The sequence below is a fragment of the Drosophila mojavensis genome, unplaced genomic scaffold (assembly GCF_018153725.1).
Source record: "Drosophila mojavensis isolate 15081-1352.22 unplaced genomic scaffold, ASM1815372v1 contig_36, whole genome shotgun sequence".
NCBI classification, from domain to species: domain Eukaryota; kingdom Metazoa; phylum Arthropoda; class Insecta; order Diptera; family Drosophilidae; genus Drosophila; species Drosophila mojavensis.
In genome coordinates this window covers 1,476,591-1,753,569 of record NW_025318858.1, presented here as the reverse complement: position 1 = coordinate 1,753,569, position 276,979 = coordinate 1,476,591, and the positions used below count along the sequence as shown (strand labels likewise).

At 40.4% G+C, this 276,979-nt stretch overlaps 39 protein-coding genes and 3 long non-coding RNA genes across 69 annotated transcripts in view; 19 read left to right on the top strand and 23 right to left on the bottom strand.

Annotated features, from left to right (window-relative positions):
• LOC6575741 (insulin gene enhancer protein isl-1) overlaps positions 1 to 23,214 on the bottom strand; it is a 29,073-nt gene extending 5,859 nt beyond the window's left edge. Inside the window, exons 1-2 of the mRNA XM_002001710.4 lie at positions 22,381 to 23,214; positions 1 to 151 (exon numbers count right to left, since the gene is read on the bottom strand). The exon at positions 1 to 151 is cut by the window's left edge and continues 39 nt beyond it. Coding sequence (XP_002001746.1) covers positions 1 to 151; positions 22,381 to 22,543 — 314 coding nt within the window. The 5' untranslated portion in view covers positions 22,544 to 23,214. The remainder of the gene's footprint in view (positions 152 to 22,380) is intronic.
• Positions 186 to 18,339, top strand: LOC122757139. The gene is made up of 2 exons (XR_006357055.1): positions 186 to 515; positions 15,136 to 18,339. It is a non-coding gene; the product is annotated as an uncharacterized LOC122757139 (long non-coding RNA).
• A 50,248-nt stretch (positions 23,215 to 73,462) lies between the features above and the next one.
• Positions 73,463 to 113,246, bottom strand: LOC6575740 (S phase cyclin A-associated protein in the endoplasmic reticulum). Of its 3 annotated transcripts, none has more exons than XM_044008559.1 (13): positions 112,497 to 113,246; positions 111,123 to 112,144; positions 111,005 to 111,092; positions 109,235 to 110,917; positions 107,454 to 108,894; positions 106,617 to 106,874; positions 106,434 to 106,557; positions 104,286 to 104,425; positions 80,606 to 80,751; positions 80,405 to 80,497; positions 80,023 to 80,114; positions 74,408 to 74,734; positions 73,463 to 74,285 (listed from the first exon to the last, which is right to left on the bottom strand). In XM_044008559.1, exons 1-13 carry the CDS (start codon positions 112,630 to 112,632, stop codon positions 74,139 to 74,141), a joined length of 5,697 nt encoding a protein of 1,898 aa, XP_043864494.1. In that variant the 5' UTR covers positions 112,633 to 113,246; the 3' UTR covers positions 73,463 to 74,138. The 3 variants fall into 3 exon arrangements, with proteins under 3 accessions (XP_043864494.1, XP_043864495.1, XP_032584481.1); XM_044008560.1 differs by having other exon boundaries at positions 111,005 to 111,077; XM_032728590.2 differs by having other exon boundaries at positions 111,005 to 112,144.
• Positions 113,247 to 113,642: 396 nt separating this feature from the next.
• LOC6575739 (protein bicaudal D) lies at positions 113,643 to 131,098 on the top strand. Of its 2 annotated transcripts, none has more exons than XR_004363854.2 (8): positions 113,643 to 114,762; positions 126,409 to 126,774; positions 126,844 to 126,981; positions 127,051 to 127,901; positions 127,966 to 128,183; positions 128,251 to 128,505; positions 128,570 to 128,871; positions 129,125 to 129,205. XR_004363854.2 is itself a non-coding variant. In XM_002001708.4 (8 exons), the coding sequence occupies exons 1-8, from the start codon at positions 114,538 to 114,540 to the stop codon at positions 129,240 to 129,242; spliced, it is 2,346 nt and encodes a 781-aa protein (XP_002001744.3). In that variant the 5' UTR covers positions 113,644 to 114,537; the 3' UTR covers positions 129,243 to 131,098. The 2 variants fall into 2 exon arrangements, 1 of the variants encoding a protein (XP_002001744.3); XM_002001708.4 differs by having other exon boundaries at positions 113,644 to 114,762; positions 128,570 to 128,744; positions 129,125 to 131,098.
• An 85-nt stretch (positions 131,099 to 131,183) lies between these two features.
• LOC122757162 lies at positions 131,184 to 133,217 on the bottom strand. Its single transcript, XR_006357077.1, has 2 exons — positions 133,135 to 133,217; positions 131,184 to 132,343 (listed from the first exon to the last, which is right to left on the bottom strand). It is a non-coding gene; the product is annotated as an uncharacterized LOC122757162 (long non-coding RNA).
• LOC26527998 lies at positions 133,145 to 136,895 on the top strand. Its single transcript, XR_001449344.3, has 3 exons — positions 133,145 to 133,228; positions 135,658 to 135,833; positions 135,907 to 136,895. It is a non-coding gene; the product is annotated as an uncharacterized LOC26527998 (long non-coding RNA).
• Positions 136,896 to 153,582: 16,687 nt separating this feature from the next.
• Positions 153,583 to 158,870, top strand: LOC6575738. The gene is made up of 3 exons (XM_002001707.4): positions 153,583 to 153,737; positions 155,805 to 155,943; positions 157,882 to 158,870. The coding sequence occupies exons 2-3, from the start codon at positions 155,805 to 155,807 to the stop codon at positions 158,442 to 158,444; spliced, it is 702 nt and encodes a 233-aa protein (XP_002001743.1). The 5' UTR covers positions 153,583 to 153,737; the 3' UTR covers positions 158,445 to 158,870.
• LOC6575737 (U2 small nuclear ribonucleoprotein auxiliary factor 35 kDa subunit-related protein 2) lies at positions 158,827 to 159,781 on the bottom strand. The gene is made up of 2 exons (XM_002001706.4): positions 159,335 to 159,781; positions 158,827 to 159,279 (listed from the first exon to the last, which is right to left on the bottom strand). The coding sequence occupies exons 1-2, from the start codon at positions 159,523 to 159,525 to the stop codon at positions 158,892 to 158,894; spliced, it is 579 nt and encodes a 192-aa protein (XP_002001742.2). The 5' UTR covers positions 159,526 to 159,781; the 3' UTR covers positions 158,827 to 158,891.
• LOC6575736 (U2 small nuclear ribonucleoprotein auxiliary factor 35 kDa subunit-related protein 2) lies at positions 159,370 to 160,934 on the bottom strand. The gene is made up of 4 exons (XM_032728967.2): positions 160,826 to 160,934; positions 159,951 to 160,769; positions 159,763 to 159,891; positions 159,370 to 159,461 (listed from the first exon to the last, which is right to left on the bottom strand). Exons 1-3 carry the CDS (start codon positions 160,837 to 160,839, stop codon positions 159,780 to 159,782), a joined length of 945 nt encoding a protein of 314 aa, XP_032584858.1. The 5' UTR covers positions 160,840 to 160,934; the 3' UTR covers positions 159,370 to 159,461; positions 159,763 to 159,779.
• Positions 160,935 to 161,178: 244 nt separating this feature from the next.
• LOC6575735 lies at positions 161,179 to 162,392 on the top strand. The gene is made up of 3 exons (XM_002001704.4): positions 161,179 to 161,650; positions 161,716 to 162,099; positions 162,165 to 162,392. The coding sequence occupies exons 1-3, from the start codon at positions 161,435 to 161,437 to the stop codon at positions 162,258 to 162,260; spliced, it is 696 nt and encodes a 231-aa protein (XP_002001740.1). The 5' UTR covers positions 161,179 to 161,434; the 3' UTR covers positions 162,261 to 162,392.
• On the bottom strand, positions 162,340 to 163,631 carry LOC6575734 (DNA-directed RNA polymerases I and III subunit RPAC1). The gene is made up of 2 exons (XM_002001703.4): positions 163,293 to 163,631; positions 162,340 to 163,229 (listed from the first exon to the last, which is right to left on the bottom strand). The coding sequence occupies exons 1-2, from the start codon at positions 163,427 to 163,429 to the stop codon at positions 162,365 to 162,367; spliced, it is 1,002 nt and encodes a 333-aa protein (XP_002001739.1). The 5' UTR covers positions 163,430 to 163,631; the 3' UTR covers positions 162,340 to 162,364.
• A 115-nt stretch (positions 163,632 to 163,746) lies between these two features.
• Positions 163,747 to 164,880, top strand: LOC6575733 (protein SCO1 homolog, mitochondrial). The gene is made up of 2 exons (XM_002001702.4): positions 163,747 to 164,279; positions 164,340 to 164,880. The coding sequence occupies exons 1-2, from the start codon at positions 163,847 to 163,849 to the stop codon at positions 164,699 to 164,701; spliced, it is 795 nt and encodes a 264-aa protein (XP_002001738.2). The 5' UTR covers positions 163,747 to 163,846; the 3' UTR covers positions 164,702 to 164,880.
• Positions 164,789 to 166,206, top strand: LOC6575732 (eukaryotic translation initiation factor 3 subunit I). The gene is made up of 3 exons (XM_002001701.4): positions 164,789 to 164,882; positions 165,061 to 165,550; positions 165,606 to 166,206. Exons 1-3 carry the CDS (start codon positions 164,880 to 164,882, stop codon positions 166,091 to 166,093), a joined length of 981 nt encoding a protein of 326 aa, XP_002001737.2. The 5' UTR covers positions 164,789 to 164,879; the 3' UTR covers positions 166,094 to 166,206.
• Positions 166,190 to 166,920, bottom strand: LOC6575731. The gene is made up of 3 exons (XM_002001700.3): positions 166,830 to 166,920; positions 166,700 to 166,764; positions 166,190 to 166,646 (listed from the first exon to the last, which is right to left on the bottom strand). Exons 1-3 carry the CDS (start codon positions 166,846 to 166,848, stop codon positions 166,302 to 166,304), a joined length of 429 nt encoding a protein of 142 aa, XP_002001736.1. The 5' UTR covers positions 166,849 to 166,920; the 3' UTR covers positions 166,190 to 166,301.
• Positions 166,921 to 167,049: 129 nt separating this feature from the next.
• Positions 167,050 to 168,283, top strand: LOC6575730 (39S ribosomal protein L28, mitochondrial). The gene is made up of 3 exons (XM_002001699.4): positions 167,050 to 167,141; positions 167,244 to 168,058; positions 168,117 to 168,283. The coding sequence occupies exons 1-3, from the start codon at positions 167,121 to 167,123 to the stop codon at positions 168,181 to 168,183; spliced, it is 903 nt and encodes a 300-aa protein (XP_002001735.1). The 5' UTR covers positions 167,050 to 167,120; the 3' UTR covers positions 168,184 to 168,283.
• A 5-nt stretch (positions 168,284 to 168,288) lies between these two features.
• LOC6575729 (GDP-mannose 4,6 dehydratase) lies at positions 168,289 to 170,325 on the bottom strand. Its single transcript, XM_002001698.4, has 3 exons — positions 170,029 to 170,325; positions 169,169 to 169,604; positions 168,289 to 169,110 (listed from the first exon to the last, which is right to left on the bottom strand). Exons 1-3 carry the CDS (start codon positions 170,182 to 170,184, stop codon positions 168,530 to 168,532), a joined length of 1,173 nt encoding a protein of 390 aa, XP_002001734.1. The 5' UTR covers positions 170,185 to 170,325; the 3' UTR covers positions 168,289 to 168,529.
• Positions 170,326 to 170,431: 106 nt separating this feature from the next.
• Positions 170,432 to 173,593, top strand: LOC6575728 (sorting nexin-32). 2 transcript variants are annotated; one of them, XM_015164783.3, is made up of 8 exons: positions 170,432 to 170,542; positions 170,724 to 171,080; positions 171,145 to 171,266; positions 171,330 to 171,774; positions 171,837 to 172,019; positions 172,709 to 172,726; positions 172,930 to 173,039; positions 173,096 to 173,593. In XM_015164783.3, exons 1-8 carry the CDS (start codon positions 170,537 to 170,539, stop codon positions 173,187 to 173,189), a joined length of 1,335 nt encoding a protein of 444 aa, XP_015020269.1. In that variant the 5' UTR covers positions 170,432 to 170,536; the 3' UTR covers positions 173,190 to 173,593. The 2 variants fall into 2 exon arrangements, with proteins under 2 accessions (XP_015020269.1, XP_002001733.1); XM_002001697.4 differs by lacking the exon at positions 172,709 to 172,726.
• A 44-nt stretch (positions 173,594 to 173,637) lies between these two features.
• LOC6575727 lies at positions 173,638 to 174,814 on the top strand. Its single transcript, XM_002001696.4, has 2 exons — positions 173,638 to 174,030; positions 174,088 to 174,814. The coding sequence occupies exons 1-2, from the start codon at positions 173,812 to 173,814 to the stop codon at positions 174,748 to 174,750; spliced, it is 882 nt and encodes a 293-aa protein (XP_002001732.1). The 5' UTR covers positions 173,638 to 173,811; the 3' UTR covers positions 174,751 to 174,814.
• LOC6575726 (cytidine deaminase) lies at positions 174,764 to 175,787 on the bottom strand. The gene is made up of 2 exons (XM_002001695.4): positions 175,431 to 175,787; positions 174,764 to 175,253 (listed from the first exon to the last, which is right to left on the bottom strand). The coding sequence occupies exons 1-2, from the start codon at positions 175,666 to 175,668 to the stop codon at positions 174,829 to 174,831; spliced, it is 663 nt and encodes a 220-aa protein (XP_002001731.1). The 5' UTR covers positions 175,669 to 175,787; the 3' UTR covers positions 174,764 to 174,828.
• Positions 175,788 to 178,150: 2,363 nt separating this feature from the next.
• Positions 178,151 to 179,092, bottom strand: LOC6575725 (cytidine deaminase). The gene is made up of 2 exons (XM_002001694.4): positions 178,769 to 179,092; positions 178,151 to 178,682 (listed from the first exon to the last, which is right to left on the bottom strand). Exons 1-2 carry the CDS (start codon positions 178,836 to 178,838, stop codon positions 178,231 to 178,233), a joined length of 522 nt encoding a protein of 173 aa, XP_002001730.1. The 5' UTR covers positions 178,839 to 179,092; the 3' UTR covers positions 178,151 to 178,230.
• Positions 179,093 to 179,186: 94 nt separating this feature from the next.
• On the bottom strand, positions 179,187 to 180,196 carry LOC6575724 (cytidine deaminase). The gene is made up of 3 exons (XM_002001693.4): positions 179,918 to 180,196; positions 179,653 to 179,845; positions 179,187 to 179,592 (listed from the first exon to the last, which is right to left on the bottom strand). The coding sequence occupies exons 1-3, from the start codon at positions 179,979 to 179,981 to the stop codon at positions 179,370 to 179,372; spliced, it is 480 nt and encodes a 159-aa protein (XP_002001729.1). The 5' UTR covers positions 179,982 to 180,196; the 3' UTR covers positions 179,187 to 179,369.
• A 62-nt stretch (positions 180,197 to 180,258) lies between these two features.
• Positions 180,259 to 181,143, top strand: LOC6575723 (transmembrane protein 222). Of its 2 annotated transcripts, none has more exons than XM_015164782.3 (2): positions 180,259 to 180,349; positions 180,465 to 181,143. In XM_015164782.3, the coding sequence occupies exon 2, from the start codon at positions 180,466 to 180,468 to the stop codon at positions 181,036 to 181,038; it is 573 nt and encodes a 190-aa protein (XP_015020268.1). In that variant the 5' UTR covers positions 180,259 to 180,349; position 180,465; the 3' UTR covers positions 181,039 to 181,143. The 2 variants fall into 2 exon arrangements, with proteins under 2 accessions (XP_015020268.1, XP_002001728.1); XM_002001692.4 differs by having other exon boundaries at positions 180,296 to 180,395.
• On the bottom strand, positions 181,073 to 181,677 carry LOC6575722 (RNA polymerase II transcriptional coactivator). Its single transcript, XM_002001691.4, has 2 exons — positions 181,518 to 181,677; positions 181,073 to 181,446 (listed from the first exon to the last, which is right to left on the bottom strand). Exons 1-2 carry the CDS (start codon positions 181,578 to 181,580, stop codon positions 181,168 to 181,170), a joined length of 342 nt encoding a protein of 113 aa, XP_002001727.1. The 5' UTR covers positions 181,581 to 181,677; the 3' UTR covers positions 181,073 to 181,167.
• A 63-nt stretch (positions 181,678 to 181,740) lies between these two features.
• LOC6575721 (heterochromatin protein 1) lies at positions 181,741 to 183,095 on the top strand. Of its 2 annotated transcripts, none has more exons than XM_032729222.2 (5): positions 181,741 to 181,888; positions 182,033 to 182,184; positions 182,250 to 182,366; positions 182,434 to 182,617; positions 182,733 to 183,095. In XM_032729222.2, the coding sequence occupies exons 2-5, from the start codon at positions 182,068 to 182,070 to the stop codon at positions 183,002 to 183,004; spliced, it is 690 nt and encodes a 229-aa protein (XP_032585113.1). In that variant the 5' UTR covers positions 181,741 to 181,888; positions 182,033 to 182,067; the 3' UTR covers positions 183,005 to 183,095. The 2 variants fall into 2 exon arrangements, with proteins under 2 accessions (XP_032585113.1, XP_002001726.1); XM_002001690.4 differs by having other exon boundaries at positions 181,744 to 181,888; positions 182,434 to 182,608.
• Positions 183,055 to 187,008, bottom strand: LOC6575720 (tripartite motif-containing protein 45). Of its 2 annotated transcripts, none has more exons than XM_002001689.4 (6): positions 185,890 to 187,008; positions 185,579 to 185,827; positions 184,932 to 185,159; positions 184,536 to 184,869; positions 184,210 to 184,358; positions 183,055 to 183,813 (listed from the first exon to the last, which is right to left on the bottom strand). In XM_002001689.4, exons 1-6 carry the CDS (start codon positions 187,006 to 187,008, stop codon positions 183,196 to 183,198), a joined length of 2,697 nt encoding a protein of 898 aa, XP_002001725.1. In that variant the 3' UTR covers positions 183,055 to 183,195. The 2 variants fall into 2 exon arrangements, with proteins under 2 accessions (XP_002001725.1, XP_043864927.1); XM_044008992.1 differs by having other exon boundaries at positions 183,723 to 183,971.
• Positions 187,009 to 187,217: 209 nt separating this feature from the next.
• Positions 187,218 to 193,205, top strand: LOC6575719 (sodium-coupled monocarboxylate transporter 2). 2 transcript variants are annotated; one of them, XM_015164781.3, is made up of 7 exons: positions 187,218 to 187,394; positions 189,585 to 189,679; positions 189,856 to 190,011; positions 190,085 to 190,244; positions 191,527 to 191,592; positions 191,653 to 191,704; positions 191,776 to 193,205. In XM_015164781.3, the coding sequence occupies exons 1-7, from the start codon at positions 187,218 to 187,220 to the stop codon at positions 193,014 to 193,016; spliced, it is 1,947 nt and encodes a 648-aa protein (XP_015020267.1). In that variant the 3' UTR covers positions 193,017 to 193,205. The 2 variants fall into 2 exon arrangements, with proteins under 2 accessions (XP_015020267.1, XP_002001724.1); XM_002001688.4 differs by lacking the exon at positions 187,218 to 187,394 and adding an exon at positions 188,131 to 188,683.
• Positions 193,206 to 193,457: 252 nt separating this feature from the next.
• On the bottom strand, positions 193,458 to 194,978 carry LOC6575718 (metallophosphoesterase 1 homolog). The gene is made up of 3 exons (XM_002001687.4): positions 194,349 to 194,978; positions 193,782 to 194,286; positions 193,458 to 193,719 (listed from the first exon to the last, which is right to left on the bottom strand). The coding sequence occupies exons 1-3, from the start codon at positions 194,765 to 194,767 to the stop codon at positions 193,537 to 193,539; spliced, it is 1,107 nt and encodes a 368-aa protein (XP_002001723.1). The 5' UTR covers positions 194,768 to 194,978; the 3' UTR covers positions 193,458 to 193,536.
• A 206-nt stretch (positions 194,979 to 195,184) lies between these two features.
• On the bottom strand, positions 195,185 to 196,996 carry LOC6575717 (chitinase domain-containing protein 1). 2 transcript variants are annotated; one of them, XM_002001686.4, is made up of 6 exons: positions 196,918 to 196,996; positions 196,480 to 196,766; positions 196,225 to 196,420; positions 195,949 to 196,152; positions 195,485 to 195,884; positions 195,185 to 195,429 (listed from the first exon to the last, which is right to left on the bottom strand). In XM_002001686.4, the coding sequence occupies exons 2-6, from the start codon at positions 196,738 to 196,740 to the stop codon at positions 195,288 to 195,290; spliced, it is 1,203 nt and encodes a 400-aa protein (XP_002001722.1). In that variant the 5' UTR covers positions 196,741 to 196,766; positions 196,918 to 196,996; the 3' UTR covers positions 195,185 to 195,287. The 2 variants fall into 2 exon arrangements, with proteins under 2 accessions (XP_002001722.1, XP_032585112.1); XM_032729221.2 differs by lacking the exon at positions 196,918 to 196,996 and having other exon boundaries at positions 196,480 to 196,911.
• Positions 196,997 to 197,231: 235 nt separating this feature from the next.
• On the bottom strand, positions 197,232 to 201,522 carry LOC6575716 (serine-rich adhesin for platelets). Its single transcript, XM_032729219.2, has 3 exons — positions 201,323 to 201,522; positions 199,697 to 200,971; positions 197,232 to 199,633 (listed from the first exon to the last, which is right to left on the bottom strand). Exons 2-3 carry the CDS (start codon positions 200,843 to 200,845, stop codon positions 197,588 to 197,590), a joined length of 3,195 nt encoding a protein of 1,064 aa, XP_032585110.2. The 5' UTR covers positions 200,846 to 200,971; positions 201,323 to 201,522; the 3' UTR covers positions 197,232 to 197,587.
• A 146-nt stretch (positions 201,523 to 201,668) lies between these two features.
• On the bottom strand, positions 201,669 to 203,007 carry LOC6575715 (androgen-induced gene 1 protein). The gene is made up of 2 exons (XM_002001684.4): positions 202,227 to 203,007; positions 201,669 to 202,162 (listed from the first exon to the last, which is right to left on the bottom strand). Exons 1-2 carry the CDS (start codon positions 202,718 to 202,720, stop codon positions 201,829 to 201,831), a joined length of 828 nt encoding a protein of 275 aa, XP_002001720.1. The 5' UTR covers positions 202,721 to 203,007; the 3' UTR covers positions 201,669 to 201,828.
• Positions 203,008 to 203,133: 126 nt separating this feature from the next.
• Positions 203,134 to 204,176, top strand: LOC6575714 (transcription termination factor 4, mitochondrial). Its single transcript, XM_002001683.4, has 2 exons — positions 203,134 to 203,269; positions 203,327 to 204,176. Exons 1-2 carry the CDS (start codon positions 203,228 to 203,230, stop codon positions 204,119 to 204,121), a joined length of 837 nt encoding a protein of 278 aa, XP_002001719.1. The 5' UTR covers positions 203,134 to 203,227; the 3' UTR covers positions 204,122 to 204,176.
• A 158-nt stretch (positions 204,177 to 204,334) lies between these two features.
• LOC6575713 (rabenosyn-5) lies at positions 204,335 to 206,435 on the top strand. Of its 2 annotated transcripts, XM_044008993.1 has the most exons (4): positions 204,335 to 204,522; positions 204,595 to 205,262; positions 205,333 to 205,934; positions 205,990 to 206,435. In XM_044008993.1, the coding sequence occupies exons 2-4, from the start codon at positions 204,596 to 204,598 to the stop codon at positions 206,230 to 206,232; spliced, it is 1,512 nt and encodes a 503-aa protein (XP_043864928.1). In that variant the 5' UTR covers positions 204,335 to 204,522; position 204,595; the 3' UTR covers positions 206,233 to 206,435. The 2 variants fall into 2 exon arrangements, with proteins under 2 accessions (XP_043864928.1, XP_002001718.1); XM_002001682.4 differs by having other exon boundaries at positions 204,335 to 205,262.
• A 189-nt stretch (positions 206,436 to 206,624) lies between these two features.
• On the bottom strand, positions 206,625 to 207,225 carry LOC6575712 (acyl-CoA-binding protein). Its single transcript, XM_002001681.4, has 3 exons — positions 207,125 to 207,225; positions 206,952 to 207,066; positions 206,625 to 206,883 (listed from the first exon to the last, which is right to left on the bottom strand). The coding sequence occupies exons 1-3, from the start codon at positions 207,137 to 207,139 to the stop codon at positions 206,741 to 206,743; spliced, it is 273 nt and encodes a 90-aa protein (XP_002001717.1). The 5' UTR covers positions 207,140 to 207,225; the 3' UTR covers positions 206,625 to 206,740.
• Positions 207,226 to 209,963: 2,738 nt separating this feature from the next.
• LOC122757280 (acyl-CoA-binding protein-like) lies at positions 209,964 to 211,248 on the bottom strand. Its single transcript, XM_044008994.1, has 3 exons — positions 211,146 to 211,248; positions 210,973 to 211,087; positions 209,964 to 210,904 (listed from the first exon to the last, which is right to left on the bottom strand). The coding sequence occupies exons 1-3, from the start codon at positions 211,158 to 211,160 to the stop codon at positions 210,729 to 210,731; spliced, it is 306 nt and encodes a 101-aa protein (XP_043864929.1). The 5' UTR covers positions 211,161 to 211,248; the 3' UTR covers positions 209,964 to 210,728.
• A 227-nt stretch (positions 211,249 to 211,475) lies between these two features.
• Positions 211,476 to 250,948, top strand: LOC6575710 (piezo-type mechanosensitive ion channel component). Of its 13 annotated transcripts, none has more exons than XM_044008989.1 (31): positions 211,476 to 211,840; positions 229,891 to 230,171; positions 230,972 to 231,236; positions 231,308 to 231,600; positions 232,192 to 232,318; positions 232,463 to 232,582; positions 232,656 to 232,818; positions 235,625 to 235,861; positions 235,942 to 236,139; positions 236,231 to 236,790; positions 236,857 to 237,496; positions 237,565 to 238,057; positions 238,113 to 238,920; positions 238,987 to 239,144; positions 239,329 to 239,999; positions 240,066 to 240,318; positions 241,758 to 241,903; positions 242,317 to 242,592; positions 243,335 to 243,688; positions 243,765 to 243,841; positions 244,212 to 244,493; positions 245,588 to 245,623; positions 245,933 to 246,160; positions 247,180 to 247,318; positions 247,380 to 247,741; positions 247,808 to 247,954; positions 248,020 to 248,164; positions 248,227 to 249,160; positions 249,220 to 249,772; positions 250,019 to 250,160; positions 250,221 to 250,948. In XM_044008989.1, exons 2-31 carry the CDS (start codon positions 230,108 to 230,110, stop codon positions 250,431 to 250,433), a joined length of 9,084 nt encoding a protein of 3,027 aa, XP_043864924.1. In that variant the 5' UTR covers positions 211,476 to 211,840; positions 229,891 to 230,107; the 3' UTR covers positions 250,434 to 250,948. The 13 variants fall into 13 exon arrangements, with proteins under 13 accessions (XP_043864924.1, XP_015020261.1, XP_015020260.1 ...); XM_015164775.3 differs by lacking the exons at positions 239,329 to 239,999; positions 240,066 to 240,318; positions 242,317 to 242,592 and adding exons at positions 233,650 to 233,850; positions 235,053 to 235,109; positions 241,356 to 241,421 and having other exon boundaries at positions 235,942 to 236,133; XM_015164774.3 differs by lacking the exons at positions 239,329 to 239,999; positions 240,066 to 240,318; positions 242,317 to 242,592 and adding exons at positions 233,650 to 233,850; positions 235,053 to 235,109; positions 241,356 to 241,421.
• On the top strand, positions 213,871 to 215,927 carry LOC6575711 (TATA-box-binding protein). Its single transcript, XM_032729220.2, has one exon. The coding sequence runs from the start codon at positions 214,453 to 214,455 to the stop codon at positions 215,779 to 215,781; it is 1,329 nt and encodes a 442-aa protein (XP_032585111.1). The 5' UTR covers positions 213,871 to 214,452; the 3' UTR covers positions 215,782 to 215,927.
• A 947-nt stretch (positions 250,949 to 251,895) lies between the features above and the next one.
• On the bottom strand, positions 251,896 to 252,697 carry LOC6575709. Its single transcript, XM_002001678.4, has one exon. It carries the CDS (start codon positions 252,420 to 252,422, stop codon positions 252,036 to 252,038), a length of 387 nt encoding a protein of 128 aa, XP_002001714.1. The 5' UTR covers positions 252,423 to 252,697; the 3' UTR covers positions 251,896 to 252,035.
• A 94-nt stretch (positions 252,698 to 252,791) lies between these two features.
• Positions 252,792 to 260,407, bottom strand: LOC6575708 (probable phosphorylase b kinase regulatory subunit beta). Of its 6 annotated transcripts, XM_015164770.3 has the most exons (13): positions 260,271 to 260,405; positions 260,024 to 260,199; positions 258,728 to 259,080; positions 258,471 to 258,666; positions 258,265 to 258,416; positions 257,657 to 258,205; positions 257,226 to 257,252; positions 256,262 to 256,276; positions 254,993 to 255,097; positions 254,358 to 254,930; positions 253,681 to 254,297; positions 253,345 to 253,617; positions 252,792 to 253,284 (listed from the first exon to the last, which is right to left on the bottom strand). In XM_015164770.3, the coding sequence occupies exons 1-13, from the start codon at positions 260,288 to 260,290 to the stop codon at positions 252,972 to 252,974; spliced, it is 3,369 nt and encodes a 1,122-aa protein (XP_015020256.1). In that variant the 5' UTR covers positions 260,291 to 260,405; the 3' UTR covers positions 252,792 to 252,971. The 6 variants fall into 6 exon arrangements, with proteins under 6 accessions (XP_015020256.1, XP_015020254.1, XP_015020255.1 ...); XM_015164768.3 differs by lacking the exon at positions 256,262 to 256,276; XM_015164769.3 differs by lacking the exon at positions 257,226 to 257,252.
• A 321-nt stretch (positions 260,408 to 260,728) lies between these two features.
• LOC6575707 (EGF domain-specific O-linked N-acetylglucosamine transferase) lies at positions 260,729 to 262,713 on the top strand. Its single transcript, XM_002001676.4, has 3 exons — positions 260,729 to 261,914; positions 261,977 to 262,191; positions 262,248 to 262,713. Exons 1-3 carry the CDS (start codon positions 260,964 to 260,966, stop codon positions 262,624 to 262,626), a joined length of 1,545 nt encoding a protein of 514 aa, XP_002001712.2. The 5' UTR covers positions 260,729 to 260,963; the 3' UTR covers positions 262,627 to 262,713.
• A 244-nt stretch (positions 262,714 to 262,957) lies between these two features.
• Positions 262,958 to 264,812, top strand: LOC6575706 (uncharacterized protein At4g17910). Its single transcript, XM_002001675.4, has 2 exons — positions 262,958 to 263,908; positions 263,963 to 264,812. Exons 1-2 carry the CDS (start codon positions 263,056 to 263,058, stop codon positions 264,562 to 264,564), a joined length of 1,455 nt encoding a protein of 484 aa, XP_002001711.1. The 5' UTR covers positions 262,958 to 263,055; the 3' UTR covers positions 264,565 to 264,812.
• A 154-nt stretch (positions 264,813 to 264,966) lies between these two features.
• On the bottom strand, positions 264,967 to 266,288 carry LOC6575705. The gene is made up of 2 exons (XM_002001674.4): positions 265,987 to 266,288; positions 264,967 to 265,633 (listed from the first exon to the last, which is right to left on the bottom strand). Exons 1-2 carry the CDS (start codon positions 266,186 to 266,188, stop codon positions 265,077 to 265,079), a joined length of 759 nt encoding a protein of 252 aa, XP_002001710.2. The 5' UTR covers positions 266,189 to 266,288; the 3' UTR covers positions 264,967 to 265,076.
• Positions 266,289 to 272,574: 6,286 nt separating this feature from the next.
• On the bottom strand, positions 272,575 to 275,399 carry LOC6575704. Its single transcript, XM_002001673.4, has 3 exons — positions 273,660 to 275,399; positions 273,123 to 273,219; positions 272,575 to 273,066 (listed from the first exon to the last, which is right to left on the bottom strand). The coding sequence occupies exons 1-3, from the start codon at positions 275,226 to 275,228 to the stop codon at positions 272,630 to 272,632; spliced, it is 2,103 nt and encodes a 700-aa protein (XP_002001709.1). The 5' UTR covers positions 275,229 to 275,399; the 3' UTR covers positions 272,575 to 272,629.
• Between the last annotated feature and the right edge of the window lie 1,580 nt (positions 275,400 to 276,979).

The following is a 276,979-nucleotide window of genomic DNA, read 5'->3' as shown; positions in this document are numbered from 1 at the left end:
ACAAAACACGTACAGCTCTCGTCCAGGAATTGCCTGCACTCCTGGCACTTTAAGCACGCCGCATGCCATTCCAGGTCCGGTGCGACGCGCAATATATACTGATCGTGTATCTGGCCGCCGCAGCCGACGCAATGTGACAAGCGTTGTTTTTCTGTAAGATCAAAAAGAGGCAAACAATTCAAATTAATACAAAATTTAAATGCAATTTCAATGCAATTCGAATGGAAGACAATAGCTGACTGCTATGACACTCAAAGAAGAAAGCCAAAGCTGCAAGCAACGTTCACTTAACAGCAGTTTCATCTGTTAGTTGCAGCCACACTGTAAACTTACAGCGCTCAATTGAATTAACTTTAAATACAGCAATTTCAATGCCTTTTTCGCTTTTGCCGTCGGCAGTTGGCAGCGTCGGTAAATCACTTTTCAGTTTATTTAATCTGCTGATGTGTTTTACATGAAGCTGGCGCTGCACTTTTAGCCAATTATGCGCTTCGCAATGTTGTAAACAAAAATAAGTAAGTCGCAAAACAAAGATGGCGCTAATTAACAAATTGTTATCAAATAAAGCTGGCCTCTCGCTTGCCAGCTTGTCTGCGAGTGTGCCGCCCCAAAATAAAACTTTTTGTCGGAGAAACATTTGAAAAATTCATAAATCTGCACACAATTTTCAAGTATTTAAGTTGGACCAAAAGTTCGAGCCAAAAGTTTGCGCCGCCAAAGGTTTGGGTGCCAAAAACAGTCAGGAAAAAAAAAGAAATAGAAGAAAAAATCAATGCAATCATTGCCACATTATGTACGAGTACCAGCGTTGCCACCCTACGTACTGTATGTACATACATATATAGTATGTATGCATGTGTATGCTGTAATCCTTGGCAACTCAGCGAAAAAAAAGAAACTTTTGCAACAGGAAAAACTTTTTGCTTGTTGAAAAATTAAGAAAAACTTTGACGCGCGTTTAGCACGTTTTAAATGTTTCGCGCACACACACACACAGCTCGCATAGAGCGAGCGCGAACGACACACACGAAGCTCTGTGGCTGCTTCCTCTTTGTGTCTTTAAACGTAGCTGCGTAGCAACTGTTTATGTGTGTGCACTTGTATGCGTGTGCGTGTGTTTGTATATTGCGTATCTTTCGCACTCGCAGCCTCTGCACATGAATTATTTATAAAGGCGGAGCAGACAAGTTGCTGCCGTTGCCCGTTCGCTGTGCCTTTTGTTGTTGTTGCTGTCTTTCTTCTTTCTTCTGTATTTATTTTTATTCATTTTTTTTTTTTTTTGGCCTGCGCTTTTTTCGCCTGGTTTTCGCGTTTGCTTGTATTTGTATTTGTTGCTTTCATGCTTGAAGCACTTCAGACGCCAGCATTTACTTCCATGTGCTGTGCTCTGCTCTGCTCTCTCTCTCTCTCCCCTTCTTCAGCACAACCTTTGCTTGGATCGGCCTTCAGCGCAGCTTGAAGCCTCAGCCTCAGCCTCAGCCTTTGCCTTAACTTTTTTTTGTCTTCTGTGTAGCATGTGCGCTTTTTTCTGCCCGCCTCTCTGTCGCACTAGTGCGCGCTGCCTCAGCTGTCTCGCTTGCGCACAAAGCTACCCTATATAGTCAGTCATGTAGCTGTAGCTAAAGCTGTAGCTGTAGCTGTAGCAGTTGTTGTTCGTGTTGCTGCTGTTGTTGTTGTGTGTGCGTGGCCACCATTTTTCTTCCCGTTGCTGTTGTTGTTGTTGTCGCTTTTGGACAGCTTCTTTTGTATAAATTTCCAGGCTGCGTATCTTTTGCTGACTGACATTTCGCATTCATTGTTTGTTGCTCTCCGTATGTGTGTGTGTGTGGTGTGTGTGTGTGTGTAGGTGTTTGTCTGCCTTAATGATCCTGCGCAGTGCGTTTTCATTTTTCTTCACACACACACACACACACACATAGACACACCGCAGCCATTACGACTCGTAATGGGAATTTAAGCGCAACTCCTGCGCTTGTATCATTTTTTGTTGTTGTTGGTTTGGGGGTTTTGTTGGGGGTCTTTCCGCTTTTGTGGCGTATCTTTTGCATGTTGCCCAAACCGCCCCCTCGAAAATGTGTGTGAGTGTGTGTGTGCGCCTTTTTGAGGGTTGCTGGTGGCTGGGACTAGCGACTGGGCTGGGCTGGGCGCTGGGGCTGGGGCTGGCTTTGGCATTTGGCGCGCCGTGGTCTGCTCGATTTTTCGTTTTTCGGCGCTTTTTGCGGCACACTTTGGGGTTGCACAAGAGTGCTAGAGGAGGTAGAGGATGATGGTGAGTGGGAGGGGGGAGGAACGGGGCTAGAGCGAGGGGACAAATGCAATTTTTAGTCTCGTGTTTGTCGTCTAGGAATTTTCAGCTGCGGCTAGGCTAGCTGAACTCAGGTGAGCCGAGGTGAGGCGAGGTGCTGCGGAGGTGTGGCAGCACATGCGGCTGCTGCGGCTTTTTCACTTTTAACGAGCAACGTTTCGCAGCATTTGCAACATTTTCAACATTTTGCCGCATTTGCACGCTGCGTGTCATTTTTGCATGTCATTCCATTTTGCTGTTGTATTTACTTATATATTATATATGTATAGATATATGTATGTAAATTCATTTTTCTTTCATTTCGGCTATAAATTTTTCAATTAAACAACTGACAACGCGCAGCAGCTACAAAAACAGACAACGTTCAAATAGTGTTGTTGTTGTTGTTGTTGTAGTCGTTGAATTTGCTGCCGTTGCTACGAGTATGATCTTGGCTTCAACTTCGAGTTTTATTTGGCAGTGCTTAAATTTTTAATGGCCGCACCTTTTGGCTGCTGCCTGTTCTTGAACCTTTCCTTCTAGCACCATTTGATATGAATACACTAAGCGAAAAAGTCTATGACGAATGAGTGATTCAATTTGTGAGCAGGTATTGTATATGGAAGAGATTCAGAGTCTAATCTAATGTTCCTTATATGAATATAATTAGGTTTTATTTTTTTTAAGGCGAGCTTATATCTATGAAATTTTTAAAACATAATTATTTTTAATAAACACAAATGCATTAACGAAAAAAAAAATCAAATACTATAACAATTTACTATGAGTAATTTTATTTTTATTTTTTAAAGATAATAATATATTTCGTATTTATTTATTTATTTTTATTTTTTAGTTTTTATAATATAATATAAATAAATCTGTTTGATTTGAATTAAATATTCTCGCTTTGTTCTTCGATTTATTTAAAATCACAGTTCACATTAAGTTTCCATGGTGTATGCAAAGCCTCGCCTCGCCTCCGAATCGCAGCTTGTTTCTAGATAAAATGTAAAGAAATCTACAAGACGAAGCTAAAGCTGACAAATAAAATAAAGTAAAACTCGCCAATTTGCGTGCTTTACAGCAAAGAGCTGAGCAATACGTATCTGGCTGGAGTATCTTGCGCGTTTAAGCGTTTTTATCTAATTACACGCGTTTCGCTCGTGTACAGCTGGAGAAGAGGACGGAGCTGGAGCTGGAGCTGGTGCTGGAGCTGAAGTTTTGTTGAGGCTGTAGCTTGCTACAGCTTGATGGATAGCTTGGCTTAGAGTCCACTCTATGAGCATTTGAGGAACTGTCTCGGCTGGCGGCTGTTTGTGGGCCAGGCCAATAAACATATCAAAGGCAAATAACGAAAGCCCAGCATCCATGGCAAAGCGAAGCTCTAAGCAGCAGCAGCAGGAGTAGCCGCGGCAGCAGCAGCTGCTTATCAGTTGTCGGCAATCTTTCAAAGGAGCCACAAATCGAACTTGGGCACAAAAATTGTGTTTGCTGCAACCAGTTTTCGTTGCAATGGCAATGGCTGCCTGCCTGGAGGAGCACCTCTGACAGCAACTCCTGCTGCCGCCGCCGCTGCTGCTGCTGCTGCTGCGGTCGCTGCTGCTGGCTGCATCATTTCGTGTTGTTGTCGACATGCAAAATGCAAAGCATCGATAAGATAGACGCGAGTGTAAGCCAAAGACTCAGCCAGACACCAAATTATGGAAGCTCTCTTACGGATATGCGCGCGATTTCCAAATCAACTACTGTTTCAGAGCTGCCTTATGCATATATGTATGTATATGCATGAGTATGTATATATGTTTATATTCATATTTGTGTATATATTCTGTGTTGATTTGTTTGATTTATGGCTGCTTGAATGGCCATACAAAGCGCAGCCACTGACAGTTGAAAAGCAAGTGCCGCCGAAACTAGGAATTTCACATGGCCATAAAAATCGAGTCGCAGTCGCAGTCGGAGTCGGATTCAGTAGTTGGAGACGACTCCCACAAGGGCCGCGTGACTTCTACGAAAATTTGTCATTTTTCCAGGAATAAACGCCAAGTTGTTTTAGCTTGTTTTTTTGTTGTTGTGATTTTTTTTATTTTTTATTTTCTACCTGGCCGCTTTAAAAAATTAATGATGACAGCGCTGGGCAAACACGTGCCGCAGCTGTATCTGTGCATCGTTTGTCGATTTTCGCTTCGTTTTTCGTTCTTTTCGATTTCTCGCATTCACATTTTGACAGACTCATCAATTTTGTAGATACGTAACGAGCGCTCAGCCTGCAGGCAGTCAGCCAGGCAGCCCTTCCTCTCTCCCTCTCTCTCTCTCTCTCTCTCTCTCTATGCTCTGGTCTGCTCTGCTCTGCTACCCTTTCACTGATTAGGCAACATTCGCTGGCCATTGTTTTGAGCGCTGCGTGGGCAGGGATGACCGCACTCTTTCCCTCCTCCTCAACCCACTCCTCCTGCTCCTCCTCATCCAACTGTGTCTCCTTTGCCAGTGTCTGTCCAGCTGGTAGGAAGCTTTTGTGGCTTTTGATTTGTTTGTCTGCCTCCGCTCGCTGGGATCCTATCAATTATGTGTCCTCTACCGAGCTGTATCTCTGTCTCTCTCTACCTCTCACATCCCCTCTCTCTCTTAGTCTGTCTGTGCTGCAATTTTGGTGCTTTCTGCGCTTTGATTGTCTGCCTTAAGTTGGCTTAATTAAGTGCAGTTGCTTTGACAATGACAACGTAATCTTCATTTAGCTGTAAGCCACATCAAAAACATCGTACCGCCTCGACGCAAACACACACACACACACATATATCTATATCTTTTATTTGGCTGTATTTGTATACAATATATAAATTTGCCTAATTAATTACACAAAACACCAAAGAGCATTTCGATTGGGGGCAAAAATCTCACTGAAAGATGCGCAGCAAGAGAACGGCTTAAGCATCAGCTAGAGATGGTAGCGTGAGTCAGTCGCCTGGGCTGAGGTGAGTGGAAATAGCAAGCGAAAGAGAGAAACAGAGAGAGTGGCGTGGAGTGGAGGTAGATAAAGCTTTTGTATTCAGCTTATTAGAACAGCTTAAGTATAGAATATATGCATATATATTGGTATAGATGAAAACCTTTCTATCAAGTTTCCTTTAGTTTAAAAATAATAATAATAATAAATTAATAGTATACATTGAATATAATATTTGTTAATTTCAATACAATTCCCATTCATTATTTACATACATATTTAATTAGTATACATTTGCCTACCTCGTTAATATTATTCTACTTAGCTCTCATCACAGTGTTCCTTCAGTTCCTCTCAATTTTTCATAATTTTTCGTCTCTTTTCCAAGCATTTTTCTCTTGATATATTTGCTTTATTATTGTATCTTCCTCTTTCTAATATTTCTCTATATTCCTTTGCTCTTTACTTAATTTTAAATTTTTTTCTTTTTGACTGACTTCTTTCTTTCACCCACCCACACCTCTCCCTCTCTCTCTCCCTCTCTTGACTGTTTCTGGCCTTTTGTTTAAGCTTTCAAAGTTTAGCAGCAATTTGTCCGTTGGCCTTCTTCCACATGTCTTTCAGCTGTAGCCGCATTTATTTCTAAATTTGTTTTCTTTTCGGGCTCTGACTCCGACTCTGACTTTGACTCCCACTTTGATTGATTCCATTGTTCAGTGAAGTGGACAGTGGACAAAGAATTGATCGTGTCACGCGCTCAGCTTCGTCTCCTCTCCTCTCCTCCCGCAGCGAAGCGATTGTGAGTGTAAGCTGAAGCGCAGTCAATATAAATATAACAGAACTCTGAATCAAACAGTTCGATTTTCGATTGGATTGAGCCAACGACAACGACAACGACGACGACGATGAAGAAGAAGAAGAAGAAGAAGAAGGAAAGGGGAAAGAGGCGGGGGGAAAAAGTCGACAACAAACTGAAGCTCCAAAAGAAGCCGCCGCCTTGCAGTTGCTTTGAAGTGTTTGATTTGCCTCATTGTTGTTGCTGTTGCTGTAGTTGTTGTTGTGTTGTTGTTGTTGTTGCAGTTGTTGGCTGTCGTTTTATTGAAGCCAAATTTGAATACGAGACATGCAGCCAAGGCAGCCGCCACAGCAACCGCAGCAGCAGCAGCAGCCGTCGAGGCAGAAGCTGCCAATGCCGCGACATCAAAGAGTGCCTGGACTCAAAATGGACATGGGCCTGCAACACACAATTTATGCCAGCCAACAAACACACACACACACACACGCACACACACACATATCGCTGCACTGCTGCAACGGAAATGACCTTTTTTTTGTGCAACAAAATGCCGACGCGCTGGCTCTGCCTCTGCCTCTGCCTCTGGCTTTAGCTCTGGCTTCGGCTGCGGCTGCGGCTGCGGCTTCGGATGCTGCGTGTGTTGCTTGGCGCGCAGACAGATGACAAGACGCGATAGTGTCCCAGAGACAGGCGACTTCTCAAAACATGGCTCGGCCGTGGCAACAAGCGGGCTAAGTGATGATCATGATGGGTTATTAGGCAGGTTGCGTTGACAACGCATTTGTCTTGGCCAAAAAAAAAAAAAAAAACAACAACAACAAACGCCGACGCAGGATCGAATCAGTATATACATATATGCATATATATGCACGTGTGTGTGTGTCTGTGTGTGTGCCAGATAAGCGCGACATTTATTTATGTTGCTTGAAGGCACAAGTGTCGCCAATGGCCAAGGGCGCCCCGCCTGCCAGCTTAGAGCAAAGGTGAAAGCCGCCTCGAGGGTATCAAAACCCTTTTCTTCTTCTGCCTCTTCTCTCTTAAATACAAATCTGACAGCTCAACGTCAGTAATGAGTCGAAAAAGTGTCAAATTAATGTCAGCTTGCCAGCCACATGTGGCATGCCTCACACACTCACACACACACACAACATCAATTAAAGCTCAACAACAAATCGAAAATTCATCAACAGCCAAAAAAATACGTTAAACGCAATCAAAATGCAGTTGCAACTTTTTATGGTCAATGCAACATGTTGCAAATGCTGACAGACAGCCAAAAAATTTTTTTTCACATTTTTTAACTATTTTTTTATTTTTGTATTTATCATAAATTTTTGCTTTTGGCATTTGCTGTTTTTTTCGGCTGTCTAATTAGCCAAAGTCAGAGCGATTTTGGTCAAAATAAAATTCACCACATTGTTGCATTCAATTGTAGCTGTTGTTGTTGCTCTTGTTGTTGCTGTTTTTGTTGTTGTTGCCTGTTGCCTTTTGCCTTCGCTGGCAGTTGGCTTGTGTAAATATTTGACCCGACGCGTGTGAACTTTAACAGTTTTTATGCTTTATTTGTCGCAAATATTGCGCAAACACGAACAGACCAAGCACAGCACCTCATCTCATCTCGGCTTGCTCTGTCTCCCTCTTTCTGACTCTCTCTCTCGCTCTCGCTCTTTTATTGAGTGCCTCTTCTTTTGCTTTTCATACAACGAAGCTGCCTTGTTTGCATTTTCCGTTGCTGTTGTTGCTGTTGTTGTTGTTGTTGCGCATGCGCACCTTTTGCACTTGAGCATTGTGAATGTTGCTTTCTTGTTGCTGTTGTTGCTGTTGTTGCTATTGTTGCCTTGTTACTTGGCCGGCACGCAACATGCGTTAGCAACATACTTTCTGGAATCAGCTAAATATCAGTTGCGATGGTGCGAATTCTACAATTCAACAAAGAAATCCAACTAGAGAGGAGTCAAGCGAGCACAGAAATTTATAAAAATACATATAAGTATATAGATATATATATATTTGTATGTGTAGATACACTGAGGAGATATTATAAAATTTCAAGAAATTCACAAATATTTAAAAGAACATTTCAGTATTATTATTAGTTAGGCAAACTTTTTATATTTATTTATTTAAAATACGCCCTGAGCCCATTTAAAATGTGCAATCAGTTTATTTTTAGATTAGAAATGTATATAATTTATTTTTAGATTTTATTTTTATAAAATTTTTATTAAGTTTTAATTATTTTTCGTTTCATAAATTTTGTTTGTACCTTATTTCTTTAACTTTTTTAGTAAAATGTTACAAAATTTTAATTAGTTTACTTGAACTATTAAATAGGTAAATAAATAAGTGTATTCTTTATTTATTTTTGGAAAATAGAAATATGAATTGTTTATGTTTTCTATAAAAACCAATTTAAACAAAATGAGATTGAATGGGTTGAATGGGTGATATAAAAAAGTATCATAAATATGTTACTAAATAAACATATTCTTGAATTGTATATATAAAATATTTAAATATACTTATATACATATATTGTATATATTCATATTTTTAATTTATATATACGTATGCACATTTCATAAGAAATATATTCATTATTTGTTTGGCTATTTATAAGTATTTATATATTATTTATTATTTAAAAATTGCATATGCATTATATATAGTTTTCGTTAAGGAAAAATAAAAGAAACTGTTATCAAAATTTCATTTAAATATTTTTGTTAATTCAATTTGATTAATAAGATTTATTCCAGCTCTTCCACTGCCATACTTGTATTTGTTGTTCAAGAGCAGCCCTCATCTATAGAGTCTCTCCCTCTCTCTCACACACTCTTTCGCTGTTTTGGTCGCCCACTTTAAGGCATAATTGAGTTTATTGAGCACTACGTAAAAAGGAAGCCCTTTTTGCTGGCTTGAGCCTTGGGCAAGAGTTCATCTCTAGTTAAGCAGCTTGAACTGGGTGTGCCTTGGCTGCCACATTCCTAAGCTGGATGCACTTGGTGCGTAAGTGTGTGTCTCTGTGTGTGTATGTAAGCACCGTTATAAAAACTTCAGACCTCATTAAAAGAGGCCGCCGCTGCTTTATGGCTGGCAAAGAGCGAGCGAGGGAGAGTCGAACATTTAACGCCGTCTTACGAGCCTCGTTGTGGTCCTTTTATAAGAGATGCTTAAAAGAACTAAATGCACGTATATATATATGGCCATATATATTACTCTTGTGTGTGTGTGTGTGTGTGTGTGTGGAGGTTGTTCGATTACGCGCACGCAAGGGCCGAACTGCATTTAGCCAGCTTTTTGTTTTGTTGCTTTTGTTTTTATTTTATTTTTTTAATTTTTATTTTTATTTTATTTTGTGAGCAGCAGCCGCCAAAGGCTGCGCGTTGTTCATGCAAATTTTAACTTCATTTCGGCTTCGTTTTGTTAATTAATTTATATTATTTTATTTGGGTGTCGTATACAAGCGGCGATCGTTGACAAGCCTGTGGATGTGCCCTCTCTATATCTCTTGCTCTCTCTCTTGCTCTCTCTGTCTGATTGCGTCTCTACTCGTTCAGGAGTATGAAGAGAGTATATTGGGTTTTTGAGGGAGAAACTATGGGCTATGCTTTTTAAATCAGCTTTATATTCATATCGACTTATTATATTGATCCCCTAGATAGATTTTTAGTCAACCTTATATAACTATGTCCTATCAATCATAGTATCGAAAACTCTTTTATATCTCCTATATAATATAGCTACCATATACTATATCTTTATGTTGTATATCTCCCCCAGCATAGATTTCCCAGCACTATTTTATCAACTATATTTTCCCAACTATATCTCCATTTAGTTCAAAAGGAATTTAGTTTAGGATTCATCTTCTTCACAGCTAGAAATTTATAAAATATACATAAGATCTCTTATGATATGATAGTTCCATAAACGACCGATAGAGGCTGGGATACTCCACAACATTTACAAGTTTATCATCATGCTTATCTCTCTGCTTATCTCAATCTTTAGTCTACTTTTGCACTAGGTACAGGTATTATGCAGTCGTGTTTGCTTATTGAATTTTCGATTTTGTTGTGACTTCTCTCACTCAGGTCTCCCTCTCGCAACCCCCCTGCCCCCTTCACAGTGTTCACCTTGCTGCGCTTCTCTCTCCGCATCTGGGACGACAAATTTATATTTAATGAGCTTCATAAAATTTGAATTTCAAAGGAGCATTGCACCGCTGCGGCATGTTCAGCCCGCGTTGATTGCCACGCGGTGTGGAGCTGAGGTCCAGCTCGAGTCTAGATCGAACTCTCAGTCAGTCCGACTCTCCTCCAGTCTTGGCCAATGAAGGCATATAAATTGCTGGTTTTATGGCGTTTTAAGTAGGCCTGCTTTATGGGCTTTGCAGTTCAGATCCAGCTTCGTCCAGCTACACAGGCTGAGTGAGAGAGTGAGAGCGAGAGAGAGGACGAGTGGGACAGTGAGGGAAGCAGCTGTTGCTATGATTCATTGGCGCTGTGTGGTCGCAATCATCGTTGTTGTTGCTCGTCTTGTCTGGGAAGACTTATTGCTGCCCACTTAGGCGACAAAACGCTGTCGCTTCTCTGGCTCGCACCACAATAAAGATGGGACCTTCTCTTCATCTGCTTCTGCTTCTGCTTCTTCTTGATCTTCATCGTCATCTTCATCTGGTTGTTTTCTTCAAGTCGATCTGCAATGTCTGCAACTTGTTTAGCGAGTTTTCTCACCTCGTTGGCAACATTTCAATTTGACATAATGAGCCACATTTTGTTACCAGTAGGCATTACCACATACTGCTTAGGCTACCTAACTAGAAACAGCGAGGGTTGCCAACTGACAACAACAACAGCAACAACAACAACAACAGCCTCAACACAGTCGCATAAATCAATACAGAGCAACTTCATTGTGGGTTATATCATTTGTAAAGTCAATTCGACTAGCTCCAAGTTGGGCTTTAGTCCAGAGAGAGAGAGAGAGAGAGAGAGAGAGAGAGAGAGGAACTGTGATTCAATATGTTAAAGCAATAACAACAACAACAAGCAGCATTTCTTTATTCATCTCGACTATATTAGTTCATCTTATAGAATTTATTTATTTATGTTAAGGCGTGAAACTTATTAAAATATTTATATATGTGTTTCTTTGTTATTTAAATTATTATTAACTCTGTTTTGAGTTATATTTTAATTTATTTTAAATATTTTCTTTATTTAATTCTTATTTTTATACAATATATGAAATTTTATCTAAACTCAATTTAAAGCATGGTGCAAACTGTTATTAGAGAAGATGTAAGAACATTGATGAACTGAAGAAAATAATCTTGGACAAATGTGGGGCCTTAGTAAAATTGCTGAGAATCTATTTTAATCCAAGACATTCATTCATAATATTTAATTAATTAGCTACAGCAAAATAAAATATTTATATCTACATATATATAATGAACAGTAGAATCCGGTTAAAAGAATGTTCACGGGATCGACGATCTTACGTCGTTATACCCGGAAGACGTTACAACCAAAAATATATAAGTTTGTATGGAAACCTGCCATAACATCATACAGCCGCTATACTCGCATTCTACTGTATTTTATGTTTTATATATATATTCCAAAATGCATATGTATTCAACATATAAAATGTAAATTTAGCACAAAAATATATACAAAATCAAGTATAAAAAATAAATATAAAAATTTATAAAATATATAAAAGATGAAATATAAGTAAAATATAAAAATCCAATTCAGTCTGGAAAAAATCTGGAAAGCAAGTCCACAGAATTTTCATTTTGCTAGCAGAGCCTAACTTGACTTAACTTCTGATAATGCCATAAATTAGTAACATAACAACAATTGATATACAACAAAATTTAAGCCTTTGTATAGAGTGTCGTTCATTGATATATTAGCAAGATTTATAATCTTGTTGCCAATTCCTCTTCTCAGTCTACAAATTCTGGTTCCGCTTTCCACATGACGCAAATCAATGAATCTCCGCAGAGAGTCTCAAACGTGTTTGGCCACAATTTTCATGGCAGGTAGGCTGGACAGGCCAGGCCAGACAGCGATCGATCTATATAGAGTCAAAATATATTTTCGTACTTTAGCAGGTAACGGTAATTAGGCGACTAGGCTACCGTCTGCCAGACTGCTGAGCGTAATCCTAACCTAAGCCGTCCGTGGTCGTCTGCCTCTAATTTCTGAATGAGTTGCCCCGCGGCGCGCGCACAGCGAGAGGTCCACAGTACAGAGTAGGAGAGAGAGAGAGAGAGAGAGAGAGAGAGAGGGGAGAGGGAGAGAGGCGTATGGATAGGCGTGGTCAACCTGTTGATAGCCGCAACAGACGCTACTTGAGATTGAGAGCTCTCTCAATACAAATCAAGCCCCTGGCGCTACCCCCTCTCCTCTCCTCTCCTTTCTGAGTCCCTCTCAGCTCGCTCTAAGTGAAGCGTTAAAGTAGTTCTTGTAATGCGATATATAAACTGAGCCAGAGGTTATATAACAGGCGGCTGCTGCTGCTGTTGCTGCTGTTGCTGTCGTTGCTGTCGTTGCAATTGTTGCTGCTGCCTCAAGTGTCGCTTCGAGTTTGATTTGAGATCTTTCAGTCGGGTTGGAGTACTTGCTGACGCCACGAATTGTGTCTGGAGTGAAGAGCTGTGAGTTGTAGCGGCGTCTACTTATTTGATGTAACCAAATCTCAGTTGTTGCATCCTGTTGAGCCAACATCTTCCCTCTCCCTCCCCCCTACCTCTCTCTCTCTCTTCGTTTTTTATGGAGCTCTGGTTAATTAGTCATTAAAATAGGGGGGCGACCGCCGGCGCACATAAAAGTGACACTCGTAAAAAAAAGGCAATGCTAGAGGGAGTTGGCTATATGTAAATAGCGTGCGAGCGAGAGGGCAACAACTGCTGTTGCTGCTGCCTCTAAAGAGCTTTAAAAGCAACGCCATTAAAGCGCGCTACGTGCCGCACATTGCATGCAGCACGCGCAGCCAGGCGAATGCACCTGAGCACACACACACACATAGTCTCATGTGTGTGTGTGTGTACCTTTTGAGGTGTCATATGGCGCAGCGGGTGTTCTGCGCAGCCCAAAACTAAGCGGAGCGCCAGCCGAAATCCCAGCGGACCAGGCGCCGTTTAATGAGCGCCTGGAGAGCGGCACGAGCGGAGCTTTAGCTGCTGCTTGCTACACACACACACACACACACACATGAGCATGCACACACTCACGCGATAAACGGGCGTGGCAGCAGAAATTTTGGCATTATTTATCAGTTGATTTATGTGCAACTCGCTAAAGTCTCCCTCTCTCTCTCTCCCTCTCCCTCTCTCTTTGTCTTCTTTCGTTCCCCTCTCTTTCACTCTTTGATATTCCTTTTTTTTGTGGAAATTTAATATTAATTTCGGTAGCCGCTGCCGCCCTGACAAGCGCTGACACCTTGACTGAACTTGAGATCTACAACACAATTTTTGGTTTCCCTCATCTGCTTTTAATTGCACTTTAATAGCTGGCCGCTGCTTTAATATGCCCACAGTGCGCCCGGGTCAGCAGAGTCGAGGGCTCCACTGGCCAGTAATTAGGCCAACAAAAAATGGCTATTTGGTCTTTAAATGACGCCGAGTGCAGCGCGTTCCTCTTAGCCACGTTAACTCGCTGCTGGCCACGCGAAGCTCAATTCGCTTTAAGCTGCAGCTACTATGATGTCATCAGAGAGTTATTATTATTATTTTTACAGCGAAAACATGTAATGTGAATGGGAGCATAAAGAGAGCGACAGAGATAGAGCAGGGGGTGGGAGCGAGAGGGAAACGAACTGCAAGGCTTCATAGCGATGGCTGAACCTTGAGCGATTCTATAAGCATTTAAAGAATGAATAATATATTTGCAACTATACAGCTATATAGAAATACAGTAAGTACTCGCTACATGTAACACCTGGACAAGATTTGGAGCTAAGCTCTCATTAGTACTAGAAATAAAGAATTTGTTTTTTTATGCAATTTTCTGATGGGGATTACTTGGAGCAGCACATAATATATATGCATGACTAACAATAAATTTAGTTTTAAAAATATTAATTACAATTTTTCTATAATTTTACATAAACAAAATTTTTTTCATATACCTAACACTCCCCTGATATAGATATATTTTAAGTTAACAATCTGAACGTTTTGAACATTTCAAGTTGATTTCATATGCATAGAATTCCTATAAATATTGTATCTTTATGTAAAAGGGCTAAATTACATAAAAATAGATCAAGAAACTGGAACAGAAACTGGAAACGCGTCTAAATTTTATATTTTATTGCATGTCTTTCAAAGATTACGAATAATTAAGCTCTAGGCCTATTATATTCGTAATTTATATATACTGGAAGATATAAATAAAATATATATTTATATACAAATGTTTCTACTGACGTATACAAATGTTGATTTAAGCCAATTCACATGCAAAATATTTGCGATGTAAGCTCCGAGATGGCTAATTAAATGGTTAATTAGAACAGAGAAATGTTAGAGTGGTGTTAAGTGACAGCTAATACTCTGCTAATAACATTTATCAACATTGCATAATGTTAAGCGATTCAGTTAATGTTAATATCATGGAAATGTTAAACGAAGCCTTAGTACTTAATTGAAAAAATTGTTAATAAAATTAGAAGAAAAAAATATATTTATATCACTTCATATTTTTAATCATTTTAATATTTAAATAAAACTAATTTTATTTTTTGCTTTTTAGCTTCTTTTTGGAATACAAATGCAATGCAAAATCAATAACTGTTGTGCTTCACAGGCAACATTTCTATGTATGTATTTGTGTATGTATGTATATCCTAACCCTTTTGGCTTATAGTTCCTTCAGCTGTTCAGCCTGTGGCACACCCACATGATTTGATAAAATTTATGCGCCACTCGCTAAAAAACAAAAACACGAACGAAACAAGAAAATAAAAATACGAAACAAATTCGTCTATATTTTATGGGTTTGCTTTTTTTCGGGTTTCCGGTCAAACTTTTTTTTTTATTAGTTATTCCTGGCTCTGACTCCGGCTCTGGTTCTGTTTCTGTTTCAGTCTCCCACTCTAAGGCTGTCTGGCTGTCCGACTGTCTGGCTGTCTGCGTGCGGTGTGATAAAGTTATTTAGGCGCAAATCATAAATTCCAAAACGAGAAACCCAGAGCGGAGCTTATCTGATTTTGCACTTGGGCCCCTGGCACTAGATCAATATGCTGCTGCTGCTGGCCGGGCAACCTGGAAACCTGGAAACCTGTGCGGGCCAAAGATTCCTAAACCCAAAATAAAGGAAAAGAATCGAAAAGACAGCTGTGCGCCTGCGCCTGTTGACACATTTGAAACATAGAGAGAAACCGGAGAGAAGGACAGAGAATGGAGAACGGAGAACGGGGAACGGGGAACGGAGAACATCGAACAGAGAGTTAGAATTTAATGCAGGTAAATTTGCCTCTCAAGAGCTGGGTTTTATATATTTTATTTTATTTTATTTTTGCCCCGTCTTTAATTAACAGCTCTGGTTTGACTTGTGAAATTAGAAAATTATGCCTGGAATTTCCGCTCGAAATAAATTCCAAGCATTTTGCGTATTCGCTTTGCTGATTAGCCACGAAAAATGATAATGAGCTCCAACTCTGAGTCGATCATAAAACTATAAATTGCTGCAGAGAGGAAGCGAATTAGATTGAATTACAGTTCCAAATCAATTTCAGCAACTTTTGATGACTCGCGTGAGTTGAACAATTTGATTTTTTATTGCCCAGATTCATAAAAATGTTGTGCGAAAAATTCAGGAAATCAACTGGAGAATAAAACGTTAGACGAGGTAGTTAGTAATAAGGCTATAAATAGAGGTGAAATATCTTAAAGGTTGGTAAAAGCTGTCAAAACCAATTCAAGAGAAAATAATCAAAGGATTATGAAAGCTTTAAGGAAATAATTTGTTGCACTAAATTACATAAATTTTCAAAATGAAGTTATAAAACTTATGCAAAATGAACTTTATATTTATGGAGGCTGCATTGATTGAATTTATTTAATATTTTTATCCAGGCAGCTTTAGCTAAAGACTTTGCTGTCTTATTCACGATTAAAGCTCATTAAAGCTTTCGTTTGAATACTCTTTATCAATAATTAACAGATTTGTTGACAAGCTGAGACATGTTCGATATCATAAAGCCCTTAAAAGGAGAGTTCGACATGATACACCGTTATGGCAATCTGCTCTAAAAGCTCATTATGTACATTCTATTAATTTTGAATCCAACTATCCATATTTAAGCCAAGAGAAAAAAAAAACTTTCCATGTACTCAAAAGCTCATTAAAACAGCGTTTCATTAAAAATTCAAATTCAAAGTTTAAAGGAAAATTAAAGCTTAAGATTGAAAAGAAGAAGCTTAAGAACTTGCAAGAATCAGTTGTAGTTACTAAAGCAATAAACGAGGGAAGTTTGTATAGTTCACGAACTAGCAATATATTTAATTTTATTGATATTAATTTTATATCTTGAAATTTTCAACGCTTCCTTGTGCACCTCGCATTAAAGTAGGAAACTTTTGCATATATTAACATTGTTTATGTATTTCGTCATTCACTTTCAGCTGGTGTCATTGGCAAACATAATTGATTTGAGTTTGTGCACTTTCGAATCGAGTAGCCACAACTAACTAACTAGTTATGCTCACTATGCATTTAATTTTTAATTAGCTGCAGACTTTCGGTTTCGGAGACGCCGTCCAATTTGAAAGACGATTAATGATGTGTTGAGAACATTTATGGCCAGACGACAAAACAACCGAAAACTGAATGCCGAAAATCGAGAAACAATAGCCAAAACGCCTTTCACGAGCTTTACGACTGTCGCACGCTTATAAATGCTAAAAAGCAGCAGCTGCTGCTGCCAGGCAGTCCATATAAGCGGAGTTAATCCATCTATCTGTGACACGGCTAAGGCTTAGCTCTTTGGCCAATCTTTATGGCCAAAGCATTTCTATTTTTATACAAATTTGATTTTATGTTTTTTCTCCGAGTTTTTATGCGCTGTTTTTAAATAATTTACAAATGTTTTTAAGCTTCTGCTCAGTCAATTTTTCACAATTAACTTTCAAACATTTAAAACTAATTAATATTAATTTAAATTGTTTTGATTTTCTGTGACCGCAAATAATTGTCAATTTTTTATGAGCCAGAATCCATTTAAATATATATGTATGTATGTATATATTATCTTCAAAGCAATTAGAAATGAAATGGAAATCTGCTGCGCCGCGAAGTATGCAACAGAAAAGTGAGAGAAAATATATGAAAACAAATTTGTGTCGCACTTCTGTGTAAACAAAATACGAAGTCGAGCGGTTTGTTGTATATATTTCCATCTACTATATTTAATTAATTTAACGACTACTTGAGAAGTCAGCAAAAGCGTGTGTGCGTGTGTGTGTGTGTGTGTGCTTGTGTGTGTGAGGGCCAGCTACATGAAAAACTCATTAAAATGTTTACAGGCGCACTGAATCAACAAAAACTCGAGAAAAAGCGACTCGACGAATAAATATGAAGAACAAACTATACAAAAACGAAAACAAAGCAAAAAAAATAAAATAAAAAATAAAAAATAAAAAACGGAAAAGGAAAACAAAATTCAAACTTAAATACAGCAACTGAAATTGTTTTCAAATATCTTAAAACACAAACTCGTAGTTAGTTTTTCTTCCTCTTTCGGGCTTTGGCAAATAAAGTTTTTGAAATGAAAATTTGATTTGCTTTTCATATATGTAATGCGTGAGCAAACAGCAAACTGTGAATCGCAATTAAACGGCGACTCTAAATTGGCCAAAGTATCTATGAGATGCAAATGTGTGTGCATGAGATGCAACGGAATGGGATACAATTGTATCTGCATGTAAGATTTTAGTTTGCAGCGGTTGGTTGATTGGCTTAATGATAATTTTAGATAATTTAAGAGCAGATCAGCTGCAGCTGCAGCCAGAAGATACAACAGTATCTTTTAGATACAAGTATATATGAGTTGGAAACTGAAACTTTGTTGAGATACTCTTATGAAATACTCTAATGTTGAGCAAGTTCTGAATCTATCTAAGAGATACAAATGTGTATAGGAGATGTAAAGCAAACTAGAAACCTATCTATAAGATTTAACTCTATCAATGAGATAAGAAACTGCAGCTGGTCAATAGATTGCGGCTACAGCTTAGATTTACTTAACCCTAATGAAAAGTTCGAAAATTGGAAAGTGAAAATAGATCATTAAAATATAGACAATAAAATGTATCTATGAGATACGAATGCTACACTTGAATCTCCAACTAGTTTTATAGCTTATAGCTGGCATAATGCTGACCCATTTACCTTTCTAAACATAACAAGAATTGCGTTTACAATGCATCTGCATTTTAACCAGCTGGGAACTGTAAACGTGTATCTTTGAGATACAAATGTATCTTCATATGTTGTTTCGTTCTAGCTGCATTATTCAGTGATGCAAAAGTTGAGTAAGGCGCTTCCACTGCAGCCAAGCCACAGCTGTAAACTGCCCAAATGTATCTATGAGATACAAATGTATCTGCAGCTAGTTTCTAGTTTGTAGCTGGCATTGCTGTTGGCTCATTTATAATTCAATACGCTCGACGGGGCCAACGTGTTTATGATTATGAGTTTGTCGTCTATTTTTTCTCTTTCTCTCTCCCTCTCTCTCTCTTTTTTTTTTTTTTTTGGCACACAGAACACTGACACACACATACACACATATACACAGCTTGCAACTGTTTTAGTTCTTTTTTTTTTTTTTTTTTTTGTTGGTTTTTGCGGTCTTTTGTCTGGTTACAAAATTGGCAGCTAACATTTGTCACAATTTAGCGTCAAATTTAAATTTAAATAAAATATATTTTGTCACACACACACACACACACAGACACTGACACACACGCATTTTTTAATGACACTTTTGGCTGCGTTTGAAAAATTCATGAATATAATTTAGAAATGCAATAGATATACATATGCACATATATCGTGTATATATATATATATATATATTGAAAATGTTTCATATATGGTCAGCAATTATAAATTTTTTGTACTTTTTTTTTTTTTGGCAAATTTGTCAACTGACAAATTTTTATTGAATTTAATTTTGTCGCATGCGATACTTATTTTTATTTATTTATTTTTTATTTTATTTTGCTGCTGCTGCGGCCGCTGCAATCGCACTTTAAATGCCGCCAAGCATTAAAATGTCATTCAACCGTTAATTGGCGGCGGGGCACGAAAGTTATATTCTACTTAAAATAATATATGGCCATCATTTCAGAAAAGTTAATGCCAGTGTTTTCTCTTTAAATACAGATATACTAAATTCATATATAAATGAAAAACAATTACAAACACTTGCGGCCGTGCGACTCAGACTAAATCGTTTCTCTGGCAATTAGCAGATGAGTGGCTCCAGATAGCTAATGGCCTTGAAGCCTTTCCAGCAGGGTACGAGTCATATATGGCTTTCTTAAGTTGTACTTAAGAGCTATGAATAGAACGATTAACTAAAGCAGTTACAGCTGACTAAGCAGCAGCCAATACACTATTACTAAGAGCAGCTGATCCCATTCGAACTTTAACTATTTCGAAATATATATATATAAATATCATTTTTAAATATAACTAGAAAACCATCTTTATCCCTTGTCCCTTCCTTTGAAAGCGTCAGAAAAATATTTGCTCATTCCTGCTATAGTTTAACTGTTTTAAAATGTTCTCTATACTAACTTCCTAAACGAGTTTAAATGTATTCCATATTTATATTTCATTTAAATACATATGTATATGCACGCGATATATATATTTTTATATTAAACAAACTCCCTTTAATTGCAAATTTGAATTTCTTGCATTAATTAACAATATTTCCATCATTTGTTGTTATCAACATTTAATTTCAATAATTTTAATCAAAGTGCAATGCCATTATATTTAAACTAAAATTTATTTTTGCAATTTAACTTATTGAATATAAAACGAAATATTACTAAATGATTTAGTATGCTAATCGAAGTATGGATTTTTTTTTTTTTTACATTTGAGTTATACAAATGAATGGTAAGAGATATAAAAGCTTCCTGTCTTTGCACTTTCTTCCTCATATTAAGCAATTTATTTAATATGTAGAGTGGACTCAAATAAAGACAAACTTTATTTTGGAATATATTTGATATAAATTCTCTATGCAAATGAAGCTTTATAGATATATATATATGCCTTCACAAATAAAATCAAATTATTAAAAAAAAAAAAAAAAAAAAAAAAAAATACATATTAAAAAAAAAGAAATGTATTTAATATAATAACGAATTAAATTTGTTAAATTTTTGACAGATAATATTTGCCCATGGAACCTTGCAAGCCTCTACAGCTATAAACTGATCTTGAACTCTTGAAATATTGAACTGAGCAACATTGCATCTCATCTAGCAATTAATGTTAAAGGTATATGTTATATTCCTTAAGTCATATTTTTCCTTTAACATCTACAAACTGTCAATGTCAGAGCAATGAGTGCAGAGTTATAACGATTCCATTTAGATAAATTGAATAAAAGTAATCAAGCAAGTTTGCAGTAATAGAAAATAGAGTTCGTTATAGAAATATGTATATAATATAGTCTTGGTTATCCATTGATACATTATTATTATTATTATATATTATTAATTTTTAAATATTATTTGTATATATTAATTATATATTCCGATATTCCTTATCTCCATTTCCCCTTATCCACATCTATTTTTGTTCCAATTACTGTTTAACTCGGAAATCCTTTTTTTCACTTTTACTGCACAAATTAGTTGTTTGTTTTTGTTTAATTTATTTAATATCTAATGTCTGCTTTTTTGTGGGAAAAGGTTAATGACAATTTAATTTGCAAATTTTGCGTTGTTTTGTGTATAATTTGTATCCGAGTGCGACATTGCCCATAAATAAGTCATTAAAGCGCTTAAATAGCTTTATTAGCCGCATATGATATGTTTTGTTGGCTAATGCTACGGAATGGGCTCTGGGCTCTGGGCTCTGATTCCACTGAACTGAAGCGTTGGGCATCAGGCGTGACAATAATTGGGCTAGCTAAATGTACTTTGTTAGATTAACTAGTTGAACTAGTTATCAAATTATTGGTTTAAATGTATAGAGGATTAACTGTAGTTTGCAATTGAGTGGTACGAATTGGTTTGACAGTGAAGAAGAAGACTGGATGGAACTGATGGGAAACTCGAAGAAAAACATGACATGATCAAGATTGAAGAAAGATTAAATTGAAGCATTGCAAATGTGAGAAAGTAAAGCTAAGGGTAATGGGAAAAGAACAGATTGAAAGAAGGAAACAAAATTCAATCTTTCAATAAGTGAAAAAATAACTCTTGGAACCTTGAGATAAAAGCTTATGGAAAAGGAGGAAACAATAATAATTAAGACTGATTGAAACAATTGCAACATATTTAATTCAATTTCAACATCAATAGAATGAATTTTCAGAACAAAGCTTGAAGGAAAAGTTGAACTAAACACAAACTGAGAATAAAGCTCAGGTGAGATGCTTAAAGCATAGATTGAAGAGCTGAATGAGAGAGATATATTGAAATCTAAATTGAAAGATTTATTGAAAGAAAGACTTAACGTATGATATATTGAATATACCAAAAATGCTATATAGAAATAGTTTAAAGGTGGAAAACCCTCATCGAAAATGAGGATAATAGACTTTGAATAAGGAAGAATGACTACATAAACTTATTGATAAAGAAAATTACTGCAAACGATGCCTAAAGACAATGTGTAAGACCTTTTCCTTAGCAAAACAATGTATAAGATTTATATTGTAACACTCTAACCAATGTATCTAGCACTTCCACAAAAATATTTTATAAAATTGCTAGGTCAACAAAATGAATATGCCGAAAGCCTTTGAAACATATTCTCCGCACGCGAATCATTTGCATTCAAATAACACTCCAATCCATCATAGTTACTAACAAAAACATTTGTTTATAACGACTTATCTGAAGGCAGCAAGGAGAAGAAGAAGAAGAGGATGAAGTAAAACACAAGTGCTCAGAACCTTGAAAGGTTTTGTGAATACAAATTGTGATAGAAATTCGCCAGCTACCGAGATTCGATTCGGGAAACTGGTTTACCGACGGCTGCTTAAGTTGGTTGATTCATGGACCGATTTCTAGTTGGCATTCATCACTGTACAGCATATATAGACGTATGATAGATTGTTGCATATAGATGTACTTACTTATCACATCGTGGCCGTGACAATCCAAATCCAGGTGATGATTCATCACCAGCGATGGCTGTAATCCAGTTTGGCTGTGACTGTGATTGTGATTGTGATTGTGATTATGATTGTGCAATGGTAGCTGGTGAGCCAAATGGCCACCAATCTCTGCCATTACCATATATTTGGCTTATAGACCGGCAACCAACCAAAATACACTTCAGATCTTTTGTAGAAATGATGGGCGAAAAGAAAGCGCAACTCAAAATTCGAACACGATTTTCCACATTGAGCATCAAGTGTTGTGTGTGTGTGTATGTGTGGGTGTGTGGGTGTATACGTGTGTGTGTGTGTGTGGGTGTGTGTATCGAAGTTTTAGCAATATTTTTGTTTAACTGCTGCGTTTTAAGGCACTTTTTGTACAGTTTAGTTAGGCAAAGATAATTTTTCGTATCTGAACTTTTTCACGCACTCTTTGGGCTCTTTGGCTGTGTACTGCTCTTGTTGTTGTTGTTGTTGTTGTTGTCACAGTTGGTAACACACGCGAACAGGTAAATGTAATAACGCCATAGGTCGAGGAAGCGCAGAGTTTCGTATTCTCGTATCCAAAGGCGACGACGGCGAAAGGCGACGGCGAACGACGGCGAATTTGTTTTGGGGTGCGTACGTTGCGTTCGTTGCTTGAATTGCTGCTGCTGCTGCTGCGGCTGCTGCTGTTGTTGCTGTTGTTGTTGTTCTTTCTCTAAACGTAACGCGCACAGCACAGCAACAACAACAACAATAATAGAGAGAAATATTTACGAAAACGACGCGCGAACCACACGATGCTGACGGCGCTGCGACTGCTGAACGACTAAACCGGCTGACCGTGTGTGTCTTTCGGATTCACAAAGGCAAAACTTACAGAGCCGCTCGCTTCGTTTCGTCGCGCTTCGTCTCTCCTCGTCTCATTGTGTTCGCGCTCGGGCCCTGCGTCGCTGTCGCTGTTGCTGTCGCCGTCGACGCCGGCGTCACAGCTAACCCCTCGTTGGCTGGCTACAGCTCGGCACTGCTCGCACAGCAGCCGCGCTGGCGCTTGGTTAGAGCAGTACAGCTAGTGTGTGGATTACGTTGGCTGCCTGCAGCAGCTGCAACCGGTTTCGTTCGTTTTCGGGTCTGGGGCGCGTCTCGCTCGCTGTTCGAAAACGGGCAACAGGAACAGGTGTTTGGCTGTGCTGCTCGCACGCGACGCATGCCATCTCGCTTCGCACGTTTTCTAAATGGCGTCCAAGCGGGCCAATCGGTTGGCGCCACTGCGCATGAGTCGCCCCACTGGCGGGCGGCACAGCTGAGTTGCAATTGCCGTTGCCGTTGCCGCTGCCTTTGCCGTCGCTAACTTTAGCCACAATCTACAGGCAATGGAGGCAGTCAACCCCAACGCGCTTCGCTTCGCTTTGCTTCGCTTCTTCTTTTTTTCGAATGTGTCTGTTCATGTGTGCGTGTGTGTGTGAGCGTGTTCGTTGCTCTTCCTTTTTGCTGCCTTTTGCCTTTGTTTTGCCAATTTCGCTTTTGGTTTTCGAAGTTTGTACTACAAAATGGTTGCACTTGTAAGCAAATGCCGCTAGTCTGCTCCCACCTAATGCCCTCCCTCGTCTGCTCTCGCTCTATCGTGTTTGGCTGCAATTGTTGGCTGTGTAATGCGCTTGTCGAAGTTTTTGGCAGCCACAGCCGCACCTTGTCTTGACTCTTGGCTGCGGCTGCCACTGCCACTACCACTGCTGCTGCTGCTGCTGTTGCGGCTGTGGCAACGTCTTTTGGCCTCGTAGCTAACATCATAATAATTATTGATCTTTTGATTTTGGGCTTGTGTCTCGTTTACCGTTTTACTGTTCAAGGCTCTGTTGCAATTTTAATGACATGTGCCACGCCTGCCCCCACTACTATCTGTGTGTGTGTGTGTGTGTGTGTGTGTTGTTGCGGTTAGCCAGTTCGTTGACTTGGCACCCAGTTCCGCCTGCTCTGATGATTTGTTTTAGCTGCCAGTTGGCAGTCTGCTGCCTGAATCCCCAGTTGCCACACAGTTTGCCGTTATTTTTACCGTTTTTATTTGCCGCTGCTTCCGCCAACGAACGGTGAGGTGGTGAGGGTTGCTGCTGCTGCCACTGCTGCTGCTGCTGCTCGTCATGTTGTAATCAAGGTCATCAGCTCCGCTCCGATTGGGCCACTACGCTCACTCATAGCCCGTCGCAGTTAGCCAGACGCTGACATTAGTATATGCACACACATACACACACACACACACACACACACGTATATATGTGTATATGTATACAGAACATGTAATGCTACAACTGTAAAAGCTTTCGCGCCATCTCCTTCACACACACACGCAGCTGGGAAAAACAGCTGACTGATTTGTCTGTCTGTGTGTCTGCCTGCCTGGCTGTGTGTGTGTGTGTGTGCGGGTGTGTGTGCGTGCTGGCTGGCAGCATGATTTCAAAATTTAATTAGGTCCCGTCCATTAATTGGGTTAATTGAAATGCCGGTAAAAGTCTGGCGAGCAGCAGCAGCAGCAGCAACAACAAAATTTAGGACATGTCACTCAAGCAATGCTAACTGACCCAGCCACCCACCCACTCGCCTGTCTTGCCGCCCCCTCTTCAACAGCAAATGAAATGTTTTCCAACTTTTTGTTGTTCGCCTCGTCGTAGCTGCGCCGCATTATCCTTGCCATTGTTGCTATTCATTGATATTTAAGAAACAGAGAATGGAGCATCGATTTGCCAATTCTCAGTTACATTCTCAATTATTGTTTCTCCAGTGATTTGCAGTTAATGATTTAACTGGAATCGACTTAGCTGTTGTATTACATTTGTTTTCGGAAACTTGAGTAATTATTATTTACATTTGATTGCATAAACTCAAGTAATTGTTAGTTTTGTAGAATCTGTAAATTGTATTAATAAAATATTATCAAATACAACAACTAAAAATACAAGTAATTCTAAACATATTCGCTAAGGTTTAGCTTAATTATGGCGGCTGTTAATTTTTCAGATTCTGAAGCTATTTTTTGGTCAATAAAGTTTCTATTTATATTTCAATATTTTTATGTATTTATGTTGTCATTAAATTTCAATGTTCAAATAGTCAAATTTAATATATGTATGTAAATTATTTAATACTATATTTATTGAAAACTATTTCACTTATTTTCAATTGTTTTGTTCTTCACATTATTAAATATTTTAGAAAACATTTTTTAAATTTAAAATGATTTTATCTAATTTTGTATTTCACAGCTTTGTGATCTTCATAGATTAGTTATATATTTTATTATTTAAATTTCGATAAAGCCTATATTTTATAATTTAAATTTCGATAAAAGTATTTTATTTTAGTAAAAATTGTCAAATTAATATAGAAAATACATTTCTGATTAAATATTTGTCTAGCAACACATTTTAATCAAAGTAAATGGAATATCTCCTCTTAAACTTAAGTTCTGTAACTTAATATTTTCTATTCATTATAAATATAATTCTACTGAAATCTGAATTTAGTTAAAAATTGTGGTCTAATTAACTAGATTTTTACCTGATTCCTCCTGGGAAAATTACAGTACCAAATAGTTTTTTCTCAAAGATAAATTTAAAAAAAATATTTTGCTCTATAGAGCAACTACACTTATCATAATATTATTTTTATTAAATTTAATATTTCCAGCTTGTCGCCTGTCCTGGCCAAGGATATTTGGCAAACAGGAACAGCAAAAGCAAACGAGAAGGTAAAACACGTCCTCGATTCACAACTCGCTCTGCTTGGTTGCTTGACGGACAGCATCCATCCAGGTGAGGGCTCTTACCTAGTTAATTAGAAATGTTGGAGCAGAGCTAACACTTACTGTGTGTGTGTGTGTGTGTGTGTGGCGTTCCATTGTGAATGTGAGTGTGAACTGACTTGAACTGGCTTCAAATCATATCCCTCACTCCCCCTCACTCCCCAACAAATATTGTTTGCATTCTGCTATTTGATTGCTTGAAGCTCTGTTACAGCTGCAATCAGTAGCCAATTTGGCAACTGTGTTAGATGTCTGCTAGCCCGATAATAGAAATGACTGAAGACCTGCTCCATGTCATTGGAGCGAGAGCAAAGATGCCAGAGATGCTGCATTGAACTACTTTTCCAATTGCTGCAACTTTTACAGAGAACTTTAAAGAGTTGAGCTTGGTAAATAACTCTTTATATATATTATATATTTATATTTATTAGTAGAATTACATTCGTTCTTTGTCTGTTCGCGTATTTAGCATAAAATGACGTCCACTTTTGATAGGCAAACAGAATCGCAAGCAAATCGAAACTCGTTTTTTATTTCGTCGAAGCTGAATGTAAATTTCGAATTTCAATTTTAATTTCAGAAGCGAACGCTTGCTGCTGGCAGCTCGTATCAATCTGCGGGTGATACATGCTACAGTGTGACCTCCCTAGCACAGACGCAGACCTGCTGCTGCCGCTGCTGCTGCTGCTGCGCTGGCTCCAGCCAAGGCAAATAGTAAAAAAAATTTTATGCAAATAGCAACACGCAAAACACCTACGCAAACAGTCAGCTCGGCCCCAGAGGACGCGAGGGACGTCACGTGGCGAGGGCAAGGGCAGGGGGGGTGGCAGTTAGGAGAGGCGTCGGCAGCAGGGCAGGGCAAGGACTTGCGGTTCATTTAATTTTCGCACTTGGCGGAGCACAGCAGCAAAGGCAGAAATTGCCAAATGTTTAGGCAAATGTAAAGAGTAGAGAAAGAGACAGAGAGAGAGAGACAGAGAGAGAGAGAGAGGGAGAGAATGGAAATGAAAGGCTAGATAGAGCTAAAGTCTACGTTTACTTCAACTCATATGGTCAAGCGAAATTTTATAGGCCTTACATGGGCAAAACAAATTTCAAAGAGCTTTAAAGGCAAGCGCAGATGGTGAGAGAGAGTGAGCGAGAGAGGGAGCGAATGAGGGGTGTGAGTGGGAGAGAGCTGGCAAATGTTTTGGCTGCATGACGTAGCAGTTTATTTATTGTGTGAGGTTGTTGAGGTGTGCTGTATGTGTTTAGGTGTGCGTGTGTGTCTATGCTACAGTTTGTGTGTCAGGCCGAGTCCGCAATCCTACGCCGCCGCACACACACACACACACACACACACACACACATACACATACACAACAAAGTCCAGAGTTGACTTTTATAGAGTCGCATGCACAATAAAGAAGTCTATTATCCTTTTTGCCAGCGACGACGACGCTGTTATTGTTGTTGTTGTTGTTGTTGTTGGGTGAGCGTCGACTGGGATCGATATCCATTAGGAAAATTAAAATTGTGGCAGAGGCAATGAACGTAAAAAGCGGAAGCAGTAGTCAGTCAGTCAGTTAGTTAGTCAGCCAGGCAGTCAGGCAGTCAGGCAGCCAAGCAGTCAGGCAGTCAACCAACCCCACCAAAAAAGGCCGACAAGAGCGCCCAGTCTGTCTATCAGTCAGTCAATCAGTCAGTCAGTCAGTTGTGTCAATCATGCATGCATTCAGCGACCGCCATTTGTCGCGAGACATTTCCGTTTCCGTCTAGGTTAACGGTAATTATATATCCACAGGTGATATATGGTATATGGTATATATGGTATATATGGTATATATGGTATATATGGTATATATGGTATATGGTATATGGTATATATGGTATATATGGTATATATGGTATATATGGTATATATGGTATATATGGTATATATGGTATATATGGTATATATGGTATATATGGTATATATGGTATATATGGTATATGGTATATGGTATATGGTATATGGTATATGGTATATGGTATATGGTATATGGTATATGGTATATGGTATATGGTATATGGTATATGGTATATGGTATATGGTATATGGTATATGGTATATGGTATATGGTACATGGTACATGGTATATGGTATATGGTATATGGTACATGGTATATGGTATATGGTATGTGGTATATGGTATATGGTACATGGTACATGGTATATGGTATATGGTATATGGTACATGGTATATGGTATATGGTATGTGGCAAGAACTTGGCTCTCTTTTTGAGCAGTGTATTTGCATTTGACATTTGTTCCATTTCATTGTTGTTGTCAGCTCACATTTTGTTGATTTTGAATTAGGTTTCCAGTCAGAGCAGACGCCCGCACACATCAATTGTTGTTGTCACTGTTGTTGTTGTTGTTGTTGTTGCCATTTTGCAGCTGTCATTGTTGTTCGTGTTTTGTTTTTGTTTTTGTTTTATATTCGAACTTTGTTTGCTTTTTTGGCAAACGCAAACGCGACATTTTCATTGTTGGCGCTTTGCAGCAGTTGCTTTCGCTTGTTATTGTTGCAGTTGCTGTCATTGTTGCAGCAACTGCAGCAGCAGCAGCAGCAGCAGCAGCAGCTACTCATCTGTCATTCAAAGTCATAGAGCGTGCAATTTCTGCTGCTGTTGTCATGACTTTTTGTTCAATTCCAATTGGTTTTTCGGCAAACAAATGTGCCGCCACCTGCCACCTGCCAGCAGTCAGCAGCTACATGCCGCATGCCACTTGCCACAAACTCAGCTGCAGTTGCAATAACAACGACTTGTTTGCATTTCAATTTGATTGAATATAAATTTCATTGGTTTCGCTTCACATTTGCATTGCATTCATCTATGCGAATATATACATATACATATATGCAACAACAACAACAACATGCAACAACAATCAGTCAAGCGTCAGTCAAACGCAGCCTGTGCAGCTTTTGGCCTGCAGTTTGTTAAATTTTTAAGCAAAGCTTTAGCTGCGCACGAACTTCAGTGTCTGCCCCCAGCGCACAGTCCACACCCCCTTTTGCAACCGCTGCCCCGCCCCCGGGCTGCTCTTCATCCAACTCCAAAACGCTCAGAGCAGAGCTATTTGTATAGCATTTGGACTAAGCTGCCCCATCGGCGGGCAGACTTAGCAGACCTAGCTCGTTGAATTTTTATAACGTGGCCACACACAAGCATAGACACACACACACATATTCACATGTGTGTGTGTAGACTTACATAGCTATTTGCCAGAGCTATTCGCACAGGCGAGAGTCGTTTTATTAGTTTACAGTTATCAGAGTAAATGATTGTAAGAATAAGATCTGTTATATATACCAAATCTGGTAAGCAATGGAAGAGGAGTAGAAAACTTTCCTATGAAGCGGTATGAGGACTTCATCGAATCCTTTCACAGCAGTCATAACTAAGTATTAGAAGAAGAAAAAATGTAAACACATGAAAAAAATATATATTTTGTGTATAACATATAATATATATATAATAATTAAATAACTTACAATTATGATGATTAGTTTTCCTTGTAACAAAAAAAAAAAAAAAAATAAATAAATAAATAAAATAAAATAAAATAAAATAAAATAAAATAAAATAAATAAGTACATAAATAAATATTAAATGAATGATAGAATATGCTAATTTTAATATACTTTCCGAATATATAAATATGAAAGTATTGTGTTTATCACTGAATTATGCGTTTCTAATATTTAATTTAGTAATTACATACATATGTATACATATGTTTATAAATACTTGTATTGTACATTATTTAAATTTTCTATATAAATTTGCAGCTGAGCATAGTCCGTATTGCCGATCAAAAAGTGGCCAGTTTAAGATCTCAACAAACATTCATTATTATAAATGTAAAATAAAATATATAATATAATTGTTTGTCGTATAAATTTTACAATATTTAACTATTAAATAATTAATAATATTTTATTACATCATATTTTCAGCATATTAATAACAATTTAATACACAATAGTTTCTGTATATAGCTATACCTCGAGCACTTCCAGATCCTGCCAGCAGCAGACTAGACTAGTCTTCCACTTGCCCTATTCTATCTGAGCTAACCAAATGGGAATTATAGAGCTACAGCTTTTGAAAAGAGAGCAAAAGTTGTGAGTATTTTATAATTTGAGTCAATTCTTTAAATAATAACGATCAAATGTGAAATTAAGAGTAAGGTATATAGATATATATATTATAGATTTTATATTATTAATTTAAATATAAAATTTTTATTAATTATTATTATTATTATTTATTTATTAGATAATATAAAAAATATAAATCTAAAAATTATTAAACGTGCTAGCTACGAGGGCCATCGACGTGAATTAATTATTAATTTTTATTAATTGATAATAATCACATGTGGAAATTGAATAAATCAAAGGTCGGCTAACATTGATAACATTTTAAATATATTATATCTACATATCTTCCTCAGCATATTACGAATTGTAGTTATAGTTAGATATGCTAAAATATATTATAAATTTTATTTAACTCAAAATATATTAAGCGATAGACAGAGAGAGAAAGGTAGAGGAGCTCTCCTCACTCATCCGTTGCAATATCTCACCTGTCTATTTAGATATACCGTATAAATCCCAGCTAGAAAGCAAAAAACCGCCCTTGCCTGCGATTTGCTTTTCTATAGCGGTGCACATACATATATACAACATATATGTATGTATGTGTGTCTCTGTGTGTATGCTTGCTTGTTGTGTGGCGCTTCGTAGTCCAACCAGCTCACTGGAGCATAATTTTTGCGGTTCCTTTTAAGTTTGCATATCAATCGAAAATTTATATGACGGTAAAGCGCACAGAGAGCGCTTCACGGGCCCCGCAGCCCCAATGTGGAGCTCTATGTGAGCGTGTGTGTGTGTGTGCGCGCGCATACATTTGAAAATGTTTTATATGCAAATCCAGGCAGAGGAGTCGCTGCCAAAGTTGAGCAGCAGCAAAAATGAGGCAGAGCCATAAAAGTAAAAGACTGGTAGGAGGGGGAGGGGGAGTGGACCGGGGGGTGGTAGTGTAGATCTGAAGGGGTTTGCATTTTTCTACCTCTAAGCTAAGGTGCAAGTGTGTGAGTCAGTGTGTGAGTGTGTGTGTGTGTCGTGCGCCATATTAAAAATGGCGGCAAGCGCTTTTGCTTGTTGTCAGGCAAAACACATAACAAACGCTGCGGCAGCCGCCTCCGCCTCCACTCTCGACGCCGTTGCTGTTGCAACTTGCCTTACGCCCCCTTTTTTGGTCAACCCTATGAACCGTAGCCCTCCCACAGCCCACAGCCCACAGTCCGCATAGAGTCAACCCCTTGGCACTTGTCGCTGTTTTGCTACCCTTTCGAATGTCGTTGCCCAGCACCTGCGACTCGGCGCGTTATCGCCCCAAGCAGCGCTAAAGTAGTGTGTGTGTGTGCGTGTGTGAAAGAGAGAGAGACATCACCCAACACCAATGCCTTGGCCTAACCAAAAAGTCTGTCCGCAGCGGCAAGTCTTAAGGGGAAATTTATGCAGATATAGCAAAGGCAAAAATTCTGAACAACAACAACAATAGCAGTAGTGACAACAACAACAGCAATAATAATTGCTATAAGAACAAAGAGCAGCTTAAAAATGGTTTAGCTCAGCTTTAATGATCCAGGCAATGCGCTACAGAGCGAAAATGTGAAGAGAAATTGAATTTTAATTTATTATTATTTTTGTATTTAATTGAAATTTAATTTTTGAATAAGTTTTAATTTTATTATTACTAATGAATAAATGTTAAAAAATCTCAATATTTATATATATATATTTGATCTTAACAGTTGTTTTCTTATTCATATATTATATTATTTATTCATTATTTCTAAAACTAAACAAGTAAGAAAGCTCTAGTCGAGACTACTCGACTACGAGATCCCCTGAACTCTTGGAGTAATAGCTACTTCAATAATTTTTCGCGTCTTTCAGCTTACACAAGAAACACGCACACACACACACACACACGCACGCACACACAGGCATACATACACATACACACACATACATACACACATACACACACACACACACATACACAAACAATTACATACATATACACACACAAGCATAAACACGCATGGGCGGCAGTGAGCGCTTACTATGAGAACTTAATTGCTTAATAACTTTTTTGTGGACGTACGATCTTCATGAAATTTTCAGATTATGATTATGACATGGATATGCATGTAATTGCCAAAGCACAAGTCTCTAGTATTTGAAATACGCTTTTTACAAAAGTGAGGGTGAGGGGGTGAATTTAAGGGTGGGGGGTAAATTTTAACAAAAACCGAAATTGTATAAATTGCATATAGAACTACATTAAAAATTTGGAGACTCTAGCAATAAAGGTGTAGAAGATATAATTTTATAACTGGTTTTCGATAAGGTTTTTTATCGATAAAAAAGATCGGGATGAGTTATCGATTTTTAATGATAAACTTGATATGCGCGCTGTAATTACGAACATTTTAAAAAAAATTTGAAGTCTCTAGCTCTTATATCTTCTGAAATCGACGCGTTCATACATACGGACAGACGGACAGACGGACGGACGGACAGACGGACAGACGGACAGACGGACAGACAGACGGACAGGGCCAAATCAACTCAGCTCGTCGCCCTGATCAAGAATATATATACTTTGTGGGGTCTGCCACGCCTCCTTCTGCCTGTTACATACATTTCAACAAAACCATTATACCCTGATTTCCCATTGAAAATGGGTTCAGGGTATAATAAAATAAATGAAATTTTTGGATTATTATTCGTAAAATGTTGTTCTATTATTTAAATTTTTATATATCTATCTATTTTCTGATTTATGTATATTGAAACACAAACAAAAACAATTCATAATTATTATTACTATTATCTATTAGATTCCAATTAGCTCAGATACATATATCAAAGCTTTTCAGAGAATAAAAGAGCAAAGTTAATTATATATACATTCATGTAATATATATATATTCAGTTAACGATTTAATTGTTGATATATGCACTTAAAAGCTTGCATAGATTATAAATAATGAAACAATGATAAAATTTTATGTGCTGAAAATAATTTAAATTATCGTCGAATTTTATGAGGCTATAAAATGCAATTTTATGACTTTCACTTATAGATAAATCGAATTAAGGTCAAACATTAAATTGTGGAGAGCCACAAATGAAAAGTTTTTAATTGAAGATACGATTTAGAATTAAGATTGCTCAATAAAATATTGAATGAATGAAATTGTGAAAAATCTTAAAAGATATATAGTAATAAAACTTGAAAGTCAAATAAAGAAATTATATTAAAAATAAAAATAAAATAAATTTATTATTAAAATATATAGTATTAAATATGTCTACATATATAAATTATTATATGAGTTTTGTATTTATAAATTCGATACTAGCTGTTAGTTTTTTGATAAAAAGTAATAGTAATAAATATTAATAATAATAAGCAAATAAATGAAATAAATCAAATAAATAAAATAAACAAAATCAGAAAAATTCTTATTTCGGTATTTTAGATTCGTAATTATACTAAATGATATTTGTACAATTTTTCGTATAAAAAATTCCATTTTTAAGAAGAATTCAAAAATATTTATCACTATGGTAATTTTTGGAACTCTATATCTAATGCAATAAATTTCCTATACCAACTTGAATTGCTGTTCCAAACCTTTTATATAAGCCAGTCAAAACCCTATTCCCTTGTCAAATATGCCGAGCAAAGGATACAAAAAACTTGTGGCCGAAGCTAAAGGAAAACTTTTCTAGCTGTGGATGGGGGGGAAGTAGCAGCTCGAGGCACCTGGCCAAAAGAAAATGTATGAAAAACGAGTGCAGAGCTGACGGCAAGTTGAAGCAAAACATAATGCCAGAGATAAGCCGTTTGGCTGGCCCCCAGGCTAAAGCCATTCGAGGTATTCTGGATGTTACGCAGCAGGAGGAGGAGCAGAGCCCTATCGCTGTTTTTGCTGAGGTTCTGGTATTCCTTGGGGAAGCCAGCATAAGTCGGTGTGGTAGAACCTATGGATCAACAGTCGCCTAACTGAACCTGTCTTTCGGCTTGTCGTCTAGAAGCTTCTTCTCTCACTTGCTTTGACCTCGCTGGCGAACCCTTTGGCAGTCGTAACCCTTGCCGTACTCTGCACAGGCGGGGGTAGAGGCCATATGATTAGAGCCATATTGTCATTAAGTTTAATGCGGCTGACAAATGTAACAATTCTGTCAAATTTACTGGAAGCTGAACGCAGCGGAACGCGTGCTGGCGTTTAAATACGCTTGAAGCTGGATTTCCGCTCGGCTCGGAACGGCTCGGAACGGAATGCGCTGAAGTGGCAAGCGGTGCGGTGGTGCAACCCCGAGGCGAAGCCTTGTTGTCCAAAGCCCTGAGTCGCAGTCAAACATTACATAATTGCTGGGCGCGGCTACGCCCACATTTTGCATTCTCACTTCTTTGCCTTGACTTGCTGTTCCTCTCCGTTTTTTATGTGCGAATTGGCGCCTAATCAAGCGGAAGATTTGAATGAAGTGGAAAGGGATGACAGAGCGAGAGAGGGTCTGAGAGGGAGAGGGAGAGGAAGAGAGTGCGAGTGGAGTGTGCTAAGTGTTGTCATTTTGGTGGCAATAAAATTATATTTTTGACAACCACACACACACGCACACACATGCACACACACACACTGATAGAGATGATGTAGGTGTTGCCACATCAGCCATGGCTCACTGAGTCGAGTGGGCGTTGCCTTGGCGCGGCTGTTGCGATTCCCTTTCAGAGAAGCTCAGCTCCGTCTGCGCAGCTCCGTCTAGCTTCTGGGCGAGGGTCAGCGTCCAGTCAAGTGTGTGCACAGCTTCCACTTGGTTGAGCTGTTGTTGTTGTTGTTGCTCTTGTCGTTTTCTGTCATAAATCACGCTTCGCTTGACAGCAGCAGAGGCAACAGCAGCGAGAGCAGCAGCAACAGCAACAGCAACTGGCCAAAAATGTTGGCCAAGTTTTGAAGCCTCTTTGGCTCATTAGTACGGCAGGTGGGCTCGGCTCAGCAACCTGTGGCACGTGGCCAGCAGTGCCTAGAAGGCTGCAAAGTGAAAGTTTATACACTTTTAATTAGCGCTAATGATGAAAGACAAAACGCGCAGGCGGACGCGGGCGGACGCAGGCCTTGGCGGCAGCTGCGGTGCCAGGTATTGACTTACCTCAGCTAAAAGCCAAGTCGGAGTCGAAATCGAAATCGAAGTCGAAGTCAGAGAGACGACGTCGACGTCTTTCCCTTTGCTACGCAAATTTATTGTAGGCAATAATCCTTAAAGTTTAAGTTACATTCCAAAGATAAGCAGCGCAGGATTGGGCCGCATGACACACTCCAGACTCTGCTTTGGCTCACAAAATGCCTCAATAAAATCGCTGGCAAGCAAATGAGTTTGCCCTAGTCGGTTGTGCAGGACTAGAGAATGCCCTATATGACCATAGGTAAGTAAGCATAGAAATACACTTGGTATTATTTCATGCCAGAGAAGAAGAATATATAAAATTTATAGCTAGAGAATTATATATAAAATACTAAAGATTTTCTTAAGAGAGAAGTTCTTAACGGTGAGGCATATCAATATGAAATCGAGAACGGTCCTAGAAGGAGGTCTTTAATAGGAAAAGACAAAGAGAGAGAGAGATGGAGAAAGAGAGAGAGAGAGAGAGAGAGAAAGACTACAAGAAATTGATAAGGATAGAATGATTTAAAGACATGGATATAGACACATAGATATATAGACATATAGACATATAGACATATAGACATATAGACATATAGACATATAGACATATAGACATATAGACATATAGACATATAGACATATAGACATATAGACATATAGACATATAGACATAGAGACATAGAGACATATTTATATAGTAAGTCTAGTAGTACCACTCACCTAGCCAATATACCCACTCTAGCCCTTTTCAATGGGTATCTGGGTATGAAGTATTTGTATAAAAAACCCCCAAAGCAAGACGAAAATGACGACGAACGACGGCTGGCTTTAATTGTCGTTGGGCTGCGTTTCATTTTATTGTTGTTGACCGCTGCGCAGTCGCAGTCGCAGTCGCCGTCGTCGTTGCCGTTGCAAACGCTGAGTCAGCTTTAGCGGCGCGGACCGGTCCCTGGATCGGCTCGCCTCGATCGGGCGCCTCGGGGCTCGAGCCTCGAACCGCGCTGGGGCCCGTCGAGCGGGCTCGGCTGTTATCAGTGCAGGTTTAACCGAACCTATAAACAACCGCGCGGAATGCCATGCATAAATGTCCCCAAATTAGATAAACATGGCGCCAATGCAATCGACGACACACACACACACACACACACGCACAGAGTCAGCTTCAGCTGCAGAGCCAAACCCAATGTTGAGGTCGCCATTTCAAGGCGTGTTTTATAGCTGTGTGCGTGAGTGTATGTGTGTGTGTGCTGTTGCTTCTTTCTTTCTCTCCTCTTTGTCGTTTTCTTATTCTCATTTTGTTACCGCCCGACAGTCGGTCGCTTTTTTATCTTAATACCTTTTCTAATTTCTGGACCCGGCCCGGCCGCCGGCTGGCGCTCATTTGAATAGTCGCTGCAATGGCTGCGTCTAAGGTAGACGACGGCAGGCTTCAATGTGCTGTTGCTGCAGCTTGTAGCTCTTATCAGCGTACAAATTTTCGTTTTGATAAGCGAGCCAATGTAAATGTAACAGACCAAGGCGAAGCCAGGGCGGTCAATAATTAGTTTTTCTTTATTTTTTTTTCGTTTTTGTGGAAAGTTATGCATGTTGTCTGATAGGCAAAGAAAGTCTGCCCTTATATACATATATTACTCCATATATATATATATACATTTTTTTTATTATTTTCCTGACCTTTAATTTTGTATTTATTTTCAAGTCTTTTTAATGACAACATTTTTATCTTTTATTATTCTCATATGTAATTTTTGAACTCGTCGCTGCTTGAATAATTTAGTTGTTAAGCCATAAAAACAAAAACAAAAACAAATTTTCAAACTTTTGACCAGCAAAATTTTTACAGCCAAAACTTAATTGATTTTAAATGACTAATTAAAAGCCAGCTCATATAATCTTCAACAATTTTATGTCCGAGAAAACTCCATTGTGATTCGATAAGGTCAGGTGAGTAGTATTTAAATCTGTTTGTATAAAACTCTGTTTAAGCCAGTATTTAAGTTTGATATACAACTATTTAATAATACAAATTAATGACCCTTTAAAAAAGGCTAAATTTAGAGGTTGATCTATGGAGGAGATCTCTGGAATATGGCTGAGATGTTAGGGCTGGAAATGCCTTAAGATATTATAATGTTAGTAGATATCGGTGAAATAGCATAAAGAGTCTACGTAGAATCTCTCGAGAATTCCTGAAGTCCTGGAGGAGTGTCTGGAACTTTCCGAAAAGGAATCGGCGTGGGATAAGGATTCCAGACAATTGAAGCACTAAAGACAAGAGATTCCTCTTGAAGGTGGATATGGTATAAAGATACGCTGCATAGAGGTAAGAGTCCTCAGAAAGGGAAAACGCATACAACACATTTCCATCTTCATAATCATTAACATTGTCATTATCATCATTAGCATTGATTGCAATATTTTCTACTATTCATATTACTTGACAAGAATGACTCTGTTCGTCCTTTAAATCAAAATAAGATATGATACAGGCAAGACATGGGTGTTGGCCTTCCTCTGTTACACCTATGTAGGTTCGCTTATATTAGTTAAAAGACTAGCTAGAGTCCATGGTAAAAGTCAATAGCATAAGAGATATAATATACCTAACAACCTTGATAGACTATTCAAGGGACTAGCTAAAGTATTTTATATGTCTGCCTGTTAAACTTATCTGCTTCGGATCTGGAAGCAGTGCGATCTGCATTGTAATCCAATATGCTACAATATTTTTACAAGGCCGATAAGGATGGCTTAATTACAGCTTACAGCTTTACGCTCGACACGCACTTAGGCATGTTCTGTGGGGAGGAGGAGGAGGAGGTGGAGGAGGACTCACAGGACTCGCAGTCGTAGTCGGAGGTATCCGTAAGGGCTAAGGACATGCTTGTTTTTCGTGACATGTGTTCGCCGCTGATAGCGTAACCCCCTCCCCCTGCCCGCCCAGGTCCAAAAAGCAGGCTCAACAACTACTTTGCGCTGAGGCTGGCCGCAGCGAGCAGCCCCTTTGGCGTGGGGTGAGGGGCGAGGGGCGAGAGGCGAAAGCCCAGAAGCCAAAGTCATAAATTTCACTGCTGCTGCTGCGTGCTGAACACATGAATTGCATTTTCGGCAACACCCCAGTAAACAAACAACAACAACAACAACAACGAGAGCAACTCGGAAAATGCACAAAATATTGCGCGTTAAATTCAATTTTCAGCGCAACCCCCACAGATGCAAAGCAGAGGGGTTGTCTCTCTATCTCTCTCTCTCCCTCTCCCTCTTACACTCACACTCACACTCTCGATTCGTTGCGGGGGTGTACTTGGGACATGAGCCTTATTAGTTGATTACAGGACGCATTATCGTGATTATCGCCAAGAGTGCGCGCAAGGCCCATTAATACATTTCCAGCCGGGCCGCAGAAAATTGAAGAAAATCTCGTCGAGGCCGCCCCTGGCCAAAAAAAAGGGGTGTGGCCGCAAAAAGTGCACAGCGAATGTTGCAGCTAATAGTTTGATTAATGGGCCAAAGCAGCACAAGCAACAGTTACAACGAATGCGAAAACTCCATAAGGAGTCCTCACTGTATTAAGCACTATAATCATTACAGTCTGTCCAAGTGTGTGCGTGTGTGCGTGGCAGTGATTAGATTCGGCTATGTGTGTGTGTGAGTGTGTGTGTGCGTGTGTTGTGGCCTGATTGATAAGATTAGAGCTGTAAATAGAATTAGGCATGGAAATTATATGGAAAATGTGGAATATGAAACAAATGTTGACATTTTCGAAGGGGTCAAGAGATGGAAATGGAATCGGGAGTGGGAGAGGGACCTGGAGGGGGCAGAGAAACAGGCAGAAGATTCTATTGAGGCGCCGCGAAATATGAAACGCTTTGTAGCAGCAGCAGCAGCTGACCAACAACATGGACAGCAGCAGCTGCTGCTCCTGCTCCTGCTACTGCTGCTGCTGCTGCTGCTGCTGCTGCTGTGGCACACGTCTCCATCTGCATAGGGGTGGGGGGCACTCTTAGGGGTTGGGAATGGGTTTGGGTTTGCAAGTGTAAACTGCAGCATATTTCAATGTTTATTGCTTGAATTGTTGAAAAAATTTCCACACTTTTGATTTTGTAAAGGATGGCCATCGAATGAGTCGAATGAGTCGCGTGTTGTTGTCCTTCGAGTGGCTGTGGCACAGAGGCGGCACTCGAAATACAGTTGCTGTTTTTGCGTCTCTCTCTCACTCACCCTCTCCCTCTCCCTCTCGATCTCTGCCAGATTGAGCACATTGAGTACATTTCGACTGCGTATCGCTTTTATTGGTTTTCTACAAATATTTAATGGATTTCAAGTGGACGCGCTCTTGTTGTCGTCCCACTTCATAATTCTCTTTGTGCCCCCCTCCCCCAAAGGGTTGCCTGCCATTCGCTCTCGAGAGTGCTCACTGTGCCTCACGACGCGCAACTGCCAAATGCTACGAGCAGATCAATTGCAGCTGCCGCAAAGGTTGCCAAAGGTGGGCCGAGAGGCGAGGGGAGGGTGCGAGAGCTGGCTTAGAATAGTGCAATATGAGCCAATTGCAAGCGATTATTATGACTGCATAAATTGGTATCGATATTAATTGTTATGACATTACGATGATTTATGCAAATTTTGGGGAATTTGTTTAGTCCTCTTATATCTATGTTGTTTAGGTCATTTGAAGAAGATCCAGATATTACATAAATATTTTAAAATTTGTAATTGCTAAAATAAAATTTGATTGAATTTCATTAAATATTTGACATTTTCGTTTATCCTAAAAAGAGAAAAATCATTGTTATTTAATTGGGACTTTTTTCGATACTTTTACAAAAATTCAAAATCATTATTATTTATTTATTTTCATTTGAAACTTTAACAAATTGTTTTAAATTTTGATTCAAAAATTTCTTTAAATTAAAAAAAAATATATTCCAATTATGTAAACCAAATTTAAATATATTTTTTTGATAAATTAAAATAAAATTATTATATTTTATTTTATCTAAGTTTTTATTTTATTTTATTTACTTAATTATGTTTTACTTTATTATTATTATTATTATTTTATTCAAGTGTGTTTAAAATCTGTCCCTTAGACAATGATTAAATGCCAAAAATGATTTTAATTTTATTTATGTAAAAATTAATTTTAATATTTACCTATTCAGTCCAACCCTTTTCTTTGCCCGAATCAGCAGATCCTTGATTTGTCTGTTTACAAAACAACTTAGCGGACAGGAAACGGTGACATGCTGTGTGCACTTCCTAGATGAGTGATTTATAACTGATTACGCGCAGACAGCCGCAAAGTGCGGACGGTACAGGTAGGCAGGCGACACGGCTCAGTCGAGTCGAGGCGAGTCGACACGGCATACCAGAGCGATGACGCATGACGCAACCAGTGACAGTGGAAGGATCGGTTGAGCGACAACTGAGGCGATCCTCAGTCAAACAAAAAATGGGCTCATAATGAAATGGGCGCAGCGCTGTCGACGCCGACGCCAGCGGCTTATTGCGGTTGACTCGCCAGCGACGACGATGTGGGCGATCATTAGGTTAGGCTGGACGGCATGACTGGCTGACTGGCTGACTGGACTGCCTAAGGGCCGTCAGGGCCGTCAGGGACTCGGGGCAGAGAATCGCCGTCGTTGTCGCGCCGTATTGATTGTGGCCAATAAATACGCAATTGATTTCGGGCTTCTGGTATTGCGTGTCTCCGACGGGCAGGCGCAGGTAAGCGCTGCCTTATCAGCCGCAACGCGAATTCCTGACGTGCGGACAACCTTAAGCGTTCCTTAAGCACATTAGCGGCGTCGACGCTGGCAGCGACGCTGCCGTCGCGACGCTTGAACGCTTCGCCTTATGATTTATTGGCTGCGTGCGCGTTTTCGGTTTCGTTCTCGTTCTCTCTTTCGTTCTCTATTACTTTTCCTTTGCGCTTATCGACAAAAGTCTCCACGGCGCTATGCCTAAGCGGCTTAAGGCTCCAGCGCTGCCCAAACGCCGTGGAGAGTCCATAAGTCTCCGCCAGCTGGCAGCTGTATATAGTTTGTTGTCTCCACTTAAGCTTGATGCGCTTATGATAAATCAGAAGCGAGTTGGAGCGAGACGGAGCGAGAGTTGGTATGAGAATAGAGGTGGAAATGGATGTGGGTGCGAGTGAGATGGATGAGCAAATAGTCAGATTATTAGAAATAAATATTATAAAATATAAAAATAAAAATAAATATATTTAAAATTTTATTTAAATACAAAAACAAATATAAGAAAATTTTCAAAATAAATGAAATTATAAAAAAAAATAAACAGAAAGATTAAAAAATTTATAAACCGAAATCATTAAAATGAAGACTGTTTCAATTATTTTTCAGCATTTTAAAAATAAATTTAAGCATACGAATAGGTTAGAATAAATAGACTATAAAATGTATAAAATACAAATATATTTCTATTCTTGTTTAATATTTAAAAAGCAAAAATATAATAATTTTATAAATAGACTTACACATCAAGGAACTAAATAAATAGTTTACAAAATAAATAAAATAAAATCATTAAATAGAAGTAACTATTTTTTTTAGCATTATAAAGTTAAATTCTGTGTACCCCAAACTACAATTAAGATTTCTTTAACTCTCTCAAATTTGTGCCTTTAAGTCAGACGCAGAAAAACTGTGGAAGGAAAATGCGAATGTGGAAATGCGGCGTTTGCGGCTGCTGCCAAAAGCGTGCATAAATTGTCTGTGGTAACAGCAACAACAACATTAGTGACTTGTAAGCGCATATGAATAAATTATTGGCCCACACACACACACACACACACACTTATACGCACAGCACATGGTAGAACAGTGCGTGCAAAAAGCAAAGCGCCAAGCCAAGAGGCAAAGCCACAGTTGGCAATGCGTTTTGCCTTTGAAGTTTGCCAAGTAACTGGTGGGCGCTGTGGGAGTGGGAGTGGGAGTGGCAGTGGCAGTGGGAACGGGAACGGGAGCTGTAACCAAAGCTGGGACAACCCTCTGGAACGGTACACGGACACGGCTACAGGACATGCGTCCTGTATGTGCCATATGGTGGCTATTTTGGTGATTAAGCAGATGATACTTCGCTACTTGCCGCACACGCCACTTCGCTGGCAGTCAAAGGGCAGCAAGCCAAACTCGGCTCATCCCTCAGCCTCACCCTCACACACACACACACACACACACACACACACAGAGGCACACCCCTTCTCCTTCTCCGCCAGACAGCGACAGCAGCAAAAAGTTCGTCGTCATTTTCGTTGACTGCGACTAGGATCATAAATTTTGTAACCCCTGCGTCGAGTGCCTTCCAAGTAGTTTTGTTCCTAGTTACATTCACTACTTTTCGAGTGTTTGGGTAGTTAGAGCCGCAAAGAGAAAAAAAGTAGACAAACCATGCAGCTGATGGCCTAAAACATGCGAAAGCCCCACACACAAAGAGAGAGAGAGAGAGAGAGACTTTAATGGGCTATGGCCAGGGCTGTCTGAATGGGCACTGTGAATAGGAATTGAAAATGATATAGCAGTCGGCATTGGCATTCCAAATGCCACTCATTGGAGGCAACTCTGCGAAAGTGTTGTGCCCGGATCGCCAGCTGGCAAAGAGTGAGCGAGCGATGGATGATTCATCGGATTCATCTGTTGATGCGGGCGGAAAAACCAAAAGTGCTTTCAATATGGGAAAATCTGAGAGCTGCTGGCGAAAGAGATTTGCCTAAGTGTGAATTGCTGTTCAGTCGATGGAAAGAAAAATTACTCAAAAATAAAAAATATATAAATGATAAATATTTGAATTTAGATAAAGAAAAGTTTAATAGTTATTTTTGTCAGTCTATTATTAGTTTTTAACACGAGTTTTATTTTATAACTTTTAAAATAAATTTTACATACAGTTTATTATTTTGAAAATTAATTTATTATAGCTTTTTTTTTATTTCGCAATAATATATTGAATAGAGTATAATATAATATATTCAATATATAAAATGTTTTTTATTTACTAATTAAATGTGTTCTTATTTACTTCTACATCATTATAAAATTGTTTAATTGCAATAGAATTTTTTAATGCCATTATTATTATTTTTTTTTTATTATAAATTTGTGTATATTTATCAAATTTATATAATTCTTTTATTTTATTTTAATTTTTTTTTATTTATTTTTTTTATTAATTATTATTTTATTATCTCATTACAACTCGATTAATTTTTAAATTTATTTAAATATTTGTTTTTTGTGTTATTCAATTATAAATTTTGTACTTTTATTTTAAAAATATTTTTATAAATATTTAGTTCATATAAAATCTATTGCAATCCATTAGTTCTTCCTCCGTCAAAAACTCTTAATGGAACCCCTCCAATCTCAACACCTATTCAGTCGAAAAAATAGCAGATTAACTAAAATTCAAGAAATCATATACAAGAAAGAACAGCAAACATCTGCATCCATATGCATACATATATGCATACGCTAATCTCTTAGTGATGCCAACACAAGTAAGCGTCTTTCCCCCCTACTCAAATGGACAATGGGATTAGTCGTGCAGCTCCGCAGGGGTAAAAAAAAAAAGAAAAAACAGTTGAAATCACTTAGTTCATCATAATTACGATTGTTGTGCCAATCGTTGCGAAAAGGTCGCGTTGTAATGGACAATCATAATAGAGTCATAAGCCAACCACCAAAAACTTTTTGAGCATTTCATTCTCCTGCTCTTGCTCTCTCTCCCTCACTCTCCCTCTCTCTCTCTCTATTCAATTTTTTTGTGATTTCCCAACCTGTGTGGCAGCAATTCATGCAGTCCTCCCCCTCAATCAGGGGGCAATGATGAAGCGTTGCAAGTGCGCCGCATGTGAGCCATGCCCGTGTCCTGTGCGAAGGTCCTTCGTCCTGTGTCACCACTGTGCGACAAGCCGTTAATGAGCGAATTTTTGCCATGCCACACGCCATGCAGACGGAAAAATATTAGCCACAAAACACGCCCCGCATAAAAAAGTGGAAAGTGGAAATCATAAGCGTTGCGGAATGAGGTGGGCAGAGGCGGGCGGTGTTGCACGCGTCCGTAAAAAAAGCAGAGAGTCGAAAAACAATTTCCCAGGCGAAAGTGTTGCGCATAAAGTCAAAGGATCAACGCCTGAGAATTAACCAATGACAACTCTCTGTGCAGGCGGCACTGAAAGGAGCAGCGGGAGCTGCACGTGCAGCCATAATGAAAACAGGAACGAAGCGCAGAAGTGTATAAATATACACATATCGCATGGAGTGTCCTCCCCAGGGACGAGCATCCGTTTCGGGAAGTCGAACTCAGGCACGTGGACAGCGTGCGGACGTTGGCGTCGAGTCGCGTGGCTCGAAAAACAATAGGCACCAAAATTGATGAACGTCGGGCAATCAGGAAGGCGCTGTGGTGCGAGTGCGAGTGCGAGCAAGAGAGGGGGTGGGAGTGGAGAGAGGGGGAACGAACGGAGAGAGGGGACAAATTGTTAGTATAAACAACAATTGGGCGGACACGTGTCGGCCATTGCGAGCGGGCAGGACAAGTGCAAGGCGTTGCCAAGGACGACACACCCATGACCCACAAGCCTGTGGGTGGACAATTTATTAGAGCAGTTGATTTGTGGATTTAGATCAATGTCGCAGCAGCAGCAGCAGCAGCAGCAGCAGGAGTCGTCGCAGCAGCTGCGCCAGCCAAATTGCAAAGTTCCTGCCGCGGCACGCGACATTCAATTGACGCCATTTGCGAAAAGTGATTAACGCATTAGGCCAAAGCCTGCCACAAATGCAAATCGAATTGGCGCTCGCTCTCACTCTCCCTCTCTCTCTCTCTCTCTCTCTCTCTCTTTGCATCACGCTCGCTGTTTGAGCCAGCTCCAGGCTCTTCAGCTAAGCAGCTTATTTCACATTTAACGCGTCTTGGGCAAACACAAAGCCGCAAAAGCCGCTCAGTCGCTTAGTCGCTCAGTCGCTCTTCGCAGTAGGCGTGAAAAGGCGGCAAAATTTCCTTTGCACACAAAAAGAAAAAAAAAGAGAAACGAAAAAAAAACTAAGATGAAGAAGAAAAAGACAGCCAAGAGCCTCTCAAATATCCGACTATCCGATTAGCCTAATGCCCCGAGCTGATCTTCAATGATGATGCTGCATTATGTCATTTGCCTCTTTTTTCTACACCTTCTTCTCTGTCTCTGTCTCTGTCTCTCTTTATCTCTCGCGCAGGCCTTATCGCCTCGCTCAGATCAGACTGCAGTTGCAGCTGGGATAGAGACCAGGCCGAGTCTCGTCTCTGGGCCATGACTCAATTGTCTCTTGATATGCCTCGGGGTTGCGATGATCTCTCACGGCCTGATGCCTTACAACAGTGAACCAAGAAAAGATGGTGAAAGCTGTTTTGGTATTCAATTTCCGTATTTAACTTTGGGCATATATTGGAAATGCACGAATATTTTGTTTCAATCAAGATATGAATGTTACCTTTGCCAAAAAAGAAGAAGAGTAATCTAGATATTTATTCTACTATCATTCTATTATATCACATCATATTTATATCAAGAGATTATCATGTCAGTCCTTAAAGATGATAAACTCTTCAACAGCTATGTCAAAGCGACGCAATCTTTAAGTCTTTACGTGAATATGCATGAGAATCACGTAGAAGCGCGCTGTTAGAACTCAGTCTATAATATTTGTGGTATATAGGGTAGACGCTTAGAATACTGAAAACTCTGTTTAACTGCATGTGAGCTCATGGATTTGTTGAATAATCAGTAATTGGTATTAGTAATAGTATTAGTAATGTTATTAGTTCCTTAGTCCATTCGCAGGTAAATTTATAAAACCAGCTTACGTGGCCTCTGCCTTAAAATACTTTAGCCAAACTGTAATCTACAAGAATTTTTGCTATTGCAGTTTCTACAAATGGATCGAAAGCGACTGACTAAGCCTTAAGTTTAAATTTAATTTATAACATATTCACCTTATTTCTGTATTTAGTTAAACAAAGCTAAGACTAACCGCAACTAAGCGACAGTCGTTGTACCTGCTTGATGAGATGAGATGAGATGAATGCTAGAGAAAGGGAAATAGAAGAGCAGAGAAGGCACACGTAGCTGCTCATCGTTAATAAAACGATTGGAATTCTAAATTCGATCGAACTTAGAAAGTCTAACAAGGGGATATGTTATGCTGAGAGAATCGAAAACCTCGTACAAGGAAAGAGGAAGACAGCTCATATGAGCGGATTCTCTTTACAACTAATATACTATGGTGTAAAATATATAAAATATACTAAATAATATATACTCAATACACTAATAATATTTTATTTAGTATATTAAAATACTAATAAATAAAATGCTAATAAGCAATGTAATGAAAGGCAACAATGCTAAAATATTGTGAAGCCATCATAATGAAAGGATAAAATACTAAAATATTCAAAATATGTATATATATTAAATACATAATGTATATATATTAAATACGAATATATTAAAATATTAAAATACTAAAATATTTAAATATTAAAACACTAAAATATTTAAATACTTATATATAAAAATACTTAAATACTAATATACTTAAAAGCTTAAATACTTAAAATACTAAAATAGTTAAATATTAAAAATACTAAAAAAATACTTAAATACTATAATGTCAAAGTACTTAAATACTTACTTAAATGATAATATATTAAAAATACTGTAAAATTTAGACACTAAAATATTGAAAATACTAAAATACTATCAATTTAATATAGCTCTGTTAGCCATAGGATAACATACTCCTCCTCTTGCCTACTATTATATTTATAAATATTATTAAATTGACTCTCTTATTCCTTAGCCTTCATTATGTGTGATTTACAACTTAAGTTAAATCTTGTTCAAAATTGATTTTAGTATCTGATTTTCATATAGTTCTCCTTCTACAATTTTTGCTTCTCGCTTTCAGCTTAAATGTTGCATTTACTGCCTTTCAGTTGCCGTCTTCGACTCAGCTCAATTTTCATAATAATTTTTCCCACTAATTTCCTTAGATAGAGCATCTCTAATCTCCAATCGTGACTGTTCATCTTCTACTTCTTCTTTGCGGCTAAACTATTCAATTTCTGATGGATGGCAGGAAAATTGTTAAACGCCACATTATGTCAATTTGGCGCTCACCTTTGAACACCTTTGATCTCGCACTGATCGGGCGGCTGCTTGATCAGAAAAAATAAAAATAATATTGAAATATGAATGCAAACAAATGGCTCTGTGTGTATATTGTCTTCTTCTTCCCTTGCCCTTCGTTTGCATCTTCTGCCTCATCTTTGGCCTCATCTGTGTATTTTGCGGCACGGCTCAAACGTTTTGAGAATTTCGAAAGGGTTTTTATTTTTTTGTGGTATTTTTTTTCATTTTTAGGTGTTGTCTGTTTGTGCCATGTTTTGTGGCCATGGATTGACTACCAAAGTAAACATGTCGCCACTTGACTGACAGCTGCCTGCCCCGTGCCCCGCTGCCTCTCGCCCCTACTCCAACTTTGATGCGCACCAAAACGCGCCGTCAGCTAATCAATGCAATTAGCTCTGCCGCCGGCTGCTGTTGCCCTGACCCCCAAATCGAAATAAAAGAGAAAGAATGGAAAAGCAAAAATTAAAATGTGGAACCTTTTAAAATGCCTGGCATTTTACAGGTTACCCTGCCACTGCCACTGCCACTGCCACAGCCACTACTACTGCCCCCCTGCCCCCAGCCCCCTGCCTCTGGCCCTGCCCCACCCACGACACATGGCCGCCTACTTTGACTTCCTTGGCTGCGCTGCCCCATGCTCGAATTATTGTTTATTTTGGTTGGCGTTGGCGGCAAGCAAATGGACTGCCATATATATAAAAATGCACTCAGCCCGCTCAGCCTAGACAATAAATATGAATTTGAAAGTGTGCACCCGACCCAGTACAGTGGGCCCTCGGCTGGCTACCCGGGCATCCATTAGCCCCCGTCTAAATATAGTGCAAGCGCGTCGACTCGCACATGATAAATGCTGCAATGCTGTGTCTTTGGCCTTTGGCTACCGCCACACAGACAGACAGACAGACAGACAGACAGACAGTGGGACAGACAGACAGTCAGAGAGCCTATGCCACATTTTCCACATTTTCATATGGATTTTCCCGCCTTTCCACTTTCCTTAACACATCGCTGTCAGCCGCATAATTGTGCCACATGTTCCCTACACAGCAAGGAAAAGAAAGGAAAACGAATTTGTTCGCAGTTCGTTTGTCGTTCACTAAGTAGAGGAAAGCTGCCAACTCATTTCAATCTTTCGTCTCGAATCGATTTCGCATCGAGCCACGAATTTCTGAGGCGGCGTCTGCGATCGGGCCAATTTGTATATACATATATATGTACATATATATATACATATATAGATTTAATGCTGCATCATGATCCGCTCAGACGCCAGCCGCGAGACTCTGACGTTAACATTTTTCTCCACTGCTTTTAAGATCCGAGTCGGAGATTGAGATTGAGCTGTAGATATTTCCATAATACGCTGACTTTGACATTGACGAACGTCGACTGCATTTCCTGCAACCGAACAGGTGAGCACACACACACCACCAGCTCTCTCTCTCCACCCCTCTCCCTGTCTCTCCCTCTCCTTCCCTCGCTGGTTGTTGACCGATGCGGGCGTCGCAAATTCATCAAGTTGACTTTGTCAGCTTGTCAAACGCTCGAGCAATTAAAACCGCACAAAAACCGTCATTAAAGATTTGAGTTTTGTTTTTTTTTTTTTTTTTATATATTTTTTTTATTTATTTTTTACGACTGTCGCATTCGAGCTTGGCGAATATTCAACAATTTTATGGTACCCTCGCATGCGCATACCCCATCAAAAGTCATAAAAAATACAAAACAAGAAAGTCAGAGCTACTTGCGATTCACGAAGTCTTAACACACTTTGCTATAAATATTTAGTAATTAACAAAATTGAGATACCAATTAATATAAGCAAAATTGAGACTAAAATGTAAATAAAACCAAAAATGCTTGATCGAAACTTAAACGACCTCAGTTCATAGTCAACTAGGGTAAAAATAAATCTGGTAGAAAAGGCTGCATAGGGAGAACCAGGTTAATACTAAATCGTACAAACTTGGCAAACGCTTTTTGATAGATCAAAGGTCGTAAAGCAATATATAAGTAAATACTTTCAATGAGACATTTTTGAATGCTTTAATAATTAAATATATGGCTAGAAATCTGAGAAATATCTGTTGCTAAAATATGGAAAAAGTTATCTTATTTTATTAACATATTAGCAACAAAATTTGTTTTCCATTTATTTTTTAAAAGTAAGCCTTACATACTAAAGAAAAAAAATAAAAAATAAATAAATAAATAAAGCAAAATAAACAAATAAAAATAAAATAGAAAAATAGTATACATAAAATAAATAATATATAAATTAAAAATATATATATATACATAAATATATTTTTATATGTTCTATATTTTAGTTATCAAAATAATAGCAAACAAAAGTAATTACTTCAAAAGTAATTATTTCATTACCTTTGTTTGCTATTAATTTGAAATATTTCATTTAACTAAAATATAGAAAATATAAAAATATATTTATGTACATATGCATATATGTAAATTAAACAAAGCACTCTCTTAAATTGGGATTCAACCAAATTTAACTACGGCTAAGTCTGTCATTGGAATGGATGAGTTTCGGGATTAATTTCTTTTTTATCTATTTACTTATAAATTTAGTATTTTTACTATTAACTAAATATTAAACTAATCTAGAATTTTTTATAAAAAATGATATATTTATAAAAATAAAAATAATATTAACTCAAACATTTATACAAGGCAGCTATAACTCCAAGTACGAATAACATGTCTAAAATATGTTCCAAAAGGTGCGAAAGAGACAAATAGCTCTACTTACGCAAGCCTTTCACAAACTCTTTCCAAAAGTTTCACGCTTCAACTCGCAACTAATATACCTTCTTAGAAGTAGTGTATAAGCATTGTAGTAGCCATAAAATGTTGTGTATAATGTTAATGTTTTCATCAGGCGGAATAACTCGCGTCTGGTTTCAGTTTCAGTATCAAGTTTGATTTTGTTCGTTTTTATTTTTATTTATTTATGTATCTTTTTGTAGTTTTTTATTTTTTATTTTTATTTTTGGCGAAAGGTGTTTCCAAAGCAGTTCCTCTATTTGTACTACAGATGTTTTATTATTGCTTTTTTGCTGACTTTGGTATTTTTTTTGTGCGTGTATTTAAAATACGTGCCATAGATTTGATTTATGCTAATCGAAACGCATAAACCAAACTTCAAGCTTCAAACGTATGCAAAACGTTCGCTTGATTGCGAGGCCCTCATCAGCAGGTGACTCGGCCAGGTGAGTGCGCGGGGGCTTCTCTGGGCAATATTTGGGTTTTCAGTTCGAGGTGGAGTGGGGGGCTACGATGGGCCATGTCAAACGGAAACCTCACACAAATGCAAACTGCAAAAGGCAACCTAATGGATTTCCGTTAGCCAAGGCGGAAAAGCATTGCCACTTGAGCAGTTCTCAAGTCTCTCACGCCGCACTGCCCCACACACACACACGAAAGCTGCTGCCCTCTCTCTCTCCCTCGCTCTCTCTCTCTCTCTCTCTCCGGTCCGAGTCCCGCATGAAAATTGCAGCAAAAGCGCTTGAATGACATTTGTAGGCCTCTGGCACTTGCCACGCCTCCTCTCCGACCTCCCTCCCGCTCTCTTGCTCTCTCGCTCTGTAAGTCTCTCAGACGCCTCAGTTCTCAAGTATCGCGAGGCTTTTTGTACACTTGTAAGCGGTTTGTTGCTCTCGGCTGTGGGTAAACCACCTAGGGGCTGAGTTGTTGCTCTGTGGTGCGGTTGATGAGCCAGCTCATTGTTGTGCAACTGTTGGCCAACACACACACACGCACACACACACATGCAGCTTGACTGAATGACTGCAGCATTTTGTATATTGAGCTCAGTCTATTGTTTTGCACGTTCCAGGCACTAGGTGGTTGTTGTTGTTGCTGTTGTTTGTGGTTCTGTGCACCTCGAAGACATCGCCCATCTACCCAGTGTGTTTGTGCAGAAACTTTTGCCTCGGCACACACACAGCTGATGTGCCTATAACGAGGCTCTACCCACTGCAACTAAGCCATGTTTCTGGCTGCGAGTCTGGTAAAAGTTTGTGCAGCCTGCAAGCAGCTGTGGCAGCTGCTTTCAGACTCTTTAAATAGGGCCTACGATAATTGTTATGGCAACTATTTAACACTTACGACAGTTCGTCAATTCTACTTGAATAATTGAATCAGCCTGCAAAACAGTTGCATCTAACTGTAATTGTTTATGATGCAGAAGACTGCGAGAGGAATCATCGGAAGCAAGTGAAAATAAATTGAAAAATATTGGGAAAGGAATGCAAATATCAACACAAATTTAGGTAAGAGAGAGAGTGAGAGTGAGAGAGAGAGAGTTGAGAAGGAGATAGAGGAACGAAGAAAGTGAAAGGGTGAGAAAGTGAGAGGAAGAGTGGAAAAGAAAGAGATTAACAGAAAGAAGAAAGTAAAGGTGAATGATAAAAGAGGAGCTGAAAGATAAAAGGAAGACAGAAAGTGATAATGATTGTGAGAGACGAGAGAGAAAGAGAACGTGAGAAATTGGAGAAAATAACAATGAGAGAGTGAGGGACAAGCAGCGAAATATAGAGAGCGAGAGACATAGAGAGAGAGAGAGCGAGATAAGTATATAAAAAGACAAACTGTCAGGGATATACAAATATATACGCAAATAAAAAAAGAATATTCCGTATAGCAAGTGAGACAGACAAAGAGAGAGAGAGACACAGAGAGAAAGAGAGAGAGAGAGAGACAGAGATAGAGTGCGAGAGATTAAGAGAGAAATACAGTTATAGACAGAGAAAGGGAGAGAGAGAGAGAGAGATTATAGAGACATAGAGTGGTAGGTAGATATCTCTAGAGATACAGAGAGAGGTAGTGAGGTGCATAGAGATATTGAGAAGAATACTTATAGAGATAGAGACTTGCAGGTAGAGAGGGAGAAGGAGAACATGAATGTAACAGGGAGAGATACAGAGTAAAAGGATGAGGAGAGCTGAATTTGAATTCGAAAGGGCAACGCATGAATAATGCATGCAATTTATACACACAGCCTTCAACTGCGGCCCCATCAGCAGCCTTTCGACTGCTGCTGCTGGCCCCCGTTCTGACCCTCCCCCCCTTTTGGACATAAATAAATTGCCTGCACTTGTTCGTCAAATTTCATTTCATTCATTTGGCGCTGGCGAATGCGACAAATGTTAATAATTATTTCATAGATACGAAATTTGTTTTTGGTTTGAAGGTTGACTCTCTCTATGTCTATCTCCATCTCTCTATCTCTCTCTCTATATATATGTACTTATCTCTCTCTATCTGTGAGTAAATACTCTGCATTTGTTTGAGCACTTCAGCAATTACGCCTTTTTTGGGCTGCTCATTAGCATAACAAACGGACAGGACACTTAACACGCAGCTTTTGCTGCTGCTGTTGTTGTTGTTGTTGCTGTTATCCTTTTGCTGAATTCGAAATGAATATTTGCACAAAGGCGCAGAAATATTGCATAAATTCACTTTTATTACAATGCGACAAATATATATATATATATTATCTGCTGAAGAGCAGTACAAATAAATACATATTTATTCAGATATACGTATGTGTGTGTGTCTGTAACGGTATTTATTGCGCGTCGACGCCATTTTGTTTGAACCTTTTGCAATATTTATGCGTTGAAATCAACACGCAACACTCGGCAAATGCCAGTCGAAAGCCCCGCAAACAGCAGCAACTACAATTGCCACCCAGTTGTAAGTACTCCCCCTCTCTCTCTCCCTCTCTCTCGCTGTCCCTCTCTCACTCAGTGTGCTGTCGCTGGCAACCAACCAGCCAACATGTTGGTTATCGTTATCCTTTCGCCTTGACTGGCGCAACGAAATGCGCTCGCGCTTGTTTTATCCTTTAGCTACGGCTGCCACGCCCCTCCACCCGCCAGCCCAGTTGCTGTCGCTAGCCCCAACACTGTAATTACAATGCAGTTTAGGGTGCTGAAAGCTTTTGTGAAAATGTGCTTTATGAAATTATGATTATAGCTCAACAGCTGCATACCGAATGGGCTGCCTGTTGGCCTGGCCCAGCTGGCTGGCTGGATGGCTGGCTGGCTAGCCTACCTCCTGCCCCGCCCTCCTCTATGGCGCTGGGGCCTTCGTTTGGTCTGCTGGCATTTAAATGTGTGGCAGCTTGTGCAAATAATGAAAATGAAACAACACTTTGGCGCATTAAAAGCATTAAAAACAGTTTGCCATAGAAATGTGCGCCTCTCTCGCTCCCTCACACTCTTCCTCTTTTCTATGCACGTATACATAATGTAAGCACGCATACGCCGCGTAGGCCGTCGCCGCCTCCCAACTAGACGGGTCAAAATCGAGTCAAGCTACATCACTTACCGCTTTTTACGCCGTAGACGGCATTACGACGGAGTTGCTCATGTGTGTGCTTAGAAATAACTGTATATATATGTATGTATTTCTATATATTTATTCCAGAATGCCATCAAGTTGCAATTTTACAGCTAACTGTTATGCTAATAACTGATAAGTTGGCTAGCTTATATTTTGAGAACGATAGTAAAACTAAAGCTCTAGCATAGTAATTTTATAAAATTTGTATTACGAGTTGAAGACTTTAAAACACTGCCTGAATAATGTTTGATCTGAAAAGTCGCAACTTCTTGAAGTCATATACATAAGTATATAACAACTAGAAAATTTGATTTACATTTTAATGTCGAGGTTGTCTAATAACTAATAAACATTAGCAAAATGTGAATGAATAAATATTTATATTGAATTTATATTTATATTGTCTACATAGACAATAACCTTCAGAAATCTGTTTAATTATATATGGCTAACTAATCACTAACTAATTTGAAAAATCTTGCATCGAGCCATTAATAAGCTTGTTGTCAAATCTGTGTCTTTATAGGGTATATACTTTTAAATCAATTGTGCTCTTTTATATTAGAATTTTTATATTATCCACAAATCATCTTCAATTTCGACAATTGTAAAGCTTCTTATCCTGGCTCTCACTCTAAGTCGACTATTGTTGATGTTTATATAAACTTGACAACTCTTTGCAATATTATATGATCTTAATGAATATCTCTTATATTAGCCTTTTAACATTATCTAAAATAATAAACAATTTCTTGCAAACCTTTTCTTGACTCTGACTCGAGTATCTGTCGATGTTTTTATAAATTTTCCTTACAAGTAATGTGATCTATAAATATGTCATCTCAGTGGGAGTATATTATATATGAGTATATACATACCTTCTTTATTTACTTTTACTTATTTTCATATTCTTAAGTAAACAAAACAATTGTTTGATTTTCAAAATTTTAAACTCTTCACAATTATGAATTTGTTTATTTTCTATAAAAAAAAATATATATATATATGTATATTCAATTAAAAATGTCTAAACAATTGCATTATAATTTTTGTAGCACTTCTGACATAAATTTGTCAGCAAAAGATTTTCGAAACTATTTCATATGTTTATTGCTTTCCTTTGCCTCTTTCCCCATACCCCACACCTAATGCCTCTCATACCCAAGAGCTTTGTTTATGCGACGAGCTCTCTCTTTCTCTCTCTCCCTCTCTCTCTCTCTCTCTCTCTCTCTTTGTAGATTTTGTGTATATGCCCCTCTTTTGCTGGTTTGACCTCGTGCTAAGCGTTAGGCAACATATGGAAAACTCCCCTTTGGCCCCCTTCCACTCAACCCCCCCACACACACACACTTGCCCACAAGGCCTTGCAAATTGCATTTTCAACACTTTTGTTTATGCAAAAAATATTTATGCATGAGTCTCTTAGTCTGTGTGTGTGTGTGTGTTTGTGTTTGTGTTTTGGTGGGCGTTAAAGCCATGCCCACATTTGGCTACACTTTTCTCTAGCTGTTGTTGATGTTGTTGTTGTTGAGGCGCAGCACTTAACACATGAAGAGAAGGCGGCCTGGGAGGCGTGGCATGCTGCCGTATGCTGTGCTGCATAATGCAATGCAAACATGATTAATGCAAATGTTTTGCGTGGCTAGGTGGGCGCGCAGGGGCGTGGCATGGCATGAAGCGGTTTGCTAGGTGTTGCGTTACATTTGCATTTTGGCTTACGACGACGACGACGACGACGACGGCGACGGCGACGATGCGATGCAAAGGATGCAGCCGTTGCCGCACTTAGTTGCTATCTAAACAACAACAACAGCAACAGCAACAGCAACAACAACAATCATAATAACAACAACAAGTAGCAACAGCAAAATTGCTTCGCTCGCATATTTCATAGGACTTTACGAGGGTTTCGCCAATAACTTGGCAAATTTATGACAAATTACGCGACACATTCGCGATAAGAAAGTGAAAGGCGTGCAGCAGCGACCATTTTACGTTGCTATGCACTGCCACACGTTCCGCATGTTCCGATTCCGTATTCCTATACACGGGCATACTCCAGCGAAAACTATTCCCAGTTCACGTCTTCTACTTCTTCTTCCTCTTCTTCTTCTTCTTCTTCTACGTAGTTTTTGGTCAATGCAATTTTTCTGGCCAATCGACGCAGTAAAAAATTTATGAACACATTTGTTGTTGCTTCAGCCATGCGCGTAGCTCAAATGATTTTACGATTCACACACACACACACACACATAGATTCACATACACACACTCACACACACACTCTTCAGCTGCTTACACAATGCTCAAGTCCTACGGGCTCAGACGTTAGAATCTTTTCTTAAGTCTGCAGCAGTCGTTTAGCACACGTATGGCACACACACACACGCACACATATGGCTCACACACACACACACACACACACACACACACACTCTTATGGCTCAAGCATCGAAATGGCGTCGCTTTCATTGCACACACAAGAGTGTAAAATGTTTACGCTTCGCTTGGGTTTCCTTGGGTTCCGTTTTTGGTTCCATTTTTGGTTGCCTTTGCTTCCTTCAGTTGCCTGCCTCCTCCTGCCTCCTCCTGCCTCCTCCTGCCTCCTCCTGCCTTCATCCTCCCCCTCCCCCTCCTCCTTCCTGCAGAGCCATTCGTGCGGAATGCGTCGTTTTATGCTCTTTTAGAGGGCATCACAACTATGTGAAAGCGAGTCCGCTTTATCAACGAATGCTCTGTATTCCACATGAAATTATCAAAGATTATTGAGGGAGCGAATAATAAATGTAATTATTATTATATTGCATGGTATAATGATTACAGGGTCAATATAAATAAAGTATAAGTAAATATAGTATTATAAATATACTATTATACTATGTAGTATCACTATTATTACTATTATTATTATTATTATTATGATTTTATAAGTCATACAGATAGTCAAAGCTCAAAGTATTTCCTTAGACTCTCATATTTCTCTTGTGTCTCTTTTTCTTATGCTAGCTGTCTCTTTTATTCTGACTCTCGTGCACTCTGTCTTTCGGCTCTTCTCTTCCTTAGATTCTTTCTTTCTCTCTCCCTCTCCAGATACCTTTTTATATCTATCGATAACATTTTACGTCTTGATGTCTCCCAATCTGTGACTGTCCCTGATTTTTCTCTCCTTCTCTCATACATTCTCTCTCTCTCTCTCTCTTTCTGACACTCACTGTCTCTATCCATGTTTTGACCCTTGTCTTCCTTTTTATCTGTCTCTCTCTCTCTCTCTATCTCCCTCTGTTTTATCACTCTTGTACCACTCTATATATATCTGTCTCTCTCCTCTTTTTATGCACTGTCTCTTTACTCGTTCTCGTTCAAAACGCTCTCTCTATCTATCTTTCCAATTCTATCTTCGGCTCTCTCTCTTCCTTTTTCTATACAGTCTGAATCAGACCAGTGTTGCCGAATCAGCTATTTTGTAGCTAGATCTGGCTACTTTTTAAGGCCGATTGCTACAAAAATTTTCAAACAGCTATTAGCTACAAATCTGGCTATTTTCAAATATTAAATTTAGCTAAAATGCAAGCGAACTTATAACAAAATTCGCTTCGATACTTTTTAAATGTAAATGATTTAAATGTACTGAGATTTGTGTAGAATTAATACTACAACTGAAGAATAGGTAAGCTTTCTAATATGCTATGCAAAATTCATTTCTTATCAGTTTTTATACCCTGACCCATTGACGCCATCATTTTGTAAAAAACGCATTTCAAGTACTAGAGACTTGTGCTTTGGAATGTACACACATTTTAGCCATATGATCACGTTTTGAAAGTTTCATTAAGATTGTATGTCCACAAAATATATGGATTACGCCGATATGGCAAATGTTGCTATGAGTATAGCGTTCCACCCAACTACCTTAAAAAGGCAAATTATAAAAGCGACAATGGTGAAAATGACGAGCTGGTGGTCATAGATGAGATATTATCAGAATTAAATTAATAAAGTTGACTTTTTATAAAAAAAACAGCACTGTTTTCTTTTTTGCTACTTTTTCAGCTATTTTAGAAGAAAGTTGGCTACTTCTAGCTACTTTCAGCCTTCGGTTTTGCTACTTTTGCTGAAAAAGTTTCGGCAACACTGAATCAGACTGCTTATCTATTTGAGCTTGGGTCTCTCTTCCCATCTCTCTCTCTCTCTCTCTCTCTCTCTCTCTCCCTCTCTATCTCCCTCTCTCTCTCTCTTTCTCTCACCCTCTTTCAGTCTCTGTCAGTTACTTTCTTTCTGTTCTTTGTCTATCTCTGTCTCTGTCAGTTAATTTCATTCTGTTCTTTCTCTCACTTCTTCTAATTTTCTCTCTGTGTATATCTCTATCTCTCTCGTTCAAAACCTCAATTCATTTCTTGAATACCTTCTTCATCCCAATCTCTTTCTCCACTCTGATTCTCCAGCTCTACCTGGTTAGGGCATTCGCATTGCAACTCTCTTCAGTTCGCCTCGGACTTTCCCATTTCGTAGCTGCCATTTTCTGTGGCTGTCTCTCGCTGCAGACGCTGAGCTTTTCATTTGTCTGGCTATTGACTTTGTTGCCATTGGCGTGTCTGGCGGTGCTTTAGCTGAATGCCAGCCTCTGTCCGAGCCCGCCCCCTCCCCCAGCTCGCCCAGAAGGTGTCTCCTTCTGTATGAGCTGCTCTGGTTGATCGAAATCAGAAACGGGAGTAAACGTCAGATTTGTTGCGTGTTTGCAGCGCATCGGTTCTCGGGCTCGTTTCGTGCCGCCTTTGCCTCTGCCTTTGATTTGGTGCGAGCTCGGAAATTTTCCCACAGTTCTGGCCGAGCATTTCCGCTTATTAAACGGAAACTTTCTAGCCTTATCAAACAGCTGCGCTTTTCCATTTTCCCAACTGCACTTACAAGTGCGTACATCGAGATATACACATATATATACATATATGCATATATTTATATATATATTTACACGATTTCCTAAGTGGAGCCTCAAGTGCGTAATTTATGGCGTAAAATATGGAAAACGTCGCCAAACACAAATGCCGACAATGAGGCAACATTTCTCATTTGCCCAGACTCAAATACTTTTATCCATTTTCATCTTGAACTTGGCTGCAGCCGCATAATGCGAGCGATCCATCTGATCTGCCGCACACGCGCATTTTTATTGATTTTCATGTAGCAACAACACTCGAAAATCTGTGGCAACTTTGTTGTTGTTGTTGTTGTTGCTGTTGCTGTTGTTGCATTATGCATGTTCCGCTAATGGAAGGGCGCGGAGGGCGGACACATGCGTTGGAGTAGGCGCTACCGTTGCCCCGCCGCCAGCCACACGACGCTAATGGAAAGATGACGCGACGTCTAGCACTTGGTCTTCATCTCCATCTTCATCTCCATCAGCTTCAGCTTCAGCATCAGCATCAGATCTCTGGCTGTCTGGCAGGCAGCCACTCCTTCCCCTTCCCCCTTAGCTGTGACTATCTCCTTGGCTGTCACTCACTCTCTGCTCTCTTTTTCTCACAGCACTCTCTTTCGCTTTATCTGTGATCTCTCTTTTCACGCCCTCTCTCTCACTTTCTCTCTATCGCTCTGTTCTGGAGCATCTGTTTAGACTCCATCTGCTTCGTCTCTAGCTAGTCTATTTAGCTGATATTTTTATTCTTTCTCTCATTGTTTCTCTCTCACCATCTCAAACGGTCAGCCGTCTCCCACCCTTTCACTGCCTCTCTCTCTCTCTCCCTGTCTCTCGCTCTCTCTATCTCTCTATTTATCTCTCTTTCTATCATTATCTGCCTCGTTTTCTACTTCTCTCTTTCTGTCACGCAGTTTCTCTTATTCAATTTATCTCTCCCTTTTCATTTATGTATTTCTCTCTCCATTTCTTTACCCCTTCCTTTTCCTCTCGCTTATTCTCTTCCTTGCTGTCTAAAACTCTCCCTCAGTCTATCTCTCTCTTTTTCGCTTTTCAACTTTCCCTCTTTTTCTCTCTCTTTTTCTCTCTCTCTCCATTTTGCCATTATTATCTGTGGCAACTGTTTAGCCTCACCTTGGGGCTGGGGCAACGTCTGCGATCAGCCGCCTAATTTATGCCCCGACTGCGCCTTCGTCTCCTTTGAAGTTTCAATTATGCGCCTCATATGTCATTTTGTGCAACTCGCTGCTGCTCTTGAGAGAGTGTCAGAGTGGCAGAGGCAGAGCCAGGGGCAGGGGCAGGGGCAGAGGCAGTCGCTCGCTGCTAAAAGCCGCGACATGTTAATTGTGCCGCTTGGCCCATAAACACGCCAACTTGATGGCGAGCGCCAGGCTCAAAAAAGAAACCCCGACAACCAGTTGCCAAGTTGCAAGTTGCCAGTTGCTGGTTGCAAGTTGACATTGGACAGGGCAGACAGGCAGCAGCAGCAGGGGCAGCTGACGGCAACACTTGGCATTTGAATTGGATAATGGAATGCAGCGCCGACTGGGGCAGCGAGGGAGGGAGAATTGCTCTCAAGAGCTGCAGCAGCCAAAAGGGAATCTAGCAGAATGAGAATTTTCTATTTAAAAGTCCTAAATAAAAATCAGATCAGGATTTGTACTACGTTTTAGTTGGTATTAAAAGTATGGAGTTTAGAGGAAGTTAGACAAGTCAACTAGAGATCAGGGACAATTAAAAGACTTGAGACTAAAAATGGCATTATTCTATGAAATAAAGTTATAATGGAATATAATGTATATAGAATATAGAAGTATATAATCTTACAATATTTTGTGATATTTTTAAGGCTTTTCAATTGAGAGGTTAAATAACTTAGATATAAAATCTAATTTAAATAAATATCTAGTAATATATTAATGATCCAAAATGAATAGTAATTCCAAAAAAATATGTTCTTTTTTTTTCTTACAATATCAAGCTATCATACAAATGAGAATAAAGAGTTTTATTATTATAAATTTTATAAAAAAAATATATATATATTAATAAATACAAAAATATTTTTGAAAATAAAAATATTTTTAGTATACTTATAAAGATCATATTAATAGAGATTTTCACAATCGCATAAAATTTTATTATATAATTTAAATTTATTTCATACAAAATATTTAATTATTCTTCTAGAGTTTAAAATTATATTAAAAAAAATAAACAAAATTGTATAATATTAAGAAATTATTTAAAAGTATTCATTATATATTTAATTAATATAATTGATATTTTTAAAGAATTTCTTAATATTACAAAATATTTGTTTTAAGCTCTAGAAAACTAATCAGAATTTTATTTCTGATTAGAAAAGTGTTTTGTCCGTTTTGTCGTGAGGTCAAGTGGCACAGTGGTTCGTCCCTTCGCTCAGTGGTTGTCCGGTCTCTTGGAGTGACCAGAGGCCAGCTTAATCCAGGTCGTGTGCGTTGGCCAGTTGATCGGGGCGCTCAAGCGTAAAGAACAAAGGTGTGAAAATTAAACAGGCAGCAGCAGCGGCTGCGTTCAAGGATTACAAATTATGACACGCCGATGCCATCAGCCAAATGAGCCGAGTGGAAGACGGCGGAGTGGAGGGGAGTGTAGGGGAGTGGAGTAGCTGGCGCTGGTCAACTGGTCAAGTGTCAAAAGGGGATTTGCATTCAAAGCGCTGACAGCTGCCGAGTGGCTTCCGCCTGGCTTCCAGTTGGGCTTTGCAGTTGGGTTGTCAGCTGGGCTCCGGTTGACACTTTGCTTGGACATTTGAAATGCACCGCAAAATTGCGCGAGAAAGCAAATCGCTTAAGCCTCAACGTATAACTGATTAAAATGGCTTTGGCTTTGGCTTTGATGCCCCAGCGAAGCTGTGCGGCTTATAGGCCTACTACAAACACACACACACACATATACATATGTATGTATGTATGTGAATGTAGAGTTTTTTGTTTGCCAAATGGATTTGCTGTTGGGCATTATTTATGCATTTCGCAGCTGCAACATCGTCAATTTTGTTACTCTGCATGTTGCATATTTAATGTTAATGTTGCCCAAAAAAAAGAAGAAGAAGACACACACACACACACACACACACACACATACAGACAAACACAGCGAGCGAAATATAAAGCATATATCAACTTATTGTTGCAATAATAGCTAAAAGCCAGCAACAAAGCCTAAAAGAACTTCCAACAAAGAGAAGCAAAACAAAATGCGAATGTTGCAACCGCGAACTCTGCCGGCCAAACAATGCCGCCGCCTGCTACCAGCAATAATATAAATATAGTACTTTGCCCATTTTCCGCAGCTTTTCCACAGTTTCCACTTCGGCACACACACACACACACACACACACGCTTCAGTTGGCCACAAAATGTAAATAGCCAACGCAACGCCTACCCCTTTTTGGGTAGCCACTGCCAGTGGTGCCACGCCCACACCCACACCCACGCCTACGCCGGCAGCTGTATGCCATGGCCAATAACAATGCAAAATGCAAATATGCAATAAAAGCAAATGGCAACAACAAAAGGAAAAACTGTGAAGAATATTTTATGATTTTTTTTCTGCAAGGCGACTTGGAAATGCTTTTTAAATAAATGCATATAAAAAACTCTTCAAGATTATGTTTAAACAATATGTGTTTTCATAATCTGTTTAACAAGCAGAATTTTAACATTTATAAAACATATATGTATTCACAGGGATTATAAATAATAATAAAAACATTTTAAATGCATCATAATCTTTGATAAAAATTAATTTATCACACAAAAAAATGAGTATTTAATGTTATAAATACTTCTGTTGCTTACATACCGTTACATTATTTATAAGTATATGGTATATTAAATGAACATCTACAATTTTTTTTTTAAATTTAATCTTTAATATCATATTAAAAATATTCATTTAATATAAAAAAAAAAAAATAATCTATATTATATATTAATATGATTATATATTTTTATTTAATATTAAATGAACATTTTTAATAATTTTGTACAAATCAAGTAAATAAAATCAATAAATTCATTTAGTGAATTTTTATTATTTTTAAATTTTATGTTTTATTTTTTATTTTTAAATATAATACATATAGCTGTAATTATATATGTATTTCAATTTAATTATATTTTATTTTTTATTTAGTTGATCTTTAATAAGGAATATTTTATTATGTTTTCTAAACATATTTATATATTATTGGCTAAATATCTTCGACACATCCGTGAATACGTGGAAAACCCAATAATATTTTAATATAACAGTTATTATTATCATCAAAATATTATATTAATTGAGGTTAAGATACATATCTCTAAGAGTTTCCGACTTTTCTTGAATATAACAAATATTTCAAGCAGCTAAGCTTAGCTATTAGGTACAAGAACTATATGAATTTTATTCTCTTTTAAATCTAGTTCAAACGCGTTCTGCAGATCCTTCAAGGGGCAGTATATTCCCCATTTGTGATAGTGTATGAAAAAGAACTGGGAAAATGCGAATGTGTATTCAAATGCAGCATGCGTTCGCGCTGCGCGTTGAGCACCGCACAACAAGCAGCAGCAACAACAACAACAACAAAAGCGACAATAACAACAAAAATAACAACAATGAGCATCAACAATGCGGCAACATTGTAAAAGCCAAGTTTAATCAAAATATAGCCCGGACTTTGCTCTGTGGGCCTGCTCCTGGTCCATGCTGCAGGCGAGATATATATATATATAATATATATATATACACACATATATATACAGATAGAGAGATATTTTTAAATTTTTTATAAACACGCAAATTCGTCGCAATTTGTCAGGACATGCAGAGAAATTGTGGTAAATCTGTTTGGCTGTCACACGAACAATTGGCAGTGCCTGGGCCAGGGCCTGGGCCTGGGCTTGGGCCTGGGCCAGTGAGTGATTATTGAAACTGTTTTTCGGTCAGCATATTTGATTAGCAGCGCGTCGAACTATCACCTGCATTTACCTGCATGTCAAATGGATAACATTGGGCCTAATCAGTTGGCGAGCCAGTTGGCCTGAAATTCAATCAAAGTCCAAATCGAAATACTAATCGAAATATGCTGACATCGAACATGATAACTAATTGACAGAGTTGTTGCTGTTGTTGTTGTTGTAGTTGTTGTAGTTGTTAGCAACAGCTGCAACTGTTGCCAGTCAATCGCTCAATATGATTATTGATGGCAGCTTTGGCCCACTTGGCTAGCCTAGCCTAGCCAGCTGATAAGCTCCATCTGGAGCAGCGGCAATCGGGCGAGCAATCTGTTCGACAAATCCACAAAAACTGTTGTTTGTCCAATTAAATCATTTGACACTCACATCTGACAGAAAACATTGCCAAATAAAACCCCTGGCAGTTTGTTTTACCAGAATATCCAATTATTTCAAATTAAAAACTATTTTCCCCATATTCAAGCGAGCTCAATGTGGAAACATGGAAATGTTTATAACAAAACATTCGTCTAATAAGAAAGTTTTTGGAAATTCACTAATTTGTTGCCATATTTTAATAAAATTATTTAGCTATTACAAAATGTTTAAATTCCTTTCATACGAAAATTGATAAAATTCCAAGTTTTAGTCAATAAATTTTAGAGTGAATCTAATAATATAAGATTCCATTATTGACGGCAAATATATAAGAGTTCTTACACTAATTTTATCCGTTATATATTTATACTATACTATATATATATACTTAATCAATCTATCTCAAAAATCCAACTATATTTCAATAATCTGTATATATATCTGTATGATCGTTCATCTCACTAGAGAGAGAGAGAGAGAAATAGAGACAGATATATACATATACAGTAGAATTCAGTTATAACGACTCCGCTTATAGCGTCTGTACGGTTAATGCGACAAAAATTCTGATTTTCAGACAAACTTTTATGACCAAACTTATACGGTTATAGCGCCTTCCTGGTATAACGACGGTCCCTTGAGTGTGCTTATAACCGGATCCTACTGTATATATAGAGAGATATATTTATATGCTTATATAGAATTCGATTTATCTATCTCTATCCTATCTCTATCTCTATCCATCTAACCACCTTATTTATCAACATTCATGGAATATGCATTATACATATGAATAATCCATCTAGTTAACATTCCTAATATCTCCATTCGAATCTGTTTAGACTTTAAAGGTATAAAGTTCTATTCCACAGCTTTATATCCACTTATATATCTAGCTATCTTTATCTGAACTTACATATATGTATATACACATCAGCTTTTTCCCTCTATCAATTCTCTATGAACTTCTCTTCCTATAGCTTCTTCGTAGCTCCATTCTTAACTCTCCGTTTCTCTATCCATCTATCCGTTTCTCTATCTCTTTCCATCTATTCATATATTGTCTAAATATCCACACATTCTCATAAATTCATTTCTGATAAAGATATTAACTGCTCTGATGAATTCAGCAAATGGATATGCTCAACTTAAAGATACCCTTTAAATGCATATTTTCGTGTGCATGGCATAAAAAATGTAAAAACAAAAAATAGATAACGGAAAACTTCATGCAAATGCAAATATTGCCCCGACTGCGGTTGCTCTGCCAGAGGCGTGGCCGTAGGTAGAGGGCGGACAACCACTGCGTGGGCGTGGCAGTGAAGCTTCTGCAGCATTTTCGATGATTAAATGCAAACACGCAAATATGACGAGCGACGAACTCGACAGTCGACAGTCGAGTATTTCCCTCTCTGTCCCTCTGCACTCCTCTCTCTCAGCCTCTGTCTCTGTGCGTGTGTGTGTGTGTGTTTGTATTTGTATTTGTATTTGTATTTGTCGACTGCCAACTGTCTTCAAAATATGTAAAAAATAAAAGTTGGCATTAATAATTTATGCAATATGTACACACACACGCACACACACACACACACACACACACACACACACACACACACACACACACGCAGAGTCAAGGAAAATATTTGCATGAGAGATACCGAAAAACTGTTCTGCAGACAAAAATGAAAATTGAATGCCTTAAAACGTGGATATAAGTAAGTAGATGATTTGAATATGTACTCACATATTCGCATGAGTACTCAAATAAATGCAAACGATTCTTATGGCTTTTTTGCTCGTTTTCGTAAATTGCGAACAAAAAAGCTGTCAACGCTGTTTGCCCTTCAGCCGAAGACTATGGGCACGTGTGTGAAAGTGAACGAGTGCTCAGATACCCTGTATGTAGTTCATTGTATAGTTTGATTTCAATATATTTTATAAAAGGCTGCCTCAAAAAATAATATCAAAAGAAAACATTTTACATTTAAGTCAGTGAGTACTAAAAATTATTAAAAATTGAATAATAAATACTATAAAAAAATTATTATTTATTATTTATATAAATTTCAACTGTTTTTATTTTATAAATTTAAAAAAAAATTGTATTTTTTTAGAAGCCCATAAGTTTGACTAATAAAACCAAAAAAAAATTAATAAAAATTTTATTTATACATTTTATTTCATTTATTTTTTTTTTATATTTTATATATTTATATATTTTAATAATATTCCTCTGCCGGAAGGCCTTTGTAGCTCTAACTTTAAACTAAATTGTTATTAAAATTAATTCATTGTAGCAATTAAGTAAATAAATAAATAATTTTTCTCATTTCTCTTTTACTATTTATCATTTTTCAGTTTAGAGCTATATATATATTATTTTTATTTATTTATAATTTAGTTTCAAGTTTCTTGTGGAAACCTGTTTTCTTTCCTACCATTTTTACCGAGGAATTCCTCCATAAAAGTGATCAAGTTCAGCCCAACTAACCCAAGAAACTCTTGCAAACTCTGCCACAATTCTCGTCAACTCGCTCAACGAGCACAGCTAGTTACAGGGTATTCAGAAGTATACAAAATAAAAAAAATATGTAAATAAAGGAAAATGAAATGTTTAAAAATGAAAATGTTGAAATATATGTGTTGGCTCTCTGCATATTTGATGATGCATTTTGCTGCCGAGCAGACGAAATCGAACCGTATAACCAAATGCCCTTTGGCAATGCAATGCAATGCTGCCTGCCGTCTCCCGCCTCCTGCCTCCCGTCTGTAGCCTCCTGCTGACTGCCAGCTGCCTGCTGTCTGCTGCCTGCCACAGATATCTTATCTCAGCTGGCGAGGCAAGCGAGCAGCTGGGTGGAGTGAGGCGCTAGAACATATGCTATTATTTAGTATCTGGCTGGCAATGCGTTTAATTAACCACTTACATGGCTTTAATTCAACTGCAAATTTCGTCGAGTGCATGATTCGGCGATAAGTGCGACCGGAGACAACGATTTGTGGCTGCCACCGGGGGGCTATAGTAGTAGCTCGGTGACTGCCTCCGTTATCATCCTTATCGCGTCGGCAATTTGTCTGATAGATAAACAGCAACATAAACGCGCACCAACTCCCATTGGCATTGATTTATGTGTAGAAATCCCCAAATACAGCGAATTCGTGTGCGTATCCCCATGCCTAAGGCTTGCCACGACAGCTGTTTAGCTAGTTAGCTAGTTTTATTTTCCAGCTGAACCCTATACGCTGTACACAGGAATCAAAGCGGGCATATAGGCTGATAATTGTTTATACACATTTAAATCATAGAGGAACAAGCTGATTTAATTTCTCATATATATATAAGGGATATGTAAAAGTGTATACAATATTTTAATAATTTATTAATATTACAGGGTATCCTTTAGTCTCTCATTTCAGTTCATCTCTCAACAACAAGACTGAAAGGTAAATATATACACACATCCATAAATAGAGGGTATTTTTTCGTCTACTACAGCTATCAGCTAATTGCATATGCTCTAAATACCATAACAAAAGCAGAAAATACCTGAACTATAAACAAAAGCTATCAAGTACAATTACAGAGTATCACTTGATCAACTACTACTTATCCATTGACTAGTTATTTATGCATATTTAATATCTTTGAAATGAACAAATGAACGCTTTGGGGACCCAAAAAGGGGGTCTCTTTTTTTTCGACTCGACCCCGCTCAGGCTCTGTCTGACTAGTTGTTATTAAAACAAAGAGCGTGCCCAAATTTATAGCCATATTATTTGTTATTTATTTATGCTATAAATATGCATATGAAATAAAGAAATGCCAGCAGGTTTTTTACGACCCAAAATACCCTGCAGAAATGTTCGACTAGCTTTTTACAGTCAGAAAGCCAGAGATACTTTTTTATTGCACTAGATTAATTATATGAAATTATGCATTATGAAATGCATTATGAAAAACTAAAGAATATGTTGTTTAATTAATTATTTTATTTTTTATTGAATTAAAATTTAAACAATCAGAAATACTTTACCCATATATGTATATTCGATATAAATTTAGGATACGTAATTTAATTGTTTTTTTTTTTTTTTTAATTTTGTTTACTCTTTATTTAGGAATTTAAAAATAATTCGATGAAATATATTTAATTAATCTATTAAAATTATATATAAATGTGTTACGTGCAAGATTCCAAAATATGAGCATTTTATATACTTTCTTTTATTTTATTTGTATTTAAAAACAATTTAATTTCTTTTATATGTTATTAAAAAAAAAGTTATTATTATTATTATTTTTTTTTTCATAAACACATAATAGTGTAAAATCTAAATATGCATAGATATGTGTATGTTACTTCATTAACACTAGCACTAGGTTAGTATTCAATGAAACAAGTTAGTTTAGATTATAATAAATGATTTAGTAACAATTATATCTAAAGTCCATCTCGTCCGAATATAAACTCAAGCATCTAAACTCCACTGGAATGTGTGAGTGAAGAAACCGGTGTCCTTAGGAAAATTTAACTTATTTAGTAAAGTACTATTATATTATATTTGTTCAGTTAATAATTATATTTTAATTATATTATATTTCAGTTAATATATGACATATACATACATATATGTACACTGTATATCATTATATATATAATAATAATTAACTATTCATTTAGTTATACATAAGCTAGGCAATCCCAGCTACTTAAAGTATATCTAGAAGAACCTCTTCAGCTCTTTTTTCATAGAGCATAGCTCTATTCGCCTTATTATATTATACTTTGTTCTTTTACCATTGACTTTGTTGCTGTTTTTTCTGGTGCTGCGACTGCTGCCACTGCTGCCACTGGTTTACGCTGTTGCGTTATTTATGTGGCCATAAATTCGCAGCTGAAAGCAAAGCCCCGCGACTGCGCCCGGCCACAAATAGTTGCACACAGCTCGCCCAGCCCTCGCCGTAGTCGTAGTCGTAGTGCGTATGCCACAGTCCCGTTGTCCCATAGTCCACAGTCCATAAGCCTTGACGCTTCGCTGCAAATGAGCAGCAGCAGCAGCAGCAGCAAAGGAATCGAGCTAAAGCCGCTTAAGGACCTCGACATGAACATGCCAGCGGCTTAGCCCAATGCGGTTCGCTGATTTTCAATGAGGCCAGTTTCAGTTTCAGTTCTGGTTCCAGTTCCAGTTCCAGTTGCCCAGTTGCAGTGCCACTTGGAGTGGCCATTCGCTGCCTCGTGCGTTAGTTACATAATTTAACGTTTGCAGCGCAACATTTCCGCTGAATTTGCGGCTCGCACGCAAGCCCAAAGGATACGACTATTCCTCTATAATCAGCTGGGTGTCATCGTAAGGTCATCAGTGCTGGCCGCACGCAATGCCGAAGCCCATTTTTACAACGTCACAAAGTCACTTCTGCAGTAGAAGCTGAAGCTAACGTTGGAGTGGGAGTGGGAGCTGGCCAACCCCTCCAGTCCGGAGCTGGTGTCCAGCTGCTTATCAGAGGCCGTGCATCGCGCATAATGTGCGCCGAGCACGTCAGCGGCCGTCGCTTGTAAACAAATTAGAAGCGTATCCTGGCCGGAAGTCCTGCACACACACACACACACACACACACTCACACAGAGACACATAGGACAATAAAGAATAGGACTTGCCCACACAATTTTGGGCCAAGCACAGCGCAGCAAACAAAACTGTGAAAAAAAACGTAGCAAAGCGCTCAAATGAACCGTCAACTTTCCCTTTCGAAATGTCCTGCCAATGGGCATATTCACTTAGCCAGAGACACATTAACTGGACTTAAATCACGCAGCCAAACGAGCTCTGAATTCCAATCAGATTTCAATTGGAAAAAAAAAAACAAATTTGAAATCAAATTTCTCTTTGAGAATTAAGCCTTAAGCTGTCTTATAATTTAGCTATAAAAAGGCTAACTAGCTTTTCTAATGATCTCGAATGTAGCTAAAATAAAGGCCTATTCATTTATAATAATATTCTATTTAAGCTTAGTTATATTTTATATACCAAAAATATTTACTTACCTTAGTTAAGTATTAGAAAAGCAAGCTAAATGTGTCCAAGTGTAAGTAGGCAACTTCACTATAGGTAGGGTATTAATACCTTCGTCTTGGCCAACTGCAAAAGGCGCTCTTCATTAATATCTACTTCAATGTTTTACTTTGCTTTGGTCAACATTTTCCTTACACTTTTTTCTTTTTTTTTTTTTTTGTGGTTTTTTTTTTGTTTCCTGCTGCCATTTCGTTTCGCCTTCTGCGGAAAAGGCGCGAAATTTGTTTGTCTAACTGTTCTTCGTCGGCTTGTTTGGCTAGCACACCTTGAAATCAGTTTGCTCTTTGTTCTGTGGCCGCTTTAAGCTGCAATTAACTTTCTGGCTTCAAGTTGACCCAACCCACGCAGATACCAGATGGAATACGCACATATACACATATATATGTATCTATGTATATAGCGTAATTCTCGTAAAGCTCCGGCTGCCTTATGTCCTGCTTGCACGCAATGTCCTGTGGCCTGAGCACTTTTTCATTATAATTGGCATTCGCCTACGCTTAACTAATCTACACAAAACGCAGCTCCCCGGGGTATATTGTCGCTCTCTATTGTCGTATTGTCATAATTTTGATTGAGGAGCCGACTGCGGCCCCAAATTGGTATTTTGTGATATATTGACTTTGTCGCTGAACTGTCTCGCCTGCTTAGTCACTCCAGAACTTTTTGTTTCTTTACGCTCTCATTGTTGTTGGTGTCGTTGTTGTTGTTGTCGTTGTTGTTGCTGTTGTTTTTGCTGTTGTTGTTGGTCGACAATTAGTGTAGCCCTCACAGCTCCCCCTCAGTCGAACACATCTACATAGCAATTAGGGTTTTATGGATCAGACCAGCAAAGGGTTGTTTTTCTTTTGACGCACTGTCATTTGTGCTCAGCGTATGGCTGCCCCATTCCCAACTATTCCTGCACAGTTCCATAAACTCCATATAGTCTATATATAGATCTATATACATATATTTACCTTCCCATACCCCATTCCCATTTCTCTATTGCCGTCAAGCACTTGGCTTCTGCTAACACCAATTTGTTCATTGATTTTGCGCTACAAATTAAAAATAATGTTTCAACAAAAGAGACTTGAATTTCATATATACAATATACGACTCTCTTAATACTCTGCAAAAATGAAAATATTGTAGTTCATTTCTTATTGTTTCTAAAAGAAATATAACTGTAATGATTAAAGAAAATTATGCTTAAACCAGAAATATCTGAATCATTCCAGTTTTCCCGAGTTCAAAGTACCGTCGTTTTATCCGGAAACGCTATACCCATATTAGTTTGCTCTTATAGGTTTGTCTGGGATCAGAATTGTCGTCGCAATAACCGTACGTACGCTATAAGCGGAGTCATTAAAGCCGGATTCTACTGTATTATAGTAGTAATATTAATATTAATAACCAATAATTAATAATATTAATTAAACAAATAAGATTTCAGTTTAAGCATGCAGTTTCTGTTCTTTCGAATCAGTCTCTATACCGCAGTTCCTTCCACTTTATGAGTCGGAAATGTCGCCAACTCGCTCGCCTAGCCAATATACCCCAATCGACCCATTCGATGCTGGATGCTTTCGCAATGTTTGATTGTGCAACTGTTCGACGCTGTCGCATTTCATTTCGAGTTGAGTGACTTCAATCTGTCACCAGAGAGTTTCTTGAGGTCTTTTATTATTATTATTCTTATTATTATTATTGCGAGCCGCCTTTCAATTTGCTCAGTATTTTTTAGAATTCGCCAACCCCCTCGTCGGCAGGGGTTGTGCATATGGCAGCATTAAAAAACCCACACGTACAATGTCCAAAGAAATTAGATGTCGTCGTTGTCGCTGCCTCAACTCCCATCTCTTCGGCAATCCTCCTGCACCGCCTCCTGCTCCTGCTCCTGCTCCTGCTGCTGTTGCGCCTCGTCCTCCGCTGCTGCTGTTCATCGTGTGACATAATTCAGGTTAGGTGCAACGAGTTGGACAAAGGTACAATGGACAGCTCAACGCACACGCCCATCCGCCCACACACACACACACACACACCCACACACTCACGCTGCGCAGGACCCAAGACAAAAGGCGCTCCACGTCGACAACTTTGTCGTCTGATGATGAGTTTCGCTTGTTTTGTTTACTTCGTTCTTTATGTTTCTTGCTGCTTTGCCCTGCATCTAGACGAGGCCACGCCCACAAATTGCTCGGCACATTATTATTGTCGTTTTTAATTTGTGTGCCCCAAAAGAAATTGCAAACAGTGCCCGTCCATTGTCTGCAACACTTCAAACGTGAAACGCAGCCCGGGCTGGGCTACGAAATATTACATATTGTTTACCATCTGAATTTCGCATTCCCCAGCCCACGTTCAAATTATCTACGCTTTGCTAATCCTTGAGAGAACTTGGGTCTATATAGATAAGATTTTTATTAAATATATCTTGAGCAACATTTTCAAACTTGTATAAAACTGAAGCCACAGAACTGAAGAGAGAAGCTTATAAAGTAGAGTACAGAGAAGTTGAAGTTGAGAGAAGCTTATACTTAAAAAGTATAAATGTTAACAAACTTAGCAGGAAAACAGAACGAGTGATAGAGAAACTGATGTGAGAAATATTTACTAATTAAAACTTTTAATGGAAAGCTAAAGACGAGAGAAACTTAAAGTGAAGAGGTATTCGTATAAGAGAAAAATCTTAATTAAAAAGAAGAAGAGAAAGTCGTATAATAAAGAGAACAAGAAAGAAGAAAGGATTTGAAGAAAAGAAAACAAAAAATTTGTAAATCAAGAAAACATATAAAATGCAAAAGAGAGAAACTTACTATGTAAAGGAGAAGAAAAGATAATTTTAAATGCAAAGAAACATATTAGCGAAAAATGAAAGGAGAAGAAGACAAAAGTAATATTAATTAGAATAAAAAATGTGACTAAAGGCCTAACCTAATCATATTTATATGAAAAACATTTTGAGAAAATTTATAGCATTAAAAGAGAAAAATTTATTTTTAGAGAAGTTAGGAAGTTATAGGAAATCTTTATAGACATAATTCATTAACATTTCCCGTACTTACAGAAGTTCACAAATAATTTCCAATCAAAACATCTATGGGCTTTATAAAGAGTTTTCACAAATTTCTTTATTATATATGAATTACAAAATGTTGTTGGAACAAAATAAAATTTGGATGGTTGTAGGAGGCTCTCAAAACCGCAGAACGAAAACAAAATGACATTAGTTTGCCTTTCATGAATTAATACAAGTTCAAATACAAATTAATTGGAGGGGAAAAATTAACAGAAAATATTTCAAATTATTAACAAGCAAAAGCAAGAACTGAGAATTTTGCAAAAGGTGCGTGGCCAAAATTTATGTGAGTGTGTGTGTTTGTGTGAGTGCGCGTGTGTGTGTGTAAATTAAGATGAATGTATTAATACTTCTTTTTCATTTGCTTTAAACTAACATAAATTACATTACGAATTGTAATAAAACTAAGCGAGTTTTTGTTGTTTTGTGAATGTGAATGTGATGAGCGATATATGAGTGTATGTGTGTGAGTGTGTTATATAACTAGCATACCATATATACGTTGTATATATATATAGATATATCTACAGAGAGATATCAATTGATTATAAATTATTGTAAAAATATGTGTAAATCCTTTAGCATTTTCCAAGCAGTTTTTCATCCACTTGTTTCGAATGTTTCGAGTTGTTTTTCTTTGAAAATATTATCACTTGAGGGCAGACACAGAGACACTGAGTGAGATGGCAGAGAGCAAAGGCTCTACTTTTGCTGGTTGTTGTTGTTGCTGTTGCTGTTGCTGTTTTTGTTGCTGCTGCTGTTGCTGTTGCTGTTGTTGCCCTTGTCATGCATCATTTGTATTAAGCGATTGCGCTTGGCCGCATCCGATCTGCTGTATTCATCGAGGAACTGCAAGAAACGATCGTTAAGAGGTTTATAAAGTTAACAGGGCTTAGCCCATTGTTATATAGTGGACTACAGAGCGAGAGGGAGAGGGGGAGAGTGTGTGTGTGTTATCTCTCTTTACTCACCCCTAGATCAAAGTCGCGTGATATGACCTGCCTGGCCGGGGCATTGTTGTAGCACATGGTCACCAAAAATGGATAAATGACCGGATTAAACTGTGTCGGCAGCTTGGACAAATTCTTGAAGATCACCGCAAATGGCTCCGATATCAACAGCTCCTGATGCCGTCGATTGTTCACGCTGAAGAACGCCAGGGTTGCGATCAAATCGATGAGCATCGTTGAGCTCTCGGCCCTCGCATTGGCAGTTGGTTGATTTACGCTATATTTAAGTATCAGGCTCATCACGTCCAGCAGCTTCAGCGACAAAGGACCCTCCACGGACAGCACCTCCTGCAACGGGGCAAGAGAATGGGGGCATGGAAGAGATTCATTTAATTGGCAACAACTCGAATGAAAACAGAAAACAAAAATGGAAATAGAAATAAAATAAATTGTGGAATCGCTGAGCAAATGTTTTAATTAAGTCAAAGCAAATATCAAAGAGTGGCACTTGTTTATAGCAGCAGCTGAAGTGCTCAATTGTCTGTGTGTATGTGTGTGTGTGTGTGTGTGGTATACATCTATTTGCATAGCGGAACGCAGCAGGACGAACGGACAATGAGCTCTCGCTTCTAATTTGTTTGTTTTGGCAGCCGTGCGGCCAACTGCGAAGAGCGAACCACAAACAAAAAATGAAAAGCAGGAAAAAAACAAAATTTGAACAGTTGCTATTTCATGACAGACTATGAGATGCCCTGTAATTTGAGTTTACTATGAGAAATTAAAATATAATACACAAAAAGTGTGTGGCGCGTATAAAGCAAGGCTATATAACTATGCTTTGAAGTATGTGCCGGTTTATCGATATATTTATCGATATCGATTATGACTGGTATGTCAGAATTCAATTGGAATGTTAAGCCTTAAAATCTGAACAATTGTTATAAAATATTCGCCTCTTTTGCACCATTACGATAAATCATTGCAAATATATGTATATCGATTTCATTTATATTCATCATTGATATATGTATGTAGTTTAAATAATTTTATAGTATTTTATTAGAATTGAACAGACCAAGTAAAGGCTTTAACTAACAGGGTGTAATAGATGGTCTAAAAAAAATATATAAATTAGACATCATATAAAATCAAATTGATTATTAAATTTCGCTATGAATGATTAGTTTACTTTGTGAAACTATGAAGCTCTAAAATTTCAATTTAATAAATTCAACATTATTTTTGAAACAGAGCCAATCGATAAAAACATGCTAAAAAGTTATCGATAACATCGACAAATCATTTATTAGCTTATATCTGAATTGTAAACATGAGTTAAGATGATCAAGATGTTAATGTTAATGTTAATGAATAAGTCTGTAGACTAATAATGATGATGATCGATAAAAAGCTAATGTTCATTATGCTAAAGACATCGAATATAATTTATCTTTACATATAGTTATGCATCTCTCATCTGATTGCAATTGGAATGCAACCCTTTTGCAGTCAGCATTAGCTGCGTTAGCAACCCCTAGTTTGGGCTGCATTCTAAGTTAAGTAGCTTTTAATTTATGCTAATCACACGTACTTGAATATTGTGCCTACAGTAATCAACGAGAACTGCTGCTGCACAGGAACGGCTAAAACAACCCTCGCTGCTGCCGCGTACAGTGGGCAATCAAAAGCGAAAAAAAAGTAAATAAAACAAAAAACACCCAAAACGCAAAACCAAAACTGAAACTGGCAACTTGTACGAGCATTGAGCAAATATTTAGCCAAACAATTGACGTGCCTGGCTGGTTGGTTGACTAGCAGAAGGCGGAGGGCAGCGGGGAGTGGCTGGGCAGGGGCAGGATGTAGTAGGCAGGATATGAGCGAGGATTTGTGCATGGCTCAGAGAGCAAACGATGCGCGATGCGAAGCGAAGCGGCGGCATCCTTCAAAAAACAATCAGCCAGGCGAGGCAGGCAGTAGCTGCCCCGCGTGTGTGTGTGTGTGTGTTGTGCGTGTCTCTCTCTCTGTGTGTGTGTGTATGCCTTGTGCTTGGGTTAAACTTGAAAATTTCATTTTACAAAGTCAATATTTGCCTGACAGAGGCAGCAGCAGCAGCAGCACTTGAAAATTGAGCTGCTCTGTGGTTGTGCGTGTGTACACTGTATGTGTGTATGTGTGTGTGTGTGTGTGTGTGTGTGTTGTGCGTCTCTCGCTGATTAAAACCAAATCAAATTATTTGCCAGCCAAGAGTTATATATACATAATTTTTTGTTTTTCTCCAACCAAACAACGCAGAGATGAGTGCCTGAGTTTATCTATTTCTCTCGTAATTTAAAGCAAATAAATGGGCTGGCAAGTTTTTGCACAAACTTTGGCCTAATCCGCTAGCCAAATGCCAGCCTGGGCTCTGCCTGCTGCTGCATTCATTTCATTTTGACTGTTTGCGCAACAAATTAGTTTGTCAAGTGCGTTTCGTTTCGCCAAGGAATACACAGACAGCTCTAAGAGAGAGAGAGAGAGAGAGCGATGAGGGGCAGAGGGCGGGGGCGGCATTGCAGGTCTACAAATATTGACACAACGCAGCAGGAAATGAAATGTAGACAAGCGAATGCGCCGCAGACATTCAATCAGTCAATCAGTCAGTCAAGCCTTCAAATGCCGTTTCATCTGTTCGAATCGTAACAAAGTCGAAGATGACTTAACTGTGAGATGGTATATCAGTCAGACAATCAACGAGTCAGTCAATCAATCAAGCTGACAATCAAACAGTTAGTTATTTGATCAATGAAACGTTTTATTAATCAACTTGTAGGACGTCTGGCTCGGTCAAGCAGTCAATCAATCGTTAACTGATCAGTCTGTCAATCAAACTATATTTTAGTAATCTAGTCAGTCACTCTCACGTTTCATCAGTCAATCTGAGCAGTAGTTTAACTGGCAAGCCCTCTTCGAATCATTGAGTAAATGAAGCATCATGAATAAATCATTCTATCATTCAATCAGTCAATCAATCACTTAGATATTGAAGTATAAAGTTTACTTATATGAATTTTCATTGGGAAAACTGCGTGCTGAGCAGTCATCCAATCATAATGCTAACAGCTGTCAATCAATCAATCAACTATCAACTCTATTCAAGCATTTTATCATATATTTTAAAAGTCTATCAGTCATGTAACACGTAACCTGAATGCAAAGCACAATATGTTGCAGAATTACAAAGTCAATCAATAAATCAATCACTCAATCATTCTATGCATAGTTTAATCTCACTTTTAATTAAAATCCCATTACCAATAGCTTCGTCTCTCTATACAATCTGTCTAACAGTCAGTCTTTAGCTCCATCGGTCAATCAATCATGAGCCAATCATTTGTCAGTCAATCATTCTATGCACAGTCTAATTTCCCCTTTAATTAATATTCTATCGTAGTCTCTCTATGCAAATCAATCTGCCTAACAGTCAGTCCGTCAGTCAATCAATCATTTGTCAGTCAATCATTCTATGCACAGCTTTATCTCTCTTTCAATTAAAATCCTATTACAAATTTCTTCGTCTTTCTATGCAAGTCAGTCTGCTTAACAGTTAGTCAATCATCAGTCATCAGTCAATCAATCATAAGCTATTCCTAGTCCATTCAGACCATCAAACTGTTCGCAATGCTAAGACACTCAGCAAGCAGGCCGTCACTCATCCAGCCAATCAATCAGTCAAGCAATCATTCAGTCAATCAATCTCATCCATCAATCATTAACTGCTTCCACATGCCGTTTCATTTGACATTCCGCCTGCAGTTTACCTGTCTTGTCTGCGTGCGCATATCCAATGCATTGCATGTTCTTGCCCATCCACCTAAGTCTAAGTAAAGTGTCGAAGTATGTGCGCAGCCACCCCACCACACCATCCCACAGCCAGAACCACCCGGCAGCAGAAGCCTCGCGCACCACCCAAGCCAACCAGATGTCAGTTGGGGCCGCCATTGCGGTTCAATGGCGCTGATGTTGTTTGTCATTTGGCGCTGCCAGTTAAGCAAATGTCATGCAGCAGCAACGCCTCCTTCAGCGCACCACCGCACCGCCGCACCACCGCTCAACTGTTGACAACTAAATGTCACCTGACAAGGCGGCGGCATTCATGACATTTTGCCAATATGCAAATTCTGCTGCCACTCAATGACAGAAAAACTGCGAAAACGCGCGAACTCACAAAACGGCGACAACTTTTGATGCCCGCTCGGAAAGTGTCAAGCGGGTATATTGGGTTTTATATGATACTCAAGTGAGCAGAAGGCATTTGTCTGGTCAGACGAATAGAGACATGCCAGGCAAACTAATTCTATGGATGCTCGCTCTAAGGACCAGGCTAATCGTAAATACTATATATATTACTAGCTAAAGACTTGGTATATACCAGATATATAGTCTTATATACCAAACCCCGATATTGAGTATAAGTTTACTTTCGCAATGAGCGAGGCAAATCATAGGCCAAAAAACTCATATATCTCTTACAATTTAAGAGTAAGAGAACTGTACAGCGTGGATCTCTATAGATCTCTTCTAAGGCAAAAGTTGCTGTCCAGATTAGGCGTGACATTTGAATATATGAAGCATTTCTACAGTCGCCTATTTTCCGTTTTCTTCTTACTGCTGCTGCCTAAACAAAATTCTAACTTTTAGCCACAATTTGTTGTTGTTGCTTTTGTTGCCTTTGCCTCTGCTGTTGGGGTCTTGCTCAATTTTCTCAGGCGATTTCACGTGCGACAAACTTCTCAAGTGCAAAGCAAAGAAAGGCAACAAAAATCTGAAAACAACAAAAATGGAGGGACACAAAAAAGTTTTCGCCCTTTAGACTAAAACTGAATACCCTGAAAATTGGAAGATTTATGAATATGAAGCAGAGTTGAAGTTGAAAAAGAGTTCCGATGATATTCATTGCGGATTTCCTCTATTAAATTATTAAAAGATAAATAATAAACTAATCGATTTTAATTAATAATACTATTTTATTTTTAATTTATAAGGCGAATATTTTTGGATCTATATGATATATGAGGTTTCCTATAGATTAGATTGCTGAGGTATAATCTTTAAAATTTCCACAATGATAAATTGATGTCTAAAAGCGACAAGTAGATACACTAAAGAATTATGCATATAATAATTATATTATATAATTATATTCAATAATCTGTAGAGCAGATTATTATCTCATTCTCTTCATTATAAGAGCACTATCTGTAGAGCAGATTACATAGGAATCTCCTGACCAAGCTTTCGTTACTAGATTTAAAAACAATAAATTACATGATACACTAAATAATAATTATATAATATATATATATGAAAAGTAGTCCCTAAAATACTATAAAATCAAGTAAGCCAACGGTCGGATCAGGCACATAAGTCCCAACATGATAATATACCCCAAGTGAGAGTATAGAAAGTAAAAACTCGACACATAATGAAATTTTCAACGGCTGACTTTGTGATTTGTTTAAGCGGTATTTGTCCACTTGAAGGAAGAGAGGGAGGGCGACTGGTAGAGGTAGAGGGAATGGAAGCTGGCTGGGGAGCAATAGAAAAGCTAGCTGGCCAGCTCTAACACGGGGCGCTTTGGGGGCCGCCGAGCAACTTACCTGAAAAGTGTTCGAGTCCACCGAAGCCAGCGAGACGAAAAGATTAAAAGTCGATGCCGCCAAGGCGGTCGTGCGCGGCGGAATGCATTCACCTGCAAAAGGCAACAAGAAGAAGGCGATGTTAGAGAAGAAGATGTGGCAATGTACAGCAAGCGGATATTGCCAGACACCTATATATAGCCATAAAGGAGAACAACAATGGAAAGAGAACTTCACAATTTCACAAAATCAAAATTAATTTCCGCCAGCGAACAAAACTCACGTAACCCGCACACAAATCCAATTAGCACCCCCATACGACTACTGCTACGGCTCCCGAGAGCACGGCTACTGTTTTCAGCTTCAGCTTCTCTTTAAGATTTAAGATCCGTCGGGCACTTACCTATGGGCACCACGCAGCCGGAGAGCATGGCCACGGTGCCGAAGAGCTCGGTGGACTTGGCAGCGCTGAGCAGACGTGTCGGATCGCCAGGACCTGAAAGAGGGGCAAAGACAGGAAGCGGCAGCCGGTTAATTAGCCTGTCCTGTTTACCTTGGCCAAGGTGCGAAGTCTTCTTCTTCTTCGCCTGCATCGCTTACTCACCGGGCGCACAAACATCAATGAAGCGGGTGAGGAAGCCCAGCGTGGTCAACAGGCTCAACATGACGCTCTGGTTCTGCTCAATGGACTCGCGCACCTTCATGCAACGGCGCGACAGCATTCCAATTAGTCCAGTGATTACGGCATAGCTGTAAAAAAGAGCGAGAAGGGAGTAAAGAGTGAGTGAAGGGCGATGTGAGAAAATGTGATTCACTGAAATAATATTTGAGTAATTGGTGATTAAACAAGACATTCATCGCATCTGTTAATTAATAGTTTAAATCGAAGACAACGTAGGATAATAGAGGGATAGAGACGGAGATAGGTAGAGTCCGAGGATAATGGGATAGACCAAGAAACTAAAGAGAGAGCGGGGAAATCAGTGAATGAGATCCATAAAAGAAAGAAGTAGTATGAGAGAGCAGAAAGAAGATAGTAAGCGATAGGCTGGAAGAAAGTGATAAAAGTGGAAACGAGTGAGAGAGAGAGGGAGAGAGATAAATAGAGAAGGAAAGATACAGATAGAGAGCAAGTGAAAGAAAACGGAGCGAGAGAGAGAGAATGAAAGACTCATATGTGGAGCAAGTGTGTGTGAGATAGAGAGATAAAGCGATGAACATTAAAGAAAGAAAGAGAAGTAAGAAAGAGAGGGACACAGAGAGAGAGAGGCAAAAAAGGGAGAAAACGAAGAAAAGTATGATAGAAAGAGAGAGAGAGACTAAAAGGAACACCAGGGAAGAAGAAGGGAACATCATATATTGAGAAAGAGTGGATGAAAGAGAGATAGAAAGAAAGAAAGTCAGAAAGAGAAGGAATGAAAGGGACAAAGACAGAAAGACAGTGAGAGAGACCGATAAAAAGGCAGTAATCAAAGAGATAGCTCGTCTTATCTTTCATAACAAATAATAAATACTGCATATCCCCTATAAATAAAAATATAATTCACTTATTTGCACTGTCAAGGAATAACTCCAGATATACATTTCACCACCTAATTTACAGTATTATTGGCCACGCACACACACACGCACAACACAAACACACACTCACTCGCAGTTGTTTCAATTGCAGGAGCAGGAACAGGAGCAGGAGGAGAAGCAACAGTAGCTAATATCCTTCATATGGTAATCAGGGACACGCGTTTGGCATTAAGTGTGCTTGAAAATGCAAAAACGATTAGCAGGAGGCATTCGCATAAAATTTTGTTGCTGCTAAATGTTTGTAAGCAAATAAGGACTTAGCCAGGACAATTCGCACAGCTAAATGTGATGCTGCATGCATTGAGCAGCTCAGCTAAAATGCCGAGGGTCGGAGAGACTCGACAGAATTTAAGCTGAACAAGAAAAATTTCTCTCTCTCTCTCTCTGTCTCTCTCTGTCTCTCTCTCTCTACCAATTTCTCTGTCACTCTGATTTGTTTTAATTTATTTCTCACATGTTGTGCATTTCAATTAGCAGCAGCTCTGGCTTTGGCTCTGGCTCTAGCTCAATCTCTGATTACAAACAATAAAAATATCACTCCTTTCTCTCATTCGTGATTTATCATAATAATTGATACGACTATAAACACAAATCATCATCAATTACGGGCGACGACTGAAGAGGAATCTATGTAAAGAGCAATCGTTGATTTGCCACTCGACAACCCACTCGTGTCGCTCCTCTCTGCACTCTCCAATCCCCAATCTCCACTCTCCACTCGTCAGTCGTCACTTTGTGTACCATCTAAATGAATGGCATACAAATTTTGTACTATTTAAGTGCAGAATTCATCAAGCAATCGACCAAGCCCAAACAAATAACAACTGATGCTGAAATATACTCTTTATAGAAACACACCCAAGGTCAACAGAATAGAAGCATGTAGCTGTAATATACCGGTCGTGAAATACTTATGTGACTTTCAAATAAACCGGAGCTCAAAATATATATAATAAATATATATGTATGTAGATAAAATTGTTATATATAATATATTATTATAATACTATGAAAATCAGCAATGAAGAGAAATACCAGAACTAAAATGAAAGTTTACTTAGGCATATTGTATTTCTTGTGCATGATAATCATTACCTGAAATCGTATAAAAAGTCTTCGTATAAAGTCCTTGGATAAAACTAAAAATCTCGATTATGTTAAATATACTGTATACAGACAGAATTCGATCAAATTTGTCAAAATTAGTTCCTAACTTTGTTTCACAGAAAAAAGGTTCTATAGAAGTGAACTTTCATAAAAGATATTTTAGAATTATCTCTGGAAATATTGAGCGCAATGAAATACCACAAAATAAATTTTTAACGAATATGTTTCAGTATTGATGACGAAATTAATTTCATTATCACTTAAAAATAAAAGCAAAAAATTACAACAACAAATGTATATAATAAAATCAATTTCTTTCCATAGCTCCCATAAAACTATTGTAAAAGGCGTACCCATTATTATGGCCAGCAGTGTATTTAGTCTATATACATTCTATAATATGAGTGATTGATACGCCATGACAATGTGCGGATAGAACGAAATAATATTGATGCCAAATGCTGGCCAAAGCAAATAACAACAACAACAATGAATGAAGAGGGAGGTGGAGTGGGAGGGATGGGGTTGCCTAACCATTTGACCCCTTTTGACACACAGAGCCTTGACTGCAAGTGTGTGTGTGTGCGTGTGTGTTTACGTGTGTGTGTGTGTTTACGTGTGTGTGTGGCGCTCAAATAAAAGCGTCCATTACTCAAACTCACACAGGACATCGCCGGCCCCCCCGCCCCCGACCACAATCCATTCTCTTCGCCATCAACTCGCTGGCAAACAAAAGCGTCAGCCAGCTACGTGTCCTGTATGCGACTAGGACTAGAACTCTCTCAGTGAATGGGAATACTGCGACGGCGACTGCGATTCAAGAGGCTGGCGGGGCTTTTGGCTGCTAGAGAGCTCTCCTCTGGCGTTGTCAACTGTAAACATACTTGAGCTTCCTGTTTTGCTATTTGTGCGAGAGCGCTGCACACTTAACCAACACACACACTCACACACTCACACACATGCACACACTCATTCAGTCGTCACACACAAGCTGTTTGCTTGTTGGTTGGTCAATGTCCTGGCCAAAAAGAGAAAAAAGTCCTCGGCAAACTCATCAGCACCACAAAAATATCCTTAATAATTTTCTTAAACCAACAAGCACAAAGCTGCATGAAGGATGCTTTTACCCAGTCAACAGCAGCAGCAGCAGCAGCAGCAAAGGCCCAACCTCTGCCTACCCACCGCCCCTCACCGCCCTCTTTCTACTTCCTTTTCTGGCCTGTCATCGTTTGTCATGTGTCCTTCGCTTGTGCAAAGTATTTAGTTCGCCTGGCCGGGGCGAGCATCAATCCAAACACAAAATGGCCAACTGGCCAACGAGCATCGGATGTGGCTGAGGTTTCCTCTAGATCCCACTCCGCCACACCCCGTGCCGGCCCCTGTCCGCACCGGGTGCCACATAATCGCCACTGCCCGTAAAATAAACAGCAACAGAAGCGCCAGTGGCAGCGACAACAGCAAGGACATCGAGAATGGCGTCAAAATAAAAATAAAATACGAGCGCAATAAATTATTATGCGCTATAACGAATAGGGTAATACACTAACTACTATGGAGGATATGGAAAATAAATAAATAAAATTCTTTTATATTATATAGTTTTGAAAATCCAAAATTTTGGCCTAGTTCAAGAACTTTTCTATATTTAATAATTAAGGATTTTACATACATTTATGAATTGTAAGCAAAAATTCTGACGATTATATCGTACCATATTTATAGTAAAATATAATAAATTAAAAAAAAAAATATAAGAAATTGTTTAATTATTTTAGCGTACTTAGGAAAGTTAAGAAAAAGGTTATTAAATTTTTTTTTTTTTACTTTGAAAAAAATAAAAAAAAAATGTAATAATAATAATAATGATAAAAATTTAAAAAAGAAAAAAAATTCATTTAACTATTAAAAAAAATTTCCATGTAAAAATGTTATATTTATATTAAAATAAAATACTTAAATTTAGTAATATGAGAAATAAATAAGCTATTAAAAAACATTCGAACATTCAAAGTTTTATACATGTATATATTTTTTATATTTTATAAATTATTATTTTTTATTTTTTTTTTTTATTTTATACATTATTATTTTAATTTGATTTATTTTATAAATTATTATTTTATTTTATTTTAAAAATGTTTATTATTTTTTATTTTATACATTATTATTTTAATTTGTTTTATTTTATAAATTACTATTTTATTTTATTTTTATAAATTTAATAAAATATATAATTTAATTTTATTATTTTTAACTTTTTTTTTTTTTAATTGAACTAGACATAATTTTTCATAACTTATTTAAAAAATAAATAAAATATTTATGTAAACTAAATGAAATTTCAATTTCCAAATAATTTTTTATTCATATTTATTCACGAATTTCACAATACCCGCTCGTCTGTAGAGTATTTTTATATATATGTGTATACACATACATATATATAATAAAATACGGGACCCTCGACGCTGGACATGAGCATTTTTAGCTGGGTGTGAAAAGGCATTTGGTGCAAAGCTCGAAATAAAATAAAAATAGTGCCGCAAAAGGACGACGTGCAGCAACAGTAACAACAACAACAACAACAACAAAAGCAGCAACAACAACAAAATTAACATCCTTGTTAGTTGTGAAAACACGTTCGCTAAATACGCGACAGGCGACGTTGGCAACGTTGAGCAACCCCCGCACAGGACATGCCAGGACCAAAGCAGCGGCAGCAGCAGCAGCTCAAGTGTGTGTGTGTGTGTGTTTGAGACAGGCGCAAATATTTTAACAAGTGTCAAATGCACACGCTACTTAACTAAGTTTTATTTTCACTCTATTTTTATTTTATTTCCTCCTTCAAGTTTTTCCGCTCTGCGCTCACGTGCAGCTTTTCACACAAATAAAAAATGTTCCCAATTGATTAATAAACAAAATAGCAACGCTTTGCCACGCCCAGTTGCCGCCTCTGCTGCTGTGCTGCTGCAGCATGTAATTTGGGCATTTGTGTGCATTGATTTCGGGCACTTAAGGCGCATAATCAGCAGGAGCAGGAGCAGCAGGAGCGCGGATTTGTGTTCAAACAACAAGCTGCATGGCTCGCTGCACAACAATGAAAGGCGACCAGAAACTGAAGTGAGATACAGAGATAGAGAGAGAGAGACTGAGGTAAGCAGAGGGGCAGAGCGGCAGAGGGGCAGAGAGTCGGCTTCACAGTCAGCGACATAAGCTGGATTAAAATCAAAATAGATTTGCGTTGACAACGCAGAGGCTGCGACGGCCGACAGGACATGTTAATGTGCCAGGGCGAAAACAAGTTGTTGTGCTCTTTGGATATGTGAAAGGAAACACCTTGCCACAAGGATCTGCTTGACATGTACAAGGACTCGCTGCGCTCGCTGCCAGTCCGAAACGTCATTTCAACTTGATTGCCAGCTAGACAGCAGCAGCAGCAGGAGGAGGAGGAGTAGAGCAGGAGGAGGGTTTCACGTCGCTTAAATCGGTTTCAAATGAGTTGCAGTTGAGCTGATTTTGGCCTCGGGCGCTGCTTAACAAGTGCGCCGAGGCCAAGCGCTGAATCCTTTGCCAAACATATGTCACACAGCAGAAGAAGCTGAAGAAAATGGCTGACCGATTAATCGGCAGAGGTGGGTGTTACAGAGGGAGGTGAGGGCTAAGAGTTAAAGGGTTACGTAATCAATTTTACAATTGAACTTGGCGATTTTTGGCATACATATAAAATATTAATTAAACGATCTTTCTCTCTCTTTAAAAATATTAAACAATCTTTGAGTATCTTTTGCTTTTTTTGTTTCTAATTTTAAAATTAAAACCATAAATTTAATATTCTATTAATTAAAAACAATATACATTTAAAAACAAAATTTGATATATAATAAAAATAATTTGCGGAAACTATCTACAATAGGGATTGGCAATAAAAAAAAACATGCGCTGAAGACTTTCTATCGATGTTTATCGATTATATTATAATTATAATTATGATTAAACTTCCTTTGTAGTTCGTAATAATTTTTAAACCTAACCTAATCGAATCTATTTTAACGTTTTTTATGAAAATCAAATGAAATTATCGATAAATTATAAGAAATAGAATATATAGGCGACCCACTCTTTTTATAAATGTTGTAAATAACCAAAGAAATATACCAAGTGATAAAATTTTTGAAAAAAAGGAACAAAATATGCAATGAATCAGGAAGCTCATCCCCTATAAGTAATCTTTGATTTGTGAGACAATGGATGTTCTAGTAGACAGAAAGCTAGGCATATAGAGAGAAGACAACAGGCAGACAAATAGAGATCAAGCCTAGGTATGAAAAGTCATAGGCACATAAGACAGACACAAATTTAGATACCCCTTTGAGACTATTCTAGTCGATAGAAATATTTAATAATCTACAATATGATACATAAGTCATAATATATAATGATATATGATCTCTAATCCATAATACTCGTAAACTCAACTAGACCTAAAGAATTACCTCTGCCACATATTAGCATTCCGGGATATAAAATTAAAAAATCATTCAATTCGGCAAAGTCAACAATGGCTCAGGCCGTAGCAAATGGCAGCTGGGGTCCCGATCCCGAAATACCAAACTCGAAACCCGAAAACAGTTACAAAAATAAAAATAGAAATGAAAATAGAAAGTGAAAATTGAAATGGATTTAGATACAGTCGCAGAAGTAGCTGAACCGCAGCCTCACCAAAACCTAAAACAACAAGCGACAAAAATTGTGACAAACGCGAAAAAAAAAAGAAAAGAGAAAGGGAAACGGAAAATGGGAAAGGGGAAAAAGAGAAAGGTGTTAAATGAAAAGTAAGCCAGCAGGCAAACAGAGATGCTGACTACTAGGGGTAGTCCCGCTGCAGTTTATTAAAATCCAATTGTTGTTGCTGTTGCTCTGCTTGTCAGCACTTGATTAAGAGCAGCCGCTGCGACACACAGTTGACAAACGGACGGACGGACAGACGGACAGACGGACAGACGGACGAACGGACAAGCGGGCGATCGGAATTGGAATCGGAGTCGGAATGTTTGGAGAGGGGTTGCTACCCTACTGCACCTACCCCCGCCCCTGTATAGCACGCCTCCTTTTTCCACTGAACAACAAAATCTGTAACTGACGCGTTCCGCTTCTGGGTGTCATGTCAAAACAATGCAACTCGAGCTGGGGTTGAGAGGAGCGCAAGGACAACAACAACAACTACAGCAGCAACAACAACAGCAACAACTACAACGGAGCAAATACGATTTGAATAAGCGACATGGAAATGAAATAAATTTAATTGAAACTGAAAGTGAAAGCCAGTCAGCCAGCTGATGATAATTATAGAGCTGATGATGATGTTAATGATGATGATGCTACCTGATCACACCTGGCGCACAGCTGACTCTAGTCGAATGAAAAAACTTTTGCCCATGTTTATGCATTAGACGTGTCAAACAACATTTTTTTTCTGTTTTTCTTTTGCTGCTGCAAGTCGCGTGGCTTTTTCGCTTAGCTGCCCTTTAGGGCCATTAAGTTGCCTCCTGGCCCAGTGGGAGTGGCCATGTGGGGGCGCGATGCTGCTAGGTAGCCATACACGACGTAGCTGCATAAAAGGTTTACAACATTTCGGTAGCTAAGCAGATGGTGCTAGCCCTGGCCAAAGCAACTTCTCTGTGAGCGAAGACTCTGTTAATAGTCCTTTGATAATATTTTGAGAAAATGATCCATTTCAGGCAGAGCTACGAGGCATTGAAGTAGCTAATATAATAAACAATATGAATGCTATGTAGTCAAATAAATTATGTATTGTATTATTATTATATTATATATAGCTGCATATAATTTAGTCAAAGTCTCTCATGTATAATATATTTGATCTAGCGCTATAAACAGAGCTTTCTTTGGTATATATTTTATATACTGTATAAGTGAAAACAGTGTTCAAGCGCAGCCAACTTCGCGTGTTGAGCCATGCTCAGGCGCAGCCAACTTAACTCACTCAGTTCAGCTACAAATCAAAACAAACCAGGCAAAGTCAGCTTAAAATAGCTGACAACTTATATAAATATGAAAAAATATATACAGAGTATTTTTTTTTATAAAATGCAATAAAAAATAATTTAAAAATCATCAAATAACATATGACAATACAATATGATAAACTTCCTTTATAGCAACTTAAGTTCAGTTACAAACAAATCGTTTGTTGGAAATATGGTAATTCATTGTGAAATATCCAATATAATGTACATATATTATAAGGATCAGCAACTGTTTCGGAATAGAAATAGTTAGAATCAAATATGCTTATAATTTAGCTTTTTCTTGATTTTTAATTATGCTTTCTAACTTAAGTCAAAAGTTAGAGTTAGAATCATTGTAAAAGGTAAGAATCATGTAATTTATTTATTTTTTAAATTTTAAATTACTTTATAAAAGTTTAGTCAGATTGTAAAAATGATTTATAAACTAAGCCTAGCTTCTGTATAGAAAACTTTATAAAGCTTGTTTAGCATAGAGATGCAGATCGCCACAAACTGTCTTGATTTGTCTTTCCTTTTAATTAGGGTATCTGCTAGTCGCCCTACCTCACACATTTGTTGTTCAGTTTCTGCCCGCTTTGCAGGCCACTTTTTATGGGCATTCGGTTGACGCAGACAACACAAACCAAAAATGTTAGCATGTGCAGTTAAGTAACGGCAACAATGCGCATAAACATTATCAGAAAGAGACAGAGAGAGAGAGAGAGAGAGAGAGAGAGAGAATGAGGGCTAGGAACAGCAACAGCCAGGCGTCGTTATCATTAAGAGGCGCGAGAACATCAACATCAACATCATCATTTTATCATCATAATTATTGGGCTTATTAGCGCGTGTAGAGTGTGAGTAGGAGTAAGAGCAAGAGAGGAACAATAAAGAGGGAGGGAGAGATCGTAACTCTACAGAGACAATAAAGCAGCAAAAATGTGCTCTATTTTTTCCTATCCCTTTCTCACTCTCTGACTGAGAGTCACGTCTCTGGCAAATCCGTTAAAAATACGCTTAAAGCTGTCACATGCAACTAACATAAATCTGATATATAATATATATACTATAAGTATGTATATATGTGTTTGTATATGTATACATATACATGAATGTATAAGTAAGCAGATTTGAGACAAAGTCACAATGCGGCTTAGACAATTCGTCATGTTAGAAGGCTTAGCGTTAGAGAGAGAGAGAGAGAGAGAGAGAGAAAGAGACAGAGGGAGCAAGGGAGCAGCAGTTCCGTTTGAGATCTCAATTCTGGCTAATGGAGGCTACAACAACAACAACAACAACAACACCATTAACATGCCTTCTTATGAATTTCAATTGGCCCACAAAATGTCCACAAACACAAAAAGGGGAACTCGGACACGGTGCTAGGGATTGCAATTGCCAACTGGCTTTGCGAATACCCTGTAAAGCAGCAATATGAAGTACGTATACTTGTATGCTATTCATTTGTATACTGGAGATTGATAATGTTTGCTTAATATTTTAATTTATTGTCCATTTATCTAAGGATCTTCAGTGTATCATTAATAATTAATTTATAGGGTATTCTTGGCCTCACATATGCTCAAGTCACAGATTAAAGATTGCACAAGATTTGCTATAATCTTCCATTTGAATTAAAGATCTAAAGAATAAGAACATTTGCAATTGCTTTTATAGGGTATTTGGTAGTCTAACTTTTGATGGGAGTCTGTAAATAATATTTGCTAAGCCTTTCCCACTATTTACCAATTTTAATATACTTATAAATACTATATATACGTATATTTTCTTTTACAGGGTATTTTATAGTCCAGCATACGTATGCTGCAAACCTGCGCTGGTGACTTGTGTAACTCTATGTGTGTAAGTGTGTGTGTGTGTGTTTGCATTACTAATATGAAACGCCCACCACAGCAGCAACAACAATTGCCGCCTGCCACTTACAACAACAACAACAACAATAACAACAACGATAACAATGGACATGCAACGAAAACGTGCGTCTCCCTAATTCACAGCAAGACGCTTCTGTATGTCCTGCATTGAGCCGCAGGCGGTCGATCCTTGAGCATCCTGCGGCGCTAATAACCCACTTACTTATAGTTATCCCTTTGTCCTTTACTGCTTTACTGCCACTGAAGCTCTGACAGGCCATCAATTATGAGTATTAAGTGAAGTATTATTTATATCAAGTGGAAGGGGCATGCGAAACGAGCAGCAATTCCAATCAGAACTGACCACAACCCAATGTAATTTGGACCAATACAAATAAATAAAAGAAAGACCCTGCAATTAAATCATTGCACAGCGATTACAATTTACTTTAATAGTTTTTCATATTTAAAAAAAATTCACATAAAAATAAAAATTGGCTACGCAGCTGCAGCTGTCAACACGGATTGAAATGTTTCCAATTGGAATTGTAAAAAAAACTCCAATTGAAGAGCGTAACGAAAGAGGAGAAAAAATGGCATGTGAATGTAACGGCAGCTTGAGCCGCAGTTGAGAAGAGCGCTAGAGCTTATGCAGAGAGTAACAAAGCTAGAGCGTGAGAGAGCGAGTGAACGCGATGAACCGCAACAACAGTGTAATTCATTTTGGAACTTCTTTCGTTGCGAATTGATGAATGCAAATGAAATTTTTACAACCCGAAAATAAATTTTGGTTTCTTTTTGTTTTTGTTTAATGCCGTTAACGCGCGTAATGATTCAGATGACGTAAATTGGGCAGGCAGCAGGCCCGAGTGGAGAAGAGGGCGGGGCCGTGGAGAGCAAGCTAAAGCAAAAGAGAATGAGTATAGGGAGACACAGACGCCACAGCAGCCGCAGCAGTTAACCGCAAACCGCAAGCAGCAGCGCAAAGCAGAGGCGCCGGCAGCGCAGCAGGCAGTGAAAGGATTGGCGTGTGTATGTATGAAAGAGTGGGATACCTATATGTATGCGTCTGTGTGTGTTTGTGTGTTTGCTGCTCTTTTGGACGCATCATAAATAATGCGCCCAGGTGACACGAATCCCCAGCGCTTATCAAACGAAGCGCCATGAATTTAAGCAAAAGGAATGCGAATAAATGAACGTGCGTAAGAAAACAAATGGTTCAAGAAGACGAAAAGTGAAGTGAAGATGTTTCTGCAGCAGAGAGAGGGAGGGAGAGAGAGAGAGAGAGACGGTAGGCATAATGGACTTGAGCAATATGTGATAAGGGTTGAGCACACTTAAGAGCTAAAAACTATGCTTGCAGTATAAGCTTGAAGAGTTATAGTCGCCTTATAGAGATATAATCCTGTTTTATATGATTCCTTATGTGGTAAATCTGTGAGATTTTCATAAGCCCAAATAGTGTTATTTTATGAAGGTAAAGGTAGGAGTGTGGAATCAGCTTTAGCTCCAAATGAGCATCATTATATAGATATATGTATATTAGTAATAAATATAGTTATATCTTTGAAAAATGTAGTTATATAAACTCAAAACTCACTTAGTCAAATGAGAATTGTAATATAATTTCATCGATGGGCGAGGTCTCCAGTTACCCACCAATTTATTAGCAAAAACCAATGGCAAACCCTTTCCATTCACACACACACACCCCTTTAGGCACACACACACACCCAAAGCTAATAGATTAACTTTAAGACCCTCTTTAATCCACATATGCTGAAATTTAATGAAGGGTTATATATTTATTTTTATATGACAATTATTTGATTATAGACTTATGGGCAAGTGACACGCCCACAATTCAAGTGAAATGCAAATCGAGAAAGATTTTTGCAACAGTTGTAAGGGAACGCATTAGGCAGTTTAAAGCGTTGCGCCTCATTGAACTCTGGAAGAGTAAGGGGAGGGAGACAGATAGAAAGAGACCGAGGCAGAGGGAGAGGGAGGGAAACTCTTGGTGAACTTGCGCCCGGAGCCAAGGCCGAGGCCAAAGCCAAAGCCATTGCGGCCGTCATTACCACGCCCATTAATGCAAATTAAAGAGCAATGCGGACATATGCCCGGAAAATAGCTGAATGGGTATGCTCGACTGACTGACTGCCTGCCTGCCTCTGCCTAGGCAAATGTCACAGCGCATTATCATTCATAAATCAAAACATGGAAATTGCAATGTCTCTCTCAATCTGTGCATAGCGAGGGTTGTTTTCACATTTTTTCAATTTTCAAATACCCTCAACCTACCTCCCCCCACTCCTCCCCTCCACAGACACACTCTAATAAACATATACAATAAAAAAAATTAAAAAAACTGAAGCGAAGTGAGTTATGAATAAATTAAGACATTTGCTCACTTTTTTCCTGTTTATGTTGCCATCTATTAAATTGGCATTAGAGTAGGCCAGCGCTAGGGGTAGGGCCAGAGGGCCACAGGGCTAAGGGTTGGGCATTGCAGCAGCAGCCAAGTGGCTGTTGCTCAGGCCCAAAATTAAGTTGTCAACGGCGAAATTTTCTACAGAAATTCGCGTGAAATATGAAATCGGAGATTCGCTAGGGAAGTTGATGTCTCTATGTCAGAGTCAGGAAAGATATGCATATATATATATGTGTTATATGATATGATATATGTCAGGCCATATGATATACATATGTATATACTATGATGCGGTAGGTTAAACTATAAATGAAGTCAACTGAAGAAATTAAAGGGAAACGCGCTTGAATAATATTCCAAATAAGACAATCAAATACCCTCTAATTACATATCCTAGATGCTATACAAAATTCAAGTTCAAATAGAAATATACTTATATTTAGCCAAGCAAATTTTTCCGAACTAAAAATAGGTGAATCCGAGTAGAAAGTCTTCAGATCTAAGGCTGAAGATTTCATAGGACTTAAATCATTTTTAGTCAAACTCAAGGGAATCTATAGTATACTGATCATTTATGAGAATCTCGCTCAAAGTCTCAGAGTTATAATTTCCTAAAACGCCGGAAATCTACATATTGTTATCCGAGTTGCCGCGCCTTTAATAATCGATAAATATATCTCAAATATATATCGAGTCAAAGGCTTAGATTTCGAATTTTAAAGAATTTCCATGGAATTCTTTATCCTAGAAAAGCATATGGATATGAATGGCAAGTTAGATGAATAAATGTATAGGTGGACTTTAAGCTGAATGAATGCTCACATAAACTTTCTTTACACCAATATTCCAAAATTCTCTTTACACTTCATGAACGAGTATATATTATACGAAAATTAGCATTCCAATATTAGAATAATTTTTACTAAGTTCCAACTGCTCTCGGTCTCTCTCTCTCCCTTTGTTCCAACTCCGTCTCCTCCTCCAATTTACTGTCCCACATTCTAATTCCCCCAATGTATAACGCACACACTGGATGACGCCAACCAAAATACCCCACTCCAGGCAAATCGAAAGTGTATGTGAAAAACGAAAACAGAAAACGAAAGAAAAATACGGATGTGGCAATCAGAAATCCTGTCGAGCGATTTTCAATGAAAATTCATCAGCATGTCAGCGAAAACCGAGTCTCGAAGACAGGCACCGAATATATGCCAGCTCCACCTCTACCCCTACCTCTACTCCTACCTCTCTTAGCTATGCCTTCTGCCTAAGTCTGGGCTGTGCGTTGTTTTCTTAGTAACGTCGCACGCCCACCCAAAGCGATTTCCATTTGCTCAAGCGAAGGAAGGGGAAAAAAATCATCAACGGGGTAAACGTTTATGTCGCTCGATTTATATATATGTTTATATATGCTCATATGTATTTTGACAGACAGTTGGCAGCGGTTTTCGGGCTAGGGAGCTGGGGGGCTGGCAGAGCGAGCGGGACAGCTCGGTGCGTCTTCAATTACGACACGAGCGTTGAAAATAAAATTTCAGCAGTCGTCATTTTGCCATATGGGAGATGTCACAAGCCAAAGAAAATCGGCGTGAAAGGGGAGGGGGGCGTGGATGCGTGCGGAACGTGGCGTGTAGGTAAATCAGAGTTGGGCCTACCGCAGAGCCTAAGCAGAGCGATGTTTTGGCTAAGGAAATATCAGCAACGACGTCAAACAAATGGACAACACACGAAGTGAATGATCATAATGAAGTTCATAATGTAAATGCTGCTGATGTGGCTGCTGATGATGGCTGTTGATGGCGGCGCTGAGGGCCGTTAAAAAGCCAACGTCGAATAGCTGCGAAAAGTAAAGCCGCTCGTAAAACTCAAACGAGGCGAGCAAAGCAAAAACATGGCGCCAAATAACCGCAAAACATAACGACAGCAGCAGCAGCAGCAGCAACAACAACAACAACAACAACAGGAGCAACAATAACAGCAACAGCAGCAACAACAAGGAACAGCCCCTGCCTGGAGCAAGGATCAGCACGTTGTTGGCGACGTTCGACGCCATTTTGTAAAAGAAAAGTGCATATAATAATATAAAACAACAACAACAACAACAACAATTGCCACATAGACATACACATACACACACACATGTATAAGAAGTCAAAGCAAACAAAACAGTAAAAAACTTGTGTAGAATACAAAACGAATATTTGATACGCTATGAAATTGTTAAACTATTTAATAAAGAAGAATAAAAAGGAAAATGAATGAAGCTAGATGAAGCTTAAACTTGAATGTATGTATATCGTACGATATATATTATACCGAGAATAGGAAATAAGAAAGATTAACACAACAAGACTAAATTAGTCAAGATGGCTGTTAACTTTGACAAGAACTTTAACAGTCAGAGCAACAACATCAAGCCCAATCAGCAAGCCTATATACTCTCTCTCTCTCTCTTCTTCAGAAGAGGTAGCAAAGTAGAGCTAGGAACATAACACCCATAAGGTGGGGCATGGAAAACCTAGAGCAGCTGGAGTGGGGCCACGAAATGGGCGCCTGTGATTTGGCTTTGGTGAAAAGTGGAAAGTGGAAAATGGCGAATATGTCGCCGAGCATCGTAAAAATTTATGCCCAAACCGTAAGGCCAGCTAAATGGCCTTCAGAACGAGAAAAGGAGCCGGGGCGAACCTCGATATATATATGTATATCTATATATATATACATGCCTATTGAAATAGAATGGGTGCTGGTCAAATTGCGTTCTTATGGCACTTTAGTGGCGAAATCAAATTAGAATTTATGTTAAGTTGGCAATCATAAATGGAATGGCGCCCATGGCCCGTGGACCCCACTAAGCATCGCATAAACCTAACGAGAAATGGGCATTAAAAATGCTTATGGACTGGAACTGCAAATGTCGCGCTGAAATGGCGAATAGAGAATGGCGAATAGAGAATGGAGAATGGAATGGCGAATGGCGAATGGCACGGCAAAGATTTTTCTAGTTTTCATCGTCAATTTTTATGCTCATTTTAACAGTTTTTGGGGCGCCCCAATGCGAGCAGCAAAAAGTTTTCTAGGCGCACTTCAATTGGTGACTGTGGCAATGTGCGCCACCTAGCGGCCAGCTAAGGTAGTACAGAAACCACATTGCAAGACGTTGCTACACTGAGAGAAATAGGCGAAACAATAAAAATTTTATTTTATAACTGTGTATTAAAAAGAACTCAGAAAACAAATCGTATTGAAAAATCACTTGAAAGCGATTAAGGTGACCATGTTTTAAGAAGTAAATAAATTCATTAAAAATAATAGCAACAATTTTTAAATGAGATTTTTGCATGTATAGAACAAATTTTACGCTTCAGGGTGACCATATTTTATGATTTTGAACTGTAAATTATTTTCTAAAGTAGTTCATCTAATGTAATGTAATGTTATATATTATGCTGTCCAATATGAATTTGTTCGCTGTTTAAACAGATAATAGGTATTGGGATGACCATATCTTAGTTATAATTGAATACAAATATTTCCAAGAGTAGTTAGTCGTATATTTTTTTATATTTTGCTATGCCGTTCCCGAATCGCCTAAGTTTTTTCTTTGCTAAAACATTTTATGTATATTAGGGAGACCATACTTTGCTCGCGTAACAATAAGTTTCTCATAAATACTTACAAAAACAACACTAAAGCTTACATACAACAAACTTTACATATTTAACAATAATTAAGGTGACCATATTTTAGAAAAAAATTCAATTAAATTATTAATGTACTATAGTCTTATATAGTTTATTTTGCTTAAAAAACAATCCTGAATCAATCACAGACTCAGGTTGAAAATCCATTAATATATTAGAGTGACCATATCCCATGAGCTACTAGCTGTGGCTTGTAATGCACGCCATCTGTTGTCCACTTGGAGGCATTACTCACGCCACATTTAGCGCGTTCAAGTGCTTAGCGTGTTAATTTGCACCAGTTTCTAGTCTTAACTTAACTCAACTCAGCTCAACGGGGGTTGCTCGACCCAGGAGGGTTGCCCTCCTAGCCCAGGGGCTACAAATCCAGTCAAAATATCTCTCTCTGTGTGTGTGTGTCTGTCTGTCTGTTAAGCCCCTTCACAATTGCCATTTGATTGAGTGATGCGTTGCGCTGTTCGCTGTAAAAACTCTCGCTCTATCTCTGGATGATGTTGTTGAGGGGGTGCAACATCATCATCATCATTATCATCGTTTTGATGAGCATTAAATTAACTGTAGCTGCACTTTACACATTTTACATATGTCGCCTAAGTTTTAGGTCTAGCTGGGTGGTTGGTCCGTGGGTTGGTTGGTTGGTTAATATTCCCTCGAGTGCAAAAAAAAAAGAAAAAAAAAAAGTAAAACAAGAAAACAAGAGTCGAAAATCAAAGCGCATGCACTCAAAAGATCTGAAACTACGGACTCTACGTAATTCAATAGCCCAAAAGCCGACACACTGCCTCCTGCCTCCTTCTCCCCCCTGCTACTGCTCCTGTTCTGCTCTGCCCCCTGCTTCTCATCCTTTTCATCCATTGCCTTTGACATGCAGACTCTGGACAGGCACTCATCAAACTTTTGACATGCAACTCAACATTGATAGGCGGAGGCGGGCGGGCGGGGAGGCCAAAGAGAGCATTCGAGGTTGCTGCTGCTGCTGCGCCTTTTTGCATGCAAAATGTCAGCGCATATGTCAGACTTTTGCATACGACTAGCCCAATGCCCATTGCCCATTGCCCATTGCCCATAGTCCATAGTCCATAGTCCATAGCCCTAGCTCTGCCTCCGCTCGAGGGGTGTTTGTTGCATTTCAAGTGCGATTCGTGCAACATATATTCAATTTTATTTGAATATCCAAACATATTGTGGTTGACAGCAAATATAATATAAGATCATGATCGCTCTCAATACTTTATACGAGGTCTATTTTTGTCCCCTTGGGCAACTCTTCGTTTGTTGCCTGCTCCTTAAGCAGAGAACCTGCTCTCGCTTACTTTCTCCTCTCTCCATCTCCATTTGCCCCACTCTTCTTCTCTTTCAGGTAGTGATCCTCTACAACTTTCTCTTATTCTTACTATCTCTTTCTGTTTCCCTCTCTCTTTCTTTCTTTCTTTCTGTAACTCTCTTTCTCTCTCTCTCTCTCTCTCTCTCTCTTACTTTCTGTCTCTATTCCTCTCTCTTACCCACTGTTTATCAGTCTATGTCATCTCTCTCTCTCTCTCTCTATTCTCTCTATATACCTCTATCTCTCTCTCTCTTATCTACCTATCTCCCTCTCTTTTTCCTCTCTATCTATCTCCCTCTATCTTTCTCTCTTCCTCTTTTCTCTCTGTATCCCTCTATCTCTCTCTTCTCTATGTATCTCCTTCTCTCATTCTCTCTCTCACTCTCTCTTACTCTATCTCTCACTCTCTCTCTCTCGCTCATTTATCTCTAACTACCTCTCTTTCTCTTTCTCATTCAATCCAGCTCTCTCTCTCTCTCTCTCTCTCTCTTCATATCTTTCTTTCTCACTCTCTAATTCTTTGTTCATAGCTTCTCTTTCTATATATCCAAAACCTCAATAGGATCGTCAACTCCATCAAAGACCTCTCGCATTTCCAACTTTGAATTTCCCGCCTGGTTTTCTTTTTTTCCCCCAAGTCCAAATGCATTTCGATGCAAAACTGAAGCGAAGTTTGAACCTCACTTCTTTGACCCAACTAGTCCTCACACTACCCTTAACCCTAGCCCGTACTCCCCCTACCCTCTATCAGTCTACCTCTCCCCCTCACCCTCCCCCTCCCTCTCCTGTTGGACTGCCCTATCGCATTCTCTGTGTGTGTGTGTGTTGGCTATGATGTCTCTGTAACTGTAATTGATGCTGACTTTTTGACAGTTTGAATGCTGAAAAGCGAACAGATGAGCAGTGCCAGAAAAAAGGAGAGCAAGGGCGTTCTCTACGGCTATTCAGAGGGCGTGGCACAGGCCACGTCTACACTTACAACGAACACAAATGACAATTTTGATTAGTTTTGTGACAGTTTTTCGTGATTTGAATTCAATTATGATTAGCGAACGCGAGCAGCTGACAGAAAGCTAAATGCTACGACATCAATGAATCGAGGGTATTTTGGTTTTTCTTTTTCTTTTACATTTTCGGAACTGGATCAATAAATGCGCCATTTAGAGTCAATATTTTGATTTGGAGCGCAGCGAGAACAAAACAAAGGCAGAGGGAAAATAAAGGAGCGCAGCGCACTAAACAAATAGAAAAACTTTTACAGCGACAATGGAAAGCGGGGGCGATCAGGGTAACCACGATGATGATGATGCCGATGATGATGACGATTATCGTGATGATGGTGTAAAAGAAGCAGAAGAAGAAAAAGTGTTCAATGCCTGCGCCCATTGTCAAAAAGAATCAACAAAAAACTGAAATCGGATATTAAATGCACAACAAACAGCAACAACAACAACAACAACAACAAATAACAACAACAAACAGCTAGAGAAAACGAACAAAGGCGAACGCTTGAAATGAATACGCCAGAAGGAGACATTGCAGCCGGAGCAGCTACACTGAGAGAAAAAGGAACTAGGGCTAGACTATAGAACTATATGAAAGTTCACATAGTCGTATTGCACTTTTTAAAGCTTAGATCAGACATTAGGGTTACCATATTCTGGTAAATATGGCGAATATACCTCGTAACAGTAGTTTCACAAATACTGCTCAACATTTATGTTTGTGATTTTATTTGTATCGTAGACATTGGGGTGACCATACTTCAGGCGCTAAGAATATGCAATTGAATACAGACACTCCAAGTTGTAATTACACAGTCTATAGACCTTGGAAAGTTCTATCAATTATATATATTTTTTTAACTTTCGAAACGCACCACATTCATTAAGGTGGCCATATTTCGAACAAACAAACACCCTAAAACCAACCTTACAAATATTTTTAATATATAGTCTCAAGATGATTTTGCTTAGCTTCACGATTATTTATACTTTGTGATACTACAAAACAAAGATGACCATATTTGGACACTAGAAATACTAAATTTACTAAAAGTACCTATCTTCCATATCTTCGTTCGTTAGATGTCTAAATAAATTATTGATTTAATTTCATTGAAAATATGACACCCATACATTAACGTTTATTTAGTTATAGGGTGGCCATATTTGCGAAATGCTCTATACATTTTAGCTACAGAGTGACCATATATTTGGAAAAATATTAAAATTAAAAAAAAAAATTATACATAAAAAAAATTATATCTGTATATTCTTATACACTTAAACTATAATCCCAACAATACCCAATTTCGCGCAGTGTACTAGTGTTACTAGAGCAGCAGGCAGGCGACTCTGGTGGCAACTAAATAGTTGCACTAATATGTCCATGACGATGGCAAAAATGGTAAAATAAAACCCACAGCACGTGTGTGTGTGCGCGTGCATGTGTGTCGGTGTGTGTGTGTGTCTGTGTGTGCTTGCTGGAAAAGCCAGCTGTGTCCCTCTTACAGTTTTGGCTAGGAGCTGTCTCGTAATTGAGGCAAAAGTTAAGGACCAGCATCGCAGGACAATGCGAGAAAAGGCAGCGCAAAGTGCAGGCAGCAGGAGCAGGAGCAGCAGCAGGAGTAGCAGCAGTAGCAGGAGCAGCAGTAGCAGCAGTACGAAATGGAGGCATAACTCCAAATGGCCATTCGATATGGTTACTTAAAGGGTAATTAAATTAAACGTGCAGCAGAAACAGCAGTCGACGCAGCGTGTTGTCCCTGTTGACATCCACAACAAAAGGACACGCGGCGAATATCCTTTCTGCTAGCTGAATCACAGCACCCTTTCGACAGAGTGAGAGAGAGAGAGAGACAGAGAGAGAGCGAAACTTCGACTCGTATATGCATATTTCATTATGACAGCAGGAGGCGCGCTGTGGCAGGGGCAAGCTGAATGAGGGTTGCTAAGCGAGAGGCGGAGGCTGCCGGTAAGGATGCTCATAAAGGATGCTTCCTATCGCGTGTCAAATCATCGTTATGATTGCAATGTTACCTGCCAACCCCTCACCCCACCACCTCCTGCTCTACACCTTCCCCCCTCTCTACAGCTATCTAATACATCGTGTTTTTTTTTTTTATCATTTGTTTAGCCAGACAACGCCTTGAAATTGATGATCAAATGATGATTAAAATGTATTCATGCAGGCTTTTTTATTAACTGGATGAGCCCGGGCAGGGGGTGGGAGGAGGCGAGTGTCCTGCTGAAGCTGCCTAATGATTGCGTTGATTAATTATGAATCAATTACATTGTAAAAAACGAAAGCGAATTTACGTTGGTTTTCGGAATAGAATTTGAATGGAGAATGAAATTTCATTTGCTACGGTTAGGCATATGGAATTTATGGAGGAGGTATAGAGCGGGGTCACATGGGAAGGTGTTTGAGCTTTGAATTTATTTGGTTTAAGTGCTGAGTTCAACTGATTTCAGCATCGAGCTTAAGGCTTAACAGAAAGAACTGTTTACATGAAATTTAAGTCGCATAAAAAGTATAGAAAAATAATAATAATAATAATTATAAGAATACAAAATGGTTTATGACTCTAGAGTATATTCAAAATTAACGGATTGCACTATTCTGATGATTATTTACATAAATATACTTTAGTTGTATAAGATACATAACACAAAGCAAATTAAATATAATTTCCTTTGGCTCATTTATATATTTGTGCACTTCAATATTTATAGTTTTTTATGCTTAAATATTTTTTTCTATATAAACTCATTAGAAATAAATGTAACTAAATTGAATTTAGTAATTTCATATATTACCAGAAATTTAATAATCAAAAGCCAAGAAAGAAAAAAAATCTTCAAAATTCGAGCAAAAATAAATAATAAAAACTTTATGCAAACACAAACTTTGTTAACCCCGAAAGAGTTCTATGCGGCTTATAGATGATAATGATGATGTGGATGAAGATGATGATGACTTAGCTAACCAACGCAAGAGGATTGGGTCAGTGAATGTGCGCTTAATGTAACCACACTTATATACATACATAAACACATTCATACACATACATACATATTATGTGCTGCATTTTAAAGGGCACAAATTAGAAGCTGAATTTAACAGAAATTTATTTACAGCATAATTCAGTCAAAATGTCGAAACTCAAAGCAATCAAAAAATAACTCAAAAGTTTCTTAATTAAAATCATATTTGTGTTACAATTCGACATGAAAAAGTATTGCGCCATCTCGCTCTCTCTCTCTCTTTGCCTCTCTCCCTCTCTCTCAATCCCCATTGCTGGACCAATTAAAAGTAGACAAAAATTAAATTATGCAGTTAGAAAACAGCTGCACGAAGAGCGCCGGCTAAAAAATAAAAAAAAGAAGATTGGCTACAGCAGTTGGTCGCCCAAAAGCTACAATTGAATTAGAAAGCAGAAGAAGTAAATGAAGAAGAAATGAAGAGGAAGAGCAACAGCAGCGGCAGCAGCAAAATGTTTGCCTCTGCTACAAGCGAAGGTGGCATCCCATTCAAGTGCGGCGAATTGAATTTCTCTTGCTTAGTTTTGTATATTTGTATACCCTAGTCGAGTGTAAATTTGGGGTATATTGAAGGAGGCGGTGTGGTGAAACCTTTAAATATATCTGATTGATTATAATGAAGAACTTAATAAATATAACCATACCTAACTGTTCGCCCCCCCACTTCCCCCTCCCTTCCTCACTCGACAGAGTATCTACTAGTCGTACACTCCCCACTAGAACACTCTTGTTTCATTTTTTTTCCTCCCACTCTTCGCTTTTGCCATTTTATTCAAGTTTTTGGCAAAATGGCGCAGCGCATTGTGTAGCAGGGCAATGGGTGTGTGTGGGTGCGAGAGGGAGGGAGGGACAAGGAAGAGGGAGACAAATTATAGTCAAAAGAAAATGTGATTTTGCAGCAAATGGTGGACGCGCAGCTATAGAAAACAAGACGGCAACGCTTTGTAATTGAATTGAGCGCCGAAAAGCACGAACAAAAAAAAAAAAAAAAAAGCACGAAATAAAATTTGAAGCAAATAAAAAGAAAGGCAAATACAACCACAAAAGAAAAGCGCGCCAGAGAGCGAGCGAGAGGGGCGAACAATGGCGGCGGCTGCTAATAAAATAAACGAAAAGCTTTTGTAAGCAAATTGAAAACATAAACAAACGAAAATTGATCAACACAAAAAACAAGAAAGAGAAAGAGAGCGAAACAGCAAAAAAAAAAAAAAAAAGAACTAGAGTAAAAGGACGCAGCACACAAAGGATAAACCAAATGTTTTTGCTAGCAAAACAAAAGCCAAAACGAAAAACTGTCTAAAGCAAAAACAACAAAAGTCACAACAACAACAACAACAGCAAAAAAGTGCATAACAAAGGTTTTTTCGCACAACAAAAGCACAATAAGCAAATGTATATGAAATTCAATTTGTGCGAAAATAAACAAAATGGCGTCTGTGTTAGTGTGCGTTTGTGTGTGTGTGTATGTGGGGAACAACAGCAGAAATTCGATTAAAACTTTTGCACTGCCCAAAATAAATACACACACACAAACACATACAAAATCATGCACGCACGCACACAGAAATAAGCGCAAATTAAAGAAAAACAAGCAGCGTCGCCGACTGCGCGCGGGCAGCATTAAAGTTTTGCCCAAAAATAAAAACAAAATCAAACTTTAAGCAGCAACTGTAAAAGCGAAGCAGTCATAAAAACGTGCAGGCAAAAAGTTAGCGGCGAGTGTTGAAAGCGCCCGCAATAGCAGCGATAACAACAACAACAACAGCAACAACAACAACATCAACAACGGGAACAGGAACCATAACAATGGCTGCACTTGCTCATAAACTGCAGTTGTGCATGCACTGCCCAATTGTAAACACAGCCAGCACAGTTTGACAGTCACTGCCCATGCAGCGCACATACACACAAACAGATGTAACAGCAACAGCCGCCGCACACTAGTTGTCACGCTCGCACACAGCATAGACACGCCCCTGAACACACACACACACACACAGATATACGCGAGTCGCTGCTCGCACACACACGCACACGCAGTTTTCGAACGTCACAATTTTTCGAACTTGCGCCATTTCCCCTACTTGCGCGCGTCTGTGTGTGTTCACTTTGTGCATTTCTTTTATTTTCTTTGTTTTTGCTTCTACTTTTTTTTTGGTTTTGGTTTTGATTTTGCTTTTGTACTCACTTTATCATATCCGGTAGGCGTTCCGGTACTTTAGGGTGGGTGTTTTTCTTCACATAGCTCGATGATAGCGCCTCGGTGCATGCCAGCATTAGCTCCGTGGATAACTCGACCGGATGTTGTGGTGATTTTTCTTCGGGTAACTGCAAATGGCGAGTGAACGAAACGAGAATAGAAAATATGAAATACAAATAAGAAATGACAAAAAATGAAATACAAAATACAACAACAAAGTCAAGAAGTGTCAATGTACCGTTGCGGCTGTTGTTGCTGTCGTGTTGTTGTTGTTGGTGCACAATTGTTGCATGCTTTGCGGCGTTAAGCGACATATTTCGTGTGTGTTCAAATTAATTATAAAAGTTATCAGCTACAACAATAACAACAACTGCAACAACAACAACAGTGGCGGCGGCGGCGGCGGCAACAGCGAACACTCGCATCAATCAAAATGTTAATTGATGTTTTTTAACGCGACGCGCTTTATCTCTTTCTCCTCTCTCTCCCTCTCCCTCTCACACTCTGCTGCGGCTGCTTCTTCTTCATTACATGACAAGCGGCGTGCGCGCTGATCCATCAGCCAAGGCAGCAGGAAGCGCGGAGCGAGGAGTGCAGAGCAGGAGAGCGAAGTGAAGTGGAGTGAGCAACTAGGTGACAAAGCACAACAATAAACACGAGCCAAAACAACAACAACAACGACAACGACAGAGCAGTAAAGGAATATCCATATATATTTTTTATGGAAAGCAACAACAACAATAACAATGGATAAATAAAAGTGGCTTTTTACGCGCTTTAACGATTGATTTAACAGCAGGCCGCAAATTATACACACACACATACATGTATGTATACATACATACATGTAAACATTTATGCATATACATAAAAAATAAAACAATAACAAAAGAGACGCACGCGAAACTTGACAGTCAAATGCTGACAAATTGTGTGAAAGGCAGAAGAGAGAGAGAGAGAGAGAGGGCGAGATGGAGAGAGAGAGGGGAGTGTGGCTGGAGGAGTTTGACATTTGCGGCTAGTGCGTTACGAATTTATAGGCCACAACAATAACAACAGCAACAACAACAACAACAACAACAACAACAACAATGCGTCGCCGCGGCCAGTAAATAAAATTCAAATAAAAATGCCACACAAAATAAAAACAAAAACAAAGACAAAGGCGCAAAGGCGGCGGCAGCGGCAGAGGCAGCCAGCGCCAAATAAAAGCGTCAAAAGAAATGGCAAATAAACAAGCGCACAAAATAAGAAAACAATAAACTGTAAACTTGGCAAAGTTCGTGAGATTTGTAAGCGCTATCGGTCAAGTCGTCTTGTGAATGCGCTACCTTTAAAATAATGAAATTAATAAAAATTAAAATTAATTATTTATACAAAAAATGGACTATAAGAAATTATAAAATTCTCCTTTGAATCGAAACATTTTCTACAATAATTAAATTAATATTTTTATATACAAATTTAATATATTTATTGGGCTGCCTTTTGAGGGAAAGCGGAAAAAAAAATATATAAAAAAAAAATATTTTGAAATACCAATTTAGTATATTAAAGTCCTCTTTTGCATGAAAGCCTTTTCAATAAATGTTATAGTCACATTAAAGAAACGAAAAAATAATTATTACTGTTATTTATAATTATAATCATATATATGTACACATATGTATATATATATTCTTATTACTTTTTCTTATTTTTTTCAAAATTCTATATCTGTAAATTTCACTAAATAAAAGCTACTTTATTTACTTTGAGGATTATTAAATAAAATAATATTTTGCCTTATATTGTTACCAAGCTCATCTAGAAACTGAAATGCCCTGCAATCGAAATATATTTTATGGCTCTGGCGTATGGAGAAAAAACAAATCAGCGCAGCCAAGTGTTAAGTGGCCAAGTCAGGGACCAGAGCCGACAAGGAGGCAAGCAGCAGGAGTCGGGATCAGAGACGGAGAGAATGTGAATATGTGAGAGAGAGAGATGGAGGGGGAAGAGAGAACGCGAGCCAAGTTTAAAGCATACGACGCAGTTGAGGGAATTACGATTCTAGATGCAATTTGATGGCGACAGTTTGGCGACACTTTTATAGCAACAATTTCTCTTCTTCTTCTTCTTCGGCTGCCTTTTACTCACCTGGAAACTTTTGCTGATGGCATCGAAGAGCGTCGCAATGGAGTTGCCCAACAGCGCATGACGCGCTATCTGTGGACAAACGGAGCACGCATTCCGATAAAGCTGGACGGCAAGTGTGACGGATCTGTCAAGGATCAAGGAATGAATGTATTCGATTCTCTCTGAAGCTCCAACTCTACTTACTTCTTGGAGATCTCGGAATTTTCCTCCAGGCCCTTGCTAATCACATAGTTGGTCAGCACGCCCAGACCGTCCATGTTGAGGAACGCCTGGAAGTCATAGGTCTGCGCCTTCGGAATCACACGCAACAGATTGCCCAGCGTGCGATCTAGACCCTGATTACCGCCGCCCTTCATCACCAGATTCAAGAGCTTGGGCACGCTGCTGTCCCGCTTCACATGGGCGGGCAGAGGCTCCAAAGTGGCGAGATAGTCGGCAGCACTGAGCGGGGAAGGAGAAGAGAGAGAGAAAAGCGATTATTTTGAGATATGTGGGATAAATGCCTACACAAATATCAACTGGTCTTAACTAGTGGCATACTAACTTGGTTTATTAGCTTCACAAAGTATAAATAAGATGATCGATATTTATCGATTAACCAATATGGTGCAAAAAGCATAATAGACGTAGATAATATAGATACATAGTAGCTTTGCACTATAGCTATCCACATATATACTTCCATAATATACTGAAAATAGGCCTATCGATAGTTATCGACTGTCTAAAGAGAGTATCAGCACTATTTGAACAAAAATTGATCTATATTAACTATATAAGATGTTGATAGTTCACAGTAGACTAGGCTACACTATGACTATATAGAGGATATATGGGATATATTACATTGGCAAAGTTATCGATATCGATAGTTACCGATTGCTGACAATTTAGTGAATAAACTGTGATCTATTTGATTTAAATAATTTTTTGATAGTTAACAACTAGCTAAACAACAGTATAGCTCTCTACAGGGTATATGAGGTATATTAGACTAGATCATATACTTGACCAACTCACCATTGATTCATGCGCTGCTTGAGCTTCTTCATCTTCTTCTTGTAGCTGCGCGAATGCTCCCGACTGCCGGCGACGCCGCCAATATCAGACAGGGTGGAGGACATATCGCAGTCCTCGTTGGTGGTGCTGGTGGTGTTGCCGTTGAGCAGCTCCGGCTCCTCGTCGCCACGCGCCTCGTCCTGCTGCCGTGTGCTGGGCAGGGTCAGCTCCAGTGCCCGCTGGCGAATGTGTTCGATGTTCTCCTCGTGCCGGCGCGCCGACTCCAGCTGCTTCTGCTGGATCTTGCGCTGCAGCTCCTCGGTGGTCTGTTGCTGCTGCACCTGGAGGGCGAGCAGGCGCTCCTCGCGGTCGCGCGCCTTCTCGCGTGCCAGCGCTTGGCGTTGGCGCTCCTTCTGCTCCTGCATTTTGCCAATGCGCTGCTCCTTCTCCAGCCGCGTCTCGTTCATCTTCTCCAGCTTGAGCAGTCGCTCCTTTTCCAATGCCTGGCGACGTCGCTCCACCGCAGCCTCCTTGGCGGCCTTCTCCTCGACACGCTTCTGGCGCTCCTGCTCCAGATCCTGCAGCCGACCTTCGGTCTCCTTGAAGGCCTCGAGCAGGTCCAGGCGCTTATTCTGCGCTTCGATATTCTTGATGAAGTTAATCTCCTTCAGCTTTTTGTCCTCGTCGTGCGCCTTCTCGATGATCTGGCGTAGGTAGAGCTCCCGATTCTCGGCAGCCCGCTGCAGTCGTCCCTCCATCTTCAGTCGCTTATCCTCGATCAGCTGCTTCTTGGCCGCCTTCACATCCTCCACACGCACGAAGAGCTGTTGCAGCTTCGCTGCCTTCTCCTGCTGCAGCAGCGCCCGCTTCTGCTGTGCCCTGGCCTGCTTGGCCTGATACTTCTTCAGCGTCTCCTGCAGCGAGCGACGACGCGATGGCGACGACAGTTTCTGATGCAGCTCCTGCGCACGACCGGGATGGCGAGCCACATAGGCCTGAAGAGTGGCCAGCGCCTCGGCCCGCTCGTTCCAGGACATATCCGAGAGCAGGGCCTGATAGCGCAGCTCCAAGCTCGCATTCTCGTCGTCGCTCATTGTGACAAAGACGACGGCATCGTCGAGCGCCTGATCCGTACTGTCGTCCTGCTCCTCCAGCTGTACCTCCCCATCCGTTTCATCCGTTTCGGTGTCCACATCGATCTCAGTGCTCTCCAGCTCGCGTATTTGACGCTCCAGCGACTCCTGCACCTCCACGAGGATGCGCTCGTTGCGCTCCTCCTCCACATCCTCGGCCGTTTGCTCCTCGATCTCATCGCAGGCCGCCAGCAGGCTGGCATTGGGCTTCACACAGCCATTTGGCAGCTTGCAGCGAGCGATGCTCTCGTATAGCTCGCCAATGGTCTTGGAGAACTCACAGTTCGTCTGGATTTTGATGTCGATCTTGTTGTGATCATCGTTATTACCTGCAAAAAGGGGAAGGGAATGTGAGAATTATTTGACTGATATATGATATAGGATTGATTGATCAAAAGACTAATTCAGAGATTCACTTATAGATTCAGGCAATGATTGACTGATTGAATGCCTCAGACTCAATGGTATCTGTCTCTCTTCTATTTCAGTCTCCCTCTCTCTGTCGCCCTCTCTCACTCGCTTCCTCTCCCTCAGCTATCTCTGTATCTCCCTCTGTCACCATCTCTCCCTACTTACTCTCATTATCATCCCTCTCTCTCTCTCACTCTCTCACTGCATCTCTCTCATTAACCTCCCTCTCTCTACTTCTCCCTATTTCTGCCCACTTACTCTCATTATCAGTGGCTTGGGCATTGTTTCCTTTGCTCTGCTCCTGCTGCTCCTTCTGCTGTTTGCGCAGCGCGTTCTTCTCGCTGCGCATGTATTCCTTGTGCAGCGAGGTCATCTTAAGTCCAGTGAGATCTGATTTCTGTCGCTTGATAATGGTGGCGCGAGCATTTGCTGCAGATGCTGTATTATTCTGAGTGAAATTGCTGCTGCTGCGAGTCAAGGCAGTTGCTGGCTTCGATTTCTCCTTCTCCTTCTCCTTCTCTTTGTCTTTCTCATTTTCCTTGTCCTTGCCCTTCTCCTTCTCTTTGTCCTTGTCGTTTTCTTTGCTCTTTTCTAGCTCCTTGTCCTTGTGCTTCTCCTGCTGATTGTCCTGCTTTTTTATTTGGGCTCCTGCTCGCTGTGCCGGGAAAGAGTTAACCTTGGCTTTGGCATTCTTGATCTCTGGCCTGGACGCCGGTGGCGCCATCACCTTGGCCGCCTTCTGGCCGGCCTTTGCTTTGGTCTCAGCTGCTGTTGCCTTTGGCTTGCCGCTGGCTTGGCCAGCTTTACTGGCAGCTGCAGCTGCTGCTGCTGCTGCGGCTTTCTCTCGCTGCTGCTTGTCCTTCTCCTCCTTCTGCTCGTTCAGCAGCGCCAGGGTGGGCAGACTGGCATAGCCCGTGGGCTGATTGAAGCGATTCGACCAGTGCATGCTCGTGCGTCGGCGATTCTTGACCGTGTGCCAGCCATCGTTGGCATCCATCAGCTGCTTGGGCTCCGAGTGTCGCTCCTCCAGCTTCAGTGTGCTCCTCGAGCTGCTCAGCTGTTCGTTGCTGGCCTTCAGCGTCGACGTGGAGCTGGCTATGTCCTCGCGCGAGCTCAGACGCACGGTGGGCGCACTCGCACGCTTGCCCAGATTAGGATTCGATGCACCACTCGCACCAGTCACGTTCAGCTGTGAGCCCACGCGCCTGGACAGACTTGGCCGGGGCATCACAGCTGCAGCTGCAGCCGCGCCAACTGCATTCCCATTCATGTCCAGCATCGTGCGCGAACGAGCCGAGAGTCGAGTGGCCACATTGTTGGGCGGTCCATAGCACTCCGCTTTGCTGGCAGGACGCGGCGGTGGCTGAGCAGCAGCCAGGCGAGCGCTGCGCGTCACAAACGGCTTCGCATTGTTGTTGTTGGCGTTGTTGTTGCCGCTGCGACGCAGCCCGTTGAGCGGCGCCGCTGCCTTAGCGCCCGGCTTGCTGTTAACCAATTTACTATTTGCGGCAGCTGCTGACATGGGCGGCACATTTGCCTTGGGATTGCTGCCACGCATGGCAGCTGGACGATTCAGCACACTCGAGTATTTCAAGGGACTATTCTGCATGGCTGGCGCATTGCTCAGCTGCTGCAGCTTCTCCGGCTGCCTCCTCTCGGGCAGGGCAGCCACGGGCTTGAGCAATGTGTTGGGCGGCGTGGGCTGCTTGTTGGCCTGCGCATGCAGCAACACATTCTCCATGGCATCCAAGCGGCAGACAGTCAACTGCACTGCCGTGGGCTCGACGACAGCCAAGGGTGTTGCGGCAGGCGCTAGTGGCGGCTGTGGGACGTGCTCGGGTAAGGGAACGTTTACGGCTGGCTGCTGAGATTCTGCATAAGCTGCAGGCTGAATTGCTGGCTGAATTGCTGACTGAATTGCTGGCTGAGCTGCTGGCAAACCTAAAAAACAAACGTATTAGATATTTATCTTTCGAAATAGGTGAAAGAAATACAAACTGTAGTCTTTTATGAGCACTTATAACTTACCCGCCAGCTGCTTCACAGCGGCTTCCGCTTCAGTCACTTTTCGCTCCTGCTCAGCCGCCTCCTGCTCAGCCGCCTCCTGCTCAGCCGCCTCCTGCTCAGCCGCCTCCTGCTCAGCCGCCTCCTGCTCAGCCTTTTCCTTGGCAACTGCCTCTCTTTCAGCCAGCTCCCGTTCCGCCTTCTCCCTTTCCGCAGCCTCCCGCTCCTCCTTCTCCCTGGCCATCTTCTCGCGCACATCGGCGAGCGTCAAGTGCGGATCTTCCAGATCCGTCTGGGAATATTGTGTATTCAACTCCACATACGACTTGTCGTCAGACAGATCCAATTGCGGAGTCTGCAGCTCCAACTGCGGGGTCTGCAGCTCCAAGTGCGGAGTCTGCAGCTCCAATTGCGGAGTCTGCAGCTCCAACTGCGGAGTCTGCAGCTCATGCACCTCTTGCACCTCTTGCATCTCTTGCACCTCCTGCACATCCGAGTTGGGTGAGCCGCGTGCATTGCGTGGCTTATTGGAGGAGAACAATTCGCGGACATTCACACGCATTGCGCCGCGCGGCAACGGGTCGCAGGCGCGCAGCAGCTTCTTCGGCGTCACGTGACCATCGCAGCAGGGCGACGTCTTGCCCGAGTTGCAGGGGAAGAGCGCCGGACTGGACTTGCCCGAGGTTGTGGGACTGCAGAGGCTCTTGGTGCGCACGCGCGGCGTGGGATTGCTCTTGCGCACCTCCCAGGCGAGGCTGTGGGGGCGCTGCTGCACCGGGCGCGACTCGTAGTCCCAGCTGACCTTGAACCACTCGCTGAGCGCCTTGAAGTCGCGCACATAGTTCTCCAGCACAAGGATCGCCTCCTGGCAGCTGGATATGTTCTCGTAGCACTCAACAGTCTGATAGATCTCGTTCACCGCGCGCTGCAGATTCCCGAAGAGCAACGCCCAGTAGCGCGCCTGCAGCTCCGACTTCTTGTCCCGTCCGGTCGAGGCGCTGCGCACACGCGGTCCACTGGAGCCGGCCAGACCGGCGCTGCCCGGCTTCGATCGTGTTGCCGCCCCCGTCGTCGTCGGCGATTGGCAGTGTTTGGGCGTTTGCATGCCATTTGGCGATTTCGGCGGCGCCATTGGCGGCTTGCGGCTTGTGGGCGTCGGATAACCTAAAACAAATAAGATTTTAGTTGCAAAATCGCCAGGTTAGCCAATGATATACTATAAGTTACCCTGAATATACGCAAGCTTATTTTTAATAAAAAATAATTTAAATAAACAAGAGACAGAAAAGGCAGACAAGCCTCGCTCTGTGTTAACTAAATAAAATGAACGATATGACATTCATATATCCTATAAATAGGAGTAATAATAGATAGGCTAGCTCTTACTCCCTCGCTCTGCATTCCAAGCATATCAGAGATTTATGTGAATCATATAAAGGCAGACGCCATTATCTATACCCTTCACACAAAGGGTATTCATAAATATATATATGATAATAACAAAACTCCAACTTACAGTCTCCATTGACTACAGCGCCATCTCTGCCAGCGCCGACGCCGACGCCGCTTGCGGTTGTCTCATCGCAAAACTGGTAGACAAGCAAATTCTTCGCCTCGCGTCCCTCACGACTTAAAACCTCTCGCATTTCCATAGTCTTCTTCTGATACGTTTGTTATGCTTTTGATATACGCGCTTTGTGTGTGTGTGTAAGTGCGCACGCTGTTTTAGCCCGCTGCCTACGCCAGCGCCAACGCCAACGTCAACGCCTACGCCAGTCTCCCAAAAAACGCAGCTGTTCGCACACCTTTCTGTTTGTTCCTATTTCAACAGTTAAATTCGTTTGCGATTCGCAGCTGCTGTTGCTCCATGCACAAAATGTTTGCTATTTGTAACAATCTCAATTGATGGCTATGCAATTTGCTGCACACTTATGTGATTTTTATATTTTACTGTCTTTTAACGGCCGCCGTTGTTGTTGCTTTTGTAGCTGCTGCTGTTGTTGTTGCTGCTGCTGCTGTTGTGTCTGCTGCTGCCGCTGCTGCTGAGAATTTCGCAATGACAGCTTCTAACATTTTTGCGCAATACACACGCTTATGCTTTTTGTCTAGACACACGCAGGCTACTAGAGCTACTAAATTGTTTTGAATGTTCAGCTGTTGCTACTGTTACGCAGGTGTCTTTATTATAAACTAAAAATAATTTTAAATCTCAGCACGGACGTCGAATTGCATGCCAAACGAAATCAGCTGTCCCTGTCTTTGTATCGAACAGTGTGTACACACTGCCTTACTGTAGCTTATCGATAATGTAAGCAATATATCGCATGCTCTACGCACTGAAATAACTATTTATATACAATAAAAACTGTTTATAATTATAATTATATTTAAACAGTCAATAAATAACAATGATTATTGTTAGTTAAGTATCAACTATCGCCATCTATTAATATCGTATACATATCAAAGCGATATATCGATAATATAGCATATTCTCTTGTTTACACATTTATTATACAATAATCACAATATTATTTAGCTTAATTATGGATCTATCAATTCAAATTATTTAATATCTAATTCTTTTTATTATGATTTCAAAATATATTTGCAACTATCGCAACAACTGCCATGGCTCACCGCTACAATGTCTTATTGACATCACTAATTCGCATTCCGTCACAAACAGTGTGTGTGCAAAGAAGAAGATACGCACGCACGGACCGTGATTGCGGAGTTTTGTTTTTGCATTCGAAGAACTTGTCGATTTTAACTTCTTTAATTAGCAATTTCACCAAATTGCTCCAAACAAATTCCGTCTCAAGTGCAACGAAAATACGTACTACATATATATAGCATACAACTAAAGTTTGTTGGCTACCACGGCTCGTCTGGACAGCAACAATTAATAAAATGAAAGTGGAAATCGTGTGATGTCATGTCGACGACGGCAGCAGCAGAGACGTCGACCGTTCTGTGAATTGAAACTTCCTGTTCTCGCTCTCTCTTTCTCTGTGAAACCCACTCTGTCCTCCCACTGTTTGCCGTATGATAGATCCTGTTGAAGGTAGCCAAAAAGTGCGACAAGTGATGGTGAATTAATTTTTGGCAAAGCAGAAGATTAAAGTAAAAAAGAAAATATAAAAGAAAAGAAAAAATTCCAATTTTCATTCCACCGCTCAGCTGCAAATGTGCCAGTGTGAATAGCAGCACAAAAGAGAAAAGGTGAAACGAGCCAAACACATACGCACGCACGCACACACACACGGAGAAGCTTGCGTGTAGGTGTGAGTTGGACAGCAACAGCGGCCAAAGCACTAAAAAAAACACAGCAACAACACAATAAAAACAGTTTTTTATTGATTTCCCTCCAAAAAAAAAAGAAACAAAATAAATAAATAAAATAACACAAACAATTTGACGACGATTCCGCCCAAGCAACAGGAGCAGCTGCATTTGCCACGCCTGTATATAGACCGTGGTACCGTCCTTAAGCTACACACACACACATTCCCACTCCCTTTTCGTCCCCCCGTCACCACCTCCGCCCACTCACCATGTCCAGCCCCAGCGCCAACGCTGATGCCCAACCAGTTGTGGAGCAGTTGCGCTTGGAAGTGGAGCGACTGACACGCGAACTCGATCAGGTGTCCAGCGCCAGCGCTCAATCTGCACAATATGGCCTCTCGCTGCTGGAGGAGAAGTCGGCACTGGAGCAAAAGTGCGAGGAGCTGGAAACCCTCTACGATAACACACGCCATGAACTGGACATTACGCAGGAGGTAAGCACAAAAGAAACAGTTGAACAGCTGTGTCTATGTGTGTGTGTGTGTGCGTGGGGGTGTTCACTGGATTTAAACTGCCGCTATTTGGCAGCAAACACACACAAACAGTCAAGTATAAGCATGCACATGCATGTAAAGCCCACACATACATGTGAATAGCCTACACACACACCGACATAATCGCTGTTAGACCAAAAGTTTTTGCAATTGGTTTGCAATTTGCCTTGTTGGCAGAAAACAGTAAGCACTCGCTAAAGCGTACACTTGGATTAGCAAACATTGAGTGAATGTTGCAGCACTTGATTTCTTTAGTAGAACTAACAGGTTGAATAAGCGAACAGAATATCTTTTTATTGGTATGCTAAAAAGATAATGCGACTACAGTGAAAGCTAAAATATGATGAATTCTTTAATGTGTAAACAATCTATTTTCAAAATATATAAGAATATAGCATATTATTTGTCTACTACATCGCATATTAGCTATGACAATATCCAATTGGATTTAGCCTGAAAATATTCACATATTTCAAACATAAATATTGTAACTTCTCCACTATCGATTGTAACTACTGCTGTTGTTGTTCTCTTCTAGCCCATTCGCCATATCGAATCTCCACTTTTATGCTACACCGCTCTCTCACTCTCCAATTCGTACTCTCCTCGCTCTGGGCGCCTTTGCTTGTCCAGCTCTGATAATCACAAATGATTTAATCGTTTAGCTGGTCACATGTTGATTTTCCTTCGTTCTACAAACTGGGCTTGCGGTACTTGGCGCCGCTTGAATGAACGCCTACGCTCAGTCGCTCTCCACTCAACAATAGTCTCCACTCTTTAACAGCCATCTCTCTAGGTCTTTCTCTCTCCCTCTCTCTCGCTGCTTGATCATGGTCAATTTGGCATGCGCTTTATTATCGCCACTCAGTTCAGTTGCTTTTGCTGTTGTTGTTGTTGTTGTTGCCGACTGACTTGGTTTATATGAATGCTGATATGTTTTTTTCTCATTCCATTTTGCACCTGTGTTCGCTCGCCAACTGTCAGACTGGCAATTAGCCACGGCAATTGTTTTTGGCATTTCCGTTGGAATTTTTCGAATGTGCATTGCGGAAAAGCCCAACAACAACGCCAACAGCAACAACAAAAAAGTTTGTCCTTCGCCCAAAGGGCTTTAGCGGTAATATAAATAACTTTTGCCTGTCGACTCATTATCATTTTGTTTTGCACCTTTTATTTATGTGTTGTTTCTTTCTCTGCCTTTTATTGTTGCCCCTGGCGTTAATTACGCGATTCGTTGCCAAAACAATGAATCGATTGGTCGTATTTCAAGTCAAGTTTTAGCTTGTTTCAAAGCCGAACTAGTTCCAAGTAGAAATATTTTTATTTGAAGTAGGAATTTATGTGTTAAGATTTTGTATTTGCTTATGAAAGATGATGATATTTAGGAGTATAGAAACAATTGTCCATATAAATAGGATAACAAATAAGAGGATATATTTACAAAGGAATATATAAAGCCTTATGCAACAGACTGAGAAAGTCTAATTTAAAATATTATTAAGTACCTTTTTGATCCTATATTAACATATGTATATATAGATTTATATTTGCCCTTGAATTTTTAAATAATTAAATTTTATTATAGATTATAGCTTCTCATATGTTTTACCACTCAATTCCAAACATTTCTCAATCACACGCTTCTCTAGTTTTCCAAACTTAATTCCACATTCCATTTTCATATCACCTGCACTGTTTGATTAATTGTACGACAGGTGGCGCCCACTTGCTGGCCCACTAGGCCGTTGGCTTGATAGTTTCCAGCTTGTTAGCTTTGAACTCAACTGAACTTTTAACGAGAGAGCTGATGCCGCGAGCAAAATACACCCACACACACAAACACACACACACGCACACACTCTCACTCATTTACACGCGCATTAATGCATGCTTAAAATTAAAAAAAAAAAAGGAAGGAAAGAGAGAAAATTATTTGCAGCGTCGACGACAACGCTGCGGGCATTCGGTCTCCGCCTTGTGCCAGAGCTGTGGCTGGGAGGGGCGTGGGCGTGGTTGGGCGACATATTTCCCACTTGTAATCAAGATATCAGCCCGTGGGCGAGTTTACCCCCTAAATGAACATAAATCAGAGTCGCCCTGAACAGAGACGAAGAGTTTTGAGAGCTGAGCAGCAGCCGCAGCAGCCGCCGCATCCTGCCAAATGGCTGCAGCCAAATTAGCCTGGCCAAAATTAATAGAATATTTTCCCCATATAGAGCTGGCGGCGATAATTTTCTCGCCGACTAGGCCTAAATGTGCAGGCATTTTGATTGCGCGCTTAAATGGGGTAAGGGGAAATTTTCGGAAAATCGCAAAATATGCCAAATTGGCCAAAATTCGACTGCAGTCGAATGCAAATGTTTAGACGGAATGTTAAGCTCTGCGCCAAAGTGAAGTTAAGAATTTATGTAGTTGACTTTGTGGTTTGTGTGTGTGTGTAGGCGAGGGGCGTAACTAGGCGTGGCACGTTACACATGTTGTTTGGACGTTTGTCTAACTGCGGCAATTAAGAGGCGGCCAAAACAACAGCCATAAAACCGAAGCCAACTTCGAGTCACTCTCTCTGTGTGTGTGTGTGTGTGTGAGTGTGTGTGCGTGTCAGTCGGTCTGTGTGTGTGTTATTTGACCATATTTTATGACTCGCCTGATGGCAGCCAAGGACATTTCGCCCAGGGACCTCATCGTCCTCGCTCGCATAGTTGTTGCGGCCTGTGTGAGTTGTTAACTTGACAAAGGCCACAAAAGTTTTTAATACCAACTTTAATAATTAATGCCATTATTTACACGGCAACTGGTAGATAGATAGAGCGGGCGATAGGGAACATTGGGGAGCGAGACGTAGGGTGAGCGAACTACGAACTATGCAAATTGAAGAATTTTTAAATAGAGCACATAAATTGCAACGAGAAAACTGTTGACAAAATTCTAAGAGGAATATTTGAGAGCGTTAGTTTAGTTTAGTTAGTTTAGAGTGGGAATATCCGGAGGCTTTAGATTCTTACGCATGAGCAGTTATAAAATATGTTTAAACTATAAAACTATGAAGCAGAAGTTGATTAGGTCGATAAAATAATCAGAGTTGATCATAGCTAATAACAAGAGAAACAGATTATATATGTATAAAGAGCACTAAATATCGGAAGGTGATAAGAATCAAATCAGTTATCAGGTAATGCAAGAGAAGAAACTTTGAGATTTATATATTTAATAGAAAATGTTGAAGAAACTCTATTAAATGATAGTAAGAGTATTTAAGTAGTCAAAGAATCATAATAATTATAAAGCTTACGTCAATAAGTTATCAAAATATAATGAGAATACCCTGATTACCCAATTTCAATGGGTTCAGAGTATTAAAACTGATTAAAAAGCTCAAGATATTGAAGAAAATATGTTAGTGAAGAACTATAGATTAAAGAATATGGAATCGAAAAACCAATGCCTGACTGCATTTGCTGATTATAGACTAAAAGGTATTCCCTAAACTTGATCTGTCTTCCACCTTGAACTAGTTACACCGTAAAGTCATTCAATGTTAAGCCCTTTGATGAGCTCTGACTAAACCTCAGTATTCTTTCGCCTATTTCCCATTTTTTCCGCTGTAATACCTCACATCAAATCACAGATTCAGTTCCGAATCATAATTGCATTTGCATATTTTTCTCATTATAGATCCTAACTCACTCCATCCCCGCACTCACCTTTGACAGTAGAATCTCCAAAGGGCTCGCTTAATTACTCAAACCGCTTTAGTCCAATCTGAGCCTTAATTTCCACAAATATTCAGCTGACAAAGAAAACTGCAGCCCAGCCAAAAGTCGTTAGGCTAAATCCTTGCCAAGCACTAAAAAACAATATGAAAAGCGCCCAGGACACAACCGAGCTGGGGCCTGGGAGTCCTGGCAGCAGGATAGAAAAAATAAAATCCCGACGAAGAAATTATAATGATTTGACGCTGATGCTCTGTTCTGTTGGCGCAAATTGCAATTCTACGGCAATCAAATCCGGCAACAACATGGACGACAGACAATTGCAGCGGCAGGGGGCCAAGTCTGTGGGGCAGGGTTAAGGGTAGGCGAGCAAGGGTTAACTGCTGCAGCAATGACAAAACATGTTTCCGAGCTGCCTGCAGTCGCAGTCGCAGTCGTCGTCGCAGTTGTCATTTGTAGCTGCCGCTGGTGCTGCAAGGGAAATGAGCAGGAAAAATGTTGTTCCCAAACCATTTGGCGGTGTCTGCAATGAAAATTTAAAAGCAGCTGTCAACTGAAGAGGGGGCCAGAGAGAGAAAGAGGGGGATGGGGACTGACTGGCGAGGAAATCTCACAGCAAGTCGCTCTTGGAGAGGCTGCGGCAATGCAACAAACAGTTGCAACAGCTTTTACACGCTACGCCAATTGGAAATGCTGCAAAAGAGGGTATATTCAAAGGCCCAGCAAGGCAATTCCATTAGGCTGCATTCATTTAATTTATTTTCTTATTATCGATTTACAGTATCAAGGTCTTTGAAATGATAGTAATTATGTATATAGAAGAAAGAAGAATTAACTTATGTAAATAGACTTGGTAGGACACAAGAGCTTTAGTTTGTAGTATGTATAAATATTGATTATAGCTATCGATATTTTAACCTGCCTAGCCCTAATCTTACACTAGCCCAAGAATCGATAAATATCGCTTGAGTGCTGAAAGTGTTTATAGATAAAGTGAGCAGAACTGTATACACAACTTAGTAAACATATCAGAATAATGTGAGTTTATCAGCAATATCTTCAATTTGCTGCAAATCGATAAATATCGGCAGGGAAACCATGCCCTTGGATCGTACATGTATAGAAGTAGATGATAGCTCAGTTGATGAATATAAGTTGGCCTATAAAAGACATTAAGCAGCTTATAGATGATATATGTAAACAATCGAAAATCGATAAATATCGACTATGCTTTATAGCATATCCTCCACACTGCTAAGGCTTGAAACTTTGATATTTAGTTGAATAGTTGAATATAAGTCACCAACAAATCAGTAGCTGTTTACAGGGTATCTGGACATTGAGCAGTTACGAATTTCTTCTCTGTTTATGCACCAGTCGTGTCCATAATGGCAATGCAATTTATTTGCACCCAACTTATTTGGAAACTGATTGGCTTCCGTTTCGGCTCATAGACACATTTTATGAGCCCAACCGAGAGACGGTTCCTGCTCGCCTCTTGCGGAATCTCGAGCATCTCTCTTGGAGTGCTGCCAATTTGGGGGCCACAAACAGTCGCAGCATCCGCACAAACAGACACATTTCGCCCCAGTTATATGCAAATGGTCGAATTGGACACATGATAACGACCTCAGCTGATTGGCTGTTAAGTGCAAATGATTTTTACTGCTTTTGCTCTCTGATAATGATGATGATGATGATGATGATGATGAGAATGAGAATGCGGATGACGCTGGGTGCAACCAGCATGCAACGAGGCAGCGGCTGTGACAGCGCTATCCTTGCTGCGCGCGTCAGCAACATTTATTGTCCCGCAGCTGAAAAGGATTTGCATATGAATTCCGCTGCATTCTTACAATTCGCATATCCATTTAGTTAAGAGCACAATTTAAGTGTGTGCACATACCGTTATGCCAGACAGAGGGGTATTACAGCTATGCTGTGGCATAGCTCTAACAGATTCTTCTTCATGGGATTTATAAGCAATCTCTATATAGATAAGTTGTATAAGAATTTTATTCTCAAATGTGATCTATACTCTTGTCTAGATATTTTAACTTGAGTCAGCTTTATGATTATATTAAGCTTTATGATTATATTATTAAGCAAGTTCATTAATCATTCCACTGATATCTTATATATGCATATACTTTAATAGTCAGGGTATGTGAATATGATAAAGAGACTCTTCTCTCTACTTTGCAATCTTAATTTTGAATCGATAACAATCTATTAATCTAACAAATAGTATCACAATAGTACTATTTATCATACTTGCCGATTTGTTCGGTTATTTTTAACTTCGATTATATTGTATTTCCAATTCCTAAATCTGTAATGGATATTGTATTTCTAATTCCTAAATCTGTAATCGATAAATATCGTCGTATGTATTTTAGAGTAATGCTTTAAGTTTGCTAGCTGATCTGAACAGTTTCCAACCGATAAATATCCATTTCGACCATATGTTTGTGCTTGAGAATTATGAATTTATTCATAGTAATATCTATAGCTCTTATCATTCTGTATGGCTATAAATTATGAATATCCCTTGATGTATCATCAATCGATAAATATCGATAAATAGTTTATATATATATATATTTCCAATCGAACTAAATCCATTGCAATTTCCTATCTCTACCCTAGCCGTATCCCATTCGTATATCTATATTGTGAAGAGCATTAGGGCTCTCGACTTGACATGGCTAGTTTTTCAGTTTGCTTTCATTTTCTTGTTTTAGTACTTTTGCTAGTTTCCATTTAGTTGAGAGCGTAATTTGCATTGCTTTTGTGCTCGCGCACAGTTTCCATGCTGAATATTATACAGTTTTGTGCCTCGTTCTCATTCAGCTTTGGCTTCAGTCGCTTCGCTTTGCTTATTTTCATTTTGGCGACATTTCAAATTCAGAGAGTGTCAAATGCGTGCATTGACATGGAGGCCACAAGTGCGTCCGCATCCCCCCAGCTTATGGTGTTTGTAATCTCACTCTGTCTGTGTGTATCGGTGTGTGCGTGTGTGTGTGTGTGTGTGTGTGTGTGTGTGTGTGTGTATGCGTGTGTTTGTGTGCGGGTTAAGAAATTACACGACAGCCTACAGCAGGGCATCAAGAGCAGTAGCAGCAGTTGTTCTTGTTTGTTTGCATTGCCACTGATTGTTATTTCCATGTTGGGGTGATGAGCCACAATACCCTGTAATACGAATATATGTGGGGTTTATTGAAAAATTAAATAACTGAGGTATATATTGTATATATATATCTGATAGACGAATCAGACAAGACTATATTATATATTTATATTCTATGTGTAGAATCTGTTCTATTTTTCCCATGTTTTAAGTTAATGAACCTCGTAGTTCTCTGCCAATTCTCAGTGCATTTAGATAAAGCTCTACGTTGATTACATTATTTTCTTATGGAATCTTATGCATCTAAATTCATCTGCACTTTCGTAATTCAGAGGAGCCTTTTATCTCTCACGAAGACTTGTTCTAAAGGGAGAGAAAAAAGTATGCTTGCTATACTTACTGCTACACTTAAAATATTTCCCATTAAAAGAAGTTATGCTTATAGAAGACAGTAAACTCTAATGAGCTTTTTCTATCGGAAGACGAGATAGTAATCCGATATTTATCATTGAGCAGATTTTCAAGATTTGGCAAAAATTGATTCTAAGCTCTTTGTAGAATGAAAACCATGGTGATAAAATAGGCTGCAAAAATATTTTTGCAGAATGCTTGGAGATATGAGAAGAAACATTGGTACGGGAGTATAAAGCCTAGTTGAACATTTGAAATAATAAATACTCTTCTGAAATATATAAAAGTGATAGAAAATCGATATAGATTAATGACTCTGCAACTAAATCTGATTATATATCGTTATCATTCCTTCTAAAGCCAAGTCTACAGGGCATCTGCAAGTCGATCACGCGCCACTAGCTAATTTCAGTCGTGCGCTGGTGTTGCTGCTGTGGCCGTCATTGTCGCTTTGCCTATGCCCCAAACAAACTGTTCAGTCATTCATGGCATACTTTATCAGCACAGGTGCTGGGGCGACAGAGCAGGGCGTGGCGGGGCGACCACCGCCTACGCCGGCTGTGGTAGGAAATTGTTACAGCTCGCTCGTTTGCTTGTTTGCCAGCGCTGCTGCCCGTTGTCATAATGTGGGCAATCTGCTCTCTATTTTTAGTAGCCGGCAATTGTGAAGCAGTGCAACGGGCCGACGGCAGACGGCAGACAGCAGACGACGGACGGCGGACAGGCTGACAGCAGCTGTGGCAGCTGTTGAAACATCAATGCGGACCTGGCCGAAACTTCATTTTGGGCCATTTAGATGCTGCTGACACACACACAAACACACACAAAACCAAGCCACAAACAGACAATGCCTGTGCGTTGCAATCGACCAGGTGGGGGCTGGGGCAGGGGGTGACGTGAGTCAGGCGACGTTGCACAGGACACACCTCTGTTGCCACGGCGAGTCCTGCCTTCCTGCCACGCCACGCCTCGCCACGCCTCGCCTCGCCGCACCTCGCCTGTGCTAATATTTGCTCGACTTAATTAAAAATCTTTTCTAATTTGCATAAAGTTCATGTCGGGGTGTCATTTAATGTGGTTTTTGTGGCTAACTGTTGCCGCTGCCAGTGCATAGATGCCGCTGGAGATTATGAATTTGGAGAAGAATTTATGTTGGAGGCACTGAAGGAACGTACAGACAGAGAAAAATGCAGAGAAAGTGAGAGAAATAGAGGTAGTCAGGCAGAGATACAGATTGGACTAAGCTACTTAGAGAGAAGCGGATAGTAAGAGAGAGAGCGTGAGACAATTAGTAAGAGACAGAGACAGAGAGAGAAAATAAAAAGAGAAAGAGGCGTTGTAAGAGAGAGATTAAACAAACAGTCAAAGAAAAATGGAGAGGTGTATAGAAATAGAGAGTTAAAGAACACGATTGAAATTGGCGTAAAGTATTATTAGGTGTAAGTGAGAAGTCAGTAAGGTAAAGAGAGGGACAGAAAGTATGAGATAAGGATCGAGAATCAGTTAGAGAAAGAGAGCTCGATCTAGAGCCATGATCGAGCTCTCTTTCTCGAGAGATGCAGTGAAAATTTTTTTTATAAAACGTATATTTTAATGAAATTTTGTAATGAGCTCAGCTTATGCATTTATGCAGAGCCTTTTAAAGCCTACACAAATTTATTCACAATTTTAAGTGTATTTTCATAGGCCTAAAGCTAAGAGTACTTTAAAATTTAATGCACTTGCTGAACTATACTTGAACTGGATTTTTGTATATTTGAGCCAACTCAGCCTCAGTTTAAACAAAAAATGGTATACCTACATATAAAGCCGGAAGTAATTTAGTTTACTTCCATCAATTTTCATTTACAAAACAATATAAAGTTAGACAATCGACAAAATATTCTAACTTAATTAACAATCATTAAAAAACTTGGTTAAACTGACTAGATTTTAATAGCTCTCCAAAAATAAAAGTCCCTCAGGCAACAAAAACTATGAACAATAGATGGCGCCACTAGGTCCTTTAGAGTCAGCCCCTTGCGATAAAGAGTTTTGTAAGCATTTAGCAGCTGCTCAAATTACATTCGAAGCGCTGAGCAAAGAGTTGACGCTGCTCGTATATGTATAAACAACTACATATACATGCATATGTATTTATAGTATCATATATATAGGGTTAGGTGGCGCCACGGTTTGGCGTCATCTCTTGAGTTCTCGAATTTCGAGCTTAACTGCCACTCGGCTTGGCCTTTTGTTTGCTTCCAGAGCCCTGCCACACTAATTAACGAAATGCACTTGCCGCCAGCTCGAATTGAAAAAGAAAACACAAATGAAGAAACTGAAAAGAGAGAAATGCGGAATATAAACGAAACGAAACGAAACGAAATGAAATAAAAGCGTTGACGTCGCCCACGGCCATTGACAATGATCACAAAGCGAGCCCAACTAGCCAGAGGCGTGGCAGGGCGGGCGGGGCTAGTGAAGTGGCCAAAAGGGCTAGCAGCTGCGGGCTATTTCCTTTCACAGCTGTGGGCTTTTGTCAAGAAAAAGCTGACTAATTGCAGTAGCATTTGAAGCATTTCAAGAATCTGCTCCGCTGCACTGTAATCCACCAAATCTCATGGTCAGCTCCGCAGTTGCCGGCCCGTGTGCCGTGTGCACGTACCTCAAATGTGCCCAACTAACGACAGTGCCGGCGAGATTTCAATTAAAGTCCGCAAAACACGATTACAGCTTAGCCACGCCCACCACCCAACGCCAACACTCCAGAAACCACCCGGCCACCCACTCGCTGCGGCTGGGCATATATGGGCACGTCGCATGCCTTCAATCAGGCGCGCTTTTATGACTGCACAGGCATCGGGCGAGGGCTTGGCTGGAATGCTTTAATATACGTTTAACGTGTGTACACTGAGAACAAATGTGGGGCACTTTTAGTAGAAAATACTCAGAGTGATTGAATTTAATAGGCAATCAAGTGTTGAGCAGTATGAAGAGAGCAAAGTTTCATATACATGTAGAGAGGGCAAATTTAGATATATATTGAGATATATATATTTGAAGATGAATTATATATTTATATAGATATTTCCTTGTTTTAACCATTTTAATAGTACAGCGTATATAATTGTATACAATATTATTATATAGATAACATTCATCAGTAAATATTATACACTAAAAATTCTATAGATTTATTATATATTAGATTCAGCATACCAAAGATGATAATATTTAATTGTAATAATATAATAGTATTCCAGAAGTTAATATAGAAATATCTATTTACCTAAACGTAGATGCTTTTCGAGAAGGAGAGAGAGATAGAATCTTAACATTCAGATCCTTATAAAGAAATTTGAAATTTGATGGGCTATACAAAAACGACATGTGAACGATATCGATGACATAGATATATGTCCATATGCATATAGTGCATACACGATTTATTTACAAGAATGTCTTTAGATGGTACATTAGTTTTATATAAAAAAAAAACTTAATTTTTAAATAAATGTGTATTACTAGAAAATTTCTTCAAGTGCATCCATGATAACATACATATTTACCTCTTTGCCACGTCCTGGGCGTGTCCTGCGCCTATTAAGCTTAACGAGCACGTGCGCCCGTTACGCATTTTCCAACACTGCCCGGCACAATTAAGCAACAACAATACACGAGGACGAACAAAATCCAATAAATGCGAACAAGAGCAAATCCAACTTTGAGATGCACTTGCTCCATCTACACGTCCATTGGGAGATCTGTAATAAAGGGAAAATGCCAAAAAAAAAAAAAAAAAAAAAAGAAGAAGAAAAAAAAATGAAGGAAAATATCTGCGCCATTTAATGAAAAATGTAACAAAGCGAAACGAGGGGCGTTTCGTCAGCAACAGACCAACGCACAGGCAGAGCTCCCCAGTGACTGACGCCCCCATTGACTACGACCCCGCCCCCTCTCGCTCACCTACACAACTTACACATGCAAATGACTGCAATAAAAATGGGAGGCTGGCAACTTTTATGATTGCAATACCCCTGATACACGAGCGAGTCGGTTAGAGTGAGAGAAGCAGCGATAACTTAAGGGGGGAGGGAGAGGGAATGAATATCTGAAATGGTTAAAGCTGCAGGTGAAATTACGATATGAAACTACTTTGATTAATACATTTCAACTAAATATTCTATTAGTATTATATGGAATAGCATCATCAACCAACAATTTCTTAGCAATTCCTCCATCAAAGAATTCTGAAAGATGAGGAAAGGTAGCTCTAGTAATGCTTTAATTAGTATATGAATATTTTCTATCGACATCCAACTCAATTCTTACTACTTTCTCTCACATTTACAGGCGCTCACAAAATTCCAAACCTCACAGAAGGTCACAAACAAGACCGGCATCGAGCAGGAGGAGACGCTGCTCAATGAGTCGGCCGCTCGTGAGACATCGCTCAATCTGCAGATACTCGATCTGGAGAACGAGGCCAAGCAGCTGCGCCATGAGCTGGAGCGCGTGCGCAATGAGCGGGATCGCATGCTGCAGGAGAACTCGGACATTGGACGCGATAAGAGCGATAATGAGGCGGAGCGACTGCGTCTCAAATCAGAGCTGAAGGATCTGAAATTTCGTGAGACGCGTATGCTCAGCGAATACTCAGAGCTGGAGGAGGAGAACATATCGTTGCAGAAGCAGGTGTCCAGCTTGAGAAGCTCGCAGGTGAGTTCATTTGAATTGGAATAGAAATTTGGTTAGACTTGAGACATTTGCACCTTCGTTGCCTTTCAGGTGGAGTTCGAGGGTGCCAAACATGAGATACGTCGCCTGACCGAGGAGGTGGAGCTGCTCAATCAACAGGTCGATGAGCTGGCGAATCTCAAAAAGATTGCCGAGAAGCAAATGGAGGAGGCGCTCGAAGCACTGCAGGTGTGTGGGAGGAAATAAATGCGGAAATCTGGAGCTGTCTTTGACTAAATTCTGAAATCCTTCTTTTAGGGCGAGCGTGAGGCCAAATATGCGCTGAAAAAGGAGCTCGATGGCCATTTGAATCGCGAGTCCATGTTTCACATTAGCAATTTGGCATATAGCATACGCAGCAATATGGAGGACAATGCCAGCAATAACTCGGACGGGGAGGAGGAGAATCTGGCGCTCAAACGTCTCGAGGCGGATTTGAGCACAGAACTCAAATCGCCCGATGGCACCAAATGTGATCTCTTCTCGGAGATTCATCTCAACGAGCTGAAGAAGCTGGAGAAGCAGCTGGAGAGCATGGAGAACGAGAAAGCGCATCTGACGACGAATTTGCGTGAAGCGCAAAGCAGTCTGGACAAGTCACAAAATGAGCTGCAAAACTTTATGTCGCGCCTCGCCCTGCTGGCCGCCCATGTCGATGCGCTGGTGCAGCTGAAGAAACAGATCGACGTCAAGGACCAGGACAGACAGACCAAGGAGGACGAGCAGCAGCTGCAGCAACAGCTGCGCAGCATTATCACACAATATGCCAATTGGTTTACACTCTCCGCCAAGGAAATAGACGGCCTCAAGACTGATATAGCTGAGCTGCAAAAGGGCCTGAACTACACGGATGCCACCACCACGTTGCGCAACGAGGTGACAAATCTGAAGAACAAGCTGCTCTCCACCGAGCAAAAGTCGCTGGATCTGCAGAGCGATGTGCAGACCCTGACGCACATCTCACAGAACGCGGGTCAGAGCTTGGGCTCGGCTCGCAGCACTTTGGTCGCACTCAGCGATGACTTGGCTCAGCTTTATCATCTGGTCTGCACGGTGAACGGCGAGACGCCGTCACGTGTGCTGCTGGATCACAAGACCGACGACATGAGGTAAATGGAAATTTACATATTTCATTTGAAACCATTCATAATAACTTGAATGTTTTCATTTCAGCTTCGAGAACGATTCCTTGACTGCCATTCAGTCGCAGTTCAAATCGGATGTATTCACCGCACGCCCGCAAATCGTTGAGGATCTGCAGGGCCTGGCCGATTCCGTGGAGATTAAGAAGTATGTGGACACAGTGAGCGATCAAATCAAGCATTTGAAGACCGCTGTGGAGCACACCATCGATCTGAACAAGCACAAAGTGCGCGCTGAGGGCGGAGAATGTAAACAAACACAAATCCCATATGGGCTAAGCCTCCCTCATAACTCACTCTCTCTTTCCCTTTACAGCTTCCGATAAGGGCAACACCGAGGAGGTGGAGGAGCTGCAGGAGCAAATTGTGAAGCTGAAGAGCTTGTTGTCTGTGAAGCGTGAGCAAATCATTACACTGCGCAATGTGCTCAAGTCCAATAAGCAAACCGCCGAGGTGGCGCTCACAAATCTCAAATCCAAATATGAGAACGAGAAAATCATTGTGAGCGACACGATGTCCAAGCTGCGCAATGAGCTGCGACTGCTCAAGGAAGATGCAGCCACTTTCTCCAGTAAATATAAAACGTAAATTATAATGTCAATTTATAAAACTAATCTCTCTCTCTCCCTCATCAGGTCTGCGCGCCATGTTCGCTGCACGCTGCGAGGAGTATGTAACTCAGGTGGATGATCTGAATCGTCAGCTGGAGGCTGCAGAGGAGGAGAAGAAGACGCTCAATCAGCTGCTGCGCTTGGCTGTGCAACAAAAGTTGGCGCTCACACAGCGCTTGGAGGAAATGGAAATGGATCGGTGGGTGCATTTGGGTCGCTAAACAAGAAGCACAACACAAGAACTCAAAGTCCCATGCCAATAATTCAATTAAGCAAATGTCTTTAGTTATGAAATCCTTATACAAAATTCAAGAATCCTTCACTTGGTAAGCATTGGGGCAAAATAATGTTTGCATGCGCGAAACGCTAAGGCGTTTGCTGTTGCTGTTGCTGCTGCTGCTTCCGGATAACGAATGCCTAAACCAAAGCAAGAACTGAGAGAAGCTCTTAAATAATAGTCTACCAAATAATATTTATATTGTAGTTGCTAATTGTTGTTCATAAAACCCTGCTGCCAAACTAACTCGTTTCCAAATATCTTAAACGCTTTGCTAATCATTCTCTCTATTTGGCCAACAGCGAGATGCGTCATGTGCGTCGTCCAATGCCTCCGCAGCGCGGCACCAGCGGCAAATCCTCATTCAGCACACGTCCATCTAGCAGAAATCCAGCGAGCAGCAATGCGAATCCATTCTAACATAAGATCAGCGTGCAGCGTAAGCTTTTGGCCTTGGTTTATACTTTGCTTAAGTTGTAAATTCGTTGGGAGTAGCTGAAGAATCACTCACAGACGAGCCCGGACCCATACAACACACACATGGAATACTTTGAATGTATTTGTGAAGGATGCTATAGCTATTTGTTCTACTTCCTATATTTAATGATATATAACTATATTCTATTTGTATCTGTTTCTATTTGTATTTATTGAGCCCTTAGTTAGACAAAAAAAAAAAAAAAAAAAAAAAAGAAAATCACATAAGAAAACAAAACAGTTATTAACGGTTAGTTACTTAAACGTCCAATTAATTTAATTAACAACTCTATTGAAATTGAAAAAAAAAATATCAACTAAATAATTGTATTTTTCTATATACAAGAAAAACATGATCAACAAATGTATTTGATTCAAATTAGTTTTCTTTTTGTTAACATTTTCGCGTTGATTGATTTATGAAATTTGATTTTTGTTATCAACGCTGTGCGCAAAAAGCGAAAGAAAAAAATTTGAAATGATGAAATGAACATATATATGTATATATATATGTAAATTGGCAAGCATGTATTAATAGCCTGACTATAAAAAGTATTTTTCAAAAAAAAAAAAAAAAAAAAGAAAGAAAAGAAAACAAATTGGAAAAGTATTTCCAAAAAAAAAATGTACGTAAAAGTAAATACGAGATAACTTTTGTTGAAGAACAAAAGCAGAAAAGCTTAACAAAAACAAAATATGTAAATTCTATATGCTATATTTATATAAAGAAACGAGAAATATTTGGCAAGCAACTGTTGTGCGGATTTCTATCAGCAATGGCAGCGGCGTCTCAAAGACGAAACATTTTTCTGATTGAAAACAAAAATTGTAGTAAATTTAATTATTTTCTGTTCGCAATCAAAATATTATTTACATAAAAAACCAAGTTTTTTTGTTGCAACCATAGTCTATAATTTGTGCATTATTTAATTTAATAAAAAAATATAAATAAAATAAATTAATTGATATGAAAACAACATTTATTTAGCCACAATCTTTTTCACTTTTATTTTATAAACACAGCCTTTAAAAATAGAATATTCTATTTACTACTAACAAGCAGCTTAATCAACTTAAAATAACAAAAAAAATTGAATAATTAAAAAACGTTAAAGTTAAAACTAATAATAATTATTATTATATTATAGTAGCAAATTAATTAAATACACAAAAAGTAGAGATTTCAAACACAGCCAAGTTCTATGAAATTATAATAATATTAGAATGTTTATGTTTCAAAAATGTTTAGTTGGAAAAATGTGTAAGAATATCAAATTGAAATATACATTGAGCGTATATTATGTAAATTTACCGAGCCATTAAATTGAATTTATATTTAAGACACACACATGCATACATAGACTCACACACACACACACATCGTCCACACACTCACATACACTGAGATTAACTGAACTTATTCAGTTGCCTATACAAATTATTTATGATGAAATTTGTAGAACAAGAAACAACAAAAACAACTGATGAATACATAAATTTCAAAATGATTTTATTGTAATTTTACCGTCCCTTTTTGCAAAAAGAAAACAAAAAGAAATATGTAAAGATGGAACAAAGTCTATTTATTGAACACACACCGAACCAATAAACAACAACTACAACATCAGTAAAAACAAAAACAAATACAACTTTAAGTTTCATCCAGAACATACATCCATATATATATATATAAATAAATATATATGTATACATATACATACCTTATCAATCGACCCAACAAGCCAAAATATTGATAGCCAACAAAAGTAAAAACAAAAACAAAATAAAATAAATAATAACATAAATAACTAAGAACTATTTCAATTAACATAGAACAAAATAATAGTTTTCTATTTCAAAACAAAAATAAATAAATAAATAAACTTAAAAAGGAAAAGCAATTGAATTTAAGAATTGATAAATATTTAATAAGTTTTATGATAAATGGATAAACGAGCCCCGCCCTGGGCTACAGTGGACATACATACATATGAGCATTGCCAACATGCAGTGGGATAAACACAAACAAGAAATTAACATAAATTATACATATGTGAAGAAATAAACAAATTAGCGAATAAACAAACAAAATATCTTTTATTTATTTCAATTAACTTCATTGCAGGGGAATTATGCGGTGCATGCATGAGAAGCGCACAGAAGGGTTCTTCCTGAATATACAGGCCAGCTAGAAGTACAATTTACCATGAACTTTCCACAAAAGGAAATTTCGTGATTGTCTTAAATTAAACGTGCGTGACTTCATTTGGGGCAGCAACACATCTCTAGTATTTAATAATAAATAAATCAACTGTTTGTTTTTAAACAGCTGTTTTCATCACCACACCATAAAGCAATATAAAGTATATATATATATATAAAGATTGTGTTATCTGCTCAGTTGTATAATTGAGTACAAATTTGAATAGATTACTGGAGCTAATTAGCCTAGTCAGACAGAAGCTAATTAAATCTATATAATATTCGTATATATGCATATGTATAGGTGATCCTCACAGTCAACTCTCCTCACTCAACATTCCATATGCCGACGCAGAGCATTCAAATGCCTTCGAACGCACTTGACTTTATTTATTTATTTCCTGGCAATCAATTCGAAGTCTTAATGTAAATGTGAATGACTCCCTCAAGCACGTTATCGATACCGATTCCAATCACTGGCGATGTCCAAGTCACGCGCCATCGTCACGCGGCGAGCAAAACTACCGATATTTTAGCCAGGCGAACATAATTCACCAGATGCACGACGATGCTCTATCGAACAGTCGACAACAAACCAATACTCGCCCACCGCCGACAGTCCCTCACTCACACATGGAGAGAGATAATAACAGAACACAGCACACACACAAGCGCACACTTACCCACACACTCATACAGTTGCGCACATGCAGAAACGAAAATTCATGCTGAGTCAGTGCCTTCCTTTGCCTTCTGCTGCCGCTGCTTTGGTTGGTGGTTGGTCGCAGCGCTGTTTCTATACGAGAAACCAGTAGCGCATGCAAAGGGGATGTCCGCAACAGCTGACGAATGGAAATGTGTTAATGTATAAGACACAAATTATTAAATATGTTAAATATATCAAATATTTAATTCTTGTTGGCTAAAACTGCACAGCTCTTCAGTTTGCTTATATATTTTCTTGCAAAAATCAAAAATATTATTCTTCTACTACTTGCACATTCGCCAATACACAAAGTTAAAGACCCCTTTAGAAAAACTCCCGACTACGTGCCTGGCAATATCGCTTTATTGGTTGGTGAGCCGTCGCCCAGTGGAACTTCGAAAATTTTGTGTTGTCGAATTGCACAAACCGAACATCAGGCGCCCAGCAATTCTCACAGGTGCTCGCCATGATATAGTTGGATGGCAACTCTTATTGGCTGCCGTCTCAGCTGCTGCCGTTTGGCGCGTTCACCGCTTACGCGCGCACACACACACACGCAACCTCTGCCTCTGCCTCTGCCTCTGCCACTACCAGTGCTGTGTGTGTATAGAGCTGTGTTCTGTATTGTTTTTAAATGATAGCGGCCGGCCAGCTACAGCAGTCAGCTGTTACTGTTACTGTGACTGGTGCGACAGGCGCAGACCAACCAGAAATGCTTTAAAGAGGGATAAAGACCGGCCCAATGGCCAGTAATCAGCTCAACAAACTGGCCCGCATCGATACGGCTGGGCAATTGCAATACTTCGGCATGCTACTTCTGCCTTCTGCTGCTTCACTTGACCCGACCCACCACAGCTTGTTCTGCTAGTATTAGTGCCAATTCAATTTCTTTGTAATTTATTTAGTAACCATTTGTTTTCGTCTCACATAGCATGTTGTGGGTGGAGTTGACTGTCAGATCGCATTCAGCATTGTTCCATTGGCCTAAATTTGAGTTGCAGGCAATCCAAGTGCGTTCGATGTGAGTTGTTATAATTTGAAAACAAAACAGCAATAGCTTTGACATATGTATGCAAATGTATGTAAGTATGGAACGTGCTGTGTTTACTCATATGATGCATGTGTGTGTAGTATGTCATTTAAATAGAGCGGAGACCGGTAGCCGTATTCTATCGTACTTCATTATCGTGTGTGATCATCGGTAGGAGTGGAACTACATATTTTTTCAAACTTATAAATGCTTATTAAATATGTAAAAATTATTAAAAACTTTATTAATGAGCCCTGTCAACAACTTGACTAGCTGATTATAATAATTAAGCAATAATAAGCTAAAAATAAGCTAATTAGCATTAACAGATATCGATACACATGGAAACAAACATCGCGGCATTGGCATAAAGTATTAAAAATTACCACACTTATGTAAATACATTCATTCATTCATACATACATATGTACATATATAAATATGTGAACAGAGATTAGTCGGCTCAATTATTTTCATAATTAATTTACACTTTGTAAAAGAACGCCACAATTTGTTGCACGACTTTCATTAGCACTAACTTTAACTACATGCCTGCATGCATCAAGCATGGGTGCATGTGCATATTTCCCTTTGTCAATTATGTGGGTGGAGTTGAAAATCATATCGCATTGGCCATTACTGCGGGCCCCCCTTCCATCCGCACACTTGATGCGATGCTGTTGATAGGGCACACAGAGGCCTATTGGCATTTCGGTTTTTGTAATTGGCTTTTTGTCTCTGTCCCAATAAGGGCAATCGGCAAGAGGCAGAGCAGCCAAGCCAGCATAACAAGCTGCCACGTTTGCTTGCAACAAGTGGGCGCCACATTTACGCTGCACGCTACGAACCACCAAGCAACACGGCTAGCATAATGCAACGTGTGCGACGACACACACACTCGCTGTCTGTCTCATGCGAGTTGCGAGCGGATTTTTTCTGCTCTTTGTTTTCGAACAATGACGGTAAATTTGTGTAGTGCGATTTGTTGTATCGCGCGTCATTTAACAGGCACCCAGAAATTTCAGCTGCCTGCTTTCCATGCATTTTCAACGCGTTGCAGAGCAGCACAGCTAGTGTGTGCACTGCAATTGCCGTGTATGCTAGAGCGAGCTGCCACTAGTAACATGCGAGCTTGCGTGTGGTTTGTGTCCATGCTAAGCAGAGAGCTTTCAAAGCTTCCCGCACACACTTCCTAAAAATGACCTAAATTAATATTTGTATTTGCCTTCAAGTTGGGCCACACAGAGAGAGGTCACACAAATTGACAGCTGCAAATATTTAACACATTTTCAAATGGAATTCACAAAAAAAAAAAATTGAAAAAAATTTAATGCTTAAAGTGTCTTAGCACATGTGCTAAGGTCGTCCGGCAAATATACAAGAGTACCAGCTCGCTACCTCTCACTCTGTCCTGTACCTCTCTCTCTCTATTCGTCTTGCTCGCCAATCAGAAGCGCCTGTTGCCGAGGGCAGCTCCAATTGGACTCGTGCTTAGATTAATTATCTCTTAATTAAAAGTTACGTAAGCGCCAAAAACGAGCTCATGGAAATACTTAGCTTACATTTTTGATGTATGTGACGGGATCTAATTAATCTAATTCAAATCTGATTGAATTTTTAGTAAGTGTGAGATTTAAGTCCGGTTAAAAACTTTGGATTTTAAACTAAATTTAGACTTCGAAAACATATAGAACTGAACTTATTTAAAATTTGTCGTAAAGTAAAAATTTTAAAAATAAGTGTGGTATATCTGGACGGGAATCACTTTGAAAGGCAGATTATAGTCATCCATGAATAAATGAAAACAAATTTTTTTCGAAATATTTGTTGCACACTGATAATAAAACCCGCATTAGTTATATACAAGTTTACCCAGAATGATACGCGGAATTAGAAAGAAGGGCATAAAAATAGAAAAATTAACATAAGAGAATAAATAAACAAAATTTTGACGTTTGATTTTTTTGCAAATTTAGATTCTTATATTTTTAATGATCAACAATCTAAAAAGGTTTTCAAACGGAACAAAAAATGTGAGCGAGTTTACTAAATACAAAATTCACCCACCTCTCTAATTTCAATGTATTTATTATATATTAAAAGATATATTTTTTGAATTAAGAAATTTAATATTATTTTTTAAAGAAATATATAAATAAATATGAAAACAAATATGCATTTATATATGTACATATATTTTATATATATATTTTATACATATGTATATATATGAATATTTATTTTTATATTTATTTATATATTTCTTTAAAAATGCTTCTATATTTTAAGAAATTACATATACATATATAAATGTATACATATTTTTTTTATATAATTAATAATATATATGTATTTATATTTTGATGGATTTATAAGTGATATATACTTATATATAAATATTATTTTTATTATGTTTCTAGAACTCCCAATTTTTCTGACCACCCTCTGGATTATTGAGCTGGCCAAAGCACATATCATTAATCAGTTAAGCGTGCAATTGAGGTGAACCAAATTTGCATCATTCAATGGCAAAGTCTTCATTGAGAAGTGAAGAGCGAAGATCCATTAGAGATAGATGATATATAGATGTACATAAGTATGTATATAAATCTCTTAATTGTAACTTAGTTTATTCAAGAAACTAATTCAAATATTTTGGTTGGTGCCAGTCACATACAGCTCCTCACCTGCCCACACCTACCCCGCACTCCCTCACCTGGCCAAAAAAAAAAAATAAACCTAGTTTATTGTTCTGTCACGCGCTCGGACAGCGGACAGCGGACAGCGGATAGCGGCCAACGTCATCAAGTGGTCTTCTTCTTGTTGTTGTTGTTTCTCTTGTAGTTTTTAGTTTTTAGCTTTACATTCACTTTTTTTCGCATCCGCATCCACTGCTGCTACCGAACCGGACGGGCCTCAAGAAGTGCTCTTCACGGCGCTTTCGGTACTAGCTCTGGTACTGGGTACGAAAAATACACATATTTGTTGTTGTTGTTGCTGTTGTCGTCGCTGCTCCAAGGTTGAGGCAAACTGGTATCATCAACAACAGCAACAACAACGACGAGCAGCAATCAGAGCTGTGAAGATGAGCAGCAGCAGCAGCAGCAGCAGCAGCAGCAGTCGGCTGTCCAAGACATAATCGCAATATAGCAACAATCTGAGTTGCTATCGCAGTCGGCGTCGCAGTCAACGCCGACGTCGGCACGAGTCTCTATGCATTAATTACTGACCATAACCATAACCATAACCGTATAGCCATATAGCCATATCCATATCCATTTCGGCCATAGTGAAGCAGCCTCTTAACAAATTAGAAGCCTTTCGCTTGGCTTAAAAGAAACCTCATTGTCTTAGCGCTTAGGTTTTAGCCTTGAGCTGCTGCCAGATCGGCCAGATAAGAGGCTCCACAGATAACGCAATAAATGCACTTAACGAAATTCTAGAGAGATCCTCAAATTAATTACTTCATAAGATCTTGCTTTTATAGTATATATAAGTATATAATTCATTAGATACTAATTTATATATGTACATAGTGAACTATACAATAGTTCATTGTTGATCGCGTGAATTAGCTGTTCATATAATAGATCATAATAAACTAATTGATCACTGATCAGTATATCTGTTTATGCTGATCGACCATAGAGTCATTAAATAGATATTTGACTTAAATTGAAACTGTTTGGAATGACATATATCTATATGGGAAATATATTTAAATTTAAGATATCGAGTTTTTTCTGATATCCAGGCACACGGATTGATAAATATATCTAGATCAAATCAATCGATTATTTCCATATATATATATTTATATTAATATATATATTTTGTTTTTATGGAGTTTGCCACGCCTACTTCTGTCTGTCACATACGCGGAATAATAACTACGGAGAGCCGTGCAATCAGGCGCAACCGACTAATAACTTAATAATAGTCGCTTAGGCTTTGAAACTTTGGAGTAAATTTTAAACATTTTCGCAACTACCATATCATATAATATGAGTCTATCTGTGGAGGGCTTCAAAAGTGACTAAATTACAGAATATGAAAAAAAAAAAAAAAAAAAAAAAAAAATAAAAAATAAAAATTCTCAAACTGGGGAAATAATATTTTTTTGTTTAATAAGTCAAAGTAAAAATAATAAAGGCAACGGTAGCTCACTCGGCAATTCTCTAACTGTCTAACTGTACAACTATAGAATAAAACGATTTTCTTTCGATTTAACACATTCCCTAATTGATTTAAATGCATCTATATAATTATAATCAGTGCTTGTTTATGGTTTATCATCTTTAATACTCTAATAGTAATCTCAACAAGTTTCGAACTTCACAGTGGGTCAAAATATATAGTATTCTCTGAAGTACACTCAGACTTCAAGATAAAGTTCAAGTTCAAGTTTAATAGGACAGCAACATGAATATTTTACGATGTGAACGTATATTTCTGATATAGAGTAATTGCCCTGCTTGACCATCCACTTCTTGTCCATCCTCTTTTTCCTTCACATTCTTTGCCATATTTCCCTCCTCTTCCTGTCTCCTTCTTCTTTTGTCTCTTTCTTTCTGGGTTCCTCGAATCTTTAGTAATGCTAATTTTCCATTAAGTTAAAAATTAAAAAAAAAAAAGTTAAAAAACGATTTCAGATAATTTTCTACAGGTGTAAGATGCGTATATCGGCTGACATATCTTAAGATTTCAGTGTAAGGCGATGTTAATAATAATAAAAATCACATATAAATGATAATGACAATGACTATAATGCCAAGGTACTTGGCACTTCTTCAAATTGAAAAATGTTTTTTTTTTTCCATTACATTTTAAAACAAGTAAGAAAGCTCTAGTCGAGACTGCTCGACTACGAGATCCCCTGAACCCTTGGAGCAATAGATATTTCAATACTTTTTCGCGACTTTCAGCTTACACAAGAAACACGCACACACACACACACACACGCACGTACGCACACACAGGTAAACATACACACACACGCATATAGACACACATACACACACACACGCATACAGACACAAACGCATACACACACACACATACACACACACATACACATACAAGCAACCACGCATAAACACGCATGGGCTGCAGTGTGCGCTTACTATGAGAACTTAATTGTTTAATAACTTTTTTTATGGACGTACGATCTTCATGAAACTTTTAGATTATGATTATAACATGAATATGCATGTACTTGCCAAAGCACAAGTCTCTAGTATTTGAAATACGCTTTTTACAAAAGTGAGGGTGAGGGGGTGAATTTAGAGGTGGGGGGTAAATTTTAACAAAAACCGAAATTGTATAAATTGCATATAAGCATACATTAAAAATTTGGAGACTCTAGCAATAAAGGTGTAGAAGATATAATTTTATAACTGGGTTTCGATAAGGTTTTTTATCGATAAAAAAAGATCGGGATGAGTTATCGATTTTTAATGATAAACTTGATATGCGCGCTGTAATTACGGACATTTTAAAAAAAATTTGAAGTCTCTAGCTCTTATATCTTCTGAAATCGACGCGTTCATACATACGGACAGACGGACAGACGGACAGACGGACAGACAGACGGACAGGGCCAAATCAACTCAGCTCGTCACCCTGATCAAGAATATATATACTTTGTGGGGTCTGCCACGCCTCCTTCTCCCTGTTACATACATTTCAACAAAACCATTATACCCTGATTTCCCATTGAAAATGGGTTCAGGGTATAAAAATTAAGTGAAGAAAAAAAAAAATAACTTGGCTCGTTTCAGTTTTATGATTTATGAGCAATTTCTAAAGTGCACTTGTTTGACCGCGTACAAAAAGTTGACAGACGAGTTGTTGTTGTTGTTGTAGCAGATGAAAAATAAGAAAAAACTCAACAAAAATAAAACAGAAACAAAAAATGTAATAATAATAACACTTTTTTGTTGTGTTTTACTTCGACTTCGATGCCTGCGTACATAAATCCCGTAGGCCAAATGCCCGACTGAACTCTGGCAGGTTGTTGTTGTTTTACTTGTTGTTGTTGTTGTCGCTTCTAATTCTGTTGACAGATGAGGTCGCAAAAAAAAAAAAACAAGCCAACCGAACTGACGCAGTCAATAAAAACAAAAAAAGCTGGCAACCCTGAAGCGCCTGAGTAGCTTAAGCGAAAACTGCAACGCAGTGGCAACCACAACAACAACAACAACAACAACAGCAACAGCAACGCGAAGAGTGGAGAGCAGCGAAGTGTAGAAACTGAAAAACAGCTGGCAGCGACCCATGAACTTTACACAGCGACCAGACCAGAGAGAGCGGGCGGGGCAAGGAGAGTGGCGGCAGAGCGTGTGAGTGCGAGTGAGTGAGATAGAGTGCAGAGGGAGGGAGAGTAAGTACTTTTTTTGTATGTGTGCATGTGAAGTAGATGCATGTAGCGAAAGAGAGTGCGAGGAAGAGAGGAGGTACATATGTATGTGTATGTTTCGATATGAGTAGAAGTGTGTATGTGTGTGTGTGTGTGTGGTAAATGTGCGTTGCAACAAAATTCAAGTTATTGCAGTTGCTATTGATGCTGTTGCCGCTGTTGTTGTTGTTGCATGACTTGTTGCACATGCAACGCCTGCCGTTTGCTTAATTTGTTCAGCATTTTATAAAGTTTATTTTTCGTCTTTTTTTTTTTGTTTTTTTTGGTTAGGCAGCCAAGGCTGCTGGGTCACACAGCGGGTCATTGGTCTCCATCTCAACAGACGCATCTCAAGTGTGGGAAGCATCAAAACATAAAGTCAAATATATGCATAAATGTGTGTTCGTCTGTGTGTGTGTGTGTGCGCTCGTGGGCGATTAGTTAGCAGCTTGGCAGAAAACTTACTTAGGAAATTAATGAAGCTCCACAGCTCAAGCTCAAAAGTTGTTCTGAAAGTAGAATCTCTAAAATGTCGCATTCGCTTCAAATTGATATGAACTTATAAAAAATACAGCAACAACAAAACTTGTTCCATTAAAATCTTTGAAATTTAGGCATAAATTCGATTCGAATTGGCTCCAGTTGAGCAATCAATAAAATACCCATTTTTTTTTTGGGTAAACCATATTTTATGTTTATTTATGTTCATTTTATTTGATCTGAGAAATCTAATTAATGTGATCGCCTTAAGGGCAACGGACTGCTTGATTTAAATATGTTTTGTAAACATTTGATTTTAATATATCTGTAAACGTTTGGTTTAAATTTACCTGTGAACAGTGAACTTGAAATAATAATAAAAAATAATAATAATAAAAGATCAATTTCAGTGGAGTTATTTGTACAGCTAAAGAGTATTCAATTTATCTGCTTTAATTTTTTTGACAAGTTCAAGTACTGCTATTAATCTCTTTTGCATCTATTTCCACTCTGACTATTTATGTTTACACTACTCTTGCAAAACATTGTAAGTGGTTTAGTAATCAATCTTCAACTACTATGAAAATTACTATTAAAAATAGTCAAAGGAGCAAAAGTAAAGCAATGTCTAGTACCCTTGCATTTACTTTTCTTATGCTATAACCCTTCTGCTACTATTACTGCTGCTCTGCACTGTACTACTATAAATACTATTTAATCTACTACTTCTGCAACTACAATTATAGCTACTACTACGTACTGCCTACTTTTGCTAACTCATACTCATACTATAAATAATACTGCTACCATAAATATTTTATAAAATATATTGTATAATATAGTATAAAGTATTAGAGTACTACTACTTTACTGATATTGTTTGTAGTATATATAAAGTACTAATATATTTCATTTATTACTATTACTAAACTGACTTCTTCTACAAATATTAATACATAAATTACTACTAATACAATTTTCACTGCTATTATCAATAGCTTAAAATGCTCACTCCTACTACTACCACTGTTATATTAATATCTAACTGTAGCATGACTACTATTATTGTTACTAAATCGAACTATATTACTTTTATTAAATCTTGTTCTACTCCTTCTACTACTACATCTACCAACACTTTCCTGACTCTCTTTACTGCTGCCTTTCTTAATGATTTTGGATTAAACTGACTGAAACAGAAAAGAACTAGTTCCGCAAATTTAATTAAATTACGCTCAAAACACAAACAAGCCACGGCTGGTGGCCAGTGTTGTAAAGTGCAGTGCGAAAAGCGTACAAAATGCAATTGGGAGCACACGAGCAGCGCGTTCGTTGCCTAAGTCTTTTGTTTTGTTCTCATCAAGTGGTACGTAATAAGTATAGGTGTGTGCCTGTGTGTGTCTGCGTGTGTGTTGGTGTGTGTTTGTCTGACTAAGCATTTCTGATTTATGGCCAGAGCATGCGACCAAACATATGTTCAATTGATTTCATAATCATGACAGCGCACACGCCCCAGCCAGCGGCAACAGCTGAAGCTGAAGCAGAACAAAAACAAAAATTTTATTTATTTATATATAATATGTATGAAAAAAGCTCATAAATATGCAACTTCCTCCACGACAGTGTCTGGCACACTGACTGACTGCCGACTGCGAATTGCCTGCCTGCCTGGCTGCCATTGGCATCTGATGATGATGTAAAATACTGAATGTAAAACACAGACAAATTATGCAAAGTTAGTTTTTTTTTTTTTTTTGTTTTTTTTGTTTTTTTTTGTTATTTATTGCAAATTCACTTAATTCACTCAACACCCTCTGCACTAGCTGGCCGTGTGTTGGTTTCTGGGTATATAGAATGATGTATAATGTGTAGTGATGGCAGCGTGAGAAAAAACTAATATCAATATATTAAGCAAAAGTATATGTATATAAGCTTATATTAGGAATAAAGTTGAATACTATAGGTGTTTATATGCATGTGGAAATACAACAGTTGTGTCTTTTATTTAACATTCTTATCTAATAGGAATATTTTCCTTATAAATATATACATATATATAGGTTCAAGATTGAACATATTCATTATTATAAGTTTGCTTCTGCTTGTTGAAAGCTTTTAAAAGAAATATATAGCCTATTGGAGACTGAAACTCTTTGTACTACCTAAAATTCTAATCTATATTTTTAAAGTGAGCATACTTAAAGCTTCGCTCTAGAAATTGTCCAAAAAAGGATTTACGATTATTCGACTGTAAATGAATATTATGCAGTCTATTGCATCATTCTACTCATTCTACATTATATCTTTGTTTCTTCAATTTATTTTCAAAATTTTCCAAATATATATATTAAGAAATATACAAATATTATTGGCCATTGCTCACGCCACCACCTCCGCCATGTTCTATAGCCAATCTGTTTTGTTGTTGTTGCAGCTGTTAGCAAATATCTTGTTACATCCGCATCTGCCCCTTTGCTGCTTAACTCATATCTGTAATTCCGCCCACACCTACTTTTTGTTGTTGTTGTTGTTGCTTGTTCTTCTTTCATTGCTCGCAGTTATATAAATAATTTGTCAGATTTATGGCCAACGATTAGAATGATGAGCAATTGTTGTAGCAGCTGTAGTTGTTGCTGTTGTTGTTGTTGCTGTTGTTGTTGCTGTTGTTGCTGTTGCTCTTATGCAATTAGCCAGCGGCTTGTTTATGTTGCATTGTTCATCGCCGCGAAGTTCTCTGAGTTAATCAAGTCAGCTGAACGAGCTCATTCATAAAAGATACGTTTTTGTAGCTCATAAAGATTCTAGATGCTTGATGTGTATGTGTGTGTGTGTGTGTTTGTGTGTGTGTGTGTGTGTGAAATGTGTGTCAAAAATGTTGCAATCATCTCAATCTCAATCAGAGACTCAGATGCAGCTCAGATGTATTCGATTTTCGTTTTCGTTTCTGTTTCTATTTTTCGCATATGAAAATTTTTGTCACGTTTTCCGTGACGAATTTAAAATGTGCCTGGGCACTTAATTCTTTTGTGTCACAGCAACAACAACAACAGCACCAACAGCAGCAACAATTGCTGCTGTCGTTTTACACAGATGCGCTAAATTGCAGACATCAATCATTTTTTGTTGGCATTGCGTAATGCTTCAGATGCTGCAGCTCGTCTGCAATCGCTGGGGATTTATATATATACTTACATATATATGTGTATCTCTTCTTCTTTAGATTCTTCTGCTTATCTATGCATATGTGTGTATGTATGTGTGTGTGCCTGTGCTGGTATTGGTGTTGGTCTTGGTTTTGTCTCTTGGCAAGGTCTTGATTAATTTGTTGCCAATCACTTTTTGTTGTCGCTTGACAAAAGCCGCTGCCAAAAAAAAAAAAAAAAAAAAAAATGCAAACAAACAAACGAAACAGCCATACCAAATGTACATAATTACAAACACACACACGCATGTGTGTAAAACTTAAAAAAAGAAAAAAAAAATGTAAATTTCAACTAATGTGTAAATGAATAAGCGACTGCCTCTTGGGGTCACATTTGGCAACATTTCATATCATCAGCAACGCATTTAAAAAGGCATTTAAAAAACTGAACAAATTAAACACAGAAAAAAAAAAACCGAAACGAACACAAAAACAAAACGAAACCAGCCAGAGCTTCTTAAATAACAAATTGCAATTACTTGTCGTCGCGTCCTTCACGCATTCCTCGTCAATTCTCCTCCAACTCTGACTCCAAGTCCAAAAAACTCATCTCAATGTTAATGCTACAAAGATTCTATGCGCTTCTACAGATCTAGAGACATGCATATACATATATATTTATGTATATATAGCTGATATTGCGAGGGTCATTTCATTAGTTTTTTTATATTTATGCTTTTTTTGTGGCGAAACTTTCCATTAATATGCTTGAAGAAAGCCTAAAGAGACAAACATAAAACTTCATTATTAATCGAGAGTCGTTTAAGTATATGCATTTTTTCCAGTGTAACTTTGCATTTCAATATCTATAGATAATATGTATAAGTTATAATATATATGCTTATATATTATCTTTTGGACGTGGGCCATTCCAGCGGTAGGCCTATACCTTTATAATATTTTGGTATTTTATACACATTTTGCAGTATATTTCTATTTCTGAAACTATGAAAATTGCATAAGAAATAAATATGTAAATATGAAAGTATCTTTTATATGATATTTTTACTTTGTTCTCAAAGAGGAACAAAGTACAGATTTATCTTGGTTTTTTAATTTAATTTATATTTATTAAAATAATATTTTTTTCGAAGCTCAGTTGAGCATTAGGCTAAATACATATACTTATATATGATATTTGTATTATTTTTTGTATGTAACTTTATAGTTATTGAACAAATATAGACCATTTGCCACAATATCTGTATTTATATCATTTAATAGTATTCGCATCTTATTGATACTTTCTTTCAGTGTAATTCCATTTCCATCTGCAAATCAAATTTCAAATTAGCGCTTAAACCAGTTGCGAATTAAGGGAAGTTCTTTAAAAACTCTAAAGACTTAAAAGTGAAAATTAATTTGATTATTAACACGTTAATTATAATTAACAAATAAAGCCTATATTCCTATAGTTTTATTATTAAGTTCGCTAAATAAAACGTTAATCTAGAAAACAAAAAGGCAAGGCAAACAAATAAGGGAAAAGTCAGTTTTTAAAGGCCAAGGTTCAAATTATTAGACAATATGTTTTTATGTTTTTAGAATTGTTCAGCTGTGTATCAAACCATTTTTTAGCTCTCCCAAATAAATGTTTGTAATTTATAAAATAAAATAAAATAATTTAAACGAGAAAAAAAATTATAAATCCAAAAATATATGTTGGAAAATATATACATATTAAATAAAATAATAATATAAGTAATAAAATAAACAAAAATACAAATAAATCTGATATGAATAAATGAAAAACAAAATATGTATATTATCAACTATATAAATTATTCAATATGTAAATAAACTGAACTAAATTTAATAATAATAAAAAAAGAATTGTCTAAAAACTAATAAATTATTCCGTAATTTTATTTGTACTCAAAAAAAAAAGCAAATTGGTGTTTTATTTGTGGTAAAACTAGCTGCACCTTGAGAAATATACAATATAGATAGATAGTAAATTTTGGAACCACAATAACCAAGCAGTTAAAAGCTATGATAGCTGCTGCAGTTCAACAAATGATTATTATTATTATTTCTATTTTTATTATTTGTAGAGCCTATAGAGCTAAGTTCAAGTCAACTAATCAAGAAAGAGAAGAAGAAGAAGAAGAGGCAGAGAATCAACCACAAACCACAAGATTGTGAATTGTGAATCGAAGCGTCAAAAATTTAATCCAATTCCATTCAAATTTCAATTCATTCAATTCCATTCGTTTCAACCTAATGCGTTGCGTTGCGTTGCGTTGCGATGCGATGCGATATCAAAATCCATTCAATGCAATACAATAATTCAAACTAAGGTCAATCGAGTTGGCTTGGATCTTTGCTAGTTTTATTTATAACTACAAATTTGGTGTTGTTTAAATAGATTGATTATACCTATACATACATATCTACTATACTATACATATATATGTATATACTGTATATCTGTATTTATGTTTTTGTCTGTGTTTGGTTTAGTTTCTTGGCAATTAGCATCTTCATTGTTGAGATTCAGTTTTATGTTGCTGTGTTTTTTCTTATCGCGGAAGCTTCAATTTCGGTTTCGAGCAGAACTGACGTCTAAGAAGAAGAAGAAGAAGAGGTTGAAGAGGCAGAGATAGAGGCAAAGGCAGATGATGCCGTTGATGTGGTTGAAGGGGTCTTCCGTGCTTGAGGCTTTTGATCGACTTTAAATTCGTCTTTTTGTTGAACATTTTCAACATTTATGTCACACATGCATCAAATTATGTAAATTATTATATGAAGCCGCCTCATTGTAGTTTTGCTAAAGATGAGCTGATCGAGCTGCCATCTATGCCAGATCGGCTGCTTAGTCACTGAAGGTCATTAGCTTCCATAAACAGCAATAGCAACAACAACAACAACATCATTCAGTCAATCAAAGAAATCGAAATGAAATATCAACAGCCTACGGGGCGTATGACTAATTTGCATTCAAAGCTCGGTAAGAGAGAGAGAGAGAGGGAGAGGGAGAACGCGAGAAAACGAGAGAGAGAGAGAGACAGAGTTTAACAAGAATTGTTACTTGTTTTAAGTGCCATGATTAGCTTTAATCAGGGTTACTGCGGAACGGAATGCGAGTGAGTAACCTGGCCAACAATTCGTGGAAGAGAGCCAAGGTCAAAGCGCAGGAAATGCATGTAAGGAAAAATTGAAAAATAAAAACATAAACCGGCTACTAGATCGAAGATGATTAAAAAAGCAAGCCACATACAAAATGCAATACAAGAAAAAACAAGTAAGAAAGCTCTAGTCGAGACTGCTCGACTACGAGATCCCCTGAACCCTTGGAGCAATAGATATTTCAATACTTTTTCGCGACTTTCAGCTTACACAAGAAACACGCACACACACACACACACGCACGTACGCACACACAGGTATACATACACACACACGCATACAGACACACATACACACACACACGCATACAGACACAAACGCATACACACACACACATACACACACAAGCACCTACGCATAAACACGCATGGGCTGCAGTGTGCGCTTACTATGAGAACTTAATTGTTTAATAACTTTTTTTATGGACGTACGATCTTCATGATACTTTTAGATTATGATTATAACATGAATATGCATGTAATTGCCAAAGCACAAGTCTCTAGTATTTGAAATACGCTTTTTACAAAAGTGAGGGTGAGGGGGTGAATTTAGAGGTGGGGGGTAAATTTTAACAAAAACCGAAATTGTATAAATTGCATATAAGCATACATTAAAAATTTGGAGACTCTAGCAATAAAGGTGTAGAAGATATAATTTTATAACTGGGTTTCGATAAGGTTTTTTATCGATAAAAAAGATCGAGATGAGTTATCGATTTTTAATGATAAACTTGATATGCGCGCTGTAATTACGGACATTTAAAAAAAAATTTGAAGTCTCTAGCTCTTATATCTTCTGAAATCGACGCGTTCATACATACGGACAGACGGACAGACGGACAGACAGACGGACAGGGCCAAATCAACTCAGCTCGTCACCCTGATCAAGAATATATATACTTTGTGGGGTCTGCCACGCCTCCTTCTCCCTGTTACATACATTTCAACAAAACCATTATACCCTGATTTCCCATTGAAAATGGGTTCAGGGTATAAAAAACAATAACATCAGCAGCATCATCAGCAGCAGCAGCAGCAGCGGATGTTGATTTATGCAGCAGATGCAATAAACGAAGTGCGAAGAAAAAATCATAATACAACTGCAGCATCCGCAGAGGTGTTAACAGAAAACACATTAAACACAAACATTGCATCATTTGAGAGTTAACAAGATGATAAGTCATTATATATATCGCATGAGCTGCACAATAAATCAAATTTCCAGTTTCAGTTCCACTGTTTCACACGCATAAAACAATTGAGCTTAATGAGAACTTCTTAAAGCATTTTCTTTCATTTGTACTTGATTGAGGCTCTTAGCCAAAAACATATATCTTTAAATACACTTTCAATTCCAATCCCAAATTCCACTGTTCCTTGTTAATGACCGTAAATTTTTGATTGCCCCTTTTACATTGTTATTTGATTTAATTATTTCTTGAATGCAGACTATATAATCATTCATATATTCCAATTTCACTGTTCCACATATACATAAATACTCCTTCAACGTCGATTTCAATTCCTGTGTTCCAGTGTTACACATAGCAAGTTTGCATTCCATTCCATTCTCTTAATTCTTGATATATGCACTCACATTTGGTAGTAACAATAAATACTCTTTCAATTTCAATTTTAATTTCAATTCCATTGTTCCATTGCTTTTCATTTCATTCTCTTCAATTTCTTGAGCATACATATTTATTTCTATTCTGTATCCTATATCACTGTTTCAGCTCTATATTCTTTCTGCAAATTGGGAATCCATGGCTCACATAGAACCACTCTGAAGACTCTCGTTGACACGTGTTTTACATTCGGCTCTTCGTATTGATTAAATAAATATTTGACTTACTAATTTCTACAAAATATTATGCAATTCAGTTAACTAGTTGATAGATGGTGTGACGTACCAAAAACCTGTCCCATATATATGCACACATACATATATACTTTCCAGTTGCTCTTTTTGTTTGACGACGACTTAGTTCCTTATGCGTTCGTGTAGGAGATGGCCAAAATTGACGCAGGCCTAATTGACGCAGATTAGCACAGACCGAGTTTCGTGGAGCACAATCATTAATAACTTTGTTTTGTTTTTTGGTTTTTTTTTTTTATACTTTTATGGGGAAATCTAAATCATGCCACAGAAGATTAATATATGCAGAAATTAAAGTGATTTTAGAAGAGTTTTGGGGCTTTGAAAAATGTGCTTTAAAATTTTTAAAGCTTTGTAGCAATCAATCTCAAATTCTGGGAATTAAATTGGTTGAGCACGCCGGGCTGCAAGTGTTGTTAAAATTGAATAAAAATATATACATCTGTATATATAAATTTTAAAATTAAAATTATAGTATAGAATATTTTAGATTAAAAAAAAACACACACACACATTTGAAAAATATATGTATATTTTTTTTTTTAAATCACATGAATGAATAGTTTTTAGAGTTTTTTGTTTTAGTTTTTAAGAGTGTAGATATATAATATATATACATATGTATGTATATTCATTTGTTCGACATGTACATTTATTGAAATCTTTGACTGGATATATTTTATTGAGCCCGTTTTATTCATACAAAAAACTTATCTTATAAAAAAAAAAAAAAATTATTTCCATTAGTCGAATAGCTTTAAAGTTTATAAAGCTTGAATCACCCAATAAATAAATCGTAAAACTAAAAAATTTCTAGATTGTCTAAAAATGGCTTTGACTGCATTTATAATGCATACAATGGAAAACCTAATAGAATTGCATAGTTAAAATCTCATTTAAAAATCTTGCTATAAACATAAATGTTTGCTATAAACCAAGTTGTGAACCACCAACTGAGTTCATGAATGTGAAGCTCAAAATGTGAGCTATACATTAATTATATAAAAACTTGGTTCAAACGTCAATGCTGTGAATGAAAATGTGAGCTTATTTAGGTTCACGAACGAGTAGTTCAGGTGTAAACCATAAATCGGAAATTACAAGATAGGAGCGGCTTCTGATTGAGTTTAAATGCTAAAATTTGTCAGCTATAACTGCAAATGATAAATATTTAAAATAATGCTAGTTTCACTTATAAAAACTGAAATTGTGGGAATTGGGTTCCCAAAGTTCATAGATGAATAACAAAAGTCTTAACTGATTGATTATTGTTCCATAAATACTCATATTTATAAATTAAAGCTTACGCACTAAACTAAACTAAAGTTCAAGTCATTTAGTTGGCAAACAAGAGCAAATGAATGAATGAGAATCAGAGAAATCTTTAGCCAAACCTCTGCGGAAATACAGGGTATATTTATCAGAGATATAATTAAACAAAAATAGGAAACAAAACAAAAATATAAGCAAAATCAATATCAAATAGCGAGCTTCGCACTTTAGTTTGGCGATTCTTGGCTGACTTCCGCAAATGCATGAGAACTGAGGCTAAAACAGCATCGGCATTAGCATCAGCATCAGCCTCAGCATCAGCATCGACAGCATCATCAAGAGTATAAATTTGTGCAATGGCGAATGGAATTTGCACAGGTTTTTAGCACAAGTTGGCTAAAACCGCGATTAATACGAATCTCATGCAAATTTGTGTTGACCCAATTAGGAAATGAAGCGAAAACTCCCCTTGGGTGGCTAACTATCAATAAGACTAATTAAAATGTACAATCGCAGCGCAGCTGGAAATAGGTAATTCAAAATCAAAACTGGGTCTGTCTCAAGACTCTGATGGCCTCTGTTGTGGAGCCGGGGGCCACGTGAGAGGCCTGCGAATCCGCTCAATAAATTTGTTTTTCTATTAAATGCTACTAAATGGCAAACAATGGCGCCACCCAAACAAAAACCACACACACACACGCACACACATGCAAATAGAGATGTGTGTATATAGTATATACTAGTTATCTTTTCATGGTCAATTAGCAGACAACAGAAATTGAAGCCAGTCAGCCATCAGTTGCTGCTGCTGCTGTTGCTGTTGTTGTTGTTGTTGTTGCTGCTGTTGCTGGCTATAAGGCCAACGCCGGTGTTGGCACTCGTGTCAGCAGTTCAGCTGGCCAAAATGTCAATGCCTTGGCTGAGCCCATTAAAAAGGATTTTTAGCCACAAAACTATACAAACTTGAACCCGAAGAACCTGAGATATAAAAAAAAAACCCCAAGTTTGTAAGCTTTAGTTTGCAATGACTGACTAGAAAATACCCTGAACTTTGTGATGAGCTGCTCAATGAGATAAACTCATGATTATCTAAAGACCAACTGATGTTCCAGAAATGAGAGGGGCTACAAGGGAGGTTCTTAATCTACTCCGCCTGAGGGGGACACTGAAGGTAGATGAAGCAACCTCAGACAAGACTCTGGGCCATCGAGCTTTGGGTAAAGTAGATCGAATCGGCAGGCATAGAAATGGGCGACTTGGATAAACTGTAGAGCAGAGAAGCAGGAAGAAGTGCTTGAGGCAGCTAAGGACATCAGACCTAACATGGATGATTTGCAAGAGACAGAATGTGTATCAATGCATCCGTGCAACCACACTTATTTCATCTTCGATGCGCGCTAGAAACTAGTTCAATTGCTATATAATGGCTTCTGATCTGTTCTCATCGAAATGACCTCATTATGTGTTGCTTAGAATAACTTTCTCTATTTCTCTTTATTTCACTTTTGCGGTCAATAGGTAAATGGGAGCACTTCATATTGCCCTCTCGAATAGTCTACAAACCAAAATGGATGGCTTCTATCATTTTAAATTTGATAGATATGCGCAAAAACCTAAAGTATGAGATCGATTTTGATCGATATCAGGAAAAAGTTATCGATTAACTGAAAAGTGAACGGTGTGTGCTTAAGAAGAAGAATTGCGTAATTCCTTTAGCTTTTGATGGATTACTACATATGCCGTAACAGACAGACGGACAAGACAGGCGGACAGATGGAGAGACTGCCATACAGCGAAGACATAAGACAGATGGCCTAACGGACAGACAAATAGAAGCATAGGCAGACGGGTGGACAAGGCAGGCTAACAAAATGACAAACAGATAGTACAGACAGACGGACAGAAAAGACAGACAGGCAAAGAAGACAGACGGACAGAGAAGACAAGACTCCGAGACAGATAGACAAAAGGCAGACAGTCAGTCAGCTGGACAGGCACATGACTATAATGGATTACAAACAGATACATGAGTAGATATCAAAACAAATCTAAATGGACTCCGCTACTAAGCCGAATCGAGAATATAGAATATATATTTAAAATATATATGTTTAACGGCGCCACGCCTTTTGCCGCATCATACCCCAATTGAACAACTTAAATGAGTTCTGGCTATAAAAAAGGCAATAAACAAATATAAAACAAATTCAAGTTATTTGCCGGGCGGCCTGGCTAAAGCCAATAGCTCCGTAAATTACATAATCAAGCGTGTCTAAATTTATAGAAATTTGCATATTTATGAGCGAAAATAAAAAAAAACAGCAAATAAATGTCAAATTTCGTTTGCTTCGCTTTTATTTGTTGTTGAGAATTTGATCTGAGAGCGCTACAGATCCGGCTGGCACCGCCAAGCACCAGACGAATTTATTTATGAGATCAAATGCCAAATCGATTGCTTCTTATCCTTAGCCAGTTCATTCACATGCCAATTACCAAATTAACAAAAATCGAAGCTAAATAAATAAAAAATAAATAAATAAAACAAAAATATTTCTGCTTGAGCTTCTTCTGCTCTTTTTCTGAGCGCGTGCGATGAGCCGCCGCGCGGAAGCCAGCGGCTGCTGCCAGCAGCCCACGGCGAGCATTTCGAAAGGCTTTTCAAGATCAAGGCCCAGCAGCAGCAGCAGCAGCAACAGCAACAACAACACTTGACAAATTGATATATGAAGCAAGCCAGAAAAGCCAGCAGCAGCCATCGTGGATCGCGTTGTCAAAATGATGCGTAAAAGGTGCGCCAAGTGTTTGCATAAATTTTGAGATACACGGCATTTGTTTTCGAGTGCCAGGCACTCAACAACTACAGCAACAACAACAGCAATAGCAACAATAACAATAGCTATTAAGAATAAAATGATCGTACTACAGTTTTTTCCCCCTAACAGCAGCCAGAGCGCCAGAACAAACAAAACTTTGCTTTAAATTAAAAGTAAATAAATAAAATTCGCAGAAAAAAGCGAAAAACCGAAGAGCGAATAATAATAAAATTCAGATATACACTGCGCGTCATGAGGATGGCGCAACACTTGTTAAAAAATATATATATATATATATATATATATATATAAAAAATATCAATTCATTATTGTTAAAAGTAAAAATTTTAATATTTTCTTTTTTTTTTTCAAATTCAATATTTGCTGAATTTGCTATTCTATTGACCTAAATTTCTTAGATTTTTTTTCAAATTAAATTTTAAAATTTATTTCAGCTATTTTTGCCCTATTTTAAGCAGAATAAAACTGAGTTCAATAAAAATACTTTTAGAACTAAAGCATAGAAAATAAAGTCTGGGACTAACCCGCTGACGCGCGGTGTATCGCGATTTGCTGGCTATATAAATATTTATAGACAAAAGTTGTCATTGTCTGAAAGATGTTCTAAGTTCATTTACAGTTTTATTTATTTTATTTTATTTATTTTCTTGAATCCGCATTGCACAGTGCAACGCTGCACGTTAATAAAAAAACTGAACTAATTTATTTAAATAAATTATTGTTTGTGTTTCGATTGCTCGATTATAAAACCTCGGCAAACTTATTTTATCTGCGCTATCTTTGTTAGCTCTTGCTGGCCATAAAGTTGCACATTATTTTAACTACTAACTGAGTTATGATAGCTGCCAAATCAAGATGCGAATCAATGTGCGGCGACTGCGGCGAAAGAGAGCGCACAAAGGCGAAGCCAATCGAAGACGAGCCAAGACCAAAGCCAAGCTTATAGCTGAGAGACAGATATAGAGAGAGAGAGAATGAGAGAGAGCAAACGAGCTCTGTGTGAGAGCGCGCAAGCTTTGTGTAAAAACGTTCGGGCTGCATTGTACTCCGGCTCTCTTTTGGCTCTCTCATATTGATGGTGTGTATTTTTAATATCGGGGGTGTGGCAGCCGCCCATTTTGCCAATTGGAACGTATAAAAGCCGGCTGAGCTGCTGCCTGAATATTCGTTGCTATTCACATTTACGTCTGGTCTTGTCTCGTCTGGTTTTGTCTCCGGCGCTAGCAGCGGAGTCTTAGTTGGACCACAGAGAACGGAAACAGTGAAACAGTGTTGTGGCATAAGAAACCAAATAAATACAAATCAAAGGTAAGCAGGCAGGCGCGTTCAAGGATATTCAGTGTACTCATGTGTGTGTGTGTGTGTTGAAGGACTTAATGCGACAGTGCCATAAACATTTAACGTGCTAAATGAGCTAAGATATCGAGTTGTTTTAAACCATATCGAAAGTGATAAGTGCTGCTCCTTTAAGCAAGGATATGACAACTTATATGGATTAAAAGTCGTAACAAATGAAACACTTTGAATATTATTTAAAATGAAACACTTAAAAAATGTGCACAAAATATTTGATTAATAAATGATGACAAAATATAGATTTTTGTGCAAAAATTAAAAAAATCATTTAAAGGAAATTAAATAGCAGAGCCTTTAAAATTTATTCAAACCATAAAATTCATCAATTTATACAATATCTATTTATAATTGCTTTCCTTCATTAATCATTAGTTCTCATTTGATTGAATGTAAAAACAAGTTTGTTGCTTAAGTCATTTGTATGGCAGTTCGTTGGCCCATCTAAGACAAATATCTATTGTAATTGGATTTCTTCAATCTACAGTCAAAGTTCGTTGACACAGCCTTTTGTTAGCCGCAAACTATAAATTCTTAGTCACTCGAAGCTTACAAAGCAAAAATTTCAACAGACAACAAAAACTGAAAATCATGCCAAATGCAGTTAAAATTTTGGAAGCTTTTGCGCAACTTGCAACAAAGAAACTTCCAAACAAACAAACAACAAAAAGACAAAAATTACATGCATAAATTATTTAAAGAAACAAAAGCGAGAAAAATAATGTGTGTGCCGACTTGGCAAGCATATTATTTGCCCAGCAGTCATAAAAGGGCGCATACCTACACATAAATTAACATGTGTCTACATATGTGTGTGTGTGTATGTATATGGGCATACATATGTCTATAATTAAATGCATCATCACTTTTGTTTGCGGCTGATTGATATTGATTAACATGCATGAGACAAAACGAAACAAGACAAAAGCCCGAAAGCCAATAAGCAAGCGCCTTAAGTCAAATTACAAAATGCAGCTTAAAATAACGAAAATGCGCGCACACACACATAAAGAGAGACATATTGAAATGCGAGTTTCCCAACTGTGTCCAAATGTCCATCGATTAGGGCCTGGGCGGGCGTGTCGTTTATTTCAACTTTTCACTTTAAAGCACTCAAAAATTCAAATTAATAATCGATAGCGCAACTTTTGGAATTCGAAATCGAGTCGAATTTTTTAGCTGATAAGCCCTGCGGCAGCTGCAATCATTAAGATGGACCATTAATGATTTATGTTGCCAAATCTCTGTCCAGTGACAGGGGTTGCCCAGCTCATAAATATGCCGTCGATAAAGATCGACACACAAGCAATAGCATTATATTGTGTTGTATATACATACATGCATATGGATGATCAAATTAACATGCAAAATTTCAAACAGAGACATTGAGCTTTGATTGATGGCATTGCATTAGCAAATCGCTTGTTATGCATAAGGAAGAGAAGCGTTGCCCAATCTATATGCAAAAGACGTGGAAGGTTCTAGCCAGCGTCACAAAAAATACTAAAGCACAAATAAATTAAAGGCACTAAAAAAAACCCAATACAAAAGTCAATAAAACCAGTTAAGGTCAGCCTCAGTGGACGTTGGCTTAGCTTGTTGCTTGTGTAATCAACATGTTTGCAGCAGATGCTAAATGAATTTTTATTTATGAATAATGTGACGATGGCAAAGTGGCTGTTGATGCTGATGCCGCCGTTGCTGCTGATCACGTTGCTCGATGCTAAGCTACAATAAAAATAAAGTTTCAAGTGTCGTTGTCGTCGTCACTGAGGCAGTGTGTCAGTGGCCGAAACGCCTCGGGCAACCGGTTGGCTGGCACCAATGCATCCTTGACATAAAAACCATGCGCGCCAAGTTACATCTTCGATAAGCCAAAGCACACACACACATACGCATGCGCAACGGCACGCAATCAAAACAAACTTTAAAAAGCATTCCGTATACGCACTGTGGTATACGTAATAAAAGTGAACAAACATTTTTCATAACTTACATTTTTTGGTATTTTCTTCTTTGCAGATGAAAGTCACTCTGGCGTTAGCGACTTTCTGCCTTGTGGCTGCCTGCGCCGCTGCGCAAAAGGGCAGAACCACCACAACCACAGGCACCAAGCCGGGTCGTTTCCTCTCCCTGCCAGTGCCCGCCAAGTGCGCTAGCCGTAAGTACAAATAGATTTAAATAAACCGTATATACATAAGTACATACGTTTCACATATTTTAACCTTAACTGGTTGCCGGTTGGCGGTGTGGCAAAAAGTAAAAGTGTGAAACGTTAGAAGAATATCAAATAGCGCCCATGTTTGCACTTGAATTTGTTTGGCAATGCGACGTGTAGGTGTGCGCTACAGCCACAGCAATTACAATATATAAAATTGTGTTAGGTCGGGGGCGGTGCGAGGCAGCTGAAGGTCGCTGACGTGATCCGTGATCGTCTTTTGTTTTGGCACTGCATTTGGTCAGCTACGCACTTTCCTTGCTTCACTTTAGTTGAACCCGCGAGCGTTGCCACCTCGCTGCAATAGCCAGTGCTGCCCAGCGCACACGTGAAACTGCAAGTCATGGCAAACGGTGGGACTCAAGCAAATTGACGACGAAGAGATTGCGAAAATGCAACAGCTAGATGTTAGATGTTAAATTCAAACAATAGCGTCATCGCTGCATATCCGGTACACTAATGAACACAGTTAGCAGTTGGCACTAATTAGGCGGCACACGTATACAGCTGAATGCATACATTGGTGTGCATCCCGTTTAAAACTGAAAATGCAGCTTAACAATTTTGTTGTTGAGTTTTTGTTACTTTTTTTTTGTTTTTGTTTTTTTCTGTTTTTTGGGAAAAAACGTCAGTGTGACGGCCCGTAAAGTTGCATAGCCAGTTTTGTGCCGTTGCTATGGCTTAGATCTTTCATCTCTTTAGAAATATCCAGTTATACAAGCACAACTTAAGTTAACTTAAACTAATTAACTATTCAAACTTAATTACCTGATACAAACGGCGTCGATGCTCGTTAATAACAACTTTCAAGCATGCAAACTGCTTGCGCTTGCGCTTGTGCTTGCTTTTTTAATTTACATTTCAAAACGGATTTTCTAAGATCGAGATTCTGTGTAGATGTCTACACAGATAGAAGTAGTTGTCTACTTTGGGAAGTTGTTTGGCAATGATGCAATTGGCTATTTTTGTATGATTTTCATTTTTCAAGCTGCATGCAGGAAATGTGAATGAAGAGGGAACACTAATGGGACTTTTTTATTGCCTTGACCTGTAATGTGAGGAAATTTCTGCAGTCTGGCAGCATCGGCCAAAATAATCATAATAATGTGCAAACAATAGCAAATAAGGTCATTATGTTAGAGTTAAGCTGATTTGAGTTGACGGCGGACGGACGAATGAACAGGCAAAAGGCAATTGCAAAAGTGACGGCAGCTGACGTTGCCGTTGCTGCTGCTGCTGCTATGGCAGCGCTAAAGCCGCTTAAAGCGCGCCTAATGACGCGTGCCGCCAGCAACAGCAACAGCAGCTTCAATGGTGGCAACAAGAGGCGTGGCGCAGGCGGTCGCGTTAAAAAAATAAAAGCCAAAATAAACAAAAAAGAAAAACAAAAGCAACGCAGCAGCTAATCAAATGCACTGCAGTAGCCGCAACGGTGGCAGCTCAGGGAGTCAGCCATGTGAAACAAGTTTCAGAGAGCAGCAGCCGTTGAAGCGGGAGAAGGTGGATGAGGCAGAGCTGGAGTTAGCGTAGGGGGGAATTCCATTGTTGGCCTAACCAATTTTTTGTTTGGCAAAATGGAAAACCTTTTGACACACAGACAAAGGAAAGCGGGCAGGCAGACGACGCGGCGACGATGACGGATGAAGACGGGAAAGAGGAGGAGGTGAAGCATCAGCAGCAGCAACAGCAACAGCTTGCTGCATAAATTGTTGGCAAAGATTGCGCAACTTAAAGTAGGGGGAAGTTGTGTAAGCAGCCGTGGCATGATTTTGCCAATCCACGTGGTAGACACCCAGTCGTCAGGCCCTCACGAACCACACCTTTGACTACCTTCGACTACCAGCTATTGAAGACTTCCTTTAATTGTTTTTCTCTTTGCAGGCCCCAAGGAATTCTCGTACCGCGGCAAAAACATGTTCCTAAGCACCCACGTGCCGGCGCTTGCCAACAGGAAGGTCGACTGGTTGGATGGCCGTAACCTGTGCCGCGAATACTGCATGGATCTGGTCGCCCTGGAGACCCAAGAGAAGAACAACCTGATCTTCCGTGTCATTCAACAGAACGATGTCCCATATATCTGGACCGCTGGCCGCATTTGCGATTTCGCTGGTTGCGAAAACCGCCCAGATCTGGAGCCCAAGAACATCTATGGATGGTTCTGGTCCGCAACTCGCGAGAAGATCCAGGCCACCAACCGCATTCCACAGGGCTGGGGCTACAATCCCTGGTCGCAGACCGGCCACAAGAAGCGTCCACAGCCCGACAATGCTGAATATGACATCAACCAGACCAAGGAGCAGTGCCTGTCCGTGCTGAACAATGTCTACAACGATGGCATCGCATGGCACGACGTTGCCTGCTACCATGAGAAGCCCGTCATCTGCGAGGATAACGAGGAGCTGCTGCGCTATGTGGCGGCCACAAATCCGGGCATTCGTCTATAAGATGTTCATTATCTTCGTATTGTTTGTGTAATTTTAAAGCTACTTATTATAATACTCCCTAAAATGAGTTTTTTTTGTATAATTCTTGTTTAAATATGTGTACGACGAATGCAAATACAAATAGACTTTAGAATTTATAAATACCCCCGATCTTACCACCTACACACATATATAGACAGATGCCTAAAATTCACCACTTCTCTCGTTTCGAAACTGCCAATCCTACTCGACTATACATTTTCCTACAAATTGTATTTATATAAAAAAAATTTGTTAAGTACGAATAATCACGCCCTAAAATCTCTTATTTAAAATAGAAGGAAAGAAAATGAAACACAAAACTCACCTATTCTATTGCCGTGCAAAAAACAAAGAGATTGAATAAAATGTTATAAAAATTCATTAAAAACTGATTAATTATTTAAATATTGTCGTATATACTTTGGTTTATTTGACACGTCGACGTGGCGGTGTGCGGGAGTGACTGTAATCCGTCTTAGAAACGTGTTCACGGCTCGATGTGGAACGATTTCGACTGCGACTGCGATGGCCAGAGTCTTGTGCCCCATCTCGACTGTGATGCAATCTAGAGTCGCGACTGCGATCTCGGACAGAGTCTCCACTGCCATGTGGTTCAGATTCTTGACTAGAATGGCGGCTGGAGTCTCGACTGGAGTGATAGCGTTTCCTGCTTTTATCAGATTTACATTCAATATCTCGCTCATTGCTCTGTTGCCTTTTGGCAGTTTTGCTCGAAGATTTGTCATGTTTAAGCTCCAGCTCGGGACTCTCCGACCAGCGCCAGTTGCGAGATTCCCGCCCAGTGTCATGCCAACTAAAATCAAATTGAAAATTTACTATCAATTATATTCAATATATCATTAACTTACCTGCTTGTTCTGTTTGTAGGCGTTTTACTGCTGGAGCGTGTGCTCTTTGGTGTATCATAGAGCTCCAAGCTACTGTTAAACAAATTGTTTGGATTGCGAAATAGGTGGAGATAGCCACAGCTGTAGCCTTTGGGACATTTGCGTGTTAAGGACAAACCTTTAAGACAAGCAACAAGTGGAGTAAAAAACATGGAAAGCTATAAATGAAGTAACTATAAAATTGATGATATAAAATAATTGGTTCTAAACGGAAGAGTAAGGCCCCCGATTAGGGCAACATTGCGATCTGGGATTATTATACCCCATCTCCTCGGCGTTCAGTTGCCTCAATGACAGAATTAGTTGGCAAACTTTCATGTAGTTGACTTGACTTGATTTACAATATGAAAAAGAGTTTCAATTTCATTTTTGGTTTTAGCAAAGGATACGGCTCATGACATGCGCTTCACGTACCGCAAACGGCACCACGCCACCCTTTGAGATTTGAGAACTCCACTTGAAGGCGTCTGGATGCATAGTAACGTCCTTGCAGATTAACGAAGGCGCGCAGTGCAAAACTAAGTAATACATATATATTAATATAAATGTAATAGAAGAAATAAATATTATTACGAACCGCTCCTGCGCGTACTCCACGAATACGTGACCTCTCAGGTGGGGCAATGTGTTGCGCACAGCGCGAAAGTTTAAGATTTTGCCAAACTTTTGCAGCTCACCAATCGCATCGTTGAAGAATTCGTCATAGTCATTGCGCAAGTCCTGCTCTGTCAGCTCGAGGTGCTCGTCTGTGCTCGCGTATTCCTTGTGCGTCTCACCCACCTGTAGCAGTGGGTGTGTGAAGAAGTGGCGTATTAGTAAGATCTTTGCCAGCATTGGACGACGATGATTGAAGGTGCAACTGTTGCCGTATCGACAGCAATTGGTACGTGTATAGAACTCGCACAATTTCTCTGCAGGATTTGTTTCCACCACACGACGCAGCTCAGCTGGCGGCGTGCGGTCTTCACTGTCATCCATATACTCTTGCATGCGTTGTAGCATAGCCTCGAACTCCGCTGCGGCTTCTTCAGCCAGTCTTTTACTCTCTTCTCGCCTTTTTCGCTGCTTCTCCAGTTCTTCCTCCAATTCCTTTGCTTGCTGCAATCGTAAGCTCTCTAGTTTTGACTCTTCCTGTGCACGCTTAGCTCTATCGATCTGGAATTGACGTTGAGCCAATGCTTCTCGACGTAACCAGGCTTCTTCTTCCTCTGCTCTTAAACGTTCACTGGCCAGGCGGTGAAATTCTTCGAGCTCCGCTTGTTGCTTTAACCATGCCTCATACTCGGGCTTTGCTTTCAATGCTTCCTCTTCCAAAGCCTCCTCTTTCTCACGCGCTCGCGCTTGTCGCTGCCGTCGCCGTTGTCTCTGCTGTTTTTTCACTAGTTTCCGCCAAGCTCTGTAGGATTAAGAATAATTTCAATAAATAGGTAAGCAACCCATATTTAAGCCTACCTTTTCGCCGGCATTTTCGTTGTTTTGATTTCCTTTAAAATGCATCACCCTGTACAGACAGTGTGACCACAGCGAGCAGTTCTCAAAATCCTTAGTGATATTATATTTTAACATAGGTCGCTACTGCTAGCTACACTTAACATTTAAAAATACCATTACATTTTCTTACTTTACTTTTTGTTTCCAGTATACATACATTTTTCTCAGTTTGTGTTTATAATAAAAAGATGCGCATACTTTTTCAAGGTTCAATTGTGACTGAGTTAACATAATTTTGTCCAGTTAACATTTTTAGTAACTGTTATTGGTTAGATGTCAGTGTATACATACTGTATGTCAAATATGGTATTTTCGGTATTTGATTGTAATTAAAATAATAATTTTGTTTGGCAACTTACGCATTGTGGGTACGCGGTCGCACTAACCATTTAATGTTTTGGTCTATTTTTTTATGTAAATACTAGAAGAATTACCAAATAAAATACACAACTTAAGGATTTGGCGCTCTTTATTCAAAACAAAATAAACGCTAATAACACGTCTGACAAAAGTTGCAGCACAATTGCCCAAATAATAAGAATTCAACAATCGCCTTCTGAGGCAAAAGCCATGAGCAAAGTGCGCAGGCTGTACCATCAAAAATATCGCGAAGATTGGGAACGATTTCCGTCGTTTTCCGAGTGGCTCTGCCGTGGCGACGATGGCTACTCGGCTCATTGCAAGATATGCAACGCCAATGTGTTGGCGCGTCTGGCATCCATTAAACAGCATCACAATACGGCCAAGCATCAAAAGGCGCTCAAAAGCCATCACCTCGGATCAAAGGTAAGCGAACTACCATTAGCACTTTCCAACAACTAGTGCTCCTTATTCCTCTTCTGCTCTTGCAGAGCATTCCCATTAAAATGGAGCCCGGCACAAAGGAGGAGCCAAAGCAAATGTCACAAAAGTTTATTTTCGCTACCAAGCCAAAACCAAAGATCATCAAACGCTCCAAAACGGATAAAGTGTCGGAGAGCATTGAGCAGGTGCCTTTGGAGCCAGACACATGCTCCAATGACTCGATACTAGAAGATCTGTTGGGCAACGATGATATGGAGCAGCAATATCTACAGGAAATTAGCGACACGGAAATAGAGCAAGATGTTAAGCCTGAAACTATCCAAGAATTCAAAATTGATGAAATGCAGGAGGACAATCTGACTGATGATAATATTATTAGCGAATTCGATCTATTCGGCAAGAGCGTTTCCCTACAACTGAATCACATGGAGGTGAGCTGATAGATGACCCTCATATGATTGCAATCTGACTAATATTTATTAAATTGTCATTCCAGTTGGAGGATGCTTTGCTCTGCCAGGAGCGATTGCAGGTGGTGCTTACCGAATTCAGACTTAAGATCTTGAAGCGCAAATCAAAACGCAACTTTTAAATGTACCAAACTTAAACTTATATCATCAAGCTATATATAATTACTTACATATATATATATATTGACAAGCACAACTAAATTATACACCGAAATAAATGTTTTGTTTATTCTGCCTCTATTTCATCGATAAAACTGCGACACTTTTTCTTCAACACTCGAACGGCTTCCAGGAATATTACCTCCGGTTTCAGGGCTCCCACAGATTCGACACTAAAGATATAATGATCACGTACACGACCCATAGTGACAGCATCGGCCAGATGAGGATACCGAAACACATTACGACTGCAGCTGTCGTAGCGTGCATCCTTCACATAGGCGCACTCATTCTCATCGATGCCGATGACGCCGGGTGAGAAACAGCTCTGCAGCAGATAGGCATCCTTGCCCCGCACTTCTCTAGTGAGATTTATCTGTGGCAGCAGACGATAGTAGGCGGTGGCCACTGGGGAGAACTTGGCGTGATCCTTCCCAATGCCCTTGACAGCAATCAGACGTAGATCCAACTCGTGTCCTGGACGCAACTGCGCAATCAAAATATCCTCATGGATGCAGCCAACGCTGCTTTCGCTATAAATCTGCGCTTGTTTGCCCTTGGGCAGCCACTTTAAGTGCCCAGAATAGACCTTGTGATTCCTGTAGATATCATCAAAGTTGGATTGATCCTTGCTTGCATCCTTACGCCGCGTGCATTTAACCTTCAGCTCATATTCCAGCGTATCCTGTTCGGTGCCCTGATCCGTGCTCTCGTCGGTCCGATAGGCGAACAGACGGGGATCTGCTCGAAGCGGCAGCAAGCCCATACGGTGGGCCAGCACTTCGTCTTGGATGATCGAGGTGTTGTTATATATGTAAACCTTTTCAATGGCCATGCTGGGCACCTCGCTGAGCATCAGGCGACGAAAGGCGTTTGCGATTGCTGGATAAACGCCAATCAAATCAAATTCCAAGCCATGCTCTTCATCATTTCTGCAATTGAAGTGTAAATATAGTGGAACGGTACTTCGTATAACTGTATTGCAGGAAACTTACCGTACGATTACCACTTGCAATTTGCTTTTGAAAACGTCCATATTGAAAACCTCGTCTGCCAGCCCATAATCCTGAGGATCCTGCTTTGTTCTGTACTCCTCCATGTAGAGCAACGGTTTCTTCTTATGGTCAGGCATTTTAAAACTCTTACAATTCAGAAATATCTAAAGTAAAGATGCAAGCACAACCGTCGACTCGTTGCCGCACGTGGTTGTTGTCAAAACAATCAGAGATGCGCAATCCTTGGCTACTCGTGACTGTCACTGTGATTGTAAATGATGTATAACAATACAATGCCAATTTTAATAATTATTTAATATTTCATTATCAGCAACATTCGATGTACGATAAATATTCAATTTATCAGCAATCACATAAATGAACATCAAATGCACTATCGCAACAGACCTGTAAATTGTGTAATTGCGCAAGATTGGGCCGAGCTGGCAGCACCGTGCGCAGCTTTGTGAATGTCAAGTATAAGCGATTTAACCGGCAAGTAGGTTCTCCAGCAGCAGCTTTTACGTAAATCTTTGGTAAAAGCAAAGTAAAGAATGTCGCGTACATTGCAACGTTTAATTGGTGGCTGCAGACGCTGGACGCAATCGAGTTCTCGCACGCAGCTGCAGACACAGTCACAGTCATGGGGACAGCGTTATATGGCCCAAAAAGCGAGTGATCCCACAAAGGGCAAGGGACCGATATCATGGAAGAGTCTGTCAGTGATTGGCGTTTTGGGCGCAGGAGGTCTTGCCTTTATGTTATATGTAAAGCATGAAAAGGATGAGGCACGGTTAAGGGAGCGCAAAAGACAACTGGGCAAGGCCGCCATTGGAGGTCGCTGGGAGTTGATTGATTCAGAAGGCGTGGTTCGCAAGTCGGAAGACTTTCTGGGCAAGTGGCTGCTTATCTATTTTGGATTCACCCATTGCCCCGACATTTGCCCAGATGAGCTGGACAAAATGGCTCTAGTGGTCGATGAAGTTGGTACGTCTTCATGATATTTCAAGATGAATCAAATAATGTAAGTCATTATTTTATTTATAGAAAAGTCACCGCAAGCACCGCCAGTGCAGCCCATATTCATAACCGTAGATCCAGAACGTGATTCGAAGGAGGTGGTAGGCAAATACGTAAAGGAGTTCTCGCCCAAGTTGCTTGGCCTAACGGGAACCGTGGATCAAATACGAAATGTCTGCAAAGCTTTCCGAGTTTATTTTAGCGCTGGGCCCCGCGATGAGGACAACGATTACATTGTCGATCATACCATCATCATGTACCTGGTGAATCCAGACGGAGAATTTGTTGATTATTACGGGCAGAACCGAGACAAGGATCAGTGTGTGGCATCGATTCTGGTCAACATAGCCAAATGGAATTCAATGAACAAAAAGGGCTGGTTCAGTTAAGCTGTCTGGCGTTGCCACAGATTTTGTTATATTTTAAATTTTATTTCGTATCAAGTTGGCAGCACTCGGCATAACAACCCCGTCAAATTTGTATACTCGCTCTTTTTGACGTTTGTGCTGCGTGGATGTTGCAGAAATTGTTTTGTTTTCTCGCAATAAATATATATAAAATACCAAAATGGTGTGTGTATAATGCAAATTAGCCTAAGAACTTTCTTTAATAAAGTGTTGTTAAAAGCGCCATTGAAGGGTATGGTTGGAAAAGAATTTCCTTTATTCTGTATACAACATAACCTTAAAAGGCGGTTCTTCGTGCTTAGTTTTTGCAATAAATTGTAATATTGTTTTTTGATTTGCAGCGTCCGTTGATGTTGCAAGGCCACGAGCGTTCCATAACGCAAATCAAATACAATCGTGAAGGCGATCTGCTCTTCTCATGCTCCAAGGATCAGAAACCCAATGTCTGGTATTCGTTGAACGGTGAACGTCTCGGCACCTACGATGGCCATCAGGGAGCCGTATGGTGCCTGGACGTGGACTGGGAGACTAGGAAGCTAATCACCGGTGCCGGCGATATGACCACCAAAATCTGGGATGTCGAATATGGCACTGTGATTGCTTCCATAGCGGCAAAATCTTCGGTGCGTACATGCAATTTCAGTTTCTCCGGCAACCAGGCAGCGTACTCCACGGACAAGGCGATGGGTCAGAACTGCGAGCTCTTCATCATCGATGTACGTAATGCAGATTCATCTCTATCTGAGCAGGCGCCTACACTTCGTATACCAATGGTGGAGTCAAAGATCACCTCCATGCTATGGGGACCTCTCGATGAGACTATTATAACAGGCAAGTTCAAAGGCTAACTCAACCGGCGTTCAGAAATAATTAACTCCACTTTTAGGTCATGACAATGGTAACATTGCCATTTGGGATATCCGCAAGGGACAAAAGGTTGTTGACTCCGGCTCCGATCACACGGCAGGAATCAATGACATGCAGTTAAGCAAAGATGGCACCATGTTTGTGACCGCCTCGAAGGATACCACAGCCAAGCTGTTCGATTCCGAGTCTCTGATGTGTCTGAAGACCTACAAAACAGAGAGGCCAGTGAACTCAGCTGCAATCAGTCCGATACTGGATCATGTTGTGCTTGGCGGTGGCCAGGATGCTATGGAGGTGACCACAACGTCAACGAAGGCGGGCAAATTCGACTCGCGTTTCTTCCATTTGATCTACGAGGAGGAGTTTGCTCGTCTTAAGGGACATTTCGGTCCCATCAACAGTTTGGCCTTCCATCCGGATGGCAAGAGTTACGCCTCCGGTGGCGAAGATGGTTTCGTGCGTGTCCAGACATTTGATAGTACATACTTTGAGAATATTTTCGAGTAGTTCCGGCCCGGTCTGTAGTTGTTAGTAGTTCCACAATCTTTCGTCATCATCGTCGATGCGCGCCATGTACATGTGCATAGATAACTTTCAAATATATGCGAGAACAAGACGAATTATCATTTATTAAGTAAAACATTAAAAGCATATATATGTATATAATAAGCAGCAGGAGGCATTCGAGTTATTGCAGCCGATCTTTATCAAGGCCTTAAAAAAACGAACGTTTCTTCTGCTGCACCACAACCGGCTTGCCCTGCATGGCAGCCAGTTGTGCAGGTGTGGGCAGGCAACCAGGCGGAGGTGGCGGCACAACAACAGCACCCGAAACTGTGGTTCGCAAGGAGGCTCGTGGATCAATATTTAATACATGCGCTGCAGTAGCTTCGGCAGAGGTGCTGGGTCCAACTAAGCCGTACTCCTGCTGACCCTGTTGCAATTGTTGGTGGTGCATCATTCCATAATACTGGTTGCTAGGTATATGCATAGGCATTGCAGCTGGTGCACTGTCAGCCCCTTGTTGCTGACTCTGCTCGTATGTGGGCGGTGGAGCTCGCTGGGAATGGAAACATTAAAACACAATCGCAGTACGATCTAACTAACACGAACCATGGAGGTAGCGTAATCATAGTTAAAACTGTAGGGTGGCGCATTGTCGGGCTTGGATGCTTCACCTATGTTTTGAGGAAACAAAACGATTTAAAAAACTATGCATTGCTTTTGTTGATTTATTTACTACCTGAATCTGGTTTGGACATGTCGTTGTGTGTTTACTAGAATATATTTTGTGGATTCGATGGAGCACTTGGGCTGCCAGACTGTTTCAAAATATTATTGCAATATTGTCATTCACAGTTAAACGTTGGCACGCATCAGCTGTTTGTGTGTCAAACGGGAGGCAGACGAAAACGTACGATAAGCTTGGCAGAAACAAAAAACGAAAAAAATATATATTTATAACTTTAGAGTAACAAACAAAATTTTTTTGTAATAAAAGTAATCTGTCAACACACCGATTGCACCATAGAGAATGGCCCACGCAACCCCGCAGGTTGGTATCTGTGGAAGTTGAAAGCTTCCGCGTTTCTGTGACGCAATCGCAGCGCATTCTTGTTAATATATATTTTGATTATAAAGTGATATTGTTTATCAGGGCGTTAAGCTTCTAAATGGATTTAAGCGTCCAGGTCGCTTCGAGAAGGGTCTCGGAGCCCAGCTGCCGGAAGCATACAAGAAATTCTGGCGCGAATGGAAGCTAACAAAGCCAGCGGCGGTGCATTATATACCCAAGGAGAGTGAGTGGGAGCGGGACGAAGTGACGAATGCAATCAAACCCGTTCAAAGCATACCATTCCCACTCATCGATACACCGGAATCACACCAGGGTATATGGGGCGGGGAGGCGGTGATCAAAGGCTTCCAAAAGCGCGAGTCCACAAAGCGCCGTGTGCCGCATTTTTGGGTGCCAACGTTGCGACGCTCCGTGGTGCACAGTCAGGTGCTCAATGAGTATATGTCGGTAGTTGTTACGGAGCGTACGTTGGAACAGATCCACGAGTGCCACGGTTTTGATCACTATCTGCTCAAGAATTTGGCATGCGATTTGCGTTCGGCTTTAGCATTAAAGCTGAAACGCAAAATATTGAAGTCGCTGCAAATGGGCTGCCCAGCCCTATCCGCCGAACCCAAACATCAAAGTGAGGTGCTCAAGGAGTACAGTCCGTATCTGGCATCATATACGTCCGAGGAGATCGATTGGTATGGCCACACCTACCTCGAAGCTATACATAAGCTGCAAGATCAGTTACGCGCAGCCGAAAAGGTGATTCCGCATAAAGTTGAGTTTCGTAGCAAGTTGATTGAGCGTTTGCGCGAAGCGGGAATTGCGGAAGCTGGTAAAAAGGATCCAAGAGATTCTGTTTCCCATGGCGATCACAGCGATGCGGATATTGATGCGTTGACAAAGCTGTAAGTATCCATTCCGGCCATGCTCCAGCAAAGAGCTAAATACGTATTTCTATTACAGTGAATCGTCGACCCCATCTTCAAGCTGGTTGTCGAAAATAAATCCGTTTGGCAAGAAGGAAACGTAAAGGACTTTGCATTCAGTCAGCTACTACTGGTTATATGTTGAAATTAAATTTAATAAAAACACTACTGGATTTATCCAGTCCGTCAAAATTAATACCTGAATCAACCTTGGTGTTTAAACATATTTATTGCAAGTGTATAATACTTACGCACATTTAAGGAAACGGCATATAGACAGAAATAGAGAGACATTCACGATAAAGTAGTAAAAGAGGAATGATTGCAAATCCCGTCGAGGAAACATAAAACACTTTACATTCTTAAGCCTACATATCAATATCTATATATATATATGTGTATGTATAAGTGAAACTTTGTGCCAGTTTATGCCCTGTTGCGATCCATCATCTATGCAATAGGATTCTTTTTCATCAGTTCGATGTCTGCGTTCATCATATCGGTGACCAGCTCCAAGAAACTAACTTTGGGCGTCCAGTTGAGCTCACGTTTAGCCTTCGACGCATCGCCTTGCAGCAGATCCACTTCAGTGGGTCGGAAGTACTTTGGGTTGATGCGGACGCGCACAATATCCGTGTTGCGTTCTACGCCCACCTCGTCCACGCCCTTGCCTCGCCACGTAATTTCACGTCCGATGTGCTTAAATGCTGCTTCCACAAATTCCCGCACGCTGTGCGTTTCACCAGTTGCAATCACATAATCTGCAGGCGTGTCACGCTGCAGCATCATCCACATGGCCTCCACATAGTCGCTGGCATGTCCCCAATCGCGTTTCGAGTCCAAGTTGCCCAGCTCAAAGTATTCCATTTGATTTAACAAAATCTTCGCTACCGATCGGGTAATTTTACGTGTCACAAAGTTTTCGCCACGTCGCGGACTCTCGTGATTGAACAGTATGCCATTGCAGGCATACATATCGTATGCTTCCCTGTAATTGATCACTATCCAAAAGCCGTACATCTTGGCACATGCTGCAAAGGGAAGAAGATTAGCAAATTGTTCTCTGTAAATATTATGTTCTATCCCAACCATAGGGCGAACGTGGGTAGAACGGTGTCTGTTCATTCTGTGGCGTCTCCACAACCTTGCCGTACAGCTCTGACGTGGACGCTTGGTAGAAACGAACCGTTTTCTCCATTCCACATGTCCGTATTGCATCCAGTATGCGCAGTGTGCCAACTGCATCCACCTCTGCCGTATATTCGCTCAAATCGAAAGAGACTTTCACATGCGACTGTGCAGCCAGATTATAAATCTCCGTTGGTTTCACCATATTAATGATCTTCACCAGGCTGCTGCTGTCCGTCATATCGCCATAATGCAGTTTCATGCGTCCGCCTTTGTGTGCCTTCGGATCCGCATATAAATGCTCGATGCGTGTTGTATTAAACGTGCTGGCACGTCGTATGATGCCATGCACTTCATAGTTCTTCTTCAACAGAAACTCGGCCAGATAGGAACCATCCTGTAAGTAACAGACGCTAAAGTTGTAACAGAAAGTTGTTTTCAGAAAGTCCCATATTGAATACCCTTGCTAACTTTCTAGCTAGTGGCTAATACGTTCTATTTGTTTTAATTAAAAACGAGTTGACGAAGATCTCCGCAAACATAAACAACGTTGCCACGGGATGCACCTTTATGATCTTTCGGTCATTTCATTTAGATTGTTTGTTTTTGAATTTTTTGAATGTCCCTACTAGCACTCGCAAATAAAATGGAAATTCAGCTTTTATGTACACATCTTCTGATATAACTAGAATACTTTTCGTTAGGGTGTTTATTAAATGATTGAGTAAATGTGTTATACACACTTATTTTTTAATCTGTTTGTCGTGTATTAATGTCCACGTATGTAACCAGTAAACACATTCATTTACACACACACATACCTGTCCCGTTATGCCGGTTATCAAAGCTATTTTGTCACGAGCATTGGCTGCGTCACCTTCGCCGGCGAGGCCTGCTGTTCCATTCAAATCCTTGCTATTGTGATTGTTGGACAGACGCACTTGTTTGCTTCCCGTAGCTCCATCGCTTGCGGACATGTTAACTATCTGAGCTAAACCGAAATTTTGTTTCTTTTTTCCAAAAGGCGAGTTGGTGCGCGGTATAAACAATTTTTCTTTATCTACGTGGGAAACAGTTGCCACCCGCTACAGAATTATTATACATATGAAAGGTAGCGAAATAAAAATACATCATAGAAAGCATTACACCATGACGTCACAAACGTACAGCTGAATTGCTCATTTGAGCTCTCTCATATGCGCTACCTTCTAGCTGAATACTGCTATGGAAAAGCTCATTGGTCTGGCAGCACCAATCAGTTCGACGTACACAAACGCAGGCCAGTTATTAAATTGAAATTATTGTTATAAAAAAAATAATTTACACAAAATGATGGTAAGTTAAAAAAAGAAAAGAGAATGACTTTTAAGTTAAAGGCTGATGATTAACGCAGTTTAAATGCGCACCGGTTAATCGCAGCGGAAATGCGCACACAAAGAGCTGCTTATCAGTTTAATGGGCGTATAATTGAGTGTGTATAAGTTTTTTTTTGTTGTTGCATTATACTCGCTTATAGGACGGCACGGATGAATCAAACATATTGAATAGTCCCGCTACCAATAATGGGGGTACAATGGAAATCTCGTCGCCAAATCCATTGGCTCCAGCAACAGCAACAAATGGAAGCGGAAGTGCCACTTCACCTGACAGCTCATCGTCCGCACCTGTAACACCTGCAGCACTAGGAGAGAACGCGCTGCATGTTGAAATCTCTGATGCGCTCAGTGAAAAGGAAAAGGTCAAATTTACCGTGCACACACGCACCACACTGCCTGGCTTTGCTAAAAAGGATAATAATGTGGTGCGGCAGCATGAAGAATTCGTTTGGCTGCACGATCGCATCGAGGAGAATGAAGACTATGCGGGCTACATTGTGAGGAGTCTATAAACTAAATGTAAATTCTTAATTTTATAAGACCGTTTTTTTTTTTATATAGATACCGCCCTGTCCGCCACGACCCGACTTCGATGCATCGCGTGAAAAGCTACAGCGTCTGGGCGAAGGCGAAGGCAATATGACCAAAGAAGAGTTCAAGAAAATGAAATCCGAACTGGAGGCGTAAGTTCAACATTTTGAGAGTGCATTAAATTGATTTACAACTTATGTGATTTATTGTCTTAGCGAGTATCTGGCCACATTCAAGAAAACGGTTGCTATGCACGAAGTCTTTTTGCGTCGTTTGGCTAGTCATCCCGTCTTTCGTGTCGATCAGCATCTAAAGGTATTTTTGGAATACGATCAAGATCTGTGCGCCAAGCCACGCAAAAAGATGGCCATCTTTGGAGGCTTCGTCAAATCTCTGGGCAAGACCACAGATGAGATATTGCTGAGTGCTACTGTGCGTGATGTCAACGATTTCTTCGAGAACGAACTGCAGTTCCTTACCGAATATCACGGCCATTTGCGCGAGGCAGCATCACGCACTGAGAAGATGACGCAGCGCCACAAAGATGTGGGCTATTCACATCAGAAGATCTCGAATGCCCTCACAGAGCTCTCTACAACAGAAAAGGGGAATATGGAAACATTTGTGGCCAAGTCAGCGGAGGTGTTTGAACGCATCAAGGTGAACTTAATAGTATTTCATATAATCTTTAGCTCATTGGTGCTTATCTATCCTCTGTTTAGAATCTGGAGACACGCGTGGCAAGCGATCAGGATTTGAAGCTCGGTGACACTTTGCGCTATTATCAGCGCGACAGCAATGCAGCAAAGGCTTTGTTAATACGTCGCCTACGCTGCTTGGCTGCCTACGAGACAGCCAATCGCAACTTGGAGAAGGCGCGCTCTAAGAACAAGGATGTGCATGCGGTAAATATTTGTTAGAGAGCAGCTCTTCCTTTTGTTTCGCATTTCTAAAATCTTTTTCTCTATATGCTCACCGGTGCTTGGCAGCAAATTCTAATTGGCTTAGCAGCTGAGCAGACAATTTGCATTAATATTTAACTTCTTATCGTCAATATCGAAAAGCTGGCAATTGACATCACATTTAGCGCTTTTAAACTCTTAGTCGAAATATGCTTTGCTTTCAAAGACATCTGTACTACGTTCCCACCTTACTGAATTTCTGTAATATCGAATAACTGGTTTCCATTTATAAGCAGGGCTTAAAGTCAAAATTAATTTCTGTATATGTAGTTATAGCTTAGCATATACCTTGAAACTATTAATCCAGCTATATTTTAAATAGCATTCCCAAGTTCTTTAGCTATCTATTTGCATTTAGCTGCCGACTTTCCTAACTAATTTAAGCAACTCTTTGTCTGTCTGGCTATAGCAGCTCAGCAAGGTGGAGCATAATTTTTCCTATTGTCTGTATATTTCTCCTATTCTTAACAAACCAATTTTGAAACAATTGTGGTCGACGCTGCAATGGCATATGTATTGTAAAATTTTCTGCGTACTCACAAACTTCACATTGAACTCTTTCCTGCATTTCTTCTCCTACTTTGTGGCTCACTCTTTTCGTGTTCTTCTTGTTGTTGTGTCTTCCGCTGCAGCCTTTGGAGGTGCAAGAGGTATTTGGCATTTAACGTTTAACACATCAATTGGTCATCCTAGTCTAGCTTGCAAATTCTAAATTCAATGTATTTCGTCACCTACACATTTAGTTGCATTGCTGCATGCCTTATAGCAATTGCTCTGTAAAACTTAATGCATGTCTTTGTATATACTCTATTGTTTAAATAATTCCTGCTAATGCCTGCCTTGTTTAATGCAGGCTGAAACTGCTCAAGCCGAGGCTTGTGAGAAGTTTGAGTCCATGTCCGCCTGCGGCAAGGAAGAGCTGATTGGCTTCCGCAATCGACGCGTGGCAGCATTTAAAAAGAGGTATTACATATGTATTTTTTTTATATACAAACTCACTAAGTTCAACTTTTCTGCAGTCTCGTTGAGCTATCCGATCTGGAGATCAAGCATGCTAAAAGCCAATATGATTATCTACGCCAATCGCTGCTGGCCCTCAAGGAAATCGCCTGAAAAGCTGAAGCTGACTTTCATCATTTGCACACATTGTTTACACACACACACACACCATAAATTATTAGCCAAGGCCCCCTCCAAGGAGTAAATCAATTGGTTTTTGCTAAGCAAACAGTTTTATTATCTCTTATTAACTACAAATATAAATACATATATTTGTATGTATGTGTGCATATGCAGATACATATACATATATCGCATATAGTTAAGATCTAGCTTTCGTATATTTATGTATATGTATATATAAGCGAATATGAATTTTGGTTTGTGAAACAGATCGCTTTTATATATATGTATATATAGATATTGTATAACGAGCATTCCTTTATGAACATTTACTATTGTATAAACATTGAATACAGAATATACATATATGTATACATATATAATTATACACATCATAGGCCTTTTAAATATTGTCAAAGCATTTTTTGTATCACACCTATATATTATTATTATTGTATATCTATACTGTTTGGTGAACGTTGCCAGGGCAATGTGTACTGGAAGACCCCCATCGAAATTTTCCGCCTAACAACCCAGCCAAAAACTAACTGAAAATTGTTATCATCGTTAAATATTTATTGAATACGTTTCATTGAAAATTGTTGTTGAAATCATGGATGAGTTTGGTTGCTTTGATCCGAAGCTGCCGGCCAGCGATAAGTCCCCAGATTGGCGTACCTCCACATATCGTGGACATCGCCACATTACGGACACTCGCCTGGGCAGCAAGCTGAACGCCCCCCGCGAATGCTCCAACAAGGGCATTTTTGTTAGGGATCCTTTGTTGCATGAGAAGCAGCTGACTGAAATATCAAGCAACTATGTGTGGAAGGTGAGTTACGGCTTTCGATGAGCTGAGTTCTGGTATTCACATCTATCCTCCATGCAGTATCCCGACCCGAATGTCTTGCGGAATCCTTCGCTTAATATGAAAACGCAATACATGAAGCGTTTCGAGGAGGGCAATTTACGTTTTATTAAGCGCAAGACAAAGCCACTTATTAGTGTCTCCCAGGAGGCCTTTACCTTCGTTGACCTCCCATTCGAGGCAGACCAGATACCAATTCGCATGCCCACACCGGTGGAGACCACCAAAGTACTTATTGATCGTTCCAAAATTGGCTATACCAAATATTTGGATCCGTCGGCGACTACATATAATCTCTCCTACGTCCATTACACGCCGCAAGATATCAAAGCCAGCATTGCCGCCCCAGACACTATCACCTTTTGGAATTGGGCAGAGCGTGGCGGGGAGACCACCACGCATGTCACTCGCGTGGCGGATGAGGTTATGTGCGATGAGACGCATGCACTCGCCTGTCCAAAGCGTCGCCTGGAGTACCCAAGTCAGCTGAAATGTGTTCCACACACCGGCCTGATCACCGAGGTTCGTGCCAACTATTTGAACCCCAGGCTGAGCAAGGAATATATCGACTATGATACAACGGATGTGCAGCCCGTGCTCGTCTCCGAGCCCTTTGCTCCGTTTGCCAAGTCGAGCGAGTATGGCATCTACGGCTCCGGCGATCCGGTTCGCAAATACGTTTAAGATTGCATTTACGTTTGAGTTGATAACCGCCAAATATATATTTTAATTTAATATTCACAACTAACATTCACAAAGTTATTATACCGTAAACGCATGGGGCAGCAAGTGATAGACTGACGTGACCAGAACCTCCGCATCGTCCTCGAACATTGGCACTGGGGCACTCGACTCTGGCGCCTGCGCTATATAAATGGGTACATCTAGCTTCGCAAACTCGTTCATAAACTGACGACAGACACCGCAAGGAGTTGTGAACCCGGCCGGATGATAGGCCACCACGGCGCCGGCACTGAAGGCCCTGCAACCCTCGCTGATGCCCTTCAACATAGCCGTTCGTTCTGCACAGCAACCTGGTGTGAGCGCCGCATTCTCCACATTGCAGCCAGTGAAGACTTTTCCGTCCTTCGAGCGAAATGCGGCGCCCACCTTGAAATTGCTATATGGAGCATAGGCGAAGCACCGTGCGTTCAGTGCATCCTCCAATAGCTCACGGCCACAGTTATCTGTGAAGAAAGTGGACGGATTAAAGAGGTGATGGTGAGAGTGAGGAGTATTGCATGAAATGGAGTTAAAATAGAAAGCAGAGGGAGGAAACGTCTCCTCCTAGAGACTAGAGGGAGGAGGAAGAGGTGGGAAACTGATAGCCAAAGCTGTCTACTCCTGCTGGCACACTTGCTCACCCAGTTGACTGAAGCATATGGTATATTCGCAAAGTTTGATTGGATGTGGCAGCATAAGCGATTCGCTCACTGGGAATCCCGTCCGACATGGCTGCCGTCGATCCACTTCACGCTGCAGCTCCCTCAGCTGATCCATATAGAACTTCAGCTTCCTGCATGTCTTTTGCTTGGCTAATTCCTTCTGCAGCGCATCGAGACGTTTCATGCACTTTTTCAGCTCTTTACGTTTCTGCGACATTAGTATATTACTTCTGTTTTTGTTCTTATAAACTATATATTTTTATATTAATTTGTAGAGTCCTCCTAGCATTAGGCCAAAAACATAAATATTTCTATACAAAATTATTGAATTGACAGCATTCATGTTACAAAGGCCTACTATCTTTTCTATAGACTCGAATTATGATATATGCCTGTATTTTTAGATAATTCTCTCAAATATCTTAAACTTAAATTTCAACAAATGAATTGTGTTATTACCACTAAACTTCTGCCATCGCTATTTAATGAACAATTCATTCTGATAATGATAATGAATTCTCCTTTTATTATCTAACTTATTTATCATTATTGATTGATTAGAAGGTTTCGCTTTATTCGGTCCCAGGTGCATACAAATTTAATAATTAATAGTTTAAGCAATAATTTAAATAATTGCAATACACATGTATGTACATTCATATTAGACGTCTGCATGAATGGCAAAAAAAGCACATTCAAATGTACAAAGTCATCATTGAATTGAGTGAATACTTGTACAAAACGAAATGAGAATGACTGAAGTCGTGTTTCTCTCGGCTGCACAAAAATATACCCGAAGAGAAACGAAGTGAGTGAGTGAGCAGCAGAAGCTATTAAATGTTGTATATTGAATACATTCGAATATTGTCAGCTGTTTTCTGCTGTATGTGTTATCTGTTAAAAGAAAGAGAAAAAAATAAAGAAATATGTGTGCAATGTATTTTTTGTTGTGGAATTTTTAACTTATATATTTATTACAAATAATTAATTAATAATATTAGAATTTAAAAACATCATTTTATTAATGCTATCAGGGTTGGAAGCTATTGAACATCGATTTTCTGTAATTAAATAATTAATTAATTAAATTAAATAAATATTAAATCTGCAAATATCAACACAGAAAATATATATAGACGGTCACAACTACACATTTGCATTATGCAATTAGTTATGCATTGCATATGTACATATGTATGTATATTGACTGGCCATCCGTCCTGGAATTCCGGAACATGTCCCGCCTATGGAGGTAATGTCCCGGTGTCCCAACCTGACACGAAATTGTCCCGGTTTCTTTTTTGTTTTGTTTCAATAGAAAAAATAGTCAATTTGACAAAATGCAAACTGGAAGATGTTTGTGTCGAGACAAGTCAAGAATTTTATTTAGAAACGCAACGCAGATAGGGTAATACATTTTTTTACAACAAACGTACACTCGTGCTGTAACTCGGAAGTATTAAAAATAGCGTAAATTTTCAAAGGGTTTTTTTCTTACTAAATACACAGTGGTCAGACGAAAGAAATAAGTTATTGGTGGAGTATGTTACAAACATCCATGTAGAGGGAGAGAGCATAGGGGTACAGAAACATAGAAACATAGCATATGAAAATATGATCATGTACATACATATGCATGCATGTACGTGTGCTTGAGCGCGTGACTTTGAAGGCGCATTCTAGTTTAAGCTGTCTCGAAAAGTAAATGATTTTTTAAAATTTCATTTACCCTCTCAAATAAAGTTTCCTCACTTTTTTTTTTTTTTTTTTTTTGTAATAAATGCATCTTATATCTGAAACTATTCCAAAGTTTCTCAGCTCGAATTTCAGTTCAATTGCTTTAAATTCTTCGATTCTTCGTGAACGAAAATCTCGCTCCACTTAAATTTCAACAAATGAATTTTGTTATTTCCACCAAACTTCTTTCTCCGTTATTTAATAAATAATTCTTTTTTTATTTTTATATAGCCTAACTTTATAGCCTAACTTTATTTTTATTGATTGATTAGAAAAGATGTTCATCGTCCTATTGCACTTCTCTATCAATCCGATTAGATTGCAATTTCTAAAAAATCGTCGCATGAACATTTATTGGGTTAAATATATTTTTGAGAATGTTATTTCCCTCGATTAGGTATTTCAACTTGATATTATTTTATTGAGTTGAATATGAAATTCATAAAGAATGAAATTTCGTCATAAATAAATAAATTTTCAAATATATACAAAATAAATAACAATAAATATTAATTTAAAATTAGTATATTTGCATATATTTTAAATATAAAAACTATTAAATACGAAAATAAAATGAACAGGAAATGTATAAATTAATTTATTTTACAAAACACGAAACAACAAATCAAAGAAAAACTAAATATATCTGAAAATAAAAAAGTATATAGATTAAAATGTGTGTAATTAAATAATAATGTAGATTCCATTTATTTACTTATTCTAAAAAAAAAAAAAAAATATATATATATATATATATATATATATATCAGCGATCATCTCATCTAATTATTGCTTTAATTATTTATATATATATATATATATATATATATATATATATATATATATATATATATATATATATATATATATATATATATATATATAAATAATTAAAGCAATAATTAGATGAGATGATCGCTGAAAATTTGAATCCCTAAACTAAAATAAAAACTAATCTTATATCAAATAAAATAAACTTTTATTGCATTTAATAAAAAATATTGTACAACATAATTGATACTATATTGCAATTTTTCTAGTTCTATTTGTAGGTGTGGAAACTGTGAGGCAATAGGTTGAAGATCGATGTACAAAGGATTGGATCGTCATTGTGGAAAGGCTCCTCCAGTTGCTCCTGCGGCGACTGGGCGTCATTGGCCTGGCCTATATAGATGGGCATATCAGTGTTGCCCGCAAATTCTCTGATAAATTGACGACACACGCCACAGGGCGAGACAAACACATTTGGCTTATAGGCGACCACCGCACCGGATGAGAACTGGCGATAACCCTCGCTGATGGCCTTGGCAATGGCCGTCCGCTCGGCGCACGACGTCGGCGTAAATGCAGCATTCTCCACATTGCAGCCGGTAAACACTTGCTGGCTGTCTTCTGTGGCACGAAACGCGGCGCCCACTTTGAAATCACTATACGGCGCATAGGCGCGCTGGCGCACCTGGTGGGCGGCACGTAAGAGCTCCTGAGCGGTTGCATCTGCGTAAAGAGGGCGATACGTCATAAGCTATCAATACGTCACAGTCTATGCATACGTCAACAGCTACAAATAGATCACCACTTACCCAACTTGCCGTAGGGTAAGATGGTCTCCTTAACCTCGGGCTGTGCCAAGCTATTCAATAGATGCGACATAATTTATATAGAAATGAGTTTTGATTCGTTGGCGTTGGCGGGGGCGACGGTTGTTGTTATTTATAAATTATTTCAGTTGTTTAGCTAACAAAATATGGTTTCTGCGTGCGGGTCCGTGTGTTGCTTACGAACGTCCAACGGCAAATGGACAGTATATCTCGTCTGCTTGTTTTGAGCTAGTCAATATACACAATGTAAGCATTTAGCCGAAGTGCAAACCGTTAGCAGCTGCTAGCCGTTGATAACGACCTGTTCGGAGAGCGCGCATAGACCATAACATATACGTACTGGCATAGAGAGAAAACAACAGAACTGGTGTGTGTGTGTGTGTGTGTGAGTGAGTGCCTATAAGTGTTTGAATGCGAGTGTATTGTAATGGTACATACGACATCAGAAGAGGGTTGCTTCACAGTAGCAACTCGCTTCAAATGCGGGTATTCACACAAAGTAATTCATAGGGCATAAACATCTAGGGTAACGCTATTCACATAAAATATTGCACATGGTATAAAATCGTTGAAGGTATGCGCTTCACTTGCTACTGGAAAAGCTGAAGCCGTTTGGCAGCAGCTGCAGCACACTGGTGCAGAGTACACGGAGCGGTAGGTTGGTGGGCTTCGCTGCGTACAGGGCTATATCCCGGCCGTTGCTGGCGAACTCGGCTAGAAACTGTCGACAGACTCCACAGGGCGTTGTAAAGCCATTGTCCTGCTGTGCCACAACCGCGCAAGCCACAAACTGACGTTTGCCCTCACTGAAAGGAACGTTTTCTTATTGGGACATCGCTAGCTGGTTATATAAACATCACCCTTACCTTAGGGCTTTCACCGCCGCCGTTCTTTCCGCACATATGCTGGCGGCATAGGCGCCATTTTCGATATTGCAGCCAGTGTAAATGGAGCCGTCGCTCGTTCGTATGGCAGCGCCAACTGCAAAATTACTGTATGGGCAATAGGCGTAATTGCGTGCCTCTGCAGCAGCACGAATCAGCTCCTGTATGGAGGCATCTGTAACAGAAAAGTATTACATTTTTAACTATACATCTATTTAATAATTCATTTAGCAAGTCTCTTTGGCACCTAGGCTGTCATGCTCCCGCACATTGGCTGCGTCCGTGGCTCCGTTTATGAACACCTGCGTCATTGTTCTATTTTTTCCAAATGGTCTAATTGCAGCGACAAATATGTATGTATGTTGTGTTCTGCTTTGAGTACTATTTGAAACCTTTATACTGTATTGAAATCGAACGACTGTCGCAGCTTAATTTGTTTTCTAGATCATTTCTACGCCTTAACACTTATCAAGTTTCTATCAGTTGTCTTTTTTAACGACCTTGCGACATCTGACCTCAATTCTGATGAGTAGTTTATGTTCGTTATAGGCAACTTGACCTGTAGCTGTAGTCAGCTGTTTCAGAGATATTTAAAGCAATATCGATAAGTTTTCGATAACACGTTAGCATTGTAAACAAACATATTTGTATGAATGTGTATGAGCATAAATTCGTGAGTGTGAGTTTTCCAACATTATCAGCCCTTTATTACAATCGGAAAATTGGTATTGATATCAACGCAATCATTTAATGAGCCGTACTGGTTGATTGCTTTTTCTCGTCCATTCTTTTAGTATGACGCATACCAGCGAGACGCAGCCACAGGAAGACATTGAACGAACAATGGGTGGTGCCGATGAGCCTCTGCCGCAGCGACTGCCGCCCATCGATCGGAAATCAGATCGTTATCCATATTGCATTGTTTGGACCCCGATACCAGTGCTTACCTGGATATTACCATTCATCGGACACATGGGAATTTGTATGAGCAATGGAGTTATTCGGGACTTCGCTGGGCCGTATCTAGTCACCGAGGATAAAATGGCATTCGGCCGTCCCACACGCTATATGCGCTTGCATCCGAAAAATGTCGAAGGCGGCTCCTTTGCCTGGGATGAGGGCGTAACCAAGGCCTCGGTGCTCTATGGTACTCGTATGCATAATCTCTTTTGTGATAATTGCCACTCGCATGTGGCCACAGCGCTGTGCAATATGCGCTACTTGAATCGCACCAGCTGGAATATGATCATTTTATGCTTTTGGATGTTCATTTGCGGACAATATGTGAACTTCTGCGGCTTTATTAAGACTTGGTTGCCGTTTCTTATATTAATAACTGTTATAGTTGTACTTGCTGTGTACTTTTAAAATCTACAACTAATCCAATCTCTCTAGAGCGACATACGTTTAAGATCCATGTTTATTAGTGTGTAGTATATTGAAATGTACAAAGCTGCTAAGTACTAAAAAATATTTGTTGTTTTTGTTGATTTGCTCTCATTTCTCGAGAGCACGAGTAACATCATCAGCTACTGCTAGTAATTTTTTCCACTGTGAAAGCGTCAGCGAAATGCCTTTCTTGCCCGGCAAGACTTTCCCGTCCTTCTCATAATGTTCGCGTATGTCAACCATTTTACGGCCGCGAAACTCGTTAATGCGCACCTGACGCATGCCCTCTAGAGTCCATGTGGTGGTTTCACTGCCATCTCCGCTATCATTCTTATTTGATTTAACATCGGCGCCCTCCTTTGACTTTTTGCTCGGCGGTGGATTACGCTGCAAATTTTAGTTTGCGGGTGCACTTGAAATATAAGTGTGTCATTTGATGAAATCATGTATAAACTTACATCGTCCGGACCGCTATCGCTGTCGGACGAGGATTTTCTTTCAGCTTTCTTGATTTTTGGCATTTTTAATTTTCAATTCGTGACTTCGATTTCTCGCCGATGATAAAAAGAATTTGGCGCAAATAATTTGCGTCAACAGAGTTGCCATTCACAGCGCGCTACAACATTTTGCCATTCACATGTGAGCATTCACGCAAAAGGCGACTAGACGCCGAAACTACCGCATTCTATTTCTAACTGAGCGGCGGCATAATTTGTCGAGACGCGCATTTTTCTACGTATTTTGAGTTAGTTAGTATGTCGTTGTAAGAATATTAAGATAAAAGTGTAAAACTATTTGGTAAAAGTTAAATTAAATTAAAAGTTTCCTGGTAAGCGTGCGCGAGTTCTATTATTTCGATTTTTTGCAAATTTGCGCACAGTGTTATTTTTTGGCCGTACTTACATATATACATACATACAAATGTAATTACACATATGCATACATGCGCGCTTCTATATTTTCTATGGTACAGCTTTAGAGTAAAAATCACATACATACACATATAAAATGGGCAAGAAGGCTGATAATCCTGAGAGCAACAACCCATCTTCTGGCGCTGAGGAGGAGGAGGAGGAGGAATACGCAGTGGAAAAAATTTTAGATCGTCGTGTGCGCAAGGGAAAGGTTTGTATAACGTTGCATGGGAAAGAGAATTGTGAAATAATTTGCTCGCTGTAACACATTCATAGGTGGAATACTATCTTAAGTGGAAGGGCTATCCAGAGACTGAAAACACTTGGGAGCCGGAAGGCAACCTGGATTGCCAGGATCTTATACAACAATATGAGCTGAGTCGCAAAGATGAGGTGAGTAGTGTGTGCAAATTAATTGGTGCTGTTTTCGCAAGTTGATTAAATGATGCGTGTTTGGCAGGCCAATGCAGCATCTACAAATTCGACCAGTTCAAAAAAAGATCGACCGGGCAGCAGTGCCAAGGTCAGGGAGACGGGACGCACCAGTACAACTACCAACAGCAGCAGTACTGGTGGCAGCAGCGCTGCTGGTAGCGCTGGTGGTGCCGGCGGCAAGCGAAAGTCCGAGGAACCAGGTAAGAAGTGTATGTGTACAGATTATACAATATATATATATATATATATATATATATATATATATATATACACAGGTTACTCATTATATGCTTAAAATGACTAATATTGATAACTATGTTTTAGCTGCACCCGCGAGTAATAAATCAAAGCGCGTCGATTCAGAGGATGGGGGTGATCTAGTACCCGCTGGTGGCACTGGCTTCGATCGTGGCCTGGAAGCTGAAAAAATATTGGGCGCCTCCGATAATAATGGTCGGCTAACATTCCTTATCCAATTCAAGGGCGTCGATCAGGCGGAGATGGTGCCATCGACGGTAGCCAATGTCAAGATACCCCAAATGGTAATTCGTTTTTATGAGGAGCGGCTCTCTTGGTATTCGGACAATGAAGATTAAGTGTCACACCAGGATTTTATTATTCATGAATATATTTTCTCAGCATAATATACTTAAAAATTATGTATTTTTATCATCCATTTCCAACAAATAAACATGAACTACAAAATTTTAAGTAAACGGAAAATCGATGAAGAATCTATTCTTTGTGGTAGAATCGAGGATTTATAGGATTGCAGAAACTGGGCACTCTAGGAATTGAGCAGTTTGTTGGCCACGCTGCACTCTGAGTTCTCCAGGACATTGCCACAACATGACCAATGTCGGCGTCCTGGATGCCCTGCATGGCCATGGCCGCAGCCGCTGTAGCCGGGCATGCGTCCTTCGCAGGAGCATTTGACACTCTTGTTGCCCTTGCTGGAACAGAAGGCGCAACAGTGGTAGATTCCAGTGTGCGGACGCACCTGACGCGAGTGAAAGGTGTAGGGACTGCCCTTGATGGGCCGATCATTGATGGAGACCATCAGGAGTAGGGTGCCCTGCGTGTCGGGCGTGAAGGAGATGCTGTAGGTGCCATCGCGATGATCGGACACCTCGACGGGCAGGTACTTCACATTCGCATCCTTGTACTTAATCATGCAATTGATCTCCAATCCGCCATGACACAGCGCCACGCCATCTGCATCGCGCGTGAGCAATTGCAGATCCACCTTCCGGTGCAGACGCAGCTGTGAAAACCCCTCCCATTGCAGGGTGCACAGCGACGGCTCGACCGTTTGCATTGTTATAATCCCGTACAGAGGTATATCGTGCTGTTCCTTAGTGCCCGGCGCTCGGATTTTGGATAGAAAGTGCAGCGAATCGGAGATCTGTAAGGGATTGCTATTAGATACAGATAGTTGAAGAAAATAACTAGGAATGCCCTGAGGCAGTCCGGCGGGACTGTACCGAGCACATGCTAGATGTACGGGTAGGTACAGTTGCCCGGCGCGCAGATTTTGGATAGAAAGTGCAGCGAATCGGAGATCTATAAGGGATTGCTATTAGATACAGATAGTTGAAGAAAATAACTAGGAATGCTATGAGGCAGTCCGTCGGGACTGTACCGAGCACATGCTAGATGTACATGTAGGTACAGTTGCTACAAAGCCAAAACGTTTTGCTTTGTTAGCGAGATTTTTGGGTAGCTACGATACCCTCGTCTACTTTTAGAGTTTGCTTAGTTACTAGATCCATCCTATGGATCTATCCTATGGCATACACACCTTGGGATCGACGGGCGGCTTGAACTGTTGACAGTACTCGAAGCGCTTCAATAAAATGCGTGCAAAACTTAGTATCTCAACATCGGCCCCAATTTCCGATAGTTCCTGGCCAAAGCGTATCGCTTCCATGGCCTGTTGCGTGCGTTTCTCTAGAAGATCAGTATGAGATTAAGTACAGATGTTAAGGGAATTTCAGATTTCTGAAACTATAACGTATACTATCCGTAGCCATTTCATGTGGTGTTCTGCTAAGACAGCAAGTCCACCATAGAGAACCCATTAGTATACTATCTACTGAGGATCCTTTAAACCCCTTGGCTTCTCACCCAATTCCAGCTGCTGGTTGATGATGAGCTCCACCTTGGACTCCCTGGCTCGGTTGACCTGCTGCAGCAGCGTGTTGCGATGTGCCTGCAGTGCCTCAAAGTAGCGATTCATGTAGCTCTCCACCTGGGCCTGAATGTCATCGCATCTCGCATTGATGCTGCGCGTTATCTCGCGCAGTCGTTCGATCGAGTGCTCCGCATATTGGCAAAGCGGACGCGTCTGTTCGGTGGCATCACTCAGCTTCTTGGCCATCTGCAGTTGACTCATGGCCTTGGCCACCGTCTCGTGGCGATGGTTGCGATGCTGCAGCACCAAGCAATCCGGACAAGTGAGCTAAAACGATTCACGCAGATCTTACAAACTTCCTTCGATTGTCATTGACTACAGGGACTCACCTGCTGGCAGGGTATGCAGAAGGACTTCAGCTCGAAGCCATGCAGTCCACACTTGAGCAGCACCTGGCGGCTATCCCCCAATCCAAATTGTTGCTGCTTCTGCTTGCGTGCCCGTCGCAGCTCGAGTATGTTGCGCATGTGATGATTCGAGGTGCTGCGCTGACGCTCGTGGGCTTCCTTGCACAGCGAGCAGAGATTGAGAGTGCAGCTGATGCAGTGGTATGTGGCCTGTAAAGGGGTAAACGAAAGGAGACAATATATTGGGATTACAATCTGTCCAACTACTGGTGTACTATGTCGGTTAGGTATATCAATGGAGTAGAGAAGAGCTGTGTGCTAAAGAAAGTCCATCCATGGAGGATGGAGGAAAGGGTTCCTGACCGCTATTAGACTATGATGTTGCTATGTGCACTACCTGAGGAAAAGACAGAGGGAGAGAGAGAGAGAGAGAAATAGAGGTAGGGCCAGATAGACTCTCATTTATTTCACTTTCCTTTTCGATCTAATCATCTATCTCTGTTTCTCTTTCTTTCTCTCTCTCTCCTTTTATCTAGCTCGCTCTTTGTTTTTCTGTCTCTCTCTCTCTCTCTCTCTCTCTCTCTCTTACACCCTCTGCTTCCACGATTCTACGAGTCTTCCATTCTTACATTAATTTCCTCACTGCATAGAGAACACCAGACTTTCGAGATGACATCCTCGCCCGCCTGCAGACGCAGTGCCTCAATGCGTCGCACTAGCAGAAAGTTCTGTGGCAGCTGACGCACTCCACCCAGAGCTGGCAGCTCCGTGACGAACTGGCAGCTGTGGCAGCGTATGCTACGCACAGCTCCTGGATCGTTGGCGAAGCTGTTGTTCAAGCGCATGCTGGAGGAACAGGCGGAGGTCGAGCGTTTGCCCTGGAAGAGAAACAATCGTTAACTGAAGTCTGTGGAGAGCATTCTAATCCAATTCTAGCTACCCTCAGTGCCAACCGATCCAAGGACTTCTTGCTGCCCCGCTGCCTCGCTGGCGAGATGGTGGCCAGTTCGTTGGCCGTGTCGGGCGTGGAGGGGAGTAGGCTGTAGCTGGAGTGCTCTTCCCAGAGTGCCTCCTCTCGAAGATTCGCATTGACCAAACACTGTAGGCAGAAGGAATGCAGGCAGTGCAGGGTTCGCGGATCCGTGAAGACATCCATGCAGATGGCACATTTCAGATCCTCGGGATAAATGATATTCACGTAGCTCGTTGATTGACCTGGCAGATTCAAGCTGGAGGAGGGTGAGATCTGTGGCGTGCCAGCTGGAGAGGGCGTATAGCTGCGCGAGATTTGCGAGGCGGTCTCATAGTAATCACTGGCAGCAGCTGATGGAAGCAGCAGGCTGTTGACCTCCAGATCGGGTGTGGGTGGGGAGACACGCAGCTCTGGCGAGGATTTGAGGTTAAGCAGGCGCCTGGGCTGGGGCGGAATTATAGAAGAGCGGAGCTTAGAAGGAGGCGGTGGTAAGGGAGGCGGTGGCGGTGGAGGTGGGGGTGGCGCCACAGTTATATCACTTGCGCTGCTGGTGCTTGGCACAGATGCCGCCGACGCCTCACTCAAGACGTTGTCCAGCAGGGATTCAGGTGAAGTGGAGCTCGTTAGGCTGCTGGTGCTCGGATCACTGTTGCTATCGGTGACCAGCAGCTCCGTGCGCGAGCGTCGGATGCACTTGCGCGAATCGTAGGCGGGCAGGCGTGGCACTGCCTGGCTAGTAGCAGCTGCGCCAGCTAGCTGAGCAGGTGCTATGCTGAAGCTGAGCAACTGTGGCGCCGACTTGCGACGTAGTGCGTCCAGCTCCAGCACCATCAGCTGCTGCTCCACCTGCTGCGCCTGTTGCACCTGCACGGGCTGTTTCTCCTTTGCGCCAGCTCCTTGCAGCTTTATTTTGCTCGTATTCAGCTTCAGCTGCATTTTGTCCACTTTAGCAAAAGTGGGAGCTGCTGCTACTGCTGCTGCTGGTGTGGTATTTGGAGCTGCAGCTGACAGCTGCAATCGCTCATAGTCGAGGAGATTGCTCTTGGAGTGTCGCTTGAATGTGAGTTTGCTGTTGCTCTTGCTCATGACTTCGCTAGTTGCTTATGCAACGGATGGAATCTGGCAGTAAAAAACCCAATACGAAATCGAGAAAATAACTGTGAGTGAATTCAATTGACAGCTGCGCGTTCCATTACCAACTGCCTATGGCTTGACTCGAAGCTGCACGGCCAAAGCGTCGTATGCTTAATCTAATTACTCATTCGACTGTTGGTCAAATGGAAATGGAAACGTGAATGCGAATGCGAATGCGACTGCGACTGCGATTGCGGACGGGCTACAACTGTCAAATGTCTAGCATTGCGGCCAGTTGCGTTTTGCACTCGTTTCGCTGTGGAATGGCTCTGCCCGGTGGCATTGGAACACTACCAACCAAATGGGTAATACTCACAGCGACCACAGGTGACAAAAAGGTGCGAAAATTCCATCAATAGCTCATCCGTACATATCTTTCTATTGAAATGCATAGCTGCAATAACGGTATCTCTATATGCATAGGAAAATATCCATCCATATCCATCGGAGAACTGTGAATTAATATATATTAGAAATTCTTCAAAAAATATATTTAAAGACTTCTGTGAAGGATATACATATATTGTAGTGAATTGAATATTTAAAATTTACCAATTTTACAATACATTTGGGTTGCTATTTATTTTCATATAAATAAGAACTTTTAAAAATTTCCAATCAAAATGCAAATCCACATCACCGTTCTCCTTCACTTCTAATATTTAATAGTAATAAGTTCCGATAGTTAACTTCATGCTATCAGTTTATTGCACTTCTGCCGGCAAACAAGTTCACTTTTCTTACATATACACGCGCAAACACAAGAATTCTTATCCACATACATTGTATGACATGTTAAAGTCCACTCTCCCATCTCTTTCAGAATGCACCGTTATCAAAGTGCATCTGTTCTTCAATGACGATCAATCGCACATCCACTTGCTCGCTCACTCTCACTCTTACACGCTCTCTTGTTGGTAAAGCTTTTATGTCAACTTGTAACACTGATGTGCTTAGCCAACGTTCATACGCACGCACACATACATACCCATACCATTCACTCTCAAGTTGGCAGGGAGAGAGTGAGCTTTTGTACGCTGTGCGCCCTCAAACCAAACACAAACGCTCGGCACTGAGTCTCAGTGCAATTCGGGACTGGGCGAAGTGCGTACGCTGTTAACGGTTGTTTTTGGTTAATGTTGCTTCGTTTTATTTTTTTTGGCGCACTCAGCTCGGCTCGTGGAATCGAATTTGGTATCGGCATCGGTGCGGGTGACGCGTGTCGTGTCTCGATTTTTAGCTTTTGAAAGAATTGCCCAAGCAGCTGCACAGAACGCAACTTTCTATTTGTCGTTTCGTTTTCGTTAAAGTACAAAAACTGATATCGCTTGGAATTGAAATCTATGAAGTGCCAAATTATATGGAATATTACATGCATGCAAAATAAAAGCCTATTCATTGCACTGCGTTGAACTTTTCTATATTGCATTCTCGCAGTCGCTGTCTCGCTCTCTTTTCCCCTTCGCTGTGTGTTGTTTCTTCGTCAGCGACGCACCGTTTTCGTAGTTGTTGTTGTTGTTAGCGGCATTTTGTGTAAACTCTTGTTGTTGTTTTTTTTTTTGTGTTCATTTGTTTTGCTTTCGATTTTCAACCGGTAAAGAATAAAGGGAATATCAACATGGAAACGGTAAGCGAAAAAAGAGACTCAAGACCGGTTGGCGCGTTAGCTTAAAGGTCATTCCCCAATTTTTGTGAAATCTACATACATATATTTACATATTTATATCTATATGCACATACACATACATATATATCAGTCTGAACCGCGTCCGTTTCAAAGTTCAAAATTGTGATAAAGTTTTTTGGACGTTCGTTGCGTAAAAGTTTAAAGTCCCCCCCGTAGAGGCCCATTGAGTAGGCGTTAAAAGGCTTTTGTATTTATTTAAAAAAAAAAAAATCTGCAAGATAAGTCTTAGCAATTTAGTCGGCGTATTAGCAAGTTTTGCCTTCTTTCGCGTTAGTATAGTTGTGCTAATGCAAAACAGATTTATTATGTGAGCTGTTTCTTATTATAATGTAATGTATGCGTATAAATGCCAAATCAATTGGCAATTAGTAAACAGAATCGGAAAACAGTTTTGCAATAAATAATTTATAGCATTATATTGGGTTTTATTTTGCAATCAATAAGTTAATCAGGAACCAGAAATATCGAAAGAAACATATTTAAGAAATGTACAAAATTGTCTAAAATGGCATAAACAAAACAATTCATTCTACTAACAATATGTATGTATATTAAAAATTTCTCAAAAATTAAAACTAACTATATATTTCATAAAATTGCTTTTGATTTATTAACTATCAGTTTTTAAAGGTCTTTTTTAGCTTTATTCACGTAAAAAATTTTACTGAAGGGTTTTACGAAAAAACCCAACAATAATTCGCAACATTGTTAGTCTAGCAAAAAAGTGTTGATTTATATCAAATGCCTGTCATATTTAGAGATAAAACACAAAATTATCTAACGGATGCGCTAAAAAAAAAGGAAAATCAATAAATAAATAATAATAAATATTTGATTACAGACGGATAACTACAGATTCGGCACAGTAGACTATATCGTATTTCTGGGCATGATTGTGCTGTCCACTGGAACGGGCATTTATTTCGGCTGCTACAAGTAAGATTTATTTAGTGTAATACTTGCCCATTTAGTGAAATGAGTATATTGGTTTTGTCTCTATTAGAGGGAAACTTCAAGTTTAATTATAACTTCTATTTTCAATTTAAATCCATTCAGTTACTTTTTTGAGCGAGTATCATAAAGTTGACTCTACCCGACTCTATTTTTTTTAGAAAATCGAAGAAAACTATTGAGGAAGTGGAGCCTAGTTTGCCGGACAGCGTTGACAAGCCGCGTAAACAGGACTTTGGCTCGGCTAAGATGAGCGAATATTTGCTCGGATCGCGCCAATTGAAAGTTTTTCCTGTTGCCATGAGTCTAATAGCCAGGTAACTAAGATATATATGCATAGATATATGTGTGTATATAACACTATCTATAATTTATCTCTCTTATCTGCAGCTATGTATCGGGCGTCACAATACTGGGCACCACGTCGGAGATATATAATTATGGCACACAATACTGGTTTATAGCAATAGCCATTCTGTTACAAGGCATAGCTGTCGCCTACATATATATACCAGTTTTTACGGTACTGCAAGTCGGCTCGTCCTATGAGGTATGTGCATACATATATACATATATCTATATCTTTGTCCAAATCATAAACTTTATAGACAGCGTATAAACTAAGCTGTTAAGTCGAATCACAGTCACAAACGATAAGAAAGTGTAACCCGACTCTTGCTTTGGCACTTAATTAGTGATACTTCGAACAACGCCTTTTGATTGGGCATACTTGTTGTATAAGGTCAATATAAATATTTATAATATATAAAATATAAGCATAGGTATAAATAGAACTAGAAGATAAAGTATAAGTATGACAATAAGAATAAGTATAAATATGTGTCGAAGTAGTTGTTGTTTATCATACAGATCTTATCAAATATTTATGTTTAACTTTTGTTTACCTAGTATTAGATTTATTAGTTATGTTTTTAGTATTGTTTATTTATACTAATTATATTTTTGTATATTTGTGTAAAGTAAATCTATTTTTATCATTTAAGTGAAGCATAAAACTCAAAGTTACTTAGTTAAATTTTTCATCACGTCAAAACTGTTTGGATAGCAATTTTAATACTCATTAAAAGGGTATTATAATGTTTCTGAGTTCTTAACTTTAACAGTGGAATATTTACAGACTCCCTCTGAGACTGTTTTTTAGACCTTAAGCGAGTATTATGCAGTCGCTGTTGGTTACTGCAACATTCCTTACTGGTTTTCATTTGATTTGTCATTGTGCATTGAAACCTTATGCTTGGCCAATTTGTAACCCAAGTCGAGAAATTGTCGGACACATTTTAATTAAGGCAAAGACTTGAGCAAATGTTGCTCCGAAATGGACTTTGCACGCTCCACTTGGAATTATTATTTGTATTTTATTTTTTGCTCATAGATGAGAGAGATTCTCTCTCTCTCTCGCATACACTCAATTACATATTATAACTGCTGTTCGAGTCGATGTGTATTGGGTTAGGATAATTACTTCCCGGTTTTTGTCCGGGGCAACTGGTTCAAGGTTGCGTGCGTTATGAATTTTTATCTTATTTGGCATGAGTATTTATTTGACTTTAAGGGTTTATTGTATGCTATTAGCTACTGAAGGCTTATAATTAGTTAGATTCTCTAATGCCAATGGGCAATAGGATAGCTACTAAATCTACTTTTAATAACAGGCATTATGCGAATTCGTCACGAATGAACTGGAGACATTTACTAGATGGGAGATGTGGATTATCTCAAACTTTTTTTTTTTATAAAAACTAAGAAATTACCCAAGTATTAAAATATATATAGATTTTATATATATACATATATATTTATTCTATTTTCAGTACTTGGAAATGCGCTTCCATTCGGTGATACGCAGCATAGCTTCATTTATGTTCATTCTGGACGAGGTGAGTACAGCTGAGCGAATCATCCAATATTTATGACTCATATGACTCATCTCTTCCCAGATACTCTTTCTGCCTTTCATTGTATATGTGCCCGCTATTGCATTGAATCAAGGTAAGTAATTTCTCACTAGCTTATCTCAAGCAAATATAATATTTGAACACTCTCTCGATCTCTCCTCACAGTCTCCGGCATCAATTTGCATGTGATATCATCGGTGATTGTCATCGTGTGCGTCTTCTATACCTTTGTGGGAGGCATCAAGGCCGTCGTCCACACGGATGCCTGGCAGACGCTGGTCATGTTCCTCTCGGTGCTCGCTGTGGCTATCCTGGGCACGTTTTACGCCAACGGAATGGAAAAGTTGTTCGACGATGCCGCCAAGGGTGAACGCCTAGTCTTCACCAATATCAATCCATCGCCCTATGTCCGCCACACGGTGTGGAGCGTGCTCATTGGCGGTTTCTCGTATTGGACCTCCTTCAATGCGGTCAACCAGACCATGGTGCAGCGCTATATGTCGCTGCCGTCGCTGAAGCAGGCGCGCGCCTCGATGGCCATATTCACGATTGGCGTGGCTGCCTTCGTCTCCGTTTGCTGCTACGTGGGTCTGCTGATCTTCGAGAAGTATCAGGACTGCGATCCGCTCACTGCAGGCCTCATCACGCACGACGATCAGCTGCTGCCGCTGTACGTGGTGCAGAGTGTGGGGCATCTCTCTGGCATGGCTGGTCTCTTCATTGCGGGCATCTTTGGCGCCGCCTTGAGCTCACTGTCTGTGGTGCTCAACTCCACGTCGCTGGTCATATTGGAGGACATTGTGCGGGGCTGCTTCAAGATTCAGCCCAGTGAACGCGCCTCCACGATCTTGGTCAAGGGCAGCATTCTAGTGCTGGGCGTGATTGCGCTGTCCCTGGTTCTAGTGCTGGAGCACTTGAGTGGCGTCTTGAGCATCTGCACCTCCATGACGGCCATTGCGGCGGGCACCACCTTTGGCCTCTTCACCCTGGGCATGCTCGTGCCGTGGGCGAACAACGTGGGCACAGCGGTTGGAGGCATCGTGGGCGCTTTGCTGGCCGGCTGGATATCCTTTGGCACCCAGTTCACCATTGCAGCGGGTCAGCTCAACTCGCAGAAGCTCAACGTGTCCGTGGCGCAGTGTACGACGAATGTAACGCTGCCGGAACATAACTGGGTGAATGAGGAGGATGTGTTTCCACTCTATCGTCTCTCGTATCACTGGATCAACCCAATCGGCGTGGCCACAGTCATTGTAGTCGGCTCCATTGTCTCGCTGCTGACGAAGCCCACGGACGTGAAGACGCTCGACGCGGACCTCATATCGCCAGTCCTCCATCGATTCCTGCCCAAGGAGTGTTTCGTCAGCCGCCAGCAGCAGCAGACGAATCTGCTGAATCGCACATGAATACAAAGCAGAACCAGGTGCCTAAGCCAACTTAAGTTAACTACAAAACGAATTCCTAAACCAACGGGAGTCGCAGCTTCCACTACATTCTATAAGTTAATTTAACTTGAGCCTAATCTTAGTTTAGTAAGTAGTACAAATCTGCAGAAGGGCGCACACACACTTATATATGTATACATACACACACACCCATTCACACACAGGTACAGGAATTTATGAATCTGTAGCTTTATTGAAAACTGATTTTCTTTTAGTTTACGTTGAATTCCAGTTAAATTGTATTTTCTTTTGGCATTTTTGTTTGTTTGTTGTTCAAGCATTATGTCTGTGATAAAAGGATTAATAACTAACTAAATAAATTAATAAATATATTATATATGTAAGTATATATCAAGTTTGCCATTGCCAGTGATATGAGAGTCAGTGATTGAGCACGTATTCTACAATTTAAACAACAATTTAATTTAAGCCTCTAAACTTTGGCAAAGAATCACAAAACCATGAATATTTCATACTCCAGTTAATGTTGCTTCAAATGGACTGTCTCCGATGTCGTTAGCCTCCGCCTGCACCAATACTTTTTTAACTGGCAGGCGACGAGCACCAAGCACGCAATGCCCGCACTTAAATAGCTATTGATTACGAATTGCTGTGGCAACATTTTGCATCTGCTGACAGCATAGTCATCAGGCGTAATGGTGGCCTGAAAGCAAGGGCAGTTCGGCATTGGTCTTGGAGAAGTTAGAAATGACTGTAAGGGCTTACCAGCATAAAACTGGGATTCACATTATTGCGCCAGCTAAAGGAAGACACCGTATACTCGTCAATGCCCAATCGGTTGATGTTGTGGCAGTAGTAGTGCGAATGCCCGGCAAAGGCGAGCCTCGGCTTTAGCAAATCGCCTATCGTGTCGGTCGCCTCTTTGGAGAGGACATGATACCGCTCTCTGAAGGCTTCAATGTGTGGCGCATCGTGCTCCCGACACACCTTGTCCGATATCCGATACGTGGGGAAGTGCTGCATTATTATCGGCTGGCTATATGGATGACGACGCGTGCGTGCACACTCAGCCACATGCGGATGCTGCATGCAGAACAGAGTATTCGATATAGTCTTCAGCGCTTGCTCTGCCTCATTGCAAAACATGCAGCCGTCGGCCTCCATGGCCATGGAATTGATCATAACAAAGTGTATTTGTTTAATGGTGTACAAATGCACCATAGAGTAGTTTAAATAGTGCTCGAAGCGCGACGTAAAGAAGGGATGCATCCTGTCGAGATCAAGATGGACATTAAAAGTCAAATGTGTCAATTTCCAGTCCATAAGATTTACCTGTGGTGGAAGCCCACGTCGTGGTTGCCCACCACGCTAATTAGCGGTATGCCAGCAGGGAGATTAAACATTTGTAGATAGCGGATTACGTAGCTATCAAAGTGCTTGTCGTTGACCATGTCGCCCTCGTCGAATAGGTCGCCCAGCACAAAGACTACGTCCGGTTGTAGCAGCCTCGAGGCTGCTTGGAAAGAGCGTTTCATATGCCACTCCCTATACAGCTTGTCCATCCAATGGCCACGATGGGGGCCAAGCAAATGGGGATCGGCTATGACCATCGTTCGCAGTGGATCATCCACATACTTCTTGCGGCGTATTTCGGGCCATTTGCAGTTTTGTAGCACGACAAAGTCGGCCACATATTCGCAGAAGATTATTGCGCACAGTACAATTACAAAACATGCGTAAATCCAACGCATATTCCTATAAAACACAATTTATTGCTACCCGGCGATGTAAACAAACGCAAAAATGAAATGCAAGTAAAACCGCAGGGATGGCGAAAATAACGTGATACATTAACCAGGGGTGCAAGCCATTCAAGCGGCAACTTTATGAAATAATGTTAAATTTTGAAAATTTTCCATAATTTGTATGTTTTATTTTAATTTTCTTTTTTTTATTATTTATTCAAAGCCTCTGATTTTTTACTCTGCATTTTAAATAATTTTAAAACATTTCAATACTTTACGCTTTTCAAAAATTCAACAAATTCCTCTAGGGATTATGTGAACTAGGGCTGTAGGCCATTTGGGTATTTTAAATCGATAAATCGATAATTGCGTTGGCTGGCGCATAACTGCAATTGAAACTGAAAATCCGATTTGACAATCACATATAATAATTAAATGCAACTTATATTGTGTGCAGTTGTCAGATGTTCCATTAAATTAAGCAAAATCGACCACAGATATTCACTATATTGGAATGTGTTCCCCTTTAGAAGAGATCGTAGAAATAGTTCAATCCTTGACCCAACTCCCAAATGGAGATGCCAACGCCCAGCTGCTGAGCCAATTGGATGCGTTCATTGATCGAATAAAGCGTCGGATAAAACACAATGTGACGACCCGTTTCGGTTCTAGAGAATTAGCCTCATTAGATTTAATTAGCAAGCGAAATAGATGACCACTCACCTGATTTCAAAAAAGTTCTCCATATCGCGCTCATCATGGGTCAAGTGCTTCTTCACGTGCCTGAGCAGGTCCAGGTACGGACCGTATGTAATGGGGCCTCCGCCATCGGGCGTATAATCATTGCCATACATGTTCAAGCCCAGCAATATTTTAGCTCGCTTCACCTCCATATCTTGGCAACCATCAGGCACGATGTGCTCCACAGCAGAGCGCACCCAATAGAGTGGAGCATTCGCGCCTGGACGCTGCACCGTGGAGTAATCATATGTCATCAGAGAGAAGGCATATATGTACTTGTACAGTTTGTCCATATGCTTCTCACCAAACAAATTTGGCATGTCCTTGCGTTGCGGTGGAATCACTAGAATCAGCCGAATTTTTTGCTTCTGCAGCTCCTTGGCTGTAAAATCAGAGATTTATGTATGAATATGGAAGATTATAGAATAGAGGGTAATTGTATGCACCCATTTGCAGCACCAAGGTGTAGAGTATCTTATCATCTATGCGCCCCGCCAGCTGCGACCACACCTCCAGGACCAATCCATCGAATCCATGTTGCTTACACACTCGGATCAGCATTTCATTTAACTCTGTTCGCTCCTTCGCATCGCTCAGCAACAGCTTTATGTCTCGATCCGTAAAGTGATCAAAGATGATGCGAGGGAAGACTAGAGAGAATATTCAAGAAAATGGTCAAATAAGTAGGTCTTCATGACAGCACGGATTATCATTAGTTTTACATTTTACAGTGCGCAGCTGCTGCTGTTGCTGCACTTTGCCCTTGCGCCGTACATCATTTATCCAGCCAGCATCGATGTCGTGGTCGCCAGCTATTGCATATTCATCTCCACGTTTCACGATTTGTAGCCAGACAGGTGAGATGATATCAAATTTCTTGGCAAAGATTTTGGCTATATCATAACCATGCGAGTTCCACTGCAGGAAAATGAATAATTAGTCAAGGTAGTTTCTAGCTGAAGGTCTCCAATACTTGCCGGCGTCACGTAACCCAGCACAGTGCCATTGAAGCGACGCAGCGCCGTGTCCTTGTAGTAGCCTTCATGATGAATTAGTATATCCTTTGCCAGGGGCTCCGGTGACACCAAGTTCAGGGTAAACACATCGTTGTCCTGCGGACCACGTAGGAATTTCGAGTCCCGTTTGTTCTTGTTTTTGCTGTCGGGCGTCAAGGTGCATAGCACGTATTGGCTACCTAAGAGAATGCACCAAATAATTTGTGCATTGATTGCTCGCATTTTCTTGTAGCAGGGCTGAGGAACGCCTGGATGCACACAGAAATCAATTAGAAATAATAGGATGGTCTAGCATGAGCGTACACTGCAGCCAATAGATGTATTTTGCTCTTATTTTACAATTTTATCAGCAGCGTTGTTAATCAATTTCATTTTATCACATTAGAAACAAACACGTACCCAGCAAAACCAAAACACCGGCACATACAAAGCTCTATTCGCTAGCGATAACCATTTGCTATCGATAACACAGGCAAAGATATCTTCACTGTAATTCATTTGAGTCGTTATCGTTGAATGCAATTTTAATATTTATATTAACAATGTGCTCGTCAGATATATATAAATATATGTATGCCTATGTAAATTTCAACTAAATTTCTTTCCTGCACATAGTAAGAACAGTTTCTCCAATTTAATGCAAAAGAAACAAGTGATTCGAATTTTAGCAAACCAGTTAACGTATAAAAAGGCGCGCATTTTAAACGTATGCATGCAGTTGTATACATATGTATATATTTATATATAATTATATTTAAAAGTTTACATTGTATAAATTAGAGGGGGGATTATCAACATAATGCTGTCTAGCTTAACATCCAAAATTAAATTAAACTTATTGCATAGACTAACAAAAGAAACTACGTACAATCAATTAGCCAAAAACTAATTATCACTTTAAAAAATGAAAAAAATTGATTTAAAAAATAATTAAAATTATTAACATAGCTCTAGGTGTATGTGTATATGTGTGTGTATGGGTGTGGGTGTGGGTGTGTATACAACTATCATAATTGTTAATCATAATCATTTAGCATATTTTGTATAATGTATAAGTATTTGTATATATTCAGACAAATACACGCATTAGATCGCTGCCCGCCGAATTGCTGCCCGGCGTGGAACTGTTGCTCTTCCACGGATTGTTGCTGCTGCCACCATTGCCGCCCACAGGCGCTGCTGTTGCCGTTGCAGTCAGTTGAATGTTGCTGCTGTCGGACAAGGTGCGCAACAGTTGCTTCCTCAGCAACTGTTGCTGCGGACTGCCAATGGCATTGTTGTTGCTGTGGCTGCTGTTGTTGCTGTGGCCGTGCAGCTGCAGCGGTAAATGCATGGGTCGCTGGCGCTTAAACGGGCGATTGTTGCTGACGCCTCCGCCGCCAATAGGCAAGTGTCGATGCTGTCGCGTGGCGAGCAACTTGCGCCGTTTCTCATAGAAACTGTGCATGCGCTTGTTCTCCTCCTGCTGCTGCTGCTGCAGCTGTTGTTCGCTAGCTTCGCTATAGTCTGTCTTATCTTTCTCCTTTTCCTTCTCCGGCTTCAGTTTGCCCGCCAGCAACTCTTGCAGGCGCTTCACTGTCATGTTGCCAGCGCTGTTGCCGAGGCTGCTGCCGTTGCTCAGTTTACTGAGCAACGCCCGCTTGTTGCATCGCAGTCGCTCCTGTGCTATGACGCTGCATCTCTGGGCATAGATTGTCTTGCCCTGACCGGCAGCGACGCGTGGCAGCAACAGCTGCTGCGAGCCATTGCTGCTGCCGTTGCAATTGACAGTTGGCGGCGGAGGCGGGGCACGCGCCAAGGTGCCCACGACGCCGCTGCTGCCATTGAGCGAGAGCAAACTGTTGTTGGCCTTGCGAGTAGTTAGGAGATTCTTGCGCAACGTGGCGCCCATGCCATTGGGCAGCTTCACCAGGCCGAAGGTATTCATGGCCAGGGGGCGGGGTGGCCCCGAGTATAGTGTCATATTAAAGTACGTTGAATCCTCGTGGTATTTGGCGTTGGCCAATTGGCGATGTGGCTGGGCGTGCAACACGCCCTCAAAGTGGTTGAACCCGTTGCTGTTGCCACCCGTTGGTTGTAGTGGTTGTTGTTGTTGTTGTGGCTGGTTGTTCTCCAGCTTGACAGTCTTTGTGTGGTTGTTGGCATCCCCGCTAACAGTCTCCAATTTACTAAAATCAAATTCGCCCAGCTCATCGTACATCATCTGATTGCCGCCGCTGCCGCCGACATTGACGCCCTCCTGCAGCACGTTCACATTCACGTTCACGTCGACATTGTCGTAGCCCGCCTGGGTGAGAAACTCGGCTATGACCTGCTGCTGGCTCTGCTGATCCAGGACAGACACCTGGTTATTGTCGGTAATCTCATAGATAATACTGGGCAGCATCAGTTGCTCGTCGCCGGCCACCTGCGCCGTCTCCTCCACATCGTCCGTCAGCGAGGGCACATTGTAGACACTAAATTGCGCTGTTGCCTCTGCCTGCAGTTCCTCCTGCTTCAGCTGCTGCTGTTGCTGCTGCTGCTGGTCTGCCTGCTCAAGCATTTGCTGCTGCTGATAGATCAGCTGCTGCAGCTGCATTGCATCCATGGCAGACAGTTGTGTCTGCTGGGGCTCCTCAGTGTACACCTGTTGCCCATGCTGCTGCTGCTGCTGTTGGTAGAGTGCTGCTGCATATTCCGCTGCATCGGCTTGAATTGTGCCGTCGTCGAAGCGCAAACGTTTCGTATTCGGCTCCAGCTGATCCGCTGACAACTGCTGCTGTTGTTGCTGCTGCTGTTGGGATGTGTCTAGAGCGCTCTCGTCGAAGGGCAGGTCCGACTCGACAGTGTTTAGGATTTCATTGATGAACTTGCTGTCGAGCATGTCCAGAGTCAGCGAAATGGAATTATCATCGGATGCGTTCTGCATAAGGGGCAGTGCCTCCTCGGTGGCGGCTGAGAGGTCGACTTGATGGCGCTGCTGCAGCTGCTCCACATTCACCTGGCCAGTGATGGAGGAGACTGCCTGATCCAGTTCGCTTAGCTGTTGCTGCTCGTAGATTGGCGCTAGTTGCTTCTCCTTGGCAGGTTTGCTGCGATGATGGGATGTGGCTTCGCCTGATCCGGTCGTTTTCAGCTGCAAAGATTTGGGGCAAGTGCATTAAATGTTACATGTTACTCGTATACCTATGTGCCATACCTTCTTCTTGCTGGGCTGATGCTGCTGCTGCTGTTCGTCCAGCATGTTGTTGGCGGGTGAGTAGTTGATGCCGTGCTCGTTGCCGTTGCCATTGCCAGCAACTGTTGCCGGCGTCGGCGGCAGCGAGCACGAAGAATTCGATGACGAGGAGAAGACAGTTATAGCGGGCTGTGCGCCGGCTGCTGTTGGCAGCTCCTCCTTGACGGCAGCAACAGCTGCTGCTGCAACGGGTGCCGGTGCTGTGGCAGCGGTGGCTATGGCACTGCTCTTCTTAGAGCCACCCACCTTGGTGTGGTGCACATCCGAGTGGTGGCGATTCTTGGATGACTTGGAACGGGAGCGACCAGTGCTGCTGCTGTTGCTGCTGCTGCTGCCGGTCTTTGAGGAACTGCTACTCTTGCTGCTGCTGCTTTTATGACGCGACGACGACGAAGACGAGGCCGAACTGATATTGGTGTTATTACTATTATTGATAGCTGCCAGGGAGCTGCTGGAGCCGTTCGAGCAGCTGGACATGGTCGCCGACAGCGTGTCCGTGGGTGAGCCCAACAGCTCGCCATCTTGGCTGCTGTCGGCGACGGCAGCAACAGTTGCCGCCGTCGCACCGGCGGCGCTACTGCTCAGCTTGTTGGGTGCCGCATCCCAGATGCTGGGATGCTGCAGTGCGATGTGATTGTTGAAACCGGCCTTGGTATAGCTGCCATTGCAGGCGTTGCACACGACAATGTCACGTGCCGCCAGCTTCGGCACCATGTCATAGTAGGCCATGTCGGAGGCATTCAGACGCTGCACCTGCACCACATGCGGAGCAGCAGAGCCGCCGGCAGACGAGGCCTTGTTGTTGCCGCGCAGGTGTGTCTTCTCCGCTGCGCGTAGCTGCTTGATCACCTTATCCAAGTCGAAGACCTGCTGCCACTTCTGGCCCTGCATGCTGCTCAGCGAAGGCGACAGCATGTTGCCCAGCTGAGCGGCAGCTGCAGCAGCGCCACCAATTGAATCCGACTTAGAGGAGGAGTTGGTCATGCCGGCTGCTGCAGCTCCAGTGGCTCCAGTTGTTGTTGTTGCTATCGTTGTTGGTTGGGACTTGGCGTGTTTGCCGTTGCCTTGCTCCGTGTAGATTAAAGCTGCAGCCACATCACTCATGGGCATGTTTGATTGCTCTCCTTGCTGTGCCTGGCAGTGAGTGAATGATGCGAATGCAATGGTGGAAGCTGCTAACGGCCAATGTTGATGAGGAGGTTAACAGAGTTAGCTAGGCGACGCGAGTGGCATTGTCTGAAAAAAGAAATGGGATAAATAAACAAAACTTTATTCGTGTTATCAATAACAATAGTTGCGCAGTGCATGCAAAACTGTGTTGCCGTTGAATGTTGCGACACATGCTGCTCGAGACGAACAGCTGAGCGCTACTGTCACTGCAAACGCGAAGCCAGCAGGTTGGCAGCCCTGGTTCCACAAACACATATGCAAATTATGCCATCTTGCTCGCACACACGCACACACACACTCACCCGTCCACAAAAAAAAAAAAAACAAAGCCCGTTTAAAAAACAATGCACACAATAAATTCGACACTTTTCCCACAGCGTTCGTTCATTTAGTTGAAAAGCTCTGATTTTCACTTACATGTGCGTTATTGTTAACACAATTCCATTGTGTTCACTCGGCTTGCTGTTTAGCCAATTTTCATTCGCCTTGCCGTCGCCAGAGTTGTCAGACTGTTTTGCTCGTCAAAATGAAAAGAAATCTGCATTTGCGTAGTGATTCGATTGTTGTATATGTGGTTTTGACAGCAACTTTCAAAAGTTGAAATAATGAATACTCCCAATGTTTTACTTCAAATGGTTTCCAAATGGAGCAGAATTGGTCACTCACAAGTTCAGCTGCAGTGCAGCCATAGTTTAGCAAACCGATAACTAATAATCGATAGATGGCGCGCCATTTGAACTGGTGTGAATAGATAAAAACTTCATTTATTCAAGCATTTTTTATTTACTGTAACCACTTAAGTTAATCAATTAATTTACACACAATGGAGTGAATTGTACAGCAGACTCTATGGGCAAATGAATAAGTATGAACTAATCTCCAGCTTTTGCACGTGAGTATATAGTAAATAACTACTATTCTGTCTAGTTCTGCTTAAGCAGCTTTCGCTGCAGCAGTTGAAATTCCGGCGCCCAAACAATATTGTTAACAAATTCACCCAGGAAGTAGCAGATTACACTCAAAGCCACCAGGCCAGCAAACATCACAGCACGCAGCGGTATGGGCAAGATTTCAAGCAGGGGGTAAACCCACTGACCACTAAAGTAGCGCACAATGTTCACCCAAATGACATAGAGAATCATAAAGGCTACGTTGCCAGTTACGCCGGCCAGACGACTGGGATATCGCCGGAAGCAGGTGAACATATCCATGATGGCCAGAAGTGCAACGTTCGTGTGAACTACATGATTCAGCCAGCTGCAATGATCCAGTTCAAGAATAGCAATAATTAAATAAACAATAAGCTTATGGTCACACTTACTTGGGGAATATTTCGTCCAAGACGGCGGGAAAAATGAGCTCACGATCATATAAATAAATAACCCAAAACGAGATGCACACATTATGCGCAATGGGAAATGCAAACGTGGCGAATATATAATCACGTAGCTGCCGTAAAAGAGACTTTGGCGCCACGGTCACCACATTACTGCCGAACAAATCATTTAACAACGCTACGGTGTGGTAAATGGCCTGCACGATAACATCTAGAAATGTGAGATACTTAAATTTGCCACCCCAGCGGGTTTTCAGCTCTTCCTCTTCATGCAATCCCTCCGGCCAATCCAATTTGAAGAGATAATAGTAAATCCCATAGCAGAATTGTGCAGCGGCCAGCAGGTGAACCAGAAAGCGCAGGTAGCTAAATGCACCACTCGTGTAGGCGTCGTTGCACGTCTCCAGCCGCTCGGTATTCGCTTGAGCGGCTTCTCTTATAGCGTTCTGTTCGCGTATTTTCTTCTTACTTTTGGCCATAGTTTAAATAAATTAATTAACTATACACGAACGCGGCGTTTGCTGACGGTGCAGCTGATTGAGCTGCCAGGGCTGAAGCAGCGATATTGTGCTAACATTGTTTACAATAAACATAACATATGCTCATATGAAGCTGATTCGTAACTATTAAGTAGTTGGATCTGTATTTCTATTGATAGAATAGAAAATTATAGTTCATAGTATATAACTTTATATGACAGGATGAATGCAATATATCACTTGTTGAATTACCCATTGGCAATTGCCACTGACCAGAGAACAGAAGACCGAGCCGACCAAATACGAAGTTGTCCGCGCATTTTTTCGGTGTTGAAAAAGTTTGCTCTACATGTCTAGTCTATGTGTTCTCTGGTCAGTGCAATTGCATAACATACGATGTCGTATCATTCAGACATGTTTTACGAACTCCACTGTTAATACAAAAAACAGCTGTTGCCCGTTGTTTTGACACAACAAAAGCTGTAAATTGCGCAAAATTATTTGGGAATGTGGAGAAGAGTATTATTTAATGCACAAAATGTGCAGCAAGTACGTATAAATAGCCTGTTAATTGTCGTAAATATTAAATTAATCTGATAATTGCAGCTTAAAAGTGTAAACCTTCGCCAATTGGCCGCAAAGGCAACTGCACCTAAATTGTTGCAACTGGAGCAAGTGCATATTGACGAAGCTGTTAAATTGGAGCCGGCATTGGCAATTTATACACCCGAAATATGGCGACGGGCACACGAAACTTTTCAGAACCACGGACTGGAAACTATGAGCTTTCTGCGAATTGTTACTGGGAATCCAAATGTGCTGAAGCGCACGCCAGATCGAATTATTAATACTCTAGAGATTTGGCGCGCCTGTCAGTTTGGCGAGAACTTGTTGCACCTCCTATTGACCAAATATCCGGAGCTGCTGGACGTCACTGATGCACATCAGCTGCTCACACTGAGCGCCTATTTGAAGAGTCGCCTGTCTACCAATAAAAACGTGTGGAAGGTGCTGATGAATAGTCCGGACTTGATGGCACAGCCGGAGAACTTGATAGAGGAGAAGTTGACTTATATGTTCGAAGTAATGCGCATTGAGGTTCCGGAGATTGTAAAGTCCTCTGCTTTATCCTTGTCCTTCGAGGAGTTGCGCTGTCGTCACACTTTTCTGGTCCGCTTGGGTTTGTTTAAGCCACGCCCACTCAAGGCAGATCCCAATGAGCCGACGACAAATCATAGACTATATCAGATAACGGATACGTCCGAGAAAACCTTTGTAACCAAAATATGTCATGTCACACTGCCCGAGTACGAAGCATTCAAGGAACTGTTGGCGCGAGAATTGGAGCGCAAGTCGAGAAAAACTCAAGTTGAGGAAGAATTTAGTGATGAAGAAGTTTAGATTAACTTGTTATTAAGATTTATGTTATGCACCAATTAAATTGATTGACAAAGTTCTTTCTATTGATTTAATTTTTTTTTTTTTTTTTTACTTTAAGAAGCTGTTAAATGTTGCTTGTTTATTTATGTTAAGTTGCTGCTTGCATGTAAATGGCAGTTTTTGCCTGTTTATTTACGTTACTCTAACAGCGTATTCTGCTCGAGCAGCACGTTGACACGTGAATGGCAAATACTTGCTATCTTTGGCGAGTGGGTGGCATTAGGGGAATTTCATTTAAAATTTAATTAAAAGTCAATATTTTGACGCACTCAAAAGGCAGCTAGTATTACATTGTTACTAATATACTCAACATACACACATGGCCAGTGTGCAGCAGCTGTCACATCGCATCTAGCCCAGCTGTGAGGCAACTTAAACACACCCACAAAAAAAAAAAAAAAAAACAGAGAGAAATAAAAATAATTCCATGACAGCATGTCGGGTAATCCCTTTGATAGCACCGAGGAGGAGCCCAGCGCCAGCAGCGATGAGATACTGGAGGGTTTTCTGTGTCCCATTTGTCGTGCCGATTTGAAGTCAATTGACTTCCTGACCGAACACTTTGCACGCCAGCACGCCGAGGAGCAGGATGCCCTCAAATCCGTGTTCAAGGATATCTTCACCAAAGCCAAGCAGAAGATTCTTAACAACTTTGATGATGAGCGCATTCGTGTGCCGTCAGCTGCCTCGCCGGCTGCCAGTGCCAGCAATGCAGCTAGCTCCAATGGAGCATCAGCCAAGCCAAGCAGCGGGAGAGCGCAGCTAAATCTCTACCAAAATATGTCGAAGCAGACTGCGGGCGCCGAGCGCTCCTACTTCGATTACTTTCAAACGGTACGCAATCCACGCCTGGAGCGCTATGCGAGCGAGACGAATAAGCTGATTATTCGGCTGCATCGCCTACTCAAGGACCTGCCCACGGATGCAGTGCAGCGCAAGCAGCACGAGCAGCAGACAGTGCCTTGGCTGGATGGCAGCTCTGTCAAGCTCTGCCCAAGCTGCGCGAAGAGCTTTCACATCGCAAGACGGCAGCATCATTGCCGGCTCTGCGGCGGCATCATGTGCAACGATTGCTCCCGCTTCCTGCAGCTGGAGAATGCATGTGAGCGGATGTATACCCATATCCTGTTACATTTAGCTTCTATATATATATATTTCTTTATCCGTTGCAGTGCACCTGGCCAGCTTGTCTAGCACACGTGGCGAGCCTCTGCAGCAGCTGCAGCATCCGGACTATCGCGCCATACGCCTCTGCCAGCATTGCCTGTGGCTCCTGGACACACGTCAGGACATGCACGAGAGTCGCACCTGTCGCCCGCTGCTCGCCCAGGTCTATGAGGAGATAAGGCAGCTTCAGAAGCAGGTGACGCCCGATCTGGAGATGTATTTGAAGATCGTAAACAGCCTGCACGAAGGCGAATCCATCTTTACGCTGGCTGATGCGGGCGCACTGCGTGGAAAGATCGGACAGGTGGCGGAGAAAATCGATTTGCGCAGCAAGCGCATCTTGACCATACACTCGGAGCCGGGCAGTCGCGAGGAGGCACTCAAGAAGGCCATAAGATTAAGCTGTGTGCAAGCCATCAAGGAGCGCATGCTCTCGCTGCCTCCTTTGCCGGATGAGGGATACATAAGGCAGATTCAGGAGCGCAAGCGAATCGAAACGGAGCAACGGATTCTGACAGAGCAGCGCATGGCCATGGAGGCGCACGAGCGCAAAGGACTGACGATCCAGGCGGGAGTTACTCCGGAAAGTCGCAGCTTTGCCCAGGGCGTAAGCTTATAGTGATTAACAACTATTTCAATAATTAATTCGAATATCTTTTCAGTCCGATCTGCAATCGCTGAACAATTGGTCGGCGCCACAAGCCTCGACGACAGTCACAATGGTCGATGATCCGCTCATCGAGCAAATCAATATAATCAAAGGTTACATTAAGCAGGCGCGCGAGGATCTAAACTTCGATGTGGTCGAAACGTTAGAGCTAAATCTGCGCGAGCTGCAGCGCGAAGTCTACGAGAGACAGCGGCAGTCGAGCAACAGCGCCCGAACAGCCCAGTCGGACAGCTAAGCATGCCTCCAGTATATGCCTCGATACGTACATGAGCATGCCTACAGTATATATATGTATGTATATGCCTCTATGCCCGAATCGCCCAGCCGGACAGCTGAGCGTCTACATGCCTACATTATTCGCTTAAGTGTACATGAGTGTATAACTGTGTTTTATATATCCATTCCCGCTTTTGACAACAAAATAAATGTGCAAATTGATTTCTGCGAGTGTATTTTGTATTAACTAAAGCTGGCGTGCGATAATTGGGCTTCCGCCTGGTCTAATCATATCCATATGCTTAATAGGCGAAAATCATTTTGACAGTTGGCAAACACATGCACGTATATATGTATGTGTAAGTACACAAATACATACATACATACATACATTATTAAAGAGATGCGTACTGCATTTTTGACGTGCGTATGTATTTTGTGCTAATGACGAAATATTGTGCGTATTACATGTGAGAGAAATGCATTTCCAACTGGATTGTTATACACGAAACACATAATCCATATGCTTAGGACTTTAGACCCAGAGACGCAATCAGAGATTTCACTTTGGTGATGTAGGCAGTTCGGGCGTCGGCTTGGCTGGTGCCTTTCAACTTGTTCCAGGCCTCCCATTTGGACTTGCCCTTGAAGTCGAGGAAACCAGGTTTTTCTGCGCAACGTACATAGTAATTATTAATAATTCAACTGCATTGTAATTGTAGAAAAGTCAATTTTTACCTGTATTGCAATCGCCCACATTGGCCTGCTTGTAAAGGCCGTACAATTCGAGTAAATCGCTATCAGCCGGTGTGCTGCTCAAGTTCTTGACATCCTCGGCAGCTTGGTTGAATTCCTGGTAAATTTGTGGATATCAATTTACTGTATTTAACGTTAATTTTACACTTTTATACCTGTAGTTCCGACATGATTATCTAAATAATTAACTATACTAATGTCCATCTCTAGACGACCGCGATAGTTGACACGAGAGAGAACCACTGTTAATTAACAGACCCAGGGCCGGCAGTTGTTAAGGAAATCAACATATTGTGAACATATTTGTTATTATTTTATATATGATTACTGGTAATAATATAATTATATGAATAAGATTTAAAAATGCTGTATATTATAAAGTGCCCTATTAAAACTGCTAACTTTATTTGACTTCCCGCCAAACGTGCAGCACTGCTCGTTAACATTTACAAACAATTCAGTTAACAGCTGCAACTCAGCTTACAGCTGTTATTACGCGTCGAACTTGCAGAGCGAACGGACGTGTTTGTGCGTGGGCGCCTCGAACGAAAAAAAATCGAAATCAAAACGCAACTAAAAGAATTTAATAATAGTCCAAACACAACAAACATCGAGTATGCGTGCGTGAGTGTGTGTCAAAGTGCAGTGTGACGCCGCTTTATAGCAATAAATAATTGCGAGCGCAAAATCAAAAAAAAAAGTGCCAAAAACAAAAAAGAAAAGTAAACGCACAGCGATTTGTTATTGCTAGAAATTTGTTGTGCGTTCACCCGTTGTGTGCAAGTGTGTGTGTGCCTGTGTTCTGTTGTTGCTGTATCGGCGCGCGAGGCGCTGCTTATGCAAATGTGGTATGATTATGAATTTACCTAGCAACTAGTATCCGATCTATAGATTTATAGGCCTATATATCGTACTACATATACCTATGTCGATTTATATGCACACACACACACATATGGGCCATTGGGCCGTACTAATTGGCCAGCAACACGTAACTGTTATTTTAGAATTTTTATTAAGCTGGCTGTTTTCGAATTTGTGTTTAGCGTGTGTGTGTGTGTGTGTGCGTGTGTGCAAGTGTGTGTGAGTGTTTGCATCGATTCCTTTGCTGCGCTGCCGGTGTCGACTATTCTAGCATGCGATAAATTTATAGCCCAGCTGCAGCGTTGCCCTTGGCATGTTGTTGCTGCTGTTTTATGTGCGTTTTCGTTAGCTAAACAAATTTTAGCCACCAGCTATAACAATTGAAGTGCGAAGAGCAAACAAACAAGCTGCAACAACAACAGACATCGACAACAGAGCCGACATTTGATTTTCTATTCAAATGCGGCATTCCATGTCATTTCCCATTCCCCACTCAGTGCCTTCTTCCTTCCTGCTTTCCGCTTGGGTCTCGCTTTTGTTTTTGTTTATTCTCTTTTTTTTCGGTAGATCTAATCAAATGTTAGTGTAAAGCGAGTCATTCATTATATTTAGCTTAAACAAATGTTTTCTCTCTCTATCTATCTATCTCTCTCAGTCTCAGAGTTTGATATGTGTAGATTGGAAAAGAATTTGGCTTTTTTCATAGCTTTTTTTCTTTGCTATAAACATTTGTTTGAAATGCATTTGGGCTTAATGGATTCTTTAATTTTAGAATATGGAGTGAACTTTTCTTTCAATTGAATTGAATTGAATTTAAAATATTTTCAAGAGAAAATATTGAGCAAGGGAAAGAGGATGACGGAAGAGTAAAGCAAGAAATATAAGAACATGTACAATTGGAAGAAAATGAAATTGGATAAGAAACAGAAGAGTAACAAAAAGATGATCAAGATAAATATTAAGAAAAAATCATTAAGAATTTCTCTCTTTCTCCCTCTTTGTTTCTTTCCCCCGTCACACAGAGTGTGTCTATCTCTCTCTCTCTCCTCTCTCTCTCTCTCTCTCTCTCTCTCTCTGCCACACATTTCTCACTTTCCTTTTCAGTTGCTTTGTTTATGCAGCTGTTGCTCTATTTATAATTTCATTAACACAATTTTATAGCAGCGGACAATTCACTTCACTTATAACAATTTATTATGGCACTCGGATAATCGCAATTTGTCTTGACGGACTTTCGCTTTCCTTTTATTTTTTCCTAGATATTTGCAATGACACTTAATGAGCCCTTAGAACGAACATTATTTATCTTTATTGATAAGCTGAGGTTTGTTGACACAATAATTCACATTCACAGTCACATTTGAGTTTTTATGGTTCATGTTGACCCAGTCGCTGTTGCTTCTTCTGTTCAGTAAAGTGGTGGGGAATATGAGCAGAGGGAGAGTATTGCACGGGGTAGGCCAACTCTTATCAGCTCGCACTTGAGATCCACTTGACAGCAGTTTGTCCCCCTTTTGGAGCCGCAGTTGACAATGAGCTCATGATTAAGTGTTATAGAGGCGATACGGAATCAAGTTGTTCAATTGAACGGTTTATGGAACTATTGAACTACTTGAGTGAGAAGTTAATTTACACATTAGACTTTTAGCCTAGGAGTTGTACATCTGTTTTCGATGTTTAGAGTTAATCCAAGATTCAGAAACTGAATGTTCTATTTAAATGAATTACTGAACTGGTTCACTTATCAGTGATTGAGTGAGACTTTTGGAACTATCATAAACTAGGCTTTCTGGTTAGTTAAGGTATTCTTCATTAGCATAAGATTTTTTCATAGTCCAAAATGTTCTATTGAACTACTCAACAATATGGTACTACTATCTTGTCAGTCATCTCTAGAATATGGACGACAGTTCCTGTTATTGCCTGCGATTCTGCACTCATGTCGATTATATTTTAGAAATTACCATATCTTTTTAGTAGGTTTAGATGACCTTTGAAAAAAAAATATCATTTGTACCATACGAAATGAAGTGTGTTTTTTAATTTTCGTTTCTGTTTGCTCTCTGATGATTAAGTTTTTATTTTTATTTTCTACTTTATTTTTTCATTGCCTTTTTCGCACTTGTATTATAATTTTAAACTAATGAGTGAGTGAGTCATTTCCTTGACCTCTGAGTGCTCTATTTCAATATTTACTTTGCAACTTGTGATACCATGTAATGAGTAGAGTATACGATTTGATTTAAGTATACATTCTTGATTATAAAAATGATAATAATAATCAATTACATATTTGCTAATTTAAGAGATTGAAATGCCAATCTTCTCTGTCTTTACACATTTGCTCTATTAATCTCTATTCCATTGTGAACTCAACTTCACCTCTGGTTTCTGCCAACTTCACCTCTGCTACTTTCTCCTGTTCACCTTTCGTAGCAGAAGAAAGTGTGCCCTGGGTAACTTCTAATGGATTTTGTCGATGCTAAGTAGGCCAGGCGAGAGATGAATATCCATGTCCCTTGAGCATACATCATTGTAAAAATCAAACTACGACTAGTAACTGTTACTAAGCTAAGCAAAAATAATTTTGTAAAAAAATGTCTGTGAATGAAGAAGCCGAAACCACAAAGCCGCCAACTGCAACAGTTGAGGACAAAGTGGAAACTGTGGCTGAGACAGCCATCGACAACGCCACCACTACTACACCCACCGTTGTCACCAACACCACCAACACTACCAATACCATCGACACCACCACTACCAACACTACTACTACCAACACCATCGACACCACCACTCCCAACACCATCGCCAACACCACCGTCAACACCACCACTGCCAATGCGAATCCACCATCCGAGCTGGATATTGTGATCAATAATGTCGTCTGCTCGTTCAGCGTGCGCTGTCACCTGAAGCTGCGGGAGATTGCGCTGCACGGCTCCAACGTGGAGTATCGTCGGGAAAACGGGATGGTGACGATGCGTTTGCGTCGGCTTGGCTGGTGCCTTTCAACTTGTTCCAGGCCTCCCATTTGGACTTGCCCTTGAAGTCGAGGAAACCAGGTTTTTCTGCGCAACGTACATAGTAATTATTAATAATTCAACTGCATTGTAATTGTAGAAAAGTCAATTTTTACCTGTATTGCAATCGCCCACATTGGCCTGCTTGTAAAGGCCGTACAATTCGAGTAAATCGCTATCAGCCGGTGTGCTGCTCAAGTTCTTGACATCCTCGGCAGCTTGGTTGAATTCCTGGTAAATTTGTGGATATCAATTTACTGTATTTAACGTTAATTTTACACTTTTATACCTGTAGTTCCGACATGATTATCTAAATAATTAACTATACTAATGTCCATCTCTAGACGACCGCGATAGTTGACACGAGAGAGAACCACTGTTAATTAACAGACCCAGGGCCGGCAGTTGTTAAGGAAATCAACATATTGTGAACATATTTGTTATTATTTTATATATGATTACTGGTAATAATATAATTATATGAATAAGATTTAAAAATGCTGTATATTATAAAGTGCCCTATTAAAACTGCTAACTTTATTTGACTTCCCGCCAAACGTGCAGCACTGCTCGTTAACATTTACAAACAATTCAGTTAACAGCTGCAACTCAGCTTACAGCTGTTATTACGCGTCGAACTTGCAGAGCGAACGGACGTGTTTGTGCGTGGGCGCCTCGAACGAAAAAAAAATCGAAATCAAAACGCAACTAAAAGAATTTAATAATAGTCCAAACACAACAAACATCGAGTATGCGTGCGTGAGTGTGTGTCAAAGTGCAGTGTGACGCCGCTTTATAGCAATAAATAATTGCGAGCGCAAAATCAAAAAAGAAAGTGCCAAAAACAAAAAAAGAAAAGTAAACGCACAGCGATTTGTTATTGCTAGAAATTTGTTGTGCGTTCACCCGTTGTGTGCAAGTGTGTGTGTGCCTGTGTTCTGTTGTTGCTGTATCGGCGCGCGAGGCGCTGCTTATGCAAATGTGGTATGATTATGAATTTACCTAGCAACTAGTATCCGATCTATAGATTTATAGGCCTATATATCGTACTACATATACCTATGTCGATTTATATGCACACACACACACATATGGGCCATTGGGCCGTACTAATTGGCCAGCAACACGTAACTGTTATTTTAGAATTTTTATTAAGCTGGCTGTTTTCGAATTTGTGTTTAGCGTGTGTGTGTGTGTGTGTGTGCGTGTGTGCAAGTGTGTGTGAGTGTTTGCATCGATTCCTTTGCTGCGCTGCCGGTGTCGACTATTCTAGCATGCGATAAATTTATAGCCCAGCTGCAGCGTTGCCCTTGGCATGTTGTTGCTGCTGTTTTATGTGCGTTTTCGTTAGCTAAACAAATTTTAGCCACCAGCTATAACAATTGAAGTGCGAAGAGCAAACAAACAAGCTGCAACAACAACAGACATCGACAACAGAGCCGACATTTGATTTTCTATTCAAATGCGGCATTCCATGTCATTTCCCATTCCCCACTCAGTGCCTTCTTCCTTCCTGCTTTCCGCTTGGGTCTCGCTTTTTGTTTTTGTTTATTCTCTTTTTTTTCGGTAGATCTAATCAAATGTTAGTGTAAAGCGAGTCATTCATTATATTTAGCTTAAACAAATGTTTTCTCTCTCTATCTATCTATCTCTCTCAGTCTCAGAGTTTGATATGTGTAGATTGGAAAAGAATTTGGCTTTTTTCATAGCTTTTTTTCTTTGCTATAAACATTTGTTTGAAATGCATTTGGGCTTAATGGATTCTTTAATTTTAGAATATGGAGTGAACTTTTCTTTCAATTGAATTGAATTGAATTTAAAATATTTTCAAGAGAAAATATTGAGCAAGGGAAAGAGGATGACGGAAGAGTAAAGCAAGAAATATAAGAACATGTACAATTGGAAGAAAATGAAATTGGATAAGAAACAGAAGAGTAACAAAAAGATGATCAAGATAAATATTAAGAAAAAATCATTAAGAATTTCTCTCTTTCTCCCTCTTTGTTTCTTTCCCCGTCACACAGAGTGTGTCTATCTCTCTCTCTCTCTCTCTCTCTCTCTCTCTCTCTCTCTCTGCCACACATTTCTCACTTTCCTTTTCAGTTGCTTTGTTTATGCAGCTGTTGCTCTATTTATAATTTCATTAACACAATTTTATAGCAGCGGACAATTCACTTCACTTATAACAATTTATTATGGCACTCGGATAATCGCAATTTGTCTTGACGGACTTTCGCTTTCCTTTTATTTTTTCCTAGATATTTGCAATGACACTTAATGAGCCCTTAGAACGAACATTATTTATCTTTATTGATAAGCTGAGGTTTGTTGACACAATAATTCACATTCACAGTCACATTTGAGTTTTTATGGTTCATGTTGACCCAGTCGCTGTTGCTTCTTCTGTTCAGTAAAGTGGTGGGGAATATGAGCAGAGGGAGAGTATTGCACGGGGGTAGGCCAACTCTTATCAGCTCGCACTTGAGATCCACTTGACAGCAGTTTGTCCCCCTTTTGGAGCCGCAGTTGACAATGAGCTCATGATTAAGTGTTATAGAGGCGATACGGAATCAAGTTGTTCAATTGAACGGTTTATGGAACTATTGAACTACTTGAGTGAGAAGTTAATTTACACATTAGACTTTTAGCCTAGGAGTTGTACATCTGTTTTCGATGTTTAGAGTTAATCCAAGATTCAGAAACTGAATGTTCTATTTAAATGAATTACTGAACTGGTTCACTTATCAGTGATTGAGTGAGACTTTTGGAACTATCATAAACTAGGCTTTCTGGTTAGTTAAGGTATTCTTCATTAGCATAAGATTTTTTCATAGTCCAAAATGTTCTATTGAACTACTCAACAATATGGTACTACTATCTTGTCAGTCATCTCTAGAATATGGACGACAGTTCCTGTTATTGCCTGCGATTCTGCACTCATGTCGATTATATTTTAGAAATTACCATATCTTTTTAGTAGGTTTAGATGACCTTTGAAAAAAAATATCATTTGTACCATACGAAATGAAGTGTGTTTTTTAATTTTCGTTTCTGTTTGCTCTCTGATGATTAAGTTTTTATTTTTATTTTCTACTTTATTTTTTCATTGCCTTTTTCGCACTTGTATTATAATTTTAAACTAATGAGTGAGTGAGTCATTTCCTTGACCTCTGAGTGCTCTATTTCAATATTTACTTTGCAACTTGTGATACCATGTAATGAGTAGAGTATACGATTTGATTTAAGTATACATTCTTGATTATAAAAATGATAATAATAATCAATTACATATTTGCTAATTTAAGAGATTGAAATGCCAATCTTCTCTGTCTTTACACATTTGCTCTATTAATCTCTATTCCATTGTGAACTCAACTTCACCTCTGGTTTCTGCCAACTTCACCTCTGCTACTTTCTCCTGTTCACCTTTCGTAGCAGAAGAAAGTGTGCCCTGGGTAACTTCTAATGGATTTTGTCGATGCTAAGTAGGCCAGGCGAGAGATGAATATCCATGTCCCTTGAGCATACATCATTGTAAAAATCAAACTACGACTAGTAACTGTTACTAAGCTAAGCAAAAATAATTTTGTAAAAAAATGTCTGTGAATGAAGAAGCCGAAACCACAAAGCCGCCAACTGCAACAGTTGAGGACAAAGTGGAAACTGTGGCTGAGACAGCCATCGACAACGCCACCACTACTACACCCACCGTTGTCACCAACACCACCAACACTACCAATACCATCGACACCACCACTACCAACACTACTACTACCAACACCATCGACACCACCACTCCCAACACCATCGCCAACACCACCGTCAACACCACCACTGCCAATGCGAATCCACCATCCGAGCTGGATATTGTGATCAATAATGTCGTCTGCTCGTTCAGCGTGCGCTGTCACCTGAAGCTGCGGGAGATTGCGCTGCACGGCTCCAACGTGGAGTATCGTCGGGAAAACGGGATGGTGACGATGCGTTTGCGTCGTCCCTATACGACGGCTTCGATCTGGTCGTCCGGCCGCATCACCTGCACGGGCGCCATCTCTGAGTCGCAGGCCAAGGTAGCGGCGCGCCGTTATGCTCGCAGCTTGAGCAAGCTGGGATTCCCGGTGCGCTTCCAGCAGTTCCGCATCGTCAACGTGCTCGGCACCTGCAGCATGCCCTGGCCGATACGCATAGTCAACTTCTCGGAGCGGCACCGTGAGAGCGCCTGCTATGAGCCGGAGCTGCATCCCGGCGTCACCTTCAAAATGCAGGATCCGAAGGCCACCCTCAAGATATTCTCGACGGGCAGCATCACGGTGACGGCGGCCAGCGTGAACGCCGTGGAGTCGGCCATACAGCGTCTGTATCCGCTGGTCCATGAATTCCGCACTCGACCCTTGAACGAGATCCTAGACGATGGCAAGATGAAGCCGAAGTTACCCAATCTCGTCAAGCGTCCCATGGCAATGCCCTCGAACGCCATATCCAAGCTCATGCCTATGCCCGTGGACATGTCCATGTCCATGCCCATGGTTCTGCCTACGGCCCTGCCCATGTCCATGCCCATGGCTCTGCCCACGACCCTGCCCACGGCCATGCCCATGCGCGTTCCCATGCTGAACGTGAAGCCCGGACTGAGACGTGAGCAGCCGACGCCGCCGCCAAAGAGTACGCCCAGCGAGAACATCTGTGGTAACGCGCGTCGTCGCGCCACCGAGTACTGGGCCAGCAAGTTGCAGAAGAAGCGTCCGCGCTTCAACGAAGCCGGCTCCATTGCCATCCTCAATGCCAACAGCTTGGCCCGTCAAAACAAACTGCCCCGAAAGACACCCAACAAGCCGGACGGGAAGTCCACAGCACAGGGCGGAGAATCGAGTCAAGTGGACAGCAGCTCGACTGATGAGCCCGATGATGAAGAGAAGAATTCTTAGATTCCTGAAGACTAAATAAAACCTTCCCACTCAACTGAAGAGCTGTTTTAAGTACTGTAATAAACTTGTAACTAATAATTGATTTAATTAATTTCAATTTGATATTATCCCTAAGATGGATGAGATTAAACATACCTAACTAGAAATGATAAAAGATTTTAATATACTTAAAGTTGAGATGGGTCTAATGTCACTTCTTATCGTATCCATTATGCATTGGAAATGGGAATGGTTTCCTTTGAAAACGTATGTAATAGATGGAAACGTGGCGGAATCCCTATGCCTTGCCTTATGTGTACTCATGAAAATCGTAAGGAAAGACAGCTGTTTTCCCTATCTATTACATTGATAGACCTTATTCCAGCTCACTCCAGTTTTTCGCTTCCCTCTGTATTATCTTGCTGCCATCGTATCATGAAAATCGTAAAGAGAGGTGGCTCGTCTATACTTCTATTATAAGCTCTTCTAAGTATTAGATGTGAACTCAATGGAATCTCAAGAAACCAAAATACATATCTTCCTTTCTTCAATTATTTCTTCTTAACTCGCATAATAAGGCAGTTCTATATAGATGAACCACATGTATACTGTATGTGAGCTAGTAAAGTTAGCAAAGAAAGTGCCTCGTCTTCTTTTGCACTGCATGAGAATTGCAAAGAGAGGCTCTACTACGAGCTAAATGTGATCTTCGATCCATGTGAAATGCAAGGAGGCGAGATTAGATATTCCCCAGGATAAATCTCTTAATTGAAATTATAAAAATGGCAATGAAAGTAAAGTAGGATTGACTGCCCCCTATCCCTATATATAAATATTTGTCTATCAAGTTCATTCACGTTTCAATTGGCCCATTTGTTGCCATTTCCATTTTCACGAACATTTCGAGGGATCAAAAGCTTGCAATTTTGATAGCCATTAATTGGCTGTTTAAACAACGATTTGTTTTAATTAGCGGGTATTTGCCTTGGCTGGAAATGCTTTGCATTCGATTCGATTTGAATTTATTCGCCCGCAGCTTTTCACGGCCAGTCAATCAATATTGACACGGAGTGTGATTTATGGCCATCGTTGGGCATTTATATATATATATATATATGATATGATAGACCCATTCATATCTATGTCTATATGTATAGAAATATCTATCATAATGCCAGCTGAGCTCCGCTGGGCCTTATCATTTAGCTGACTTTTCACATTTTGTTTCATTTATCAGTTTTTCGTTTTCGTTTTCGCGTTTTCAAACAACAACAAAAACAGTTGCTCAAATTAGTTTTGGTTCCAGCTCAGCTGCCGCCTTTTTTGGCCCAAAACTGTTTTCACTGTCAGCGTTAAAAGTCATTTACCACGCCCCCGTCCTCACCTCCGCCCCAACTATCGAGCACCTCTGAACCCGCCTCTGTCTATCGAAAAGTTGGCAAGCCGAAAAATTTGCAGCTCTTATTGGCCAGCCCCGAAACCCATACTCAACCTCATCCTCCTACTCATTGATTCTCAAAAAATGCGCCCTCAACATTACGGGGCTTTTCATATATCTAGTATACACATATATATAGTGTTTTTTGGGTAGTTTAGGCATGGGTGGGCAACCACATTTATAAAACTGCAACAGCTGCAGTTATTTTTGCAGCTTGTTTGTTGTCACTGATGTGGCTGCACTTGGCTAGATGGGTATTACGCTTTTCTTACAGATAAAGTCATCAAAATATACGTTGATATGGGAATCACTTGGAAATGAAGCTTAATTTTGCCTGTTCTTAATCATATTAAAATGAATGTGAATCATTGCACTGTATAAATCAGTGAGAATTACTGAGAGAGGCAGTGCAATTTAATGCTATTATTTGCATGTGGTCTAATGAGAATCACAAAGAGAGGCAGAGCATTGGGTAGTCAACATCATTTTAAAACTTATAAACCAATAAAAATATTTTTTTTTATTTGTAGAATATAGATGACGGTATATATAGTATATTAATAATATTGTCAATAATTTAATACTTGAGTTTTCAGTTCCTAATTTCTAAAGAACAATTTCCGACTTTCTAAGGCCCCCGTTAGAGCATTGCAACTTCGACTTCTTCGCACATGGCTGTGGCTATCCTCTGTATCGCTCTTTCTCTATTCTCTATGCCCAGCACCCCCTCGACGATGTTTGTGCATCAGTGCCACAATTTCAATTGAATGCAACATATTTGATTTTTCGATTTCTACATAGACAAACGGCTGTTGCCAAGCGAATGTGAAATATTTGAAAAGAAATTCGCATTTCTGTTGCTTGTGTTAAATGTTTTCAATTTCGGATTGAACTTGGCCAAGTTCAGCTAGTTTTACGGCGAGCTTAAGGTTAGCTACGTATAAATGTTTTTCATTGTGTCCTTATTTAATAGAATAAAAACTAAATGGAAAATAATTGTCTAATTTCTCTTTTAGTAGAAATTTAATACTCGACGTAAATGCTTGTTTTCCTTATCTATGTGGTTTACTTGCCTCAATCGCGCTAATTACAAATTGCTTTCGACTAGTTCCGCTTTGTCTTGGCCTTGAACTAGTTCCGTTAAGGTTGACACAATGTCATCAAAAAAGCACGACTCGCCTTATAAGTTAGATTTGTTCTACTTAAATGATATTACGATATTTAGAATTTTAGTTTTTGTATAATATTTTAAATTATTGTTTAATTTTTAAAATAAGTAAACATAATAGTTATATTTTCTTCTATAGTAAATATAATATATAATATGTATATAATACTATTTGCAAAAACTTATCAGCTTATGAATAACCTTTATGAAGGTCTTACTTCCTATTGGAACTTGTGAAATTTATATTTGTCGTATATAAATATTTACATATATTTATGTATATAAGATCCATAGATATATTATTTTATTTCAGATACATACAAAATAATAATTTAAGTTTCAATATGCATTAAAAAGATCACATTTCCTTTAATGCCTTATCAATATAATTATCTAGTTTTGTTAGCCTTAAACTAGTTTAAGAAAGGCTAAGAAAGCGAAGATTCTGGAAAGTATCTATATATTTTATTCATTCGGTCTTATCTAGCTTATAGACAGCTACATCTGGGGGCGCAACAGCCGCAGTTTGTCAAGGTGTTTTCCGTGTTGGCTCGCTACCTGGCCAAAATGCATCCCAACAACAAGCAAGCGCAGCAGCAGCTGCTGCTATTGGCCCTCTTTTGTTACCTGTTTCAGTGCCATGCAGAAGTGCGGCTAGAGAACTATTTGATGAAATAAAATTCTACACATGCGGCTCGGGGTTAAGAACTCGACGAAATACCTCAACAATTTTCAGCGTTTGTTTCATGTTTGCGTCATCAGTGGCGGAAATGCTCATGTGTATACATATACTATATACTACATATACATATATGTATACTCTATGGATGTAAGCTATGTCCAAAATATTCAAGTCGGGCTTTCTAAAGGTTTATTGTTTGTTCTGTTTATGGTTTTTAGTTAGTTTTGCCGGCCTGCAAAACTTGTTTTCTAAAAAAGCACGACTCGCCTTATAAGTTAGATTTGTTCTACTTAAATGATATTACGATATTTAGAATTTTAGTTTTTGTATAATATTTTAAATTATTGTTTAATTTTTAAAATAAGTAAACATAATAGTTATATTTTCTTCTATAGTAAATATAATATATAATATGTATATAATACTATTTGCAAAAACTTATCAGCTTATGAATAACCTTTATGAAGGTCTTACTTCCTATTGGAACTTGTGAAATTTATATTTGTCGTATATAAATATTTACATATATTTATGTATATAAGATCCATAGATATATTATTTTATTTCAGATACATACAAAATAATAATTTAAGTTTCAATATGCATTAAAAAAGATCACATTTCCTTTAATGCCTTATCAATATAATTATCTAGTTTTGTTAGCCTTAAACTAGTTTAAGAAAGGCTAAGAAAGCGAAGATTCTGGAAAGTATCTATATATTTTATTCATTCGGTCTTATCTAGCTTATAGACAGCTACATCTGGGGGCGCAACAGCCGCAGTTTGTCAAGGTGTTTTCCGTGTTGGCTCGCTACCTGGCCAAAATGCATCCCAACAACAAGCAAGCGCAGCAGCAGCTGCTGCTATTGGCCCTCTTTTGTTACCTGTTTCAGTGCCATGCAGAAGTGCGGCTAGAGAACTATTTGATGAAATAAAATTCTACACATGCGGCTCGGGGTTAAGAACTCGACGAAATACCTCAACAATTTTCAGCGTTTGTTTCATGTTTGCGTCATCAGTGGCGGAAATGCTCATGTGTATACATATACTATATACTACATATACATATATGTATACTCTATGGATGTAAGCTATGTCCAAAATATTCAAGTCGGGCTTTCTAAAGGTTTATTGTTTGTTCTGTTTATGGTTTTTAGTTAGTTTTGCCGGCCTGCAAAACTTGTTTTCTAAAATGTTTTATTACACACTCAACTTTGAGCTGTATACACGTAATATGTATACACAAACACATATGTATAGATGTGTGTGAATATAGTTGAATAATTTTGTATTCTGCTAGATTCTTTTTTAATTAGCAGATAAATTTATTGTCTGTATTTCTCGTATATTTATTTTTTTCTGCTGGATATATTTAATATGTGCTCGACGTCTTATCGTCTAGTTGGATATTGTGCTCTATGTCTGTATATATATAATATATATATATACACGAGGTTTGCTCAGTAAGTAACACGAAATTTATGGGTTTTGCTCAAATTATTTATTTAAAAAATCATTTTCTGTGATCTTGTTTTGCTACTGCTACGATGCCGTCATTTTCTCCCCAGTATGTCGTAGCGTCGTTCTCTAATGGGGCTTTCAATTCAATACTATTTCAACAGATTTCGCATATGCATATGAATTCTATCTATATGCCAAAAGCTAATGTATTCTATGCTGTTAGCATTTAAATGAGCTAACATTAGCATATTATGTTAAATTACATATTTACATGAGGTTGAAACCAGCTCAGGTTGTGGTGAATTTGTATGTTAGAAATCAAGCGTTGAGCTTTATGCTGGCTGTTGATCAATGCTATGTTATCCTGTTAGCCTTAGTATATAATGTATAATAACATTTACGCAGTCTGTTAGCTAAGATGTTCTTGCATTATTTTTAACATGATCTGCATATATACAACATGTTCAACATTATTATATCAAAAGCTTTATTTTTGTATGCATCATTTGTACACTTATATTTATTTATTATCCATGTATGTGTGTATGTGTACTCATGCGTTTATCTTAGTGGAATAGCCGTGAGAGAATTCTAAATGTTGAATTTGTTTGTTTTTTTGCTCGTGGTGACGCCTCGATGCGTTTGTTCTGTGCAAATATTTTTCTATTTAGATCTGTGCTTGATTGTATGCATATTGTTGGTTTTATAATCGGCATATATGTATATATATATATGTGGATAAATTTTTTATATATATGCCAGCTGAATCCGAGAAGTAGGTCCAAGTGTTCAATGACGCGTTGGCTGCCTTTTGCCACGCTTGACTGCCGTGAAACAATTTACAAATACAATATTTAGAAAAAAAAAAAAAAAAAAAAAAATAGCAAATAATATATGCACATACTTATATATAAATGTATATAGTGAGAGAATTCTTGATAAGCGTGGGCGGCAATGTGTGTGTCTTGTACATAGTATAGAATATATTTACGTACAGTTGCATATAATTTTATTTGGGATTTGGTTTTGATTGTGCTTTTTCTTTTACTTTATTTTTTTTTTTAATTTGAAACTAGTTCCTTTTGGCAAAGGCGACTAGAAATGCAATTCTCTTAATTAATATAAAGAAGAGGTCAAGCAAAATTGTTGAGGTAGATCATAAAGATATAAAAATATATTTCTGAGATAAATTGTCGTAGTCTTTATGAGAGAAAATACCCTGCACACTCTAAATAAATGATTTGAATATAAATAAAACATATATGAATATGGGTTTTAAAAATATATTTAAATTAAAATACATGTTCATTAATTAGTTTAATTCACAAGATAACAAGTTTTTAGACGTTTTATTTAAATACTTATTACTGTGTCGCTGAACAATAAATATTCAATAAAATTGTTTATTGATTTGATGTAAATATTAATAAATATTTCACTTTAGTATCACGTTCTTGAATATATGCATTATGCAATCATAAGCCATTCCTCACACGCTTAAGGAATATTTAGCGTAAATCAATTTGAATTTATTATCCAACTGTTTCAAGTCATCGCCGTTGCAGCCCTGAATTTTTTCTGCTCTCTTCCCTAGACTAATTGCCCGCGCCCTGCTCTCTATCTCTCTCCCTCTCGCTCTGTCTCATTAGCATCTTAATTTTTCATGTCTGGCAGCCACTTGAACTTTGTCTGGGCGTTGCCAAGCTATAATGATATTTGCAATTGGAATTTAATGCAGTTGCAGCGTGCGCGCCCTTTAAGGTGTCCTATAAAAATCAAGTGAAGCGTGCACACTCCGCGCCTCTGGCTGCCAGTTGGGCAGGTGGCGCCATCTAGTGGCATATCCGCGTGTCTAGTCGCCATTAATTTCACATTAATTACGAGCGTCACAGAGTAGCGCACTTTGCTTTCTTTTTCCTATATCCTTTTAATATGCGTGTTGCGGGTATTTTGGACTGGATGGGAATTAGGCGACAGGCTATGAAGTGCTAGATGGATTTATGTAAGCATTTTAATATTTTCTGGGAATTTAAATAGCTAACATTTGCATATGATGTTATGTTACATTTGTCTACAATGTAATGTAAACCATCATCATATGTCTGTTAAGAGCCTTGAGGTTTAAGCTGAATGTTAATTTACAGACGGCTGCTTTAATCATTTGAGCTAAATGTTAAAGGATAATTTAAATGCACTTTTTACTTTGCTGAGTTTTGTTTAAAGGGTATTTTATCGTCTAGCATTTGTGGTAGCTACTTACTTTAGTTTTACGACTGAACATCCACTGTAATCTGTGGCTTATTGACCAGCTGATGTTACGAGAGTTCGAGAGCTCCTTTGAACTATTTATAGCGATACTAAATTTGTGTCGCGTTCTCTTTTGAGCATTTTTTTTCTAGTTTTTTTCGCAATTGTGGCCCGTTAACTGCGACTACATTGCTGCAGGGTGGTTTAGGTTTAGGTTGGGTTAGGCTGGCCGGCGACTGACATGTCACGCGTTTTGCTTTTTAATCTGGTTTTCTAGTTTTGCCAAGGGGGTGAAGAGGGGGCGCGTGACGTCATCTCAGCTACAATGATTGTCAATGTCAATACAGAGCCATGGTTAACCCCTTGTTGCGTGGATAGCTCTGCAATTGGTTAGCAGACCTAAAAGCCAAATAACTCGACAGCACGCAATGAGAAATTCTCTTTAAAATGAGACAAGCAAAACAATTGTGGTAAAGGAGTGATAGACTAAAAGCTACCTAGCCATACAAGCAACTAGAGAGAGAGAGATGAACCGAACCGAACGTTGAGACGGATGGACAGATAGCCAAGCAAACAGACGGACGGATGGAAAGATGGACAGGCAGACAAGTGGAAGGAGCGGTATATGAACGGAAAAGCAAACAGAAAACCCTTTAGACGGATGCACAGACGAGCCGACTGTAAAGCAGTTCGACAAACGAACTTTTCTGAACCGACTCAGCTCGTCGTCCAATACTATAATCGTACTAGATTTGTTCTGCTAGTCCTTTTTTCTCAAACCCACTACACCCAGAATTTCCATTCTCAAAGGGTATAAAAACTACCTTTCACATTCTTCGCTGAGCAAGCAATTTGAAAAGCAATTAAAGCAGAGCAGAGAAAATTGTTGAGCCAAAAACAGAATTTTTATAGAGTTCAAATGCAGTTCAAAGTGTCACGAAATGCTCCACTTTGATATCGAGAAATACCATCATTATAATTAATTCTTTTTTCTTTTTGGCTGCTTTAATTCAATTATATGGGGTCTCTCCCAGAACAGATGTGTGTGTGTGTGTGTGTGTGTGGTAAATAAATCTTGTTGGAGCCCCTATTAATAGTCAGGCAAGTGCAGCTGGTGGGTCAAGAAGTGGGTCAACGGCAATGCATTTACTGCTCTCTTTTATCATTTATATATTACGTATACGTAAATTTCACTTGGGAAATTAATTTCATAGTGGTCACGCCCAAACGCCCACTGGGCGTGGAGCTAATGGCTTGGCAAGCTGCTGCGCCCTGCACGCCCTCGTCTCCATGTCAAATTGACAAACGGCTGCGACTGGGACAGACGCCAGACTGGACGGACGAAGTGCATACCGGCTGCTGCCGTTGCTGCCGCTGCTCTTGGCCTACATTGATATTTTTGGCCAACACCCGCTGTGCGCCACAGTGGAGCAAGGGCTGTGAATATTTGATGAAAAGCAAATGAAGAATTAAATATGTAAATGAAGATCTTGAAAGTAACTAGCAAATTGGGTTAATATTACGTACAATTTTTAAGGATTTTTTTTGTTATAAGCTATATATTTATCAGCTAGGCACTTAAAAAATGGGAAAAAAATATTTGATATTGAAACTTGGGCACTTCTTTTTGACAAACAACATCTAAAGGACAACCCTCTAGCCTCTAGCTTCTGATCTAGTTACAATTATCTATGGCATTATCGAAAATGTTATATATGTATGTCTCTTGTGGGCGTGGTGAGCCTAGCCGCATAGTGCGTCATTTAAGTTTTCTTGTAGTTCCTCTTAAGTTGGACTCACCGGACTGGTGCTTTCTTTCTAAGCGCATAAAAAATGGGAAAAAGGAATATTTCTTTTTGAATGAAGCCAGAAAGAAAATGTCGTTAGTTATTAAATCTATCAAGCTTATCCTTTGAAAGGAAACACATAATATGAAACACGAAATGTGGAACACTTAAATATTTCGGACCATTTTAATCAGAATTCAAGCCACTGTAAATGCATAAAAGCTCAGTGGAAGAACATAAATTTATAGTAGCTGCGATGGCTGGTTAGGCGAACTAGGAGAGGGGTGGGAGAGGAGAGGCAAGAGAGGGCGTTGTCAGTGGATATTACACATACGACATGTGTTGCGCTTGGACTGTTGATGTTGCCATTGACAAACAATTTGGCCGATGCAAACGGGACAAAGCATTGAACGCGATTTAAGGCAATATTGCCAGCTAGCAGAAGGAGGGGGAGGGGGGAGGAGTGAGGCGGGCGGAGGGAGGTGGCATGCGGCATGCGGCATGCGGCATGCGGCAGATGGCAAATGGCAGCTGTGTGGCTGCAGGTGGTTGGCACGTGTTGAACTTGGTTTATACAAGTTCGGACTGGTTTTTAATTTATTTAAAAGGACACGTAAGCGACTCTGCGGCATTTCGCAATTACTCAACGCCCAGTTAAATGTCACTTCACGCATTTAATGTGGCCTAATAGCTGTTCAGCTGCCCGGACGAATATCACTCGGATGACGTCATTTAATTGCATATCCTTCATTTACTTACCCTTCTGCTTTATTCTGTTTTTTTGGCTGTCATAAAGTGTCGCAATTTTTATGTGTAAATTTCTAAGCTCATTTGCATTCGCGATAAAACAGAAGAACTATTTGAGTGTTATGCCATTCGGTCAGGCAACACACCTGGCGCTATCTATCATACATCATACTACTACACATTCAGCTCCATCTCCATTTATCATTGGGCTGGTCAGTCCGACAGTAATTCCTGCGGTTCGGGCATTTCCTTATGACAGCGACACGCAACAGTTTTCCTGCTCCTCCTGCTCCTTCTGCCTCCTGCCAGACTCGCAGAGGTCTGTGTCAATGACAGCCAACTGTCAAATGAGTGTCGAACGTGCCTTTGGCCCGGGGTATTATGACCTGACATTTACGTGTAACTAGTTCAATAGACAAATGGGGCATGTCAACAGGTAAGAGCTAGGCAGGAGTCGGAGCAGTAGCCGTATTTCTGGATATCTTTCACATCTATAAATATTAGAATTAGTCATAGTGAAGAGGCGTAAATAGTAAACATTCGTGGCATGCATAAGGAATATTTTGATGAATAATTTCCAATGAAATTCTTAATAATAAGAATTATAAAGCGGGCTATATGCAACAGCTGTTAAGCATTTTACGCTTTACATAGATTTCCACTGTTAGTTAGCTAATTTGTGTGGCATATTATGTTAATTGGTTACGCCATTCTGTTGCTAACAGAGTTTTAACCTTTAAATGTAAATGAGCTGCAAATATTATGCATATAATGTGAAAGATCTGGTGAAATGGAAAGTCAATGAAAGAATTATGTGAAAAGAGGGAGAGACAGAGAGGAAAGTGGATCATACGAAACCAGTTTATATTGAAAGCAAATGCAAATGAGACCAACACAGGTGAAAATCACTAATTAGTGATTTGATAAGTTAAAAGTGCAGAAAGGTCAGAGAAGAGCGAACACACAAGATAAAAGTTAGAGAATATAAATAAATTAAAAGTGAAGAGGGAAAATAGATGAGGGAATAAAGAGCAAACAGAAGAGATAGGAGTTAGGATATAGGAGATAGGAGATATGAGATATATGGGATAAGTGATGGAACAAAGAAAAGAAGAGAGAAGAGAAGCGAAGAGAATTCCAGGTTTCACTGCTATTTTCGAGAGATGACTGCACCAGCATATTGCTAATATCATAAAAAGGTTTTCAGCACTTATCAAAGTCAAACATTTCGTTGCTAATTGCCCCACTGAGACGTTAAATTTCACAGCGACTCTTCCCAGGGTTGCACAGAATGCTTAAGCGTATACTTGATGTGCATAGAGTGCACAGAGAATGCACATCGGGCATGCGAGGGGGTGCGGGGAGACACCAGCAAATGCTGCTTGGCTTGGCTTCTCTTGGCATTTGCCTAAATAAATGTTAATGTTGATTGCTTGTGCTATAACAATAATATCATTGCAATTTATTGCATGCCACCACATGGGACAACACACAAGAGACAAGGAAGACGGGAGAAGGGAGAAGGGAGGGGCATGAGACACGACACAAGCGACATGAGACGAAGACAAAGTTTGCCAATGAAATGTTCAATTCAATATGTGTGCCAAGTAAACGAAACGAGAGACAACGCAAAACAGAGGCAACAATGACTAAATACAGATTAGAGTAAGACGACTATGAAGATACCCTGTAGAAGTTTTTGTTTTAATATTGATAAGATTTATATTCGAATGATAGCTGTAATTGAAATACGTCCAAATTTATTTTAGAACTGCAGCTCATACCACCCTTTTGCTGCTTACAGGGTATATGCTAGTCACGTCTTAGCAGCGAAAACGCAACCAAAACAAACATTGTAACTCAGAATTCCAATTGAAATAGCAACAGGCCAGAAGTCAGCCTCCAAATATAAGTGATAGGCCCCATCTGCCAGCTGCCAAAACAAAAGCAATTCAAAATATATATGTATGTATATATACATATATACCTATAAATAGATTCTATATCTATCTGTATATGTATATGTATTTGCTTTGCATTGCCAATGGCAACACAAATAGCACGCATCAAATTTGACATTTGAAATGCATAGAACAGAGGCGTGCATGGAGAAGGGGCAGGGCTTACCCGCCCATCTAACCCTCCCAGCTCCCTTTATTATGCTTCGACAATTTAACTTCCAATCTGCAGCTCAATGTCTATATCAACATCTGCCCGTTAGCTTTGATGGCGCAACCAAACGCTGCGCTCTCTCCCCCACACAGCCACGCCCCTTCCATGCGAAATGTCCCACATTCACACGTTCCCCAGTCCTCAGTCAGCTGCGATGATGCCATAAACCGGCTGAGCACTCATTCATCTAATTTAGCACTAATTTTGCTGTTAACAATATGACATAATAAGTTAGCCCAGTTCGAATGCCAAAAATTAGTTACTTGTATATATAATTATACATTTATTATACATTTTTTTTATTTGTATAAAAATCATCAAATTTGTCAACAATCAACAGGTGTCTACATATTTATGCCTCGTTTTCTTTAAACATTCTTTAGCTTCATCAATTCGTTTTATTTCCAAATTTTTCCATACTCTTTTCTGCTACTTTTCTTGCCCCCAACGTCTACTCCGCTTGTGTTTTTGATTGCTTTATCATTGTGCAATGCCCATATGTTTAAGTACTTCTATCTGTCTGGCTGTGTGTCTGTGTCTGTGTCAGAGTCTGTGTCTCTGTGTTAAGTAAGCATGTCGCACCCTTGCTCACATTATTCTGCCATTACACATCTGCTTTGGCAGCCACTACTTTTATTCTCCACGGGTCTACTACTTTTTTTTCGATAGCCTACTTTTTGCGTCTGGCAAATGTCTGTGTTCGCTTAAATGTTGCCAACAATTATGCCGGTCTCTCTCTCTCTCTCTTCTTCAGTCACTCTCTCAGTCCATTTTCTTGTGTGCGCTCTTATTAGCTCATATTATGTTAATGTACGTTGGCGTAGGCGTCGACGTCGACGTGTCGAGAGAGGCAGCGGCAGCGCTAGTACCAGCTGTTCATACATTTGGCATATAAATTGGCGCGCACACATACACACGCACACGCAAGCTTTAATTGTATTCGTTTTCTTGCATTCTTTGTTCTCTTTTCTAAGCGTAAATTATGAAAAAATTGAAATATTTTCATATGCTTAATTAAATATGCGCAATTATACCGGTCTCGATGTCACTCTCACTCTTTCTCTCCCGCTCTCAACCTACATGAGTGTGTGTGCATTGTGCATGTGCGCTTTTGCTCTCTCATTAGCTCATATTATCTTAATGTGTTTGAATGGCAAGCGCCGGCGACCGGCGTTGACGCTGGCAGAGGCAGCAGCTTTGGCTCTGTAGGCATTTGGCATGCAAACAGCGCACTGACACACGCACACACACACTCAAGCATTTGAGCAGCTTTTGTTTTATTTGTTCCTTTTGTTTTCTTTGTTATTTTTCTCAATATGAAAGATTTAAATATTTCGCACATGCTTAATTAATTCTGATAAGTGCCAGGCTTAGCCTTTTTTGTGGGCATTGCCTAAAAATTGAAGAATGTTGAAGTATGTGCATACATATATTCATTGAAAGCTTGATTGTTTCGCTGAATATCAGAAAAAATATTTATAATAAAATTTCATTAATTTTGTAAACAATCTTTTATTAATTTTTTAATTATTTCACCTACATTTCTTGATGGAAACTTAAGTTATGGTGTTGAAAAATGTTGTGTTTATATTAGACATGTTTATACTTATAATAGTCACTATTCTCTGCATGAACAGCTTAATTTTGTTCAATTTTCTTTTACTGAAATTCACTCTCTGGATGCGCTACTAATGTGTGTTCGATTTAGCTAAACGTTATCGCAAGGTGCATGCATATAAATGCCACATAATGTGGCACGTTGAATGTCAATTACATGTGGCAGGCAGGCAGGCGACAGGTTTGGCGGATCCTTTTTAGAAGGAGCCAAACCCGCGCATAAAAGCCAGAGCGGAAAAGTTAAATTGAAACTAACCCAACCCAAGTTGGGATGGCGTGCGCTGTGTGGCAGTGACTACTGTCACAGCCACGCCCACAAGAGCAGACGACACTCAGTGTGTGTGTGGGCATAGGTGTATGTGTATGTGTGTGTGTGTGTCCTGCTTATCGCGACGGACGCGCCCAAAACTGTGCGACAGCCAAAAACAGTTTTGTTTGTTGCTTTTTAGTTGTAATTAAAACCAAGTTAATGTTTATAAGTCAAGAGATTAAAAAGTTGCTGGCAAACTACTTAAAGCTTTAAGAGTGTGGGCAAGAGGCGGCTGGCAGGAGGCAGCAGGCAACAGGCAGCAGGCAGGAGTATTAGTGGAAGGAAGCTTGACAAGCGCAACAGGGCGCAGTCACTTGCTTGGCTGCACTTGGGCCAAAACGCTTCCTCTTGCCAAATGCCATTAGGCGTAACGTGCTCTGACAGCTCCAGTTGCGTGGCACGCCCCCTGCCACCCGCCCGTCTGTCGCTTATCTAATATAATTTCTAATTTATTTCCTCTATTCTCCTTTGGTTCCCCCTTTTTGTCTTTTGCATTTCCAGCTGCGCTGCGCTGCGTCCTCACACAGCGGTGGCCCATAGAAATAGCAATTGCTGTTGCGCCTGCAAGTTTTATGAATGAGTCAAGGGACGGGGCACAGCCGCACAGCCGTGAACAGCAACAGCAGCTGAAGTAGGAGGAGGAGGAGGAGGAGCAGGAGGAGCGAGAGCAGCAGCACTCATCCAAGCTTAACCACATTGCATCCACACTTGCTACAAAATGGCCTTCAGCTACGCTTGTCTGGTGCTGCAGCGAGTGGTCGTGCCGGCTGTCCTGGTATTGGGTAAGTGTCCTCAACCACTGTCAACCACTACATACATATATAAGTATATGTATATGTAAATGTATACATATAAGCATTTGTGTATTTAGCTTTTCAAAACGTATTTTCTGTTAGAAGATCCTCTTATCTATGCTACTCTTCCGAGTAATTTTATGTGCCTGTTCCTTCTAAGATTAGTTCTGATATCTGATATAGAAGTCGTTTGAAACAGATACAGATACATATACAGATACAGATACAGATACAGATACAAATACAGATACATATACATATACATATACATATACATATACATATACATATACATATACATATACATATACATACAGATACAGATACAGATACAGATACAGATACAGATACAGATACAGATACAGATACAGATACAGATACAGATACAGATACAGATACAGATACAGATACAGATACAGATACAGATACAGATACAGATACAGATACAGATACAGATACAGATACAGATACAGATACAGATACAGATACAGATGCAGATACAAATACAGATTCAGAGACAGAGACAAATACAAATACAAATACAAATACAGATACAGATACAGATACAGATACAGATTGTTTACTTCTGAAACTTGCAGTAGAAATCGTACACATTTCAATCAAGTTTAGATGAATTAAGTTCAAGCATATTCAAACTTTGATATTGAGTGCGCCTGAGAGTAAAACTTGTAGGAAGTTTATGTGTAGTTAAAAGAGTATTAAAAGTCCGACAAGTCCTAAGACTTGAAACTTGAACTCTCTGACTCTGCTGTGCTTTCCATTTGCAGCATCGCTGATGCGACCAGTGGGCATCTCGTTCGTGTACCTGTTAATGTTCTTCATCTCGCCCTTCATACCGCTGGCGACGCGGCGCAACTTTAAGGGCTCTGTGACGGCGTTCTTTATTATCCTGCTCTCCTTGAGCGCCTTCGTGCTGCTGGGTCATATTGCGCTTCAGGTGGCTGCCGTCAGCGTCTCGCTGCCCATCTACAACTGCTCGTTCAGCCAGCGACTGCTGCGGCACATTGGCTTCATGAGCTTCGTGGACTTGAGGTGAGTTTGAGTGTTTGCATACTCCATATAAATCAGATATATAATTTACACCTTTCTCTTTTCTGCTCCAGACCCATGGCCATAATTGAATGGCTGGCACCCGAGGTCCTGGTGTTTGCCACGGCCTTGGCCTGTTTCCTCAGCGTCAAGCGCCTGGCCAACCAAACCTTCAGCGCCGAGCAGCTGGAGAATGGCGAGCTGCCTGAAGCCCAGTCGGAGCCGTCCGTCGCTGGCCACGATTCTAATGGCACCGATGTGCAACAGGCAACGGCCACAACGCCGCTGCAACAAAGCCAGCAGCAGCTGCGCAAACGCGTCTCCATGATCAGCCAGCACATACACTTCGAGGGCTTGATAAAGATATGTAAGTAGCGCTGTTAAGTGTGACTGAAATGTTAGGTACAGTAAGCTCTGTTATGCATAGCAATCAGGCGAGACTGTTAGAAAGTCACGCACTGTTAAACATTGCCTCTGTTAAGTGCGAGCACAACATCAACAAAATAATTCAGGCTATGCAGTTGGATAAAATGTTAAAGTTAACTAAGACTATGCGTTATGTAAATACTAACAGATAACTTGGAACTGTTACTGAAATATACAGCACTGTTAAGCTGCCGCTGACTAAGCTTTAAAGTAGTAATATTTACAGAATGCTAATATGACGTTGATTAGGTTTGCTGTTGCTATGTTAGTAACATATTCAATTTTTCATGGCTTTAAATTTGTAGACCTTGATTCGAATCAAGAGATATATTATTATTCTATATTCTAGCTAATAGGGATAAGATTTCCTTTGAATTCTATTGTTGGGTAGTAAATAATCAAAGCATAGACATACGTTTAGCAGCAAATGTTATTCTTGTGTTTGTTCAGTTAAGTTTTTTCTTCACCTATTTACAGAAGGCCATTAATATATACTCACTCCTTGTATCTGTTTCTTCTTCTTCCTTTACAGCACCTCTGTTCTGTTTGGCCACATTGTTCTTTGCGGCCGCACTGCGTCCATCGGTGCCAGGTGGATTTTATTTTCTAATATTTTTGCTGTCGGGCACTTATTGGGCAACCTGCCAGACGCTGCAACGGTGCGTGTTGTTACCCCCCTTCCCACTCTTCCTCCCTATCTCTCTCTCTCTCTCCGTCTCTCGATGCAATCAAATCAATTTGGTTGTCTTTCGTGCCTTCATCTAACACTTTTTGTTGTTACCTTCCTTTGTTTGTGGTTTCAGTGGCTTTGCTTTGTTGCTGCGCTGCGTCATGGTCGTCCTTGTGCTGCATTCGCTGTGCCTTGTCTCCTATCAAACGCCCTGGATGCAAAGTCATCTCAATCACACGAGCCTCACAGCACGGTAAGACAATGGACAAACAGAGCTCCTGCCGTTGCTCCAATGAATCTGCTTCGTTTCCAATTTCAACTTTCAGTCTGATTGGTCTGGAGCCGCTCATCGAGTCGTATTGCTCGCCAGATATACGCGTTCTGCTCTACAATAACACTTTGACCTTGGACTCGTATCTGAATCCGTTCGCCTTGTTCTTCGCCTACTTTGCCCTGGCGCTGACCACAAAACATCTCATCAAGCCGAGGGTAAGTGCTCTAAATTCGGTTAAGATTGGCCAAACTATAATAATATTTTCTTTTTTGGAATACCCTTGCATAGGACTTTTAGTTTACTGCCATAGAATTATGTGATCTATTCAAATAAGTTTCTGTAATCCTGAGTAGTTGAACAATTCCGAAATTTTATAAAACTATAAGTCCGTCCGTCTCTCTCAGTTTCAAAGTCCTTAATCTATGATATCTTGCTTGCTGCTTAACATATACATATACGTATATGTGGGCTGTTACCTTAACCTCCTGCTACCTGCTACCTAGCAGTTCTATCATAATATTCTCGGATCTCTTCTAAATATAATATACAGCTGAATGCTTAGTATATTCTCTTAAAATTGGTGCATTTAGAAAGTGCTTACAAATAACTTTATTTTTCCAACTGTCTGCTAGGGTATTCCAGCTTCGGTGCCTCGAAGATAACTTGCTCTATCTATTACTTACCATAATATATATATATATATATTTCTTAAGATTTTTATACTTATTTTTCAAACTAACAACTTACAAAGAACTTTTTGGGTCATTCTCTTCACTCTTTGCTCTTCTTCTTCTTCTACTACTACAATTATTACTACTTTTTCTGCTGCCTGCCTGCATTGGATGAATATCTCAATACGCTAACACAACATATAAAATATATAATTCAAACTTTAATGCACACATACAACAACAACAACAATAATTGACTGCTCACTAACCAAATAACAACTACAACAACAACAACAACAACTGTCGCTCCGCCTTGTCGCTTTGCTTTGCTGCTGTCACCTGCCAACCTGCCACCTGGCATGTGCCACGCCCCAGCTGGAGCCAAAGCCCGCCACCGCCTTTGGGCAGCAGCTCGAGTGCAACAGCAGCACCAGCGGCAGCAACAACACCAACAACAAAATCAATCGCCAGCTATCGCTGCTCGCAACGCAAGCAACACGCGGCGGCAGGGAGAGTAGTGGAGGGGGTGGTGGAGGAGGCGGAGGCGCCACAACAAGCCGCACACAACGCCTGAGTGTAAGCGTATGCTGGTGTGTGTATCGGTGTGTGTGTGAGTGTGTGGGTGCATTTGCCAAAGCCCATAGAGTTAACGGACGTTGACTGCGTGGCAGCCACTGTCAAATGCTGCAGCACTGACTATATATAGAGTCTATATAGTATCTATCTTATATAGAAATAGAGTCCAATCAATTCAGATGAAAGCAGACAGCTCTACGTATGTGTGTCTGTGTGTGTGGGTGTGTGTGTGTGGGTGTGTCTAACTAAAATGCTATCTATTGTAACAGTTTGCAACTAACGACAAACTTTTTTTTGTTGAGCCAACTAAGCGGGAACTGTCAAAGACTTCTTTTCCCTTTGAACTAAAATAAGACATTTAAATCTAAAACAAAGTGAATCAAAACTCCAAGCTTAAAACTTTAAATTTGCTTTTAAGTTGATTAAAAATTATTTTTTGTTGTTATCATTTTAAGCATTAAATCTACTAAGACAATAAAATAAACTAATTTTTATGTAAATAAAATCAAAATAAATTTGTTAAAAACTTTAGCTAGAGATTATTAAATGGAAACAATTTTCAGTAATTTATTTCCAAAAGTTGTATATAATTTTTATTTATTTTTTTTTTTTTTAATTTGACTTATCTAATTTTAAAAAAATCATAAAAAAAATAATCATTTAACATAAGTTTTATTTCATAAATTTTATTTTATGCAAACTGAAATTATTTAGATTAAATAATTTTTTATTGTTAGAAAAATAAAAGAATTTTTTTTTTCGAATTCATATAATAATACATAATTAATTTTAAAGCATTTATATAAATAAAAGCAAAAAATATATATGATATATAAAGAATTAAAATAGCTCAGGGACGTTACAAGTGTTGCACAGTTCTGAAATTATAGCTGACTTTATATATTAGAGAATAACTCAAGATCTAAAATGTATAAACACAACTAAGGCATACATAAAATGTGACCCATGTATATGACTATAACTAATATTCTTAATACTAATGGAGGTATTGTGACTGTTAATACTAATATCTTAAGCCCTAAGCTAAGCTTGCGCGATTTTCTGCGTATTTTTTGTTTATTTTGAGAGATTTTTTTTTCTCGTGCTATTATTCCTTTCTTTTGGCTATACTCTTTCTTTTCTTTTCTTTTGTTTGTTGATTTTTGTTTACGCTCTCTATTTTATTACTTCTTCTGCTTTAGGTGTCTTTGCGCCGTGAACAGCGTGCTACGTTAAATGAACCGACTGAGACGACGCCTGTACGTAAACTAACTTCACTTTTCGCCACTAAGCCAAACCCAATTTCGTACCCCGCCACCCGTACATCCAGAAACTAACCTCTAGCCCTAGCTAACTCTGTAAACAGCTCGAATCTACATATAACTCTAGCTTCTATATCTATCTATCTATTCTGTGTATTGACTAACTTGCTCTACATTGTTGTTTTGTTTGTGTTAAATGTATTCGTCTAGTATTGTCCAGTTATTCAGTTGTATACATATATACCGATCTATGTATATCTATCATAAATCATAGCTCTAGCTAACATATACAATTGTAAGTGAGTGTGCGCGTGTGTGTGTGCGTGTGCTTTGGGTTTGTTTTGTACATAGCTCTTAAAATTCTCATCTAGTTCTAGTTTGGTTAGCATTAACATCCACTAAGCCTACGATCCACTAGCTGAACCCAATACTCTTCTTTGTATATATGTTAATCTCAAGTATTTCAATAAAATTCCCCGTTGAACTCATATATCATCTGTATATATCTTTAGCTGGTTCGTCAGAGCACGCGCAAGTCACGCGCTACCCAGGCCGTGGATGCGAGTGGTGCAGCTGCAACAGCCTCGACTGCAACACGTGGCAACGACATACAGTTGGATCAGCTGGAGCGTCGCTCGGATCACGAGAATACCAATACCTCGATACTCGATCAGATTTCCTACGGTTTCGTCAGCGTGGGCGGCTTTATCTATCAGAACAGCTATATATTCACAAATATACTGATGATGGTAAGTCTAGAAAACTCTCTGAGATACTCCCTTACTCATATATCTCGTTCTCTCTCTCTCTCTCTCTGTCTCTCTTCTAGGCCTGGTCCATTGTCTACCACAGCTGGCTGACCTTCGTGCTGCTGCTCTGGGCGAATGTGCTCTGGATGATACCGAATCAGCGCAAAGCCATGATGCGCTCGAGTCCTTTCATAGTGCTCTATGCGGAGCTGCTGCTGGTCGCCCAGTATATCTATGGCATGGATCTGAACAACAATGAGCTACCTACCAAGGTCTCAGTAAGTTCCCCACCCCTAACAATCCCATCTCTTCACATCATTTAACTGAATCGTGTCGTCTCTCTCTCTCTCTCTCTTTATCCGGTTCCAGACGGCGGGCATTAATCTGCAGCAAATCGGCTTCGAGCGACCCATTGAGAATCACATGCGCCCCTGCGTGCCGCTGATTGTCAAAACTGCCTTCGTGCTCATGTTCTGGGTGACGTCGCGCCAGTTCTTCAAGGAGAAGCGGGACAGGAGGCGTGACAGCACCTTGGCTGATATCATAGCGCCGCTGCAAATAACTGTCGGCTCGGCGGGCTCCACCTACCTCATCAACGATGGCAAGAAGACGTCAAAGTTCCTAAAGAAAGCCGGCGATGTGATTAAGAATTTACTAGTCCGTCTCTGGATCTGGCTGCTCGTCCTAGTCATCTTTCTGTGCGCCATCACGGGCGAGGATATGACCGGCTTTCGCATCTGCTACATGGCACTGTTCCTATTCTTCTTGCTCGTCTTTCAATCGTCGTCCAAGGCATGGGTCAAGATCATGTACGGCTTCTGGCTGTTCCTCATCTTCTATGCCATGTCCATCCTGATATTGATCTATACATATCAATTCGACAAGTTCAACATCTACTGGAAGGAGTACCTCAATGTGTCCGAAACGCTGTGAGTAGTTGAAGCTGACTTTGATTCTCTAATGCATCAATAACTCTGTGTGTCTGTCTCTTGCAGCCAAGCTGATATTGGCTTGAAGCTCTACAAGACTAAGGATCTGTTTTTGCACCTCGTCTCGCCCACGATAATTGTCATTTTGACTGTCATTCAGGTGCATTACTTCCACAAGCGTTTCATTGCCTCGCTGCAGCAGCAGCAGCCCACAGCAGCCGGAGCCCAGGGCGCTCTACAGGCGCCCAAGCAAACGGAGCCCGGTACCGCGGAGACAGCGCCATCGAAGCGTCGCGGCAGCGCCAGTTCTTTGCGTCGTTCCGTTGGCCACACAGCGGAGGGCGTAACGGGCGTGGCCGCCACAACAGACTTCGAGACATCTGTGCGAGATCTGGTGCGCATCTCGTTCCGCAAAATCAAGAACAAATCGGAATACATATTCAAGCGCTTCAAGACCGTCTTCTGGCGCTTCCTCGAGCTGCACATCATGAAGGCCGTCTACATAGCCGCCTTCGTGTGCAGCGTGAGCGAGGTCTGTGTGCTGCACATCATCTTTGTGGGCTTCTGTGTGCTGGGCGCGACGTCGAGGAAGTCGGTGCAGGTGGTGGTCAGTCGACTGATTAGCTTCATAGTGACCATCATAGTGCTCTCCAAGATGATCTATCAGATTGAGTACCTGGATCATACGCAATATAATGTCAGCTGCGTGAGTGACTCGATTGATTCTTATTATTTATATCATGACCTATATATAATGATCGTCTGCTCTTCCAGTCCGACAATCGCACTGCTAACAATGCCGAGTGGGTGGGCCTCACCAAGGCGAGCAAGGTGGAGGGCGGCCTGATGAGCCTGCTGCGCACCTACATCATCTACATGGTGATCGTCACCATGCACGCGGTCATCTCGCTGCGCCAGCTGCAGATGCGCGTCAAGATTGGCGAGAACGTGGCCAATCAGCCGAAGCTGCTCTTCCAGAACATCACACGCGCCGATGCGGAGCAGGATTTGGTTGGCCTAGTCAAGTATCTGCTTAACTTTGGCTTCTACAAGTTCGGCATGGAGATCTCGCTGATTGCGCTCGTGTCGACAATCACCTATCGGCAGGACATTGTGGCAGTGGTCTATGCCCTCTGGCTGGTGGTGCTGCTGCTGCTCAAGCGCTCGCAGTGCGCCAAAGTGTGGGGCGTGTTCCAGTGCTTCTTTGCCATCTCCATACTGTTGCAGTATATAGTGCTGGTGGGCTTGCCACCAAGCATGTGCATGGGTAGGTCTAAGACTTGTCCTGTCCATTACTCCATTAATATCCCGCCTGCTTGCAGTTTATCCCTGGGACGAGGGCTCCTTTGGCGAGAGCATTCAGCGCTGGACCATGCTGCCCGGCGCACTGCACTTCAATCACGTGCCCAAGCTCATCTTCGACTTCATCGTGCTCATCATTCTGAATCGCCAGAAGAGCATCTTCTGCATCGAGCAGCGCTACGCCACCAACGACGACTATCCGGGTGGCAGCAATCGCAGCGTCATTGGCGACATCGCCCAGCTGGGGCGCGTGCCCTTCGACAATCCCACGCATGACTTCTGCTCGTATATACGGAACTATGCGGATATACTGAAGAATGGCGTGCTCTGCGGCTTCTATTGGTTCACCTTGGCGGTCGTCTTTCTGGCCGGCACAAATATTGCCGATCTGCTGGCCCTTGGCTACCTGATTGGCGCCTTCATCTTCCTCTGGCAGGGCTCCGATTTCTATTTGCGTCCCATCAACACGATCATCAGTCGCTGGAATTGGCTGTTGGCCTTCAATGTGATGAACATCGTCATCAAGACGAGCATTCAAATGGCGGGCTGCCTGTTCATGACGCCGCTGACCACCCACTGCTGCTGGCTGGTGCATATGCTGGGCATCACCTGCACGAGCAGCCTGATCCATGATCAGGAGCTGATGGCAGGCGAGGATCCGGACCTCTCCCTGGGACCCGATGAATGCCCCAAGATAACGCATCAAGTGGTCCTGCTGTGGGACTCCATTTGCTTTGCCTTCATCATATTCCAGCTGCGCATCTTCAAGTCCCACTACTTCTGTCACATCATCACGGACACAAAAGCCAACAATATCCTCGCCTCCAGGTGGGTGGACTTTGGTTATTCGCTACACCTTCAGCTTCATTCGTGTGTCCTGTGTTTTTCTTGCAGAGGCGCGGACATCATCGAGAGCTTGAGGCAGAAGCAAATTGCCCATCGTCACGATCACGAGAAGCAGGTGCTGCACAAGATCAAGCGGAAGATGGAGCGCATCCGGGCCACGCAACAGAAGATGCTGCGTCCACTGGACAAGCAGACGCACTTTGATGGTAAGTCGGCTTTGGGTTTGCTGCATCGGGATTTTGTATCTGGACTCGCTCCACTTTCTTTTTGGTCGCGTTGCTATTTTCCATATGTTTTTGCATTTTGTACTATGGAAATTGTCGTCTCGATTTTGTTTTGTTTATCGCGTGTGTGTGTGTGTGTTAACTCTAATTCCGGCTTGAATCAAAGGGCGGCGCACGCCTTTGGAGCCGAGTTTGGCTGAGGAAGCGCCGCTGGCGCATCAGAGCAGTTTCGTCTCCTGCCAGGGCTCGGGCTATCAGACGCCAGATGGCGGCAGCTCCAGCTCGGGCACATCCTCGCCAGCGCGCGCCTCCCTGATGTCGAGTCACAGCAGCAGCAGCAGCGCCGAGAGCGTGGATAGCGCCGATGCAGCTGTCGTCATTGAGCCGGAGATTAATATAATGCCCTGCGAGGAGGAGCCCAACTATGTCGATGTGCAGTCGCTGAGCGAGGAGAACTTGCCGGGGATCAAGCCACCAACAGCTGTAAGTGCTGCCATTGGGCCTAGTCCTACCTTCTCTACCTGTTCCTTGCCTCCCTCGAAGCCCAACACGCCGAGCACGGAGGCACTGTCAGCCCTGCTGACCGAGGGCTTCTTGGAACCGAAGCGCATTTCCCTGGGCCTGGCGCCGTCCGAGCAGAGTGGACAAAACATGAACATGCAAAGCCTGGTGCCGCCTCTGGCCTCGTATGCCACGGCCTTGGCCTCGAGTGCGGGCAGCTCGGCGAATCCGACGCCCAATTTGCGCCGCCAGCATCGTCGGCAATCGTCCACCAATGCAGCCGTGTCCTGGAACGAGACGGTGTCCATCAAGCGCTCGCCTCTCAAGCAGAACGTGGTAAAGATTTGGCTGCCCGAGCAGTTAGAGAACACCAGGGATAACTCTCCACTTGTTGTCTCGCAGTCGGCGGAGCGTGAGGAGCTGGTTACGATGCGAGAGAAGTCGCTTCATCGGCGCCACCAGAGCATGGGCAACGCCAACTACTCCCTGGACGAGGCACAACGTCTGCAGCGCTCCAGCAATCTGTCCGGCGCCCGGGACGAGGCGGCACTGAGTGCTGCACAGCGTCCGCATAGCTGGGGACCCGTCGGTACGGCCTACTATATGGAGTCGTTGATGTGCGCCTTCTATGAGCCCGCTCTGCTGCATGGACCATGTATTGGATGAATCTTATTTCCATTTCTATTTATAACTTACTTTTCCTATAATGATGAAAACCTTGTACAAAGACATTTTGTTCAATGTGCGTGATCCAATAAAATTTACTGAGCTCCTGTGTAGCAGGACTCGAGCAAGACGAAAAACCCAACTACATATGTAAATAACACTTTTCCTAGAGGTTTTACTTTTATAATACCAATATATACATAGCTATATATACTGCATTGATTTGTCCAGTCAATGCCCGAAGCGTTATCAGAGCTATGCGCGCTTATACAAGTGTAAAATAAAACATCTATATCTTATTTAAATATCTTGAAAATCCTCTTGAGACTCAAATTTCTTCTCCATGTTTTACTACTACTTCAAAACGTTTGCCAAGCGCTCTATTAAAAATACTTTAATAATGAAATTTTGTATGAAAAAATCATTTTTATGCTTTTGCTACAATGTGCTTAAGAACATAATGATTGAAAAATATTTGCAATTAAAAAATATGTTTTAAAAATTGCTCCAGTTAATTTTAAAGATATTGATTTAAAAAAATATTCTAAAATTTGTTTAAAATTTATAGCTAAATGTTAAATATAAAAATTATATTTTGTAATTAAAACAAGCGAAACAAACCAAATCGTTTTGCATATTTAATTTTTTTTTATTCTACATTGGCTTTCTTCCTGCTTTTCTATGTGATGCTCAGCTTAAGCAAGTTATCCAAAATTATTTTAATTTGAAAATTTAAGAGATTATTTTAAATTGTTTATTTAAATTACACTTTGATATCGGAAAAATACAATACGATAATGCAGATCTGATTTATTTGAGATATACTTATTATATACTCATAAAAAACTAATCTTATATAAGTCTCATAGAAAAAAAAATTAATTTAACCACAAATCTTAAACGCTTTCGGCTAGCCGAATGGAAATATATTTACTTTTGATTATAATTTAATTACAATATCATTTATTTATATGATTTACTTTTGGTTTTCTCATATGTATCTGTGTGCGTGTGATTTTATTATAGACCATGGTTATCCACTTCCTGCACCCACAGTACGCAGAAGGAAGGAAATTAAATTGCATCCACATGGTAAAGTTTATTTTTGATTTTGTTTGTTGTGCTTGATTTCTATCATCCAGAAAAAGAAAATCTCCATAATCCATAATATATATATTTAGAATCTAGTTGAAGACTTTGCCTTGCCTTGTATATAATCTGTTGCTATTCTATATATAACAATCTCTATATATGTGGTTCTACAAGCTGCATGAATGTTGCTCTAAACTTCTCTGTATAATAAAATATTTACAATCCTAGATAATTATATTTTAGCCAATTTATTAACCATCTATAAATGTTGTCATTAGAGCTAAGATTTGCTTTTTCCCGAAATCTAATAATGTTTTTCTTCTTCAACGACAAAAGCTACTCGAGCCGGCGACTATTACATGTTTGAGGAAATGGATGACAAGTTCGAGCTGGATCTGATACACGATGAAATCGACTTCTTGGAGGAGGAGAACATTACGGAGAGCGAGATGAAAATGCAACGACGCAAGACTCTTTATGATGTAAGTGAAGTACTCTGTGCATTAGTTCTCTTTCAGCGTAACGATGGAGCATACTAGTTATGTAGATTTTGATAGCGAATGGCATGGTCTATGCATGTTCCTTCTATAGAATACATACATATATTATACCATGGCTGCAAACCAATATCTCGCTCTTAGGTTTGCTTTTGTGAATCGGGGTATTCCTCATGAACTCATCATTATCATTATTTTCATTAGCATTAGCATGATTACTAACATTATCTCCGATGAGAGACCGTATTCGCATAAGTTCAACCTGAGTCCAGTTTGCAGCCTTGGATATACCGATTCCCATAATCTACTGTAAATTCCCTTATAAATTACGCCATCCTCCAATGCTCTGACATTATTGCCACACACACACACACCCACAAAACACACGTAAACAAAAGGTGTGGAAGGATCTGAACGATGCGGAGTATCGCCGTCATTTGTATATGCGCGAGAGGTCCTATGCCTCCGAGCCGGGCTCTCGCATAGCGCTCAAGGATATCGCGGCCAATAGCCTGGACGAGCGGGACGAGCTGACGGCGGAGCGTGCCGGCGGTGCTGCCGGCGAAGATGAGAACGCCGATGACGACGATACCATTGAGTGCGACGTTGGCATACGCACCTCGACGCTCTCCGAACCAGCTGACTTCGGGCGTCGCAGCCAGATGCTGCTCGATGCGCAAACACCGCCCCCCAGTCCCCATGGCGCCGAGGCAGTTGTGAGTGTGCAGCAAACAGAACATTCCTTTAATTGGCGCACCTGTTGAACCAAGTGTTTATCGTACAGCATTTGCTATATATTTTCTATACATACATATATATATATATATTTGATCACGACAGCAGCAACAACAACAACAACAACAACTGCAACTGTTGGCGCACTCACTTTTAATCTATCAACTATATAAGCCTATTTATATATATACTGTACAAATACAACAACAACTACAACATTTGTATATACATATATAGACATAATTTTGTATACTCGTTCACAAAGTGTAAAGGGTATATTAGTTTCTTATTTATTAGTTTACCTATGTCTTGCTATCAGTCTTTCCCAGTGTCCGTCTATCTGTCCGTCCGTCCGTTCTTCCATCTAAACGTAAGTCATTTCTCTACTCCTGATGTTAGAGATCTGAAATGCGGAAAAATACTCTAGATTTATATTTATGCCTAGTTTAGGAAATCTTCATTGGTAGATCTATATATTATTTACCAGATTAGTCAGTGCCTCTCACAGCTTTGCACTGTGAACGAGTATTATGCAGTCGGTGGCGCCTGCCTGCCACATTTTAAATTGTTTTTATCTATCTTAGCTTAATTTCGTTTTCTTGTCTTAATGTTGTTTTCTATTAATGAAACATGAATTTGTATATTATAATAATTTATTTATTCGCTTCCGACTGTTCACAGAAATCGAAGGATGCGCCCACGGACTTCTTTCCGTCGACCAGCAAAGGCGTCTCGAAGGAGCGCGATGCAGCCGGAACGACGAGCACCTCGAAGCTGGTCAAGGATACTACGGATCTGCCAGCTGCGTCTACGACGGCGCCCGTCGCCTCCAAGGAGACCTCGGACAGTAAATCGAAAATGGAACCGGATAGCGGCGATGTGACGGCCAAGGATTCAGATGAGGATTTCGATACGAATCCCATAATACGATTGCTGGAGGGCTTCCTGGTCACTCTGACCATACGCCTGAACCGCTTCTCTCGCAATTATCGCTTCGTCAATCGAATTCTAGCGGGCGAGAAGAAAACTCTCAAAGTATGTACAACATGTAGAGTGCTCACTGTAGCTTGAATAATCTCACTCTCTCTATCTCTCTCTCTCATTCTGGCAGGAATCCAGCTCGCTGAATCGTTTGGGCCTATCCAGCGCCGCGGCCATGTTCCATTTTCTGAAATCGAATCTCGAGAGGTATTTAATGGGCGTTTAGGCTTAGATGGGCGTGTGCGCCGCTTGCGTTTAACTATCCTAACTATATATATTGAATTTCTATTTGTATTTATTTATATATTTTTAATTTTTGTTTAACTGTTCCGTTTGAGCTTGTGTTGAATATTCTGACGAATTGATTTGATTTATTTAATTTTTTATTTCATTTATTTTTTATTTATTTGCATATGTTACCTTTTGTGTTACGTGTGTTTGAAACTGTGTACCTGCTTCCACAAAACAAACAAACAAACAATCAAACAACACAAACAACAACCGACTCATCTCGCATCGCTCACATCAAATGTTGCGTGATCATTATTTTTGTTTTTTGAATATTTTTGAATATTAGTGATGAGCCAGCTTCATCATCCACACCGCGTCGCTCACAGCTGGCTACGGCAGCAGCCACAACAACAACAACAACAACAACAACAGATACAACAATAACACCCACAGACAACAATCACACCAGCACAACACTAGACACAACAACAGCAACAATCACACCGCTCACACCGCCAGAACAAGCACACGTTAAGCCACCGGCAACCAGTACGCCCCACCAAGAGTCGCACGCTGGCGAAGATATCATCGAGTTGCCCGTAGATACCGTTGATGCAGCATTCTCTAGGTAAAGCGAAAACCACTACGAACCTATCCAAGAATCAGAAATGCTTCCAAAAACCTAACCCAACTAACATTCCCTATAAGCCAACTAAACTATCCCCTAGCAAGAGCAGCTCAAGCAACATTTCTCCTATACTGTTAAATAACTTGTTAGCAGAATGAGGGAAGGACTTCAAATATTTAAGATGTTACCTGCTTATGCTGTAAATAGCATTATTATTAGCACTCCAACTGTTATCTGAAACAACTGTTACTCAACAGCCATGGCTTACAGCAGCTATGTTAAATATGCTTAAATTCATGTTATTAGAACTTTAATGCTATCTTATGCTGCTGTTGATTAACATACTCTGTCAATTTACTTAATGTTATTAACAGAAAACGTCTATGCTTAGGTATCTATTTTCATTTCATTGCTACAGGCATGTTAATATGAATAAAATGCTATGTTGAGTAGCTATTTACCAGCTTACTCTATAATAACTGTCAACGTTATCAACGCTGAATATCTTATAGCCATGCTAATCCTATGTTGAGCTGCTGGCGTATAGCTAACTATAGCTAAATCTCTGTTTTACTACTAATATATAAATATTGTAATAATTGGAGTATATATACTAGATATATATTATAATAGTTAATGCATTTTATATGTCATATATCAGAATTTATGTGCTTCTATAAACATTTCATATGATCTTGCTGTAGCTTTAGAGTCCCATCTTCCCAATCGCTTTCGTTCAACATGTGCTTCACTGTGCTCTGTTCTTAATCTTTTGTTTAACATTTAGTGACATCGAATTTAAAATACATAAAAGAATAATCATATCTGGCTATTGTAGTTCACAATGATGCTTTAATTTGATAAGAACATTTTTTCATTTTTATTTTATTTAATTTTTTTTTTATTTCACGTTTTATTTTGAAAAAATTTGTAAGTAAACAACTGAAAGTGTAAAAAAATTAACTCTAATCTAATTTTGAATTAAAACTGAACCAACAAAATCTTTACTAATTTCTTTATATATTTTTTATCTTACATTTTGACATTTGTTCTGCGCGCATTTCGATTCATCTGAAAAACTTTTGTGTTTATAGAAAACAATCAATCAGTTCATCGCCGCCGATCAAAGGGTAAGTAAATCTCTACATGTTTAACATCGATATCTTAAGTATTACATACATACACACACACACACACACAGACATATACATACGATATATATCTATATTTCTCTTAAGGATCTACTAATATAACAACACCTCTAATACTCTATTATTGAGCAAAATATTTTGTTTCTACTTACTCGTATCTCATCTCAATTATAACTGTGCATTTTTGATACAAATACAAATACATATACGAATATACATACATACACACACACATACATACATACACATGTCAATGCATTGCCTGCCTCTTTGGCGCTTTCTATATAGCCGCAAATCGGATTGCGGCCTACCAGAAATACGCATTAAAGCGCCATCTATTGAGCGCAGCGTGCAGCAGCAGCTGCCGCCGCCGCCGCCACCGCCTCAGCCGTCTCACACGCCCCTTCATCACCAGCATCCCCATCAACATCATCATTATCCAGCTCATCATCAGCAGCAGGCGAGCATTGGTTCGGGTTCGCTCAGCAAACACTGGTCCTACGAGCACGTGGACAGGTATTGACCACGCCTACTTCGTTAGACTTACACACGCACACACACACACATACATACACACACCCACGGTCTACCCCATCAACCAGTTGCAAGTACTCGTAGCGCTGTTGCTGTTGTTGTTGCTGTTGCTGTTGTTACTGTGGCTAATTGTAACCTTTCTACTATATATACATACCTCAGCCTGATCACATGGAACACACGCTCATCGTAACTCTCTTTCATCTCTCTCTATATATTTAACTATCTATAATACTATATCTAACTCTCTGTAACTCCAGAGTCATCGAGGCAATCGGAGTCGAGTTTTTGTTGTAGCTAGGTTTATTACTAGAGGAGTAATTTAGGTTCTCCTGAAATGGAAGAGCTCCATACCTCCATAGATTACTTAGTTTCAATTGGATATTATTGAATAATTTGTATTATATGAAATTGTTACAATAAAATTTAGAGTTAAAGAATAGACTTTGAGGGTCAGGCTGAACCCATTTATCTTCCATCTATCAATTTAAAATTTAATGATAACCCATATATACAATAAGTCGAGATCTGCTGACAATCAGCATCAGACATCTCGGAAGTTCCAGCTCCGATTGCACCGCCTAACTCTCTAACTAATACACTCTATCTCTCTACTATATACATATTCTATCTATACTCTCTCCTCCTCTATCTCTCTATATATACATATATCTTTGGCTGTCTATAAGTAATTGATTTGCATCTGCTTTAATTCAAGTCCATGCCACTCTTTGTGCGTTATTTGCTAGTATGTATGTATGTATTTGTTGTTGTTTGTGGCTTTATATTGATAATCCGCGATTTATGAGTTGTACGAGTTATAAGACGATCTCTGTTGGGATCGCTGCACGATCACAGCGCAATGTAGAGTGCGTCGCATGCAGCGCACAGGCTCCGCACCCAGCAGCCAGGCATGCGAATTGCTAATCCTGTATAGAAATTCCTAGTTGAATCGAAATCTTGATCTTTCCTCGTCTAATTCGTGTTCTGGGCAATTGCAGCGCGGGCGACTTCAATCTGGAGGAGGAGAACTTTGCGCAGCGGGATCATCACATCATTGTCGAGGTGCTCATCTCCTCGTGGTACGCGCTGTTGGCCAACACGGATCTCATATGCTACATTGTGGTGTTCATCAATCAGGTGAGTTTGCAGCGGAATTCATGTTTAAACTGTTATTGAATCTCAACTCTCTCGATTCCAGGTGGTTAATGCTAGTGTCATCTCGTTACCTCTGCCACTTATGGTCTTCCTCTGGGGCACCTTGTCACTGCCGCGTCCCACGAAGACCTTCTGGGTGACCTTGATTGCGTACACCCAGGCGATTGTGCTGGTCAAGTGCATCTTTCAGTTCAAGCTGATCTGGGCCAATTACCACGACTTGATCAATCAGCCCCTGACCACGGCGAAGATCTTCGGAGTTGAGATGAAGACGCATTATGCAGTTTACGACTTGATATTGCTTTTGGTCCTGTTCCTGCATCGCTATCTGCTCAAGTCGCAGGGTCTGTGGAAGTCCGGCTACAAGGATACGGACCAACAGTTTGCCAAGCCCACAGCCAGCATGTGAGTGGATATCGAGGGTGTTGCTCGGTCGTCCTTTAACTCAATTGTACTTTCATCCATTTCCAGCGATGAGCGCGAGGATAGCGACAACATGTCCCAGCCGGACTCTCGCCAGCTTAATGAGGATGCCGCCCAGAAGCTTAGCCTGCAGGTCAGCCAGGCCTCGCTGCCTGGTTCGCCGGAATATACCAAGTCGGCCATCAATCAATTGGAGTAAGCCATCTTAGGCACAATTGTTTCTTCCTTTTACTAATTTATCTTCGTCCCCTGCCTTACAGACGCACCAAGTACACCTCATCGCTGCATAAGTTCTTCTTCAGTCTGGTGCACAAATCCCGACTGGCTACCGATGTTTATGCTCTCATGTTCCTCTGCGACTTTGTCAACTTCTTTGTGCTGCTCTTTGGCTTTACGGCATTTGGCGTGAGTGCAGAAATTCCTACTCTTCAAATCGCAATACAATGATCTCTCCTTCCTCTTTGTAGACTCAACAAACGGAAAGCGATGGCGGCGTACAGACCTATTTGGCTGAGAATAAAGTGCCTGTGCCCTTCCTGATCATGTTGCTGGTGCAGTTCCTGTTGATTGTCATCGATCGGGCGCTGTATTTGCGCAAGGCTCTGGTCAAAAAGATCATATTCCATTTCCTCTCCGTGATTGGCATACACATCTGGATGTTCTTCGTGGTGCCAGCGGTGACGGAGCGAACATTCAACTCGCTCGCTCCGCCGATTATCTTCTACGTGATCAAGTGTTTCTATATGCTGTTGAGCTCGTATCAGATCAAGTCCGGCTATCCGAAGCGCATTCTGGGCAACTTCTTTACCAAGGGCTTCTCGATGGTCAACATGATTGCGTTTAAGGTCTACATGCAAATTCCCTTCCTCTATGAGCTGCGCACCATACTCGACTGGGTGTGCATCGACAGCACCATGACCATCTTCGATTGGCTCAAGATGGAGGACATCTTCTCCAATATCTATCTCATACGCTGCACACGACAATCGGAAACGGATTTCCCAGCAATGCGCGCCCAGAAAAAGGCATCGCTATCCAAACTGATAATGGGTGGCACGATCGTCCTCTTGATTGTCATCTGTATTTGGGGTCCACTCTGTCTGTTCGCCCTGGGCAACGCGGTGGGCACCTCGAACGTGCCGTATCAAGTGTCCTTGTCCATACGCATCGGCCCCTACGAGCCCATCTACACGACCAACAACTACGACAGCATCTTTGAGATTGACTCCAAAATGTATGGCCAAATGACGAATGCGTTTCTCAAGAACAAACAAGCCTTGACCTTCGTAGCGGGATACGACGCAACGGATGTAGCTGCGGTCAAGCTGGCGGGCAATTCGCCTTCACTGTGGAACATAGCTCCGCCGGATAGGGAGCGCTTGACCAATGACTTGCGTAACAGTGAGTTCAAGATTTCTAAATCTAATGCTCTTCAATAATATAATATAATTTCTGTTTAGATCACACTCTGATTGCCCGGTTTTCCTATTCGTTGACCCGCAAGGCGCCTGCCAAGGGTCTTAAGGAGAACGTGGGCGACGAGCACATCATCAAGCTGGACGAAACATTTGAGGGTCGCACGGCGCTCATCAACATGCTAAACGAGACCTATGAGCAGCTGGAGGGCAATGGCAATAGCAATGCCAATGACACCAGCAATGCCAACGACACCATCACTGCCGACACCAGCAAAGCGAGTGGCAATTCAAGCGAAGTCGTCGTGGTGCTACCCAAAATGATACCCAAGTTCATAAAGGTGCTCAACTCGGGCGATGCGTTCGTCGTAACCGTGCTGAGCGGCAAGGAGCAGGAGTACCGCCCGCTGGTCATCAAAATGCATCGGGATAATGCCACCAATGGCTTGTGGTGGGAGATACGCGACTTTTGCTATGATAACTTCTACAACACGACACTGAAAGACTTGGCCTACAGCAACTGCAGCTCGGGCATTGTCATGTACACGTTCAATGACAAGAAATTCCCATCGACCTTCAGTTTTCTAACAGCTGGCGGGTGAGTCGAAACTCTTTGTCTATACCTCTATATATAAGGCTGACGAGAGATGATTGATGAGCTATGACTAAGAGTTAATGTTAAGGTCTATTGAATAACGACTGACTAATGATTGATCAACTGATTGATTGAATAATGAATGACTGATGACTAAGCTAATGATAATTGAAAACTTACCCATGTCTAATTCCAAGTCTAATAACATATACCCACATATATAATATCGCTTTCTCTATCCTTCCACAGCATCATTGGTCTCTATACCACATTTGTGTTATTGGCCTCGCGCTTCATGAAATCCTTCATTGGCGGTCAAAATCGAAAAATCATGTTCGAGGACCTGCCCTATGTGGATCGTGTGCTACAGCTATGTCTGGATATATACCTAGTGAGTCAATGCTGCTTACAAATTGTACATCAGAAGTCTTAACACTCTTTTACCTTGCAGGTGCGTGAGGCTCTGGAATTCGCTTTGGAGGAGGATCTCTTTGCGAAATTGCTCTTCCTATATCGCTCGCCCGAAACGTTGATCAAATGGACCCGTCCAAAGGAGGATTATCTGGATGATGATGGTGACACCGATTCCATACCCAGTCGCATGAGTGTGCGTCGACCTGAGCAACTACAACAACAACAACAACTGCAGCAACAGCAACAATAACATAGGTCTAATCTAAATGTTTGAGTTTAACTAGCGTATTGTTTACGTATATTTAAGTACGTATATGTTTATACATAGGGAGATTGCGTTAACGTAGGTTTCATAGTCCTTTTTTAAATTTATACTGCAATTAGTTAGAGAGAAAGCATATACAAGAAAAACAAAAATCAATACACGCACACACACATCAAATACACTTACAATTAATTACTCTCTGTATGTAGTTAAACTTTGTCAAGTACTGCCGTGTGAAAATGTTATCTAGTGCATGTTCCATAGGGCATACAATACAGATCTATGCATACTGAATAGGAATTGTAACTAAAACAAAAAATAACTAATTGTAAGCAGAAAGTGTTGTTAAATAGAGCAAGAGAAACAAAAACGAGAAATGAATAGCTAAACGAATTGATAGAGATTTCGCCTAAGTTATCTAACTAAGTCATAACAACGTATATGTGTATAAACTCTAATGAAAATATTTATTATAATAATAATAATAATGAGAACTCATATTCAGGGATTTTTAGCATTTTACAAAACGAAAAACAAATAATTAAACTATGCATGCAAAAGCATTCAACTTATTTGCATAAGTTCAAACATGAAACATAATGTTTTTATATACATGTATATGTTTATATATATATAATATAATAAAATGTCATATATCATATGTAAATTCGTGTCGTGTGCGCAAGCTTCAAATTGAATTTGTATTTATGTTGCCTTATATAAAATGATATTACGTATCTGTATGTTTGTTATAGACTAAAATCTATGTATATCAATATATAGTTATCTGTGTATGTTTGCTTATATGTATAGAGGAGCGTTGAATTTATTTCTAGGCATATCACATATATCACATGTTTTTTCTTTGTAATATCGCAAAATGTCATTTGCTTCATATCAAACTGAAAGGCTTCAAATCAAATCAAAATCAAAATCAAATCAAACTGTATCTGCTATGCCTGCATACCAAATACATATGCAAATGTATATCGAATAGGCAATCTCCAATTAGCTATAGTTGAACTACACACACACACCATACACACACGCCAACTAAAAATTTACATGCTATTTTATATAAATTTAAACGGAATTCATAAATGTAAAAAAAAAATAAAAAAAATCAGAAAAAAATACCTAAACTAATTTTTGTACCAAGCAACGAACAAATTGATTGTAAAACTTAAATGTACTATTTAATAAATAAAAAAGAAGTAAATGTACCTAATTTAAGTTGATCAATATTGAAAAAAAACTAACTGCAATCCAAACTAAATTTTTTTTCTTGCAAAATGAAGTTTTTCTTTATGAAAATGTGAATAGTCCATCTTTTCTATTTTGAATTATGTATGGGCCTAAAATCAAGACAAAGCTATCAGATCTGGGGCCTTCAAATCTTAATCTATTATTTTTCAGCTCAAATTTATTTAAGGTCTCCAATGCAAACTTTAGTTGGACTCAGCCGAATTCATCAAGACTTCGGAATACCATTTATTTAACAAACTAACATTTAATAAAAATAAAAAACAATTTTAACACATTTATAAATAATATAAAATTTGTAAATATATTTTCTTAATGGCTCGTTCATGTAATGCGCGTTGAGCAGTTGCGATAGTGCGTAAATTTGCTGTCGCTGCTGTCCAGGCTGTTGGCGCTGTCGCTGCTCTGCTGTCGATTGAATTTGATGGCTGGGTAGACCTCCTCCCATTGGGATTCGCTGCGACTGAGCACACCACGCCGGCTAGGAGTCGTAAAGGCGTCCTCCTGCTGGCCACTCGGCTGCCTTTGACTGGCTTTCATGGTGTTGGCGCGTGTCGCTGCGTTGGGCAAAGGATTGTTGAGCATCTGCGTCACACTCTTGGACAGGCGAATGGACTGTATGCGATTGTAGCCACTGCCTGTGGGCTTATAGCGCTCCAGCTTGGACGTGAGCCGTGCCATCTCAGTGCTCATCCACTCGGGTGCTCGCATGCTGACTCGTCAAGCTCTGTAAACGTTCTAAACGGAGTGAGCAACGAACGCGTTGCTTTTATAGCCCCACAACGGCTTGAAGGTGATATAACTGGAGGGCATTGGCACATAATCGATACACCTTGGCCGATGGCATTGCATAAAGCTGAACTGCAGGGCTTGACAAGTCAAACAGATTTGCCAGAGGCTTGCACAAAAAGAACCTTGCAACTGACCTATTAACTAAGCATTGGCCGAGCAGGTGTAACAAAAAGTTGAATAAGAGGCGTACCCCGGCCTTGTACGGCTCGTTAGTAACCGCAGCTGAATTGCAGTCAGTTAAAATGTGTTCTATGGGTCGCAATAGACCCTCAGGGAGAACAACCAGCATTATTTATATAGATAACATTTAATTAAAACTAACAGGACAAGAAGATGAATAGGTATGTAGCACATATTAAAATCAAAACAGAACAGGCTATAAAATTCGAATTACTTTGGATAGTGGTACAAGTATTTTCGCCTTTTGGTCAACAAGATATGCTATGTACAAAAGCTAAGCGAAATATCTTAGGAGACCTTGCAATTGTCATCGTGCAAGTGATCCCCGTCGAGCTGCACATCATCCTCGGATGTGGAAAAGACCCCGCCCTGCAGAACTTTATTGACAGCTGCGCGGGCCAAGTAGCCGGTGGTCTCCGAATAGGGCAGCGAATAGAAGGCGGTCAGATCTTCCTGCTTGTTGGGCTGGCTCTGGGCCTGGCCCTGCTGCTCCGACGACTGGGGCTGTTTCTGTATGTTGTTGTCCTTGCAGTACATGGCAAAGGCCTCGGCAATGATGCCATCCAAATCAAGCGCCTGCTTGAAATGCAGCTCGGGATTGCTAAAAGGAAGAAATATTAGATTTATGTCTTTAATTTCAATTTCTTAGGATTTGTTTTACCGATTCAGTATGGTGGCCACAATGCAAAGCAGCTCCACGGTTATCTGCCGCCGTTCGGGCCGATCGATACAGATTAGTGTCTCTTCCACAAGCAAATTGAACGTCAGTTCGCCTCGACTCATGCTCGTCAGTGTGGGTGTGGCAGGCAGATGATGTCCCTGCGTTAGAATGCCCTGTGGAGTGCGCTGCAGAATCTCCCAGATCTTGTTGTAGAAGTGCTTAGGCACACGGCACAGGCAACCCTCCAGCTGGCGGCGCTGCAGCGTGGTGAGCCTACAAGGGAATTCATAGAGCTTATGTAGGACACTTGAAATATTCTTCATGCAATTTACATACTTTTCTTCGACAGCCCACTCGCTGACTGTGAGCACCTTCTGCAGCAGAATGCGCACCTGGAAAGGCGACAGATTGTCCACATCGATGCTCTGCTGGCCAGAGATTTGCAGATAGATGCGCATGGCCTCTAGCACCCAGCCAATGCGTATTTTCAAGATGCCACGAAACATGGACGGATTGGTGGCAATCAGACGACCGCAATAGAGAACCACCTCCTGCTGCAGCACAGCCTGGATGACATCATAGGGCTGCACACTAGTGTACATCACATTCTGAATTTCCGCTGGGGTCATCGGCTTATCGAAGACCGTTTCCTTCTGGCCGATGATGCCAACGGTCAGCTCCTTGCCATTCACCAGCACAGTGGTGATAAACGGACTGATGGAGTCCACAATATGGTGCAATAACGAGGAACAGTAGCGCACAGCGCGCCAATATCGCAGCGAGCCAGCGCGATGATAGAGCTGCGTCAAGGCCGTGCTCACATTGAGGCCGTTCACCTCGAAGTGGGGGCCCTCGCGGTTGAGCAGAATGCCCCACAGCTGGCACAGGCAGTAGATGGACTCGGTGCTGCGCAAAGCATTTATGATATCCGGCGTGGGTTTGCTGTCGAAATGCTAGGCAAGAATCCAAAAATTAATCTGGACAGTTGAGGATTAGAGACGGGTTCCACTTACTGCTACGGAGATCTTCTCCTCCACATAGGTGAGTGCCTTGGGCACATCTGTAAGCGACTGATAGCCTATATACTCGTGATTGATTTGCGAAAAGGCATTCTCGTTGTCTGTCAGATCGTTTTGGTTCATGAAGTCCAAGTGCTCAATGCACGAGCTGCTGATGAGATTCTGTAGTCGGCCGATGCGCACCTTCATGCCGTCGCAGTAGCCCTTCTTCAGCATGGCCAGCAGATCCAGCATCTCCTTGAACTGCGGATCGCGCATATGCTCCTCGCGTATCAGCAGGCAAACAGTGGGCCGGCCCGACAGACGCCAATACTTGCCCACGAATTGCAGCTCTGTTTTGATGTCGTCAATCAACAGGGCCATATCGCGGTACAGATAGAAGTCCGACACCTCAAAGATGAGCGGATAGCAGAGCACGGTCATGCCGCAGATGCGATAGACCTTGCTGGTGCCGAGCGAGCCAACGGGACGCGAGGGGCGACCCGAGAGGCCGACCTTGTGATTGACGCCCAGATGCTGATAGACCTTGATTAGCTCCGTTGAGCTCCAGATTTGCACGGGCTCCACCTGTAAGCGAGGAAGCGAGAAATTAGTTATAAACTTGAAGTGGAAGAACTGTACTCACTCACCTCATGAGGGGTTTGCGTTTGTATGCCATAGGTGGCCATCATGGCCTGCAGGCGCATCGACTCAGCGATGAGCACGATTTGCACCACTAGATCTGTGGCGGTGCCCTGCAAGCATCGAAAACAGTTAGAAAAGCTGACAGACTCCACTGCATGCCAATAATAAGAAGTTAGACAATGCATAGAGCCAATTCTTTACATGAAGGTGTAAAAAATTATGCTAGCCAAATGCCAAAATGCAGAAAAACAATTAGCATAACAATCATAAAAGAGACACAGAGAGTGAAAGGGAGCGGGGGAGTGGGATGGCTGAGGAGCTGGGAAAGGTGTGGAGCATACAGGACAAAAGGTGTTGATGACTTCAAACATGCTACGGACAAAGACACTAAAAGAGAAAATGTGAAACAAAATTGAAAAGAAAAATGTACAAGGAACATACAAAATTAATTACAAAAAGGTTTTCGAACAATTTATAGTACATTGTTTTAAATTAAAAAAGACATTGATATACACAAAAAAAATCAATTATTGTAATTATTAAGTGAGAATAATTTTTGAATTTTATACAAGGCTGCAAATCAATTTGAAAACTTCAATTGCTTAGATTATAAGCGAAATAAATGATTTATTAAATAGTTGATATAATATTTATTTTTTTATTATATAATTTTTTTTTTTTAACCGTTTATCAGTCGTTTTACTCATAACTTTACAATCTTTTATTTTTTTTTTTTTTAACTTTTACTTATTATTTAGAATTTGCAGCCCTGTTTTATTGAATTAAATAAATATCACAGACAATTAAAGATGGTGAAACCGAAATTTAGGAAATTCTTTGCCATTTGAACTGCCAATTTGTTGCCTAGACAACGCGCAATGAGACAATTGAGAGCCCGCTGATATTATTTGAGCCACAAATTACCTGCGGGGTATCCAATATTAGCGGTACGCGTCGATTCTATTTAATTTTGGTTCGTGATGGTATTTTTTAGTAGAAAAATAAATCATTTAACAAGGGCTTTTAATAGGTTAACAAACTATTTTCATGATCGCATTCAAGCGAAAGTAGCGCAAACTGTTTTTCTAGTCTTGTGGAAGCGCCCCCCGCAAAACAAACAAATTAGTTAAAAATTATTTAAAAAAAAAAATCAACTTCAATCTATTTAGTTGCTTGCTTTTTTGGGTTAAGTACATAACGGTTAGGGAACAAGAAGCCAAACTGAATACTACGTAGACGGGTCGATGCCCAAGATTAGGTGAACCATTACTTACAGTGCCCGGTTTAGCCTATGCATTTATGTAGTAGAAGAAGAGCGTGTGTAGGAACAAAATATGCAGTAGATTGATTTTTTTTTTTTTTTTTTTTGTTTTTTTTTTTTTTATAGATAAGAACAGAGTACCGAAAAGAGTAAAGAAAAAACTTGTTTGATTTAGATACAAATAAGCAGAGGAGGGTAAATAATGTCACTATATACAATTAACACAGCCACAAATTAAAAATTATTATTTCTTTATTATATTTTACATGAAATAGCTAATAGGCATAAGTATTTTGAGTTTGTATGTGTGTATGTATATGTGCATCCCAGTAGGAAATGCGGGGCTAGGATCTATAACAGAATTACTGTACTAAACAAGCCTGGAGACTTGAAAAACAAAATAAAAGGAAAGTACCTTATATAAGTCCTGACGACTCTGTGAAAAAGTGCTGAATAAAACTTTGTTTTATGTTAATGAAATTATTGATCTAGAATTTGAATAAATAAATTTTGGATTAGTTTTTCAAAATTTGTTTAAAGTTCAGCATTTGAGTAAATTCTTTTCCACCCTATATATGTATCTGCTGTACATTTGATTTTAGTTATTATTATTTTATTTTTTTTTTTTAGCATTTTTTCTTTACTATAAAGTATAAAGTTTCCTTAAGTCGATATGAAGTTCCCCAAAACTGAAATTCCTGCTGGGATGGATCGTTATAATACCGAATATGTACTCTATATACAATGTATATATATACATATGCAGAGTTCGATCAGTGCTTAGTGTGTGTGTGTCGCCAAATATAAGAATTTGGATAAGAATTTTTATTCTAATGTGCAGAAACAACTAAGAAAAAAAGCGCATTAATTTTGTATACATAAAATTTGGATAACATATGTATGTATATAGATCGCTGATGACGTTCTACTTGAGTGCGAGTAATTTGGTAGCATATGGAATTTGTGGGACTACTTACTTTGTGTTTATCATCGAAAGCTTTGCCCTGTTTATAATATTGTATGCCAACCAATAGAAATATTTTAGGGATTGTGGATAGATACGATAAGGTTTTTTGATTTCGTTCGTTTTCGATCGTAGCAGTAGTAGTAATTGTTCGATATGTACGTGGTAGTAAAAAGAATGGACACAATATATATGTATGTGTATGGTATAAGTAGTATTAAATAGCCAATTCAATTACGTAGCCCATAGTAAGGAGATTAAGATAACATTACAAATCAATTCGAATACCAATTAGACAGCGAACGCAGACACACACAGCAGACACACAGTAAAGAGCAGCAGCGGCGGCGCTGGCAGATAGCTGAGCCCCTACTCCCGGGCCAGTGATTGATGCTCGTCGATATATGTGAGAAGTACCCTCTACCCGCTCCGCCATGAACTCACCTGAAATGCGGAGTAGCGACCCGCACGCCGTGGACGATTGTAGCTGGGCAAATAGCGCCTGATGGGGTCCAGCTCGTTAATGTGCAGCAGTCCAGCTGTTAGCAGCTGGGCGATGATGAAGAACGATTGACCCCAGAGGAACAGGGATTGCGAGGGCGCACGCATATAGGAGCCCTCGCCGTCGGGGGCATAGTACATGGTCACGACGGGATCTCCGTTGGCGTCGGTGTGCAGGCAGCGGCGCAAATCATTTTGGTACTCCTCAATCTGCTCATTGTTGTTCTTGAAGACGCCGTCGATGATCATGGTTATGAAGAACAGTGGCCATTCGCACTCAAGACCCTCGAACTCCTTCAGCTCGCCAGGCTGATAATAGCGTCGCGTCTTGTCCTCTGCTTTGCTGAGGAAGCCGTCGCGGGTAAAGCGCTTGAAGCCCATTTTGCTACGCAGGCGATTGACGACATTCTGCTTGGTCTGCTCCACGAGGCGATCTTCGTGTGAGGCAAAGGCTGGGAAAGACAGTGTCAACAACAGCGAAGCATCCACGCCCTGAAAAAGGGAGAGGTCTTAGAAGGGCTGAGATGCACAGTAATAGATGAATATATTGCCTTGGAGCTAGATTCACGCGGCAGCATCGTCTCGAAGATGCTGCGATTGCGATTGTGTGCATCAATATCCACGTAGACGACGCTCCAGGAGGCGCCCTTCTCGCCAAACAAATTGCAGCCGTTGATGGCCTCCAAAGCGGACTTGGCCATGCCTGAAATAAAGATGATTAGAAACGATCCATATTTTAATTTGAATGTAATAGTACCTATGGAGGAGGCATGTATCTCTGGTGTGCCATTGTTGTACTTGGAGCCGCGCTCCCACATGCCAAAGTCGGGCGTACGATACGCGCGCTCCACATAGTAAACCAGATTCTGCACAAAGGCCACCTCATCGTGCGTGTATATGATCTGCAGTCCCGATGTGATCATCTGCACCAGAAACAGCAAATACAAGGAGACCTGCAATGGAGAGGAATCCCGGTTAGTTGAGCCCGTAGGAAGTGCTGCATTCGCTACTCACACAATCGATTTGCAAGTGATTGTAGAACTCATCGGGATATATCTTCTCGCCCGTGTGCAGTTGGAATTTGCTGTGCAGCGCATGCTGATTGGACTGACGCTGCTTAAAGAGCTCCACGCGCGCCGCCTGCTTCACCCAGCACTCCAGAATGCCGCGCATGCACTTGACTGTGCTCTGGCCAAGCTCGTAGGACTTGCCGCGATCATCGTCAATGCGCCTGTACGCCTGATACAAGCTCCATACTGCCGCTGCACAGTAGACACTGTCCCGTACCGAACCCACGACTTGGTCGGTGCTCATCACCGGAAACAGGCCAGTGATGGGACTCTGGTAGCGCAGCAGTTGGCGTTTAACTAAAGGTGGCAGAATGGTAAAAATATCCAAATTAATACAAGACTGAGACGGGCTAAGAAATATATATTTTTAAATCAGGCGACAATATACCCACCTTCATTTATAAGGCATTCAAATTACAGCACGCAAATAAATAAATGTAGTGTGTGTAACTGACTTTGTCTCAAGCACATACACACTTAGATACGCTCCATCGAATCAATCATGCAGGAGCGAAATATGAATGTAGCAAAGCCTTTGGCTGCTTAGAAGTGCTTCTCTTGCTCAAAGGGGAAGAATGTGTGCGTTGCTACTATCGCTCACGTATATGGAGAGAGCAAGCAAGCTTATATGGTAGGCCCTCGACTGGGTGAAATTCCGAGTCGGAGTCTTTTAATAGTGGGAGTGCGCTCAGCTCGCTCTAACTACTAGCATAAGTGCAGAGAGTAAGCAACAGTAAGCATGTTTTGACATCTCGCTCTACAGGAGAGGAAAGATCAAGCGAGTGAGAGTGCTATATGAAATTAGCATTGCTGCACAACAACAAATTTGTTTTCAATGTATTGCCGATGGTTATACTCATCATATACTCGCTATCATAAATAAATTAGAGTTTAGCCAAGTGTCAATGGCTTTAGCACGCATGCCGCAGCAGCATGTTTTGAGACTTTGTTTACAAATGTAAATAAACAAACCGCTTATATGCCGTAGCGATCGGAGAGAGAGAAAGAGAACGAGATAGCATACAGACAGAGGGAGAGCAACAAATCGCAGACGCTGGCTAAACAGCTGCCGTTATTTAGGGGCAAACATTGCGAACTGTTTATAAATAGAACGCGCTGCGTCGTATCGTGTCAGCAAATTGAAGCTAAATTGGCTGCCCTACACAGACGCCGCCAAGGTTATATAAAACGAATGCAGCTCAATAGAGAATGATGCTTCCGTTTGATTTTTGCTAATTACCGATGCCATAGTAAATGTCCAGCTGCTTGACCGTGTCCTCATAGTTGATGGTCTTCAGAAATTGATCCAGATTGATGTCCTCCAAGCTATTGTGTCTGCCACTTGTCGATATACCACTGTTTGTGGTGCCTCCTCCAGCTGCGCTCCCGCCAGGTGTTGTAACTAATACGCCGAGTCTGTAGGGCGAATTTCCATGCGGCTTGTTAACGAATTTATTGAAAATATTATATTTCATTGGAATGCTTACGATTTCGGCACATTACGCATTGTAGTTGGCTGCAATTAAACGCCTTCTCTGGCTTTAATTGCCAGCTTTAATTAAAAGTGTATACGCAGAAGAAAAAGTATACCCTTCAAGAAGTCAAATGTGATTTGCAATGAGACCAGCTGCTCGCACAGACACATGCGCGCATTTCACAAGGTGGCAGCATGGGCACTCAATCTTTTCATGCATGTGTGACGTCAGAGTGTGTAATGATGTTGTAATGCTCATGAAACCACTTTAAGGAATTTGTAATTAATGTATTTGGGGATTGCATATTAAAGAGCTATGTATGTGTGTAATATTTAAGTCTAGTCGCTCCTACCACTCAGTCTATTTCGAAATTCACTGTGCGCGCGTAACCTTGTATTTTCCCATTATTATGCGTAATGTGGCCACCCTGTCTCTTGAACAGCTGTTACGAACAGCTGCTGGTTTCAAGCAGGTTTTTCTTGTGCCTCTCTTTTTCGTCTTGGCATGTAGCACCTTTTTGATGGACGGGCGCGACGGCTGCTGTCGTTGGAATTAACTAAATCATAATCATCATCTATCAGCCGAACAAGTGAGATCATCTGCCCATTGTTGGCCATGAAATGCAGCCGCTGATGTGAAATGTGAAGAGCTGCAAGTAGAAATCTCAGTCAACGAAACGAATGTACTTAAAATAGTCTTGTAAGGATGCTGACACTGCTAATACTCTTCAATGCGCTCCAGCTGAGCCAGATACTTGCCCAAAGCAATTCGGATGTGGTGAAGCTGCCCAATTTGCCATCCGATCATCTCATACGCTACCTCAACACCTTTCCCAAGCTCAAAAAACAAGTGGAAGAAATTCGCGTGGAGTCACGCGCCTGCTGGGGACATGAGCGGAATTGCAGCGCCGAGGCGCGCTTCCAGACGCCTCACTGTCCCGGTGAACATACCGGCTGGGTGCAGAGCAAGGAGGCACAGGTGCAGACCTTCTACTACCAAGCGGACTTCGGCTTCATCCAGCAGCAACTGTCGGAGCTGACGCCTCAATGCATGCCCAAGTATCTGTCGGACTCCTCGCTGGAGTGCACGCGCTACCTCCGCTTCTGTCGTGGTCGCAACTTACTCATCGATCTCCGCGATCTGCCGCAGCGCAAGGAGCGCATCCGATACCACATGGACGTGCTGAAGCCTGGCCAGATTTTGGGCCACTGCGAGCTGAATCGCACGCGTCTCCAAGGCGAAATGGAACACATAGGCTCGGCGCTGCAGTCGTGGGCGCCGGAGCTGCGCTACTTCGATGTTCTGCCCCAGCCGGTGCTGGAGAGCGGAGCCTGCGACCTGGTCGTCAACACGCCCACCTTCATCATGAAGATCGACGCCACCTACAACATGTATCACCATTTCTGCGACTTCTTCAATCTGTATGCCTCGCTCTTTGTCAACCAGTCCCATCCGGCTGCATTCAACACAGATGTGCAGATTCTCATATGGGAAACATATCCGTATGATTCACCTTTCCGGGACACGTTCAAGGCTTTCACCCAGCGCCCCATTTGGACGCTGAACGAGGTGCAGGGCAAACGGATTTGCTTCCGCAATGTTGTTTTGCCGCTGCTGCCGCGCATGATCTTTGGCCTGTTCTATAATACGCCCATTGTGAGTAGTTAGTGGTGCAGTAAAATCTTATCTTAATCCTTATCTCTTATCTTGCTCCACAGATTCAGGGTTGCTCCAACAGCGGACTCTTTCGCGCTTTCTCTGAGTTCATTTTGCATCGTCTGCAGATTCCCTACAGGCCGCCGCCTGTAAGGAAGCTGCGCATCACTTATCTATCTCGTCGCACAAAGTACAGGCAGGTGCTGAATGAGCAGGAGTTGCTTGCCAGGCTTGAAGCCAATGAGGATTACGAAGTACAGCGCGTCTCTTACGAACGGTAAATTATAGATATACTCTTTCAGTTCTATGTATCATTTAACTATATTCGTACAGCCTCTCCTTTGTTGACCAATTGGAGATTACAAGAAATTCGGACATGCTCATTGGCATGCATGGCGCTGGGCTGACGCATTTGCTTTTTCTGCCCAATTGGGCTTGTCTGTTCGAGCTGTACAACTGCGAGGATCCCAACTGCTACAAGGATCTGGCACGCTTGCGTGGCGTACACTATGTCACCTGGGAGCATCGCGATCTGGTTTATCCACAGGACGAGGGTCATCATCCGGATGGCGGTGCTCATGCCAAATTCACCAATTATCGCTTTGACGCGGATGAGTTTGAGCGCCTGGTGGCTCAAGCAGCCACGGCGGTGCGTGCCCATAAGGATTACCAGCAGGCAACAGCAGCACTAGCACAGCATGATGAGCTTTAGTTTAATCTTAACGCCTTGTGATTTGTTTGACCAATGCATTTATTTGTTTGTAAAAGTAAACTGACTATCGATATGTCACATTTGAAATTCGATAACATTTCGATTGTGGCGGCAGTTTTTATATGTCATCTGATGAGGGCTGCAACGACTGCAAATCACAAATATCTGTTTTTGCGAACAATGCGATTAATAAGTTTAGTTTTAAATGAGAATATATAATTGATACAACATGAATATCGATTGTCTTTAATTAAGAAATTTTATAATAGAAAATTAATTGTTTGGAAATTATAGTTCTTTGGTAAATTCGCGCCCCTGTGGCAACGTCTGCAAATCATCTGTGTTTTGTTTATACGCGTTTGCAAAAACAATTGGAAGTTGATGTAAACTATCTTAAAGACCGGCTACTTACACTATATTTGGCTTATTATGGATCATCAGGAAGCCACAATCGATCACTACGATGCCTGTGTTACAGCAGATAAATGTCTGCTATCAGCGCCGCTTCACATCTTCCAAAGCTACATGGAGCAAGCTGTCTGCAGTTCGCTGGATATTGAAACGGTGCGAAAGGGCCCATCCTACTGTCCCTGGGCTATTCTACGAGCCAGTTTAAGTGTTCTGCCGATAATATTGCCTACGTTGCTGGGTCTCACATTATCGCAACTGCTATGTCAACACTTGTCACAGCGGTCTCTGCGCCGTTTCCTTCTGGAATTCCTTCTGATTACCCTGCCCACCGTCTGCAGCAATACAGTGGCCAATTCCTATAATAACCACTACTGCATAGTGGTTGCAACATTAATCACCCTGCTGCTCTTGCGCTGTGGAGCTTGGCGAGGAGCTGCAGCCAAACACTGCTACGAGGTTGGAAAGAAGCCAGCGGCGATAACCCTGCTGCGGGCAACGTCTTACATCTGCACTGGCTGCGCCATCTTGGCTGTAGACTTCAAAGCCTTTCCCATTGAGTGGCGCAAGAGTCGTGAGTATGGCGCCTCCCTAATGGACGTCGGGATAGGCATGTTCGTCATGTCGATGGGCGTGGTCTCGCAGCGTGCCCACAACTGGGCTGACATGCGGCGCGTGCTGAAGGTTGTGTTGCCCCTGTTGATGCTTGGCTTGGCACGCACTGTGGTCATCACGCTGATCAGCTACCACCAGGACGAGCATGAGTACGGCACACATTTGAATGCCTTCTTTACGCTGGGCCTCACCAAGCTGCTGGCCAGCCTCTGCAGTCTGCTCGCACGCTCCGACAAGCAGCTGTTGCCACTGTCACTGGGTGAGTCGTCGCTTAGCTAGAAGCTCTGACTAAACTAATCGATATCATTTACAGCCATTCTTATGCTCCACGAGCTGTTCTTGCAGCAGGGGCTCGCAGCGTATGTCATGTCATCAGCCAACCGGAGTAGTTTCCTAAGCGCAAATCGCGAGGGTCTAAGCGCATTGCCTGGCTGCATCTCGCTCTATCTGCTCAGCGTCTGGGGCGGCAGGTGGTACAAGGCCATGGATAAGCTTAGCTACGAGCAGTTCCTAACCAAGCTGCGCAAAATCCTGCTGGTAACAGCTGTGACCTGGCTGTTAGCCTTCGCCTGCGTCTTTCTCTTCGGCATAGCACGTGTCACCTTCAACGCGGGCTATGTCTTCTGGCTGTTCGGCATTGGCACGCTGCTGCTGCTGCTCTGCTCGTTTCTGTTCGAGTTGTGCTTGATGGCGCCGACGGAGAAGCTGACGCCCTTGCCCGCCCTTGTGGAGACCATCAATATGAATGGCCTCACATATTTTATGCTCTGCAACTTCCTGACGGGCCTCGTCAACCTAACGCTGAATCCGGCCAAGCGCAGCAGCGGCGAGTGTGTGGCCATCCTAATGCTCTACATGCTGGCCAGCACGGGCATGGTCTATGTGCTGTTTCGCAAGGGCATTCGCATTGCCTAAGCTGTCGTGATAACTACCTGCATATGACGATAATGAAGTTCTCTTTATTTTTTAAGTATTTACTAAGCACCAAATTCAATTACGTATTATACATTTATAAAAATTGTTATAGCTAAATTGCAAGTTTGTTTTTGTTGTATTGTAACATAAAATAAGTAAAAGTGTTTTCGTTGGGGCTGCTCGACGAGAAGATACCTCGTACTCGGCGTGGTACTCTTGCTTTACTTATATACTGGCTTTCTAATGTATTTGGAATATTTGAATTTAAAAATTGTTTAATTTTTATATTAAGTCCATCTTAATATTAAATACATATTTTGAAATATTATAATACATAAATAAATATAACCATTCACAATTTACTTTATATATTTTAAATATCCACTCGAACTTCCACTAAAATATTTATAAACACATATTTTTATAAAAAATTACCCGTGTATAACGGTAAAATATGCAAAGTCTATTTGCCACACAGAAATTTCGAATATCCAATGCAGAAGCATGTAGCTCTAGCAATTCGACAGCGACTCGAAGGGCATGACCTGTCCGTTGGGCGTGACCAGAAAGAGTATGACTGGTTCCTTGTCGCCCGACATGCTGCATGAGTCCGGCTCCTTGGCGGAGTTCTTGTACACCTCGTAGATGTGACAGCCGTTCTCGGAGCGCACCAGACGCGTCCACAGCCACTTCTTGCCCAGGTGCTGCAGATTGGCGGACAGCTTGGACTTGAGCCGAGTATAGGCGATCGAGGCCTTTGACAGCGACAGCTTCATGCGATCCGATAGGCTGATGGAGTCGGCACTCCGCCGACGATTATCGCCAGCGGGATGTGCAAAGTCGACGTGCGGCGTGCGCGGCCCGGCAGAGCAGCCAGTGGATTGGCCCACAGAGCTCTTAGACTTCAGGCTGGACGACTTGGACTTGCAGTTGCCCGTCAACTTGGCGCCGGCAAGCTTGCTCAAGCTGCTGGATGTGCTGCACTTGGACATTTGGCCCGAGGTGCAGGTGACCGAGGTGCAGCTACTCTTGGCGCAAACAGGCGGCGGAGATCTGCATGGAGGGTTGCCTGCGGGCGGAGGAGTGTAGGAAGTGAAGCCTATTAGAGCAAGACTTTGTGATCAAGATTAAAGGAGGGTTCACTGTATTACGGTATGTATAGCCATTAAAATATGCGAGGTCTGTTCAAAAAGTATCGCTACGGCTGAAGACGAATGAGCGTGACGGAGAAGGAGGAGGAGAACAAATATAACTGTTGTTTAGAAAGATAAAAATAAATGATTTTTCTTAAAAGCCTCGAAGATTCGCATCGCTCTATAATATCTAAATGGAGATTACTTCATAATCTCTACAAGAGATATGGAATATTCGATATTTTTTGAACAGACCTCGCAGAGCCAAGGTCTGGCCCACGCCTAATACCCAGCAAATGGCAGATTTTGGTGGCGCCAAAGAAGTAGAGTATGCGATCCAATATCGTCATGATGATCTCATCCGGGTATGGAGTGAGTGCATTCGTGAGCGAGCACTGACCCACGCGCCGGCCACAGCAGCTGACGTCGAGCGGCGCAGCTCCGCACGTTCGGCAGGGGTCCTTCCGCACCTGGCAGCAGCAGCAGCTCATCTCTTCCTTGGTTCGATTGCAGCTCAGTTCTAGAAAATGGAATTTTATTCAAAACTTGTCTGAAATGTGTATTTGAGTGTTACTACGTAGACTATTATATATAAACCCTGTATATATATATATATATATATATTTATCGGTGTGGCATACGTATTCCTCGGTCCGTTAATGTCCACTTTGCCACTCGCGTTGGCAGATGTCAGAGGTGCGATATCCGGCTTAGCGCGGCTGCCTCTTGCCTGGGCGTCGCAAAAGATAAGATTTCTATTAAGGAAATGACAGAAATTGCGCGCATTGTGTCCACGGGCGATGCTGACGATGATGCTGTGGATGGCGAAGAAGAAGAAGACGACGAAGCAGAAGAAGGTCCTTTCTTGCCCGATGGAGCAGGGCAGGATATTTAATTTAATGACGCAAACAAAGCAACAGTCGAGCATAGGCAGGTCAAAGGCGAGCCAAGTCGAGTGGGGCTGGGTGAATGGGGCGTAAATGACCAGCGAATGGGCTGCGTAGAGGGTATATGCTGGGTATATTGACTAAGGCGGCGAGTTGAACGCAGCCTTGGTTGAGTAAAGAAATGAGAGATATTAGAGAAAATAGAAAAATAAATAAATAAAAAGAAAATATTGTATTTAATATTATTTTTAAATATATATGTAAGTCATAAAGACAATAAATATGTATAAGCGACTATTGGGAATATTTTCCATAATATTTAAAAATATATACTTAAAATATATAATTAATTTTTTTTTTTATCGTATATTCTTTAGAATTCTATAAAATTTCATATCAAATGAAAAGTTCTTGGAATTTTCGTATTATTTTTTGTATATACATATATATTTTTGTATACTTAAAATAAATTCTGAATTATTTTTAACATTTTAATATTTTTTAAATTAATAGAACTTATAGAATATAGAATAGAATTTGAAACTATTTTTAAATTTTAACATATGTATTTTCAAATTTTAATTTTTGCTACTAACCTTAACCACACACCTAAGCAAGAGCATTTGAAATTCGTTGTTTTTCCTAGTCTATCCAATCTATGATGATTTCTTTTTCCTTCTTCTCGATTGTTCGTGCAATCTAATTACAGCAACAGTTTCCGCTGCTGGGATGCGCCTTTGGCTGCCAGCTTCGGCTCAACTTGATGCGCTTTTAATGTGATATCCTTCGCACAGGACGTAGGTCGCAGGACGCAGGACGTGAAGCATTTGCTAGCTGTACCTTATCTGATTTTGGCCACACAAATGCAATTTCCTGCAATCGCAACCCTTTTAGCTACACCACATAGAGTTAATAGTTGGGAGTCAACCAAATCCATCAAGAGAGGGGAGTGTGAGAGGAAGGGGGCGGGGCGTGTGCCGTGTAATTGATGTTGCATGTGACTGAAGGTGGGGCAAAGGGGGCGCGCGCCAGCTACACCTGTGCCCAACGCTGCTAAGGGGCGTTGCCTTTGTCATACGCTTTTTGATGACAGATTATTTTCATTAGCCAAAAAAAAAAAAAAAAAAAAAATAAAAATAAAAAAGACGACGACGTTGTCCATTTGCCTCGCACGTGGCTCAGATGAAATAAAGGAATATAGGAAATATGCACGTACAAATTATGTGAAACGTTAATTATTACGTATTTTCAGGTTCTGTTAAACATACCAGCCAAATCATGTTGACAACAAATCGGAATGTTGCAGTGGGGTGTAACTGACTGCATAATACTTGTGCCAGGTTAAAGAACAGTTACATCCCTTATGGCATGATTCGTGAAGATGATTCCTGTTACCTAACTGCCGAATTCTCGATTCAATACTTTGCAGGTTATATTTTTATCTGATTGGCCCCGCCTTCAAGATTCGTATATATAGATAATTATCGTTAAATCAATGGACCAACTCAACTATCCAATGCTAGCTTGAAAATACATAGTTTTACCCATTGCATCAAGCCAATATACTCCTCTTCCGACAGCGTGAACGAGTATAGAGAGAAGAAGAAGCATCTATCTCCTCTACCAGCTGCCAATTTGCTGACTTTGCAGTACACAACATATACATATATACATATGTATGTATATATAGACTGCAAATCGGATTTCATTCAGATTGCTTTTACAAAAAAAAAAAAAAGAAAGAAAAACTCGGCAAATAAATAGAAATGTGTGTATGCATATGCATAAATAAAGCCCATATGTGTGTGTGTGTGTGTGTGTATGGTTGGGCATCTCAATCACTGTGAAGAGGCTTAGTGCAGACCCTGGGGAAATCGCTTAAGCCGTTCATAATGAGCATTATGACTGGCTGCTCCCTCTGCCTGCCTCCTCTGCCAGCCCCCTCTGCCTATCCTACCCGACATGAAGTCTTTTTTCCGCTCTCTCATTTGGCTTGGCCAGCCAACCAAATGGCATTGAAATTTGCAAAAATAACAAACAGCGCTGAGAAAACCAGGCAGCAAATGGCAAAGGATATTTTAAAGGTTTGCAATTTGGAATGATAATAAATTGTTTGCATTGACATATTAATTGTCTTCTCATTTCCTCATTGATTTCAAAGAGCTGCAAATGCTTTGGAGCTTCTGCTTCTATTTCATAGTCGGCTGGACTTTTCTTATCATTATTTTATGTATATATATTTCTGTTCTTATTTTATTTATATATTGGCTGTTTTCACTTGATTTAATTTTGCTTTTATTTGTTTTTATTTAACTTTTTTCTATTTAGATAATGATTTCTTTTATTTATTTATCTATTTGTTTTGTTATATTTGCTTTGCTTGACTTTATTATTTAACTTAAGGTGCTTTTCTTAGAATGCCGATCGATCTCAACTTGCTTTGTTGATCTGCAGAGCCCATAAAGTATATACATACATTAATTCTTGATCATCGCGACGAGCTGAAACGATTTAGTCCTGTCTGTATGTCTGCCCGCCTGTCCTTATGTTTGAAGATATAAGAGCTGGAGAGATTGTAAAGTTTGTGTGGTAAGTTCGCGTTTGCTTTAAAAATCGATTACCCCGATCAAAAATCTTATCTTATATCAGCTATGAAATTATTTCCCCTACATCATCAAAAAGCTAGAGTCTGTTTATTTTATGGAATCTCGATTTTTGTTAAGTTTTGCTAGTACCCAGCACTGCATCCCAAGCGTGCTTATGCGTGCAAATGAGTTTTCGTATGTAAGCAGAAAAGCGTCTTAGAATTATGGAAATATCAGTTCCTCGAAGGGTTCGGGGAGGGATCTTGTAGTCGAGCAGTGTCGACTCGAGCTTTATTAATTGTTTTTCTTTGTGAACGAATATAAACACTAAAAGAATAACACTATATAGTCTTGTTTCCTTTGGCTCATCTCATTTAATACATTCCAGAAAACATATTCCCTGTATGTTTCTATAACTTACTTTGCATCCATTTCATGCTTGATTTTCTCTTGCAATTTATGTTCTTTTCTTTTGATGTATAGGGCTTCAGAAGCGCCTCAGAGGTGCAGGAGTGAGAGTTTCTGTCCACATGCTGCTTTAACAGCCGCCCAACAACGATTATGGCCATGAATTTGTTTGCTGGCAACAGCTTAGAGCAAACGGAGCCAGACTCATGCCACGATGCAAAACAAAATGCTTATCGAGTGGAATTTTCATCGCAGCTTAAGTGTCATGGCAGCAAAAAGGAAGCAGCGCAGGACAACTGAATAGAATACACAGAGGAGGAGCGAAAGAGATGGAAGGTAACAATAGTTGTTGAATGCTTTTGCAATGCTTTTAGCCAGCAATTGCGCAATTTGTGGAGCAATCAATGCGAAGCCAAAAAAGTGTTGCAGACGCGTCGCCGTCGCCGTTGCTGTTGCCGTTGCCGTTGCCGTTGCAATGGGGCATTCAGCCAGCTCGGCAGGAGTTGAAGGACATGAAGGAGCTGTTGCCAAGCGAACGCAACTCAATTGCGTTGCTGTTAAATCGTGTGGAAGCTGATATGATTATGCGTGTAGCCATAGCAATATGCAGCAATTAGCAGGAGATACATACATATATACATACGTCGACTAAAGAGCATTAAAGCTAGTCCAGAATCAACAGCCAACAGCCAACAGCCAACAGCCAACAATCAACAATCAACAATCGCATTATGTGATTGAGACTCGCCGTAAATGCCAAAACCCCAAACCAAAGTCGGAAGCATTAGCAAGATTAATTCCTTCTTTTTCTGCTCTCAAAATCTCAGATAACGTTATGCATCATTGTGTCAAGGCATTGACAAATCTGGGTAAAAAAAAAAAAAAAAACGGAAGAAGAAGCAGAAGAAAGAAAGCTGAATTGAAACAATTTCGATAGGTCTTGTAGCTGAAATGCGATACCCTAGCACGAGCTAACCCACTTGCCACGCCCACGCCTACGCCTAAGCCGACACTCAGAAGCGAATCATTAAATCGCAAAGTTTGCCGTTCGCATTTTACAACAAAACAAATGTAAGAAGTTTGATAAACCTCGCCAAAAAAATTGACTGAGAAAACATGTAGGTATATTCCAGACGGGCATTACCGACTGCACGATACTCGTAGAAGATTCAGAAATTAGTTGAGTCATAGAGTCCAGGGGGAGTCTGATCTGAGTGAACTCTCCATTTTGAAGTTGCTATAATACAAGACTTTAATAGATTTTTGATTTCGGTTTGATATGCTCAATAATTATTGGAAGTTCTGAGATTAGACTATAGCAAATCAATTGAAATATTCAAGACTTTATGATTTGCCAAGCTTCGTATGCTATATATACAATAAATACTCCTAGTTTTGGATTGTCTATGGAAATTCTAGTCTCATCTCTAGAATTTTATATTTATAGCTTTTACCAATTTATCAAGTCGATAGTTGACATTAAGGCGATATATTTACAATATACAGCACGATAATGTTTTATGTGTATAATTTTTAATGTTTATGCTTTACTTAGCAATATTTGTAGGCATGCTATTCAAAAACCAATATACCTTTTTCCTTTCCAAAACGAGTATAAATACAGAGTGAGAAATAAAAAATGAAATTCGCAATAAAAAGTTTGGGAGACAGGACGTTCGTTGCCCTGCCAAACACACACACACACATAAGCGCACACATATGCACACACTCGCACACAGCCTCCATATGTGTGTGTGTGTGTGCCCCGCTCCGCTGGCGCATTTAATAAAGCCCAAATGGAATGACTTTTTCCATCACTTCTTTTATCTCGCTCTCTCCATCTCTCTCTCTCTCTCTCTCTCTCTCTCTCTCTCTGTCCGTCTGCCTCTCGGTCTTACCACAGCAAAGTCAGCAGCGTAACCGCAACACGTTAACGGTTTCGGTTACGGTTTCAGTTCGTGATTTACAACAACAGCTGAAGGGAACACCCCTCTTGGGGCTCTTTGGGCAACTGGGGTATGCCAGCGTGTGCGCTCATGTGTGAAAAGGTACTTTGTGTATGCGTGTGTGTGTGTGTATTGTTCCGTGCGTGTGCCTGTGTGAGTGCCTTGAAGTCTGCCCGTAAAGCGAGGACATGTTCTTGTAGCTGTTGCATTTGCCGGCGCCTGAACGAATGCAACAAAAACTTGCTAGAAAGTTATGTAAGACATGTGGTGAAGGGGTATGAGATACCCTAGAGATACCCTGTAGCTACCTAACTTAAATAACAGAACATTTAATAGTGAGACATACTGATTGATTTCAATTCGGCTTAATCAAGGAACCTAAATAGGATGTTGAAAATAATAATATAATAGGTCGGTATATTTCTTGTTGAATATTCCATCTAATATTGAGCACAGTTATTGGGTAAACTGTCTATGCACGGTAGGCATTGATCAAGATTAATCAGACTTGGCCTGTCAAATAAATATTTTACAACATAGTCGGAAATTTGAAATTATATAAAATCCTTAAGTTTTAATGAAAATTCTTGATGTAATATTTAGCAGCAGGTACAGTCAGCTACAGTGAACACTAGAACGCACTAGACTCATGACTGCACATTTCCATTTCATTAAATTCATTTAGACAAAGGCGCAAAATCGTTGCCCACGTGCCAAGATAAGCGAGACGGAGAGAGACAGCTAGAGAGAGTGTGAGGGAGAGGGGTTGGCAACTTTGTTGGTTGTCGCAGCAACGTGACCCCCCCAGTTACAAGCTCCGCCCCGTGGCATATTTGAAGTGTTATCAGGCGGACGGCATCGTGCATATATTAAGAGTAGATTGGCTCTGGCATTCATGAGCAGCTAATAGAAATGTCTGGCAGTTAATTTAGCGTCATGAAGTCCTGGCCAACAACCAGAAAGAAAGGAAGAAGTCAGATATGAAAGCAACTTCGGTTGCTATAGAGAGCTCAGGCTGTAGGTGGGGGGCGGGCGAGTGAAAAGAAGGCAGTTTGTAGTTAATTGATTATATAATCTGTACAAGTGTAGAAGTGTATAAAATTGTATTAGAGTCTATTCTTCTTTTCGTTTTTTCTGATTTGCTTCATGGACGACAATAAGTAAGAGGATCGCTGATCTTCCTTCTCAAATATGGCGATGTTCGACTCCAAGTCTCTTACCATATCGCGTAATTTCGAGACATAAATTCGTTTCCCTTCCACGTGCTCGACGGTCTTGTCGAAATCGTGTAGAAGTGCGGTCCTATAGAGCAGTCCGCTCTTCTCGTGCATTTGCGCCTTCTGATCCTTGAGGCGCGAGTGCTCGATCTTCAGAGCGAGCAACTGGTCGCGCAGCTCACTCTGTCTCTCCAACTTTTCATCCAGATCTTCCCTGTGATTCATTAACGTGGCCGAAATCATGCTCGTCTTCTCACGAATGAAGGCCAGCTGATGAACGTGCTTGGTGCAGCGATCGCGCATTCGATTCAACTCGTAGTTCCGTTCTATTAAAAACACATTCAGATAGAGATAGAGAAAGGGAGAGAGAGCATTGAAATACCTTCAACTTTTGTGCCCAGCGCTGTGACATCGCGTTGAGCATTCAAGAACTGATCCATGGTTAACTCCGGCGTAATCTGATCAAATTGACGTTTGCGCTGAGGGGAAGGAAAGAAGTACAGTTAAAAGATCATATAGGAAAGATAGGAGATTGGGTAGAGCATCACACCGAAGATCAGATTGGTTACCTGGGGCAACGCATAGAATATCAAATAGAAGGTCAGATTTAAGATCATCTACAACATATGATATACTAAGTTGACCTAGATGAAATATCAAAAGGAATATCGGATAGATAATCGAATATAAGATCATCTATCAGATTGAGGATCATCTAGAGGAACAGATGGATTAGATAAATGATCGGATGTAAGATCCGTGAGAAGATGAGCTGATTAACCAGCTCATACGATAACGATAAGGATAAAGGAGATAAAACAGTAGATCAAATAGGACACATAGGGGAGATAGGACATTACAAGTTTATATAGATGAGGGTCATAGCTAGAATCATCTGGAACATTAACAGTGGACTCACCTCGATCAGCCTGCCCAGTGTATGCTGCCTGGTGATCAGCCAGAGTCGGCTGTCGCTGACTTCATTGCGTAGGTTTTGCATGCGTCGCAGCTCCTGCTCGACGATGCGGGGCATCACCTCGAAGTCCTTGCGCAGGAGAGTCGTACGAACGCAATTCTCCAGCGAGTCGACGGAGGTCAGCGCGATCTTGCGCACATAGTTGAGATCCATTGTAACGCTGGCCATGTGCACAACGTACTTCTTCTTTGTGTCAGCTGCCTTCTTCTTCAAGTGATCCAGCAAAGTCAGAGCTTCCCTGTGTCGCAAGTACTCTTTTCTCTCCTGCGAGGCGGGCAGGGGATCAAAGCACCTGAGCTGACCGACGCGTCGATAGTAATCGAACATTTTGTTGGTTAAGTCGCTATTGTATTGCTTGGCGCCGAGGCACTCGGATAGCAAGCGATGTACCTCTGCGAGGAGCTTGTGCTTGTCGAGCTTGCTCTGCAGGATCTTGAGGGGATCTACATACTCGGCCGCCTCGACAGCATCGTCGATGAGCCGAAATAGCAAATCGACGCAGACTTGGCGATTGGCGCGCTCGAGGCGCAACTGCTCCAGTTCGGTGTCCGATGCGGCTGGAACGACTTTCAGTGTCGTATCCATTTCGATGAGCATTTCCATGGCGTAGTCCGTAGCGTCTACGACGGGAGGAGGCGGCGCTTCATCCTCTAGGGGAAAGGGCCAATCGAACGAGATGCTCGACGAGGAGGACTGTTCGCTTTCCTCTTCAGACTGAGGCTGCGCCTGCTGTTCTTCACCTGCCGGCTCTTCCTCCTTCTCAGACAGACGTGGCTCCCCGCCCAAGGGATCCACGACCTTGCCTGTGTCCGTCACAGTGGGCGTTTCCTTCTCTGGCTCTTTTTCTTCCGCAGGGGCTTCTTCAGCTTCTTCTGTCTCGGACTCGGTCGTTATATCCGACAGACTGGGAAAATAGAAGTTTTGAAAGAAGTCCCCCTTAAAGGACACCGGACAGGCTCGGCGGGAGTAGTCTTCTTCGTCTGAAGACGACTCCACCGGCGACTTATCCTCCTTCTCTTCATCGTCAATCTCGATCACAGCACCAGAATCGCTAACAGCACCAGTGTCGCCAGCATCAGCAGCATCGTCAGCATCGTCAACATCATCAACATCGTCACCCTCCCCTGCACCGCCCTCGGCATCCACTGAGCTTTTGGACTCTCCCATTGCATCCTGCTCGGTCGAGCTTGGTTGTGGTGCAGATTTCTCAGCCGCCTGGGCATTTTCTTCAGCCATATCTTGGAAGTGACTCTTCAATACAAGATTCGCTTGACGCTTCATTTCGCGCTTCTTCTCCCTTTTCTTCTTCTCGAGCTTCGCGCGAGCTTCATCGTCCAGGTCATCTTCGTCGATCTCCACTTCCATGGTCTGTTCTCCATCAACCTTCGATGCCTCGCCATCTACAGCCTGGGTTGCTTCCTCCGATGCGACATTGTCGCTCGCTGTGGCGCGTCTCATTTCAGAATCCGGTTCTCCGGTAGTTTCGACCGGAGCCTCTGTATTTTCCTCCATTTCAGCTAAAAGCTACGATTTTGCTTCACAACTACTAGAAATCTTTTATTTTTTTTTTGTTGTTTTTGTTTTCGTTAGTAAAAATATTGATGCTTTATTTAATGTTTATAATTGTTTTTCCTGTGCGATGATGTCTGTGTGATATGCTCATATATTATGTTAGCTCCAGGACCTTGACCTGACAGGCCAAGTAAAGCCAAAGCAGAGCCTGCTTCAGTTCCAGCTCAACGATTTTCGAGTAATACTCGAGCAGTACAATGTAGTACTAGGCATATTCGCCCTGTAGCCAATTGTTCTGTCTATAAATGCGATCAAACCTATCGTACCATAGGGTGGGTAAATATTTGAGATGCAGATTGAATAAAGAGTTGTTAATACAGTACCGTCATAATTTATCTGAGTACTTTTGGAAAAACTTGAAGTCGACTACATTTTTGGTTGCCTTTTAACCAGATAAATGGGAAATAATGAAGTTTTCTTAATGCTAAAGTACTTGTTGCCTACTGACATGAACTTTGACATGTACTTTTGTACGCTATGTACGCTGATAAATGATGTGCGTTAACGCCATTTGGTCTTGGTATTTTTATCAATTTTCTCAAACTCTGACCAAATGGAATTCTCTCACATTTCTCACAATAAATGCTGACAGTCAGTCAAACGGGACACAAACTACTCTTGATTGACGTCAAGAAACTGTCGTCAGGCAAAGAATATTTGGCATTGAGACTAAGAATAAAAAAATGATTCTTAATGAGCCGGGGCAGCCCTTGAAGGGCAGGAAGTTGCCCCCTCATCTTTGATACAATCTTGGCTCGGCATTGTCTAATGCATTTCATTGTGTTACCAACTATACGGTTTTTTAGCGCAGGGCAGTGGGTAGGGATGGGGGTCGGGGATGGGTTTGGGGTCGGGGTAGGTTGCTGAGCAACCCCTTTTTGCTAGCTGGCGACGACGTCGACACTCCATTAATTGAAGCTCCTGGATTACGGTAAATTGCATTGTCTCTGCTGCGCAGTGGGCGTCGACTGAAAGGGTGCAAAGAGGGAGGAGGAACAGAGAGGGTGAGAGCGAGGGGTGTGGAATGTGGGCTGCGTAGTCAACGTGGCAGCGCATCAAATTGCGTACAAATCTTTATAATCCCTGATAATTTCGTTAATGGCTTTAATCACTTATGGTGCAGGCAAAGGATTTATAGAGATATTCCAGACAAATTCAGCACGAATTTTCAGTTTCAGTATTTAAAAATTTTCATTTGTGAGCCGAGGGTAAAGTTCGCGCAGCCATTGCAAAATTAAATTGTAGCTCCTCCTATAGCGTATACACTGATAAGGTCGCACACATAGTCTGTGTGTGTGTAACTGTTTACCTAACCTCTCATATCTATATACTCACGCACACCCAATTAGGCAGCTACAATTGTTGCCACCTAGAAACTCAACACAGGCTGAGCGAAACTCAACACACTCGCTGGTGTGGGGAGTAAGGGGAAAGCTCAGGCGCAGACTGAAAGCTGCGCTCGCTGTTTGGCGGCAGCTATAAAAGCGCAGGCGGCGCCATTGGCGCCACACACAAACCACAGCCGCCACGAGGGGGAGTCGCAAGCAGCACCAAGCACCAAGCGCCGAGCACGGAGCACGGAGCACGGAGCACGGAGCACGGAGCACGGAGCAGCGGGCAGCGATGGCTTGGAACGGGCGCGCATTCTGGCAACAGCTTTGCCGTCGGAGCAGCACTACAGGAGACGCCAG

Bases quoted from the DNA above. Each gene is read 5' to 3' on its own strand.
- LOC6575739 (XM_002001708.4), top strand. From the start codon at position 114,538: ATGTCCAGCCCCAGCGCCAACGCTGATGCCCAACCAGTTGTGGAGCAG. The intron at 126,775-126,843 runs GTGAGTTCATTT...GTTGCCTTTCAG, and splicing joins CCAGCTTGAGAAGCTCGCAG to GTGGAGTTCGAGGGTGCCAA. The intron at 128,184-128,250 runs GTAAACAAACAC...TTCCCTTTACAG, and splicing joins GCGCGCTGAGGGCGGAGAAT to CTTCCGATAAGGGCAACACC.
- LOC6575721 (XM_032729222.2), top strand. From the start codon at position 182,068: ATGGGCAAGAAGGCTGATAATCCTGAGAGCAACAACCCATCTTCTGGC. The intron at 182,185-182,249 runs GTTTGTATAACG...ACACATTCATAG, and splicing joins GTCGTGTGCGCAAGGGAAAG to GTGGAATACTATCTTAAGTG. The intron at 182,367-182,433 runs GTGAGTAGTGTG...CGTGTTTGGCAG, and splicing joins AGCTGAGTCGCAAAGATGAG to GCCAATGCAGCATCTACAAA.
- LOC6575732 (XM_002001701.4), top strand. The intron at 165,551-165,605 runs GCAAGTTCAAAG...CTCCACTTTTAG, and splicing joins CGATGAGACTATTATAACAG to GTCATGACAATGGTAACATT.
- LOC6575731 (XM_002001700.3), bottom strand. The intron at 166,647-166,699 runs GTTCGTGTTAGT...TTCCATTCCCAG, and splicing joins ATGATTACGCTACCTCCATG to CGAGCTCCACCGCCCACATA.
- LOC6575720 (XM_002001689.4), bottom strand. From the start codon at position 187,008: ATGAGCAAGAGCAACAGCAAACTCACATTCAAGCGACACTCCAAGAGC. The intron at 184,359-184,535 runs GTGAGAAGCCAA...CTGATCTTCTAG, and splicing joins CAACCAGCAGCTGGAATTGG to AGAAACGCACGCAACAGGCC. The intron at 183,814-184,209 runs GTGTGTATGCCA...AATCCCTTACAG, and splicing joins AGCCGCCCGTCGATCCCAAG to ATCTCCGATTCGCTGCACTT.
- LOC6575733 (XM_002001702.4), top strand. From the start codon at position 163,847: ATGTCGCGTACATTGCAACGTTTAATTGGTGGCTGCAGACGCTGGACG. The intron at 164,280-164,339 runs GTACGTCTTCAT...TTTTATTTATAG, and splicing joins TCTAGTGGTCGATGAAGTTG to AAAAGTCACCGCAAGCACCG.
- LOC6575738 (XM_002001707.4), top strand. From the start codon at position 155,805: ATGAAAGTCACTCTGGCGTTAGCGACTTTCTGCCTTGTGGCTGCCTGC. The intron at 155,944-157,881 runs GTAAGTACAAAT...TTCTCTTTGCAG, and splicing joins GCCCGCCAAGTGCGCTAGCC to GCCCCAAGGAATTCTCGTAC.
- LOC6575710 (XM_044008989.1), top strand. From the start codon at position 230,108: ATGGCCTTCAGCTACGCTTGTCTGGTGCTGCAGCGAGTGGTCGTGCCG. The intron at 247,955-248,019 runs GTAAGCCATCTT...CCTGCCTTACAG, and splicing joins TCGGCCATCAATCAATTGGA to ACGCACCAAGTACACCTCAT. The intron at 249,773-250,018 runs GTGAGTCGAAAC...ATCCTTCCACAG, and splicing joins AGTTTTCTAACAGCTGGCGG to CATCATTGGTCTCTATACCA.
- LOC6575706 (XM_002001675.4), top strand. From the start codon at position 263,056: ATGGATCATCAGGAAGCCACAATCGATCACTACGATGCCTGTGTTACA. The intron at 263,909-263,962 runs GTGAGTCGTCGC...TATCATTTACAG, and splicing joins GCTGTTGCCACTGTCACTGG to CCATTCTTATGCTCCACGAG.
- LOC6575726 (XM_002001695.4), bottom strand. From the start codon at position 175,668: ATGTCGCAGAAACGTAAAGAGCTGAAAAAGTGCATGAAACGTCTCGAT. The intron at 175,254-175,430 runs GTGAGCAAGTGT...CTTTCTTCACAG, and splicing joins CATATGCTTCAGTCAACTGG to ATAACTGTGGCCGTGAGCTA.
- LOC6575704 (XM_002001673.4), bottom strand. From the start codon at position 275,228: ATGGAGGAAAATACAGAGGCTCCGGTCGAAACTACCGGAGAACCGGAT. The intron at 273,220-273,659 runs GTGAGTCCACTG...CCTTCCCCTCAG, and splicing joins CACTGGGCAGGCTGATCGAG to CGCAAACGTCAATTTGATCA. The intron at 273,067-273,122 runs GTATTTCAATGC...TGTTTTTAATAG, and splicing joins GCTGGGCACAAAAGTTGAAG to AACGGAACTACGAGTTGAAT.
- LOC6575705 (XM_002001674.4), bottom strand. From the start codon at position 266,188: ATGAGCTGCTGCTGCTGCCAGGTGCGGAAGGACCCCTGCCGAACGTGC. The intron at 265,634-265,986 runs GTATTAGGCGTG...CTCCGCCCGCAG, and splicing joins CAAAATCTGCCATTTGCTGG to GCAACCCTCCATGCAGATCT.
- LOC6575737 (XM_002001706.4), bottom strand. From the start codon at position 159,525: ATGTTTTTTACTCCACTTGTTGCTTGTCTTAAAGGTTTGTCCTTAACA. The intron at 159,280-159,334 runs GTAAGTTAATGA...ATTTGATTTTAG, and splicing joins CCTACAAACAGAACAAGCAG to TTGGCATGACACTGGGCGGG.
- LOC6575740 (XM_032728590.2), bottom strand. From the start codon at position 112,632: ATGGAAATGCGAGAGGTTTTAAGTCGTGAGGGACGCGAGGCGAAGAAT. The intron at 80,752-104,285 runs GTGAGTACAAAA...TCTTTTTTACAG, and splicing joins CGCCTACCGGATATGATAAA to CTATGCCGTAATCACTGGAC. The intron at 80,115-80,404 runs GTAAGTGCCCGA...TGCCTTTTGCAG, and splicing joins CGGCTGCGTGGTGCCCATAG to GTGAATGCATTCCGCCGCGC.
- LOC6575715 (XM_002001684.4), bottom strand. From the start codon at position 202,720: ATGGCCAAAAGTAAGAAGAAAATACGCGAACAGAACGCTATAAGAGAA. The intron at 202,163-202,226 runs GTAAGTGTGACC...GGATCATTGCAG, and splicing joins TTGGACGAAATATTCCCCAA to CTGGCTGAATCATGTAGTTC.
- LOC122757280 (XM_044008994.1), bottom strand. The intron at 210,905-210,972 runs GTAAAAATTGAC...TACGTTGCGCAG, and splicing joins TGTGGGCGATTGCAATACAG to AAAAACCTGGTTTCCTCGAC.
- LOC6575718 (XM_002001687.4), bottom strand. From the start codon at position 194,767: ATGCGTTGGATTTACGCATGTTTTGTAATTGTACTGTGCGCAATAATC. The intron at 194,287-194,348 runs GTAAATCTTATG...TGATCTCGACAG, and splicing joins GACGTGGGCTTCCACCACAG to GATGCATCCCTTCTTTACGT. The intron at 193,720-193,781 runs GTAAGCCCTTAC...CCTTGCTTTCAG, and splicing joins TGAATCCCAGTTTTATGCTG to GCCACCATTACGCCTGATGA.
- LOC6575727 (XM_002001696.4), top strand. From the start codon at position 173,812: ATGGATGAGTTTGGTTGCTTTGATCCGAAGCTGCCGGCCAGCGATAAG. The intron at 174,031-174,087 runs GTGAGTTACGGC...TCCTCCATGCAG, and splicing joins CAAGCAACTATGTGTGGAAG to TATCCCGACCCGAATGTCTT.
- LOC6575707 (XM_002001676.4), top strand. From the start codon at position 260,964: ATGCTGACACTGCTAATACTCTTCAATGCGCTCCAGCTGAGCCAGATA. The intron at 261,915-261,976 runs GTGAGTAGTTAG...CTTGCTCCACAG, and splicing joins TGTTCTATAATACGCCCATT to ATTCAGGGTTGCTCCAACAG. The intron at 262,192-262,247 runs GTAAATTATAGA...ATATTCGTACAG, and splicing joins CAGCGCGTCTCTTACGAACG to CCTCTCCTTTGTTGACCAAT.
- LOC6575724 (XM_002001693.4), bottom strand. From the start codon at position 179,981: ATGACGCAGGTGTTCATAAACGGAGCCACGGACGCAGCCAATGTGCGG. The intron at 179,846-179,917 runs GTGCCAAAGAGA...TTTCTGTTACAG, and splicing joins GCGGGAGCATGACAGCCTAG to ATGCCTCCATACAGGAGCTG. The intron at 179,593-179,652 runs GTAAGGGTGATG...CGTTCCTTTCAG, and splicing joins GCGGCGGTGAAAGCCCTAAG to TGAGGGCAAACGTCAGTTTG.
- LOC6575730 (XM_002001699.4), top strand. From the start codon at position 167,121: ATGGCCCACGCAACCCCGCAG. The intron at 167,142-167,243 runs GTTGGTATCTGT...ATTGTTTATCAG, and splicing joins TGGCCCACGCAACCCCGCAG to GGCGTTAAGCTTCTAAATGG. The intron at 168,059-168,116 runs GTAAGTATCCAT...TTTCTATTACAG, and splicing joins ATTGATGCGTTGACAAAGCT to TGAATCGTCGACCCCATCTT.
- LOC6575708 (XM_015164770.3), bottom strand. From the start codon at position 260,290: ATGCGTAATGTGCCGAAATC. The intron at 258,206-258,264 runs GCAATATATTCA...TCCCTTTTTCAG, and splicing joins CGCGTGAATCTAGCTCCAAG to GGCGTGGATGCTTCGCTGTT. The intron at 253,285-253,344 runs GTAAAACAAATC...TCTTCCTTTTAG, and splicing joins GTGGCCACCATACTGAATCG to CAATCCCGAGCTGCATTTCA.
- LOC6575717 (XM_002001686.4), bottom strand. From the start codon at position 196,740: ATGCGAGCAATCAATGCACAAATTATTTGGTGCATTCTCTTAGGTAGC. The intron at 195,885-195,948 runs GTGCATACAATT...CTGATTTTACAG, and splicing joins CACCTTGGTGCTGCAAATGG to CCAAGGAGCTGCAGAAGCAA. The intron at 195,430-195,484 runs GTGAGTGGTCAT...CTAATTCTCTAG, and splicing joins GAGAACTTTTTTGAAATCAG to AACCGAAACGGGTCGTCACA.
- LOC6575709 (XM_002001678.4), bottom strand. From the start codon at position 252,422: ATGCGAGCACCCGAGTGGATGAGCACTGAGATGGCACGGCTCACGTCC.
- LOC6575729 (XM_002001698.4), bottom strand. From the start codon at position 170,184: ATGTCCGCAAGCGATGGAGCTACGGGAAGCAAACAAGTGCGTCTGTCC. The intron at 169,605-170,028 runs GTATGTGTGTGT...TGTTACTTACAG, and splicing joins TAACCGGCATAACGGGACAG to GATGGTTCCTATCTGGCCGA. The intron at 169,111-169,168 runs GTTGGGATAGAA...TTCCCTTTGCAG, and splicing joins CTACCCACGTTCGCCCTATG to CATGTGCCAAGATGTACGGC.
- LOC6575712 (XM_002001681.4), bottom strand. The intron at 206,884-206,951 runs GTAAAAATTGAC...TACGTTGCGCAG, and splicing joins TGTGGGCGATTGCAATACAG to AAAAACCTGGTTTCCTCGAC.
- LOC6575734 (XM_002001703.4), bottom strand. From the start codon at position 163,429: ATGCCTGACCATAAGAAGAAACCGTTGCTCTACATGGAGGAGTACAGA. The intron at 163,230-163,292 runs GTAAGTTTCCTG...CTTCAATTGCAG, and splicing joins TTGCAAGTGGTAATCGTACG to AAATGATGAAGAGCATGGCT.
- LOC6575722 (XM_002001691.4), bottom strand. From the start codon at position 181,580: ATGCCAAAAATCAAGAAAGCTGAAAGAAAATCCTCGTCCGACAGCGAT. The intron at 181,447-181,517 runs GTAAGTTTATAC...TAAAATTTGCAG, and splicing joins GCGATAGCGGTCCGGACGAT to CGTAATCCACCGCCGAGCAA.
- LOC6575723 (XM_015164782.3), top strand. From the start codon at position 180,466: ATGACGCATACCAGCGAGACGCAGCCACAGGAAGACATTGAACGAACA.
- LOC6575725 (XM_002001694.4), bottom strand. From the start codon at position 178,838: ATGTCGCATCTATTGAATAGCTTGGCACAGCCCGAGGTTAAGGAGACC. The intron at 178,683-178,768 runs GTAAGTGGTGAT...CTCTTTACGCAG, and splicing joins CTTACCCTACGGCAAGTTGG to ATGCAACCGCTCAGGAGCTC.
- LOC6575711 (XM_032729220.2), top strand. From the start codon at position 214,453: ATGTCTGTGAATGAAGAAGCCGAAACCACAAAGCCGCCAACTGCAACA.
- LOC6575716 (XM_032729219.2), bottom strand. From the start codon at position 200,845: ATGCCCATGAGTGATGTGGCTGCAGCTTTAATCTACACGGAGCAAGGC. The intron at 199,634-199,696 runs GTATGGCACATA...AAATCTTTGCAG, and splicing joins ATCAGCCCAGCAAGAAGAAG to CTGAAAACGACCGGATCAGG.
- LOC6575714 (XM_002001683.4), top strand. From the start codon at position 203,228: ATGTGGAGAAGAGTATTATTTAATGCACAAAATGTGCAGCAA. The intron at 203,270-203,326 runs GTACGTATAAAT...TGATAATTGCAG, and splicing joins ATGCACAAAATGTGCAGCAA to CTTAAAAGTGTAAACCTTCG.
- LOC6575736 (XM_032728967.2), bottom strand. The intron at 159,892-159,950 runs GTTCGTAATAAT...TGTATTACTTAG, and splicing joins GTGGAGTACGCGCAGGAGCG to TTTTGCACTGCGCGCCTTCG.
- LOC6575728 (XM_015164783.3), top strand. The intron at 171,081-171,144 runs GTGAGGAGTCTA...TTTTTTATATAG, and splicing joins AAGACTATGCGGGCTACATT to ATACCGCCCTGTCCGCCACG. The intron at 171,267-171,329 runs GTAAGTTCAACA...TTATTGTCTTAG, and splicing joins ATGAAATCCGAACTGGAGGC to CGAGTATCTGGCCACATTCA.
- LOC6575719 (XM_015164781.3), top strand. From the start codon at position 187,218: ATGCGAATGCGAATGCGACTGCGACTGCGATTGCGGACGGGCTACAAC. The intron at 189,680-189,855 runs GTAAGATTTATT...TATTTTTTTTAG, and splicing joins ATTTATTTCGGCTGCTACAA to AAAATCGAAGAAAACTATTG. The intron at 191,705-191,775 runs GTAAGTAATTTC...CTCTCCTCACAG, and splicing joins CGCTATTGCATTGAATCAAG to TCTCCGGCATCAATTTGCAT.
- LOC6575735 (XM_002001704.4), top strand. From the start codon at position 161,435: ATGAGCAAAGTGCGCAGGCTGTACCATCAAAAATATCGCGAAGATTGG. The intron at 161,651-161,715 runs GTAAGCGAACTA...CTGCTCTTGCAG, and splicing joins GCCATCACCTCGGATCAAAG to AGCATTCCCATTAAAATGGA. The intron at 162,100-162,164 runs GTGAGCTGATAG...TTGTCATTCCAG, and splicing joins TACAACTGAATCACATGGAG to TTGGAGGATGCTTTGCTCTG.
- LOC6575713 (XM_044008993.1), top strand. From the start codon at position 204,596: ATGTCGGGTAATCCCTTTGATAGCACCGAGGAGGAGCCCAGCGCCAGC. The intron at 205,263-205,332 runs GTGAGCGGATGT...TATCCGTTGCAG, and splicing joins CCTGCAGCTGGAGAATGCAT to TGCACCTGGCCAGCTTGTCT. The intron at 205,935-205,989 runs GTAAGCTTATAG...ATATCTTTTCAG, and splicing joins GTCGCAGCTTTGCCCAGGGC to TCCGATCTGCAATCGCTGAA.